The sequence below is a fragment of the Rhinoderma darwinii genome, chromosome 3 (genome assembly GCF_050947455.1).
Source record: "Rhinoderma darwinii isolate aRhiDar2 chromosome 3, aRhiDar2.hap1, whole genome shotgun sequence".
In the NCBI taxonomy this organism is placed as follows: Eukaryota; Metazoa; Chordata; class Amphibia; order Anura; family Rhinodermatidae; genus Rhinoderma; species Rhinoderma darwinii.
Window position 1 is genome coordinate 327,671,302 of NC_134689.1, and position 276,408 is coordinate 327,947,709.

At 42.7% G+C, this 276,408-nt stretch overlaps 2 protein-coding genes and 1 long non-coding RNA gene across 3 annotated transcripts; 1 reads left to right on the plus strand and 2 right to left on the minus strand.

The window, feature by feature from the left end:
• Positions 1 to 1,730: 1,730 nt before the first annotated feature.
• On the minus strand, positions 1,731 to 19,301 carry PARP16 (poly(ADP-ribose) polymerase family member 16). Its single transcript, XM_075858293.1, has 7 exons — positions 19,213 to 19,301; positions 9,793 to 9,981; positions 7,519 to 7,656; positions 4,875 to 5,081; positions 4,466 to 4,637; positions 4,085 to 4,229; positions 1,731 to 2,556 (listed from the first exon to the last, which is right to left on the minus strand). The coding sequence occupies exons 2-7, from the start codon at positions 9,943 to 9,945 to the stop codon at positions 2,424 to 2,426; spliced, it is 948 nt and encodes a 315-aa protein (XP_075714408.1). The 5' UTR covers positions 9,946 to 9,981; positions 19,213 to 19,301; the 3' UTR covers positions 1,731 to 2,423.
• Positions 19,302 to 19,424: 123 nt separating this feature from the next.
• On the plus strand, positions 19,425 to 91,033 carry LOC142749816 (uncharacterized). The gene is made up of 4 exons (XR_012882464.1): positions 19,425 to 19,542; positions 64,965 to 65,031; positions 67,805 to 67,848; positions 90,932 to 91,033. It is a non-coding gene; the product is annotated as an uncharacterized LOC142749816 (long non-coding RNA).
• On the minus strand, positions 87,480 to 218,877 carry IGDCC3 (immunoglobulin superfamily DCC subclass member 3). Its single transcript, XM_075858294.1, has 14 exons — positions 218,386 to 218,877; positions 178,836 to 179,141; positions 125,398 to 125,542; positions 124,419 to 124,549; positions 124,191 to 124,328; positions 122,581 to 122,739; positions 115,312 to 115,477; positions 112,063 to 112,310; positions 107,143 to 107,307; positions 104,163 to 104,351; positions 102,408 to 102,512; positions 101,355 to 101,493; positions 99,348 to 99,546; positions 87,480 to 97,243 (listed from the first exon to the last, which is right to left on the minus strand). The coding sequence occupies exons 1-14, from the start codon at positions 218,447 to 218,449 to the stop codon at positions 97,118 to 97,120; spliced, it is 2,280 nt and encodes a 759-aa protein (XP_075714409.1). The 5' UTR covers positions 218,450 to 218,877; the 3' UTR covers positions 87,480 to 97,117.
• Positions 218,878 to 276,408: the final 57,531 nt, after the last annotated feature.

A 276,408-nucleotide genomic window follows, 5' to 3' on the forward strand; every position in this document is an offset into this window, starting at 1 on the left:
AACAGGCAATAAATAATATGAAAATAAATGGGGAAAGTAGGGCTCATTTTATTTGGGCCTGTTCATTAAATGATACCAAGGGCCTGTTCACATCAGCATTCGGGTTCCGTTCATCGGTTCAGTTCAACCTTTCCGTCAGAGGAACAGAAACGATCGCTTCCGTTTGCATTACCATTGATTTTTATGGTAATGCTTCCGTTTCAGTTCCATAAAGTTCCATTTTTTTTTCACGGAAACAATAGTGCTGACAACGACGCTGTTGTTTCCGTGAAAAAAACAGAAACTTTACGGAATGGAAACAAACTGAAACGGAAGCATTACCATTAAAATCAATGGTAATGCAAACGGAAGCGATAGTTTCCGTTCATCTGTTCCTCTGACGGAAAGGCTGAACGGAACAGATGAATGGAACCCAAACACTGATGTGAACAGGCCCTTTGTATAATTTACTAAAGAAAAAGGTCAGTGCTGTAGGGATAATCTATATTAGTGAAGAGACCTGTCTGTAGGCCACTTACCTGGAACCCCACGAGGAGGCTTTCTACGTGGTGCCTGATATCCCAGCAGAAAGTAGAAATATCTGCCTGGTCTTTCCAATCCCATATAGGCAACATACAGCATAATGTACGATGTGCAGCAGAGCCTGGGAAACTGGAAAAAAATCTTTGTGGGGTAGAATAGAGAAAAAAAAACCTGATTCCTGCATCCTTTTTGGGTTGTTGTTTTTTTACGTGCGGTAGAAAGGTCATGTTAACTTCATTCTGTGGGTTAATACAATTGCACTGATACCGAATTTAGATTTTTTTTATGTTTTACTACTTATACAAGGAAAATAAATAATTGTTAAAAAACACCATATTCAGAGACCTTTAACTTTTTTATTTTTCCATCAATGTAGCCGTACAATGGCTTGTTTTTTGCAGGATGAGCTGTCTTTTTTTGGATACCATTTTGGGGTACACATGACTTTCTGATTCAATGTGTGGGTTAAATAATTTTATATTGTAATAGTTCGGACATTTACGGATGCAGTGAAACCAATTATGTTTATTTTTACATTACTTTTGGGGAAGAATGAAAAAAGTTTTTTTTTTACTTTTAATATTTTTTGGTATACAAAAAAAAACACCTTTATTTAACTATTCTTCACTTTCTTTATTAGTCCCCCAAAGGGACTCGGACTAGCGAATATTTATGTATTGCATTGCAGTTTATTGTGTTTTTCACCGGCTCCCTTCAAGCCCTGCCTCTGGCGGGGTGTAATAGGATCAGAAGGATGGCAGAACTTGAGGCCTTCATTCAGCCTCCAGACTGCAATGACAACCAACCATCGGCACTGCATGATCACGTTGTGGGGGGAGGGGACAATGAGCTGACGGTGCGGAGACTGCCCTCCTCTTTCTAGCGGCTTAGATGATGCAGTCGCTATTGACCGCGGCATCGAAGTGTTAAACAGCCGGGATAGGAGTTATCTTCGATCCCGGCCATTGCAGTGAAGTATCGGCTGTAACATACCGCTGACACCACTGAATATTCCCCTTGTCAGCTATGACGTAACCCCACATTAAATCCCGGCAAGGGGTTAATGTATTTTCCATGTCTTGTATCTGTGATTCTAGAACCAACCACACATATAAACAATCTTATCCGGGCGTTATGCCATTCCAGGTCTAGAAGAGGCAGAGACGTAAGAGAAGACAGACATGATTAATACAGACATCAACGAAGTGTAAAAATTGATGTTGGCTGGGACTTTATTTAGTCTGACCGGTGCGGAGGACAAATAACACGGCCATGGTAGTAGAGTTCAGCCCAGGAGAATACAGACTCCAAGTCAAGCTGGAGACTTATTAACCCCTTTCATGCCACAGAGGCAGAAAATCTCATCATCAAGTCTGACAACAATCAGAATAACAGATAGAAATAAATATGTTAAACAAGAAAGACCTTCGTCTTTATTTACCAATGTCCACGATGGGAATAAAAAGTCAGTTTTGACATATTTTAGATGTTGAATACGAATGGGAGCAGCAGAAAACTGAAGACTGCTGTACTATTTCTATCTAAGCTGATGTGACAATAATAACGACAACAAGTTTATCATTTCTTGTACAAAACGGTCTTTACTTTTTCCATTTTTCTCCAAGTCTCAGTTAAGGTGCAAATTTCCATACATCCTCCTTTAAGAATTCTTGATTCTTCTATTGCTAAGTGGCATAATAATTCTGTGTTTCTGTAGGAATATTAATAAAACAAGACTCACAGCTTTTTCTACGCCACTCCCGAATGACTCCAGAGTTAGACCGAACTGGAATGCCGTTATGCTTGATCAAGTCAAGGACTAAAGTCTGAATGGCTGTGGTAGAAGAAGTACATAGTTAAGGCTTCTGGTGCCGTCTGTGCAGAGGAAGAGACCAAGGCCTTCAGCTTAGGAGTCTGTTCCAATGATGCATAAAAGTCTTAGAACTGCTTAACCCAATAAGAATCAATACAAATAGGTACAACGTCATCATGATTGCAAAACGATGGCTTGAGAACCAAGATGGCTGCCTGGACCTGCATGAGGAAAAAGGAAGAAATTAAGAAAACTAAAATATATAAAAGATACATTAACAGTGAGCAATCTAAAGGAAGGATCAGCATACAAAAAGAAAGAAGCACAAGTTATACTGTCAAACGTTTGCTAGAGTTCTGCTACATTTGGAGCTTTGACAATTCTCAGATCCTTTTAAATTAGGATGAATAACCCAACAACAATGCTATTGTACCGCCAACATCGGGCACATCGCATCTCTATCCACATCTTAATGGCATGAATGGTGTCTGTTAGGGTATGTGCACACACACTAATTACGTCCGTAATTGACGGACGTATTTCGGCCGCAAGTACCGGACAGAACACAATGCAGGGAGCCGGGCTCCTAGCATCATAGTTATGTACGATGCTAGGAGTCCCTGCCTCGCTGCAGGACAACTGTCCCGTATTGAAAACATGATTACAGTACGGGACAGTTGTCCTGCAGAGAGGCAGGGACTCCTAGCATCGTACATAACTAGGATGCTAGGAGCCCGGCTCCCTGCACTGTGTTCGGTCCGGTACTTGCGGCCGAAATACGTCCGTCAATTACGGACGTAATTAGTGTGTGTGCACACCTTATGTGTATATACTGTACGTGTGGATGTTGATGTGGGTGATGATTTCAGAACAGGAAGTGTTTTCATGGGATCACCAAACACATTGCACCTGCAGCTCCAAAAACAGATAACACTGATAAATATAAAAATATTCTTCTAATAACTTATGTAGTCCGTGATTAATGGGGTGTCTGGTTAAACACCCGCTTTTTAAATGCGCTTATGACATTTTCAGGTAATGAAAGGGGTTCCACTGTTTAGCCACCTCTTGTTCTGGGGGACCTGGGTCTTTTGTGCATTACATGGCTACTAATTTCAGGGCTTTTTATACCTACAGTATCACTACAGGGTTTGTATCACTACTTGCTGACCGCTTCCCCCTGAAATCCCAGTTGATCCCAAGGGATCCCAGCTACTAGCATATCATCAGGAAACCCCTCTTAAACAAAATGGTTACCCAAACCTTTAGCTGGGTTACGTGGTGTGATAAAAGACAATACATGCAATTTATTACATTTTTGTCTATATGGGCTCATCAAGGATCTGCGGCTGTTAAGGGTTAGGGTTTGGATTATGTATATGCTGCTCATCCATATAGGCAGCTCTTTACTTATCTAACCATTAACTTTACTGTAAAGCTTAAAGGGGTTTTCCAGTTTCAGCATATAAAGTTTACTCATCAAATAATAAAAATGATGCCATTTTCTAATATACTTAGTGTATCAATTCTACGTTTTTCAAGATCTCTGCTTGTAGTTGTTGAATGGGATCGACTAGTCACAGTTGCAGTACAGTTATCAGAGATCCCTTTTGTAATGGGCCTATCACCTGTGTGTCCTTCATATGACCAGGACAGATTTTTATCACCTGGATACAAACAATGAAGGTTCCTGTTCAATGACTACAAGCAGAAATCTTGAAAACAGAAAACATTGCCTGGCGCACTCACCTCCTCTGAGGCTGCTCCTGAGAATATACCAGAAGATATTTCACTCGTAACAACTGATTATTGGTCACCACAAAGTATTTCTCTGGAACATCTCCACCTTCGCTGTTCCGTGCTCGGGCTCGCTTGCGATCTATTTCAGATGAATCTGAGCAGAACATGCAACAAGCAAATAAAAATAAAAAAATGTATGAAAAACTGACTGTATAAAACAAGAATGTTTCACAGTGGCACAGTGACTAGTCCCATAGCCATACATCGGCCATTTCTCAGAACATCTTTAGAAAATTTTGATAGAGAACGACTACTCTAAAAAACCAGCTGACCACAAGGAACCAGCTAAAGATTTTTCTACCTTTGAAGCACACAGTGAATGTGTCTCACCTTTTTTCTTGACTTGGCACTTCACATCAGGGTGATCGATCACTTCACACATTGCAACACAGCTAAGAATTGGGCCCAATATGCTATGAGCCCATCCGTGTCCATGTGGGCTGTACAGAAGAGCTAGGCTTAAGTCACCGGTTAAGTAAGTGCCTTCTCCAAATAAAGAGGTCTACATGAACATAAGGCATAAAGACATAAAAAAGAATGCAAAATCTCATTATACAAGACTTAAAGTAACACTCCGGGCAAAACGCAATAATGGGTGCAAAATATAAGGTCAAAATGTGCACCATTCATAATAAGTACGTTTTTCAGAGAACGCAGTGTATGTAAAGTTGTGCAGGTTATAAATATCCAAGTGTTATAATTGTGAATTATCCGCATCTTCTCTGCTACTAAATCCTACCTTGTTCAGATGGCAGTGTAAGCCATTGTGCAGTATGGAGTGGAAGTTCTCCAGACGACTGCCGTGCAGGGCATACATCACGTCCATCTCTCCGCGGGTCTCCTGGAATTTGGTGTCCAGCTTCTCACAGTATTCTATTTCAAACAGGAAGTCAGGAGTAGGCAGAGCAAGACTGGGAGAGCCTGGCAAGGCTTGGATATCCTCAAACTAAAACGGTAAGGGAGGGGCAGCCTTAACTCAAGGCTGGGGTATGTCGCCAATATGGTTAGTACAGACATTGTCCCTTGCTGACCACTTTCTTAGGTTAGCTCATGGGTCTAAGAACAGATTGATTGCAGCAAAATTAATACCACCAAGAATCATTCAGAACATAAACTAATGAAGAAAGGACTACTTATCAATTACTTGTGCTACATCAGTAGAAATATACACAGGAAGGCTTTACTGTTTCAGAGGCACACCGGGTCCCTGCGGCTTCGTGCGGCATCATATTAGGATACCTCCATAATACAGCGTCCAATGAATCAGGCCGCAATTTTTTGATCGGGAATCCGGCAAAAAATGCCATATGTGAATGTCTTCGAATGAAATCGGAATCATACCAAGGTACAGAAGAGTCCCATAGAAGAAGGTACCCCTATTGCGGCTCTGTAAGGCTATGTTCACACGGGGTATTTTGCCGAGTTTTTTGACGCGGAAACCGCGTCGCAAAACTCGGCAAGAACGGCCCGAGAACGCCTCCCATTGATTTCAATGGGAGGCGTCGGCGTCTTTTTCCCGCGAGCAGTAAAACTGCCTCGCGGGAAAAAGAAGCGAAATGCCCTATCTTCGGGCGCTTCCGCCTCTGACCTCCCATTGACTTCAATGGGAGGCAGAGAAAGCGTATTTCGCGCTGTTTTATGCCCGCGGCGCTCAATGGCCGCGGGCGAAAAACGGCGCGAAAATCACCGCGAAAATCGGCGTGCAGGGAGAGGAAAATCTGCCTCAAAGTTCCAAACGGAATTTTGAGGCAGATATTCCTCCCCCAAAATACTCCGTGTGAACATAGCCTAAAACTCAGAGGTCAGACAGAGCCACAATACAGTCGTGTACATGACACCTTCCTTGAAATGACATCTTCTTTCAATAGTGTTTCTATTCATTACAAATATGTACGAATCCTATTACACATACAACTCTAAATTTCACAAATTCCAATCCCAATTTTAGGAATGTCTGGCTGGATATCCACACATATTTCACTACCCACAACGTAAAATTGCCCAAATATTAGTGAACCAGAAGTTAGAGCAGAAGCCAAAGTTCGGCAATTATGTTCTATATTATTTATTGATATTTTTCTGTGCAGCCATTTTTGTGAAAAAAACAACAGGAATTGCTGCCACATTAGTTGTCACTTTTGAAGATCATCGGTAAGTTGTCACTATGTTATTGACTAAACGTGCAGAGAAAATTAGTTTACTATTCGTTTCTAAGAAGCTCATTTGAAGGGGACAACCATGATGACTGCACTTCCTGTTGTCACTTTTTCAAACTTGCTTCATTTCATGCTGAATGGTTTACAACACAAAGCTGAAAGAGGCTCTGTCACCACATTATAAGTGGCCTATCTTGTACATGATGTGATCGGCGCTGTAATGTAGATCACAGCAGTGTTTTTTTATTTAGAAAAACGATCATTTTCTGACGGAGTTATGACCTATATTAGCTTTATGCTAATGAGTTTCTCAATGGACAACTGGGCGTGTTTTACTATATGACCAAGTGGGCGTTGTACAGAGGAGTGTATGACGCTGACCAATCAGTGACCAATCAGCGTCCTACACTTCTCCCCATTCATTTACACTGCACATAGCGATATAGTTATATCGCTATCTGCAGCCTCATACACACACACACACACTAACATTACTGCAGTGTCCTGACAATGAATATACATTACCTCCAGCAAGGACGTGATGTGTATTCAGAATCCTGACCACTTCTGTAGTGTCTCTGTGATTTACAGCACAGCACAGCACAGCACAGCGAGATCTCGCTGTGAATGACAGCTTAATCTCGCGAGACTACGCCTGCTATGCTGTAAATCTCAGAGACGCTACAGAAGTGGTCAGGATTCTGAATACACATCACGTCCTTGCTGGAGGTAATGTATATTCATTGTCAGGACACTGCAGTAATGTTAGTGTGTGTGTGTATGTGGCTGCAGATAGCGATATAGCTATATCGCTATGTGCTGTATAAATGAATGGGGAGAAGTGTATGACGCCGATTGGTCACTGATTGGTCAGCGTCATACACTTCTCTCCACAATGCCCACTTGGTCATATAGTAAAACACGCCCAGTTGTCCATTGAGAAACTCATTAGCATAAAGCTAAAATAGGTCATAACTCCGTCAAAAATGATCGTTTTCTAAATAACAAACACTGCTGTAATCTACATTACATTGCCGATCACATCATGTACAAGATAGGCCACTTATAATGTGGTGACAGAGCCTCTTGAACTTTCCCTCAGACTGTCAAATAAACTACAATTTACTAGTCCACGATCTGTACAACGACACTCAGACTACGGCCCTAGAGTGATATTTTTCGGCGTTCCGCAGCATAGCCTTTCACATTCTATAAGAACTATTTTACCTTTTCCTTTTTAATGCATTTGATGGTGAAAAGTTTCTCGGACAGGATCCAGGTCAGCAGATTGAGGTGTTGCTGGTCTAACTTTGACTTGCTTTGGATGAATTCCTGCAAACTGGGTAAGATGTTTGTATCGGCGATCTACCAAAAACAACCACAGCCTTCAATGCAGACTGAAACTTGTAGTAAATGTCATATGCAAAGTTTCTATAAAAACTTACTAACACATTTATATTTGCAATATTAAATACAGCAAAAGCTTCCTTAACCCCTTAAGGACCGAGCCATTTTTCACTCCCCGCGTTCCAAGAGCCATAACTTTTTTAGGTTTCCATCAATAGAGCGGTGTGAGGGCTTACTGTTTGCGGGAAGAGTTTTAGTTTCTAATAGCATTTTCTAATAGCATTTAAAGTACAGGGAAAAAAAATATTTGCGGGCTGAAATTGGAAAAAACGGATTCCTACATAGTTTTTGGGTTTCCGTTTTTACGGCTTTCCCCTTGCAGTAAAAACGACAACTTAACTTTATTCTGCGGCTCAATACAATTACAGTGATACCACCAATTTATATAGGTTTTTTAAAATTTTATTACTTCAAATAAAAAAACTTTTGGTTAAAAAAAAAATTGTTTTGTTTCACCACATTCGGAGAGCCATAACTTTTATTTTTCCGTGGATTGAGCGGTGTGAGAGCTTAGTTTTTGCGGGCCGAGCTGTAGTTTTTATTGGTACCATTTTTTTGGTACGTACAACTTTTTGATCACTTTTTATCCCATTTGATTTGCGAGCTAAGGTTACCAAAAAAAAAGCAATTTTGAGGTTTACATTTTTGTTTCTTAGCGAGTTCGCGGTGCACGTTAAATAACGCTATATTGTAATAGCTCAGACTTTTACGGACGCAGCTATACCAAATTTTGTTTATTTTTTACATTACTTTAGAGGAAAAAAAGGTAAGGGTTTTTTTTGAACTTTTAATTTTTTTTCCACTAACCCTTAAACCTTTTTTTTTTACACCATTTATTAGTCCCCCCAGGGGACTTGAACCAGCGATCGTTAGATCACTGATACATATACTGCAATACTAATGTATTGCAGTATATCGTAATTTTCACAGGCTTCTGTTAAGCTGTGCCAGAGACATGGTTTAACAGAGGCAGACAAAAGGCAGACCTGGGGGCCTTCATTAGGCCGCCGGGCTGCAGGAACAGCCATCGGCGATCCCCGATCGCGGTGTGGGGGCGACAATGAGCTGTCGGAGTGGGCTGCCTCCCTCTTTTCAACGCTTCAGATTGTATTTACTCCTGTATTTTGCAAAAAAAAAAAACTGCATTGAAACGGTATGTGTGAATCTACCCTTTAGGTGTTTTCACAGGCCATTTTGATGCCGTTTTTAAAGCCACAACCACGAGTCGATTCAAAAAAGAGAAGTAGAATCTTTCCTATATACCTCCCCCTCTCTTTACGATGCACAACTGGAATTTACTGAAAAAACTGCATCAAAACGGCACATGCAAAACAACCCTTAGGCCAGGATCACACACACAACACACAGTTTTTGGCTCACAGAAGTTGACACAGAAGAAAGGAGATGCATCAGTCTTTTCTTTATGCCTTTCATTCCTTATGGATCCCCGTCTATCTTTGGCTAAATAAAACTGGGCCACAAAAATGCACCAAAAACTGCATCAATGCTGTGTGTGTGATCCTGGCCTTAAAGAGACTCCACTAAATAGACAGTTATTGCTGACAGATAGTCACTCTATAGCCTCTTTCACGTACTTTTTTTCCTGTATCTTAAAACATGTAATAAAATCGCCATGGAATTTTTTAATGGTGTTTTTTACTTCATCTAATCTTTTACTTGCGTTTTTCCTGGCGCTTTTTGTAATTCTATAGAGAAGCCTATGGATAAAAACGGCAGAAAAATCGCCATACCTTGAGCATGCTGTGTTGTGATAAAAAATGCCAGTATTGGGTTCCGTCAACTTTCCGCCATGGTGTTAATTGGTTCACCGGAAACAACAGCGCAGCATGCTGCGCTAGTGTTTTTGTGACGGATCTGTAACGGAGGCTTCAATGCAGATGTGTACAGGCCCTTACCATATAACTTGACCCCAGAAATATACAACAGAGCATTTTTTTTATTTTATTTATAAAATGTTAAAAAAAATTGGTACTAGTTTTATAAGATTTTAGGTGATCTTAGAAATACTTTCAGAATTGATAATATTTGCAGGTTGTGCCTGACAATGGAGGTATGTACAGAAGGTTTACTCACCAAGGCATCGAAATCTTTGTGTAGGTCAGCAGCATAGAAGGGAGGAAATGGTCGTAATACCGAGTCTCTCTTGTAGCTTCGGAGCGCAGACACAAAGAGGCTGCATTTCAGATCTGCTGCTAGTGGATCCCTAGCGATAATCCGCTCTAACATCGCCTTACTTCAAGTTCAGGAAACACAAAAATCGTTCTGTGGAGAGAAAGAGAAAATGGGGTGGGAACAGTCATGGTGACGAACAGTCATGGTGGGGAACAGTCATGGTGAAACTCTCTACATATGAACGCACGATAGAGATTGTAAATCCACGGAGCATTGAGGCCTGGGATACAAGAAACAATGCCCACATTTACAAAGCAGTTTACCACAGTTTTTGTCACAAAAGGTGACGTGATAAATTTGGGGCAAAAATCGTGATTATGCCTGTCAAATTTGGAAAGTGACATGAAAAGTGGGCGTGGTCTCAGGAGACGCAATTAAAGGCGGTTGGACCAGAATCCTATGTTTTCCTGAAAATCCCCGTACCTGCCAGATTTAGTAAAAGACAATCTCCCATGCCCTCGTAACCTTACTTTTAGTTTTTGCCCTCCTTCCCTCTGCTCCGATGCCGTTTCCCCCGTTGTTGCAGCATTGCTTGTTCAAAAAAATGAGCGGTCCTCCATTATTCATTACGTGACTGTGGTATTATAATGGTAAACTACATTTCCCATCAGCCCTGAGTCTCTTCTTCTGGCAGCTCCCAGTCCTCTCCTTTGCTTTACCTGGTGATAATTTCATTGGTGGTTCCAGTGTGTTCTCTTCTGCACATATTCGACTGCATATATCACACAGCAGAGTGAAGCTGATACAATGCAGAGGAGCACGTGGCTCTATTGAAACACGCATGCTCGCCCTGTGCCATGCGGCCGGGCAAAACCGCACATGCCCAGATCACAGCACAGGGAGAGATACTATGCCGCTATACAGAGAGCGCAGAGTACAACAGCGCCTGCTCAACCAGAGAACAAGTGGGGGACGTCTCCAGTGGAAACCAAGTATAAACAACTGCATTTCATAGGGTTCTATGAGGGGTGATTGTGGCCAAAAGGTTCATTTTGTGAAACTAAGCATATTTAAAAAGAATAGGGATTTGGCAAATGGAACGGAATGAGACTTGCTGGTGATTCTGGGAATATCCGTTTAAGGACACATTTAAATCATTTAAATCATTTGCAGAGAGGGAGATCTCTCTCGCACCGATCGGCGGCCTGCAAATGCAATCGCGGGCCTCCGATGGGGTGTCATGGCAGCCGGGGCTTAATAAAGATTGCCTATCAGATTTACACTGACAGGCAATAATGCTCTGGTATACCAAAGCATTATAGCAGCGATCTGAAGATCGCTCAGTGAAGACCACTAGTGGGACTAAAAAAAAAGAAGTAATAAATGTGAATTAAAAATTATTAATAAAGATTACAGTAAAAAAAAAAAAAAAGTTTTCCATAAAAAGTGGTTTTATTTAGTAAAAGTGTAATAAATGAAATAAAAAATACACATATATGGTATCACCGCGACCATAATGACCCAAACAATAAAGTTAACATGTAACTTAAACCGCAAGGTGAACGCTGTAAAAAAAACAACGCAAAATACAATGGCGAAATTGCTTTTTTTTCCATTGCCCCCCAAAAAGTCATCATAAAAGTACATCAATAAGTCCCATGTACCCAAAAACAGTACCAATAAAAACTATGTCTCGTCCCGCAAAAAACAAGCCCCTCATATCACAACATTGACTGAAAATGTGACGATGGAAAAACAAATAATTTTAGCTCAAAAGAGCTTTTACTGTGCAAAAGTCGTAAAACAATAAAAGCCTATATATATGTGGTATCGTCGTAATCGCACCGACCCATAGAATAAAGGTAATGTGTTATTTACGACGCACAGTGAACGGCGTAAATTTACAACGCATAGAACAATGGCGGAATTTCAGGGTTTTTTTCTATTCCCCCCAAATAAAAAGTTAATAAAAGTTAAATCAAAAAATGATATGTACACTCAAAATGGTGCCATTAAAAAGTACAGCTAATTCCGCAAAAAACAAGTTCTCATACTGCTAGTCAGCGAAATAGAAAAACAAAAAAAATAGGTTGGTCATTGAGGCCTAAAATAGGCTGGTCACAAATGGGGTTAATATGGTCAATGGGTGAACGCCTGCTGGGAACAGGGACTGATGTCAGAGAATATATAAATCAATAAGTCCCATGGTGATCTGCACTGGAAATCAGCAACAACACAGTACAGTGCGATGAAAGTCCTATTCACACCTGGTGGAAAACCTCGGCAGCAGATTGTAGGCAGCTGAAGATTTTCACATCAAAACACGGCTTAGGGCCTGTTCATATCACCGTTCGTTTCCGTTCCGGGGTTCCGTCTGAGGTTTCCGTCAGGTGAACCCCGCAACGGAAAGTGAAACTGACAGCACAGCTTCCGTTTCAGTCACCATTGATCTCAATGGTGACGGAAACATCACTAATGCTTTCCGTTCGTCACTATTCCGGCTGGTTTCCGGTTTTCCGACGGAATCAATGGCGGAGTCGACTGCGTAATTTTCACAGGCTTCTGTTAAGCTGTGCCAGAGACATGGTTTAACAGAGGCAGACAAAAGGCAGACCTGGGGGCCTTCATTAGGCCGCCGGGCTGCAGGAACAGCCATCGGCGATCCCCGATCGCGGTGTGGGGGCGACAATGAGCTGTCGGAGTGGGCTGCCTCCCTCTTTTCAACGCTTCAGATTGTATTTACTCCTGTATTTTGCAAAAAAAAAAAACTGCATTGAAACGGTATGTGTGAATCTACCCTTTAGGTGCTTTCACAGGCCATTTTGATGCCGTTTTTAAAGCCACAACCACGAGTCGATTCAAAAAAGAGAAGTAGAATCTTTCCTATATACCTCCCCCTCTCTTTACGATGCACAACTGGAATTTACTGAAAAAACTGCATCAAAACGGCACATGCAAAACAACCCTTAGGCCAGGATCACACACACAACACACAGTTTTTGGCTCACAGAAGTTGACACAGAAGAAAGGAGATGCATCAGTCTTTTCTTTATGCCTTTCATTCCTTATGGATCCCCGTCTATCTTTGGCTAAATAAAACTGGGCCACAAAAATGCACCAAAAACTGCATCAATGCTGTGTGTGTGATCCTGGCCTTAAAGAGACTCCACTAAATAGACAGTTATTGCTGACAGATAGTCACTCTATAGCCTCTTTCACGTACTTTTTTTCCTGTATCTTAAAACATGTAATAAAATCGCCATGGAATTTTTTAATGGTGTTTTTTACTTCATCTAATCTTTTACTTGCGTTTTTCCTGGCGCTTTTTGTAATTCTATAGAGAAGCCTATGGATAAAAACGGCAGAAAAATCGCCATACCTAGAGCATGCTGTGTTGTGATAAAAAGTGCCAGTATTGGGTTCCGTCAACTTTCCGCCATGGTGTTAATTGGTTCACCGGAAACAACAGCGCAGCATGCTGCGCTAGTGTTTCGGTGACGGATCTGTAACGGAGGCTTCAATGCAGATGTGTACAGGCCCTTACCATATAACTTGACCCCAGAAATATACAACAGAGCATTTTTTTTATTTTATTTATAAAATGTTAAAAAAAATTGGTACTAGTTTTATAAGATTTTAGGTGATCTTAGAAATACTTTCATAATTGATAATATTTGCAGGTTGTGCCTGACAATGGAGGTATGTACAGAAGGTTTACTCACCAAGGCATCGAAATCTTTGTGTAGGTCAGCGGAGTCGACTGCGTTATTGATTCCGTCGGAAAACCGGAAACCAGGCGGAATGGTGACGAACGGAAAGCATTAGTGATGTTTCCGTCACCATGGAGATCAATGGTGACTGAAACGGAAGCTGTGCTGTCAGTTTCACTTTCCGTTGCGGGGTTCACCTGACGGAAACCTCGGACGGAACCCCGGAACGGAAATGAACGGTGATGTGAACAGGCCCTTATCTGTTGTAGCATTTAGCGTTAGATTTAGTCGTGGATTTAATGCAGTGGGGCAGATTTATTCATGTTTTTACAGCAGTTCATACATTGAGAAATATCTAATGAGAGCAGAATGCCATATTTACGAAGCCCCTGCAGCACCTTTTCCGACAAAACTGAACGTGTCAAGAAGTGGGCGGGGCTGGAGAGTCGCTCCTTTTGACTCATTTATCAAGCATTTCCTATAAGATTCCAAGCTGACATTATGTAAACTAGGCATGATATTCATCCACAGTATGGGCGCCCTGGCACATGCTGCACTGGGGGAATAACCTGGCACCGCGGCAGTTTTAATACATCTCACCCACTGTATTGAAGTAGGTATGCAATGTTAAATACTTTTGTGTCAAAAAAGACAAAAGTATCATGATACCTTTATAGCCGCATGCCAACACTTTCTTCAAAAGAACAATCTAGCGACAGAGCCAGCCCTACAACTCATCAGGTTCGTACTCCATCACAATTATTTTTTATTTGACAAAGACCTATATCTGCAATGTATGGGAAGTGCTATGGGTAGCAAAATGTCACCACAATATGCTAACCTGTTCATGGCCAAACTAGAGGAGGAGTTTTTATCGACCTGCGCAACTAAACCTCTAGCATATTTCCGGTACATTGATGACCTGCTGATAATCTGCAGGATCTGAACATGAACTGCTTTCTTTCCATAAAAACTTCCACAAGTTCCATCCTACTGTCAGGTCCGTATTTCACACCGAATAACCACCTCTGTAAATTGAAAGCTGAAGGCATGCCTGGAGAGAAGTACACCACACAAATGTCTGAGGTACAGCTTCAATGTCAGCCAGGAGGAACTGAACTTTATTCAGAACAAAGAAACACACACAGAGAAGACACATGCCCCTCCCTATAGATGTGTGACTTGCTTGAATCCCATTGGCTCTTCTGCTGTAAGTCTTCCTATACATTCTTCTGCACACTCCTCTTTGCATTCCAGGGGGTGGTGTCTTCCATAGGTGTGTCCAACATGAACAAAGAACTTGTTATATATATCAGTATATTACACAAAGAACTGAAATGTATATACATATGTGTGAGGATAATATTTTTCAAACAATATACATAGTATTGATCCCTCACACTACCATCAAACTCACTCTCAACTACTCTACATCTCAAATACATTTCATGGACATGACCACATACATGAGAAACAAACCACAATCTACCATAAACCTACAGGCCGTCCAGCATATCTGAGATGGAACAGCTTCCATCCGAGACACAAAGAAATCCATCATCTACAGCCGGGCTCTGCGTTACATACGGATCTGTTCAGACAATGAAGATAGAAAACAACCCCTGCTATCACTGAGGAATACATTCCTACAACAGGGATACCAGCCATAGATTATAGACGATCAGATCTACAGAGCAACAAGAATTCCAAGGAGCAATCTTCTGGAGTTCAAAAAGAAGGAAGACAACAGCAGGGTGCCCCTAGTGGTCATATACAACCCACAAATTAACATCTTGAGAAAAATTGCTGCTGAAATCCAACCTATATTCAACAAAGAAAATATTCCCGGATTTACTTCTCCCTGCATACAAACAACCACCAAACCTAAGGAATCTCCTCGTCAGAAGTGCCCTCTCCTCACCATCAGAGACTGGCAGCTTTCCTTGCAACAGTACAAAATGCAAGACCTGAACCAACATCTTGTCATCAAACACCATCCACATACCAAACACGCAGCAGGACTATAAAATCACTGGCACGTTCTCCTGTACATCCTCCAATGTAGTGTACATGATCCTGTGTACAAGGTGCATCAGTAAAGGAATCTACATTGGGGAAACAATACAAAAACTACAAACCAGGATGAATCTTCACAGACATACAATAAAACAGGAGGTGGATACACCCGTGGGAAAACACTTCTCTGGACCAGACCACAGTTTGGAAGATTTAAAGGTCCTAAGTGTAGGAACACAAACAGCGTATCCGCCCTGAACACCGCAGGGAGTGCCTTCCGAAATCCCGCACCACGCTGTGGTGCATCTTTTTGGGTGTAAATTTGTCTGTGTAAATTATTGCACACACTAAGGCTGGGTTCACACACCCTATTTACAGACGTAATTCGGGCATTTTAACCTCGAATTACGTCCGAAAATACGGCTCCAAAGCGCCGGCAAACATCTGCCCATTCATTTGAATGGGCTTTACGATGTTCTTCCCTCCTCGAACGTCCGCTCCGGCCTCCCTTGATGACGTTGCAGGCCATGTGACCGCAGCTGCCTGTGATTGGCTGCAGCAGTCACATGGCCTGCAACATCATCCTGGGAGGCCGAACTGGAGAAGCAGGGAACTCTGGGTAAGTATAAGTTGTTGTTTTTTTCTTACCTACTTGCAAATATCGCAACACTCCACTTTGTTGCAAGTATAAGCACCCCATTGAATTCAATGGGAAAACCCGCCACGGAAGAGCTGCGATTCCACAGCATTAACGGACATGCAGCGGGTGAGGAAAACCGCATCGCAGGTCAAGTTTTGTGGGGGGTTTTTGGCGGCATTTTTCTGTAGAGTGGGGACGAGATTTGTTGAAATCCCACCCACACTGCTGCTATTGTAATACTCTGCGGATTTTCCACAACTATTCTGTTGCGGAAAATCCGCAGTGTTTACACTATGTCTATTCGTACCCCAATACTGAAGGGCCATTTTAAGGGTATGTTCACACGACCTATTTTCGGGCCGTAAACGCCCGAAAAATCGGAAGCAGAAACCCTCCAAACATCTGCCCAATGATTTCAATGGGAAAACGGCGTTCTGTTCCAACGGAGCGTTTTTCGTGGCGTTTTTTACACATAAAAAAACGGCCGTGAAAAGGAAGTGCAGGACACCTCTTGGGATGTTTTTGGAGCCGTTTTCCATAGACTATTGAAAAAAGCTCCAAAAACGGCGGTAAAAAAAGGCAGCGAAATCGCGAGTGGCACAAAAAACGTCTGAAAATCAGGAGCTGTTTTCTCTTGAAAACAGCTCCGTATTTTGAGACGTTTTTGACTCTGCGTGTGAACATACCCTAAGAATGACAGAGAAAGAAAAATGTGGGAATTCAAGCTGATGGTAACATTCCAGTCATTGACACAAGGCCTCAATCTAACACCAGGATTTATGAGCCACTACATGGACACACGTCACATCCCCCATCAGACTGACTCCAGATGCCTTATCTCCTAAGGCTTCGTTCACATCTACGTCAGGGCTCATTGTTTTCAATGGTGACGGATCCGGTGCCAATTTGTCTCAGTTGTCCAAGGGTTCCGTCGTTTTGACGGAATGAATACTGTAGTCGACAACGCTATTGATTCCGTCAAAACAGAGACAAACGGAAACCATTGGCACCGGATCCGTCACCATTGAAATCAATGGTAATGGAAACGGTTTCCGTTTGTGTCAGTCAGGGCTCCGTTCCGACGGTAAGCTCAGACGGAACGTCGGAACAAAGCCCTGTTGCAGATGTGAACGAAGCCTAAAGCATCACCCCTATGACCTCAGTTTTATGGCCCGGCTTATCCTAATGATGTATCACCTCATGTACTAATTGTCTTTGTGTAACATTTAAAAGTTGTGTTTTTTCCTAAGGCCCCATGCACACGACCGTAAAAAATCTCCGTAAATGCGGACCACAATACGGTCCACAATTACGGACCCACCCAGTTCTATTGGCCACGGACACCTTTCCGTATCGCTACGGATAGGTGTCTGTGCCCTAGAACCGTGCCGGGAATTATGGAGCATGTCCTACATTTTGTTTTTTACAGGCCGTGCTCCCATACTTTGTATGGGAGCACGGCATGAAGATGCAGGCCGCGGCGGCTGGCCGTGCCCGCAATCACGGGCACGGCCGTGTGCATGAGGCCGAAGTCATTCATTTGTAAACTATACTATGTAAAGGCAGTTATGGGGTCATTATACTTTCGGGAGGACAGTTATGGAGACACTATACGGCGTGAAGGACAGTTATTGTGGCCGCATACTGTGTGGTGGCATCTACGGGGGCATTATACTGTTTGGGGGCAGCTATGGGGCATTATACGGTGTGGTGGCATCTACGGGGGCATTATACTGTGTGGCGAGCACTATGGGGGCAATATACTGTGTGGTGTCAGGGGTATATTATATACAGTAGTATACAGCAGGCTCGGGATAAATATAAATTCAATGGCGTACTATGCAAATAGGGGGCATGGCATGCAAAAGGGGTGTGGTCTAATAATCGTTCAATAACCGTAATCCAGGTTACATTTTCAATTAATCGTGATTTTGATCATAATTGCCCAGCCCTATATCAGACCTACAATACTTCAGTCCTTTTTTACACAGAAGTATTTAACGTTGCATAATTGCTTCTGGGTAACACGGTACTACGCTATTTTTTACTGGACTTATTGAAGTAGGTGACATTTTCTAAAAAAAAATTACAAAACTTTCTAGCAGATTTTTTTTTTTGGTAGATTTACTTAAGAATCCAACAAAAGAAATTCCTTAAACGTGAATGTGCCCATAAGGCCCCATTCACATCGCACTTGTGCTATCCGCCGAGAGTATACGTTTTTTTATGAAAACGTGGACCATTACAAACGTGGACCATTTGTGTTTACATCTGTGTTTTTTATAGCGTGTACGTTTAGCGTAGACTCATACGTGGGTATACGATTGTCCGTTTTTTACCTAAAAAAAAAAAAAGTTTTTTTTTTTTAAAGTGAACACGGTTAGAAAAAAAACAAAACGGATTTACTGTATGTAAACGGATACAAACCTATAGCGTTACGTTTGCATACGTCGTCCATTGAGATCAATGCTTAAAAAAACGTATACGCTCGGCAGATAGCACAAACGCAATGTGATTTGGGCCCAAGAGGAACTTTAGATTGTTTGTTCAGCTTCAGTTGTACTTGTGGAGTTCTCCTTGTGACTAAAAATTGTGTGCAAATCACGTGAATTTTATTGTCGCCATATTACCTCAATTATTCCCTTTGGGGGGAAAAGCAAAGTCTTAAGCGACTTCAGTAAATTTTGCAACAGTATCTTACAACTTTCTTGCCATAGAGAGAAATCGTCATTATTTTCACGTGATTCGGGCACAAGCTTTTAGTCAGCAGGTCACCCTAGCTTTAACCTCATACACATACAGATATATGGTCACAATATAGCGGCAACCAGATCTCCCTGCAGCCACTTCTATGGTCAGCACAATTAGGTCTATGCCTCCTATGGACATCATACAGTAATATGGAGCCCATATACACACACCTCTCATACATACTAAGGGTTTACTTTAGACAGTGTACACACCAGCCGCCATACAACTCTATAGTATTACACGCCACCCTGGACTCTCTCTCACCTGACTTCGTTATAGACACTGGACAGACCATGCTCACTTCCGCACAGCTGACGTGTATTCCAGCAACTCAGACTGTTAGCTGCCCTACACGCTGCCTGCACCTGACATAATTGTAGTGTCCTACACAGGCACTGACGGACATACCTCAAGGGGGCCTTAGCCGCAAAGCGTGCTGGGAAGTGTAGTTTTACTCCCAAACCACACATGTGTGCACGACAGCGGTCTGCGGTCTGCGGTCTGTCTCTCTCTCTCTCTCTCTCTCTACTGATGTGAAGCTAGAACTGTAGAGCCACAAGTTGCAGAGCGCTGGAGCACAGCCTAGTGGTCAATGTGAGTAGTTGTTACTATGATATGATTCATGTGATGTATTTACTAACAAATGATCAGATTGGTGATTACTTTTATCCTATATTGTGGCTAAACACTGGCTAGTAAGTCATATATCAAATATTAAATATGGGAACAGGGGTGCACGGCTGTGCAACTAGGTAGAGCAGAGTCACAACCCATCTGTCAGCTAAATTTGTGGCCTTTTTTGTCACAACTTTTCCACATATCAAATATTCATACATGCAGTTCTTTAGTTTCACACAGAGTTTTTTGCAGTCAGAAAATCTGCCTCAAAATTCTGTTTGGAATTTTGAGGCAGATTTTGCTCAAAAGTCAAGCTCCTCAGTGCGGAGTTGTCAGTATGTTCACACACAAACTCAAAAACGTCTGAAAATACGGAGCTGTTTTCAAGGGAAAACGGCTCCTGATTTTCAGACGTTTTTTGAGCAACTCGCGTTTTTCGCAGCGTTTTTTACGGCCGTTTTTGGAGCTGTTTTTCAATAGAGTCTATGAAAAACGGCTCCAAAAACGTCCCAAGAAGTGACATGCACTTCTTTTTACGCACCGTTTTCAGAAAACGAGGTGTAAAAAAATGCCCCGTCGGAACAGAACGCCATATTTCCCATTGAAATCAATGGGCAGATGTTTGGAGGCGTTCTGCTTCCGATTTTTCAGCCGTTTTTTGGGACGTTTACGGCCCGAAAAACGGCTGAAAACACTGCGTGTGAACATACCCTAAGGAGGAACGATAGGCTCGGGACCCCATTCTAGTTATTGGTGAGGCCCATAGTGATCAGACACTTACCACCTATCCTGTGAATAGGTCATAAAGGTCTATTCTGGGAATACTTATTCTCGCTGGTTATTTTTTCATGGTGAAGAATTTCTCCCTTGCATGTGAACAGTGTTTTACGAAAGCCCCATTCAGAATGTTAGTGGACTTGATGAGCGTTTTGGCACAGAATCTGTGCCAAAATCCTGAGCAAATCCTGAATGTGTGAATGGGGCCCTAGGAGGAAGTTGATTCTCATAATGACTCTGCCACTTTGTAGGTAGCATTCTCAGCCTAAGGCCTCATGCACACCGTAGCCGTGTGCACGGCCGTGATTTTCGGGTCGGCTGGCTGCGGACTGTCAGCCGCAGGCCGCCCGCAAATCGCGGGACATGCACATGGCCACCGCCATTGTTTTCAATGAGCCCGGACCGCAGAAGACGGCCGTAATAAGACATACCCGTTCTTTCTGCGGTGCGGGCTCCCGGGCCGTGCAAAGACCGCAAAAACTACGGTCGTGTGCATGGCCCCATAGAAATGAATGGGGCCGCAATTCTCCAGTGGATTTTCGGGGGAATTGCGGCCGCAAAAACACGTTTGTGTGAATGGGGCCTTAGGGTATGTTCACACGCAGTGAGCAAAGACGTCTGAAAATACGGAGCTGTTTTCAGGCGAAAACAGCTCCTGATTTTCAGACGTTTTTTTAACAACTCTCGTTTTTCGCTGCGTTTTTTACGGCCGTTTTTGGAGGTGTTTTTCAATGGAGTCAATGAAAAACGCCTCCAAAAACGTCCCAAGAAGTGTCCTGCACTTCTTTTGACGAGCCGACATTTTACGCACCGTATTTTGACAGCGACGCGTAAAATAAAGGCTCATGGGAACAGAACATGGTAATTCCCATTGAAAGCAATGGGCAGATGTTTGTTGGCGTATTAGGGGCGTTTTTTTCAGGCGTAATTCGAGGCATAAAATGCCCGAATTACGTCTGAAACCACTGCGTGTGAGCATACCCTAAGGGTATGTGCACACACACTAATTACGTCCGTAATATACGGACGTATTTCGGCCGCAAGTTCCGGACCGAACTCAGTGCAGGGAGCCGGGCTCCTAGCATCATAGTTATGTACGACGCTAGGAGTCCCTGCCTCGCTGCCGGACAACTGTCCCGTACTGTAATCATGTTTTCAGTATATGACAGTTGTCCTGCAGCGAGGCAGGGACTCCTAGCATCGTACATAAGTATGATGCTAGGAGCCCGGCTCCCTGCACTGTGTTCGGTCCGGTACTTGCGGCCGAAATACGTCCGTCAATTACGGACGTAATTAGTGTGTGTGCACATACCCTTATTCCCCATCTCTTCCAAGTGCATTACACCTAAAGGTAAAAATGACAAAAGCCCTCTGTCGGGTTCGATCTAATCCAGATATAGCGGGTGTATCAGTGGGTGCAAGGTCTCATAAAGTGGCTGCGTATGCGGACGACCTTCTGTTCTTTCTCACTGCGCCCAGGATCCCCTTGCCCAACCTCATGGCAGAGATGAGTAGATACTCGACACTGTCAAATTTCAAAATTAACTATCAGAAGTCTAAGGCTCTCAACATATCGCTGCCGCAGTCCCTAGTGGAGGACCTGTCGGGGTCCTTCTCCTTTAAGTGGGACAGAGACTCGCTTCAATACTTGGGGGTCCAGCTCTCCAGGGATCTCTCTCGCCTTTATGCAGTTAACTATCCTCCTCTCCTTCAACGTGTAAAGAGCGATTTTGATTCCTGGACGAAGGGCACCTTCACGTGGTTCGGCAGATGTGCAATCTTCAAAATGAACATTCTACCACGGATACTGTACTTCTTCCAAGCCCTACCGATCCACATTCCCCGCACTTTCTTCCGAGCTTTGTTGTCCTTACTCCACCGCTTTATTTGGGTGGGGAAACCGGCCCGTATAGCCCGCTCCACGTTTTTTCGCTCTAAGAGTGAAGGGGTCGTGGGGCTCCCTGACTTTATCTCCTACCACCAGGCCTCGCACTTGGCGCGCATCCTGGACTGGTTCCGCCACACGGAGGTCAAACAATGGGTGTCGATGGACAAGTCTTGTATGGCTGTCCCCCTGCAGGCCCTGCCTTGGCTGGGCTTGGATACCCCTCTGCCAGCAAGGGCACACCCAACGATAGGGCCCTCACTGGCAGTTGCGTCAAAGGTCTTTCCCTGGAAAGAGATCTCCCCTTCTCCGTCCCCCCTGTTTCCAGTCTTGGGTAACCCGGCGTTTCCTCCAGGGCGGGAGGGGGGTCCATTTAGGAGCTGGTTGCGGGCAGGCAGGGGCCCCGCCTCTCATTATCTGCACGGGGAGTCATGGATGACTGGCCCGCAATTGACGTCTTTGACAGACCCTCTCCCCCTCACTCCCTGGCAGGTCACTCAGCTGAGACACTTACTGGTGTCCTTGCCTAACCCTGCGGAACATGCTCGGGTCAAAACTCAGTTTGAACTCCACTGCGTGGGCACCGGCTCGATGCGTCACACACTATCCAGACTATACTCCCTATTGATCTCCCCATCTACCCTCTCCACACCTACATATTTGCTATAGTGGGAAAGGGACTTGGGAATCACACTCTCGGCTGAACAACAAGATAGGGTATACACAATGACACATAAATCGTCCATGGCCAGTAGGTATCAGGAAGCGGGAATTAAAATTTTAACGTGCTGGTATAGGGTGCCTTCCAAATTACATGCCATGATTCCGGCGGTCTCCCCGCTGTGATAATACATGTCTTTTGGGAGTGCCCGAGGCTGACTGCCTTTTTGGTCAGAGGTATGGCGTATCACCTCCAAATTCACGGACTTCCCACTCCCGTGCACACCGGACTTCTTCTTTCTCCATCTGTGCGAGGTCCCGTTGTTCTCATATCGTCGCTCTGTGGTCCGCCATCTGGTGAATGCTGCCAGGGCATGCATACCAGCGCTGTGGAGACAATCTTGTGCGCCGTCGCTCAGCTTGTGGTTCGATAAGATACAGGAGATCAGGAGGATGGAGGATCTCACGGCTTCTATGAGAGGTACTCACGCCAAGTTCATCAAGACTTGGTATCATTGGGTCAGGTTTCAATCATCTTTGGCGTTCAGGAACATCGTAGCCTCTTGATTTGTACTTTCTGCATGACATATAACAACGGAACTCGTCCCTATCTTTCCCTCCTCTGTCGTTCCTCTTTTCTTCTTTCCTTTTTCATACCTCTTTCTAAGATATGTTTCACTGTGGTTCTTAGTGCATGTCTGCAGGTTCGGGATGCATGGGTGAGCCCCAATTATTGTTTAACATTACTCTGTTTGTACACCTACCATTCAGGATGTCCACATATGCCGGCCTGCGTGCCGAAGTACTATATGGTTGCATATTCTTTTGGCATTAACGTGTCATATTTGTAAAAATTTATAAATAAAAGAATTTATAAAAAAAAAAATGACAAAATCATCCATATTCCGGGCTGTCAGTGAAATCTCCTGTCCTTACAGTCACATGTTGCTGTGGGAAAGAGACCTTAAGCTCGATCAACAATTGGAACCAAGTGATAATAAGGAAGATTTCTAGCAATAACCACTTAGAATGAATGAAGAGGAGGAATGAGAGTGGTAGTGCAAACGGCTTCAGCGAAGGTCAGGGTGGCCAATCTCCTTTTTTGTTATTTTTTTTCTCTATAAATTTCCAAAAAATCATGAACAGCCAAAAATTGGAAAACCCAAATGGATGATAAGCAAAATATGTGTAAGGGTATGTGCTCACGGTAGCAGGCTTTTACGTCTGAGAAGACAGACAGTTTTCAGGAGAAAACAGCAGCCTCGTTTCAGACGTAAATGCAGCTCCTCGTATTTTGCGAGGCTTCTCTGACAGCCATAAATTTTGAGCTGCTCTTCATTGACTTCAATGAAGAACGGCTCAAATTTACGTCTGCAAGAAGTGTCCTGCACTTCTTTTGACGAGGCTGTATTTTTACACGTCGTCGTTTGACAGCTGTCAAACGACGACGCGTAAATTACAGGTTGTCTGCACAGTACGTCGGCAAACCCATTCAAATGAATGGGCAGATGTTTGCCGACGTATTGTAGCCCTATTTTCAGACGTAAAACGAGGCATAAGACGCCTCGTTTACGTCTGAAAATAGGTCGTGTGAACCCAGCCTTAAGCTCAAATCCTTATATGGAGACATTAGCACCAAGTACTGTGAACTATAAACTGATGAGAATTACAGTGTTAGGCCGGATTTACACGAGCGAGTGCGTTTTGCGCGCGCAAAAAACGCGCCGTTTTGCGCGCGCAAAAGGTACTTAACAGTTCCGTGTGTCAGTAGTGTATGATGCGTGGCTGCGTGATTTTTGCGCAGCCGCCATCATTATGACACTCTGTTTGTACATTTGTAAACAGAAAAGCACGTGTTGCTTTTCTGTTTTCATTCATAGTTTTCCTGCTGTTGTGCGAATCACACGCGTTACACGGAAGTGCTTCCGTGTGCTGTGCGTGATGCGCGAACAACGCAGAAATATAGGACATGTCGTGAGTTTTACGCAGCGGACACACGCTGCGCAAAACTGACGGACAGTCTGCACGGCCCCATAGACTAACATAGGTCCGTGCGACCCGCGTGAAAATCACGCGCGTTGCACGGACGTATTACACATTCGTCTAAATAAGCCCTAAATAAAGTGCACAAGCTCCTCCAGCTTAAAAAAGAAAATCACAGACGGGTCAATTCTTTTTTTATGGACACTGAACAAATGTCGCCTATTTTTGTAGACTGTGAATTTACCCACATTTGGCAACCCTGCAGAGGTTGCCAAATGTAAAGATGGCCATTGATTATGCGGTAGTGTTGCTGGTGATACCCATTTAGGATTAAAAAGTGAGATGCAGTGATTTATCCTCACTCCAGTCTCAAATATGTGACTTCACATTTTAGCACTAAGGGTATGTTCACACGGCCTATTTACGGACGTAATTCGGGCGTTTTTGCCCCGAATTACGTCCGAATATAGCGCCTCAATAGCGCTGACAAACATCTGCCCATTGAAAGCAATGGGCAGACGTTTGTCTGTTCACACGAGGCGTAATTTACGCGCCGCTGTCAAAAGACGGCGCGTAAATAGACGCCCGCGTCAAAGAAGTGACCTGTCACTTCTTTGGCCGTAATTGGAGCCGTTATTCATTCACTCCAATGAATAGCAGCGCCAATTACGTATGTAATGGACGCGGCGTTCAAGCGCCTGCACATGCCGTTACGGCTGAAATTACGGGGATGTTTTCAGGCTGAAACATCCCCGTAATTTCAGCCGTAACGGACGCCCTCGTGTGAACATACCCTAAAGCTGGCCAGACACAAGTCAACAGGAAAGTGAACACATATTTTAAAGGAGCTCTAGTGGGGCACTGTATGGCAATGTATGGGGTAAAGTGGTACTGGGTACATGGGAACTGTATGGCACTGTGTCGCTATGTGGGCAATGTATGCACTAGTTACATGGGTACTGTATGACACTGACAGTAAGTGTCATTATTCAGGCAATGTATGCACTATGGGTATTCTTTTTTCTATTTATAACAATATAATTTACATTATACATAAGAATATTTACACCGTGTTCCAAATTATTATGCACATTGGATTTAAGTGTCATAAACATTTAATTATTAGTTTTTCAATTAAACTCATGGATGGCATTGTGTCTTAGGGCTCTTTGGATCATTGTAAGCAATCTCAGACACCTGTGATAATTAGTTTGCCAGGTGTGCCCAATCAAAGGAAAACTACTTAAGAAGTACGTTCCACATTATTAAGCAGGCCACAGGTTTCAAGCAATATGGAAAAAAAAAAAGGATCTCTCTGTTGCCGAAAAGCGTGAAATAGTGCAATACCTTGGACAAGGTATGAAAACATTGGATATTTCAAGAAAACTTAAGCGTGATCATCGTACTGTGAAAAGATTTGCGGCTGATTCAGAGCACAGACGGGTTCGTTCAGATAAAGGCATAATGAGGAAGGTTTCTGCAAGACAAATAAATAGGATTAGGAGAGCAGCTGCTAAAATGCCATTGCAAAGCAGCAAACAGGTATTTGAAGCCGCTGGTGCCTCTGGAGTCCCGCGAACCTCAAGGTGTAGGATCCTCCAGAGGTTTGCAAGTGTGCATAAAGCTATTATTCGGCCACCCCTAAACAATGCTCACAAGCAGAAACGGTTGCAGTGGGCTCAGAAATGCATGAAGAATAATTTTCAAACCGTGTTGTTTACTGATGAGTGCCGTGCAACCCTGGATGGTCCAGATGGATGGAGTAGTGGATAGTTGGGGAAAGGCCACCATGTCCCAACAAGGCTGCGACGTAAGCAAGGAGGTGGCAGAGTCATGTTTGGGGCTGGAATCATGTGGAGAGATCTGGTAGGCCCCTGACAGTGTGAAAATGACCTCTGCAAAGTACGTAGAGTTTATGACTGACCACTTTCTTCCGTGTCACAAAAAGAAGAACCGTGCCTTCCGTAGCAAAATTATCTTCATGCATGACAATGCACCATCTCATGCTGCAAAGAATACCTCTGTGTCTTTGGCTGCTATGGGCATAAAAGGAGAGAAACTCATGGTATGGCCCCCATGTTCCCCTGACCTCAACCCTATTGAGAACCTTTGGAGCATCCTCAAGCAAAATATCTATGAGGGTGGGAGGCAGTTCACATCAAAACAGAAGCTCTGGGAGGCTATTCTGACATCCTGCAAAGATATTCAAGCAGAAACTGTCCAAATACTCACAAATTCAATGGATGTAAGAATTGTGAAGGTGATATCAAAGAAGGGGTCCTATGTTAACATGTAACTTGGCCTGCTAAGTTTTTTTTTATTGAAAGAGCTTTTGATTTCTGTAAATATGGCCTCTTGATGCTGTAAATTCAACAAATTTCCATTTTAGTTCTCTTTACAACCTTTAAAATTTTTTGATCTCTGTTGTGCATAATAATGTGAAACAGTGCATTTTGAGTTTTTTACTTCTAAAAAAAAATCTGTTGTCATTAGGAGACTTGTTCAATAAAATTAGCATTATACTCCAACGGTTGATGGCTTGAAGATTATACTGACTGTCATTTGCATCGACTATTTAGGAAAATCAGCGAAAAATATAATTTGCATAATAATTTGGAATGCGGTGTATTGTCCAAACATCACTGCTGCCAGCCTGTACATCACAATGCCCTTAAACCCACATTTGAGATGAGTGGGAAAGTCTGGTTAAACAGGGCAACAATCAGCTGATGAACGAGCAAACCCTGATTAGATCTCTTACGTTATGTTTGACTACTTTTGCACAATATAAACACTTTTTTTCTTTTAACCCCTTAACGACCAGCCTATTTTAAACCTTAATCACTGAGCCATTTTTTACGTTTTTCAATCGTCGCATTCCAAGAGCTATAACCTTTTTATTTTTGCGTCGACATAGCTGTGTAAGGTCTTGTTTTTTGCGGGACAAGTTGTATTTTTTAATAGCACCATTTTGGGGGACATATTATTTATTGATTAACTTTTATTAACTTTTGTTTGGGGGGAAATAGAAAAAAACCTGAAATTTCGTCACTCTTTTTCGCGTCTTAAATCTACGCCGTTTACCGTGTGATATAAATAACACAATAACTTTATTCAGCGGGTTGTTACGATTGCAACGATACCAAATTTGTATAGTTTTTGTATGTTTTACTACTTTTACACAGTAGAAACGCTTTTTTTTCAAAATTATTTGTTTTTGCGTCTCCATATTTGAAGAGCCGTAACGTTTTTATTTTTTCGCCGATGCGGTTGTATGAGGGCTTTTTTTTTTGCGGGAAGACTTGTAGTTTTTATTGGTACCATTTTGGAGTAGATGCGACTTTTTGATCACTTTTTATCACATTTTTTTAAAGTCAGGGTTTACAGAAAACAGCACTTTTTCCATAGTTTTTTATTACATTTTTGACGGCGTTCACCGTGCAGGTTAAATAATGTAATACTTTTATAGTCGGGGTCGTTACGGATGCGGCGATACCAAATATGTGTAACTTTTTAACTTTATTTTGTTTTTTTAATAGTAAAGCATTTTGTAAGGGGAAAAGCTGGGTTTTTCATTTTTTTTCAAATTTTTTTTTTAATTAACTTTATTAAACTTTTTTTTACTTTTTTTACTAGTCCCACTAGGGGACTATAATATGCGATTCTGCGATCGCTATTGTAATTCACTGCAATACTTTTGTATTGCAGTGTATTACTGCCTGTCCGTTTAAAATGGACAGGCATCTGCTAGGTCATGCCTGCGACATGATCTAGCAGGCATTCGCTCCAGGCAGACCTGGGGGCCTTTATTAGGCCCCCGGCTGCCATTGGAGACACAGACATTCGGCGATCTTATCGCCGGGTGTCAGTGGGATGAGAGGGAGCTCCCTCCCTCTCTCCAAAACCACTCAGATGCGGTGCACGCTATTGTGAACCGCATCTGAGGGGTTAAACAGGTGAGATCGATATTAATATCGATCTCACACGGCAGAGCAGGGACGCCCTCAGCTACCTCTGGCAGCTGAGCGCAGGGAGATTTGACAGCTCCCTGCTCTGTTTACTTATTCCGATGCCGCGACGTAAAAAGTCTATGGCATCGGAATAAGGCCCATTAGTGACCGACGTAAAAAGACTATGGGTCGGTCACTAACGGGTTAAAAGTGTTTGTTTTTGTGGCATCATTATCTAAGAGCCATTACTGTTTTTATATTTTTGTAGACGTAGCTACAGTATATGTGAAATTATTATTTTTGCAGCACTACTTGTAGTTTTTATTGGTACCATTTTAAGGTACATATGCTTTATTGCATTTTTTGGAATGCGGGATAAACAAAAAACAGCAATTCTGGCATTGTTTCTTATTTTATTTTTAACAGCGTTCACTGCGCGGGCTAAATAACGTAATTGTTTTATAGTTTGGGTTGTTACAGACGTGGCAATACCAATTATGTGTAGCTTTTTTCTTTCTTTTTTTGTTGGAGAAAAAGTAGGTTTTTCATTTTTTTTTAATTTGGTATTTTTTATTTATTTATTATTAATCTTATAGAACAATTTTTAAATATTTTTTTTAAAGTCCCACGGTAGGACTGTGTAAATCATTCTATTAGTCCCTGCCTATGGCAGGGTCTATAGGCATTCACTGAAGGCAGACCTGGGCACCTTTGTTAGGCCCCCGGCTGCCATTGAAACCATTGGCACCCCTCAATCACTGGGGTGCTGAAGGGGTGACAGAGGGAGCTCTGAAAGCACTCAGATTCCACAGTCGCTATTGACCGAGACATCTAAGGGATTAAACAGGCAGGATTGAACCTAAGGGTATGTTCACACGACAGCGTCCGTAACGGCTGAAATTACGGGGATGTTTTCCGGAGAAAACATCCCCGTAATTTCAGCCATAACGGCATGTGCAGGCGCTTGAACGCCGCGTCCATTACCGATGTAATTGGCGCTGCTTTTCATTGGAGTCAATGAATAACGGCTCCAATTACGGGCAAAGAAGTGACAGGTCACTTCTTTGACGCGGGCGTCTATTTACGCGCCGTCATTTGACAGCGGCGCGTAAATATACGCCTCGTGTGAACAGACAAACGTCTGCCCATTGCTTTCAATGGGCAGATGTTTGTCAACGCTATTGAGGCGCTATTTTTGGACGTAATTCGGGGCAAAAACGCACGAAATACGTCCGTAATTAGTGCATGTGAACATACCCTAACTTTGATCCCGTCCGTTACAGCAGGGACCTGGATGACTTTAGACACCCCTACACCCACTCTAGCCAGCACGGGGCATTCATGCTGGGCTTATGTCACAGCGCCGCATTTTCACAGCGCTGTGACATAAGTATCCTCAATGACTGCCGTGAAAAGTAGTATTGGCGGTCATTAGGAGTTAACAATAAAAAAATTATTCATATATATATATATATGTATATAAAGAGAAAAATTGCAGCACTCCGGTGTGAAAAAATGGTGGTTTATTCAGTCAAACCACCATTTTTTTACACCGGAGTGCTGCAAGTTTTCTCTTTCTATATTTGATATCCCGTCCTAGGATCAGGATGACTTGCTGGGCACCCGTACTACAGATTTTTGTGAGTGCTGCTGCTTTCTGCTTTACACTATATATATATATATATATATATATATATATATATATATATATATATAAAACTAGTCCTTCTCAATGACTTAGAATATCATCAAAAAGTTAATTTATTTCAGTAATTCAATTCCAAAAGTGAAACTCATATGTTATATAAATTCATTACACACAGAGCGATCTATTTCCAGCATTTTATTAGTTTAAAGAGGCTCTGTCACCAGATTTTGCAACCCCTATTTCCTATTGCAGCAGATCGGCGCTGCAATGTAGATAAGAGTAACGTTTTTTTTTTGTTTTTTTTTAAAACGAGCATTTTTGGCAAACTTATGACCATTTTTATATTTATGTAAATGAGGCTTTCTAAAGTACAACTGGGCGTGTTTAAAGTAAAAGTACAACTGGGCGTGTATTGTGTTCGTTACATCGGGGCGTGTTTACTTATTTTACTAGCTGGGCGTTGTGTATAGAAGTATCAGCCAGAGCTCTGTATGAAAGAGTGTTTTAAAATTTATCATACATCCCTTGGTTTATAATTTACCCCAATTTTACTTACCCTGATGTACTCTGCACAGCTTATCCCCCTCATCTTTCCCTTCTGAGCCCTGCTGTGTGCCCAGGCAGCTGATAACAGCCACATGTAGGGTATTGTCGTACCCGTGAGAACCAACATTACAGTTTATAGGTTGTATGTCTCCGGTCAAAATGCTCACTACACCTCTAGATGAATTCCTTAAGGGTGTAGTGTTTAAAACGGGGTCACTTCTTTCGAGTTTCAACTGTACTGGTACCTCAGGGGCTTCTGCATACATGACTTCGCACCAGAAAATCCCCAGTAGGCCAAATGGTGGTCCTTTCGTTCTGAGCCATCCCATGAGCCCAAACGGCAGTTTCTCACCACAAATGGGGTATTGCCGCACTCAGGACAAATTGGGCAACAAAATGTAGTATTTTATTTCTTGTGAAAATAAGAATTTTTGAGCTAAAACGACATATTATTGGAAAAAATATATTTTTTTTTAATTCCAAGCCCAATTCAAATAAGTTCTGTGAAGAAACTATGGTGTCTAAATGGTCACATTACCCATAAATGAATTCCTTGAGGGGTGTAGTTTCCAAAATGGGGTCACTTCTGGTGGGTTTCCATTGCTTTGATACCTCTGGGGTTCTGCAAATGCGACATGGCACCCGAAAACCAATCCAGCAAAATCTGCACTCCAAAGAACACACAGTGCTCCTTCCCTTCTGAGGCCTCCCATGGGCCCAAACGGCAGTTTATCGCCACAAATGGGGTATTGCTGCACTCAGGAGAAATTGGGCAACAAAATGGGGTATTTTGTTTCCTGTGAAAATAAGAAATTTTGATAAAAAATGACATCTTATTGGAAAAAATGTCATTTTTTTTATTTCACAGCCCAATTCAAATAGGTGCTGTGAAAAAACTGTGCGGTCAAAATGGTAACAACCATCATAAATGAATTCCTTGAGGGGTGCAGTTTCCAAAATGGGGTCACTATTGGGGGATTCCTACTGTTTTGGCACCTCAACACCTCTTCAAACCTGGCATGCTGCCTAAAATATATTCTAATAAAAAAGAGGCCTCAAAATGCACTAGGTGCTTCTTTGCTTCTAGGGCTTGTGTTTTAGTCCACGAGAGCCACATGTGGGACATTTCCAAAAACTGCAGAATCTGGACAATACATATTTAGTAGTGTTTCTCTGGTACTCTTTTAATAGAAAACATTACAAAATAAATGGTACATACAAAACAAACACAACAAAACAAAACATATGTACATTTCTGTACATCACAAGTTACCCAGCCTGGCCCTTCTTACGTACATCCCCATGCATACATAACTATAATCCCATACTCATTCATACACACACCTATACCCCCCAACCCCAAGAAAACATAACTATAACACTATATACAACATACTCTTAACCCCTTCCCGACATGCGCCGTACATGTACGGCGCTGTCGGGAGGTGCTTCCCGCAAAGCGCCGGACATGTACGGCGCAGTGATTGTGCGGGCTCAGAAGCAGAGCCGGCACCATCACCGCGGGGTGACAGCTGTATTATACAGCTGGCACCCTCCTGTAACTGCCAGGACCAGAGCTATTCTCCGATCCGGCAGATTAACCCCTCAGATGCTGCGCTCAATAGAGCGCAGCATCTGATAGGTTTTCACCCGATCGGCAACCCAGTGACGCAATCGCTGGGTTGCTGTGGCAATCGGACGCCAGAAAATGGCGTCCGAGTCTGCCTTGTACAGGAGCCGATGAGGACCCGCCTGCGGCGTGTCCTCATAGGCTTGCTGTCAGTGAATAACTGACAGCGCTAATACACTGCACTACGTATGTAGTGCAGTGTATTAGAGTAGCGATCGGGGCATCAGGCCCTCATGTCCCCTAGTGGGACAAGTCAGAAAAGTAAAAAAAAGTTAATAAAAATGTGGTAAAACAATAAAAACACACACATTTCAAATAAAAATAAAGCTAAACTGACTTTTTTCCCATAGTAAGTCTTTTATTATGGGAAAAACAGTAAAAATTAAAAAAAACTATACATAATTGGTATCGCCGCGTCCGTAACGACCCAAACTACAAAACTATTATGTAATTTATCCCGCACGGTGAACGCCGTAAAAAAAAAAACATGAAAAACAACGCCAGAATCTTTGTTTTTAGGTCACATCTCCTTCCAAAAAATGCTATAAAAAGTGATCAAAAAGTCACATTTACTCCAAAATAGTACTAATAAAAACGACAATCCGTCCCGCAAAAAATAATCCCTGACACCGCTTTGTGTACGCAAAAATAAAAAAGTTATGGGTTTTAGAATATGGAGACACAGAAAACAAATGATTTTATAAAAAAAGTGATTTTATTGTGCAAAAGCTGCAATACATAAAAAAAAGTATATAAATTTGGTATCGCCGTAATCGTATCGACCCACAGAATAAAGCTAACATGTAATTTAGGGCACACTGTGGATGCCGATAAAAAAAAACAATAAAAAACGATTCCAGAATTGCTTGTTTTTGGTAATTTCCTTTACCAAAAAATGAAATAAAAAGTGATCAAAAAGTCGTATGTGTTCTAAAATGGTACCAATAAAATCTACAGCCCGTCTCGCAAAAAACAAGCCCGCACACTGCTCAATCAACTGAAAAACAAAAAAGTTACGGCACTAGTAATGCGGTGATGAAAAAACATCTCAATGCGCAGGCCGGAGGGGAACATTCCTGCAGTTTCAGGGCCCTAGTATTGAGGAACTAGGAAAGGGAAGGGACATAGCACATAAGCTGGAAGCGAGGGCGCCCGTATTATACCAGCGCAAAACTTTCCCAGTAATATTTCCCAAACTATGAAGGAGAAAAAGTCCCCAAAAGGTGCAGAGCGTTACAGAAGGGGAGTGAGAAAGAAAACCGTTTATCAGTGTGACGGATCGCTTCACAGCGTAACACACATCTATGGATAATTGTATTATTTACCCCATTAGTATACCCTCTTATTATGCCCTGATGTACTCCGCACAGATTACATATACCCTGATGTACTCCGCACAGATTACATATACCCTGATGTACTCCTCACAGTTTACATATACCCTGATGTACTCCGCACAGATTACATATACCCTGATGTACTCCGCACAGATTACATATACCCTGATATACTCCGCACAGATTACATATACCCCTGATATACTCCGCACAGATTACATATGCCACCACATTATAAACGGAAATACCAGCAAAACTCAAACAAAACTACCAAGCAAAATCCATGCTCAAAATGGTGGTCTATTCCTTCTTAGCCCTACAGCGTGCCCAAACAGCAATTTATGGCCACGAGTAAGGCATTACCATACCCGGGAGAACCCGCTTAACAATTTATGGGGTAAGATTCTCTAGGGGCACAACATCTTGTGCGGTGAATGGGCAGATCAGTGGAAAAATTGCAATTTTCACTTTGCACCATCCACTGCGTATTCATTTCTGAAAAACACCTGTGGAGTCTAAATTCTCACTTCACCCCTTGATAAATGCCTTTAGGGGTGTAGTTTCTAAAACGGGGTCACTTTTGTTTGGTACATCAGGGGTTTTGCAAATGCAACACGGCGTCCGCAAACCATTCCAGCAAAATCTACGCTCCAAAAGATAAATACCGCTCCTTTTCTTCTGAATGCTCCCATATACGTAAACAGCCTATTATAACCACATATGGGGTGTTACCGTACTCGGGAGAAATTTCTTTACAAATGTTGGGGTGCTTTTTCTTCTCTATTCCTTGTAAAAAGGAAAAATGTTGATCTAAAACTACATCTTGTTGGAAAAAAAAAATTATTTTTCATTTTCATAGCTTAATTCTAATAAATTCAGCAAAAAACCTTTGGGATCAAAATTTTCACTATACCCCTAGATGATTCCTCAGGGGGTGCAGTTTCCCAAATGGAGTCAGTTTTGGGGTGTTTCCACTGTACTAGTACTACAGGGGCTCAGCAAATGTGACATGGCGCCCAGACACTATCCAAAATCCAAATGGTGCTAGTTCCATTCTGAGCCCTACGGTGTGTCCAAACAGCTGTTTATGACCACATGTGGGGTACTGTTTTACTCGGGAGAAGTTGCTTTACTAATTTTATGGTGCTTTTTCTCCTTCAGTCCTTGTGGAAATGAAAAAAATACCTAAACCTACATTTTATTTGAAAAAATTTAGATTTTCATTTTTACGGCCTACTTCCAATAAGTTCTGTAAACCACCTGTGGGGTCAAACTGCTCACTGTACTCCTAGATAATTTCCTCATGGGGTGTAGTTTCCAAAATGGGGTCACTTGTTGGGGGTTTCCACTGTTTTGTCCCCTCAGGGGCTTTGTAAATGTGACATGGCCTCCACAAACCATTCCTGCTGAATTTGAGTTCCAAAAGCCAAATGGCGCTCTTTCCCTTCTCAGCCTCGCCGTGTCTCCAAACAGCTGTTTATTACTACATGTGGGGTATTGTTTTACTCGGGAGAAATTGCTCTACAAATGTTGTGGTGCTTTTTCTACTTTAGTTCTTTTGCAAATGAAAAAAAATTAGCTAAACCTACATTTTATTTGAAAAAATTTAGATTTTCATTTTCATGGCCTAGTTCCAAAAATTTTTGCAAAAAAACTGGCCGGTCAAAATGCTTGCTACACCCCTAGATAAATTCCTCGAGGGGTATAGTTTCCAAAATGGGGTCACTTGTTGGGGGTTTCCAGTGTTTTGTCCCCTAGGGGGCTTTGCAAATGCGACATGGCCTCCGCAAATCATTCCTGCTAAATTTGAGCTCCAAGAGCCAAGTGGCGCTCTTTCCAATCTAAGCCCTGCTGTGTGTCCAAATAACCGTTTATTACCACATGTGGGGTATTGTTTTACTCGGGAGAAATTGCTCTACAAATGTTGTGGTGCTTTTTCTACTTTAGTTCTTTTGGAAATGAAAACAAAATTAGCTAAACCTACATTTTATTTGAAAAAATGTAGATTTTCATTTTCATGGCCTAGTTCCAAAAATTTTTGCATAAAAACTGGCCGGTCAAAATGCTTGCTACACCCCTAGATAAATTCCTCGAGGGGTGTAGTTTCCCAAATGGGGTCACTTTTGGGGGGTTTCCACTGTTTTAGTTCCACAAGACCTGTTCAAAGCTGACATGGTGCCTAAAATATATTCTAATAAAAAGGAGGCCCAAAATCCACCAGGTGCTACTTTGCTTCTGAGGCCGGTGCTTCAGTCCAGTAGCACACTAGAGCCACATGTGGGATATTTCCTAAAACTGCAGAACCTGGGCAATAAATATTGAGTTGCATTTCTTGGGTAAAACATTCTGTGGTACAAAAAAAATGGATTCAAAATGAATTTCAGGAAAAAAATAATGAACTTTGTAAATTTCACCTCTACTTTGCCTTAATTCCTGCGCAATGTCTAAAGGGTTAAGAAACTTTCTAAATGCTGTTTTGAATACTTTGAGGGGTGCAGTTTTTAAAATGGGGTGACTTATTGGGGGTTTCTAATATCTAAGGACCTCAAAGCCACTTCACAACTGAACTGGCCCCTGTAAAAATAGAATTTTGAAATTTTCTTGAAAATGTGAGAAATTGCTGCTAAAGTTCTAAGCCTTGTAACGTCCTAGAAAAATAAAATGATGTTCAAAAAACGATGCCAATCTAAAGTAGACATATGGGGGATGTTAGTTAGCAACATTTTTGTGTGGTATAACTGCCTGTCTTACAAGCAGATACATTTAAATTGAGAAAAATGCAAATTTTTCACAATTTTTCGCTAAACTTTGGTGTTTTTCACAATTAAATACTGAATGTATCGGGCAAATTTTGCCAGCAACATAAAGTCCAATGTGTCACGATAAAACAATCTCAGAATCACTTGGATAGGTAAAAGCATTCCGGAGTTATTACCACATAAAGTGAAACATGTCAGATTTGAAAAATGAGGCTCTGTCAGGAAGGTCAAAAGCGGCCAAAGAGGGAAGGGGTTAAAAACCATCTGCCAACCAATGGCCCCCTAAAAAAAAATCACCACATATATAAAACAAAATAAATAATAATCACAATAATAATAGAAACAAAATAATAATAATAATAATAATAATAATAATAAAAAACTCTAAAAATAAAAGTTACCATCCCATGGTGCACTTACTTCAGTGCACCATGTAAATGAAAAGAAAAGAACAAAACACAAAAAAAAAGGATTTTTTTTTTATTGATTTTTTTTATTTTTTGTAAAAAAAAATCTTCCATTTTTTTACATTTTTTATATATATTTTTATTTATTTATTTTATTTTATATTATTAACTTAACCACATTCATACCTAACCTTGTACATACTAACTTAACCGTCACCACCCATCACCTCCCCCTACCAGCATCACGCCTCATTGTCCTTCCATGTCCGCATAGTTCAGATGCTGGTCCCCACCACCCAACACATCACCCACCCAGCCCGATCCCACGTCTCATGTCCTCCTCACGTCCACGTAGTCCAGAATCGGGCTGGGTACACCCCCAGGCCCCCCACCCCACCTATCTACTGCCCATCTTACCTAAACATTCACAGTTTGGCTTCTTGTAAGCCCTTTTTCTGTCTCCAAAAAGCTCAACACAAAAACATACTTGTGCTTACTCAGCCCATCACCAGAGGAGAGAGAGAGGAAAGGCCCCCTAGAGCACCAGCCCAGAGGCCAAAGCCACCCCCAACCACCACCTCGGTCCCTATCGCTAAACCTATCCTGCTTGCCCTATCTCTATCCCTTATTACTTTATAAACTAATCTGTCCCTCCTGCTGTCTCTCATTCTGTCCCTATCGCTATTTCCCGGTGTCATGGCCAGGTGTAGACCCCTACCTCCAGTCTAATACCCAGGGGCACCCCCTCCCCCTGAAGGTTGGTTGACCTAGGGCACCCTAAAATTAAAGCCCCTCCAAAGTCGAGAGGCCTTGGATGCACCCAGTTTCTCAACCTCCAGAGACCGGACCTTCACCAGGTCACCCATGATATTCCTACACACCTCGTCCTCCAGGAGGACTTTAAACTGAGTCGATACTAAGCACCGTGCGTTCCACGTGAAATACCTCATCACTAGACTAACCAAAAAAGAAGTGCAATAATCCCTTCCACCCAGGTCTCCGAATGTCCCATAGACCCAACCAGCATAGGAGAGGTTGGTCAGACCGGGCCAACCGATGGAGGCACCCACCCGTTTGTAAACCTCTGCATTGAAGGGACACTGAAGCAAGAAATGGTCCATGCTTTCCAGCGTGTCATCGCACTCCTCCCGAGGACAACCTCTTTCATCAGAGTTTCTGAACTTCAGATTGCCCCTTACATACAGCCTCCCATTGAAGTAGCGCCAAGCCAGATCCCAAAACTTCTGGGGAATCCTCACAGAGTTTAAAAGTTTTAATCCCACCCCGAGGTCTCTACTTGGGCAGTCCCTGAGCGTCAGGGGCTTCTGGAAGCAGGTCAACAAGACCTTTCTGTCAAGAAATTTTCTCTACATGGTCTTGATCTCCCTCGCCTCCAGACCCCACAGACGAACAGCCTTCAGAACCGGGGCGGCATAAGCCGGGAGGTGCCCATGGGGTGCACGCAGGTCTTTCGCTTGGCCTCCTGTCTCCCATTCCTGGAAGAAAGGCCGAAAGCATCCCCTGCAGGAGGATATCCACAGAGGAGCCCTTTCTCTTTCAAAGAGGTTCGCCAAATTAATTTTAATGAAGGTGTTTACTAGAAACACCACTGGGTTAACCATACCTAACCCACCTAGTTTCCTCGGTAGGTAAGTAACCTCCCTCTTGATTTGGTTAAGCCTGTTTCCCCATAACAGTTGGAAGAACAGGCTATAGACCCAAGTCCAGAGAGGCTCTGGCAACATGCACACGCTGCCAAGGTAGAGCAACATGGGCATCAGGTAAGCCTTGGCCAGGTGAACCCTTTCCCTAAGGGACAAAGACCATCCCTTCCATTGGCCAACCTTCTGGGCAGCTATTGATAGCCTACCTTCCCAGTTTTTCTTGGGGTAATCACCCGGGCCAAATTCAATGCCTAAGATTTTAGCAGACCCTTTGGGCTCTGGGAGGGTGTCCGGGAGATCAAAACTGGGATCCCCCCCCCCCCCAGCCAGAGACTTTCACACTTGTCCCAATTGATCCTGGACCCAGATGCCCGTGAGTAGCGCTCAACTTCTGACATCACCCATTCTGCCTCCCCTCTCGAGGAGACAAAGATAGTGACGTCATCCGTGTACGCAACCACCCTCTGAGTGGCTTCCGGCCCCTCCAAGTCCATCCCCACCCCCGCCAATGGCCCATGATCGAGTAGCCTAAGAAAGGGGTCGATCGCAAAAACATACAGCAAGGGGCTTAAGGGACAACCCTGGCGGACACCAGACCCAACCTCAAAGGGGGTTCCAGTCCAACCGTTCACCAGTGCAAAAGACTCAGCCCCAGCGTATAGGGTCTGGAGCCAATTAACGAACTCACCCGGTAGGCCATACCTCAGAAGGACTGACCAAAGGTACTTGTGATTCACCCGGTCAAAAGCTTTGGTCTGATCCAAGGACAGCATGTACCCCTCCCATCGGCCAGAATGTCCCTGCTCCACTGCCTCTCTGACACTGAGGACAGCACTAAAGGTGCTGCGGCCTGGAACAGAGCAATGCTGGGCCGACGAAAGGAGCCGGGGTGCAAACTTCACCAGCCGATTAAACAGTACTTTTGCGAGAACCTTTCTGTCCGTATTGAGGAGCGCTATGGGACGCCAGTTCTCAATACGGGTCGAATCCTTACCCTTTGACAGAATGATCAAGGCCGACTTGCCCATTGACTTTGGCAGAGTGCCCGAGGAGAGGCACTCATTAAAAACCGCAGTCAAGAGAGGAACGAAGGTTTCCTTAAAAGCCTTATAAAACTCAGATGTTAAGCCATCTGGGCCTGGCGACTTTTTGATGGCCAACCCATCAATCGCCAGCATCACTTCCTCTTCCTTGATCGACTCTGTCAAAACACCAAGCGAGGGGTCTGCTCCTGGCTCAGGGATGGTTTCAGCCAGGAAAGCCGACATTTCGTCTCGGTTTAGATCCTGCTCACCCAAAAGCTGCGAATAAAAGGATCTGATGACCTCCAGGATCCCTGATTTGGATCTCATCAGGGAGCCTGTACTATCTACCAGTCCTGTCTACCCCCTCGCCCACGGAGACCTCCCTCCTTACATTCTCCGTAGGGTTGGAGCAGACATTGATGACTGAGCGCGGACACCGACTGAAAGGGTGACCTAGGTCACCACACAGGTTACACCTAATCTGGCCACACGATGTGGCCAAATGGCCTACCCCCCCACAATGAGCGCACTTCTGCACAGTGCAGCTTGCGCTCAAGTGTGAGGGGTCGCCACACCGGTGACACAGCTTCGGCTGCCCCTGGTAGAAGACAAGGATTCGATCTCTTCCCAAGAAAGCAGATGATGGTATGTGGGACACCGTCTGCCCCAGACGCTTAAGTTTTACCATAAACGTCCAGGCTCCCGACCAGATGCCAAACTCATCGCAGTTTTTCCGTGGCATCTCTGCTACCTCACCATATCTTCCCAACCAGGTCATGATGTCCACACAGGAAAGCGACTCATTACGGGTAAGAACGGTCACTTTCCTGAGACCATTCTGGCAAAAGATTGCTTGCGCAGCAAACCCTCGCCAGCCAGGCTCGCTCTTCACCAGCTCATAGTTCACCCAGAAGACCTCAAGGCCCCCCGGCTGAACAAAGCTGATGTCAAACTCAGCCATACCATGAGGATGTATCAAGGCGTAGATGTCACTCGCCTTGAAGCCCATCTCCAGCAGCAGCTCCACCACCCTCTTACAAGTAGGGCACGCACGCATCATTGCCAAACTGCCGTCCCCGGGCCCAGAAGATGAGGATGGGTGGGCCGGCGGTCCCCCCACCACAACGCCCGCATACGACCTGCCGGGCGCTCTGGCGGAAGGAGCAACCAGCCCCCCACTGGTTGACACTCCCCCCACATTATCACAACCCACATTAACATCAGTATCCACAACATTACCACCACCAACAATATTACCAACACTACTAACATTACCATTAATATTTAAATTTCCACTTACATTCCTCTCCACAACTTTCATACCGGCCAGGCTGGTTACGGAGTTCTTCCTCTTGTCTGTAGACTTTTTATAAGTTGTTTTTGTCGTTTTTGTGGTCTCCACATCATCAGGTGCCGCTACTTCTGGGGCGCCGCCGGATATCTCAGGCGGCAATCCCTCAGCACCCTCCGCTTCACCGACCTCCATATCTGCTGCGCCACCAATACAATGTTCAGGAGGAGGGGTGCCGCCACCCCTCGTGCCCGCTAAACCCCTCCCACCGCCTAAGGGGTTAAGGACGCATCCTAGTTTTGGCCTTAAGGCTCAGAGCCCATTTTTCAAATCTGACATATTTCACTTTATGTGGTAATAACGCCGGAATGCTTAAACCTATCCAAGCGATTCTGAGATTGTTTTCTCGTGAGACATTGGGCTTCATGTTCGTGGTAAAATTTGGTCAATATATTCAGTGTTTATTGGTGAAAAATTGCAAAATGTAGAGAAAATTTGGAAAAAATAGCATTTTTCAGTATTTAAATGCATCTGCTTGTAAAACAGACGGTTATACCACCCAAAATAGTTACTAGTTCACATTTCCCATATGTCTACTTTAGATTGGCATAGTTTTTTGAACATTCTTTTATTTTTCTTGGACGTTACAAGGCTTAGAACATAAACAGCAATTTCTCATATTTTTAAGAAAATGTCAAAAGCCTTTTTTTTTAAGGTACCTATTCAATTCTGAAGTGGCTTTGAGGGGCCTATGTATTAGAAACCCCCATAAAACATGACATTTTAAAAACTAGACCCCTCAAAGTATTCAAAACCGCATTTAGAAAGTTTTTTAATCCTTCAGGCATTTCACAGGAATTAAAGCAAAGTGGAGGTGAAATTTGCAAATTTCATTTTTCTTGCTGAATTTCAATTTTATAAAAATAAATTCTGTAACACAGAAGGTTTTACCAGAGAAATACTACAAAGTATGTATTGTCCAGATTCTGCAGTTTTTAAAAATGTCCCACATGTGGCTCTAGTGCGCTCGTGGACTAAAACACAAGCCCTAGAAGCAAAGAAGCACCTAGTGCATTTTGAGGCTTCTTTTTTATTATAATATATTTTAGGCAGCATGCCAGGTTTGAAGAGGTGTTGAGGTGCCAAAACAGTAGGAATCCCCCAATAGTGATCCCATTTTGGAAACTACACTCCTCAAGGAATTCATTTATGGTTGCTGTTATCATTTTGACCGCACAGTTTTTTCACAGCACCTATTTGAATCGGGCTGTGAAATTAAAAAAATTTCATTTTTTTCCAATAAGATGTCATTTGTGATCAAAATGTCTTATTTTCAAAGGGAACACAATACCCCATTTTGTTGCCCAATTTGTCCTTAGTGCGGCAATACCCCATTTGTGGTGATAAACTGCCGTTTGGGCCCATGGGAGGGCTCAGAAGGAAAGGAGTGCTATGTGTTTGTTGGAGTCCAGATTTTGCTAAATTGGTTTTCGGGTGCCATGTCGCATTTGCAGAGCGAGCAGAGGTATCAAAGCAATGGAAAGCCACCAGAAGTGACCCCATTTTGGAAACTACACCCCTCAAGGAATTCATTTATGGGTATTGTGACCATTTTGACCCCAGAGTTTTAAACAAAATTAATTTTTTCCAATAATATGTAGTTTTGGCTGAAAATTTCTTATTTTCACAAGAAATAAAATACCCCATTCTGTTGCGCAATTTGTCATGAGTGCAGCAATACCCCATTTGTGGTGATAAACTGCCGTTTGGGCCCATGGGAGGCCTCAGAATGAAAGGACCACCATTTGGCCTACTGGGGATTTTCTGGTGCGAAGTCATGTATGCAGAAGCCCCTGAGGTACCAGTACAGTTGAAACCCGCAAGAAGTGACCCCATTTTAAAAACGACACCTTAAGGCATTCATCTAGAGGTGTAGTGAGCATTTTGACCGGAGACATACAACCCATAAACTGTAATGTTGGTTCTCACGGGTACGGCAATACCCTCAATGTGGCTGTTAACAGCTGCCTGGGCACAGCAGGGCCCAGAGGGGGAAAAGGAACGGGGATAAGCTGTGCGGAGTACATCAGGGTAAGTAAAATTGGGGTAAATTAAAAACCAAGGGATGTATGTTAAATTTGAAAACACTCTTTCATACAGAGCTCTGTTTTTTCGGGACACGTGTCACATTGATATATTGTGTCCTTCCTTATCCCCCTCTTATAGCAGACTTTGCACCTCTTTTGACTTTTTCCCTTCTTGCCAGTTTGGGGAACTTCTCCTGGAAAGTGTTGCCCTGGTACGATGCGTGTGGCCTCGCTTCTAGAAGTACTGGATACCCCCCACCCCTTCTTGGTCCCTAAAGATTAGGTTCTTGATAATCACCTCTTGAAATTCCAGGAAAATTGTCCTCTGGCCTGTACATAGACGTAGCACGTACATATTGTACAAAGCCATCTGTATGATGTGCACGGCCAGCTTCTTATACTACACCGCGTGGCGCTGTAGGGCTTCAGGACTTGATCTGACAAGTCCACCCCTCCCATGTACCTATTGTAATCCAGGATGCAGTCTGATTTGGGGGTCTCTGTACTGGTACCTCGTACAGGTACATGGGTACTGGTGTGGCATCTCTCTTGTCTTGTACTTGACACACAATATGTTGCTGCTAGAATGTGCCCAGCTCTCACCCCTTCTGAGTGTTTGCCCAAGCAGAGTCTTAGGGAGGCCTCTCAGATTTATTCTAGCAGTGCCGCATGCCGTAGGACTGGAAGCGAGGCAGTTGAAGAGTGGGACGCTGGTATAAAAATGATCCAGGTAGAGGTGGTAACCCTGGTCCAGCAGTGGGTGCACCAAATCCCACACAATTTTTGCATTCACTCCCAGTAAAGGGGGGGGGGAGCATTATGGGGGTTGAATACTGGTGTCCTTCCCTTTATATATCCTAAATTTGTAGGTATACCCTGATGCACACTCACACAGCTTATACATCTTCACGCCATACCTTGCCCTCTTACCCGGCAGGTACTGGCAGAATTGAAGCCTCCCTTTAAAATCTACCGAGGACTCATCAATAGAAATACACTTCTCGGGGGTGTATGCTTGGGAGAAGCGGGCACTGAAACGGTCTAATAGGGGTCTCCGTTTATACAAACGGTCAAAACTGGGGTCATCTCGGGGTGGGCACTGCTCATTATCAGTATAATGTAAGAAGCGAAGTATTGCCTAATTTATTTATTTTTTTAGGTTCCAGTTGACATCTGAAGTTGCTTTGAGGGACCTATATATTAGAAACCCCTATGAAACACCCCATTTTAGAAACTAGACCCCTCAAAGTATTCACAACAGCATTTTAAAAAGTTTATGTACTCTTTAGGTGTTTTTCATGGGAATTTAGAGCAAAGTAGAGGTGAAATTTACAGATATTTTTTTGTTGTCAGAAAATCCTTTTTATACCATTTTTTTTATAACACAAAAGGTTTTATCGGAGAAACGCAACTTAATACTTATTGCCCAGATTCTGCAGTTTTGGGAAATATCCCATATGTGGCCCTAGTGCGGTAATGGACTGAAGCATCGGCCTCCAAAGCAAAGGAGCACCTAGTGGATTTTGAGCCCTCCTTTTTATTAGGCACCATGTCCGGTTTGAAGAGGTCTTGTGGTGCCAAAACAGTGGAAACCCCCCAGAAGTGACCCTATTTTGGAAACTAGACCCCTTGAGGAATTCATTGCAGTTTTCATGGGGTGCATGTGACCTAATACTGGTCTGCCAGCAACAGAAGCCTCCTATGCCCCGCTTGGAGGCGGGGCCTAAAAGGCTTCCGGTACCTTCGGCAAGATGGCGCCGGTTCAGCTTCCGGCTCAGAAGCTGAGACGGTTTCATCAGCAGTGAGTGCCCGCTGTATGTTACAGCGGACACCCCGCTGTAACGGCAGGAACCGGAGCTAGCATCGAAAGCGATGGCTGCATCTTAGTGGTTTGTAGCAAATCGACAGCTCTGCCATGCGATTGCAAGGCTGCCGACTGCTACCATGGCAACAGGAGGCCTAAGAATGGCCTCCTGTCTGCCATTACGGAAGCCGATGGGGCCCCGACCGGAGGCGGAGCCTGAACGGCTTGCTGTCAGTCAACAACTGACAGTTCTAATACATTGCACTACATAGGTAGTGCAATGTATTAGAACATCAATAAAACAGTTGGACCTTCAAGCCCCATAGTGGGACGAGAGAAAAGTGTAAAAAAAAAAAGTTGTAAAAAATGAAATTACATTTTCAAGTAATAAAATAAAACACAATCGCCCTTTTTTCACTTATCAAGTCATTTATTATTGAAAAAATTAATAAAACCATAGATATTTGGTATCGCCGCTTCGATAACAACCTGAACTATAAAAATATTATGTTATTTGTTCTGCGCAGTGAACACCGTAAAAAAATACTGCCATAATTGCTGTTTTTTTGGTCACTTTGTATTCCAAAAATTGAAATAAAAAGTATCCAAAAATGGTACCTATAAAAACTATAGCTCGTCTCGCAAAAAACAAGCCCTCATACAGCTCCGTTGACAAAATTTTAAAAAAAGTTATGGTTCTTACAACATTGCAACAGAAAATATATATTCTTTTTACAAAAGTAATTTTATTGTGCAAAAAGTGGTAAAACATAAAAAAGTGCTATAAATAAGGTATCGCCGGAATCGGACTGATCCACAGAATAAAGTTAACATGTAATTTATGATGCATGGTGAACGCTGTATAAAAACATCTAAAAAAAACAATGCCAGAATTGCTGTTTTTTTATCACCTGGCCTCCCAAAGAATAGGATAAAAAAGATCAAAAAGTCACATGTACCCCAAAATGGTACCAATAATAACTACAGCTCGTCCCGCAAAAAAACAGCCCTCATACCACTACGTCTATGAAAAAATATGCAGTTGTGCAGGCCCGAGGGGAACACTTCTTCTGTTTCAAGTGGCGATTTATCAAGGCCCTAAAATTAGGGAACCAGGAAGGGGAGGGCCCAAATGAGAGTAAACGTTATTATACCAGGACAACACTTCCCAGCAAAATTCCCCAAACTGAAAAGGTGCGGAGTGCGGACCAAAAGGGAATAAGAAAGGACTCCACTTATCAGTTCGACACTGGCCTGTGCATAAAAAATTTCTTCACAGCGTAACAAATATTTATGGATTATTTTATTGTTTACCCCATTATTATATTATTATACCACCTGACTGCCCCTGATGTACTCTGCCCAGCTTACATGTACACCCACATTATAAATTGAAATACTAGTAAAACTCCAACAAATCTACTACTAAGCAAAATCAACCCTCCAAAAGCTAAATGGCACTCCCTCCCTTCTGAGCCCTACAGTGTGCCCAAATAGCAGTTTACTTACACATATATGGCATCGCCATACCCAGGAGAACCCTTTTAACAATTTTTGGTGTGTGTCTCCAGTGGCACAAGCTGGACACAACATATTTCCCACTGAAATGTCACATTTAGGGAAAAATTTAAATTTTTACTTTGCACCATCTGCAGCGGAATCATTTATGGAAAAGACCTGTGGGGTGAAAATGCTCACTACACCCCTTAATAAATGCCTTGAGGGGTGTAGTTTCCAAAATGGGGTCACTTCTCAGGGGTTTCTTTTATTATTTCACATCAGAGCCTCTGCAATTGTGAACCAATACTGTTTCATTTGCCAAATTAGGCCTCAACTTTGCATGGCACTCTTTCACTCCTGAGTCTGGTCGAATGTCCATGACTGGCCTAAGTAGAGTCCTGTGCTGATTGATCCTGTTAACCTTTTATTCCCCTTTCCCTTCCCATAAAGACACGTGACAACCGAGGTTGGATGTGAAATGGCCACAGCAGCCGTTTATTAACTGTCATTATTTTTAATGCAATTTAATTCGAAACATTCGGATAACTCCCTTAGGAATTCGACCAGAGAATTCCTCCTATAATTCCATGACCCAACATGGGTCAGAATCATAAATAACAATCAACATTATTAACACTTAACAGAGCAGGGGAAGTCCTTGAAGCCCTTTTAACACCGGATTTCCTTTAAGTTAGCCATCTGCAAACCACCACCAACTCTTTACCTCCAGCCGTAAACCAGCTCGAAGGCACCGCTCACCTCTGTAGATGGCTCCAACCACCAGAAGACCGCTTCAAAGGGATAACACCCGATGAAGTCTTCAAATGATATACCTTCCACCAGAAGATCACTTCAAAGGGATAACACCCGATGAAGCCTTCAAGTGATATACCTTCCACCAGAAGACCACTTCAAAGGGATAACACCCCATGAAGTCTTCAAATGATCTACCGTTTTGGGGGACGCATACCCCCGATGCGACCCCCCCACCATTTTGTACTGACCAACCTCAAGGACTCCCCCCGCCAGTTGCCATGACACCCGGACCTGCTCAAAAGAAATAAAAGAAAACACAAGTTACATAAGCATACCTCAAAAGCACGATAAAATAGACAAACCCACCAACCAATCCAGATCCCCAAAATTACCACCTAATTCAGGGCGGGAGGGTGGGAGCTGAATATTTTACTTGCTGCTCCTCCCGCTGCTTCCGGCTCAATGCCGAAAACAGCGGGAAGAACAGAAACACCCCCGGCTCCTCCCCACTCCATCTCCTCCCTCTCCCTGCCTCAACTAACCCTCTCTTCCCCTATTGGCTGTCCCTCCTATGGCAGTCATGGAGGCTTCCCGTTAAGCCCTCCGTGCTGCCGTCCAGCCTCTTCTTGACTGGCCTAAGTAGAGTCCTGTGCTGATTGATCCTGTTAACCTTTTATTCCCCTTTCCCTTCCCATAAAGACACGTGACAACCGAGGTTGGATGTGAAATGGCCACAGCAGCCGTTTATTAACTGTCATTATTTTTAATGCAATTTAATTCGAAACATTCGGATAACTCCCTTAGGAATTCGACCAGAGAATTCCTCCTATAATTCCATGACCCAACATGGGTCAGAATCATAAATAACAATCAACATTATTAACACTTAACAGAGCAGGGGAAGTCCTTGAAGCCCTTTTAACACCGGATTTCCTTTAAGTTAGCCATCTGCAAACCACCACCAACTCTTTACCTCCAGCCGTAAACCAGCTCGAAGGCACCGCTCACCTCTGCAGATGGCTCCAACCACCAGAAGACCACTTCAAAGGGATAACACCCGATGAAGTCTTCAAATGAAATACCTTCCACCAGAAGACCACTTCAAAGGGATAACACCCGATGAAGCCTTCAAGAGATATACCTTCCACCAGAAGACCACTTCAAAGGGATAACACCCCATGAAGTCTTCAAATGATTTACCGTTTTGGGGGACGCATACCCCCGATGCGACCCCCCCACCATTTTGTACTGACCAACCTCAAGGACTCCCCCCGCCACAGCGAAACAGGCCTTGACCACCTTAAGCCTGTGAGTCCCTCCAACCACCACCGCCCCCTCAATTCCGTCTGCTAAAGCCAGGATCAATTCCAACCACGGTCAAATGTACCCCCTCACCCCTCCAATAATTCTCGACTCCTGACTCCAGGTCCATGTGACAAACACATATGCCCCCGTTCTTGGCAACAAAAACGTGACACCGCCCGGTTTACCTAACTGCGGGCTTTGTTCACCTTCTCGGCTGATCTCGCTAAACGCCAAATCTTCCTTGGAACTATGTCCGACCACACAATCATTAGGTGAGGATAAGATGCCCATAACACAATAAATTGCACTTAATTTCCCGCACCAACTCCCGAAACGGGCGCACCCCCAGACATCCCCCAGTGCCCAAAGATTATCCCAAAAGCCCCCCCCCCTAAACAAGGGCGATGATCTGAAAAGAAAACAAGCACCTCATCTGAAAACAATCAAAACACCATTACCCACACCCAACAAATGAGGGCGCACGTAAGCATTTTTAACATCTAGCACCAACTTGGACAAAATCGAGCCATTCTCATGACGGAGTAATGGCGCCTCCGGCACCCCACCGCATGGCTGAAACCAACCATAAAAGCAACCGGACACATCGCCGACCCCGGAAGGGCAGGACCCTACCGACCCACTTGATCAGTCTTGGACCGCCGCAAACAACTCTAGTCTATCCCCCCACAGACCCACATCTGGGTCACATCTTGGACACCTCCTGGAAACATCCTGGAAACCCCGTGATTTAAATCAAAACGCCCCACCAGCAACAAACTACTCCCTTTTGCCAGGGAAAAACTTTTTAGATACGCTTTACCTCGAGTTAGCCATCTGCAACCACCACCAACACCTTACCTCCAGCCGTGAACCAGCTCGGAGGCCCCGCTCACCTCCGCAGATGGCTACAACCACCAGAAGACCACTTCAAAGGGATAACCCCTATGAAGTCTTCAAACCATGTACCTTTTTTGGGGGACGCATACCCCCGATGCGACCCCCCCACCACCTCCCCAACATCCCCCAGTACAGCCATGCTACCAACCGGTCCTTTTCCGTACTGATGTTACCCCAACTCTTGCCCGCTCCTCCCGCTGCTGCCAGCAAGCCGAACAAGTGCTACAAGTCACCCTAGCCAGCGACCGCCCCATCAACCGTTCCCCGGTATCGAAAAACCCGATCCCAGACATGCTCCGGGCAAACCGAACCGAACAGCTCCACTGCCGGTGCCAATTAGCGAAATCGATCCCCCTGCGAGCGAGAAAGAGCATCAGCAATACAATTGGAAACCCCTGGTACCTGCAGCGCAACAACCCGCGTGTTTAAGACAAGCCACCAAAACTAGATGACACAAAACTGAAACCACAGGTGGAGACGAAGCTGATAAGTTGTTAATTGCTAACCCACCCCCATATCATTGCAGTGGGACCGAACCTTTTATCCCTGGGCCTGTCCCCCCCCAAATGGTCACCACAACCACCCTGAGGAAAGCTCAAGACGGGCCATATTCCGCGTAAGACCCCGGTCACCCAGCTATCCGGCCAGTTCCCCGCACACCATTGACCTCCTGCCTATGCGCCAAAGCCACCGGCCCCGCCGCATCAGTCAACAGCTCCAACTTAGCCATATCATTTACCGGTGACATCCACAGCGATCTATCGTTATATTGTCATAGGAACGCATCCCCGAACTGCAGATCAGCCTTGTGATCCAAACCAATCCTCCCAAAAATTAGCGGGATGCCAGGATACCCGCCGTTGCTGCCGCCAATCGCCTACTAAAATTCTACCCCTTGGCAAAATCTGACAGGCAAATCTCAACTTCCCCAGCAGCTACTGGAGATCGCGCAAAATTATCTTCTTCAATCGTCAAGCCCGCCTCACCTCCTGCCGCCATGGCAGTAATTTCTTTCCTTCAGGAAGCCTGCCCTAAATTGCGACTGAATGCATTTAGATCCCTTAAAACAAATGGTAGAAACCGGGCCCCCGGTTGTACCAGGCGCCAGAGGGATTCCAAAATCCGTCGCAACCTTCTGCGATGAATACAATGCGTTACCGCAAACAGGGGAACCGCTAGAGCCGACGCACGAACTCATCAAGCTAATGTATCAATAAATCCACCCCAGCTACGCCCTTCGTCACCTATTCCACGAAACTACTAACTGCTTCAAAGCATGCGCCAGACCGAGAGCATCCCATTGGAAGCCACCTATCGACATAAAACCCCCCGTTCCGGAAGCCAACCCAACGACCGTTGGCTCTCTGGATGTACAGGCAGCAACCGGAACGCTGCCTAGCGGTCAGTTTTTGCCACCACCGACCTGGGCCCCGCCTACCGCACTAATGCACCGCCGTGTCGAATGACCCGTAAACAACCAAGCATAAGTCGTTATCTATCCCCTCATTCACGTACTATCCCCTGGGAAAGCGAATGCTGAATCAGCCGGAATCTATGAGGCCCCGCTTTTGCCCAAAACCCAAAGGGGAATACCACTAGATTCTCTATCGGCAACCGGCCCGGACTGCGACCCAACGACACTTCCTTCCAAAGTTTACCTGAGCCGACCGCCGAGTGCAAATAAGCCGATTCAAGGTTGTAACGGGTAACCGGAACCCCGTGTGGAGGAGGAGGGATAACAAAAGCCACACAAAACCCTTCGTAAATTATCCTAGCTGCACCCCTATCCGGACACTCACTTAGATACCGGGCAATCCTTTTCACCCTCACCGGCGCCGCCCCTGGACCAACGACAGAAGACTGAGGGCCCGGCCGCCTACCTTTCGCATGCCTTTTCCGGCCCACTGCAAGGACCCGTTGCGCTCCGCCCAGACACGCTCAAATCTACACGTGGCACCAAACTTACATCGGCCATCGTGAAATTGCCATCAGAACCCCAACTTTGACCCAAAGCCCTGTCCGGACTGACTAGACTGACCACCTCGCCCACGCTCCCGGGAAAGGACTGCTTAACCGGGCCGCAACTCGTAACCACCGCGCAATATCCTTTTTGATCCCCTGATCGCCGACCGGACCGCAACCAAGCCTAACAAAAGAGGATAGAGGCCAGTCAACCTCTAGGACAAAAAGACAACACCGAGAAGTTGAGACTGCCATGTTTTCTGGTAGCGACGTACACCGTACAATGCCCCTGAACAATCTACTTTCCCCCCGTACGCCCGATAGGCCAACCCGATGGCATACCAATAATAAAGCAACGCCAAGCAATTTTTTGGCACCTTTCCTCCGATCACGCTTGCCAAATAGCAAAACTTGGGACCAATTGACGAACGTCTGCGGGATAAGCCTATACCGCCGACGTTCCTCTTCCCCCTTCTTACTCTCATCCCGCTTGCCATTCCAAAATGACTTTAGCAAGCGGCAGAAAAGAAAATTACCACGTACATTGTCCTCCAAATCCGGTCACGGACCTCCCCCCGGGGACCCCGCTGGAACTACAGGCGCCGCTGCCCTATCCAATCACCCGACCAACTCGCGCAAACACCCCACTAAAACTGTTATGCATCGCGCCACCGCCCGCCGATACTTCCGCGCTCGCTGCCCCCACCCCCAACACCCGACATGAAAATTGCTGAATACGGTAGAGTAAGAGTTATACACTCACCAGGCTGCCCAGGCGCTGTGTTCCCGCCAGCCGGAAAATTCTGACCGCGTTGCGACTCATCCAGCTCCCCCATCTTCCAGATCATCTCTTGTTGCCGATTGGTACTCGCACCGACATCTCCGCACAGGGATCCAGGCACGCTGGCAGATGAGCCGACAACCTGCCGCCCGACCTCAGGGACCCAGAGTCCCGACCGAACCTGTTGCCGCGTCGTCACCGATGCTCTTGAGGAAGCCTGCCCCCTGGCCGGAACATCACCATGCGGGGCGGCCGTGGACTGCATGACGAAAAACTGCCTCTGATTGTGGAAGTGTGACAGGGAGCCCGGCCTGCGACTCCCTGTTAACCGCCGAGCTCCGTCGCGGCTGGGGATTCCTGCCAGGACGCAGGCCCTGGGAGGAGGCGCCCGTCCCAGCAGCCTGGCCTGCAGCGTCCCTAAGGGCTCCCATTGCGACGCGGGCTTGCGGGGGCCACATCCGGACTCCCCCGATCAGGTGGCGGGACCTCCGGGAGCGGCGGGGTGACCTAGCCTGAGCTACCGCCGCTCCCCTGACACCCCCTGCTTTATCGGAGATGGGGCAGTGATCCTCACCTCTCCCCCCACCGCCCTGTGACCAGCGTCTGAGACAGGGGCGTGGGAGGGGAGCGCATCCCTGCGGGACACAGAGCGCCGGGCTTGGCGCGAAGACGGGCCCGCCTGAAAGATCCGGGCCAGCGATCAGGTAAGCCGGAGCAGGGGAGCTGAATATTTTACTTGCTGCTCCTCCCGCTGCTTCCGGCTCAATGCCGAAAACAGCGGGAAGAACAGAAACACCCCCGGCTCCTCCCCACTCCATCTCCTCCCTCTCCCTGCCTCAACTAACCCTCTCTTCCCCTATTGGCTGTCCCTCCTATGGCAGTCATGGAGGCTTCCCGTTAAGCCCTCCGTGCTGCCGTCCAGCCTCTTCTGTCAAAGATTAGGGCCACATGTAGGGTGTTTCTAAAACCGGAAAACACTGCATAATACTTAGAGAGCTGTCTTGTTGTGGTGGCACAAGCTGGGCACCACATATTGGCATATCTATGGAAAAAATACAATTTTCACTCTGCAACATCGAGTGCACACTAATTTCTGCAAAGCACCTGTGGGGTTAACATGCTCACTACACCCCTAGGTGAATGTCTTGAGGGGTGCAGTTTCCAAAATGTGGCCACTTCTGGGGGTTTCTACTGTTTTGGTCCCACAGGGGCTTTGCAAATGCGACACAGCGCCCAGAAATAAATCCAGCAAAATCTGTACTCCAAAAGCCAAATGGCGCTCCTTCTCTTCTGATCCTTGCCGTGTGCCCAAACAGCAGTTTACGACCACATATTGGGTATTTCCGTACTTAACAGAAGTTGCTTTACTAATGTTGGGGTTCTTTTTTTCCTTTATTTGTTGAGAAAATGAAAAATTTTGAGCTAAAGCCATGTCTTATTGAAGAAAAAGGATTGTTTTTATTTTCACTGTCCAATTCTAATAAAATCTATGAAACCTCTGTGGGGTCAAGATGCTCACTACAGCCCTAGAGGAATTCCTCAAGGGGTGTAGTTTCCTAAATGGAGTCACTTTTTGGGCGTTTTCTGTTTTGGCCCTTCAGGGGCTTTGCAAATGCGACATGGCCTCCGCAAACCATTCCTGCTAAATTTGAGCTCCAAAAGTCATATGGCGCTCTTTCCCTCCGAAGCCCTGCGGGGTATTGTTTTACTCGGGAGAAATCGCTTTACAAATATTGCAGTGCTTTTTCTCCTTTAGTCCTTGTGGAAATGAGAAAAAATTTGCTAAGCCTATATTTTTTTTTAAAGAATGTAGATTTTAATTATCACGGCCTACTTCCAATCATTTCTAAAATAAACCTGTGGGGTCAAAATGCTCACTATACCCCTATATAATTTCCTTGAGGGGTCTAGTTTCCCAAATTGGGTCACTTTTGGGGAGTATGCACTGTGTTGGCACCGCAAGAGCCCTTCAAACCTGACATGGTGCCTAAAATATTTTCTAATAAAATGGAGGCCCAAAATCCTCTAGGTGCTCCTCTGCTTCTGAGGCCGGTGCTTCAGTCCATTTGCACACTAGGACCACATGTGGGATATTTCTAAAAACTGCAGAATCTGGGCAATAAATATTGAGTTGCATTTCTCTGGTAAAACTTTCTGTGTTACAAAAAACATGGATTAAAAATGAATTTCTGCAAATCAAAATTACATTTGTAAATTTCACCTCTACTTTGCTTTAATTCCTGTGAAACGTCTAAAGGGTTAAGAAACTTTCTAAATGCTGTTTTGAATACTTTGAGGGGTGAAGTTTTTAAAATGGGGTGACTTATTGGGGGTTTCTAATATTAGTCGACTACGCTATTGCTTCGGGCAAAACGATGGGTCCGAAGCACAACAGACACACAAACGGAAACCACGGGCACCGGATCCGTCACCATTGAAATCATGGTGATGGATATGGAAACCTCTGGTTTCCGTTCCTGTCAGTTTGTGTCTGTTCAGGGTCCCGTTCTGACGGAAAGCTCAGATGGAACATCAGAACGGGACCCCAACGCAGATGTGAACAGAGCCTAAGGCCCTCAAAGCCACTTCACAACTGAACTGGCCTTTGTAAAAATAGCTTTTTGACATTTTCTTGAAAATTTTATTGAGAAATTGCTGCTAAAGTTCTAAGTCTTGTACCGTCATAGAAAAATAAAAGGAAGTTAAAAAAACTATGCCAATCTAAAGTAGACATATGGGGGATGTTAATTAGCAACAATTATGTGTGGTATAACTGCCTGTCTTACAAGCAGATCATTTAAATTTAGAAAAATGCTAATTTTTGCACTTTTTCGCAAAATTGTGGTGTTTTTCACAATTAAATACTGACTGTATCGAGCAAATTTTGCCAGTAACATAAAGTCCAATGTGTCACGAGAAAACAGTCTCGGAATCACTTGGATAGGTGAAAACATTCTGAAGTTCTTACCACATAAAATGAAACATGTCAGATTTGAAAAATGAGGCTCTGTCAGGAAGGTCAAAAGTGGCCAAAGTGGGAAGGGGTTAATAAAGTTAATAAAATAAATAAGAGAAAAAAAATTAAAAACACACTTTTTCCCCTTACAAAATACTTTATTATTAAAAAAAAAAGTTACACATATTTGGTATGGACGCATCCGTAATGATCCCAATTATAAAGTTATTACATTATTTAACCCGCACGGTGAACACAGTAAAAAATATCTATTTTCTGTGAATCCTGCCTTAAAAAAAATGTAAGATCGCCGAGTGTCTGTGTCTCCAATGGCAGCCGGGGGCCTAATAAAGGCCCCCAGGTCTGCCTGGAGCGAATGCCTGCTAGATCATGCCGCAGGCATGACCTAGCAGATGCCTGTCCATTTTAAACGGACAGGCAGTAATACACTGCAATACAAAAGTATTGCAGTGTATTACAATAGCGATCGCAGAATCGCATATTATAGTCCCCTAGTGGGACTAGTAAAAAAGTAAAAAAAAAGTTTAATAAAGTTAATTTTAAAAAAAATTGAAAAAAAATGAAAAACCCAGCTTTTCCCCTTACAAAATGCTTTACTATTAAAAAAACAAAATAAAGTTAAAAAGTTACACATATTTGGTATCGCCGCGTCCGTAACGACCCCGACTATAAATGTATTACATTATTTAACCCGCACGGTGAACGCCGTAAAAAATGTAATAAAAAACTATGGAAAAAGTGCTGTTTTCTGTGAATCCTGACTTTAAAGAAATGTGATAAAAAGTGATCAAAAAGTCGCATCTACTCCAAAAGGGTACCAATAAAAACTAAAAGTCGTCCCACAAAAAAAAGCCTTCAACTGCATCGGCAGAAAAATAAAAAAGTTATGGCTCTTGAAATATGGAGACAAATAACTTTGAAAAAAAAGAGTTTGTACTATGTAAAAGTAGTAAAACATACAAAATCTATATAAATTTGGTATTGTTGCAATCGTAACAACCCGCTGAATAAAGTTATTGTGTTATTTATACAACACGGTAAACGATGTAAATTTAGGATGCAAAAAAAGTGGGGCAAAATTGCTTGTTTTTTTTCTGTCCCCCCCCCCCAAAAAAAAAGTGCTAGTAAAAGTTAATCAATAAATTTTATGTACCCCAAAATGGTGCTATTAAAAAATACAACTTGTCCCGCAAATAACAAGACCTTATACAGCTATGTTGACGCAAAAATAAAAAAGTTATAGCTCTTTGAATGAGATTACGGAAAAACTTTAAAAATAGCTTGGTCATTAAGGCCTAAAATAGGCTGGTCACTAAGGGGTTGAATGATGTGTGAAAGAAACAAGAAAAAACCTCTTAAACGAAGCCTAAGGTAAATTCATCAATTAGGATAAAATGAGTTCTCCAATCTGATGGTACCAAATAGAGAAATTATTTTATCTAAATTAATGAATAAGTGACAGCCGAAGGCTGGGTTCACACGACCTATTTTCAGACGTAAACGAGGCATATTATGCCTCGTTTTACGTCTGAAAATACGGCTACAATACGTCGGAAAACATCTGCCCATTCATTTGAATGGGTTTGCCGACGTACTGTGCCGACGACCTGTCATTTACGCGTCGTCGTTTGACAGCTGTCAAACGACGACGCGTATATTGACTGCCTCGGCAAAGAAGTGCAGGACACTTCTTTGCAACGTAATTTGAGCCGTTCTTCATTGAAGTCAATGAAGAGCAGCTCAAGATTACGAGCGTCAAAGACGCCTCGCATAATGCGAGGAGGAGCTTTTACGTCTGAAACGACGCAGCTGTTTTCTCCTGAAAACAGTCTGTCTTTTCAGACGTAAAAGCGGGTTATCGTGTGCACATACCCTTAAAGAGGATCTGTCACCTCTCCTGACATGTCTGTTTTAGTAAATTATTGCATTCCCCATGAATTAACAATTCTGGAGCATCTTTTCATAGAACTCTATGTTGAGCTGTTCCTCTGTTATATCTCCTAGAAATGTATGAATATATGGAGTATTACCAGTTTGGCATATGCCACTATACAGACTCACAGACTGACATTGTCTAATACGTGCCGACAGAGTAAGAATGTTAGGGGGCACACAACTTTTGATAAAGGGAATGGTAATACCCAGTTGTTAATTTACTGATAAAGACTTAATTTACTTTATCTATGCCCCAAAGGCTCATTTTCAAGAGTCTTTTTCAAGAGTCCATGGCCGAACAGGAGGTACAACCACCCCTGCACGTTTCTGCATTTCTAAGCTTGCAGCAGCAGTTGTTGAAGCCACACCCCCGCTTACTGCTGTTTTATCCTGCCATTGGGTGGGCATGTTAATTCAGACAAATGGGTCTATTTTACCACGTTTTTCCCAAAAATGTTTGCAATGGTCTATATATGATCTTTGTAAAACCATTCACATGGCTTTAGCTCAAGATACTATACATATGGACGCTCTTTTTTCCCTCCACTGCTATCCATACCTGTTTGTTCAAAGAGGTGGTCAGCTGCCAAAAGTCAGTGCAACATTTTTCCTCATGGACTGAGAGGAATATTGTGCTCATGTTCCACGAGGAAAATCAAGAAAAAAAAGTATTTAACCTGTACTTTTCCTTGACTATTCACATCTTCGCTGTCAAATGTGCCCATATTTTACATTTCTACAACTATAATATACCTTTGAATACTGTTTTATACAGATTAGATTTGCAATTATGTAGACTGAATGTACATACAAAGTTCAGTGACTTTGTAAATATATTGCGTAGTACCCGCTGACACTGAACCCGTCAGTGCAGCTGACCTGACTGATTCACGTCTCAGCGCAAGATACAGCTGCTCTGCATACAGGATACAAAGCAGCTGTGTCTTAAAAACATAAAAATAATTTTAAATAAAATGTAATTAGAAAGTTGCACCAAACACACTGCTACACATTTTTATATAAAAAAAAACAAATGTCTACATAGCCTTTAACCCCTTCCCGCCCAATCACGTACAGTTACATAATCAGCGCTAATGTGTTAGTGCCTTTTCACGTAACTACGTGATGGTGATGAAGCGGGCTCAGAAGCTGAGCCAGCGCCATCACCAACGGGTGTCATCTGTATATTACAGCTGACATCATGCTGTAATGGCCAGGACTGAAGCTAGCCTCCAATCCTGCCGAATAACCCCTTAGATGCAGTGATCAAAATTGATCGCTGCATCTAAGTGGTTTATAGGCTGTCAACACCCCTGCGCCATGATCGCTGGGATGCTGTTGGTTGCTATGGCAACCGGAGGCCTAACAATGGCCTCCTGGTCTGCCAAGTACCGCATCCTTTTAGTCCCTGCCCGGATGTGGGGCCTAAAAGGCTTACTATCAGGGCCAAGAAGATGGCGCAGGCTCAGAAGCTGAGCCTGCGTCATCATCCGCGGGTGTCAGCTATTTGTTACAGCTGACACCCAAATGTAACGGCCAGGACTGAAACTACCCTCCGATCAGGCCAATTAACCAACCCCTTAGATGTAGCGATCGCTTTTGATGGTTTTTAGGTGGTTAGATAGCTCCCGATGGTTGGTATGGCAACAATCGGCACCCGGGGAGGTACCGACGGTTGCTATGGCAAACGGAAGTCTAACAATGGCCTCCTGGTCTGCCTAGTACGGAAGCCTATTAGGCCCCGCTCGGAGACTAAGTACTGTTCAGTGTATTAGAATAGTGATCAGGGTTTCATGCCTTCAAGTCCACTAGTGGGACAAAAAAAAAAGTTAAAAGAAAGTTAATAAAAATTTTGTAAAAATGTTTCAAGTTAAAAAACTGACTTTTTTCCCATAATAAATCTTTTATTATAGGACAAAACTGAAAAAACTGAAAAAACATAAAAAAAAAGTACACATATTTGGGCTAGCCGCGTCCGTAATGACCAAATATATAAAGATATCACGTTATTTTCCTCGCTCGGAGAACACCGTAAAAAAATAAAAATAAAAAACAATTCCAGAATCGCTGTTTTTTGGTCACCACCCCTCTCAAAACAGAATAAAATGTGATCAAAATGTTTCATGTACCCCAAATTTGTACCAATAAAAATTACAGCCTGTCCCGCAAAAAACAAGCCCTCCCACAAGCCCTCTCAAATGCATCAGATGCCCCAGAGGAAGCCGGAACGGCGAAACCCAGGTTCGGGCGGGTTTGTTTGACGTGCTGCTACTGATTTTATTTGAATCACTAATGCTTTTATTCTTCTATTTTCTGTAAGTATGGAATAAATCTTGCGTATTGCAAAAAAAAAAAGAGGGTGTTGCACTATTTCTCCTTTTCTCTATTGGAGTCATAGGATTTATCCTGCCTGGAGCTTGAACATTGGGATACACTGCAGAGTTCCGTGGCACTACAAGGACCAGAGCAACTGCACACACCTTCTCTGGATTGTAGATTGTCTATTGCTTGAAGACTGAGCAGAAATGTCTATAAGGGCATGGCCAGACGTGGCGTGTTTCTGCCGACACTGTCCGCATCAATGCCGCACATAATCTGCGTTGCAGATTCTGTTGCGGCTCTGCCTAAAATGGGCAGGAAATTGATGCGGATTAGCCGTTGCGTGTTCAGGTGAAGAGTACTTCCCTTCTCTCTATCAGTGCAGGATAGAGAGAAGGGACAGCCCTTTCCCTAGTAAAAGTAAAAGAAATTCATGCATACCCGGCCGTTGTCTTGGTGACGCGTCTCTCTTTCAACATCCAGCCCGACCTCCCTGGATGACGCGGCAGTCCATGTGACCGCTGCAGCCTGTGATTGGCTGCAGCCGTCACTTGGACTGAAACGTCATCCCGGGAGGTCGGGCTGGAGGATGAAGCAGGGAGTTCTCGGTAAGTAGGAACTTCTATTTTTTTAACACGTTGATCTATATTGTGATCGGAAGTCACTGTCCAGGGTGCTGAAACAGTTACTGCCGATCGTTTAACTCTTTCAGCAGTGACAGTGACTATCTACTGACGTCGCCTAGCAACGCTCCCGTAATTACGGGTGCACACACGTAGTCACCCGTAATTACGGGAGCCCCATTGACTTCTATGGGCCTGCCCGTGCCGTAATAACGGCTCGTGATTATGGGCGTTTTTACGTTAGTGTGCATGGGGCCTCAGTCTGGCTATAGACCTAGAAATACATAGGTCCAGCCAGAATGAAGAAATATCCTGTTCGTAAAACCAATACGCTACGCAATACACATAACATCTGCGTATTTCATTGCAGAATTTTGAATCTCCATTGAAGTCAATGGAGAAATTCCGCAGTGAGTCCGCAACAAGTCCACTACACGTCCGCAACAGCCAGTGTATGCTGCGGACACCAAATTCCGCACCGCAGCCTATGGTCCGCAGCGGAGTTTTCCGCAATGTGTGCACAAACCTAACTAAAAAGCAGTGGAAAGCAATGGAGAAAATGTCCACTGCGGATTTCCGCAGCGGACTGGCTGCAGCGGAATTCCAGAGCAATTCCGCCACATCTGGCCATGCCCTTAGGGTATTTTCACACACAAACTCAAAAACGTCTGAAAATACGAAGCTGTTTTCAGAGAAAACAGCTTCTGATTTTCAGGCGTTTTGAAGCTGAAAATGAAGCTTCTTTTAATTTGGAACTTCTTTTCAGGCTTCTTTTCAGGCTTCTTTTGAGGCGTTTTAAAATCATCTCCAAAAAACGCCTCAAGAAGTGACATGCTATTTATTTTTACGGAGCGTCTTTTTACGCTCCGTTTTTTAAAACAGCGGCGTAAAAAGACGCCCCGTATGAACTAAATGCTCTTTTTCCAATTGATTTCAATGGGCAGATGTTTGTAGGCGTTCAGCTTCCGTTTTTTCAGGTGTTTTTCAAGGCATAAACGTCCCGAAATACGCCTGAACATACCCTAAGATTACAGGTTGGACTGTGTTTCTCGGTGCTGTTTGAGCGGTGAAAAACTTTATATACCCCTTAAAAAATGCCTTCAGGCGTGCAGTTTCCAAAATAGAGTCACTACTTGGGGGTTTGTTTTACTATTTGACCTCAGTACCCTGCAATTGTGGGCCAATTCAGCGAAAGTCGCCAAAATAGGCCTCAAATAGCACATTGTGCTCTTTTACTCCTGAGCCCTGTCATATGTCCATGCAAATGATAAATGCATTGAGGGTTGTAGTTTCCAAAATTGCGTCACTTCTCAGGGGTTTCTACTGTACTCTAGTACCTCAGGGCCTCTGCAAATGTGACATGGCGCCCATACACCAATCCAGCAAAATCTGCGCTCTAAAAGCCAAATGGTGCTACTTCTATTTTGAGCTCAGCCATGTGCCCAAACAGCCGTTCAGGGCCACACATGGGGTATTGCCGTACTATGGGGAAATTGAGTAACAAATTGTGGGATGTTTTTTCTCCTATTGCCCCTCGTGAAAATAAAAAAATTGGGAGCTAAATCTACATATTTTTGGGAAAAATTAAATTTTAAATTTTCACAGCCTGTGTGGTCAAAATGCTCACTACACCCCTAGATTAATTCCTCAAGGGATGTAGTATCCCAAATAGAGTCACTTTTGGGGAGTTTCCACTGTACTGGTACATTAGGGGCTTTGCAAAAGTGACATGGTGTCAAGAAACCAATCCAGCAAAATGTGCGCTCCAAAAGCCAAATGGCGCTCCTTCTCTTCTGATCCTTACCGTGTGCCCAAACAGCAGTTTATGACCACGTATGGGGTATTGCCGTACTCTCGAGTAATTGCTTTACAAATGTTGGGTTCTTTTTTTTCCTTTTATTCGTTGAGAAAATGAAAAGTTTTGAGCTAAAACTACTGTACGTCTTATTGAAGAAAAAGGATTGTTTTTATTTTTGCTGCCCAATTCTAATAAAATCTATGAAACACCTGGGGGGTAAAAATGCTCACTATACCCCTAGGTGAATGCCCTGAGAGGTGTAGTTTCCAAAATGGAGTCCCTTCTGAGGGGTTTCTACTGTACTGGTACTTCAGGGGCTCTGCAAATGCGACATGGTGCCTAAGTACCAATCAAGCAAAGTCTGCATGCCAAGTAGCACTCCTGCCATTCTGAGCCCAGCCGTGTGTCCAAACAGAAGTTTATGACCACATATGGGATATTGCCGTACTTGGGAGAAATTGCTTTATAAATGTTGGGGTGCTTTTTCTCCTTTATTCCTTGTAAAAATTCAGTTTTTTTCAGAAAAAAAAGTACATTTTCATCTTCACAGACTAGTTCCAATAAGTTCAGCAAAAAAAACCTGTGGGGTCAAAATGCTAACTATACCCCTAGAGAAATTCCCTGAGCAGTGTAGTTTCCAAAATGGGGTCACTTTTTGGGGGATTTCCACAGTTTTGGTCCCTCCAGTGTGTTGCAAACGTGACATGATACTGAAAACATTTCAACAAAATCTGCTCTCCAAAATCCAAATGGCGCTCCTTCCCTTTCAAGCCCTTCCGTGGGTCTAAACACCAGTTTATGACCACATATGGGGTATTGCCGTAATCAGGAGAAATTGCTTTACAAAAGTTAGGGTGCTTTTTCTCCTTTATTCCTTGTAAAAATTAGAAAGAGAAAAAACTGTGGGGTCAAAATGCTAATTATACCCTTAGATACATTCCTTGAGGGGTGTAGATCCCAAAATGGGGTCACTTTTGGGAGATTTTCACTGTTTTGGCACCACAAGACCTCTTCAAACCTGACATGGTGCCTAAAATATATTCAAAAAAAAAAAAGAGGCCCCAAAATCCACTATGTGCTCCTTTGCTCCTGAGGCCTGTACTTCAGTCCATTAGGACACTCGGACCACATGTTGGATACTTCTAAAAACTGCAGAATCTGGGCAATAAATAATAAGTTGCGTTTCTCTGGTAAATCTTTCTGTGTTACAGAATTTTTTTTATTACAAATGAATTTTGGCAAAAAAAATGAAATTTGTAAATTTTACCTCCTACTTTGCTTTAATTCCTGTGAAACACCTGAAGGGTTAAAACACTTTCTGAATGCTGGTTTGAATACTTTGAGGGGGGAAGTTTTTAAAAGGGGGTGTTTTATGGGGCTTTCAAATATATGGGAACCCTCAAAACCACTTCAGATCTGAACTGGTCCCTGAAATAATGGCCTTTTCAAATTTTCTTGAAAATGTGAGAAATTGCTGCTAAAGTTCTAAGCCTTGTAACATCCTAGAAAAATAAAAGGAAGTTCAAAAAATGATGCAAACATAAAGTAGACATATGGGAAATGGTAACTAGGTAACTATTTTGGGTGGTATTACTATCTGTTTTACAAGCAGATAAATTAAAATTTAGAAAATCATAATTTTTGCAAATTGTCGCGAAATATTGGGGTTTTTCACAAATAAGCAATGAATTTATCGACCACATTTTTCCACTAACATAAAGTCCATTATGTCACGGGAAAACAATCTCAGAATCACTTAGATAGGTAAAAGCATTTATTACCACATAAAGTGACATATGTCAGATTTGATTAAATAGGGCTGGTCCTGAAGGCCAAAATGAGCTTGGTCCTGAAGGGGTTAAGCTGGCCAAAGTCAGCCGCAAGTGCATTTGGACCGACCATCATGGCTGATGGCAGACTACTGTCTGTCAAAAATCTAATCTGTGATATTGACATTTTTGGGCTGTTATGTGACACTAGGGGTGTATGTTATAATTGGCAAATTATGGTTGATTATTTGCCACTTTGCACAAGGGCATTCTGTTGTATTATGCTTCTTTCTTTCTTTTTTCTTTTCTTTTTTTTTTTTTTTTACTATGTCCCTGATCTTCTAGTTTAGTCTGGCATGTTGATGGTCAGATTGCTCATACAAATAATCCGACATATAATTGATTGGCCTGTTAATAATATGTCCTGTTGGTGCTAGACTGCAACCTGCTTATATTATCTCCAACATCAGATGGGATACATTACCAATATAAGTCAGTTATCTGTATTCCGTTTCTGCAAAGTTTAGAGCACTAAGAAATATACCCATACCTGTGGAGCAGACCTTATTGAAGTGCAATTTAGAAATATTTGACCAGATCAGGCTTAGACCCACAATGGCTCTCCAACTGTTATGAATTAGAAACCATGCTGAGACATTTATGTCAAGAGCAGCAAGGAAGCCACAAGCTACCTAGCCCTGGCATAGAGGATGGTGCTTGTAGTGTCTTGTCTGATGACTGGCATGGGAAAAAGAGCAGCTCAGCAGTGTAGAAGAGTTTTCTATGCGGAGCCTGTACATGAATGGTTAGAGAGGCACGCTGATACATCTGCTCCCAGTTAAACTTTAATAAGAGGAGACATCAAAGGCTTTGTAGCTGAACTCTGACATCCCACATGAAATGCCTCTGATCTTGTAAAGACCTGGAGGTTGCAGAAGTCAAAAGACAGCTGTGCCAGGCAAGTCCCATTCCCACATTACCAGTGTAATCTTTGCCAGCAATATTAACCGCCTCACGGCCACAGAATAAAGCACAATGCTGTATCTTTATCTCTGTATACCAGGATTCATAGCAACACTGCTTTTATTTCGCAGAGCATCTCATTCCAAAGAATGTGTCGTGAATCGATTTCCATCAGAAATATACCTTATTGTATACTGTATGTCTCAGACCAGAGGGAAATATTCATGTAATCTTTTTATATACTATTGATAGGCAGAGGGTGTACCACCAAAGAGTAATGTTCTCTAAAAATGAATGAACATATTGTAGACTATAGCACTTTTCTTCATCAGTATGTTTGGCATTCTTTTTTTTCTGTAGCACATTTAGTGGAAAGTTCCCCTCGTTAAGGATGAAGGCACCATGATATAGACTAAAGTAAGCCCAGGTTTGTGTATTATAATTTCCTTTGGATTTGTTTTTATTGAAAAATAACAAATAGAAAAGCTTCATCAGAAAGTGACATATTATTATTTAAATCAGTTTTTAATATAAATATATTTCTAAACAATTTTGGTGTTATTTTTTTTTTTCTTTTTCATTTTTACGTGACTATATATAAATCTTAACGTTTTTCAGTTTTCACACTGGCAACTAGAGCAGTCACAATAGCCTGACAATCCTTGTTTTCTGTACTTCACTTGTCAGCTATGCTGTATAGACTGGGACAGTGTCAGCAGATGGAGGGGATTTAATAACAGATCTAATGTACTGCTAAAGGCCAGGATAAGCAGGGTAGCAACCCTATACACACACACACACACACACACACACACACACACACACACACACAGCTCTGTGTACATCTCCAGTGTTTAGCAGGCTATACACATAGGAAAAAATGTGGGCAAACCCAACAATATTCTTTAATGGGGGCCTCCCGGCGGTTGATGTCAGAGGAAAGAGTGATCAGCATTTTGGATTTCACCATGCCTGATACTTTATTCATGCTAAAGATAAGCAGCTGCCTGAGAGTTCGGGAAGCTGCTTGTTCCCCTCTCCCTATTGAAATAAATATGCACACTCAGCTAAGCATGTTTATGGTAGAGTCGGCTTAACTAGTTGTCAGCCGAACTAGCGTTTGGATGACGGCTGTCTCATGCATATGGCCACCTTTACTTTCTGGTCTCTGAGGTAGGCGGCTGTACTCCATACATTTTTTGGGATACTGTAATAGTCTGTCATTTCTCTGTCAATTAACTCAATTTAATGCAACTGCCATAAAGCACAAAGGAAATATGTAACTCCAATATGGCTGGCCCCCAGGAAAATGTAAAAAAAAATAATCAGCTACAACATTTAAAATAACATAAAAAAAATACTAAGATATTATTTATCTTCTACATATTTACATCTAATTAATAAAAACTAAAATACATTCCCTTTAAGACTATAACACAAAAACCTATATCTAGGGTATAGACATCATGGGTAAAATAAAAACATGGTGAAATGATAACAATGGTGTGACAAACAAGAATAAGGGAAACAGGAGAGGAGGAACAGGTATAGAAAGGGGGGTTTTATTTCACTTGTGGATTTTTCATATTATTAGACATTGGTATTTAGGGGTGGATTGACCTTTCGGGCAATGCCCATCTCCAGAAGAGTCCAGTAACGCCTGAGTCAAATGCAGCTTTAAGTTTAGTTTAAGCGCAGGTCCTGTAAATAGAATAAAGAATGCAATAGATGAGGTCTGCTGAAACGCAAGTGGGGAAATGTATTAAGCACTCAGACGGGGCTTAGCAGGAGGAGGCATGGCAACTCGCGGCCCTACAAAGTCATTATAACTTCCACCAGAAATTGCCATAAATTATAGCGTAAATCTACTCCAGCTCATACCTTTTTTTGTCACACGGACAGCAAGTGATGCGTCTAATTTATTAGGAGTACATGAAGTTAGATGTGATCAATATTAGGGTTATCCTGTGTGTTAGAGGCACACAGGCGCCGCTGTCAACCGAGCTGTCAGTTTAGCTGACTGACGGATTCGGCTTGCAGGGGCGCTATGCAACCTCTGTGTAAAGTGCATACGTAGAAACTGCATCACAAAAATTGCCTGCCCTGACCTACGCTAAATTTTGACTTTGCATCGATTCTGCTATTATTGTATCTCACCTGCACACATCAGCCATTGCCAACGCATACTACTCTGGGTGTAGCAACCTGGGGATTCTAGTGGCCAAGTCCACATCTCCGTATGGAGGTTAAAGGATGAATACCTAGCCATCTGCTCCCCAGTTAAGCCCCACTGCAAATCTGTTTGCAACACAAGAGGGTTCTGTTAACCCTTTGACAGACCCTAAATTCTACGGGCTCAGTGACATTTCCTAGGACCCACAACAACTGTATGGGCAACTTGGTAGTAGCTATATCACTGTTTACTACTGTACCAGGCAAAACCTACTTAGAAATACCCAAACTCAATAGCAGTCATTCATTTTGCTTTAGAATAGATGAGGTATTAAAGTATTGGCTTGTTGTACCTTTTGACTTGAATAGGTTGTCATAAGGAGAGCGCCTAGTGGATATTTAACTAGGGAAGCTGGGAGGACACTCCATGAATACTAAAAAGGCCATTGTTTTGAGACAGTGACCCTTTGAATCAGACATCTATCAGATGCGTATGTTAGTCTACACCTGCAGTAGGGATAGACTCCCTAGACCTAGATTTTGAGGATGCTGTAAGCTGCGCGTTCAGTCCCACCATATTTTTTTAAGACTTGATATATTCAGCAGCACTGCTGAATTAGGAATTACAGACACTTTAGTTCTTTCACACAGCGGTTTCCATATGTCCCATGGGAGTGGAAGACTTGGGTGGGAAACCCCTTAAAACAACCTGCAGCAGGAAGAGCAGATGGGTCAGCAGTCATATCTAAACAATAGGGCACAGATTTTTTTTTAGGTATATAGAATGGATCTCCCGTAGCCTGAAATACTAGAATAGAAAACGTTTCCATATGCTTACCATTCCAATTATTCACCATTTCCCCATTCTAGGCGTCTCTCTTCTTCTTGCCCTTCTACCTGTACGAATGATACTATTCGCTCAAAAACTTGTCAAGTTTCTCTCCAGCTGTCACTAGTCACCTTACTAAAATATTTAACCTCTCTCTTTCTTCTGGAATCTTTCCCTCGGCTTCCGGCCATATGTTCAGACGCAAGGAATAGGAGCGTAGACCAGCGGAGGCGGCGGCTGCAGGTAATTTAAGTTCGTGTATGTGATGTGTGTATTATGTTCGTGTATTATATACTATCTGCTGAGCCCTGTATCTAATCTTCCTACACTGTGCAGTCGCTCAGAAAATGGCGGCACACAGTATAGAAGGTTTGAAAATTCAAACCCTTCCTTCTCCTGGCACTAGCCAGAAGAAGGGAGGAGGGCTTGTGTGAGGACACTGGAGAGAGTGTGTCCACCCCAAATTTGCAGCATAAATCAATGAGGTTGCTTTACCACATTGACCATGCTGCAATTTTGGGAACTGCTCCCTCTAGTGCCCAGCACATGGAAATGTTATAAATTAGAATCTAATTTATAATATTTCCTGACTTGTGAAAAAATTAAAAAAATTATAACAATGTGTAATCACTTAAATAATAATTGTTTAACTGAAAAAAAAAAAAAATTCTAGCGACACATTCCCTTTAAGTCTATTCTTGACCCCATACAATCAAATTCCTACTACTCACAACAGAAACTGCCTATACTAAAGTCTCAAATGGTCTCCTGACGGCTAATTCCGACGGCAACTACTCTCTATTGATTCTCCTAGATCTATCTGTTGCGTTTGACACTGTAGACCACCAACTCCTACACAGTCACAGTATGCTCCACAAATGCCCGAAAGGACACTGCTCTCTCTTGGTTTTCCAACTATCTCTCTGACCACTCGTTCAGTGTATTATTTGCTTGTTCTATTCCTTTTCTCCTCGCTGTTAAGGTTCCTCAGAGATCAGTCCTAGGTCCTCCTCTCTTTTCTCTTTACACAGCCTCTATTGGACAAACTTTTTAGCAGATTTGGCTTCTAGTACCAACTTTATGCCAAATAAATACCTCTTCCCCTCTTCACCCCCGCTCTAATATGAAACACAAATGATTGTCCATCTGCTGTCTCCTACATCATGTCCTCTCTATCTGAAACTGAATCTTACAAAAACTCAGCTTCTTATGTTTCAACCATCCACTAACCTACCTAAACCTGATGTCTCCATCTAAGCGTGTGGCACTACCATAACTCCTAGGCAGCACGTCCGCTGCCTTGGGATTTTGTTGGGCTCCGATTTTTCCTTTACTCCTTATATTCAATCACTTGCACGGTAACGTCACCTGCACCTCAAAAACATCTCCAGAATCTGGCCTTTTCTTACTGTGGACACAGTCAAAACTGTCATTGTCGCTCTGATTCACTCTCGTCTTGATTACTGTAACTCTTTATTAATCACTCTTCCCCTCTCTTAACTCTCAACTCTCCAATCTATCCTGAATGCAGCAGCCAGGCTCATCTTTCTGACCAACCGCTATACCAGTGCCTCTGCCCTGTGCTAGTCAACTCACTGGTTGCCTCATCACTTTAGAACCAAATTTAAAGTCATTACTCTGACCCACAAAGCTCTCCACAGTGTTGCACCTCCTTAGGGCCTGTTCACATCAGCGTTCTGTTTCAGTTGATGGGTTCCGTCAGAGAAACCCATCAACGGAAAGGCAAACGGAAACCATAGCTTCAGATTGCATTACTATTAATTTCAATGGCAATGCCTCCATTACTAATGGTTTCAGTTTGTCTCCGTTCTGTAACGGTTCCGTTTTTGTGACAGAATCAATAGCGCAGTCGTCTACGCTATTGATTCTGCCCAAAAAATTTAACCGTTACGGAACGGAGACAAACGGAAAGCATTAGCATTGGAAGCATTACCATTGAAATAAATGGTAATGCAAATGAGAACTATGGTTCCCGTTTGACTTTCCATTGATGGGTTCCTCAACAGAAAGCTCAGACGGAACCCATCAACGCAAAGCAAATGCTGTTGTGAACACACCCTTAAATCTCCTCCCTTATCTCTGTCTACCTCCCTACCCAATAATGTACCTAAATGGAGAACACCAGAAAGGGGGATCCCTAGAGTGTTTATTATAAACATATATTTCAGTTCGTGTGTAATGTCTATAGGGACCTGGGCACAACAACGCAAAGTAACCATGGTGGTAACGGTGAGACCCACTGATTTATAGCAAAACCTAAAAATTGGAGTCTGAACACCAAAATTTAGTTAAAACAACGTAAATTTATTAGATCAATTTAAAATAACAGAATATATAAAAAGCAGAGATGATTTCCACAGTGCGGAAAGACAACCAGATTGTACAGAGAATAAATATGTATTTATAAATATATGAATGACACTGTGTAACCACAAGAAAATAAAGCTACAGCATATTGCATTTATATAGCATGATTGTGTCACAACATGACACGGTAAGAGAACCTGCTCAGCACTTCATATATGGGCTAAGTTATAAAATAAATTCCAATGATCAGATATAGGTGAACATATAGTAGTTCAGTGACTAGTATAGATAGTAATATATGCACCATGTATGAACTCTACATAATGCACACAGGAAAATGCCTGTGCAAATAACAAAATGCATATATAAATTTAGCAAAGAGGGGTATATGCCATATAGGAGAGGCTTATACACATACTGCCAAGGAGCTCTTACCCATCACGGAGGACACCGTCTCTGGTGTCAGCCCCGACGCGCGTTTCGGCCCGGAAGCCTTCGTTTGGGGGTGGTATCAGGACCATAAACCAGGCCCTTTAAACCGCTTTGAGCCAATCACAGGTGAGTGGTTTAAATGAATAAACAAGCATCCACGATGCCGCAGTCCCGCGAGTCCACATCCAGGGCACTGACCCGGAAGCAGAACGCGCCGAGAGCACGTGTCCCGCACTCCAGTCCAGGCCGGGAGGTTGAAGCACGGAATCGTGAAATCGCGCATGCGCATAAGGCATGGTATAGGTTATTATCAGAAATGCAGAAAAAGTATTTGGTTGGATCGCAATGAAACAAAAGACAAAACAAAAGTGAGACACATGAACCAATGGGTACAGTGTTTGTTTGTTTGTTTCATATTGAAACCTCGGAATCTCTCCCTAATCTGTCCCTACTCAATCCAAAGAAGAAGACATTCAAATAATATAATACAAAGCAAACATATAAACAAGTGGTGATGCAAATCATTATAACATAAAACTTTTTATGCATATTCAGAATAGAGAAATACATGATCCAATAAATAAACAAACATACACATCACTACGATATTACCAGAACATAATTTAAATGTACATAGATAGCAGCATGCATGACAATGCACAAATATTTAATAAATATTATTGGAAATACATAGATTGTTATTTCATTGAAAATATGAGAAGATATATATATATATATATATATATATATATATATATATAGAAATATACATATATCAATATACCTTGATTCACATAAAGTGTATATTAGTGACAATGTTAGTGAACAAAATATACAAAAATCTCTATATATAAATATATATAGGTGCACTATGTAACTAAAAAGTGTTATGCTAAAAAAATGAAAATCAACCAAAATAATAAATAATAAAATGATGAATTAAAACTGGTGACTATTCACTATCGAAGTTAAATTGTGTAATTATTGATACAAAGTGAAAAACAACACAAATATAAATAAAGGTGAATGGTTGTACAAAACAAAAAGATATTTTATTTTTATATTTTTTATTAATTTGCAAACGGTGTAAGACGATAAATGAATAATCGCTACATGTGATGAAAAAGGATGTGTTATATTAGAAAGATATATGTATATTCTATCTATATTTGTATAAATATATTTACCAATGTATAAACATGTATATGACAAACATAAAAAAAATTATATATAAAATGTGAATGAAAAATGTATGAAATAATAAGTGAATATAATAAATGAATGAGCTATACACTAATGTGATAAAAAATATATAATGAAATGAACATGTGCAAAAAATGCAATTATATAATTTAGTGATAGATACAAAAAATGTGAGGACTGAAGATATAGGATAAATATATATATATATATATATATATATATATATATGTGTGTGTATAAAATTATTCATGTTAAAAAATTCTTTCATATGATAAATAACTAATCCAAATTCATAATACATTTTTTTTTTTGTTATTCTCAATTTTTTACATAAAATTATTAAACAAATATTGTTAACATCTACATGCCTACACTCATACATACCTCGCTGTGTACATTATACTGAAAATACATATAAGGTGCAAAACCAGTTGCACAAATCCATAGTATATCATCAATCATAAATGTACGTCTATAGCAGGGGTCTCAAACTCGGCCGGGTAAGAGGGCCGCATATAGAAAAAATGGGAAGTTGAAGGGCCGCATCCAGCTTTCCAGTTTAAGTGTCGCTAAATGCAGTCCGGCGGCTCAGTTGGCAGCGTCAAGATTGGGCAGCCCCTTTTTAGATAGTGCCACAGTGCCCTCTGTGGATGCTGCCGCAGTGCCCTCTGTGGATGCTGTCGCAGAGCCCTCTGTGGATGCTGCCGCAGTGCCCTCTGTGGATGCTGCCGCAGTGCCCTCTGTGGATGCTGTCGCAGAGCCCTCTGTGGATGCTGCCGCAGTGCCCTCTGTGGATGCTGCCGCAGTGCCCTCTGTGGATGCTGCCACAGTGCCCTCCGCGGATGCTACCACAGTGATGTCAGGGGCAAACCCAGAGCTGGAGTCCCGGGCAGATCGCTAGTAGGCTCTTCCTTGGACTCCAGCTGTGCTCCTGACATCACTGGGACTCCTGCTCTGGGGAAGCTCCTGACATCATTGTGGGTGTATGGACAGCGATGTCAGAGGCTTCCCCAGAGTCCCGGAGCAGAGCCGATAATAACGCTCTGCCCGGGACTCCGCTCTGGGGAAGACCCTGACACACTGTCCACATATGGTCAGCGATGTCAGGGAATTCCACAGAGTCCCGGAGCAGAGCCTGTACTAGCGCTCTGCCCGGGACTCCGGCTCTGGGGAAGCCCCAGACATCGCTGTTCATATGTGGACAGCGATGTCAGGGAATTCCACAGAGTCCAGGAGCAGAGCCGACACCAGCGCTCTGCTCCGCTTTGGGCAAGACCCTGACACACTGTCCATATATGGGCAGCGATGTCAGGGAATTCCACAGAGTCCCGGAGCAGAGCCGACACAAGCGCTCTGCTCGGGACTCCGGCTCTGGGGAAGCCCCAGACATCGCTGTTCATATGTGGACAGCGATGTCAGGGAATTCCACAGAGTCCAGGAGCAGAGCCGACACCAGCGCTCTGCTCCGCTCTGGGCAAGACCCTGACACACTGTCCATATATGGGCAGCGATGTCAGGGAATTCCACAGAGTCCCGGAGCAGAGCCGACACCAGCGCTCTGCTCGGGACTCCGGCTCTGGGGAAGCCCCAGACATCGCTGTTCATATGTGGACAGCGATGTCAGGGAATTCCAGAGTCTCGGAGCAGAGCCGATACTAGCGGCTCTGTGTCCCGCGGGCCGCAGATGACAGCCCCAGGGGCCGCATGCGGCCCGCGGGCCGCGTGCTTGAGACCCCTGGTCTATAGTATAATATTATTATTAATGTTGGTTAGAACTGGCAATATACAAATTAATTATGAAAAATAATGAAAATGATAAATATTAATAATAAATTATAAATGACAAATAATATATATAAAAATAAAATTTTAATAATAATAATAAATGTAAAAATAAATGTTAAAAAATAAAAAATCTGATAAAAAATATAATATATCAAAAACCAATAAATGATACTTAAAGAATATAACATAATAAATAATACATATTAAATAAATAATAAATGAATAAATAAAGTAAATGGATCCATCAATACGTCGTAACTGTATCAAAATAATCTCTATAGGTAGAACACGTGAACTGCATCTCTCCAAGTGAACTATTCATCAGAATGATAAAAAAATTAAGAAGTTTTACAGGCACAGACGAACATCATAGTATCGGGTCATAGCAAATTCTCAAAATAAATTGGAAGACAATCTGCAGAAACTAAAACGAAATACATGTTAGAAAATGGCCTGTACTAGACCCAAACACGAACATATTAAAAACAACACCATGAAAGATCCTGACACCCTCACAGGAAAGCTGCAAAACCCAGATTTGCGTTCAAACCATTGGGTTGTAATGTCTTTAGTTTCCAAATCCATTTGGATTCTACTCTCAACAGTTTTTTCATTAGTGACCCTCCTCTCAGATCAAGTTGCACGTGATCTATGCCTTTAATTTTAAGGTCTTTAGATACACAATTATGATGCAAGAGAAAATGTCGTGGCAAAGTTTTCAAAAGATCTATTTTGTCTAACGCTGTCCCCCTGGCTGCCTCAATGCTATTAACATGTTCTCTCGTTCTAATCTTGAGTTCTCTTGTCATGAGACCAATGTAGATTTTTGGGCAGGGGCAATATGCATAGTAAATTACTCCGTGTTGCAATTGATGGGCCAAGTAATCTTGTATGTTACTTGGCCAGACGAGTCCACAAAGTCATCACTGCTAACAATGTTTGGGCATGCTATGCATCTGCCACATGGGTGGCAACCCCATTTAGGTTTCGATGCTCCAAAGATCGGTTTGATCAATTGGGATTGGTGGTAGCTGTGAACCAATGTATCGCGAAGGTTCCTTGCCCTCCTTATTGCTACTGCAGGCTTTGTAGGTAGGATTTCAGCTAAAATCCCATCAGTTTGTAGAAGGGGCCAATGTTTAGACAGACATTTCCGCATTTCACCCCATCTGTCATGATAGGTAGTGACATACCTGATTTTAGTATCGTCCTTTTTGATGGCAGGGTGGAGTAATTGAGTCCGTTTAGCCCTGCATGCCCTCTCATATGCTTTGTTTATACATCTTCTGGTATAGCCCCTGTCGGAAAAACGTTGTTTAAGATTAATCGCCTGCTTTTCAAAGTCCTCATTGGATGAGCACAATCTCCTTGATCTTAAAAACTGCCCAACCGGAATGGACCGGATCATATGTCTTGGGTGCAGCGAGGAGGCATGCAAATATGAATTGACTGACGTCTCTTTCCTATGTACATCTGTCTGAACAAAACCAGTGCTGTCACGCTTGATTAATACGTCCAAAAAATCAATGGCGTTTGCATTTGTTTTCCAAGTCAATCAGATGTTAAGATCGTTAACATTTAATTCACCCATAAAGGAAGTAAATTCCTCTTGAGTGCCCTGCGAAATATTAAAGATATCATCGATGAATCTGGTCCATAAGAGCACCTTGTTCATCGATGATATCCGGTCAGACAAGAACAGATCCCTCTCCCACAGCCCCAGGAAAAGGTTGGCGTATGAGGGAGCACAAGTTGACCCCATCGCCGTTCCCTGGAGCTGTAGGTAGAAGGATCCATTGAAAATAAAGAAGTTGTGTGTAAGCACAAATTTTAACAGAATGAGGATAAACTGAGACACAGCTGGATCAGTGTCAGTCATCCTTAAAAAATATGCCACTGCCTGGAGACCATCCTGGTGTTGGATGTTCGTGTACAGTGATTCAACATCACAAGTTGCCAGTAGCATATCGGGTTCCAGGTGGATACCCTCCAGTTTTTTAAGGAGATCCACCGAATTTCTGAGGTATGATGGCAAAGTCTCTACTAGTGGTTTAAGGGTTGCGTCAATATACTTACTTGCATCGTCGCAAAAATTTCCTCTCCCAGAAATAATGGGGCGCCCTGGTGGTAAATTGGAATTCTTATGGATCTTCGGCAACAGATACAGACTTGCCACCGTGGGGTCCTGTACCATAAGACATTCTGATAAGGCGGTAGAGATGGTGCCCGCATTCAAGGCCTCTCTCAGTATGTTATGAAGCGATGTGCTGAAAGCAGAGAGGGGATTAAAAGTCAATTTCTTCTAACAAGTAGGATTCCTTAGTTGGCGGTACGCTTCCCTTTCATATAAATCTCTTGGCCAGACCACTATATTACCACCCTTGTCAGCTGGTTTAAATACGGTGTCTTTGAGGGATTTTAACCTTTTCAAACTACTCCGCTCAGCCATGGTCAGATTATCTTATCTAATGCCTGTGGCTATCTTTTCAAGGTCTTGGGAGACCAATTTAACAAATAAATCAACCGCTGGGCATATAGTAAATGGGGGAAATTTAGTTGATTGTTTCCTTATTGTTTGCGGAATCCTACCTGTCTCAGGATTCTCTTGTTCATTCAACAATTGTTCTAGGGACTGAAGTGCCTCTCTCTCCTCTGATGTATTAAAAATATTGTCATCCTTCCTGTAGAACCATCTTTTGAAGATTAGGCCTCTGGCAAAGAGGTGCAGATCCTTTATAGCTGTAAAGGCATCAAAGTGAGTTGAGGGTGCAAATGTTAACCCCCTACCCATGCTGTACGTTCTTCCAACGATCGAAGGCTAACGTCCTCCATGTCAGAACCTCCCACTCCTGTTTCCAAGACTTTTCTTGTGCTGCCCCAGTCCTCTGGAATGCACTACCCAGACAATCAGATTAGTTCCCAGCATTCACAGTTTTAAGCGTGCCCTGAAGACAATTTTTTTTTTATAGGCCTATCACAATCCCTAATCTGACTCCTTTCCTTTTGCCCTCCTATTACATTAGTCATCATAACTTGACCCCTTCATTCATCAATATCTCCCACACTCCTTGCACCCTTATGCACTTTATATCTGTCATACACAGATACTGGCTGGTGACCGGCTCATGCAGCTTTATGTGTACTACCCTGTTCATAAAAGATGGCTGTGCCATTTTATAAAACAAGCACTTTTTACATTTTGTGTTGCCCCTTTTTCCTCGTAGATTGTAAGCTCTTGTGAGCAGGGTCATCACTCTTGTTTAAATTGTTAATTGTTTTTCTTACTATATAATGTCTGATATAGTCTATACATTGAATTGTAACTTGCTACAGTATTTGTTGGCGCTATATAAACAAAGATTCATTTTTGTATGCAGAAAACGCATTTAAGAAGTATATGGTAAAATTAATGCTGTTTGATTGACAAGTATTTAACTTTTATGTAAAAACATGGCGTATAACTTAATGTTGAGCCCAAGCGTACGCAGTCCTGTAACCATTATGGGATATTGTTTTCTGCATCATTACTATAATTCTAAAGATTACTTAACTCTTCACTGAAAAGACTTATTACAAGCCATTTACTTGGCAATGCTTACAAGTGCCCATACATTAATCGGCAAAGAGTGCTCCACACAGCGATAAAACAAAGACATCTCGCTTCCCTCACAACAATCACTTCTGTGTATAACCTCCCTTTCTTCCACACGTCATAAATTCTCCTTCTTTATGAGACGTCCATAAAACCAGACATAGAAACATTGCAGCTCTTATGGCTTTGTGATCAGATAAGAGGTGTTGGTTTGATTTTATGACCCTCTTTATCTTATGTTTGTGATCTGATTCTCTAATGTGCATATAAGATCAGTTTAAGGGCAGATTCACACGAGCGTTGCGTTTTTGCGCGCGCAAACAACGCGGCGTTTTGCGCGCGCAAAAACCATTTGACAGCTGCGTGTGTCATCCGTGTCTGATGCGCGGCTGCGTGATTTTCGCGCAGCCGGCATCATAGAGATGAGGCTAGCCGACGGCCGTCACTGTCCAAGGTGCTGAAAGAGCTAACTCTTTCAGCACCCTCGACAGTGAATGCCGAACACAATATCGCAAAACCTGTAGAAAAAAAAGAAAAAGTTCGTACTTACCGAGAACTTCCCGGCCGTTGCCTTGGTGACGCGTCCTTGGTGACGCGCCTCTCTTGACATCGGGCCCCACCTCCCTGGATGACGCGCCAGTCCATGTGACCGCTCCAGCCTGTGCTTGGCTTGTGATTGGCTGCAGCTGTCACTTGGACTTAATTGTCATCCCGGGAGGTCAGACTGGAGGAAGAAGCCGGGAGTTAGCGGTAAGTCAGAACTTCGTTTTTTTTTCTACAGGTTCATGTATTTTGGGATCGGAAGTCACGGTCCATGGTGCTGAAACAGTTTAACTCTTTCAGCACCATGGACAGTGACTATCTCCTGACCTCGCGTACCGATAATTTTTTTGCCGGGATCGGCCAAAACGAGTTTGGCCGAACCCGGTGAAGTTCGGTACGCTTGTCCGGCTTCGCTCATCGCAAAGACACTCCGTTTGGATGTTCGGAAACAGAAAAGCACGTGGTGCTTTTCGGTTTTCATTCATCCTTTTCACTGCTGTTGCGCGAATCACGCTCGTCCCACGGAAGTGCTTCCGTGTGGTGCGCGTGATTTTCACGCACCCATTGACTTCAATGGGTGCGTGATGCGCGAAATACGCAGAGTTATTGAACCTGTCGCGCTTTTTGCGCAGCAGACAAACGCTGCGCAAAAAGCACGGACTGTCTGTACTGCCCCATAGACTTGTATTGGTCCATGCGTGCCGCGTGAAAACCACGCGGCCCGCACGGACCGAATACACGCTCGTGTGAATCCCCCCTAATACACACCTTCCTAATATAGCTTTCCCTTATTATGTAATAGTCCCTGCAAATTCTCCATCACTCGCAATGGTGTGAAAAAGTATTTGCCAGACATCCCGTCAATGCATATTTGTAAGGCCGGATTTACACGAGCGTGTGGCTTTTGCGCGCTAAAAAAATGCAGTGTTTTGCGCGCGCAAAAGGTACTTAACAGCTCCGTGTGTCAGCTGTGTATGATGCGCGGCTGCGTGATTTTCGCGCAGCCGCCATCATTATGACACTCTGTTTGTATGTTTGTAAACAGAAAAGCACGTGGTGCTTTTCTGTTTTCATTCATACTTTTTACTGCTGTTGCGCGAATCACGCGCGGCACACGGAAGTGCTTCCGTGTGCAGCGCGTGATTTTCACGCACCCATTGACTTCAATGGGTGCGTGATGCGCGAACAACGCACAAATAACGGACACGTCGTGAGTTTTACACAGTGGACACACGCTGCGTGAAACTCACGGACAGTCTGCACGGCCCCATAGACTAACATAGGTCCGTGCGAGGCGCGTGAAAATCACGCGCGTTGCACGGACATATTACACGTTCGTCTAAATAAGCCCTTAGACTGAATGCTTTCTAATTTTTACATAAAATGTAATATTTGAAAAAGGGGGCCTAAATAAAACCTAAGAAAGTTATCCAACACCCATATCACACATGTGAAAAAGTAATTTCCCCAAATTTAGGAAGCAGTAGGTGCAACCACTATAATTTGATGTCACTTTCATATTGCTGTTGAGTATTTAGTTTCATGCATAAACTGCTTGCTTGAAGATCATATCAGAACAGGAAAAAATTGTTAAATAGATCAGTCTGGAAAGGGTTCCAAAATCGTTTCTAACGCCATGTTCACACGTTCAGGATTGTGTCAGGATTTAGGCGTGGATTCCGTGCCTAAATCCTGACAGAATCCACTTGCATTCTGCTGGCAATGCATGTGAATGGGGTATTTTATAATGCATTCATACTCTCAGAAAAATATACATATTGAATAATAAATTTGCCTCCTGACCTTGTATGGGAGAACGGGCCGAAAATGCGGGCGGCTGTCCACGGCCGTCCGTGCCCGCAATCGCGGCCCGTGATTATGGGCACGACTGTGTGCATGGAGCCTAAGAAAAACCTGCATGACCCATTATATTCCCCGTCAATAGGCGGGGAACAATTCTAACAGATCATGACACATCCAAAATGACAGGTCTATCATATATCCCGTAAAACCCGACAAGAATAACAATGCAAACTTTGCTAGGGGTCTGGTTATAGTGAGTGCAGGCAGGAAGGTATATAATGGATGAGTATAATATAGTGAGTGCAGGTAGGTAGGTTTGTCATTTATCTACAGGTGATACACTATGATGCTGAATGTGCACATGTAGGTGTATAATGGATGAGTGTAATATAGTGAGTGCCAGTTGATATATCATAATGGAGGACTCAAAATGTCACCATGGGTTCAGCAACTTTTTTCCCCTCTGACAGCAATGCATTGAAAACCACAATTTTTAAAAGTCGCATTGGAATGCGTGCCAAATTTGCAGAATTTTGTGGCTTTTTTCCGTCACTCGTAAAATTTTAAATGTGACAAGAAAAGTAGATGTAGTATCCCAGACAGGGCCGTATTTGCCAGTAGGCACTTGGGGTGCAGTGTCTAGGGTGTCCAACCGGAGGGGGCGGCTGCAGGATAGTTTTGTTTTTTTTGTTAAAAATGTAACTTTTTGATTGACCGACCAGCGGTCAGGTCACTCACAGGAAGGGGGGTGGGGACTTCACCAGCACTCCTCAGAATGCCGCTGGCTCTCTCCTCCTCACAGCACGAAGTGCATGTGAGAAGGAGATTTTTTTTGCTGTAGGTAGTGCTACACAGCCCCCTGTAGGTAGTGCCACAGAGCCCTCTTGCAAGGTAAGGACACACAGCCCCCTCAGTGGCATAACTACCGCCTACGGAACCCGCGGCTGCTACAGCGGTCACGATGCTACATTTAATAGTATCTGTGTCCTTAGGACGCAGATACTATTGTACACTTACTAGGCTACAGGCTGTATGGCGCTGTCTACAAGAGGGAGGTGGGGGCTGTATGGCACTATCTACAAGGGAGAGGTAGAGGGGCACTGTCTACAAGGGGGAGGTAGGGGGGCACTATCTACAAGGGGGAGGTGGGGGATGTATGGCACTATTTATAAGGGGGTGCTGGGGACACTGTCTATGAGTGGGAGGTGAGGGCTGTATGGCACTGTCTACAAGGGAGAGGTGGGGGGGCACTGTCTACAAGGGGAGGTAGGGGGGCACTGTCTACAAGGGGAGGTAGGGGGGCACTATCTACAAGGGGGAGGCGGGGGGGTACTGTCTACAAGGTGGAGGTGGGGGCTGTATGGCACTATCTACAAGAGGGAGGTGGGTGGCACGATCTACAAAGGGGGCTGTATGGCACGGTCTACAAGGGGATGGGGCACTATCTACAGGGGGGCTGTGTGGCACTATCTAAAGGGGGCTGTATAACTATTGGGGGCTGTGTGGCAGAATCTACAGTGGAGCTGTATGGCACGATCGATGCGGGGGGCTGTATGGCACTTTCTAGAGGGGGCTATATGGCAGATTCTACAGTTGAGCTGTATGGCACAATCTACAGGGGGCAATATCTACAAGGGGGGGCTGTGTGTCACTAGCTACAAGGGTGCTGTGTGTCACTAGCTACAAGGGGGCTGTGTTTCACTACCTACAAGGGACAGTGCGTCACTACCTACAAGGTGACTGTGTGTCACTACCTACAAGGTGGCTGTGTGTCACTACCTACAAGGTGGCTGTGTGTCACTACCTACAAGGTGGCTGTGTGTCACTACCTGCAAGGTGGCTGTGTGTCACTACCTGCAAGGGGGCTGTGTGGCCCTACCTGCAAGGGGGCTGTGTGGCACTACCTACAAGGGGGCTGTGTGGCACTACCTACAAGAGGGCTGTTTGGCACTACCTACAATGGGGCTGTGTGGCAATATCTACAGGGGCACTGTGGCACTCTCTACAGAGGGCATGAACATCTGCGATTGCTGTCCGAATATGCAGAGAAATCAGCCAAAGCTGCAGTACACGGTTCAATGTTTGTGAGGACATGGAAGTAAGTAAAAAATAATAGAGAAAAGCCAGAAACCAATGCAAAGAAGCTGAGGGATCAGACAAAGCTCTCTATACTCTGAAAGTGAGAGAAAATGGTAACTGGCCAATCATGTGACCTTCCTGTGGGTGTTTTTAGTGGGTTGGGACCAAAAAAAACAGACAGTGAAAGACAGATGCAAAACGGGTCACAATCGGCTGTTTTTATCGGCCGACACCCGGACCCTGCCGTATGAATAGAAGCGCAGTGGGGAGCGAACGGCAGAGCGGGAGGGCACCGCACCAGGTCAGGAATATATAAATGTACTGTGTAATGTAATGTATTTAAATTGTACCTGCATCCTTAGGAAGTTGATACAATTGAAAGCGCCGTTGAGAAAAGGGAACCATCAGTTCCCTTCCTCATCATTCGGCGCTTTTCTTGTGGCACAGGTGACATCATCACACCGCCTGCCGCTGAAGTAAGCCTGATCAGAAAAGACTAGGCCTGCGTAGCGTCCATGGCCACGAGCCATCAGGTTTACTCACCTCCCGACGCCCGCAGCCATGCATCCGTGAGAGCTGGTCCCCATCTCCTTCCTAGGAGACGCCAGCGCTCATTTCCGCTCTGGTCTGCTGTATCCCGTAGGGTGAGCGCACGCTCGTGCCCGCGCACAAGAGGAAATCATCATCATCATCTGCCCATGATTTCCTGGTCTATAAGAAGGCCCCAGCCCTTCTGATCCTTGCATGAGCATTGTTAGTTATCCCAAGTCTGTCTTGCAAATGGTCCCTTAGTGTTTGCCGTTCCACTTGTTACCTGTGCCCTGTTACCTGTTCCCCGTGCTGTTCTTGTTCCTGAGCCTAGTAGTGACGGAGTCGTGTCTTCTGCACCTGCTGTCGTTTGCCACGTCCCGTGTCTTCTGCCACGTCCAGTGTCTTCTGCCACATCCGGTGTCTTCTGCCACGTCCAGTGTCTTCTGCCACATCGGATACTGCCCGCCACATCTGGCGCTACCTGCTGAACCAACCTCCATCCATACTGAAGCCACAGTCAATGTCTGGACTAGTTCAGGTACCCAAGTGTTACTACTACTACTATAGACTTTCGTATAGACTGTGACCTGGTCAGCTGCCTCTCCACTACGGCGGAGCGGCCTAGTGGGTCAACATACCCTGGGACCGTGGCAGCCTCCATCAACGGAAACATTATGTGTGAGCCCCGCTAACGCTATTAACCCCTAGCACAGGGACTCCTTTTGTATCTGGAGTCCGCGCACTAGTTTTATAAAGTAGACCAATGAACTGAGCTTAGAGCTGTCACTGCTTAGTTTACTGTCACAGACCCAGGATCTGGCTGGTTATAAAAAAAATGTCATAACCAACCAGATACAATAAAGCAGCCGCAGCCTAGCATTACCAGGGTGGGAAAGCCCACGGTTTTTGAGCTTTCCCAGCCTATTAATACCAGCCTGCGGCTGCCCTAGTACCTGATCATGAAACACAGATGGTCGGGTACTGGATCGTAATGGGGTGTTAGCCTCTTCACCGGCTAACAGTAAGCCCTGCCTTAGTAATGGACGCTGTGACAGCCACCATTACTAAGGCGGGAGTAATGAAGTTAAAAAAAAACAACACCGAAAAAATATTTTATTGAAATAAAACCCCCCCACACAACCCTCATTAACTGCTTCCCGACCGCCCACAGTAAATTCACGTCGGAGCTTGCTGGACTCTGTGCAGCGCCAACGTGAATTCACGGTGGATGTTAAAAGCACGATCCGGGTGTCTTAGAGTAGCGCTGACACCCAGATCGCGCTGTTAACCCCTGCCTCTGGTCCCGCAGACATGATCGGGACCTAATTGGTTCAGGTCCCGATCATGTGATTGCAGGGAAAGTTTGTTGTAGCAACGAACTAGAAAGTTTGTTACTATAACAAACTGGAAAGTTTGTTGCTACAACAAACTTTCCCGGGGACTGATTGCATGTGCTGCAGTCGGTTGCCTGGCAAAACCGGAGGCCATACAGCAGCCCCCAGGTCTGCCATGCGCGGCAGCCTATGAGTACCAGCCGGAGGCCGGTCCTCATAGGCTTCCTGTCAGTGTGAGTCTCAGCGTCACACTGACAGTTTATAATACATTACACTACCTAGGTAGTGTAATGTATTATAGCACCTATCAGTGCTGCAGGTCTTCAAGTAAAACAAGTGTAAAAACAGGTTATAAGTTACAAAAACAAAAAATGCTTTTTTTTTTCCTATAAGTCTTTTATTATAGGAAAAAAATGAAAATGTTAAAAAAAAGTACACATATTTGATATCACTGCGTTCGTAACGAGCCAAAATATAAAACTATAATATTATTTTTCTCGCATGGTAAACACCGCAAAAAAAAGAATTGAAAAACAATGTCAGAATCACTATTTTTCAAGTCATCAACCCTCCCAAAATATAGAATAAAAAGTGATCAAAAAGTCACATGTACCCAAAATGGTACCAATAAAAACTACAACCTGTCCCGCACAAAACAAGCCCTTACACAGCTTTTTTGACTGAAAAATAAAAAAGTTATGGCTCTCAGAATATGGTGACACAAAAAATAAATAATTTTATTGCACAAAACATAAAAAAAGATGTACATATGGTATCGCCGTAATCGTATCAACCCGCAGAATAAAGTAAAATGTCATTTATAGCGCACGGTGAACACTGTAAAAAAAAGGACAAAAAACATTGTCAGAATTTATGCTTTTTTGTCACTTTGCTTGCCTAAAATGGTACCAATGAAAACTAAAAATAAAATAAATAAAGAAGTTCTGGCCCTCAGAATATAGCGACAGAAATTGTGCAGAGTGTCCAAAAGCGGATAAGATCGGGCACCATTTATCAGTGCGACACTGGCCACATATCTATGAATTATTATTTATTTACCGCATGATTATACCCTCTTATTGTGCCCTGATGTACTCTGACCAGCATACATATACCCCCACATTATAAACTCAAATAACAGCAAAACCCCAATCAGAACTATTACCAAGCAAAATCTGCACTCCAAAAGCCAAATGGTGCTCCCTCCCTTCTGAGCCCTACAGCGTGCCCAAACACCAGCTTACATCCACATATATGAAATTTTATATATCCAGGAGAACCCGCTCAACATTGTATGAGGTATTTGTCTTCAGTGGCACAAACCGGTGCACAACATATTGTGCATTAAAATGGCATATCAATTTTCACTTTGCATCATCCACTGTGCATTAACGCCTTCGCGCACCATGACTTAATAGCATGTCATGGTGCGGGGGGTTATATATGGAGCGGGCTCATGCGCTGCACCGGCTCCATATTCTGCAGGTGTCAGCTGTGTATTACAGCTGACACCCGGGACTAACGGACAGGAACAGCGATTGCACTGTTACAGGAGCGTGTAAAAATGACATTATACTGCAATACATTAGTATTGCAGTATATTGTACCAGCGATCTATTGATCACTCGTTCCAGTCCCCTAGGGGGATTAATAAAATGTGTAAAAAAAAAAGGGAAAAAAATTATTATTAGTGAAAAAAATATATAATATATTCAAAGTCCAAAAAATCCCCCTTTCCCATGTTTCCTCTAAAGTAATACAAGAAATAAAAAAATAAACAAAATTGGTATCACTGCATCCGTAAAAGTCCGAACTATTACAATATACCATTATTTAATTCGAACTGGGAACGCCGTAAAAAATAAAGAATTTAAAACGCCAAAATCGCTGTTTTTTGGTCACCTTAGCTTTAAAACAAAAATCATAAAAAGTAATCAAAAAGTTGTATGTAAAAAAAAAATGGTACCAATAAAAACTACAGCTCTTCCTGCAAAATATAAGCCCTCACACCTCTCAATCGACCAAAAAATAAAAAAAACTGATGCCTCCCGGATTTTGGTGAAACAAAACGTTTTTGTTTTTTTTTAACAAACCGTTTTTACTTTGTAAAAGAAGTAAAGTATTAAAAAAAACGGTATAAATTTGTTATCATCGTAGTCTTATTAAGTCTCAGAAAAAATGTAAGTTGTTGTTTTTAACACACGGTGAAAGCCGTAAAAACTAAACCCAGAAAACAATGGAGGAATCTCAGCTTTTTCCAATTTCAGCCTGCAAAGAATTTTATTTTCCGTTTCCCAGTACATTACATGGTACTTTAAATGGTGTCACTATAAACCACAACTCCTCCCGCAAAAAATAAGCTCTCACACCACTCTACTGATGGAAAAATATTAAAAGTTATGGCTCTTTGAAAGCGGGGAGGGAAAAACTAAAATGTAAAAGCAAAAAATGGATCAGTCCTGAAAGGGTTAATTAATTTCTACTGAAAAAGCATTTATGACCACGTGGGGTATTGCCGTACTTGTGAGAAATTGCTTTACAAATGTTGGGGTGCTTTTCCTCCTTTATCCTTTGTGAAAATGAAAAAATTCAACATTTTTGTGGAAAAAATGTTGATATTCATTTTCACGGCCTAATTCTAATAAATTCTACAAAAGACTTGTGGGGTCTAAATGTTCACTATACCCCTAGATAGATTCCTTAAGGGGTGTAGTTTCCCAAATGTGGTCAGTTTTGTGGTGTTTCCACTGTTTTGGTACCTCAGGGGTTTTGCAAATGCAACATGACACCCAAAAACTATTCCAGCTAAATTTGAGCTCCAAAAGCCAAATATTGTTCCTTCCCTTCTAAATCCTGCTGTGGGTCCAAACAGCAGTTTATTACCACATATGGCGTATTGCTGTAATCAGGACAAATTGCTTTACAAATTTTCAGGTGCTTTTTCTCCTTTATTCATTGTAAAAATTAAGCATTTCTATGTTTTTTCAGAAAAAGTACATTTTTATTTTCACGGTCTAATTCCACTAAATTCAGCAAAAAAACTGTCGGGTCAAAATGCTAACTATACCCCTAGAAAAATTTCTTTAGGGGTAGTCTCCAAAATGGAAAAAAAGTAGATTTTCACTTTCACAGACAAACTCCAATAAATATAGAAAATGACCTGTGGAGTCAAGATGCTAACTATACCCCTAGATAAATTCCTTGAGGTGTGTAGTTTCCAAAACCGTGTCACTTTTGGGGGATTTCCACTGTTTTGGCCCCATAAGACCTCTTTAAACCTGACAATGGAGGCCCCAAAATCCACTAGGTACTGCTTTGCTTCTGAGGCCGGTATTTCAGTCCATTACCACACTAGAGCCACATGTGGGATATTTCTAACAACTGCAGAATCTGGCCAATAAATATTGCGTTGCGTTTCTCTGGTAAAACCTTCTGTGTTACAGAAGAAAATGCATTACAAATGAATTTCAGCAAAAAAAATTAAATTTGTACATTTCCCCTCTATTTTGCTTTAATTCCTGTGAAACGCTTAAAGGCTTAAAGAGGCTCTGTCACCAGATTCTCAAATCCCTATCTCCTATTGCATGGGATCGGCGCTGCAATGTAGATAACAGTAAAGTTTTTTTTGTTTTTTTTTAAAACGTTCATTTTTGGCCAAGTTATGAGCTATTTTCTATATATGCAAATGAGGTTTGAAATGAACAACTGGGCGTTTTTTTTTCGTTATGTCCAACTGGGCGTGTATTGTGTTTTTAACTGGGCGTGTTTACGTGTATGACGCTGACCAATCAGTGACCAGTCAGCATCATACACTCATCTACATTCATTTACACAGCAGCGATCTGCAGCCACATAAACAGAGATTAACGTTAATCAAGTGTCCTGATAATGAATACACATGATCATCCAGCCTGGACGTCATGTGTACTCAGAATCCTGACACTTCTGACTCTTTTCTTTGAGATTTCTAGCAAGTGAAACGAAATCTTGTTTACCTCCGTAATCTCGCGAGATGGGGGGGGCTGAGCAGAGGACACCCTTTATGACATCCATATGTCATAATGGGGAATTTGGAACTGGCTGAGCAGTTGGAACGACCCCTTTAATAGTATGTGATATTTTGTGTTTCTTATTTTGAAGAGTTGTGGTTAGAGGATAGATGTGCAAGTTGAGGATTGACATGTAAACCATATAACCCCCAATATACCATTGTCAAGATCATATGAATAAATAATTTCACATCATTTTAGAGCTAAAACTATTTTATTTTCAATTACATGTAGCCACAGGCTAAAGTCTAAACAGGATACTGTACAAACAGTCTATCTTTTACCCATTGATTTCTGTTTACCATGGCCCTACGATTTTCAATATGCAGACAGCATGAACCCCTCCCTGAACATCATATAAAAACTGGTACCATATTCTGTCATTTGAATTGAGCAACATATTCACACATTTACAATATTCCCTTTAATTCAAGAAAAACGACCTGCAAAATGAGATTGTGTAACATTGAAGTCTCTTATTGACATTCAGAGAATGAAAACATCTTCAAAAGTAGTGAACGTAAAAGTGCAAATGTCCAGAGATGAGCATTGAAGAGTTTCAGCACCAATAATAGAGGATAGCACCTTGATTCTGTATTCGCCTGCTTTCTATGATGTCCCGTTTGCTTTATTTCAAAGTAAAAGTGGGAATATAAATAGCAGTTATATATTATTAACCATTGAAATTCAATTACCAGGAGATAAACTGAGGGCCAGGTGGTTTGGAAGCAGCTTTCGCTTATAGTAATTTATCCCCACGTACAGGTATGTCCATAGGGATTTGCGTACAGAACCTATTGGTGGACAAGGACAGACCCCCATTACTTATCAGAACAAAGGGACTGCAGTGCTTAAAGTGTTTTTTTTTTCTGGTTTTATGTAAATTTATAATATACTTTGTGTTTCATTTTCTCACCGTTTTAAAAGTCTGTTTGTTGTCAGTGAATGAAAAAATTATTCCAGTATGGGAAGTCCTGTGTGTGTTAAATCAGCAGGACAAATCTGTCTCCTGTCCTGATAGTTTGCTACATTGTGTCAGTGTAGATATAATGTATCAGCCTGGAGTCTAGGTGATTTAGTTTATAGAGGAATGCATACTGTACTGGGTTTTCAGGTTCTGGATATAAACAAGAATGTTCTTTTTCACTAAATCAAGCAGAGATCTTGAAAGTGGTGAGAAATTGAAACACACAGTATATTAGTTACTGGAGAGTTCCATAATTTTGTATGTTCGACCTAGCGTTTCTTTGGGGTCATCATTGATTTCTGTGTGGTGCTGTATCACTCCTACTTCTGGAAAACGTCTGTTTCTGAGATTCAGAAACCTTTGAGCAGAGCCAATGGGAATCAGATATAATGATGAAATGTCCCTTAATTTAGGGAATCACAATGATTTAAAAAAATAAAAAAGCTGAATTCCCCATTAAGTTTTCTCCAAACATCAACAGTGACGTGATGAGTCGTGGAACATCAAGCTTTCTTTTATTGTATGTGCCACTTTTGTGTTTCATATAGTTCATGTTTTATATTTACATAGGGCACATTTTCACCCAGATATGCCCTCCTTTTTAAGCTCTATATACATATCCATGGCTGGCCCCCAATAAAAGAAAAAGGGATGAGTCCCTAAATCTGCCAAGAAAAAGAAACCCCTCTCCGAAGAAAACATTCTCTATTTTTATTATTATTTTCTTGCCTTGAAGGGTGCAGTCCTGTTTTTTGCATTTCATATAACAATTGCACCTAGTCTGCTGTAAATAACATCTCACCACACAACACATCTACAGGTAATCACACCTTGCACCTGTAACCTCTGCATATTGTTTTGTATATTGTATATGTATATATATTGTTATACATATAATCCAAATAAAATATTATTAACAAAAAACTTGCAAAGATAAGTTGTTAATATTTTGTCTATTTTAGTATATACTTGTATTGCCAATTTAATTACAATACTGGAACATCTTTTCTTAGAAGTTCCTCTGTGATTCCTCCTAGAAATTTATGAATAAATTGACAACTGGGTGTTACCAGTTGGGGGTGTGTCTTTACACAGTCTAACAATGTCCAGTCAGTGCTGATAGTGCCAGAGTGTGTAGGGATACACCCTATTGTAAAGGGGAATGGTAACACCCTTTTGTTAATTTATTCATACGTTTCTAGGATGAATAACAGAGGAATGATACAATGCAGAGTTACTGTATAAGAAAATATGTTCCAAGATAGCTATTTCTTAGGGAATACAAGTATGTACTAAAACAAAGCTGTTAGGAGAATTGATAGGTCTTCTTTAAGAATTATGGATAATCAATTTAAAGGATATTCTTCTTAAATCCTCCCTACTTCTCCATACTAGAGCTCTATTCACAGAACGTTTCAACTCATACATTTGGCGGCACTGCGTGGTGAATGTGGTGAATGTGGTCTCAGACATATGCAACTTTAAAAGCAAAAGCACCCACAGAGCTGATCTTAAATGATAAGATGCTACCAGCAGTACTTGGCATGTGAGTTGGTACTGCATGATTTTCAGTGTGTAGTGATCTTTTAGTATCTCAATAGTGATGGTTTCTCACTGGATTAAATGCAACCATTAATTTGGTCACATGTGGTGTCTCTTCTTTGGCCCTCTTCATAGTAATTCTGGTGTTAATATAGTGAATTTTACCAAGTGACATAATCTATATTGCATATCGACATATGTATACTGTAAAGTATACATTTTTTAAATTATATAAATTAATCTTCAGTTTAGAATCACAAAATAGCAAATTCGAGTTCAATATCTTTCACCAACATTTCTAATAATGGCCACTCAATAGACACCCAAAATATTACATTGCAAATGTAGCTGGTATTGGAAGTTCAGCTATGAGAATGAATTACCATGTGGACAGTAGCTTATCATCGCCAACCCCCCCACCCAGCGAGGAACTTTAGCCATGTAGAGTGGCAATGCTGTCAATGGCATCCATGTGATTGTCAACACATTTATCTGCAGTATCTTTGACTAAACAAGGTATAAACACTCATTCATATTCAGCTAGATTCTTATCTATACAGTATATACACGGTTACATCTGGGGTAGCTCTTTTGTTTGCCATAAGCCACAAGGTAGGTATCACACATCACTGTATTCATTAATGCTGAGAAGGTCAAAGACCATTCCTATAGCTATGCTAAAAGAACATTTCTGGAAAGGGTAATGTGATTTTCAGGTCATAAAGGGTTGATTACCCAGTGTAATATTACATTAGTGCTCAAAGCCAGGTTTTCTTGGAAGGTTCCAGGCTATTATATATTAGATTTCTCTGCTGGGAAAACACTTAAAAAGGCACAATGAGGATTACAATGTCCTTACTTTCAAGCATATTATATTCCCAAATAACTACACATTTTGTGGTTGGGTAGACTGCATTGGGCACACTGCGACCCACCAGTAATATGACTATGCTTTTATCATCAGTAATACTCACCACTGAGCGGCAGTAGTGCAGTGTGCCCAGCAGTGGGGAATCAGCCACAAGGTAGAATCACCATCCTCATTGTCATGTCACTGATCATTTAGCTGCTATACACTGATAAAATCCCTTAATGTGAAATGGACCTTTGGCTATTGATCTAATATTTACGCAAACAGGTTGCCATCAATAAGTGAACACAATGGCGCATTACAATCTTGCAATGAAAATCAGGATATCCTCATATATCAATCTCAGGAATCTGGCTCTCGTGGTATGAAAAAAGGTATTTTTCTGTGATTACTTCTAATGAATCTCAATTGGGGAGGGGGGAATTAAGATTGAAGTAGACCAAGAAAGTGGGCATAACCGTCCTTTTATTTTTGGGTTTTTATGGCATTTTCAAGGCCTTTAAAAGCCAAGTAGAGCTGGCTAGTGGATGCCGTTTGGACCTGTTATGACATCCGTGATGATGATATTTTATGGTCTTTAGCTCTACACTTTCTCCTCCAAACTTATTTGTGTTTTTGTTGTAAATGTTTCTCAACTATACAGGAATATCAAGATATAACAACTTTTTCTTGATGATCTTAACATTTGGCCCTTAAATGCACTTCCATTCTGAACAATGCCATAAATGAATCCAAATACAAGGATTTCCACATCTTTTTACTGAGGCTCATTTTATATTTAACGTAAAAATGTCATTTGGATACAGTTAACTTTTATATCTCATTTACAAAACAAAATCTTGTATGCATTTCTGTTTTTAGTCTATATACTCAGTGAAATGACTTGATCAACCTAAACTAGATGCATCATTTTATATGCTACAGAGTAGAAATGTCTCCTGACTATTATCTTTTTATAATGTTCACATTTTTGTACTGCCACTTAGTGACTTACTGTAAATCCTGTCTATGGTCCTGCGAGGTGACATATTTTATATGAAGTTTGTAAGGACTTTAAACAGAGTGGATGGAACAAGAATGAGATATGATTTTGAGCACCCATCCTCCATGTATAACAAACATATACACGTCCACTTTTATTGGAGCCATAATCTTTGTTATCGCACATGCAGGTGATATTATCAATAATATCTAATGGGTTATTTGCAAATTAACTAGACCCTATACCAAATAGACCCCAGAGGCAAGTGATTGGCTTCAAAGTCTGCTCCAAATAGAGCTGCATTATTCTGGACCCTTAGGGCTTTGTTGTATTAGGGGCCCTTATTTATGTCAGGGGCTAGGCCCACCAGAGGATCATTTTGCTACTATTGTGGGCCAGTACGACCTTGGGACCAGTTGACTTGCATCTACAAATGTGTCCAACCTTTTTCTTAAATTGCGTTAGGTTATTCATTAAATTATACAATTTGTCATGATATTAATTGAATACAATCTCGCGCTATCCAGTAAAAAAACATAAACGTTAAACATGTACTTTTTTTAACATTGAAGTCTATAAGCGACGGATAGCATCCGTCAGAGGCATCCTTCACAGCCACCCAGTAAAAAAAAATGTATACGGTAAATATATACTTTACTGACAGATGCCTCTGATGGATGCCATCTGTCGCCCATAGACTCTTATGTTACAAAAGTATGTTTACCGTATTCGTTTTTTTTTCTGGATGGCCTTGACATTTATGCTTTTTTAACAGGGGAGTCTATGAGCGACAGATGGCTGACAAAAGGCATCCACCAAAGTCATCTGTTGGAGGTATACAGGTTTGTTTAACATCTCGCGCCCTACATCTTGGGTTATGTTGGGTTTAGAGAGAAAGTAAGGGAGGACACATCTGTATGATCCTTTTAGTAACCATTTCTATGTGTACTATTGGTCTAACATATAGGATTCTGTGTACCATATTTGTTGTGCCAGTTCAGTTAGGTGGTGATCTTGCTTGCTGTATTCAAACATAAAGATATATGGGTGTTAAAATTTGACTGTGTACGACTGTCCTTTTTAGCCTTCCACTGGTTTACAAGGGAGCAGACTGTAGATGTGCTTTTTTTCTTTAATTTCTAAACATAAGCTCTGTCAAGAATGATGACAGTTCTACACCCCTTGTGTAGAAGTCTTTCCCCTATCTATATTCTCTCTGCAAGGAACATACATTGCAATTCTCAAAACAGCTCATTGTGTCACTAATGGAAGATTATACTTGGCTCGCTCTATAGCACACACTCTCGCTAGGAGTTTGGAAGATATAGAACGCAGTCTCTATTTTAACACAGACATCTACATATTTTGTATATTTACACTTTCTACGTTTTTCTGGGAGCACTAAAAAGAGAACTGACTTGAATAGCAGAGGCTCACACACCTGCAGTCAGGTTACGCAAACATTAAAATGCAGACTAGTATCCTGGCTAGTTACAAGCAACTTGCAGACTAATATCCCATGCAAATATTTGCATGAAATAGTTGAACAGGAATTCCTGACCATAGTGATCATAGCACTGTCAAAGCAAGATAACAATAATCCCTTGATGTCCACAATGAAGTCTTGTCTATATCAAATCTGTTTGTCCTCTTCTCGATCAGCGCCTTTTAACCCGTTGTGCTACCTAATGAGATGCAGCACCATAAGCTAAAAATAATTCTTTAGAGTGAAACATACATATCCAGTTTATATATATATATATATATATATCTATATATATATCTATATATATATCATGGGATCGTCCGCCATACCCCCTGTCTTAATAAAATAGACACATAATAAAGAAGGTGCCCTTTTTCGTCTTTGCACTGTAAAACCTTAAGAAGAAAGTATCACACATTATAGAAAATTCTTCGAAATGGTCATACAATTGCTGGATGATGCCTCTAACATTATAAAAGGCACTTTTTGTTTTTAAGAAAATATTTTTTGAAGGAAACAGACATAACAGTGGATTAACAAAAAAAATATTCTCTGTACATCCAGGCGTCTAATAATTTTGCATCTATTTTTAAAAAAAGTAATGGCGAGCGGTGACTCTTGACAATGGCGGCTTGTCCACTCTACTTTAACCATCTTTTCTCTTCATCATAAAGAACATGCACATTCTGTCAATTTGCCTCCTTATAAGAAACTACCATTCTTAACTCTGCAGTTAAGTGCACCATCAAGTAATTTTCCCTGCTTGATGTTCATCGTTGTCTGCACTTATCTAAGATGTGTAGAGGAGCCGCTGTCGAGAAAGGGAAATGGTTCTAATGGAGGTGCCCTCAATCAGCCAATAGACCAATCAGAAAATGGCTTTGTCTTATCTATGCAGGTATATGTTCTACCAATTTAAAGTTTTCTTGTACTTTGGCTCTTGTACTAAAGTCTATTCAGTAAAAGAGGAAATAACTTTTTTTCTAAATGTGATTTTTTTTGTCTCGAAAATATATCCTTAAGATGAATATATTAAATCCTTGTTCACTAATGTTCTAGGCAGGAATGATTTATCTTCAAAGAGTTCCATGGTTGGTTTATATTTCCTAATAATAAAGTATGATAGTTAAAAGGTAACTACCACATCCAATACTCTACCATTTTTATTTTTTTAAGAGACCCACCTATCAGATGACCTTTGATTTATTAGGAAGGAGGGACAGTCAATAATTATGAAGAAAATTGTGTTGTATAATATATTCACCTAAAACAATTTGTTGAGTGGATTTAGGCTTTAATAACAATGATATTGCTACATATAGTCCATATTTACATATCTTTAACTCTGACCAATGTAATGGCAAAGGTAAAAATGGCCATATACCCTTCAATATTTCCAGATATTATGTATTGTTGGCAATGTACAAAACCCATCCCTACAGGATGCTAACATGGCCTTATTGGACATGAGTTAGCCATTTCAACCCTTGCAAACTTGCATTCTTCTGTTATGAGGTCTTACTATTGGTTGTCCACTGTTTGCATAGATTACGAGCAGTCATTTTCTACATTTACCAACACATCCAACAAATTTTCAGTAGAGGGTGAAACAAATAGGGTGACAAGGATGGGTGGGTACACGGAGAAACATTAAATTAGTTGTCTGGAGGAAAGTCAATATATAGGTGGGTGCTGTTACTTATTGGCCAAAAAGGTGACATTTATGGTCACCTATTGAGGTCCCTGGTGCAGGTTCTTTTCAAGGAGAATACTAAGTAGTGTCCACATTGATTTGTGGCTAGGTGTGTGAGTGCAGAAACATAGTAACACCCTAGTCAGGCCCTTTCTGCCCTACAGGTACAATGAATTTCCAGTAAAAATGGATTACTATCACACGTGGTGCATTTTACTCCACATGTTCTGGTCAGCGTTGCCTCCTTTGTCTGTGAGTTAACTCCATTTGTTAAGTCTTCATCCACCATTAGACAAAATGTGTTCCACTGATAAGTAAAAAAAATGTATCCTTACAGTAGATTAATTTTTTTCATATCCACAATACTTCTTCTTTAGGCCAGTGCTAAAAACAAAGAAGAGCAGGTCATCCAAGTCACAGTCACACTCATTGCGATTTTCTTCCAGAAAGCCTCACATGCGCTTACAGAACAAAACCAGAAAAATCTACATTTTAAATTCTACAAAGGCAAAAAAAAGTATTTAAAAAATGAGGTAGAAGTTTGTGTACAAAGTTTGGAAGTGCATCACGCTGGATTATAAAATAAAATAATGGGAAATTTACCTCAAAACAACATCAGTTACAAGGAGCCAAGTAAGGAGGAATGTTTGTGTCCCGCTACCTTTCTACTAAAGTTTGTAATGAATTAGAAATTACCTGACATGTTTTTTAGCATGTGATTACTCTATTGTTAGGCCATTTTTATTATATTGTATTTTCCCCCATTGAAGTAAATAAGGGAAAATGCCACTACAAAAACAAATCATACATAGGGTATGCCTAAGCTTCAAACTAATGCGGTATACTCTAAAATAACCACAAAACGGAAGTGGGAAAACTTCAATGTGTAAATGGAAAATTGTAATTTCAATTGCAGTGCAAAAAAGCTTAAAGAGTCCTAAGCAGGTTCACAGCCCAGTGGTGGCTAGAAAAGATGGATGGGACCAGCCTGAGCTTTTCCCCTCTTCTCATGAGCCTCACAGGATCTGCATGGGATGCCTCAAAGCTAAAAATGCCTTTGAGTACTTGCATTGTAGGATTAATGTAAAAACCTCCCAACAAAATGTAAATATGAAAAAAAAAAGAAACTTTGAGTCATTGGATAAAATGTATTTCATGTAAGATAGTTAAAGGGGTTCCTCTATGGGTTTTCAGAAATAAAGGCGAACCGAGTTAGGGGTGGGGGTGTTTTGTTAAGTACCCATGTCCATATGGGCTGCTTTATGGACACGATACATTGAGCTTTGTAAACGTATTTTATCCACATAGCAAGTTATATCATTATAAGAATGTTAACAATCACAGCCTCCCATCAGATCAGATCTTGTGGACCAAATTGTAGGACAAAGTATACAATGCAGCACATGTTTAGTCCTCCATTAGTATACAGTACCTTTTATATGTGTCCTTGTGTTATGTTAGTATCTACATGCATGTGCTTTTCTTTCACATTTTAAGCAAAATGCCACTTCTTTTTTTAAAACAAAACCTGATGGTAGTCCTATAAAACTGTAAAGACACATGCTGCTTGTGTGTACTGTGTGTTCACCACATATTCCTCATTAGATGGCTCCAGCCACTAGATTTCTGCAATATTGTCACTAAATGACACACACATCAAACCCTTAAATTGTAATCCATAGCGGGGCATGTGTAAGCAATAGTCATGCATGAGCCAATCAAATATCACAGAATAACAAACAGATCATACTTGAAAACATTCATCCCAGTTGAGGTAGATTTGGAGATTCACCTCTGTACGGACTCTTCTATACAGTTTGTATCCGACTCATCAGCAGACAAATAAAAACAAAACCCTAATGAAAAATATAAAATTCAGACCAGGCTACAAGAGCAGCAGGCTCCTCCAGGATATTCCTAGGGGCCTAAACAATCATCTGGCATAATAATAACAGAGGGTTAAAAGTAGTCAGTAGGTAGTGATGGATGTGAATTCAGTAAGATTCCCTATAAACTATCGGCCCTGCATTCAATGGGCTTAAGAGCAGGCAAATTCCATGTGTTGTGAGTGGAAAAAGATGGCTGCCCACAGTCTCTGGAGAGTAACAGTCTATAAGTGCCAATGTTCTCACATAATAATAATAAAAAAGTACAAAACTCTATCAAAAGGGTACAGGAGAATCACAGGGTTTGGAAAATGGAGACCTGAGATGTATAAAAGCTCCGAACAAACACAGCTGAAAGGAGCAGCAAGGATTCTGTGTCAGTTCAGTTTTAGAGGAAGGTAGGGACTCAGTCCTTAGATGTGGCTGGATGGTTTACTGCCAGAGATCCAGGAGGGTCCTCTTCAGCAAAACTAATTTCATCAGGAATGATGGCAGACACCAGAGTTACATCCAAAGTATGTGAAGGAGCAGACTGAGTTGGAGAAAAAAAATACAGGTTAATATGGTTCTCATATAATAACTCATATAATCATGTATGCAGTCTCATTCATGCACAGGCAAGTGTGTGCGTAGAGGCGGCATGTGCAGCGGCTAAGGGACGCACGAAGACAGGGACCCAGATTAGGCTAGAGGCTGCTATCCTTTTTTTAAAGGCTGTGTGAACATGCACACCCAGACCACAATTGCGGCAATGGCCACCATTCTCTCCTATAAATAAATGGAAGAGGGGATAATGGGGTGTAATGGTTTTAAACTAGCAGGGGGCTCCTCTGGTAGGAGAGCCTTTTCTTCCCTATGTATGCCACTATAACTAACACACTTTTATGGGGGTATCTGTGGCTGGAACACTGTTATGGGGAATCTATGGATGCATATTGATATGGGGAGATCTTTGGTTGGCACAATGTTAATATGGCAACTGTGTGCTATTTATCTGGTCACTATATGCAGTATTTATTTAAGCACTGAATAACTTTTTTTCTGGATTCTGTATGCACCATGCACTGGATGCATATGGTATCTGCATTATTTATTTAGACATTGTGTACCACTATTTATCTTGATATAAAATATATGTTTGATTACTGTATGGACTGCTTATCTGGTGACTGAATACAATATTTCTCTAGATACTGTTTACATCATTTACCTGGATTCTATATACAACTTTTTATCTGGAGCCTATTCATTTCTATTATTAATGAGAATTAACTCAAACATAACATTTTTATTTTAATGGGTAGAGGGGCTTAAGCTGTTACAAGACACCTCTGGCAATGGTTTATTTCCCACAGCAACAAAGGCTGCCTCAGCCATTGAGGGACACTTGGGTAGCTCTCATAGACATTAGATTGTTGGCAAAAAATTGGGCAACTTTTATCTAATATATATGTGACAGTTTTAATGTGTATGTTAATTATTTCCACTGGTAAGCTCAATGTATTACATTTTGAAACTTGGAAAAGCCTGCCCCCCTTTCCCCAAAGACAACATAAGTAACATCAGTATCATATTTATATAATAGTTTTAGAGGTATGGTCAATTCAATCATATTTGCACAGGTTTCCATACATTACGGCCCCATGCACAAGACCGTAGATTTCCTCTGTAATTGCGGACTCATTCATTTCTATTGACCACGGACACCTTCCCGTATATTTGCAGGATGGTATCCTCGCCGTAGAAAGCCTCCGCAAAAGATAGGACATGTCCTATAATTTGCTTTTTACGGACCATGCTCCCATACTTTATATGGGAGCACGGGTCGAAAATGAGTGTGGCTGTCCGTGAACGGCCGTCCCCGTAATCGCGGACCGTGATTACGGGCACGACCGTGTGCACGAGGCCTTACTATACAGATATGATGTGCTTACATTTCCTATAATAACACTAATAAACAAACCCTATTTAATCTGGTTGGGTCATAAACTCACAAAACGCTAAACACCAATATACATAATCAAGTGCTAGACCCGAAGTAGTATGCAAAATAAATCAAATTTAAATCATTAAAACATAAAATTAAAATTTATCAATAAAAAATGACATAAAAATGGGTGGCCAGAATGTTACCAAAAAACAGGGAACCAGATGCAAATAGTAAATTAAAAAAAACACAATATCAAACCCTTACAGTAGGTCACACATATAATAGACTTATCAAGAAGTAAAAACAAATGTCCGTATAAAAGTGGGGATAAATACTGATCATGCAAAGATATGTTTCCACATAAATACATACGATAGCTAAAACATCAGTTACACCCACCACACCCAACGTTTTCTTTTACTTCCTGATGGGTCTATTATAAGTGTGACTTACTGCAAAGTGTTGATATTCTGTCTTTTCAATTTTACCACTTGTCTCTTTTCCGTTTTCTTTTTTTTTAGTAACATTCTCATCACTCCCTGTTTTTATGGCATTATGCACTGATGAATTTTAATCTTATGTCTTGATAATTACAATAAAATAGGATTATTTTTTTTGCAAACTACTGGTATAGCACTTGATGATCTAGATTTCCTATAATGCTCAACTATCTATCTGATATGACTGTGATATGAACGTGTCTCACCTCTGATCGATGATGTGGTGAGTGAGGAAAGAGATGCTCCATCTCATTGAGATCACCAACTTTCCCTTTCAGTTCTGAAACATTACTGTTCGTCATTGTAGCGCCATTTTGAGCACTTCGGTGTGAAATTCTGCCATTGACACCCCCAGCAACTTGTGGAGCTGATATTTGGTCCTGCGATGCCTTACACTTCATCAGTCTAAGAGGCAGAAGCAAAGAATTGGTATTTACTGCACATCAAAGATGTAAAAAACGTTTTACAATACATTATTCCAGAAAACGATGATTGAAGTTACAGGTCCAGATCCTGCAGCTTCTCTACTCCAAGGTCTTGTTGGGTGGCTCAAAATCACCCCATGTTTATATGCCAATTACCACTATTCGATCTAACTAACATGTGGACATTAATGTGGATGATTATTTATGACAAAGTTCCAATGACAACCCTGAACTGCCATAGCTCACAACAGAAAAGGTTGTCATGGGGACATTGAAGTAGAACTGCTGCAGGTTTGGGACCTCCACCTTTTTTATGTTTAATTTTTAGCTTTTATATAATTCTTTTAGTAGATTTCCATGTCGTAATCAAACACAAAAAAAGAAAGAAAAAACATTATCATAGCAAAGTTAAAAGTCCAAAATGTAGATATAGCCGAATAAATTTTTTTCTTTTGCTTTCAATTCTGTGATCTGGAGATTCTGAGGACATTTTCCTGAAGTTAAAATTTAGTTTCTTTACACCATAAAATAATTGAAAATAGAACATGTTAAAGTAGACACTTAGAAGTGTTTTTTTATGGGTAGGACCCCCCTTCTTTAACATTGTCACTACTCACTTTCCCCTTTTGTACATCTTTTTGTATCTTTATACATATTTCCAACTTATCCTCTTCCATTACAACACTCATATTAACTACACCACAAAATGTTAGAGGCTGGATTCACACGGGAGGGAAAGGCTTCGGATTTTCCGAGCAAAATTTCCGTGCAGAAAATCCACATCGGATTACAGTGCCAGCCATTTGGATTGAATGTGGATGTGGATTTTCCAGACGGAAATCAAAGCATGCTGGGCAGCATGCTCATTCTGTTCTGGATGTCCACTGCAAATTTCACCCTTTTCAATGTAGAAGAGGTGAAATCCGCCGCAAAAACCGCACATAACATGTGCAGAATTTTCCGCGGAAATGGTGCAAACATGTTTCAGAAAATTTGTAGCATTTTCATCCAGTGTAAATCCAGCTGGAAACTGGCAATTTGACTTGCAAAAATAGACACCTAAACACAAAAATTAGGACTTTTATGCTGAGTCCAAACATAGCTGACAAAAGCTGAAACTAATCTGTCACGTGTGAATTTAGCCTAAATGGGTGTTGTTTTAATTGGCTTGCAATATAATTTAATATCCTCATTCCTCTGTTAGGCCAGGGCTACACCTAGAAATTTGTAGTGCTACTGATTGATTTTAACTATTGAGAAACAACTGCAGTCCAAATAGTACATTGGGTTGCATGCAATCTTGTAAACTGCAGCTGTCTTTCAAGAGTTAAAATCAATCAGTAGCACTACAAAACGTCTAGGTGTATCCATGGCCTCAAACATTTGCCTTTGTGTTACGCAGGTCCTATATTTTAAAAACGTACAATTCAAATTGTCCTGTTCTCTCGCAAAATTTCCACTTTTCTTATTAGGCTCTGTTAACATCTGCGCTTGGTTTTCTGTTTTTCTGTTCCAACTTACTGTAGGAACAGAAAAATGAGAAAAATGGAAGCGCCGGGTCCAATGCATGATGGACACCAACGGCACCTGACGAAACCTATTGACTTTAATGAGTTCCATCAGGTGTCCGTCATAGTATCCTTCGTTTTACCGGGAAAAAAACAGTGCAGCGCACTGCACTATTTCTTCTGATGTTTTTTTACCAGATCTGCGACAGAGGCTCTTAATGAAACCTCCAACGCAGATGTGAACACAGCCTTATACTGTAGAAATGTGTTTTTGTCCTACCTCCCACGGTATCCAAACATAAGGAACAGCACACAGAAAATGATACAGGTCACACCAATATGTATTCCAATGATGATGCCAGTTGTAGATGACTTTGCCCTCTGCTCATCACCCACACAATTGCAGGATGGATTCAGCACTGTGTACAGAAATAAGGGATTATGGAGACAGCCTTCCAAACCTGTGTGAACTTATGTTTCTTTGTGGATATTTTTATATTATATAGATACATGGATGTTAGAAATGGGGAAGTAATAGTGGAGGATGCTATGTATTCAGGAGGTATGGTGAACATTTTTGTAAATCTTTAACTGCATTTACTGGTGGGGCGGCCATGTATCCCTTGCGTCTGAATGGTTGGTTGCACATAATTCCATAGAGGATTAGCTCACATTACATGGTGAAGGGGCTGTGTAAAGCCCAATTACTAAAGAAGAAAACCCATAGAGATTTAAGTAGACAGTACAAGCAAAATAGTTTATGGTTACTGTAATTCCCAAACCCCTTCCCTTCCTTTCTCTACATCCCCTTCACACAAAGAAAAATGTAGCTGCAAGGATTACATACCATTGAGTCATTCCTCATGGCTACTCTGGTGTACATATAGAAGGGGGTCTAGCTTTAGTTGGACCCATTCCCCAGGACCTGAACTATTCCCTCTCCACAGAAATCAGAACTTTAACAAGAAAGTTGGCCCTACGCCCCATAGGAAGGACAAAGAAGCCTTGTCCCCTTTGACCAAAGATGAGGTTGTAAGGTATCAAGAACTAACACTAGCAAGGGTGCTTTATTTTGACTTTTGCAATGCAGCCCTATCCACCAAATGTAGGTCACTTTATAGATGAGTAGAAAGAAACAAAACAAAAAAAAAATAAGAAAACTATTTCAAACAAAATGTAATCTAATCGCAAATTTTTTTCCCCCTTCTATTTGTATAGATAAGTAGTCATTGATGTGTGATTTAGATGACAGTGAGAAAGAAGTTTATTGTTACAAAAAAGGGTAAAAAAATATCCTCCATAGCACATTCAATAGTATGTGGGCACTACTTACCAGCACGGGCAGAAGCTTCTTTCAGCGACACAAAGCGAACTGTGGAATTTCCATCTCCATGCTGATTAAAGGCCAGCAACTTCACCTCATACACTACTAGGGGGTCTAGATACAAAATAGAATTACATTAGAAGCCATGTGTTGCATTGATATTATTTTCATTAGATTTTGTTCCCTGCCCAAATTGTGCATTTCATGTGACTGTGTCTATTCTCATAGTAAAGGGTTGTCCCAATCACATCCATTAGACGACCGTGTCACAGAATTCCCTATCGGCTACTGTTATTACAACCAAGCTCATAACCGCTCTTACATAGTTACTTAGTTCATGAGGTTGGAAAAAGACACAGGTCCATCAAGTCCAACCTATAATCCTACCGTGTTTATTCAGAGGAAGGAAAAAAAACCATGAGGATGATGCCATTTGCCTCAATAGGGGAAAAATTCCTCCCCGACTCAAAATATGGCAATCAGAATAAATCCCTGGATCAACGTCCCATCTCCAGAATCTATCACTCATAACCTGTAATATTAAATTTCTCAAGAACGGCATCAAGACCCTTCTTGACCTTGTTCAAAGAATCAACCATCACAACACCCTGTGGCAGAGAGTTCCATAGTCTCACTGCTCTCACAGTAAAGAATCCCAGTTTGTCATGATCATGAAACCTTTTTTCCTCTAGACGTAGAGGATGCCCCCTTGTCCTTGTTACAGGTCTAGGTGTAAAAAGATCATTAGAACGATCTCTGTAGTGTCCATTCATATATTTGTGTATTGTAATTATATCGTCCCTAAGCCGTCTTTCTTGGTACTGCAATCCGCCCATTTCCTTAATTAAGTTGGTTGACCATCTTTGCACCCGTTCTAATTCAGCCAAATCCTTCTTATACACAGGTGCCCAAAATTGTACACCATTCCATGTGTGGTCTGCCAAGTGATTTGTATAGAGGCAAAACTATGTTCTTGTCGAGAGCATCTATGCCTCATAATGCATCTTAGGATTTTATTTGCCTTGGCAGCAGCTGTCTGGCACTGGTTACTAAAGTTCAATTTACTGTCCATCAATATCCCCAAGTCTTTTTCAGTAGCAGTTTTACCCAGTGTTTTACCATTATAATTGTAAAATCGGTTTCCTCGGCCAAAGTGCATAACCTTACATTTATCAGCATTAAACTTAATTTGCCATTTCTCTGCCCAAACCTCCAGCTTCCCCATATCCCTCTGTAGTATTACATTATCCTCCTCTGTGCTGATTACTTTACAGAGCTTAGTATCATCTGCAAATAGTGAAATTATACCCTCCACAAGGTCATTAATAAACATATTAAAAACAATTTTAATCTGTTGTTTTTGAGGACCGTTTTATCTTCTAGGATATATTAAACTTGTCCTAAGGGAACAGTACATGTGGATGGATGGCAGTTGTTAAATGACTCCAAGTGAAATTGCTATATTAAATTTCCCAGCCATTTCTCCTTGGTGGCATTTACGAGCCAGTGTTACTGTTGTAAATGTCAGTCTAATTTTGACAGTGTTAATGGAGAGGAGGTGCCGGCTCCATGTTTGATTATCATTATTATGTGTCACTGTATAATTCTATCACCCATCACTATCATTATAGGACACAAAGGTGTTTCACAAGGTTCCTGGCTGTGCTATATGTCACATAATAATATATAATATACTACCAGGACAAATTAAAATATTGCTCTGATAAAGGAAGTACATATAAGTATGTGCTATGTACTACTTACCAAGCCGGCAGATGTTGTAAGCTGTGACATTGCTGGGCAGCAGCATCGGCCCGGTATAATGTGGAAGAGGCACCTTACGGTAAAAGAGTTTGAAACCTTCATTTTGACCTAGTTTGATTGAGGGCTCCCAGGCGGCCTGGATAGCTGTACTATTCAGGACCTTGATATATAGAGAAGGGACAGCCGGTACTGGAAGGATAGAACCACAGGATATAGCGTTAGCATTCTGTAAGTCCATGTCTATTGTAATTGACCAATTGCATACATGATTACAAATGCCAGGTTGTTATAATTTCAGGAATTTCATTTTGGAACTTATCTTGAAAGAATATACTGTACAATTTGCAGAATAATATTAGCAGGATGACTTCAGAATCATTCTGAATTATCATTATTTTGTTGGCTTAATTGTAATGAACTAAAATCCAGTAAACAAATATTAACTTTGTTATACCCATTTGGAGCACATTTATTAATACTGGCATACTACCAAGTAGGGAAGCACGATGCATCGAAACTTCGATACTGTGCATCCCCAAACTGTTCGATACCGTTATTTCGTGTATTTCGATACTAAGCTGTGCGGCCGCACAGCTCAGTATTGTAACACATGAATGTATGAGAGCGGGGCTGTGGCTGTGTCATACAGCCATTGCCCCGCTCCTGAGTCCTGATAACAAGTGCGCGGGGTCAGGATGATGCGATGCGGCCGGGGCTGCACTAATGAGCGCACTACAAAACACCCCCATGTTCTGTCTTCAGTGCCTGAACCGCCGCTCGTTAGTGCAGCGCCAGCCGCATCTCCTCATGCTGACCGCGCACGCACTTCCTGTCAGGAGCGGGGCAATGGCTGTATTACACAGCCGCAGACCCGCTGGCGGAGATCAGAGAAACCTCTCATCTCCACCCTTATTCCCGTGAATGCTGCGATCATAGCTGACTGCAGCATTCAGGGGAAAATGAGAAGGGGTGATGCCCCTTGGATCGCGTCACAGGAATTGAGGGACATACCATATATGGGCAGACAGCCCAGGGTCCATTGAAGGACCCCAGGGCTGTCCTACCATATTTCCTGTTGTTAGGGCATACTTAGGTATGTCCTAACAACTGTCTGTGTACTATTAGTGCACAGGCTAATGTACTGTAATATAGATATATGCCAGTACATTAAAGTTTAAAAAATAAAGTAAAAACATAAAGTAATGTTAATTTTTTTAAAAATACACATACACCTTTTTTACAATAAACATTACAATAAGTCTCAATACATAAAAATACACATATTCGGTATTGGCGCGGCCGTAATAACCTGCACAACAATTTTTTTTGCATCATTTATGATATGTACGCTGTAAAAAAATAAAATAAAAACTGCTTTCTATCACTTATTGTGGGGCACAAGGTGTGATGAATTTAACCTCTATGTGCCTCACATTAATAGTAATTAACCCCATCATGTACCTTACATATTAACCCATTATGACTGAGAAACATGATGGGGTTAATTACTATTAATGTGAGGCACGTGGAGGTTAAATTCATCATTACATCACGCGCCTCACGTCAGAAAATGGAAGAACTTTTATTTTTTTTATTACTGTTGGCAAAGTATCGAATTGGTATCGAAATCGCAATACTAAACGAAGTATCGGTATCGAAGTCCAAATTCTGGTATCGTTACATCCCTACTGCCAAGCAGCATGCCAGTATCAAATTTTAGTGTAGCGTTCGCCATAGTCCTTAGGGGTGCATGTGGACTAAGAATAGTACCACTTTTATTAATAATGCCATTTTTTGCACCAATGAAATTGGAGATGGTAGTTGTGAACAACTGCACCTAATTTCTTAAGACACATCCCTCTTAATAAATTTGGTGAATTTGGAATTGTCTGACTGCTTGAACTTTGTGCCTTATATGAACAAGCAAATATTTGCACTACTAATTTTTAAGCTTTTGTGCCTTTTTTAAAAGTATGTTAACAGCTTCACCACATCCACCTTTTTCACCTGTTTTCTTTTTTTGAGTGAGAAGACAAATTGCAGAATTTGGCTCAAATTTAGTAAATTTTTTTAGTGATTTGTTTTTTTTTAACCCATGCAATTTTTGCAGAAAAAAAAGATGTTCAACAGGCTTGATGCACTCCTACAGGCCCATGTTAGATTTTCTGGAGTTTGCGCAATGAGAAATTGGACCGTCCAGTGTACAACTTACAATTTTTTTACAGCTGTCCGAAGCAAAACGATGAGCCAGTCCTAGACCATCTACTATAAGGGTATGTGCACACACACTAATTACGTCCGTAATTGACGGACGTATTTCGGCCGCAAGTACCGGACCGAACACAGTGCAGGGAGCCGGGCTCCTAGCATCATACTTATGTCCGATGCTAGGAGTCCCTGCCTCGCTGCAGGACAACTGTCCCGTACTGAAAACATGATTACAGTACGAGACAGTAGTTCCACGGAGAGGCAGGGACTCCTAGCATCGTACATAAGTATGATGCTAGGAGCCCGGCTCCCTGCACTGTGTTCGGTCCGGTACTTGCGGCCGAAATACGTCCGTCAATTACGGACGTAATTAGTGTGTGTGCACATACCCTTAAAGTGCCAATAAGCTGTGATATTGCCACTCAAAACAAGCTATGATATATTTTACCCTGCTGCCCTACTTCCCTGATATATTCTTGAAAGGTCATATCCTAATAAATATAACTACCAATGATCAATAGAATAGACATTTCCCCACAATGTTGAACTCTATGTAGTATTTTTTAATGAAAGAAAATCCATAAGAAAATATAAAACCTGGTACAAATTGCTACTACCTGGTTTATTTGACACAGGTCAGTAATAAAAAAAAAAATGCTTCTGTCCTACCTTTGGCCCTGAGAAGGATTATAAGCGAATTATATGATGCTGACAAACTCCTTACTCTGGCATTATGGTTGTTAATTGAACCAGTTCACATATTCTTTCCTACCTTCTCCTAGAGTTCTTTGCACCACGCTGGCTGACGCTTTACTTGCTCCTCTAGATATGTATGCTTTTATGTAGAAGATATAGCTGGTTGATGGATCCAAATCGGTCACAGATTGTTGAAAAGTATCCTTGCTTACAGCTTCTTGGTACTCCATTTGAACAGGGTCTGAAAATGAACCAGATATATTCTAAATAATCCTCAGTACATTTAGGACAATTTAGGAAAAATAAATATAATAATCTAAATTACTGACTGAGCTGTAGTTTCAAAATAATCGGAGCATGCCTCTCTAGGCACATATATAGTTTGGAAAGTAGGCCTACAACGATATTTACACACAGAAGAAAATACATTTGTTCAAAATGAAAATATTTTGCATTATTTTTTTTGTGTTGGGAAATCCGGATTTAGGGATTTATGGATTTAAAGTCATGAGAAAAAAATGGGGGTGCTTAATCTCTCTCTGTATTTTAAAACAGTTAAGGCCAGAGGTTATAGGCCTCCACCAATGTCTTCTGTAACAGCAGCCCGAGAATTGGGCTGTATTTTGCCAGCAGGGGGCGGTGTAAACCCTCCTTGTCACCAAGAGATTTGACTTGGGGCTACTTCGGGGAGTGGAGTCTGCAGAAACCCCCGATCCAGCATTTAACCCCTGTACAGGGATGTGGACTTTGCTGTGGGGGAGTGGTAAATGTGGCAATAGGTCTGGGCAGGTGGCAGGCACGTATGGTCAAAAACAGGCAGAACTGGTCAGTACACAGGGATACAAAAAAAAAAGATAGCAGGGGAACTAGGAACACAAGGGAACCCTAGGAACCAAATTGCTCTGGCAATGTGTTTCAGAGCAGGAGGACTTTATATATAAATTCAGGTGATGACTTTAAAATTTGGCACACGCTGGCCCTTTAAGAATACAAGGGTCAGTGCGTGTACGCACTATTACCCAGTGGAGCGCATCGGCAGCTGGAGCAGACGCTGAGCAGTGAGGGGAGGAGCTGAGAGGCCGCCAGACGCCGAGCAGCGTGTGACAGGAGGACGCCGGACCGAGGTAAGTACATGACAAGTAGCAGGGGACATTACACCTTCTTCAAGTGTACACTCCTGCAAAGAAAGGCAGGAGAGATGAAGGATGAGTGTAGAGTTATTTTTTACAACCCTGTATGCTGTACATGGATAACATGTTAAATCACTGTCTCTCATTCTGAAAGAGTTCAGCTCCGGGGCTAGGAACTTAATGCAGTCCATTTACAATTAATATGCATTGAATGCAGCTATGTCTGCCGCAAATATGATCCTTATAGCACACCGTTTCAGAGTCACTGGTAATTCCCATGTTTCTTCTCTGATGCCTATATACTACAATGGTATCCTATGTAATGTATTTGTGCATTGAGCATGTGCTGTTCTCCCCCACCCATTTGTTTGCTATGATCGTTCTTTTCTTTGCTTGGTTTACTTTTTATTTCCTTTACCATTTAAACACGTTTCCTTGTTGTGTAAATTTAAAAAATGTTCCCTATGTATATGAAGATAGTTATGTTCCTTATTGTAGTATTGTATAATTTTCTATCTTTACATTTAAAAAAAAGTGAATCATATATATACTAGGAGGCTATAAGTGTAAGGACTGCAGACATCTCATTAGCATGTACTTGTTGAGTATATCCTTCTTAAAACATGGGTGTTAGGGCTTGTCCACACGTAACAGATTTGCTGCAGAAAATTTCTACAGCATTTCCGCATAAACTAGAAGACAATCCGCTGTGGAAAATCCGCACCATTTCATGCGCTTTTTACTGCGGAAAATAGTGCCGATTTTGCTGCATTTTTTTCAAGGCTGCGTGATGGTGATATTTTTTCAGAAAAACGCAGGAAATCAGTCCACTTTCCGCAGCAGTAATTGACGTAAACTAAAATTACGCACCACAGGTGAATTTCTGGACTGAATTTTTACGCAGCGTGTGGATAACATTTGTTCAATCACACCCACTTTGCAGCTACTGTATTCCACTGTGTATTTTCCATCCGCAATTCTGGACGGAAAATACACAGCAAATCCGTTACGTTTGGACAAGCCCTTAATGTGCTTTGTTCCTTTCTTATGCTGATTCAACAGCCTGCACTCTTCTGGGAAGGCTTACCACTACATTTTGAAACGTGGCTGTGGGGATTTATATTCACAGGAGAATAAGGGACATCAGACACTGATGTGCGGTAATAAAGCCTAGCTAAAAGTTAACATTTCCTCTTCTAAAAATGTTATACTTATGTACTTTATGAGCACTCCGCATATAATATCACTTCAAGGCAAAATCTGTAGCCGGGTCCCCCAATTTAATTACCAATTTATATAACTGAAAATGCACACAGTGATGTAACACTATACGAATAATTTTTTACAGCTATGTCACGGTGCCGGGATAATGTACATAATGATATGTATCCCACCACAGGAATAACAAACACAGTGAAGTAACAGTACCAGGGGAATTAGCACAGTAATGTATAGGTATAATAAATTCCAATTCAGAGATAAAAACAGTGATATGTCTGCACAGCGATGATTCACACAGTGATGTCAGAGTAAAGTCATCATGGTCACGATGTATCGCTATACGGTGATAATGCAATGGACAAAACAGCAATAACAAATATACTAATGTCACAATACACTAATACATACTGTGAAGTCAAAGGACAGGTTATTGCACACAGCAATGTCAAGTATAAGAATAATTCACACAGTGATGTCACAAATCAGGGATAGTAAATATTATGTCACTGGTAATAGCTCAGGACCACAGTGATGTCACAACATTGGGATCATAATTATAGCATCATAATACAAGGATAATGCACACAGCACATCGTTACATGAAAGAGGTAATGAACACAGTGATGTCACAGTATAGGAAAAATAAGTGCAGTGATGTCATAACATAGGAGTTCTAGACATAATGATACAGATATAAGATATAATGTATACAGTTAAGCTACAGTAGTGAGATAATAAACAGTGATGTCACAGTACAGAGATTAAACTCTGATTCTCCCTTATTGGCCATTGGCATCCTCTGCACCCCGGTTGTCATTAGTTTTAGCGACTACCACTAAATCTTTGCAACATGTGCTACATGAACCCACAAATACATATAAACAATAAAACCAAAGAATCTTTGTACAAAGTAGGTTCTGTATGTGCTCATAGAAGTGTAATTCCGGTTGCTTGACCTCCTGTAAATGAGAAATGTCTTCTTTCAAATCCAATATCTTCCATAGCACCAATCAAGAAATTATAGCAAGCTTTTTAAAGTAACGGAATACACCAGTTTTAGTGTGAGGCCATGTGCGTTTTTGCTGTGGTTTTCCAAAAATCATGGTAAAGTTGTGATAAAACCGTAAGAAATCTGCTACATGTGGCTCAGCCTAGTGATTAGCATGTGGCAATGTCCTAGTGGTTACAGACCCAAATTATATAAAGCCTACCAGAAAGGGGCAAACTCTAAAGTTGAGTTTATACATGTCAGAAACCAAGTCCGGTCATCAGTAATACAAAACCGTATTATCCCGCTTCTCTATAGTCTCTATATACATAGGAATAATGATGATCAGTAGTAAAAAAAATAAGCACTTTAGATAAACTTTTACTTATTGAATATAATCCTTTTGCTTATCTAAACACATCAATAATCTGTACAATCTGTGATTTTCAGATGGATTAAAGCAAAAATTGCCATGTTTCATTGCCCCCTACACATTGTACATCCCCTAATTGGGCCAGTCATAGTGAACACCAGGAGGCACTGGCTGTATATAGTAATGTCCCAAAGAGAAGCTACGCATTGCTAATAATTGAATGAGACATGAAGTATAGAAAAAGACTATGTGAAGAAGAGACAATAATAATAATAATAGGCAATAGGATTCATTACAATACACCAGTAATAGCAGAGCAAAGCCCTGAGAAGGCTTACAGTTCAGAAAAATACTAAAATACAATACAACTGAGTGTTATACCAAATTAAGCTGCAACATCATTTTACCATTTTGGGATGTCTGAAAAAAATAGTGATCAGTAAATAATGTGTTAAATTCATCCTCGGTTTTATAGAATGGTTTTAATGCAAATTGCCCTAATTGTTTTGGTGATTACCCCAATTACATGTAAATCTGATGAATAAATCTGTATTAGAGAGCAGTATGGGGGATACATCTGGCTTCATGATAGAGTGGCAGGTTAAGCTCTTGGCTATTGACTACTTACTGTACTTTGTAAAGCAACTAATTGCAGATTGCATGTACTAAATCCTTAAATCTGAAATGTGCTTGATTATTTTAGGGGATTCTTTAGTCCCAGTTCACACAGAGTTTTTTTGACACGTTTTTTACGTGTAAACCGCATCGGAAAATGCGCCAAAAAACGTTTGAAAATGCCTCCCATTGATTTCAATGGGAGGCGGAGGTGTTTTTTTTCCCGAGAGTGGAAAAAGACACTCAGGGGAAAAAGAAGTGACATTCCCTATCTTTGGGCGTTTACGTCTCTAACCTCCCATTGACATTAATGGGAGCTAGAGAAAGCTTATTTTGGGGCGTTTTTGCCCGTGGCGCTCAATGGGCGCAAGCGAAAAACGTGGCAAACGCCATGCAGGCAGATCAAAATCTGCCTCAAAATTCCAAACACAATTTTGAGGCAGAATTTTCTGTCTGCAAAAAACTCAGTGTGAACATGCCCTTACTGTGTCTTTTTGTATTGAAATTACTTTTTGTGTTCTACAATGTAGGCAGAAAAAAACCCACAATATTTAAGTCAATATGGAAACAAATATTAAATACAGAAAGAATTCAAAGAATCCAAATTTGGTTGAATGTGCAATATATACGCTTATTCATTCGACCGGTCACTTGATTTGATGTTGGTACCTTCAGTTTTGCGGATGTGGACTACATATCCAATTATCTCTTGTGTGTTTTCCAGCGGCTCTTTCCACGATACCTGGATAGAGGTTGACGATATAGTGGTGGCAGTGACATCTTGAGGAGCGCCTGGTAATCCTTCTGCCCATATTACAGAAAGCCGGGCACTAGCCTGGCTGGAACCTGCGGTGTTCTGTGCTATGCACTGGTAAATTGCCTCATCCTCCTGACTGATCCCAGAAATGGTCAGAGAGCTAAGAAAAGAAGAGGAGGTTTGGTGAAGCCGAAAAAGTAAAAAAGTAATAGCATTCTCAATACTAGATGAAGTGGAGGTTGCCATTTTGTAAGAATAAGGTATAATGAGAGTAAATACTATTAGTTTCAAACAACTTGATAGACATGGTCATGGGTAAGGGCATGGCTATAGATATATAAATGTACTAAAAGCACTGGCACCATTTTTTTTATTCTCTGGCCCGTTGGAAAGGCACATTATGTAAATTGTGGTGAAGGTAATCTTCTTACCGGCGCCTGTATTTGTGAGTTATCCCCTCCCTACTGGTCCTCAGCTGTGTCATGTGACCTGCAGTAAGACTCTCCAACCGCCACAGAGTCTAGGACGATGACGACAGGAAGTCAGTTTCTGCATTCATTCCTATAAGACTCACATCGAGGCTGTGATAGTAATGAATAGAGAAACTGACTTCCTGTCCACACATGAGACATTGTGGCTGTTGGAGAGTTCTATTGCTGGTCACATGACACAGCTGAGGACCAGAAGGTAGGGGATAACTCACTAATACAGCCACCGGTAAGAAGATTACCTTCACCACAATTTACATAATGTGCCCCTCTAATGGACCAGAGAATAAGAAAATGTTGTAGGAGTGCTTCTTTAAGTTAAGGCCTTATGCACCCAAGCATATTAGGGCTCTGTACAAGCTCCAAGTTCAATGGAGCTGTAATATAGCACCCGTAGAAGCATACTGAGACATGTTTCATCCGGTGCCGTATTACCAAGGTGTTCCCGCCTAGAAGCAATGCCTCTATGGGAGAAGATCTCAATAATACGGTGCTATGCATAGTACAGAGATGAAGGGACTCTGCGTGTCACCGTACAAGCTACGTGTATACATCTCCACATTCAACGACCTGTAACTAAACCCTTACAGTTCACAGGTAACACCTAGATGGGTTAACAACACATTTGACTGTCCAGTTAGATACACACAGGTCAGCAGGACAGGGTAAGGTAAATGTAGAGTGGGTATGGTGGGCACTAAGATAAAGCAATACTTATCCCAAATGACAGCCACTGATCATGTTGTCAATTAATAATGCCATTTTATACAGGACATTAACTTCCTTTTGTGTATCCAGACACTGCATCTGCTTGTTCTCTCTTTTGTATAAGTATTACAATGATCTGTCTGGTTTTATCCTATGTATTAGGTAATGGTTTTGCTTGATTAAATTGCAAAAGTATGGTAGCCTTTCATTAATCTTGGTTAACCTTTTCCATGTGTGATAGGAAAAGCTACGGACCCTCTCACTTCTTGGGTCATTGAACAGACACACAATCGAAACATGACATCTCTTTTCTGTTTTTTCTTTACCGTGCTTGTCGTTAGTAAACTTTTCTTAGGGGCGGCATTTGTTTTAACCCACTCACTGCCAGAATTTGTTCATCATCAGCAATAGACTTTTGAAATTATTCATTCAAGGGGTTAAGTATCTAAAAGTTGAAGTCAGGGACCCTTCTGGCTGGAGGCCCCTTTCTATTGAAATGAAAGACTTTAATTACCATGGTGAGGGTGGGGGGATCAATACAGCTCAGTGCCCTGGTTACTTGTTGCCATAGTGATATCTCCTGGATACTTGTGCCCCCCCCCCTTCTTTCCATCGTCCAGGATTACAACCACCTCCCTGGCTGGGTTTGACCCTTGAAACTGGAGCAGCTTATAGCGTCAAGAAGCAAGATGACAAACCTAAGTGGGGTCACACTCTTCAAGAATAGTAATTCCCTAGGGATCATAAGATTATGACTATCCTATAATTACCATGCTGGATTACTATATAAAGACACATGTATGTCTCAGCTGTCATGGGACAACACTGTATTTAGAAAGTATTTTGAAATTATACATTTTCAAATTGTCCAGTTACGATGCAGAATTAGTATTTGAAACCCAAAAAACCCAAAGCTATAAAAACAATATAAAGACTAAAAACAATAGACTGTAATTATTCAATAGCTGAACATCGCAAATTAAGAAGTCCACGTATACTCAGGTACACTTAAGCAAATGTCACAGGTGATAGATTCTCATGTACACAAACGTATTACAGCTCTGTATAACCCCCTTGACATTCTCTATCGGATGGCGTTGCAACTATGGTAGAAAGCGTCTCCTTGAGAACACATCGGAGGATGTGAAACAGCCAAATGCCGAGCATTATGTGTCTGTCTCCCTTGTAAATACCTACACAGAAGCACTACAATAAAGGATTGCTGCATATACCAGTATGTGAGTGCTGTGGAATTTTTATTCTTGTATTGGTTATTTTGGTGACTTACTTATCACTAAGCACCACCTCTTAGCGGCATAGTAGTACTACAGATCCAAGTCTATCGTGACTCCAATTAATGGCTATGTTGTACAGTAATTTTACTTTGCTGAAACTAACTAAATATTGGTAGAATAATTTACAGAGAAAAAGGGCATTCAAAGTAAGGGTATGTTCACACGAGGGCGTCCGTAACGGCTGAAATTACGGGGATGTTTCAGCCTGAAAACATCCCCGTAATTTCAGCCGTAACGGCATGTGCAGGCGCTTGAACGCCGCGTCCATTACGGACGTAATTGGCGCTGCTATTCATTGGAGTCAATGAATAACGGCTCCAATTAGGGCCAAAGAAGTAACAGGTCACTTCTTTGACGCGGGCATCTATTTATGCGCCGTCATTTGACAGCGGTGCGTAAATATACGCCTCGTGTGAACAGACAAACGTCTGCCCATTGCTTTTAATGGGCAGATGTTTGTCAGCGCTATTGAGGCGCTATTTTCGGACGTAATTCGGGGCAAAAACGCCCGAATTACGTCCGTAATTAGTGCGTGTGAACATACCCTAAGGCCGAAACCTAGACCAAGACCAATTGCTCCAGCTAATTCAACAAGCTTTGGTATGTCTGAGTAACCTTGCTTGTCCCTGCAGTCACTTGCATTTTTTATAACATTGTCTATTCTTCTTACCTGTTATTGTTTTTCAATTTGATGTGCCCACTGGGATCCAACTCCCGTCCATTCTTCAGCCATCTGATTTGTGGTGGTGGCTCACCCTGGGCCAAGCATGTGAAGATTGCTGTAGTGCCAACAGGACGGGAAATGGACTGCGGATGTTGGACAAATTCAGCAGGTGCTGTAAAGAACAACACGGCATAATGAGTGACCAAAGACAATATATTTTGCTATAAGCATACCTTCACTGAATTGTTTCACTTAAAGTATATGTTAAACTTTGACCAACATTTTACAGCTTACATATAATCTGCAAAAAAAATGTTGAGTAACTTTGTAGATATATTGCATTACTTATCATGAACTGACCCCTAGTTGTCATCCAGAGCTGCCTTCGCAATTCAGCTGGTTGGTATTGGAAACGGCTACTTCCCTACACATCAGTTTATCTGAACTCCTATGATGCAGTGGACCATTTAGTATTCTCTACATCAAAATGACTGAACAGGTGTATCGCCTCAAAAAATAAAATAAAAATCACTAAAGCAAGCTCTGTACAAACAATGACACAGAAATGGATGCTGGGAGATTTCCGCTCTTAAGCCAGTAAATTTGTGAATGCAACTCTGGATAGATTATAACCCAGGCTGTAACTCCGGATAAGTACAATGTATTCTGTTTATTTACAATGTTACAGAATTTTTTATTTAAATTTTTTTACTGTATGTAATATCTACATGCAAACTGTAAAATAGTGTTCAAAGGTGAACACTTTCAACCACCAAGTCTAAAGAAATTTTAAATTGACAAAAAATTTACTGCGTGTATTTATTTGGAACTGATTTAACATTCTTACACGGGTTTCCCCAGGCTTTAAAAAATGACCAAGTTAGCTGTATATGAGTGTAAAACGCCAAAATATTAACTCCCGTTAAAAATCCCCCCACTGCTCCTGGAAAGCTGAATAATGAAAAAAATATATAAAGTCTTTTAATATATAAGGTCTTTTATGACCTCATGGGGGATATATTATGAAAAATACATAAACATAAAATACAAATAAAGTTTTACATGTGCACATAAGCCCAGACACAATACCGACTTTAGGATAATGCCAAATGCTTATCCCAGCCGGCTGGCTATTACTGCCTAAAAACTAGATCTCAAACAGCAGCAGTCTTGATGAATCCGGGAGCGGATTTCTGGAGGAAATGCGATTGGACAAGGGTGACCTAATACTAATTGGGGAATATTTTAGGGGCTTGTTGAGAGTGAGGTGTAAGGTCCCGGACGGGGTCAGGTTGAGTGACATAGGCAGTGTAGGGTAATTAGATCCTAAAATAGGGCGTAATAGGGACAGTGATGTCCCATCACCACTGCTTATTACTCACGAAACATTAAATAGTTGGAAGTATCGGGCAACTTACAGGAACTGGTAAGAGCATTCCAATTTTGTGTGTGACACCTTAGTACCTGCATGGTTGCCAGGTTCTCTCCTACTTGATTATGAAATTCATCAAAACATGTCTCCATACTAACATGTTTGGTGGCTTGTTTGTGTGTGGCTTTTTTACATTTTCACCCACTTTTTGCTAATTTAAAAAAAAAAAAACACCTCCCCTCCAACTCAAACTGTCACCATCGCCGCCCTAATTATCAGAGACTATAAAAAACAACCAATGATATACTATAAAAACAAGTAAAAATTGATCATCCATGTTTAAAAATTATCGTTTTTGTTTGTATGATTTGTAACGTGTAAATTACTGTGCTCGGACTTATCCTTACTATACTGTATTGCTAGTTAAAAATGGCAATAAAAAATAATCACAGTCAGTTTAACAGTTGTACTCGAGGAAAGTAGACTCGTAGGTGGTGGGCATGTACCTCGGGTTGGGTCTTAGGGGAAGGCGCCATCAAGACCCAACTATGTTCAACAATATTCTGGCCTTGGCAAGTGTATTTACTTAAAGGACTAGGGCAGTGAACTTAATCTTTGCCCTGGTTGAATTAAAACCTCGCTAGGATAAGCATCTGTCTTATGGTCGTAACAATTTCGGGAGCCAGTTATCTTGGTGGTGTCAGAAAATTGCAAAATTGAAATGAGCTTTTAGAGTGCAATTGCGATGGAATTGGTCTTTCTCTTTTCCTAGTGTCTCGTTAAACCTAACATTTCTCTTATCTCCATGTATTGTGCAGTTGAATACAGTCTATTGTTCCCTGCGAGCAGCTGTTTCTGCAGAGAGTTGCTGACTGCAGACCTTTTCGTTTTAAAACGAAGTTCAAAAAAATGTCTGTTCCATGATCACTACCTTTCATATCTCCTGTTCTGGGAACCTCAAGGAACATTTACATACATGTGTATGATTGATGTAAGCATCTCTTTCTCCCTTTATTTTAGTGACGATAGCCCCATAACAATGCGTGGAGGCATAAACCAGTGCGAGGAATAAGATTGATGGCCTTGAGGGTGTGCTGCACAGCAATGCAGGGCTTTGTCTGTACAAGAGCAAACTATAAAATGAATATACACTAGAACGAAACATAATAAAGTTTGCGGTTTCAGTGCCTTACAGTAACCTTTATTAGATCGACAATACTGGCGCACTCAGCATATCAACTTGCACTGATCTTCATTGGAAAATTTCATATGGGAATTTTTATATGCTAAATGCAGGATACACAAAAAGATGCTGAGGAGGGAAGTGGGAGGATACAGGGGATTGAATGCACAGATTACTCTCTTTGTCCATGCCCTGTTCCTTTCTTTCTACAAGGAGTAGTGCTGCTGGGAAAATTCTGAGACTTCCATAGAAGAACTTAATAGGGTCAATATATATTAACACAGTGACTGCTGATGCAATCCCGTCTGGCCTTCAATCTGTTGCCTACATTACTTAGCAGCATTACTAATTTAATGGAAGAGAAAAGAGCAGTGAAACATACAAATGTAATCATTCTACCATGATCGAACCCCCCTCTCCTACTAAGACAAAGACGGCACAGAATTTGGTCTTTATCTTACATGGGTCACTTAAGAATCACATTTCATTTAGAATTTAGAAAAACACAAACATTTTATTTAAAATCTAACCCAGATATTGTCTGATATTTTTTAATAAGAAAGACACACAAATGCAGGATTAGACATACATACAGATCTTACTGTTGAGGTTCATGTAGCCAAGCACTGAGAGAAAAAATTGCACATTGTATAGAGAATTTTAAAGAATATTGCAGGTTCAGAAATCTGTGATTTTGATTTAAGTGCATTTGACACAGAAATATGGCTTAAAAAAGACCTGTCTCCTCTCCGGACATGTCAGTTTTAGTAAATACTTGTATTCCCCATGAAATCACAATTCTGGAACATCTCTTCTTAGAAAAGATGTGCTGTTCCTCTGTTATTCCCCCTAGAAATGTATGAATAATTGACAACTGGTCTGGCCGGTGTCTAAAGTGATTATAAACACACACCTACATACACTACCTTTCAAAAGTTTAGCGTCACCCAGACAATTTGGGGTTTTCCATGAAAACTCACACTTATATTTATCAAATGAGTTGCAAAATGACTAGAAAATATAGTCAAGACATTGACAAGGTTAGAAATAATGATTTTTATTTGAAATAATAATTTTCTCCTTCAAACTTTGCTTTCGTCAAAGAATGCTCCATTTGCAGCAATTACAGCATTGCAGACCTTTGGCATTCTAGCAGTTAATTTGCTGAGGTAATCGGGAGAAATTTCACCCCATGCTTCCAGAAGCCCCTCCCACAAGTTGGATTGGTTTGATGGGCACTTCTTGCGTACCATACGGTCAAGCTGCTCCCACAACAGCTCTATGGGGTTGAGATCTGGTAACTGCGCTGGCCACTCCATTACAGATAGAATACCACCTGCCTGCTTCTTCCCTAAATAGTTCTTGCATAATTTGGAGGTGTGCTTTGGGTCATTGTCCTGTTGTAGGATGAAATTGGCTCCAATCAAGCGCTGTCCACAGGGTATGGCATGGCGTTGCAAAATGGAGTGATAGCCTTCCTTATTCAAAATCCCTTTTACCTTGTACAAATCTCCCACTTTACCAGCACCAAAGCAACCCCAGACCGTCACATTACCTCCACCATGCTTCACAGATGGTGTCAGGCACTCTTCCAGCATCTTTTCAGTCGTTCTGCGTCTCACAAATGTTCTTCTGTGTGATCCAAACACCTCAAACTTCGATTCGTCTGTCCATAACACTTTTTTCCAATCTTCCTCTGTCCAATGTCTGTGTGCTTTTGCCCATATTAATCTTTTCCTTTTATTAGCCAGTCTCAGATATGGCTTTTTCTTTGCCACTCTGCCCTGAAGGCCAGCATCCCGGAGTTGACACTGGCGTTTTGCGGGTACTATTTAATGAAGCTGCCAGTTGAGGACCTGTGATGCGTCTATTTCTCAAACTAGAGACTCGAATGTACTTGACTTGTTACTCAGTTGTGCAGCGTGGCCTCCCACTTCTCTTTCTACTCTGGTTAGAGCCTGTTTGTGCTGTCCTCTGAAGGTAGTAGTACACACCGTCATAGGAAATCTTCAGTTTCTTGGCAATTTCTCGCATGGAATAGCCTTCATTTCTAAGAACAAGAATAGACTGTCGAACCCACAAATGTAATGCTCCAGATTCTCAACTAGCTCAAAGGAAGGTCAGTTTTATAGCTCCTCTAACCAGCAAAACTGTTTACAGCGGTGCTAACATAATTGCACAAGGGTTTTCAAGTGTTTTCTAATCATCCATTAGCCTTCTAACACAGTTAGCAAACACAATGTAGCATTAGAACACTGGAGTGATGGTTGCTGGAAATGGGCCTCTATACACCTATGTAGATATTGCATTAAAAACCAGACGTTTGCAGCTAGAATAGTCATTTAGCACATTAACAATGTATAGAGTGTATTTCTGATTAATTTAATGTTATCTTCATTGAAAAAAACTGTGCTTTTCTTTCAAAAATAAGGAAATTTCTAAGTGACCCTAAACTTTTGAACGGTAGTGTATATAAAAATTTTAATAGTCCAGGTCCAATTTAAGTTGCAGATTCCATTTTTGCATTTTGTAAAATCATTAAAAAAAATTGAATGAAAAAATCTTTCACCCATGTAAGCTAAGATTAGCCCAAAGTAAAATATAATACTCCATAGTTATTAAAAATAAGATACCACATTTGATGTTATTTAATGTATTAAAAGGATTATCATTATTTCTACATGACAAGAATCTATTTCAGTTTTCCGACTTTTCTACGGTATATTTATGAAGTCTTTGATATATTTTGTGGTATATATTGCTAGTCTTCCACTTGTTTAAATTGTTCTGGCAGAATAAATTGTCCAATAGCTTCCGGCCATGTCTGCTCTAAAGGCTATTTCACCTTTGCAGTAATGTTTTATTGCTTCAATATATCTAAAATAAAAATAATAGAGAAACTTTGAAAGCAAAAAATCTCCATCCGATTTGTGTTTTCATCTCCAATGCAAACCTATGTGTTTTCATAGTTACAGCCAGGCCACTAAACAAACCCTGTGTAGTCTGATCCTGCAATAGTACTTACATCCATCTGTCCCCCTACTTCTGTGTCTCGTTCTGGATTTTTTTTTAGCAAAAATTAGAGGACAGATGGAAGAGAGTTGGACTGCAAGATCAGACTACACAGGGTCTATTTGTAGTCTGTAACCATGGAGCTGTAGACACAAAGTAATAGGATCTTTATAATTAAGACTTGAAAAATTGTCTCATTTTTTTACAATTTTCGATAAACTTGAGCTTTAGCAAAGTTCAAAGACAACAATGCAACAGTTTCTTATCCAAATATGTAAAATTCTAGTGTGTTTTTCAGGACCAGGAGTTTAAATTTTTTTATTTTTTTATTATGAGCTAGACTTCAATTATAAAACAAAGTCTTATTCCATAAAATCTAATTACCAATCTCTCCAATCTCTAGACTTTAGAAATGTGCTAGATCCATCCCTTATAATAAAATAAACTTTTGGCAGTTTCTCTGTTTTTACCTCTTAATTATATAATGAGGCTAAAAATACTTGAACATATTTATCAATAGTGTCTTAAGAACAGCACTTTACAAAGGAAAAATGTGAGAATTTATTAAAATGACATACAGTGCAACTGACGACATCAATTTACACCAGTTCATGGTTGTTGTATATGTACTCTGGTATTTTCCGCAAAAAAATTGTGCACGTCAATAATAAATTTTGCAGGACCACCGTGTAGTCATTCTCCTTTGATGCATCTCTTATGAACTTACTTGTACATTCAACTTGGCATGTGCTCCAGCAGCCTGTGGTAAGACATAGGCCTCATGCACACGACCGTAAAAACTCCCGTTATTACGGGTCGTAATTACGACCCCTAATAACGGGCTCATAGACTTCTATTGGCGACGGGTGCCTTCCCGTTTTCTCACGGGAAGGTGCCCGTGCCGTTGAAAAAGATAGAACATGTCCTATTTCAGGCCGTAATAACGGCACGGACAGTCCATAGAAGTCTATGGAGCTCTCGTAATGACGGGTGGCTACATGTGTGCACCCGTCATTACGGCAGCGTTGCTAAGTGACGTCAGTAAATAGTCACTGTCCAGGGAGCTGAAAGAGTTAACTGATCGGCAGTAACTCTTTCAGCACCCTGGACAGTGACTACCGATCAGTATAAACCTGTAAAAAATAAAAATAAAAGACGTTCATACTTACCGACAACTTCCTGCTTCCTCCAGTCCGGTCTCCCGCCCGTTGCCTTGGTGACGCGTCTCTCTCGACATCCGGTCCGACGTCCTGGATGACGTTTCAGGCCATGTGACCGCTGCAGCCAATCACAGGTCAATCACAGGCTGCAGCGGTCACATGGACTGCCGCGTCATCCAGGGATGTCGGGCTGGATGTGAAGAGAGGGACGCGTCACCAAGACAACGGCCGGGTAAGTATGAATTTCTTTAACTTTTATTACAGAAAAGGCTGTCCCTTCTCTCTATCCTTGATAGAGAGAAGGGGCTGCCGATTAGTGCAGTGCTATTTTGCCGCCAAAAACGTGCTCGTAAATACGGGTGGAATACGTGTGACACCGGACCCATATTTACGAGCACGGGTTCGTAAATACTGGTGCAAAACGGGTGGAATACGTGTGACACCAGACCCGTATTTACGCCAGTATTTACGGGTGGGAAAAAATACGGTCGTGTGCATGAGGCCTTATCAGTAGGTTTGTAAATTAGAACCGGTACCCGATCACTTACCCTGCACAACAAGCCTTCCCTGTGCTGTCCGGCGCACCCTGGTTCCTGGTTTGTTGGCAGCACATACATAGACTCCAGCGTGATGAACAGTTAGGTCTGAAATCATTAAATTTCCTGTCCCTAAAACTTGAATTCCTTCCACACCAATCGGACGGCCATCTGTAAGACATCCAAATAAATCAAATGTAATATTTTCGGCGAGAAAATATTGAAAAGTACCGATTTAATTAAGAGACTAATTAGATGTAATGTATGTCAGAAGTATCACTCGGACAACTATTGCTGCAGCAATGATTATTGGGGCAGTTGCTCACATCTGATGTTATCTTTACAACTATTACAAAGGTGACTAATGATATTATACCTGCACATCAAAGTGTGGAAAATCCGGGTTATTTGCTTTGTCTCCTGTAGCTGATATCATTCTATTGTTAACTAAAAGCAGTAAAACTGTAACCTTATCCAAAGCTATGGATCCTCAACCCTATTGAAATTAAACCTGCTACCTTCTTCACCTCCTAAGATGACATCAATTTCTAAGCAACGGCAATAGGGGGCAGTGTTGTCACCCTAACCTCTACTCATAGAGACAAGCCAGTGTGAAAACTCTGATCAGCACTAGACAACACTAAAGAATGTGGGAATGCAATCTACCGCATGCCACATACTGTTTAGGATTAAAGACCATAGGTGAGTGTTGGAAGTTTAGCAATTCAATCTACTACAGAAATCTTAGTTTTTAGTGAATTTAGTAATGTAGTTTCTAAAACACATTTTCATAACTGGATTTGGCATAAAAACTGTATCTGTGAAAGTATAGTACAGCCATATATAAACAGGTGTTTCTCTACAACTGATGGTCAGTAAAATATCAGTCCCGTCTTATAGGGACCCTGTGCCTGATCATCCCAATCACTTGATATATGTGATACCTTCCACTACAACACCCGGTTTGGCTGGGTATGGCCAGCAGAAGACCGTATTTAAGCAAATATCTCTTTAAAATAAATTTTAAAAAAAACTACTTAGAAAAAGACGAAGTCTAAAAACATATGTAGCAATGTAGTTCTGTGCTTTTGTTAAATGCATTACAGTACTATAAAAGACACAAGGTTCCAGGTAGTATTTAGATATAGTCTACACATATCTAATAAATCAATAGTAAACTGGCAAGGACATAAGTGGAGATGGGAAGAGGGGGAAGATCCCAGGTAACATGCTGATATAATAATCACATGCTTCCGAACTTAGAAGGAGACTGGGAGATCAAGGCCTCAGCCCAATGATATATCAAGTTTGACATACCCTTCCTGGTCTTGAATGACTAGACATTGACATGTCTGGAGGGAAAACGGCTGAACTTTGGAGAAAACAACTTCCCATACTTAAAGGGGTTTTTGCATCTCAGACATTTATGGCATATTCTGTGGATATATCATAAATGTTTGAGATGGCAGAACCCCTTTAAAATTCCAGTGAATTCCGTAAATTTAGAAAAGCAGGTATTTATTTGGCTACTAAAATAAATTTTTTCCTCTTTCCAAACCAGTAACATATGGGTGAAAGTACAGAATTCTGTGAAATGTCCCATTTAAGCCAGTTAGTCATACCAAGTCTACTCCAGGACACAATAGGCCGGGGATTTCCAGTAGCCATGCACTCGAGGATCGCTGTCTGGTGAACAGTCTTGGTAAGATTCTCTGGACCAACTAAGATCATTGGATCCTTGTATTCCGTGTAGTTCGGACCTAAAAGTAATTAATAGTACCGTCAGATTTATTATATAATGACATCTTATATTAAAATATCACTAGAAGAGGACATTTCAAAGGCTTTACCTGTGACGGTTAACGCAGCTTCAGTACTGTATTTAACACCGGCTGCATTGGAAGCCACACAACGGAACGTGCCTGCATCCTCAGCTTGGATGGCAGTTATCTGTAATACACCGGTGGGAAGCAAAGTATATCTGTGCAGAATAAGAAGATGTATAATTAGAATCTATAGTGCAGATACAGGTTTTACTGTAATCATTTTAAAATATGAGACAAAATGAAGCAAATTAATCTATTTTGTAATGAATTTCCATCAGTAAGGACCATTAGGGAATCTTACATGAGCTCAATACCCTTAGCCCACACTTTACATAGGCCCGAGGTGAACGGGACTTTAGATGCCCGGCAATGCAATTATTTAATTGAATGCAACTAGAGCACAAAGTTGGAACAAATGCACTACAATAAAAGTCAATGGAGACCAAGTCAGTCAATCAGCTGTTGTGTGACTTTTCCAATTTACTTCTTTCAAAGTCAACTTGTACAACTAAATCCTGTGAAAGTCGCAGCAAAAGTTTAAAGTTACGCAACTCGCTTACACCTGAGGACGCACAACTGAAGTGCCTAGTACTCTGCTCAACATTATAGTCCCCTTCCTTCAATTTTATATATAACCATGACAAACAAATGTCCTTATGGCCACATGTATTTGGTAGAGCCATGAGCATAGAGGCTGTATGGAGACACAAGAATACCTGCGGCTGCGTGAAATAATATGCGTATATGAAATCCACGTACAGATGTAGCCAAGTTTATCTTGACTCTGATAACTTGCTGCAGCGTGATATCACACAACAAAAGCCATTGAAAAAGTCAAGTTAAAGTTGACACTGTGTATTTAATGCCTTAAAAGTCAAGATAAACATGGCTAAATCTGTAGAACGACGGTTCAGTAGGGCCTCATAGATTTGTTATAATATGGTAGTGTTCATGAGCCCTTAGTCCAGTCAAATATAGTGTACAGTTCTTGGTAACTATGTACCTGGGGTGTTCTGTATCAATAATTTCACCACTCTGCTCCCATACAATTTCTGGCTCTGGCAGGCCACGGATCTGACACTGAAACCTGGCCACACCGCCCTCTTCTAGGGTTGCATCCCGGGGAAAGATGTGAAAATCCGATATGGCTGTGGGAGAAAAGCAACATTGTTATTTATTTAATGATTCTGAAGCTAAATTTGCTAATTTAAGGTGTTTTGTGATTAACTTGAAACAATTACTGGATTGCTCTTCGCTATATATAGTTTTGCTAGTCTATATACACTGTCTAGCCACAACATTGAAAACACTGACAGGTGAAGTGAATAACATTGATTATCTCATTACAAGGGCATCTGTTGATATTAGGTAGCAAGTAAATAGTCAGTTTTTGAAGTTGATGTGTTGGAAGCCGGATAAATGGGCAAGCGTAAGCATCTGAGCAACTCTGACAAGGGCCAAATTGTGAAGTCTAGATGACTAGGTCGGAGCATGTCCAAACAGCAGATCTTGTGGGGTGTTCCTGGTATACAGTTGATAGTACCTAGCAAAAGTTGTCCAAGGAAGGATAACCGTGAACCAGCGACCGGGTCATTGGCGCCCAAGGCTCATTGATGTGCAAGGGGGGTAAAGGTCTGGTCCGATCCTGCAGAATGACTACTGTTGCGCAAACTGCTAAAAAAGTTATTGTTGGTTATAATAAAAAGGTGTCAAAACACACACAGTGCATGGCAGCTTGCTAAGTATCGGGCTGCCGGTCAGCCCGGGCAGAGTGCACATGCTGAACTGTGTTCTCTGCCGAAGGTGCCTATGATGGGAATATTAGCATAAGAACTGGACCATGGAGCAATGGAAAAAGGTTGCCCTGTCTGATAAATTGTGTTTTCTTTTACATCATGTGATCAGCCAAGTGCATGTGCGCCGCTTACCTGGGGAAGAGATGGCACCAGGATGCACTATGGGAAGAAGGCAAGCTGGTGGGGCTCAAGGCAATGTTTTGCTGGGAAACCTTGGGGCTACTTTGACACGTAGCACCCAACTAAGAATTGTTGCAGACCAAGCACACCCCATTATGGCAATGGTTTTCCCTAATGACAGTGGCCTCTGTCAGCAGGATAATGTGCCCTGACGAACAACAAATATAGTTCAGGACTGTTTTGAGGCACATTACAAATAGTTCAAAGTGTTGACTTGGCCTCCAAATTCCCATATCCCTATCTGATCGAGTATGTGTGGGATGTGCTGGAAAAACAAATCTGATCCATTGAGGCCGCAGCTGACAACTTACCGGACTTAACCCTTTAGTGACCAGTCTATTTTAGGCCTTAATGATCAAGCAATGTTTTACGTTTTTCCATTGTCGCATTCGAAGAGCTAGAACTTTTTTTATTTTTGCATCGACATAGCTGTATAATGTCTTGTTTCTTGCAGGACAAGTTGGATTTTTATTAGCACCATTTTGGGGAACATATAATTTATTGATTAACTTTTATTAACTTTTTTTGTGGGGGAATAGAAAAAAACAGCAATTTTGCCTCACTTTTTTGCGTCCTAAATTTACACCGTTTATCTTGTGATATAAATAACACAATAACTTTATTCAGCGGGTTGTTACGTTTGCAAAAATATCAAATTTATATAGATGTTGTATGTTTCACTACTTTTACACAGTAAACCCTTTTTTTTCAAAATTATTTGTTTTTGTGTCTCCATATTTGAAGAGCCGTAACGGTTTTATTTTGCCGCCGATGCAGTTGTATAAGGGATTTTTTTGTGCGGGACGACTTGTAGTTTTTATTGGTACAATTTTGGAGTAGATGCGACTTTTTATCACCTTTTTAAAGGCAGTATTCACAGAAAACAACAATTCTTACATTGTTTTTTATTTTATTTTTTTACGCCGTTTGCCGAGGGGTTAAATAATGTAATGAATTTATAGTTGGGGTCGTTACAGACGCGGCGATACTAAATATGTGTAACTTTTTTACCTTTTTTTAATTATAATAATAATAATAATAATAATAATAAAGCATTTTGTAAGGGGAAAATTTGGGGTTTTATTTTTTTTCACTTATTTATTTATTATTAACTTTATTAACCCCTTCCCGCAAATGGGCATTACTGTGCGTCCTTTTTAGCGGTGCGTTCCCGCAAATGGGCGTACAGTATCGCCCTGAGGATAAAGCGAGCACAGGAGCTGTGTGTTTCATCTTCAGCGGGTGTCGGCTGTAATATACAGCCAACATCCCATTGCTACGGCGGCGATCACAGTTCTCTCTGATCGCTGCTATTTAACCCCTTATATGCTGCTGTCAATAGCGACAGCGGAATTTAAGTGATTAACACAGAGGGAGGGGGCTTCCTCTGTAATCCATTGGCCCCCCGCAAAAAAAAATCGCAGGGTGTCAATGGTTGCTATGGCAACCAGGGAGCATGGCAACAACTTCCTGGTCAGCCAGGTACGGAAGCCTATTAGGTCGTGCCAGACTGAGTGTCTGTTGAAAAATGACAGTTGCAATACACTGCACTACATAAGTATATTGTGTATTGTACTGGGGATCAGAAGATCAGATCTTCAAGTCCCCTAGTAAGTGTAAAAAAAAAAAGTAGAAAAATAAATACATAACGTTTTTGGAATAAAAACAATAATCGCCATGATTCCATGATAAAGTCCCTTATAAATAGAAAAAATTAAAAAACTTTACATAATAGGTATCACCCCGTTCGTATCGGCCTGACCTATAAAAATATCATATTATTTATCCCGCACGGTGAACACCGTAAAAAAATTCAATAAAAAGCTATGGTAGAATTTCCTTTTTTGGTCTCGTTGTTTCCCAAAAAATTTAATAAAAAGTGATCAAAAAGTTGCAAGAACCACAAAATGGTACCAATAAAAACTACAGTTTGTCATGCAAAAAACAAGCCTTCACTTCGCTCCGTCGACAAAAAAATAAAAAAGTTATGGCTCTCAGGATATGGTGTCACTAAAACATTATTTTACTTAGAAAAAAGTGTTTTTATTGTGTAAAAGTAGTAAAACATATAAAAACTATATAAATTTTGTATTTGGTAATCATATCGAACCACAGAATAAAGTAAACGTGTTGCTTATACTGCACAGAGAATGGCGTTAAAAATTTATAAAAAATAGTGAGAGAATTTCTGTTTTTTGTTCTCCTCACCCCCCAAAAAATGGAATAAAAAGTGATCAAAAAATCGTATGTCCCATGACAATCAAGCACCCACACAGCTTGTCAACGGAAAAATAAAGCTAATGCTGTAGTGCGGATATTTTGTACAATACCACGGACACCCTTTGGAAGTGCAACTCCTGCCCCGAAAAATCCGGCCTGTACATAAAGGATTGGTTCAAAGCGTACGTCACTATCCATGGATAAGTAATTTTATTATTCATTTACCCCATTATTACATCATCCTATGATAACCTGATGTACTCCGCCCAGCTTACATATACCCTGATGTACTCCACCCAGTTTACATATACCCTGATTTACTCCGCCCAGTTTACATATACCCTGATGTACTCCGCCCAGCTTACATATACCCTGATGTACTCCACCCAGTTTACATATACCCTGATTTACTCCGCCCAGTTTACATATACCCTGATGTACTCCGCCCAGCTTACATATACCCTGATGTACTCCGCCCAGTTTACATATACCCTGATGTACTCCGCCCAGCTTACATATACCCTGATGTACTCCACCCAGCTTACATATACCCTGATGTACTCCGCCCAGCTTACATATACCCTGATGTACTCTGCACAGTTTACATATACCCTGATGTACTCTGCCCAGATTATATATACCCTGATGTACTCCGCCCGGCTTAAATATACCCTGATGTACTCCTCCGACCAGCTTACATATACCCTGATGTACTCCACCCAGTGTACATATACCCTGATGTACTCTGCACAGTTTACATATACCCTGATGTACTCCGCCCAGATTACATGTACCCTGATATACTCCTCACAGTTTACATAAACCCTGATGTACTCCGCCCAGCTTATATATACCCTGATGTACTCCGCCCAGTTTACATATACCCTGATGTACTCCTCCACCCAGCTTACATATACCCTGATGTACTCCACCCAGTTTACATATACCCTGATGTACTCTGCACAGTTCACATATACCCTGATGTACTCCACCCAAATTACATGTAGCCTGATATACTCCTCACAGTTTATATATACCCTGATGTACTCCGCCCAGCTTACATATACCCTGATGCACTCCGCCCAGCTTACATATACCCTGATGTACTCCGCACAGCTTACATATACCCTGGTGTACTCCGCCAAGCTTACATATACCCTGATGTACGCTGCGTAGCTTAAATATACCCTGATGTACTCCTCACAGTTTACATATACCCTGATGTACACCGCCCAGATTACATATACCCTGATGTACACCGCCCAGATTACATATACCCTGATGTACTCCGCCCAGTTTACATATACCCTGATGTTCTCCGCCCGGCTTACATATATCCTGATGTACTCCGCCCAGCTTACATATACCCTGATGTAGTCCACTCAGCTAACATACACCCTGATGTACTCCGCCCAGCTTACGTATACCCTGATGTACTCCGCACAGATTACATATACCCTGATGTACTCTGCACAGATTACATATGCCCCCACATTATAAACTGAAACACCAGTAAAACACTAAACAGAACTACTGCCAAGCAAAATCTGCGCTCCAAAAGCCAAATGGCGCTCCTTCTGGGCCTAGCACTGTGCCCAAACAGCAGTTTATGACCAAATATGAGGTATCCCGCTTAACAAGTTATGGGGTGTGTGTCTAAAGTGGCACAAGCTGGGCACAACATATTGGGCACTGATATAGCATATCTGTGGAAAGATGCCAATTTTCAATCTGCAACTTCTATTGTGTACTAATTTCTGCAAAACCTGTAGAGTCAAAATGCTCACTACACCTCATGATAAATTCCTTAAAGGGGTGTAGTTTCCCAAATAGGGTCACTTCTCGGGGGTTTCCACTGTACTGGTACCTCAGCACAATGCAACATGGCGTCAAAAAACTATTTTGTAGAATCTCCACTCCAAAAACGAAATTGCGCTTTTTCCTGTTAGACCCTTGCCGTGGGTCCAAATAGCAGTTTACAACCACATATGGGGTATTTACCTACTCGGGAGAAATTGTTTAACAAATTTTGGGTTGTTTTTTCTCCTGTATTCCTTGTGGAAATTAAACATTATGAGCTAAATCTACATGTTATTGGAAAAAAAAAATATATATATATATATTCACGGCCCAATTTTAAACACCTGAGGGATCAAAATGCTCACTACACCTCTAATTTAATCATTTGAGGAGTATAGTCTCCAAAATGGGATCACACCTGGAGAATTTCTACTGTACTGGTACTTCAGGGGCTCTGCAAATGCGACATGGCCGCCAGAAACCAATTCAGCAAAATCTGCACTGCAAAATCCAAATAGTACTCCTTCCATTTTGAGCCCTGCCGTGGGTCCAAACAGAAATTTATTACCACATATGGGGTATTGCCGTAATCGGGAAAAATTGCTTTACAAATGTTGGGGTGCTTTTTCTCCTTTATTCCTTGCAAAAATTTAAAAACTCTATGTTTTTGCAGAAAAAAAGTAGATTTTCATTTTCACAGACTAATTTAAATAAATTTAGCAAAACACTTGTGGGGTCAAAATGCTAACTATACCCCTAGATAAATTCCCTGAGGGGGTGTAGTTTCCAAAATGGGGTCACTTTTGGAGAGTTTCCATTGTTTTGGTACAAGACCTCTTCAAACCTGACATGGTGCCTAAAATGTATTATAATAAAAAGAAGGCACCAAAATCCTCCTTTGCTTCTGTGTTTCAGTCCATTAGGACACTGGGGCCACATGTGAGATATTTCTAAAAACTGCAGAATCTGGGGAATAAATATTGAGTTGCATTTCTCGGCTAAAACCTTCTGTGTTACAGAAAAAAATGTATTACAAATTAATTTTGGCCAAAAAAAATTAAATTTGTAAATTTCACCTCTACTTTGCTTCAATTCCTGTGAAGGGTTAAAACACTTTCTGAATGCTGTTTTGAATACTTTGATGGGTCCAGTTTTCAAAATGAGGTGTTTTATGGGGGTTTCTAATATAGGGCCCTCAAAACCACTTCAGAACTGAACTTGTCCCTGAAAATATAACCTTTTGAAATTTTCTTGAAAATATGAGAAATTGCTGCTAAAGTTATAAGCCTCGTAACGTCCTAGAAAAATAAAAGGACCTTCAAAAAACGATGCCAACATAAAGTAGACATATGGAATATGTGAAATAGTAACTATTTTGTGTGGTATTACTATCTATTTTACAAGCAGAAACATTTAAAATTAAAAAAATCTTAATTTTTGCACATTTTCTTTACATTTTGGTGTTTTTCACAAATAAGTGATGAATTTGTCAACCAAATTTTTCCACTAACGTAAAGTACAATATGTCATGAGAAAACGATCTCAGAATCGCTTGGATAGGTAAAGGCATTCCAGAGTTATCACCACATAAAGTGACGCATGTCAGATTTGGAATAATGTGGCTGGTCCTGAAAGGGCAAAATGAGCTCGATTCTGAAGTGGTTAAACTTTTTTTTTTTTTACTAGTCCCATTAGGGGACTTCACTATGCGATCACCTGATTGCTTTTATAACACACTGCAATACTTCTGTATTGCAGTGTATTAGTGCCTGTCCGTGTAAAACGGACAGGCATCTGCTATGCCATGCACCTGGCATGGCCTAGCATGCATTAACTAGTGGCAGACCTGGGGGCCTTTATTAGGCCCCAGGCTGCCATAGAAGACACCAGCACCCTATGATCTTACGCAGGGTACCGGTGGGGTGAGAGAGGGAGCTTTCTCCCTCTCTCCAAAGCCACTCCGATGCGGCGCACACTATTGAGCGCCGCATCTGAGGGGTTAAACGGGTGAGATCGATACTGATATCGATCTCGTCCGTTCAAGCATGTATGCTCCCCGCCCTCAGCTACCTCTGGTAGCTAAGAGCAGAGAGATTTAACTGCTCCCAGCGCTGTTTATTCTGATACAGCGCCGTAAAAAGGCTACTGCATCAGAATAAAGCCCATTAGTGGCCACCGTAAAAACACCTATAGGCGGTCACTAACGGGTTAAAGGATCTGCTGCCAATGTATTGGTGCCAGATCTCACAGGACATCTTCAAAGGTCTTGTGGAGTCTATGCCTTGACTGGTCAGAGCTGTTTTGGCGACACAAGGGGGACCTACACAATATTAGACAGTTGGTTTTAATGTTATGGCTAAATGGGGTATTTGCTTATTGCACAGTAATGCATACCTCCCAACCATCCTGGATTCCCGGCGGTGTCCCGCTGTCCCAGGCGGCCGGTGGTATGTCGGGGTGTCAACTGTATCTGCATCCCTTCTTCAGCATTAGTACAGAGCAGAGGAGCAGAGTTAGCTCCTCCACTCGTCGAGGACTCCCCGGGCACAACGCTACTTTAAGAGCTGAGCCCGGGGAAGCACTTGACATAACTGTGCATAAATGGACAGTGATGTCAGGGGCTATTGCTGGAGAGGAATCCCCTGCCAATGCGTTGCCGACGCTCTGGCCAGGAAATCCGCCCCTAAAGGCAAACCGTGACGTCCCTGTCCGTTTATGGAATCCCCTGCCAGAGTGTTGAAGACGCTCAGGCCAGGGATTGTGCTCCTAGAGGGAAGCCCTGACGTTCTTTTCTATATATGTAAATTATAAGTATACAGCCAGGGAGGCTGCACTAAATTCTTCTACATATAACTGTGTGATAGGAACCTAAGTATCACTGGTAGCTGATAAACCCCCCGACCCCCCCACCCCCCCCCCCCCTCTGTGCAAAACTGGTGAGGTACAGGAACTGCTGAAGCCTGTGATGGGTGATACATAGATCTCCATAGACTCAAGTATAGAAAGCGTGTCACTGAGCCGGATTCACACTGCTGCTAAGAAACCATCCCAGTCTGATATATAGAGATAGAAGCAGCAAGAAAAATAACAGGTGAGAGACTGACACATGGAATACTATAATGATACACATGGGAAAGTTTCGTTTTTTTCCGGTGTGTCCCTTTAAATGTAAATACAAAGGATGAAAGTCTCAATAACTTAAGCAGAGAAAAAAAAGGGAGTTGTACATTGTACCCGATGAGACGCTATAAATATAATTTTCCTAGAAGATACAGCGGTGACTAGATTGCTATGGAAACCACTATAACTGTATTTTTACGCTACACCAGTATTCAGAAGTCAGAATACAAATGATTTCTAGTTTTACACTCCTGGTTTTAAGTTTTCCTTCAACAATACATTGTGGTTTAGAGGTTTATAAATGACATAGCACTTAACTTTACCTTACTAAGGTGAAACATATTCATTAAACAGGAGCAAAGTCCTTTTCAAACATTAGCAAATTATTAAGAAACACTGAATTTATCACACAGAGAATGGATGGTTATAGTGGTTTTATTCACTAGCAGCACATACAGAAATTACACTACGAACAAATGTATGGACATGCCTGAAAGATCTGATTGTTTATCTGGATATATGGAGGAACCACCAGTTTAATTGGGTAACTTGGCCAATAACTGGCGACTCAATCTACTTATCTTGATCAGTATCTTATGGTACTTATTTAATGAAAATTCTAATTTTATATAGGAACTGAACCATATATCTGTTATTTATTGGTAGTTCAGGGGTTGACACTGATTACAAAGGACCCCCGTTCATGAACAGGATATGGGCTCCTTGTTTTCCAACTGCTAATTTGATGACAGCAGGGTGCGATAGACTACCTCATTCATGGCCCCAGAAGTTCCCTTAACGATGTGCCAATCCACCAGTAATTGTGAGACATGGAGGGAAATGAGGGTACCCCTTACATGTCACCTAATAGACAGCAGGGATTTCTATTATTATGATTTTTTTTAAGGTAGCAATATGCCCCCTTGCCTGCCGGGTCCCTCTGCAGCTATACAGGTTGCAAATATGGTATGTCTGCCCCTGCAGTAGTTAATGAACTGCTCAACTCCTAAATAGTCAAATATTAGAGTCAATCCCATTAGCAATTTATATTTGTTTTACATCCCTTCTACTACAGCTGATCATGGGAATTCAGTTGAGGAGGGTCATAGAAATATAGACAGATACAGTAGACACATAGGGGGGAGTTAACAATGTTCCTTTGGCAGTTTTCTGGCATAGAAATGACGCAAACAACCCAAAAGTCACATTTCCTCCTGCTTTCGCTATTTAAAAAAAGTAGGCGGAGATTATCAAAAGGACGCCATGGTTACAAACAGTCACGAATTAGCCGGGACTCCCGAATTTACAGACACAGCCCTGGCAAATTACTGTTATAGACTTGTCCCCGGCAACTGCCATATTCAATTGTATCTGCGACTTCAGGACGCAGATACAATTGAATACTATGGCAGAGCAGGAAACTATCTGCTCCCTGCCCTGCCATTCACTCCTCCTGGAGCGGAATCCCTGGCCAGATAGTTGCCGAAAACTCACGTAGGAACGTTGTTAACTTTCCCCCTATGTTTCTACCGTCCACTCCTAGAGGGTGCCCCAATGGCACTATCTACAAGGGGGTGTGTGTGGCACTATTTACAAGAGTGTGTGGCACTATCTTCAGGGTGTGTATGTGTGTGTGTGTGTGTGGCACTATCTACAGGGGGCTGTGTGGCACTATCTACAGGGGATTTGGCACTATCTACAGAGGGCACTGTGGCATTATCTACAAAGGGAACTATGGCAGTATCTACACGGGGCAATGTGGCATTATCTACAGAGGCGACTGTGGCATTATCTTCAGAGTTATGTGGCTCTAACTAGAGGGGGTGTGGCACTATGTGCAAAGGGACGTGTGTGGCACTATCTACAAGGAGACATGTATTGCACTATCTACAAGGGGACATGTGCGGCACTATCTACAGGGTAACGTATGTGGCACTTTGTACAGGGGGCTGTGTAGCATTATCTACAGGGGACACTGCAGCATTATCTACAGAGTGTACGGTGGCACTATCTACAGAGGGCACTGTGGCATCATCTACAGAGGGAACTGCGGCATTATCTACAGGATGGGTGTGGCACCATCTACAGAGGGCATTGTAGCATTATCTACAGAGGGCACTGTGGCACTCTGTAAAAAGGGGGTGTGTGGCACTCTACAGAGAGGGAACTGTGGCACTATCTACAATCTACAGGGGGCCATGTGGCACTATCTACAGGGGCACTGTGGCAATATCTACAGGGAGCAGTGTGTGCCACTATCTACTGGGGGCAGTGTGGAGCACCATCTACAAGGGGCACTGAGTGTGGCACTATTTGTGCTGGTTTTTTATGCTAGTGGTCAGCACATATCACCTAGCCCTAGTGATAAAATGAGACATCACAACCGGATAACCAGAGAGAGATACTGGCCACCATAGAATTTGTCAGCCAAACTAGTGCAGAAATAAAGTTTGTTTATTTGTATGCAGAAATTCTTGGAAGAAAGCCACACCCATCTGATACGCCACACCCCCATAAGACACAATCACCAAAGAAGCCACACCCTAAGTGTCACGGGAAAAAAATATTCAAATGTTGGCAACTATGAAGAAAGCATGTCCACCGCAACTAGATGCATTTACTGTAATTAAGCCAGAAAGTGGTGTAAATTATAGCTGAAATCCACGCTCGCTCCTGACTGGCATACATTTTATTCAGTGTTGCACAGACAGCGGAAGATGACACAAATTTATTAGGAGGCGTGTGCCTCTTAATAAATTTGTTGCATATTAATCTAGCTTGTTTTTTATTAAGACTGGCACACTTTTAATACAGCTCCCCCAAATAATTTGACGACAGAAAATAACCTACAGGTCCATCCAGTTTGCCATTTTCAGTTGTTATAGATACTGTATAGGCATCAAAAAATCTTTTTATTTATAAGATATATATCCCCACTATTTTTGCATTCCTAACATTTTTGACAATAGTCATATGTCTGTCCCAAGCATTCTTTAATGCTTGAACTGTATGTGTGTCCCCACAACAGCTGCTGGAAGACTTTTTCATGGATCTTTCACTCTTTCTGAAAGGCCATGTTCACACAGGGCGGATACGCTGCGTAAAAGTACACAGCATATCCGCCCTGGAACCAGCAGGGAATTCCGGCCGTAAAACTTCACCAAATTGTGGTGCAGTTTTTCAGGCAGGATGTCCACTGCAGTAAGCAGCAGATGGAAAAAAAAAAGAAAGCTTATACTTACCCCGTTCTTCGTAGTCATGGCAATGCGTCCTTACAGTTCGGCCTCCTGGAATGAATTGAATTCAATAGGGAAAACCCGCAATAGAAAAGCAGCGATTCTGAAGCATAAATGAACACGCTGCGGATTAAGAAAAACGCACCGCAGGTTAATTTTATAATTGTTTTTTCTATGGAATTTTTACACAGCGTGTGGATGAGATTTGTCCAAATCTCATCCACTTTGCTGCTACTGTAATACACTGCAGATTTTCAGCAATGAAATCCGTTGCGGAAAATCCGCAGTGTTTACGCAATGTCTGAACATATTTAAAATAAGTTTTTCCTTGTGTTACATCTCAGTCTTGTGCCCCCCCTTGTTTATTTGTTCACCTTGTCACATCCATTTATGTGGCTTTAAGGTCCTGTTTACACAGAGTTTTTTGGTGCTGATTTTGACACGGAAACAGAGTTGGAATTAGTGGCAAAAAACGTGTGAAGCCGCCTCCCATTGAATTCAATGGGAGGCGGAGGCATTTTATTTCCCAGGCGGCTTTTAGCCACTCGTGGGCAAAAAAAGCGGCATGTCCTGACCTCTCATTGAAATTAATGGGAGGCAGAAAAAGCATTTTTTGCCTGCGGTGCTTAATGGCCCAGCCAAAAACCGCTGCGAAAAATGCAGGGAGAACCGTGGCAAGAAGGTGCAGGCAGGTCAAATTCAGCCTCAAAATTCCTAAAGGAATTCTGAGGTAGATTTTTTCTGCCTGCAAAATACTCTGTGTGAACTAGGCCTATAGCTGAGCTGCATGCATAGAAATTATTGTACGTATAGTAACTGTGCCGCACATACACAGATGCTAAAAATGCTGCTCCCTCTTCAGAATTTGGACAGCACATATATTAGGTGTCTTCCTATAGTTTACACACCAAAGATGCTCAGTTTTTCAAGCGGAATATTTACTGCGGAAAACAATGGTTGAAAAAAAAATACAGGATGAGCCCATTCTCTCCAAGAGCCCTATAACAGCCACATGGTCTATCTGTATGCTATGTACACTCTTGGATTGAACAGTCTTTATATTTACAAGGTACGTTTTCATTTGTAGGTACATTTACTTTCAGGACGTAATGATCTCTGTTATTGTTTTGTATTTAATCATTCATTGCATGCTCATTGGCACCCTCAGACACACACACCCAAGGGTGTTAGTGTCTTTGTGTGTGATTCACACCCACCCAGTACCCCACATAATCACCTCCCTTTACTGTTACACTGCACCAGATGGGGGGCAATGTGCTAGCCTCTATGAAATAACCCTAGGGCATATCCTATAGTTCAGGTATTGAGCAAAAGTGATTAACTGGTTTTCCTGTATGTTACTCCTCGCACCTCTGCTTGGATTTATGAAAAGGTGAAAATACAGTAGACAAAATATTCTCTCCAGTATAATTGTTATTCAGTGAAAAGTAATTGTTGATAAGGTATTTTCTGTGGCAAATTTCTAGTAACACCCGGTGTCAAAAGGAAAAAGGAAGATAAGAACTTCTGGAAGACCCAGACGTGTTAAGAAATAAATATTCATAAGAAGCCAATTATCAGCACACGAGCGCACCACATGTATATAGTGTAAGTATATATGAAAAGCACATTTTATTATTTGATACATTTTTGCCCATAAATGTCTTCCATTTATTTAGCTAATTTAAAGGACCCGTCACTAGGTCATACACTCCTATAGATTAGGGACAACAATGACATCATGAACTCCAACACAAAACAAACAGGCAGAAAAATGGACATGATATAAAATAGTATAAATATTTATTATAGATCAAAACTGTAATAAAATAAAACATAAGAGAAAACGACACGCCAATGATAAACAAAATCCCTCCTGGAAAGTACAAAAATCCTCCTACATACATATAAATATGAAACAGTCAATTAAAGTACTAGTGCTAATATGTGAAAACATAGCACCCTAAAATACATAGTGCAATGAGGGCAAATTAGCACAAAAAAACAGGCACATAAAGAAAGGAGGAAAGAGTATAGACCAAAGGAGGGAATCTTGATCCCCAACATGTGTTTTGCCACCTGCTTCATCCGGGTGTTTCAATATAATTTGAACTGGATTACTGACCTGAATAGCGCTGTCTCTCTGATTCCAGCGCTGTTTTTCTTTTTCTCCTGGAACCCCCAGTTCCAGAAATATGGCCCACTGTTATGTTGGCTACCCCTTTGATAATTTGCTGTAATTAGCCAACAGGGTGTGAACTACCCTCAAGATGCCTTGTGCCGATTGGTCAGGATCAGAGGCAGGGGAGCTAGCTCCACCCCGTTGGCTGACTACATCAAATTAGCCTATAGGGAGCCAACACAACAGTCGACCATATCTATGGAACAGGGGGGGGGGTCAGGTTATTGATCACCAGTGGTGAGGAATAACTGTTTGCGCCACCACCAGTAGGTAGCAGAGGATGCTTTTCTTAAGAGATGATAGAAAGTCACGACCAATTGAAAGGAGTGCCAGTGCAACAAAGTGTGACTGTGTGGTTCCACAAAGCCACTCTCCTACTGAGAGGACTTGGGACCAAAAAAGTTGAAACAGAGGACAACTCCACCCAATATGCTGTGGAGCACATACATCGCTCATACATATCCAGTAAGTGTCTGGTACTGAGGGATAAAAGGAATGGATAATTTTAGGGCAGCAATACCACCTGGAGAGTATTATATAATTGTGTCCTGAAATCTACATGCGACAGAGAAGGTTTGATGTTTATCCTCATCTGTCAATGGTATGCTGAGCTCAGTTACCAATTCATTCAAATAAAAAATAAAAAGGGGATTGTTGAGTTGAAGTAAGAGACTGTCAATTGTGGAGAGAGCGGTGCAGCGCAGTTGAGTGAAGTAGCAGGGTTTCAAAATCTGTCAGGGAGGAAGAATATTTTTGACATTCACAAATAAAACCTGAATTGTAAAACTAAAAATAATCACATTATACCTCCATACTCAGATATTTTCTGAAAGTAGGCACATGGCACATTGTGAAAATGCCACCCAGCACATTACACTCATAGGTGCCTTCATGCAATTTTGCATCAAAGCGGATCGTTGTAAAAAAAAAAGTCATATTTGTGGCTAAAAATCTGAGCGAAGCAGAGCTTGAGATGTGTAACACCTCCTAAAAATAAACGTTCAAGATATGTAGAGTTCATACACACTGCTTATACCTATGTCTAAATGGATATACAGTTAGGTCCAGAATTATTTGGCAAGTGACACAATCTTCATGATTTGGGCTCCGCTGCCACCACATTGGATTTGGAATGAAACAACTGAGATGCAATTGAAGTGTAGACTTTCAGGTTTAATTCTAGGTGTTGAACAAAAATATCGTGTGAAACTTGTAAGAATTGCAACCATTTTTTTACACAGCCGCCTCATTTCAGGGGCTCAAAAGTAATTTGACAAATTAACATTATCATAAATAAAATGGTTTTTTTAAATACTTTGTAGAGAATCCTTTGCAGGCAATGACTGCCTGAAGTCTGGAACCCATGGACATCACCAAACGCTGGGTTTCCTCCTTTGTGATGCTTTGCCAGGCCTTTACTGCAGCTGTCTTCAGTTGTTGCTTGTTTGTGGGTCTTTCTGCCTTAAGTGAAATGCAGCTCGATCGGGTTGAGATCTGGTGATTGACTTGGCCATTGCAGAATATTCCAATTCTTTGCCTTAAAAACTCATTGTCATTGTCCATCTGTACCGTGAAGCGACGTCCAATCAACCTTGCTGCATTTGGTTGAATCTGAGTAGAAAGTATATCCCTGAACACTTCAGAATTCATCCGGCTTTTTCTGTCTTCAGTCACATCATCAATAAACACTAGTGACCCAGTGCCGTTGGCAGCCATGCATGCCCAAGCCATTACACTGCCTCCACCATGTTTTACAGAGGATGTGGTGCGCTTTGGATCATGAGCCGTTCCAAGCCTTCTCCATACTAAATCTGAGAATCTGCATTTTCAGCCCATAACTGTATATTCAATATGTTTTGGTAAACAGCTAAAATGCCAAAACTTGTGTGACTGTCCAAATAATTCTGGACCTAACGGTATGTTTACAGAATTGAAGAAACCAAAAATATTGGCAATCCAGATCTGAGTCCTGGAGCTGATAAAAGGTCTGATTAGGCACGTTAGGTGTATTAAATGTATAGGGTTGTAAAGATATAGTACAGTGTCTGTACTTAACATTATGTCTTGTTCTTAGTTACACAATACTTTGTGTCTACCAAAAATACATTAGGCTATGTTCACACCTGCATCCATGTGTTTTGTTGTTTAGCTCTGTCAGAGGAGCAGAACATCAGAATAATGGAAGCAACGGTTCCGTTGCACAACGGACACCGCCGGCAGCCGACAGTACCCATTGACTTTAATAGGTTCCGTTGGCTTTTCTTTAGGGTGTCCGTGATTTTACCGGAAACAATACCGCAGCATGCTGTGCTATTATTTCCGGTAATCCCTGTCAGATCTGCGATGGAGGCCACTAATGGATTTTCCAACGCAGATGTTAACATAACATTTCTATAGCACTGACCTAATCTATGTTGTATAGGGGGGAAATGCTCTGACATTGGTCCCTTTCTCTAGTTGGAACAATTTAATATTCCTCATACAGTAGACAGAGTCGTCGACTCATTCAAGTGCTAAATTAATAGAAAACAATGAATCAAAGCATGTCTGGAGTGTGCATGGAAATGTATAGTAAAATGCAATGCAACCTCTCAAAGAAGATGGCCAGTGTGCACAGTATACATGTAAAATCCAAGCACAAGCTGCCCTGATGAATCCCATGGCCCATATTCAATATCTTATGTACTTTTCTCATTAGGGTATGTCCAATATATACTAGCAAAGAAGGAATTTAAAAATTGCACCTTCATTACGACTATCATGTAAACAATATATGATTTATTAGATTAGTTAAGCACACATGAGATATAAAAAGTTAAAAACATTCAAAAACACATACACAAATCACCCTTGTGAGGTCACCCATAATAAGATATAACCCCCTATAAACAGCAAGATAAGACAAAATTGTCCCATAAGGAATATGCAAAATCACAATATAACATCAGGTGTACAGCATGAAAAAGCAAATAGTTATGTCAATACATCCCTGTGGTGTTGGTATCCATGCGGTACCCCACACGTATAGCCGCCCTCCGCAGCTTCCTGAGGAAGTTGAGGACATTTTCCTGAGGAAGCTGCAGAAGGTGTGACCTCACAAGGGGGATTTGTGTATGTAGTTTAAGATGTTTTAACTTTTTGTAACTCGTATGTAAAACGAATCTAATAAAGCATATATTTTTAAGCATGATAGTCGGAGTGCAGGCGCAATTTTAAACACATAGTCCTACTTTCTTCTTTGCTAGTATATATTCATTTTTATAGCGTGTGGTGCCAAGCGCCCTATGGTTACTTTTTTGGGTTAGTGGTGTCAGCCTTTCTGTTGTGTTATACAATTAGGGTATTTTCACACGTGGCAGAAATTTTGGTGACTCACAGCAACATCTCAATGAGGTTTGTAAAAACCATTTGTATGCTGTAGAAACAAACCCATTTGATCCACAGAAATTTCTGCCATAAATCTGCCCCTTTTGAACACAACCCTACATATTTATTGCATTCATTAATTATTTTATATACCTTTTAATGGTAACTTTGAAATAAATTATAATGCTAAAAGACAATCGACTTTATTGCCTGGTGATGCATGGTCTAAGGGCAGATTTCACCCAGTGCTTAGAGGCCAAACTTTGCCCTAGTAAAAAACGGACAGACTAAGATCTCTGCCCAGTTACGGGGCCTTATCTGACAGTTCTGCCAAGCAGATGAGTCTGCAGCACGACTGGGAAGCAGCCTCGGGATTTGACCTACATTTCATTGGAGCAGGATTAATGCAACTTGTGCAAAAAATCCAGAGGAACCAGTGCCACTGGCAACCTTTGCCCAGTAGATATTAACAGGGGAGGGGAGGTTAACCTCTTTAGTGCCACAACAGATCATGACTGCCCTAATCAACCTGCTGAACAGACACAAAGCTAAATGTATGTGAATGTGCCATTTAATCCCCTTCCAGGTTTTCACTGGTGTAATTTTCTAATGGTTATGGATTTACTCTGGCTTGGTGGATTTGCCATTGCTTATAGCTTTAGGTTTGAAGAAAGTTTGCAAAAAAACAAACAAACAGATTATAGCATTAGTCTTCTATCGTCCAGAAAGAGGATTTCCTCTATAATATTATTTATGCAGCATCCCTATATAAATACAGCATTATAGACATTTAAACAATTGCTTCTAAATGCTATTTTCATGTTTCTGGATCAGGTCATTGATTAAATTCTGAGCTGGGAATAATCTTCCATCCAACTTCCATCCAACTAGTAACTCTTCCCTTCCCATTTGTTCTGGGTGATGAAAAGGAAGTGACAATTTTTAGATTGGCATATATTACCCTTCCCATTCACTCTGTGTGGTGGAACTGAAGTGATAAACCTATTAAAAATGGCACCAATAGTGACTGTCACTCCTTTTCCCTGACAAGTTCCTGGAACTGTGTGAACCAGTGCTTTGCATTGGATCCAAAATAATACCAAAATGCATCAGTTTGTTTCAGCTTGCACCCCTCATTATAGACTGTGTTGAAGACCTAAAATCACAAAAGAAAGGCTCTGCCCACACTAATTATTTTTGTCCTTATATATATTTTTTTTTTTAAACTGATGCTCTATGTAAAAATAATACTGATGTACAGGGCATTCGGAAAGTCTTCAGTCCATTTCAATTTCCCCCCATCATTCTGCACTCAATACCCCATAATGACAAAGTGCAAATTTGCAAATTTATCAAAAATGAAAAACTGCATTTTCGCATGGATATAAGTATTCAGACCCTTTGCTATGACACTTGAAATGTAGCTCTGTGGGCCTCCCGTTTCTCTAGATCATCTTTGAATTGTTTCTACACCTTGATTGGCGTCCACCTGTGGTAATCTCTTTTGATTGGACATGATTTGGAAAGCCACACCCCTGTCTATATAAGGTCTCACAGCTGACAATACATATCAGAGCAAAAACCAAGCCATGAGCAGGAAAGAGCTGCCTGTAGAGCTCAGAGACAGGATTGTATGGAGGCCCAGATCTGTAGAAGGGTACAAGAAAATTTCTGCCGCACTGAAAATTCCCAAGAGCACAGTGGCCTCCATAATTCTTAAATGGCAGAAGTTTGGAACAACCAGGACTCTTCCTAGAGCGGGCCGCTCTCCCACGGGGGAGAAGGGCCTTGGTTAGAGAGGTGACCAAGAACCTTGGTCTGGCTGAGCTCCAAAGATCCTGTGTGCAGATGGGAGAATCTGGGCTTTATGGCAGAGTGGCCCGGAAGAAGCCTCTCCTCAGTAAAAGACACATGAAAGCCGCCTGGAGTTTGCAAAAAAGCACCTAAAGAACTCTCAGACTGTGAGAAACAAGATTCTGTAGTCTGATGAAACCAAGATTTAACTTTTTGACCACAATTTTAAGCATCATGCTTGAAGGAAACCAGGCACTGCTCATCATCTGCCCAATACCATCCCTACAGAGAAGCATGGTGGTGGCAGCATCATGCTGTGGGGGTGTTTTTCAGCGGCTGGGACAGGAAGACTGATCAGAGTTGAAGGAAGGATGACTGTAGGAAAGTACAGAGATGTTCTTAATGAAAACCTGATCCAGAGTGCTCTAGACCTCAGAGTGGGCCGAAGGTTTAACTTCCAAAAAGACAATAACCCTAAGCACACAGCCAAGTAAACACAGGAGTGGCTTAGGCTGGGTTCACACGACCTATTTTCAGGCGTAAACGAGGCGTATTATGCCTCGTTTTACGCCTGAAAATAGGGCTACAATACGTCGGCAAACATTTGCCCATTCATTTGAATGGGTTTGCCGACGTATTGTGCAGACGACCTGTAATTTACGTGTCGTCGTTTGACAGCTGTCAAACGACGACGCGTAAATGGACTGCCTCGGCAAAGAAGTGCAGGACACTTCTTTGCCACATAATTTGAGCTGTTCTTCATTGAACTCAATGAAGCACAGCTCAAGGTTTACGAGCGTCTCAGACGGCTCGCAAAATGCGAGGAGGAGCATTTACGTGTGAAACGAGGCAGCTGTTAACAGTCTGTCTTTTCACACGTAAATGCCTCTCATCATGTGAACATACCCTTAGGGACAACTCTGTGAATGTCCTTGAATGGCCCAGCCAGAGCCCTGACTTGAAGCCAATCCAACATCTCTGGAGAGACTTGAAAATGACCATCCACCGTCGGTCCCCATCCAACCTGACAGGGCTTGATAGGATCTGCAGAGAAGAATGGCAGAAAATTCCCAAATCCAAGTGTGCAAACATTTTGGCATCATACCCAAGAAGACTGGAGGCTGTTATCGCTGCCAAAGGTTCTTCAACTAAGTACTGAGTAAAGGGTCCGAATACTTATGTCAATGCAATATTTTAGTTTTTCCTCTTCAATAAATTAGCAAAGATTACTAACATTCTGTTTCCACTTTGTCATTATGGGATATTGAGTGCAGAAGGATGGGGAAAAACGTTATTTTTTTATTTTTTTTTAGCACAAGCATTGTATATCAGTTCAAGTGCTATATATATGAATAGCATCTGTCACTGGAAGTTTTTTTTTTAGAAAAACAAATTAACAAAAAAAAAAAAGGAAATGCAAAATCAACGGTGGACAGAGTCACAACATGTTTATTGGCCACCTCAGAAAGGCACTTTGAATAGCAATAAAGAAGTATCCAAATGTTTACATGTGCCTAAAGGTTTCTATGGGCTAAATATATACCAAAAGAATGTGGTTTTGGCATATATTTAACAGGTTACATCTGGACACTTTTTTTTTTCTATCATTGACCTTCTTTTATTTTAACCCTTTAACTTTAATAGAAGAAAAAGCTTTATCTTTTGAGTTTTTCTTACTGACTGATAATGGAGAAAATACTTTTGCAAGTCTACATTTTATTTTTTTATTTTTTAAAGCTCCATCATATTTTAATGTTTTAAACAGAGGATCCTTCCCAGTGGTGCTTATAGTCTAACTTTTTGGGATTAAATCCATTTATCTGGAAATACACACTCAAGACAGAGCTGAAGATTTTTGTAGCAATTAAAGAAAATAAAGCATTCGAGAGAACCAAAGGGCATATATGGCCAACATACAAATGACATACATAGTGTCCTACAAATTAGTAGTATTCAACTTAAAGGGAATGTGTCGCTAGAAAATGTTTTTTTTTTTTTTAGTTAAACAGTTAGTATATACATGATTAGACATTGTTCTAATTTTTCAGGAATTATTATAAATTAGATTCTAATTTATAACATTTCCATGTGCTGGCCACTAGAGGGAGCAATTCCCCAAATTGCTGCATTGGCATGTGGTAAAGCAACCGCATTGCTTTATGCTGTAAAATTGGAGAAGACACACTCGCTCTAGCGTCCTCAAACAATCCCCCCTCCTTTATCCTGGCTAGTGCCAGGAGAAAGGAGTGGGTTGAATGTTCAAACCTCCTACACTGTGTGCCACCATTTTTTGAGCGAATGCACAGTGTAGTAGGCTTACATACAGTGGTAATCACACAGTAAAACACGAACATACACAAACATAACTTACCTGCTCCTGCCGCCGCCCCTGCCACCACTCCCTCCGCTCCGTCCGCTCCCTCCGCTCCTAGTCTTTGCGTTTGAACACATGTCCGGAAGCCGCGACCGGAAGTAGTCATCTTACTGTCCGGCCGCGTCTTCCGCTCCACATGAAAATGGCGCCGGATATCGCTCGGCCGAAGACCTTCCTTTCGGACTGTGTGGGAGCGGCGCATGCGCCGTTCCCACACAGACGGCGTACACCATAGTGAATGGAACGGCTCCCGTTCGCATTCTCTATGGGGATGTATGTGCCGTATGCCATCTCTGTATGTGTCGTTAATCGACACATACAGAGATGAAAAAAAAATGGCAGCCCCCATAGAGAAGTAAAGTAAAACACAAAAACACAAATAAATAGAATTAATTTTAATAACACACTAAAAGCAAATTTATTCGCGACACCTTTCCTTTAAATAGTCCCAGGTTAAAATTCTCATGCATAGAACCAAATAGCAATGCAGTTATATCTGTTTGTTCATCAGGATGTGGAATAAATTTAGATGGATGTGACTGTCACTTTTATGGGGGCACTGTGGTCGGCACTGATATTTGCATACCATCATGACAGATGTGGAGTTATTGGGGCAGATTTACTACTGTGTCTGTGTCTACAACGTTTTGAAAAATTTGTCAAATTTTGGTGCAAATTGGCGCAGTTTTGAGCAATATTGGTGTTTGCACCTCACTAGACACTTTTAAGGGTTTCGAAAAGGGTGTGTGGCTTATCTGGGAAAAAGTGTGGCGCACAGAAAGGGAGCGTGACTGAAAATGCGCAAATGTGCTAAAAAAAATGTGCCAAAAAACTGGCACAAAATAAGCCAAACCAAAAGCGGATGAGAAAAGTGTCTAATAGATCATGCTAGATACACCAAAATTATCATGCAACATGTACCACTGTGATAAATTTGGCTAATTTTGTACCTGTCTGGTGTAAGTTTGCGATAACTATTTGGCAGCATTAGTGAATGTGGGCCATTGTGTTTGCTCAGATACATAACCAGGAGCCAAGAAGGATTTAAATGAATAGGCTCTTAGAACGCAACTAATCTGTTTCCAGGTATAGGCATAGACTATAGAAAAGTAAATAAATGAATAGCTACAATACTTACCCTGGACATAATCCCTGACTACCTATCACTTTAATTGCTAATCCCATTAAGAATTGTTATGATTTTCCTTGAAAGATTGCAGATATTAGCATATTGCCAACGTAAAACCACATGCTGCTTGACATTTTGTATGGAGAATCATTAGATGCAATATTGGAATAAGCTAATCATGTTTTAAATGAAAGCTCTTAGAAGCTTAGATTTAAAGAGGGGCTTTTAAAGAATGCCCAGCTGCACAGTGAGCCGTGACAGGGTTAATGCCAATACTAACTGGCACAATCCCAGCTGAAGCTGCCTCCTTCTTTGAAAAAGTAGGCCAGATTCCCACATGACTGCCGCCGCTTTCCAGCAACTCCTGCTCGTTTAGGGAGAAAGAGCTGAAAATAGCTCCTGTGGGAACTGTGACAGGAGAGACTAGCCAGGGGGGGTGTTCCATTATGCCACCCAAATCAGTAATTCTCTGAGTGGGCAAACAGTGTTATATCTAACTGAACAAGCCTGTAATTAGAGACTAATTTGGACAAATCTCTCTCCTAAATGTGTGGGGTCAGTTGGCTTGTTATGCCACATTGTCAAAAGGCACATACTGTAGGTACCACCATCCTAACCAGCACATATATGGGTATTACAGATAGTGGGAAACTAAGACAACCTCAGGCCCTGGTTGGTTCTTTAGAATACCCAACCTTCACCCTTCCATCACCATCGACCCTCTTTTTACTGTTTTCACTAGGCAACTATTTGCTAGCAACTCACCTTCGGCTGATCACATTTAATGTTCTTTAGGTTCTCCAGTTGATGTCCTCCTGAGGGTGAAATGGGTGGGATGGCTGGGTGGTTTTGAATAATAAGCCAGGAAGAGGAATCTACAATTCTATTATGTAGACTGCAGATTTTGTGAAAATTAGACTTGACACTCCTGCCAAAAAATGATCAGGGTTTCCATGTATTGCATTTTAGTCAGCACCTGTCACTGATCTGAATAGGGCACCATTTAGCTGTAAATTGGAAAAATTACTTGCAGTCTTTTAATTCGGTTTGGTTGGAGAGTCACTGGCATTTACAGTGGCAATTACCAAGTAATTGCCCTCTTGAATATCTTAAGGTGGGAGCTATGTGAATAATAAGACAAAATACTTAATTGTCCTATTTTCTTCCCCAATGAGCACTGGTTTACTCTCTCAACACTTTAATGGGTGCATAGCTAAGAGATCATCACTGAAGCCTGCAAAATTTTGGGTTGCAAAATGATCAATAAATATGAAGAACACTGCAGGAAAGAGTCTCCCGGGCCCTGGTCAGAGGTGGACCTTATCTAAGGCCGCTATAGATGGTATAAATCTATGCAGGACCTACGTCTTCACAACCAAAACATTAGTAAACAATGAACGGAACCAGCAAGAGGGTCACAAAGGCACTTTCTCCCTTTTTCATGTCCTTAGATGGAGAGGAAGGGGGAACCAACACCATAAAGAAGACTACTCTATGGAAACCCCTGTTTTGACATTGTTCGGTTAAATATAATGAATAAGCTTCACATTTAATACTTTTTTTTTTCATAATCTTTTTTACTGTACACTTAATAATCTTGCCACAATGTTAATAATTATCTGTCGCTCCAGTCTGGAATCTAGGTAGGCTATAAAGTGAGGCTAATACCACCAAGTCATTGCATTACTGTACATGCCGGTTGCAGCTAGTAACAGTTTGTGGCTAATTAGATCAATTCACAACACTGGTTTATTACAAAACCACAGTCATTTGCAAGAGATTAGAAATAAGTGGTCGCTCGGAAATATATACTCTTAACTGATCAACTAAAGGGAAATACGTTATCTGAAACAATGTCTTACAAAAAGATAGAGAAATGTTATTTTTTTTGTATAAGCTGTAACTGAGTTTGCAAATACATTGGTAAGCCAAAGACTAGAATTTATATCGTTTTTGCACCTAAATGACCGTTGCAAGGTGGTGAGAAGAATGACACCATAGCAAAAATCCAAACATTAAATTTTGGTGCTGACACAAACCACCACACATTCTACATCCTGAGATGAGGGGCCAAGCATCCTGTCTGAAGAGAAGGGAAATTTGACCCTTGGGCCATTTCCTCTTTACTTGTTTGCTGCTGCTGTGATGTTTGTGGAGAGGGTAAACTTAAAGAGAACCTTTCACCTCCCCATACATGTGCAGCTGAGTGTAGCATGTAATGGGGAGGGCTGCACAAACCCTGGGGCACTTAACATTTTTTTTCTACATCCCACCGCTATTTAGATATCGGTGCCGTTATATTTGGCGCCCGATATTTAAATAACCCCCTGAACAGTCAATGGGGCGTGTACTGTCAAGGGGGCATGTTATTATGGCTGTGACACTGTCCAATCAGATATGGAGAGTGCCGCAGCATGAGAGAGTGTGCGATTGCAGTCTTTTCATCCGAACAGGAAAGGGGGCGTTGATTGTTCAGGGGGTTATTTAAATATCGGGCGCCAAATATAACTGCACCGATATCTAAATAACGGTGGGAGGTAGAAAAAAAATTTAAAGTGCCCCAGGGTTTGTGCAGCCCTCCCCATTACATGCTACACTCCGCTGCACATGTATGGGGAGGTGAAAGGTTCTCTTTAAAGAGGATCTGTGACTAGTTTAGTAATGCCCAATCTTCTAGCTAATCTAATAGGCACTGTCACACTGATAATGATAGTGACAATTGTGTCCCAAAAAGTTTAGCATTTTAAAAGTTTTTTTTCTAAATATGCAAATTAGGCTATACTGGACAAGTGGGTGTTAACACCAGCGATTCTCCTGAGGTGGAGCCTCCTCACAGCTTCTGACGCTGTCCAATCAGCATGAAGCTGCTTCACACAGTGTGAGAGACTGAGGCTGGAGGGAAGTGGGATCAATTCAAATAGCCATATCATGGGCTGCGGCATATGAAAAATGAGATTCTAATCTTTCATATGACACCAGGATCGCAGTTCTAGCTTTGACACAACCAGAGATATCACCAGTTGAATACAGAGTTGGGAATGGAAGCTGTATACTATATGATCACGCTGTGTTGCTGGACAGGGAAGGGGGAGAAGCTGTATGCTGATTGGACAGCATCATACAGAAAACATTACACCGCCCAGAGTGAAAAGAAAGAGTCACCTCCTATTTGGCAAGTATAGCAAATTAGCATATTTAGAAGAATGTTCATAACTTTGCAAAGAATAAACATTTTTGAAAAAGAATCATACTGTAGTTATCAGCATCATAGCGCCTAATAGAATAGGCTTTGTTCACATATCTGTCAGGGCTCCATTCCAGCATTCCGTCGGAGCTTTCCGTCGGAATGGAGCCCTGACTGACACAAACGGAAACAGTAGGTTTCCGTTTCCATCACCATTGATTTCAATGGTGACGGATCCGGTGCCAATGGTTTCCGTTTTTCTCCGCTGTGCAAGGGTCCCATCATTTTGACGGAATGAATACCGTAGTCGACTACGGTATTGATTCTGTCAAAACGACGGAACCCTTGCACAGCGGAAGCAAACTGAATCCATTGGCACCGGATCCATCACCATTGAAATCTCTGGTTTCCGTGCTTGTCTGTCGGGCTCCGTTCCGACGGAAAGCTCAGATAGAACGTCGAAACGGAGCCCTAGCGCAGATGTGAACGAAGCCTTAGTTAGGAGATAGGAAATTCATAAACCAGTGACAGATCCTCTTTAAGCTAGGGCTAGGGTTTGGATGAGGGATTGGTGGAGTCTAGGACACTATTAAGGAGGAGGGGTTATTTATGGATTTAAAACATTAAAAAAAATTGTGCTCTTCTTAAAATGTATTTATTCTACCAATTGATCATTATGTCTGAGCTGCTGCTAATTCTGTAGGCCCAGTACTAGGGTACAATGAGTTGGACTTGAAGAATGGAGTTGGGAGAGGAGTTACAGGAGCTGGCAGATCCTATGACAGATATGTGATAGAATGGCCAGTTGGTCCTGCATTGAGAACTGCAGATGTGTGGAGGGAATGGGGATTGAGGAATATGGGGTATATGTATTATAAATAAAAGTGCTAGGGACTAGAGAGTGTAACAGAGGGCAAGTAAATGTATGTCAATCTGATAGCTATCATGCTGTATTTCATAGGAAGAGGGCAATGGGGCATATTCTGAGACCGCTATCTTAGCCACCAAGAGGTACCATGGTAGGTATGTGTACCTCTTGAATAGCAGCTACCTTAGGCTCAGGTTGCTGTTCATATTGGTACTAGATACTTCCTTATTCCTCAAATATCTCATAGATAACAAGATGTAGTCATGCTAAATATAAAGTCTGTAAAAAAAAAAAGAAAGAGCCTATCAGTTTGGCTTCAAAATGTTTAATAGCCAGCACTTAAAGGAACACTAAATGTAAAACTAACTAATATCTGTGCAGCAAATAGAACGAGCTACCACTATAATGTAAATATATGTAAATAAATGTTTCTGGAGGGTCTCAGAAGTGGAAATATATGAGATAAAGCATTGATTATGAGGGCAGACATTTTTCTGGACTTTTTGTCAGTAAGGGCCTGTTCACATCACCATTGCCCTTCCGTTGAGAGGTTCCGTCAGAGGTTACGTTGGGTTAACCCGTCAACGGAAAGGCAAACGGAAACCTCAGCTTCCATTTCTCTCACCATTGAACTCAATGGTCTGTTTTGGACGGATTCCATTGTTTTGGACGGAATCAATAGCGCAGTCGATTATTGATGTACGGTGAAAGACAGAAACCATTAACTAGATTTCCGTCACCATTGAGTTCAATGGTGAGGGAAACGGAAGCTGAGGTTCCCGTTTGCCTTTCCGCTGAGGGGTTAACCCGACAGAAACCTCAGACGGAACCCTCCAGCGGAAATGAACGCTGATGTGGATACAGCCTTATACCATAAAGGAACATGATAGTCAGCCTCTTCCCAGCCCCAAAGCGCTGCTCAAAGGCACGGCACCAGAAGATAACATTTCTCTGCACTGTAAATAGACTGAAGGTTGAGAGTCCCTGAAAGTAAAGACCGGGAATGCTGTGAAATAAAATGTTAATTTCCATCACAACAAAAGAAAAAAAAAGTTACAATAATACAAAGATTTGTTTCTTGTAAATGACCTCCAGACATAATTTGAGATTATAGAAGGACACTATTTGATAGCATCATCTTATCCCTATTACATTTTAATATAACATTTACAGTTATTAGCCAAGTATGCTATTTAACTATTTAAAGTCATTCTATTTTATCTTTTAAACTAGAAACTTATACACAATTTAAGCATTTAAATATGTAAACTCCACATTACACTCTTCCATTTACAAGACTATTATGAAGTAGGTTGATACATATTTTGCCGAAGGTGATTATTGGTACAAGTGTTAATATATGTAAGTGTGGGTATATAAAAAACTAATAAAAGGAATAGTAAATACATTCATAATGAAGTTTAGTAGTGAGCAGACGTATTTGTATAGCTGCATTGTATTAGGAACTGAGGAGGAGGTCCTGCAGACTATAACCCCTAGCACCCCTCCCCCTCACAATCTGGCAGCTTTAGCACTGTGGCAAGGATATAAATCTTATATAACATTTATATTGTTCCTTTACTGGCCTCAGTATGCTCACAGGAGCCAGTAAAGCAGCTCATAACCTTCTATAAAAGAATCCAGCTATGATATGGAGGCTGAAAATGAGCCCGTAAAATATTTAAAAACCTTGTAAAACAGTTTGTTTTTACAGCCAGTAAGAACAGAGAGATGGAGGGAACTGGCTCCGGCTTCCATCGGTAGGGAATGGTGCAAAGTTTCTACGTTTCCATCCCATACAACACATTTTTTTTAGTATGGATATTTAGAGATTTAAATGAAATACGACGAGATTTTTGGACAATTTGCATTATGGGTAGGCAGTACTCATAATGGTGGTCGATAGGGCCAAGCCAGGGGAAAAGCAGAAGAGGTGCAGCTAGACTAGGGGAACAGGTTATACATATTCAGCATTTTTAGATTCATATGTGATAGTCTTGAACACTATCTTGAAGCTATAAAAAGTATTCATTATTTAGTTTCGAATTTTAATTTCTATTTTGGAACATCCATGAATCTATAAGACTTTTACCTTCTGTCTAAAAAGGAAGACAGCAACATATTGACTTTCTTTTTTCTACATCATTGGTGATTGATGGTGCTGTGACACTGAGAACCCAAAACCATTGATTCAGATGGGAATGTACATATTTCACTGTCCATTGAGCCTCAATACACGTCCACAGACAAGCACCTGCTCTTGCAGAAATTACAGCTACAGTTAGATGGCTCAGAAAGGAACGTATAATTAAAGGACTTGTCTGGTTTAGACAATCCATTTTCAAATACCCTATAAGGGCATTCAGAGTTCATAGAGGGGACTCCCTTATTCAGATCTTCCATCAATTAGCCAGAGCGTAGAGCAGCTACAAAGAGTGTCTTTCTCTGGAGGGCCCAGCACGTCCCTGCGTTGAATGGACTGCCCATTGATTTTTTATGTAATGCTTCATTTCCCCTCTCATGGCATTGCAGGTGAGTGGAAAACTTGCTGCCAAGGGTCCCCGCAGATAAGCTGATCACTGGGGGGGTTCCCAGTAATGAGACACCATGTTTTGAGTTTATTTTCAGGGGTCTCTCCTAACAAAAAGGATTGTGCAAAGAAGACAAATAGTCAAGTAGAGTCTAAAGTGCTTTTTATTAAAGTAAGGCTGCGTTCACATCTGCGTTGTGGCTTCCGTTGTAGCGTATCCATCAGAGGAGACCCCAAGAACATAAATAAACGTTTCTGTAAAAAAAAAACATTGATTTCAACGGATCCGCAAAAACGGATGCCACAACGTTGATGTGAATGAAGCCTAAATAAGCAAGCATATTATACAAACCACACTGTGCTTTACTATTCTCACAGTTAAGAAAATATTGACACTTTACCAGTCAGTACTTATGCGTGCTGATTTAGTCCCAATACTGGTGCACCACCCATGAGGATTTCTGTAATGTACAACATGTATAAAGAAAATAAGCCGGAACTACTCACATACGTCTCAGGAATCTAGTCAATGCTGGGAACAGTGGTACTATCAATGTTGCTTTACGGGTGGTGCGTAGTCCAGTGAAATCCATAAATGACAAAGTGCACAGCCCTCACCGGTATGATAAATAGCAGGCTTTGTTATAGTGCTTTACAGCAGGCATAAAAGACGGGATACATACAGTATATGTCGGTCAACAGACCATTTTGCGTCACATGATGCTTTCTCAAGGCCTCATTACTTTCATGCCTGCTGTAAAGCACTATAATAAAGCCTGATATTTATCATATCGGTGAATGCCGTGGACTTTCTTGTTTATGTATTCCTGTAATGTTACTGACTTTTTGTTGTATTTTTAATAGTAAGCTTTGAATATCAATAAACAATATAAATATGTATTGATTGAGCTCCCCTTAGTGGTAGCTGCAGGCAGTCAAAATTTTATCATTTAAAGGGGTATTCTGGTTACATTATGTTTTTCCAACTCCCATCCTAATGTGTTGCGTGGTTTGTATGAAACTCACCTGATGTGTCTCCTCCTCCCCCTTATTCAGCCCGCTCATTACCCATTCGTGCCTGTTACTGGCAAAACTGAGGGGCATGTCCAGCATGTGTTGCCTGACCGGCCTTAGACCTCTTCAAACTACAATTCCCCGCTGCACACCACTGTGTGTGGACGTTCATGAGAAACTCTGCCCACTGATTGGTTCATAGCAGAGCCTTGTAAAGCACACATTTCCAGCATCCCAACGCTTTTTTACATGGTAAGTCTAATCTTCCAGCCTACAAATAGAACAGTGCTACTTACTAGGGCCACATGCACACGACCGTAAAATCGCCCGTAATTACGGACTGTAATTACGGGCCCATTCATTTCTATGGCCAACGGGCACCTTCCAGTATGTCTATGGGAGGGTGTCCGTGCCGTAGAAACCGGACGAAAAAAATGGCACATGTCCTATTTTTTTATTTTACGGACCGTGCTCCTATTCTTTATAATGGGAGCACGGCCCGTAAAAACTGCCGGCAGCCCGCGGCCGTCCACGGCCGGCCTTGCCCGTAATTGCGGGTCGTAATTGCGGGCACGGTCGTGTGCATGGAGCCTAAGGCCCCATGCGCACGACAGTATTTTTCATCAGTAATTACGGACCCATTCATTTCTATTGGCCACGGACAACTTTCAGTATTTTTACTGATGGGTGTCCGTGCTAAAAAAATGATAGAACCTGTCCTATTCTTGTCAGTAATTACAGCAAGGACTCTCCCATAGAAGTCTATAATAGCTTCCGTAAACCGTCCGTATTTACGGAAGCATTGCTAGGCAACATGTTGATGACCTCATTTGCAACCTCCCTTTTTTGTAAGGATCTGTATGTACGGATAGAATACGGATGCAATATGGACCGTATTTACGGACACCCTTCCGTATATACTGATGAAATACGGATTGTCTACTGATCCATACTTACTGACTGCATTTCTGGATAGATGAAAATACTATCGTGTGCATGGGGCCTTACTGAATGCGTCCAAAGAGAAACATACTGTGCATGCTCGACCAGTGCTAGCAAAGAGCCTACAGATCGCAACCTAGGAAAACTGAAAGTAAATTCGGCAGCGTGAACTGTTAAGGTGATTTTTTTTATTATAGAGTCTTTTGTAATGTTGGCATATTACACAAACTTGATCTAACCAGAATACCCCTTTAAGTTTATGACTGAGGGAAAGAAAACATTCTACTACCACTGTTAATTGGAGCAATCTGCTGGCACTCATTATGAGGGGGCAGTGAGCTGGCACTATTTTTTATGGGGCAGTTGGCTTGCTCTGGTTATTAGAGGCACTCTGCTGGCATTGGGTATGGGGGATATTATGCTAGCATTGTTTATGAGGGGGCATTCCGTTAACACTAATCTCCTTTTGTCTTAAAGGGGTTCTCTGCTTTGGACAATTCCTACTTGTTAGAAGGGTCCCTTGACAATAAACTGATCACAAAGTGTCCCCTTAATGGGGGGGGGGGGGCAGAGCAATTAGCTGTAATATATTTGGAAACCTTTCTGTAAGTGTTTATTTACCCTGCAGCGCCACCATTAAGCATTACACAGTGTCCATTCATATCAATGGGCTGTCTGTGTTATACAGGACAGGTCCTCCAGAGCAAGAGACACTCTTTGTAATCGCTCTCCACTCTGGCCAAGAGATGAGGATCCCGAACAGGCACCCCCCACCCTCTATTAACTCAGAATTCCCTAAAAGGATATATGAAAATAGGTTTTCTAAACTGAACAACCCCTTTAAGGAACCAGTATTATACCATTACCATTTCCAAAGTCACACATCCATCTTGATATTCTCCAATTATCCAGACAAACATCTTCTTCAAAATCCTTCTCTCATGATATTTTACCTCTTACCCATCAATATACTCTAGAACAGTAATGTGGTCCATCTACATAAAAATCCCATCATGACCTATATCTTTCCCCCTAAAACATTATCCGTAAGGAATAGGGCAACACAGAATTGGAAGGCGCCTGTAGGAAGTTAATAATTGCTTGCATGGCTTGTAAGTCCGTTTAGAAAAGGAGTCAATGTATTTGATTAAAAGCCACCAGTCTGTGACACTTGGGTGTACTTTGGTGTAGGCAGGTTGTCATTTCATTAGAGTAAATGCATCTTAATAATGTTATAGTGTTCTTGGCAGGTACCGCTGCTCCCTCATCAATTAGCACCTTATCCGTCAAGTCTTAATAGGGATGTCGTACCATATGCTGGGCGTTTAGGCACTGAAGAGTTAAACCGGAATGCTTGTAGAGTTGTTTTTTCTCTTCTGCATTTCATTAGCAGAGCTTCTCCCCAGGGGCAATCTGAGGGGCCAGCCATCCTGCCAGCTTAATATAAGGTCACTGATTCCTCTCACCTCTGTGACCCTTGAACTTAACTGTGATGTTTGGAGATGGGGAAATGGAGGAAGGAGGGGGCAGGGAGCTTACAAAGGGGGTGGGTTAAGAGAAGGTTTACTTTGGTTTATAATACAACCACAAATAATTAAGAATATAATTTCCTGCAATCCAATCATAATAATTTATATAGTAACTGTAATTGTAATTTTACTTTGCAGGCAATAAAATAATTTTGCGTGACAGAATAATTACAGTGTATTAGATAAAATACATTAAATAAAAAAACACTCATGTGGTGTCTAGGGTCTGCCTCCAAAGAGCGTGTGTCAAAGTCTCTAAATGCCCTATATACAAGGGAAGACAGTATTCAGCCTATGAATAAACTATGCTATAGAATCACTAGTTCATAGCAAAATGAAAAGGCCAGTAACCATTTTCACAGCCAGAACCATGTTCACAGTCAGGGAAAGCAGCTACTTTGTTTTGTAAACCAATATTCACATAGTCCAGTGTCACAGTGCCCGTGGATAGAGATCAGCGAACCGGGACAACCAAACCCGGTTTCGGTCCGAACATCGGGAAAAGTTCGGTTCGCAGCGAATCCGAACTTCACCGGGTTCGGGCGAACACGTTTTGACTGAACCCGGTCAAAAATATTATACAAATCGGGAGCCACTTGTCTCTATCAATCACTGATAGAGAAAAGAGGCTGCTGATTAAAAATAAAATAAAAAGCAGTTCATACGTACCCGGTCGTTGTCTTGGTGACGAGTCCCTCTTCTTCCTCCAGTCCGACCTTCTTTCCTGACCCGGCAGCCTGTGATTGGCTGCAGAGGCCGCGGCAGCCTGTGATTGGCTGCAGCGGTCACATGGGCTGTAACGTCATCCAGGAATGTCGGGCCGGATGTCGAGAGGGACGCGTCACCAAGGCAACGGCCGGGAGACCCGACTGGAGGAAGCAGAAAGTTCTCGGTAAGTATGAAAGTTTTTTTTTTTTACAGGTTACTCTATATTCTGTTCGGAATTCACTGTCCAGGGTGCTGAAACAGTTACTGCCGATCAGTTAACTCTTTCAGCACCCTGGACAGTGACTATTTACTGACGTCGCCTAGCAACGCTGCCGTAATGACGGGTGCAGACATGTAGCCACCCGTCATTACGGGGGCTCATGCACACGACCGTAAAAACACCCGTTATTACGGGTCGTAATTACGACCCGAAATAGCGGGCCCATAGACTTCTGTTAGCCACGGGTACCTTCCCGTTTTCTCACGGGAAGGTGCCCGTGCCGTTAAAAAGATAGAACATGTTCTATTTTTTTATTTTACGGGCCGTGCTCCTACACTTTATAATGGGAGCACGGCTCGGAAAAACGACCGGCTGCCCGTGGCCGGCCGTGCCCGGCCATGCTCATCTCCTGAAATACTCTGTGCTGCCTTAAACTCTGTGGACAGGTCAGGATCCTGTTTCTTTTAAATGCTGCTGGGGAACCCGCTCGATCCACTATATAAGGCTGCGCTACAGTGCTTGGGAATAAGTGACTGGTGCAGAAGAGGATGGAGGCTCAGCCTTATATAGTGGATCGAGCGGGTTCCCCAGCAGCATTTAGAAGAAACAGGATCCTGACCTGTCCACAGAGGTTAAGGCAGCACAGAGTATTTCAGGAGCTGAGCGTGTGGATCTTGTGCGGGGTGGTGACTTGCCAATCATGTGAAGGTGTTATTGAGGACAGGAGTGGAGGAGAGGTAACAGACTGAGGGCTACGTAATGGTAAGAGCAGAGTTCACAGCAGCACAGAATATTTCAGGAGAGGAGCGTGCAAATGTTGAGGCGGTCACGTGACGTGCGTGACCGCCACTACAGCCTGTGATTGGCTGCAGCGGCGACATGGATGAAACGTCATCGCTGGAGGCTGGACAGGAGGAATGTAAGTATGAACGTATTTTTTTTATTTTTTTATTACATTAAAATTGTATTTTCCGTGCGCCGAGCATGGTACTGTCAAGGTTGCTGAAAGAGTTAGTGTAGCCCATTAACTCTTTCAGCACCCTGGACAGTACAATGCTCGGTGCACGGAAATTACAGGTTCGGTCAGAACTAGTTCGAATCGAACTTTTTCATGAAATTCGGCGAACTTCGGCGAACTAGCCGAACCGAACTTTTCATAAGTTCGCTCATCTCTACCCGTGGATAGTGAGACTGCCGCGGGGTCAGAGGAAGATTGTGTGAACCCACTTTGTCACCAAGAGATTTGATGTAGGGCTAAACCGGGGGGGACGGAGGCAGGAGTCTAAGGGTACCTCAGGTAATCAACCTTTAACCCCTATACATGGATCTAGACTTCGCTACAGGGGAACCCCAGGTCGCTACCCCTAGAGTAGTCTCTCTTGCTGATGGCCAACGTAAACAGGCATAGAAGCAATTCTAAAGACAGTATATAGGATCAGGAATAGCATAGATTAGGGCAGGCGGCAAACTGGCGCGGTTGGTAGAACAAAGGTACAGGGCGGCAGAGGTTTGTTACGGGGCACTAGCAATATTTTAGGACTGGGGGCAGGCAAGGACAGTCAAAAACTACAGACAGAGGTCAATTACAAGAAATCCAACAAAGTAATCACAGTACCATCCAATGCACTGCTTGAGTTGTGATGGTGACTCCAGTCAAAAACTGCTATATATCTTTGTTGAACTTGTACTCCATATTACATCATACTCAATACTACTCATTCTACAACCCCTTCTTGATACTATACAAGTGGATATGCTCTATGGGTAACATATGTAGTGTCCACAACCTACCAGAGATAATAGTTTCTCCTCCACTTTACAACACACATAGAAGGACAGTAATGACATTAATAGATTATTTTTTGTTTACTAGAAACTAGTTTTCTAAGTCTATACCACCCTAACTACCCAACTTTAAGAGCAAAAACCCCATCCCTACGTTTTTTGCAATTTGGCCTCAATACAAATCTATGTTGCCATCTTATTTATTACCCCAGTGCCCTCCGTTGGGACTTTTAGCACAGTTTCAGTTTGTCTTAAGAAGAAATAAAACACAGGGATATGATTTATTTAGTGGGAATAGAAAGCCTATAATTTCTGTTTCTGATTAAGAGGTCGACTGAGCTGCTCCATGTGACTGGATCAGTCCCAGATAAAAGACATTTGTCAGGTACTAAAAGGAAACCTGCATTAAAGAATCAAACTCAGGCAGTGGAGCAGGCCATAACTCACACATCACCCTGGGCAACAGGGACCGAGTTAAAAGTGAGGGCTCAGGAACCAGGACCTGAACGGATGTGACCTATGAACAGAGACCCCAAATGCAGGACTCAAGTAACAGAGCAGATGGATAGCCTGCTGGTTATTGTTAAGTTCCTCGTGTAGTCGCTGTGAAGACCACTATATATTTGTACATACTCATAGTGTAAACTCTTACTACAAATGAATTCAGTGTAACAATTTTATTAACAAAAAGCTTTGTTTCCTAAGTGATAATTAATGAATAATAAATTTCACAGTATTCTGCTGTTATTGCTTAGCGGTTATTAATGTTTAATTATTATTGGTGAATATTAACCACTGAGTAGATCTTACAACCCGTAGAAGCTCTATCAAATTCTTGGTTCTCTTTATCTCATGATAATTCTTCCCAAACAAAATATATATTGTTCGGGGAAAGTCATATATATTGTATTAGGACAAAAAGCCCACCATAGTTATTTACGTCAAATAGGAGGAATAGTAAAAAAAAAAGGAGAGAAAAAGAAGAAAAAAAACAGAGGAGAAGTAGGTGAGGGTTATTCTATTTAAGAATATACCTTTAAAAAGATCATTACTCTTAAGCCAATAGCGCCCACTTCTTCAGAAATTCCCCCAGACTCCTATTGTCTTCTTTATCAAGTGAGAATTGGTGTTGAAAATATGAGTTAACATGTAAAACTATATTTTGTATAATCGATAGTTTATATTGATTTCAAAGCAATTGACCTCTAAGCTGCACTCCTACTCGAGACACCCCTTATCTAGCCTTTATAGGAACCATCTCAAATTTTAAGTGGAACAGAGCCAGATCTGGATTTAGGAGTATTTCTTTCCCTAAAAAAAAAATTCTGAAATAAACTTGTGGGGCTCTACCAAATAAGAATAGATTTTGGAACAAGCCCACCACGTATGTATAAGGTCTTCATCTTCTCCACACTCCCTCCAACATAATCTAGACCATTAAAGGGAACCTGTCATCCACATTATGCTGTCCTCACAGGGACGGACAATTATTTAAAGACAAACACGCTGATTTTAGTGGTCTGTCATTTATGCACTAACGTGAACCCTTTTATGAGTACTTACATTCAAAGTTCGAGCACAGCCGCCAGAGATGAGTCTGACGGATTCATGAGCTGACATTAGTTCTGCCCACTTTCTGCTAGTTCCGCCCACTCTCCTCTGATTGACAGATGTCTACCTATGCACAGTAATAGTAATATGCACATCAGCACATAAGTGACAGACTGCTGAAATCAGCGCGTCTGTCACAGCATTATGCCGTCCTCAGTGAGGGCTATGCTGAATGAGAATGACAGGTTTCCTTTACCACTTTGGATCGTCGATGACACCACCTTAGTTGATTTTTTTTTTACTAATTCAATCTGGTTTATGTATCTGTAGATTGTTTGGAGGGGAGCTTGATCCAAAAAAATCTAAAGGTTCCATATCTATCTATATGGACTTTTAGAGCTTGTATAGCTCATTTTAAATTATTTGTTTCCTGATTCTTACGTAACATTGATAGCTCACACTAGGTAATTAATGTGGTAAACTGGTGGAAAAGCTGAAAATCAGGGTTCGAATTTGTCATGTGCACCATTCAAGAGGATGAGCCTACAAATTGGGTATACGTTTTACTAGAAAGATTACTACTAGTTCTACCGCAGCCTATGGAGACCAATGTGATCTTCCATCTTACTGAACTCATCAACATGATTGATACTTTTTCATCTCAATTTGAAGAGTTTAATAATTCGGTGTGGGTCATTGTGTGACCATATGCGCTGGTTTATCTTGCTAGTTAGCCCATGGATGGATATTACTGAGATATTGCATAAGTGCCTAGTAATACCAGGCAACAGTGTGAAGACCTTTTATATGTAATTCATTTTTATGTTGATAGAAAATATATGTGTGGGACACTATTGGCTGTTAGGTGTTTATAGCGTCTGACTTGCTATCTGGAATTTTCGGTGCACAGTGGGTCTGCCTGGCAGACTTGTATCAACCCACACACACACTTTGCATAGTGTGTGCTTTAAAATGTTAGGGCGAATTTAAAGGGAATGTGTCATGTATTAAATTTTTGTTTCATTAATTAGATTTAAGTCTGTAGAAAAAGAATAATGTGCTATTTTTAAAAACTTTCCTTGGGGGCAGCCATATTGGAGATACACAATTTCTTCCTGGATTTTCTGTATAGACAGTGTGTGCTTTATGGCAGCTGAAATGAATGAGAGTTAATTGAGAAAGTAATGTAATAGACATCAGGGTGTGATAGGGACGATACCTATGGAGCATTATCTGTGTATCCTGCCTTATCTAGGCCTCCAGCAGTACAATAGAGCTGTCATTAACTCACCTACCCTTTTGATGATGAGTTTACTCTGCTCATTCTGTCCTATTCTATACAATAAAGCTGACAAGTGAGCTATATAAAACAGGATAACTGCATAAAAGAATAAAATAATATCAAATAATAAAAAGATATACTGTATGTTTTATAATAAAAACCTGATTTAAATAATATGTAATTTTCTGATGGTACATTCCGTTTAAGTCCCAGAATAGCCCATGTATTATGTAGAGTTCTTCTATAAAGGGGTTGTCCCATAACAGTTAATAGCTGGGGGTGAGAGAAGCTGAACCCGCAGGGGTTGTCTTAATCAGAACTTCTTTAAAGGTGTATAATGAAGTACCCAGAAACAAGGGATGATTGTAATGACAGGAAGGAGGTGAAGGGAAAGTAAGCCCTAATCTACCCACCGCCCTGTCCCTGCCTACTTGCAACGACCCGCCCTAGGCGACGGGGTACAACTGGGCGGCGGTCCCTACGCTGTCTAAGTGCACGGGAGAACAAACAGGGAACACACAAGGGAAGGGGCAGTAGCCCACGGAACGCCGCGAGGAAACGGAGCGGTGAATGAATAGTCAGGACCAGGATGAAGTGGAGTATACCAACGTGAGCACGGAGAAGGAAGCAAGCCAGGGGCAAAGCGAAGCAGGTTAAGCGGAACTGCAGCAAGGCAGAAGCACGGCAGAAGCAGGCTGGAGCAAGCAGCAGTGGGGCCAGGAATCCAGAAGAATTACAAGCACTGAGAAAGAGAACACGGCAGGTAATAAAGGACAGGGGGCAGAGCTAACTCCGACTGACCAGGCCGCGATAGGCTCTCCCACTCCTGAGCCTGCCACCCTGGTTGGTGGGAGACGGTGTCAGTCTAACAGGTCTGGCCTCAGGTGTGGATTGATTAATCCCAGGAGTATACCTAGACGTAGTACCTGGCAGATCCCTAACAGTACTCCCCCTTTTATGAGGGGCTACCGGACCCTTACTAAGAGGACCCGGTTTAGTAGGGAAGAGAAGGTGGAACCTCCTGATCAATACCCCAGCGTGAACATCACGGGCAGGTATCCAAGTCCTCTCCTCCGGCCCGTATCCTCTCCAATGGACCAGGTACTGGAGGGAGCCCTGGACCATCCTACTGTCCATAATCTTGGCCACCTCGAATTCCACCCCCTCAGGGGTGAGAACGGGAACAGGAGGTTTCCTCGAGGGGGAGCAGGACGGGGAGCAGCGTTTGAGGAGGGAGGCATGGAAGACGTCATGTATGCAAAAGGATGGGGGCAGCTCCAGACGGAAGGATACAGGGTTGAGGACTTCAATGATCTTATAAGGTCCAATAAATCGGGGAGCAAACTTCCTGGACGGGACCTTAAGGCGCAAGTTCCTGGACGACAACCAGACCAAATCCCTGACGACAAACCGGGGGTTAGCAGAACGTCTACTATCAGCCTGAATCTTTTGTGCGCTCTGGGACGCCTCTAGGTTCTTCTGAACCTGGGCCCAGACTGTGCACAGTTCCCGATGAACATCCTCTACCTCAGGATTATTGGAACAACCAGGGGAAACGGAGGAGAACCTTGGGTTAAACCCGAAATTACAGAAAAACGGGGAGACCCCTGACGAGTTACTGACCCGGTTATTCAGGGAAAATTCAGCAAGGGGAAGGAATGAGACCCAATCGAATTGACAGTCAGAGATGAAACACCTTAAATATTGTTCCAGGGATTGGTTAGTCCTTTCCGTTTGGCCATTAGTTTCGGGATGGAAGGCGGAGGAGAAGGACAGATCAATCTCCAACTTTTTACAAAAAGCTCTCCAAAATAAGGAAACAAATTGTACCCCTCTGTCAGAAACTATATTGACTGGGGCCCCATGGAGACGCAGGATGTGTTTCACAAACAAAGAAGCTAACGTCTTGGCGTTAGGTAGCTTCTTAAGGGGCACAAAGTGGCACATCTTGCTGAAGCGGTCTACTACCACCCACACCACCGACTTGCCCTGAGATGGGGGCAAATCGGTGATAAAATCCATGGAGATATGGGTCCAAGGTCTCTGGGGAATGGGCAAGGAACGTAGTAGGCCCGCAGGTCGGGACCTAGGGGTTTTGGACCTAGCGCAAACCTCACAAGCGGCGACATAAGCCCTAACGTCTTTAGGCAACCCAGGCCACCAATAGTTTCTGGTAATGAGGTGTTTGGTGCCCAAGATGCCAGGATGACCAGATAGAGCGGAGTCATGGTTTTCCCTGAGTACCCTTAGCCGGTATTGCAGGGGAACAAACAGTTTGTCCCCAGGGACGTTCCCGGGAGCTGAACCCTGATCAGCCGCAATATCAGAAGCTAAATCAGAATACGTGGCAGAAACGATTATACCAGGGGGTAAAATACAAGCAGGATCCTTCTCGGAAGGAGGATTGGCCATGAAAGTACGTGACAGAGCATCAGCCTTAATATTCTTGGACCCAGCCCTATAGGTAACCAAGAAATTAAATCTGGTAAAGAATAGTGCCCACCGAGCTTGTCTAGGATTAAGCCTCCGGGCCGATTCTAGGAAAACCAGATTCTTGTGATCCGTAAGGACCGTTACCTGGTGTCTGGCCCCCTCCAGGAAGTGCCGCCACTCTTCAAAAGCCCATTTAATGGCTAGAAGTTCGCGGTTGCCAATATCATAGTTACTCTCCGTGGGCGAAAACTTCCTAGAGAAGTAAGCACAGGGGCGGAGATGGGTGAGGGAGCTGGTACCCTGGGACAAAACGGCCCCCACTCCCACCTCGGATGCGTCAAACTCCACAATAAATGGCTCCTCTTGGTTGGGCTGAATCAGCAAGGGGGCCGAGATAAAGCACTTCTTGAGGGTCTCAAAGGCCTGGACGGCCTCAGGGGGCCAATGGAGGACATCAGCACCCTTGCGAGTAAGGTCCGTAAGAGGCTTAGCGACGACCGAGAAGTTGGCAATAAATCTCCTGTAATAGTTGGCGAACCCTAAAAAACACTGTAACGCCTTAAGGGAGGCAGGTTGGACCCATTCCGCCACAGCCTGAACCTTGGCAGGGTCCATGCGGAATTCATGAGGAGTGAGGATTTGCCCTAAAAATGGTATCTCCTGTACCCCAAAGACACATTTTTCAGTCTTAGCAAACAGATTATTCTCCCGAAGGACCTGGAGCACCTTCCTGACATGCTCCACGTGGGAGGACCAGTCCTTGGAAAACACCAGTATGTCATCAAGGTACACAACAAGAAAATTACCCAGGTAATCTCTCAGGATTTCATTAATAAAATTCTGGAAGACAGCAGGGGCATTACACAACCCAAAGGGCATGACCAGGTATTCGAAATGACCCTCGGGTGTGTTGAATGCAGTTTTCCACTCATCCCCCTCTTTGATGCGGATAAGCTTATATGCCCCCCGTAGATCGAACTTAGAAAACCATTGGGCTCCCTGAACCTGATTAAAAAGATCCGGAATCAAAGGAAGTGGGTACTGGTTCCTTACGGTGACCTTATTCAGGTTACGATAATCAATGCACGGCCTAAGACCACCATCCTTCTTCCCCACGAAGAAGAAGCCAGCACCTACAGGAGAAGTCGAGGGGCGAATGAAACCCTTGGCCAGGCATTCTTGGATATACACCCTCATAGCTTCACGTTCAGGACATGAAAGATTAAATATCCTACCCTTAGGAAGCTTGGCACCAGGCACCAAATCGATGGCGCAATCGTAATCTCTATGGGGGGGCAACACCTCGGAGGCCTCCTTAGAAAACACATCGGCGAAGTCCTGAACAAACTCCGGAAGCGTGTTTACCTCCTCCCGGGGAGAAATAGAGTTAACAGAAAGACATGACATAAGACATTCATTACCCCATTTGGTAAGCTCCCCAGTATTCCAATCAAACGTGGGATTATGCAACTGCAACCAGGGAAGACCTAATACCAGATCAGACGATAATCCCTGCATCACCAGTACAGAGCACTGCTCCAAATGCATGGAGCCAACCAGGAGTTCAAAAACAGGAGTATGCTGAGTAAAATAACCATTAGCAAGGGGGGTTGAGTCGATACCTACTACAGGGATAGGATAAGGTAAATCAATACAAGGCATCTTTAGAGACATAGCAAATTCCACAGACATGATATTAGCAGATGAGCCAGAATCCACGAAAGCACTGCCTGTGGCAGACCGGCCAGCAAACGAGACCTGAAACGGAAGCAAAATTTTATTGCATTTCACATTAACGGGAAATACCTGTGCGCCCAAGTGACCTCCCCGATGATCACTTAGGCGCGGAAGTTTTCCGGCTTTTTATTCTTGCGCCTGGGACAGGTGTTCAGTAGATGCTTGTCGTCCCCACAGTAGAAGCAGAGACCATTCATTCTGCGAAACTCCCTACGTTGTCGAGGGGACATGGAGGCCCCGAGTTGCATAGGTACCTCCGAGTCCTCCGTGGAGGGGCGAGGAGACGGGACCTCGGGGGGAATCGCAGGGAAGTCAGAGGGGAGCACATTGAAACGTTCAAGCTGACGTTCCCTGAGACGTCGGTCAAGTCGTACTGCTAGGGCCATAACCTGGTCAAGGGAGTCAGAAGAGGGGTAGCTAACCAGCAGATCCTTCAGGGCGTCAGATAATCCTAACCTAGACTGGCACCTTAGGGCCGGATCGTTCCACCGAGAAGCTACGCACCACTTTCTAAAATCAGAACAGTATTCCTCAACCGGTCTCCTACCCTGACGTAAGGTCACCAGCTGACTCTCGGCTAAAGCAGTCCTGTCAGTCTCGTCGTAAATGAGTCAGAGGGCAGAGAAAAAACGATCAACAGAGGAAAGTTCAGGGGCGTCAGGAGCCAAGGAGAAGGCCCACTCTTGGGGCCCTTCCTGGAGTCGGGATATGATGATACCCACCCGCTGGTTCTCGGAACCTGAGGAGTGGGGTTTTAGGCGGAAATACAGTCTGCAACTCTCCCGGAAGGAGAGAAACGTCTTACGGTCCCCTGAGAACCGGTCAGGTAACTTGAGGTCGGGTTCTAGAGGTGAGGTGAGGGGTACTACTAAGGCAGCATCACCCTGGTGACCCTCTGGGCCAGGGCCTGGACCTGTAGGGAGAGGCCCTGCATCTGCTGGGTCAGGGTCTCAAGGGGGTCCATGATAGCGTCAGCGTAGGAGAATGGTAGACTAGGTATGGGCTTGTAATTATGTAATGGCAGGAAGGAGGTGAAGGGAAAGTAAGCCCTAATCTACCCACCGCCCTGTCCCTGCCTACTTGCAACGACCCGCCCTAGGCGACGGGGTACAACTGGGCGGCGGTCCCTACGCTGTCTAAGTGCACGGGAGAACAAACAGGGAACACGCAAGGGAAGGGGCAGTAGCCCACGGAACGCCGCAAGGAAACGGAGCGGTGAATGAATAGTCAGGACCAGGATGAAGTGGAGTATACCAACGTGAGCACGGAGAAGGAAGCAAGCCAGGGGCAAAGCGAAGCAGGTTAAGCGGAACTGCAGCAAGGCAGAAGCACGGCAGAAGCAGGCTGGAGCAAGCAGCAGTGGGGCCAGGAATCCAGAAGAATTACAAGCACTGAGGAAGAGAACACGGCAGGTAATAAAGGACAGGGGGCAGAGCTAACTCCGACTGACCAGGCCGCGATAGGCTCTCCCACTCCTGAGCCTGCCACCCTGGTTGGTGGGAAACAGTGTCAGTCTAACAGGTCTGGCCTCAGGTGTGGATTGATTAATCCCAGGAGTATACCTAGACGTAGTACCTGGCAGATCCCTAACAATGATAATTATTGGAGATATCATTGTGTCATTGACCCTGACATGAAAAATTGTCATTAGTGTTCTGGAATGTGTACGTCTGCATTCATTCTTTATATGCCAAGCTGGCACATGGAAGCTAGTCTGTAAACTTTGGTGTTGATCTGCTGCTGTGAATAGAGGATCATCTTCCTTCAAATTCCACTGGCACATCAGACTGTGGCTCCTGTATAAAGAACTGGGCTGAATTTCCGCCTCTGTGAACTTTCCGCCAGAAACTGAAATAACAGGTCACAATCTTTCCTAATGAGAATTCCTTGATAATGATGGGATGTTTGTAAGCCTCTTATAATTAGGAATAAACAATTGAAGATTTTCTTGCCATATAAAGTTTTTTCAGTTTAAAACTAACTGCCCTTGCCTTTTTGGGGTATGAAAATTTTGAATTCAGGGGAAAATGTTAAACTTGATGCTCTGATGACAGTATTCTATGTATGTGTAGCACTTAACAAGAAGAATTCAGAAATGTACAGGACAGTAAAATGTAGGTATTTGTAACCTTTCATAGGAACCAATACACATTCTGATTTAGTATACAGGTGACTAATAGTAATCTATAGGGTAATTGCCTTACTATGTGAGAAAAATCTGATGCAAAATTGTTTGTTCCATCCCATTGGATAGATTTGGTACCCTACGCATATTAAATATAGCAACCATAATAGGGGTGTGAAGACTTAAACCCTAACACAAAGGTTCTCATTAGCTCCTTAACTAGACATTATAACTTTGCTTAGTTGGTGAAGGGTTAAAATCCTACCATCGTTCTTCCTAATCATATTAACTGACTCATATCATTGCACCAAACTAAGTTTGCCACAAACTATCACTTCTGTCATAAAACATAATGAGTTGTCACAAGCTCAGACTCCAAATGAGCAAGTGAGTGCATCAAAGGGAAAGGGGGCTCTGCACAGGACAGGAAGGGGGCCCATTAATCTTAAAGGCATAGAGGTGAACTGGGGGGATGGGAGATGCTGGAGGGAATTAAGTCTCAACCAGTGTTTCCGCTGTAATAATAGATTGTTGGTAAAAAAAAATATTCTGCATTTTTGTATGATTTTTTTTTTTTTTTTTACACGTGGTGGGGTGATACCTATGAATTACCTTTCGCTTAAAACGAAGCCTCCTTGTGCTGGGTAGATCTTGTATGGAAACCGTTAGATAACTTATTGGACAACTTCACCGGATAAGCCTATTGACATTACAGGTTTCATTTATCTTTTCAGATTCTTCCGCACCGATGTTTTTAGGATTATTTTTCTGTATAGTGCTTTCATAATTCGTCATGATTCGTTTTTTTTACAGGATTTGTCATTTAGTCCTTCTTCATATAGGTAGAAATGGAACTAAAAGTGTTGCAAACAAAACAATATCCACTGAAGCAGCAGTATACTTGCTTGTGATGACTTACTGGGGACTTGCAGAGGTCACAACTCCACAAATACTAACATCTTAGTTTTTTTGTATAACTTTTTACAAATCCACCCGTTCGATACCTTGACTGTTCCAGGCACACCAGACTATCAGATATAGTGTATAGTGAACATATTTATTATTTATAGCCGGATCTTCTATTGTAGTTTAGTCATTCTCCATTATCACACTGATTAAAAGGATGGCATTGGTGCTGAGTACATAAAGCCGGTAATGATGTGTAGAAAGAAAAATTTTATTATCCCTATTTTTACATTTTATTTTGACACCTGCAATGTAAATATTTAAGTGTTGTAGCAGGGGCGTTAACACCAATTTTGCTCGAGTACACACACACACACACACACACACACACACACACACACACACACGCACACACGGATGCTCAGTCAGTTCCCTTGTAACAAAAAACAAACAAAAGTGCCTGCCACATACCTCACCCCTTAGCAGTGTCAGACACATGCCCCCTCAAATACTATATGTCAGGTGCATTCCCATTAAAGTGCCAGCCACATGTCTCCAGGGTCGGCCCTAGCTGAGGGATAAGACTCATTAGCCATTCCTGCTGAAGGAGATGCCACAATGTCCTGGCAACGGGGCTTGTGATCAACATAAATCTTAATGTTAATTGCATCACAGTTTTTTTTTAAGCATTGTACAGCCCTGCTGTCAGATAACTTTATGCCTGGTGTTTTTATTTGGTCACTGAATTCTGGTGTTACTTTTAAGGCTATGTTCACACGGGGTCTTTTGCCGAGTTTTTTGACGCGGAAACCGCGTCGCAAAACTCGGCAGAAACGGCCCGAGAACGCCTCCCATTGATTTCAATGGGAGGCGTCGGCGTCTTTTTCCCGCGAGCAGTAAAACTGCCTCGCGGGAAAAAGAAGCGACATGCCCTATCTTCGGGCGCTTCCGCCTCCGACCTCCCATTGACTTCAATGGGAGGCAGGAGAAAGCGTGTTTTCTGCCCGCGGCGCTCAATGGCCGCGGGCGAAAAACGGCGCGATCATTGCTATTCACACGGAGTATTTTGGGGGAGGAATATCTGCCTCAAAATTCCGTTTGGAGCTTTGAGGCAGATATTCCTCCCCCAAAATACTCCGTGTGAACATAGCCTAAGGGGTTATCTCATAGAGGGGGATCCGTCCGGCTGACCACGGCTTCCTAGGCAAAATCAGCCGTTTGCCGGGGGGATTGGAACCAGTCTAAAAGTGGGACAACCCCTTTAAGCACTGTCTCGTGATATTTACTGTATAGTTTATAAATACTACAACACTGCATAGTATATTATTAAATATTTGGACCCCAGACCTAATAACTTTGCTTTGGGCCTCAAAAATGCCAAATCTGCCTCTGCACACAGCAGCTTGGTTTATAAAGTTGAGCTAAATGTTTATATGAAAAGTTAAGAAGGGAATGCCAAAGAGAATCATATTACAAGTAGTACTGATCATAACAATGCATTCGTAGGATCAATATGATGACTGGTCCAGTATTGGATGACGGCGCTTCCTAAAAATAATAATAAAAAGTCAATAATGAAGAATGAATATACTAATCGTAAAAATGATTGCGGCTTAATGCTGATATTTTAGAGGGTTTAGGTTGGGTTCACACTGAGTTTTTTGCAAGCGGATATTCTGCCTCAAAATTCCGTTTGGAAGTTTGAGGCAGATTTTCCTCCCCCTGCACGCCGATTTTCGCAGCGTTTTTCATCCGCGGGCATAAAACTCAGCGAAATACGCTTTCTCTACCTCCTATTGATGTCAATGGGAGGTCAGAGGCGTAAATGCCCGAAGATAGGGCATGTCCCTTCTTTCTCCCGCGAGACAATTTTTACCGCTCGCGGGAAAAATACGCCTCCGCCTCCCATAGAAATCAATGGGAGGCATTTTCGGGCCGTTTTTGATGAGTTTTGTGGCGAGGTTTCCGCGTCAGAAAACTCTGTGTGAACCCAGCCTTAAATTATTAAAGTAACAAGTTATATTTAATCTGTTATGTTACTGCTTTTGACAACTTTAGCTTCTGGAGTTTCCCATTGTAAATATTTAATGTAGGGTCCTCCAGACTCCTACATGAATAATCTCTGCTAGCACTCAGATTTGTAGAAAGTGGCAGATTGAGTTTGGTCAGATGTTTAGTGATAGTCCTAGTCATCCGAGGTACCATGCCGGATGTCTACAATCTTGAAAATGGTGCATGTGGCATATAATATCTTGCTTAAAGTGCTAGGCAAGTTAGACACAGCTTGTCATACACCACTCCATGACTAACAAACATGTACGCCAATATTTTGTGCTAAAAAACAGGAGACGTCTTTTGTAAATCGGGTGGATCTTATGATGCCTTTCAGCCATGCCCCATTCATTTTACTCTTTTCAAAACTGCCAAAGTAGATATAAAAAAGTTCAGCAAAAACAAAATAATACGTTTATCACATGCTCCTTTTTGTTGCGGCATGTTGCAAATGCCCAATTCTGGGGCATTATTCTTCATAAATCTCCTTCGTTGTCACCCTAGACTGAGAGCACATGATTATATATTATTTATATTCCATTGTTAAATACCAGGCATAAATGGCTTGTACCAAAATTCGGGAATTTGTACAGTCAGCACAACATATGGGCCAAGCTGGCACTGGAAAAGTGGTCGGAAGCTTTGGTGTTGATCTCCTGCCGCAAACAGAGGATCTTCGTCTGCCACATACCACTGGCGCAACAGACAGTGGCACCCATACAAAGGACTGGACTGAATTTCCACCTCTGTGAACTTTTCTTCAGAAGCAGAAATAACTGAGAGGCCACCTTAAAATCCTTCCTAATGAGCAGCCTTAGATAATGGCGGGATGTTTTTAGCTGGGTGCCAGCGTGATGCTTGGGTCCCTTTTGCCTGTAATTACATTCCTTTGTTGTCGAAGCCTAATAATGCCTTGCATGGTGACCCATAAAATCATGCATCCTCTTTGTCTCGCACTAATCCTTTTAGATTTCATCTTGCCTATAAATGGTGCCATTATTTGATGTCAGCGGCTCATGCTCAAGATCCTGACAGGTTAAATCTGCTCAATGTGCCCCAACCCGTGGATGCAAATAAGCAGTAGGAAAGAGGAACCATGTCCCTAGTTCATCTCCAGCCAATTTACTCAGCATGTGTTTATAGAACCACTGACTCTTCATGTTAATCTGCAGATGTCATATAAAAGCTTTGCTAAAGGCAGAGATTCTAAAAATATCCAAAAGAAAAAACATATTACTGTACATTTCTTCCACAGATTGAATGGTGGAGATTTATCAATAGTATGGTAGGCTTCATGCCAAATTGATCAAAATGATACATGTGGCATGAGGCGTGTAGCTCTGTAATATGGCACATGGCACAATCCGACAGACAAAACTCTGTATGCCTGCATATGAAATAGAGCAACTATTATGGCTGCGTACAACTCTAGTGTGCATGAGCTTAAGACACATAATACATTACAGTTTGAGAATAAAGAGTAAGAGGGCAATCTTTTGAGGCTCAGTAGATGACCTGGGGTGGATATTCAGGGATTTCCCTACCAGAGAGACTAGTTCTAGGCATGCTGGGAATCTATTAAGCAAAACTTAGCTGTCAGTGGACATGATTACGTCAGCCTACAGTCTGTCAATGGACTCCAGACTATGGTTTTGAAGGATAATAATGGAAAATTTGAAATCCAGCCCTTATTATGGGGTCATCCCTCAGGTAATATGAGCATTTTCCACAACATGTGAGGGAATTGCTATTTTGGAAGTTGTCTGATATAAACTTTAAATGGCTACAATGATGGAGCTTTTTTCTTTGTTTTTTCAATAGGAGATCAAATCTTAATTTAATTAACAATATCATTTTAAAGAGGTGGTAGAGAATTAGAAAAAATTGTCAGCTTTTTTTTTTTACCTCCAGAAAGCTGCACTCTTCTCCATGAGCTGTGTCTGATCTAGCAGCTTAACACCATTGACTTAAATATCGCTGAGCCGCAATACCAGATACAGCCCATGGTAATATTTTGGAACATCCGCACGCTATAAAAGAAAAAAACAAAGAAAAGAAGTGCGAAAATTTACCCGCAGTTTGTATTCCAAGGACATGTTCAGACGTGGCGGATTTGCTGCAGAATTCCAATGCGGACAGGCCGCAGTGGAAATCCGCAGCAGACATTTTGTCCTTTGGTTTCTATAGCTTTTTAGTTAAGTTATTTCAGAAATTGTGGTGTGGAATTTACCTTCAGCAGCATGCACAGTCTGTTGAGAAGGAGCAGTGAACTTTCAGACTTTGCAGTGCAAAAGCTAAAATCTACAGCAAGTCCACTGCTAAATCTGCCTTGTCTGGACGAACCCTCATATATGCAAATTTTGCGGCAGATTCGTTGCGTATTTGCCGTGAATTTGCCGCAAAATCCGCAGTGGAAAATTTCCGCTACGTCTAAACGTGCCCTAGATCTGCAGCATGTCGATTTCTCTTGCGAAAACCCTGCAGAATTTTTCGCATAGGAAATCTGGTCGGAAATTCTGCGTGTGGACGCACACTTACTGAGAAAAGGCAGACAGTCTTATACAACCCATTTAGATATAATGTTAAAATAACACATTTTTCTCTTATCTGGACACCTATTAATGTCAAACGCTTTCCAAAACAAAGGTCTTTCCATGTACACATTGTGCTAATCTTGTGGGAGGGAACAGTAGGAGGAGGATTTGCCGTCTTACAAATATAAATAACAGGTTTTTGTCCTTGACATTTCTCCCCCCCCCCCCAGTCCGCACATTTATTGTGTCATCTTGACCTCCCCTAGTTAACAAATGAACGTTCCTCTATGTCAGCATTATGGAAAGTAACTAGTGATGGCCTGGATTAAAAATAATGATAACTAATGGATTTATCGTGACCCATATTGTATCCTGTGTCACAGTTTATAGTGTAGTATACACAGTTGGTTGGTTTTTACTAGATTGTACATTATCTTAATTTTTTTTGTATAATTTACGATACATGTATAATATTTATTTAAATCCAACCATCATTTTGTTAACCCCTTCCTCCCTTTGATGGCATAGCACGCCCCTGCACACAGTACCATCAGCAGGATCGGCTGTGACATTGGCAGCCACACCCTGTACTTTGAATTTATGCTGAGTGGTTTATAGGGAAACCTGTGATGCCATTGATGATGTCACAGGGATTTCCTGCGGCAGATAAGGTTTGAGGGCATGCGGAGAACACACAATCTTGATCTGTGGCCTGGTCTAGGTTTCTACTAATGAGATGCAGATCTGTCGTTTGGCATGAATGACTTTACAAGACTTCACCCTACAACGACCCAAAAAAATCCAACACAACAGATCGACTTTTCCACAGATATCTGTCTTCGGTTGGCATTTGTCATCCTCATGTCATGAAAAGGCTCCGAAAGTCGTCAGAAATTAGTCTAAATTGGCCTTTTCGGCCATCCAAAATCTGTAGTGTGTCAGCGTAAGCCCTAATGGTCTAATATAACTAAATATAATAAATTATAAATATAAAAAAACACAAATAAAGGCGATAAGAAAAATAATAAAACATTGAAAAAAGTAAAAACGACGCAGATTTCTCCAAATCCACACACAACAATATTAGTAATATGTGATACAAACGCATTTTGCATGGTCGTCAGGTGCCACGTGTCAGACAGAACAGCCTTACACAGCCTTATCTGCTCTTGTGTTGTCACTAAAAAATATTTGTATTTGGAAGATTATCACACATGGACTGTCTAAAGTTAACACTTGGGTAGAATAAGAATTGTAAAAACAAATTCACCTTTAGAGTGCAGCTTTGCAAAAGGGGAAATTTAACTCAGGCATCAAGACTCTAAACACCCCCCTGTTACGAAAAGATTAAAAACCTGTGTGCTTACAGCTGCTATTTTGTAAGTCCACAGTGAGGAGCCTGTGAAATAGTATCTCCGCTTCCTGGACCACTGTGAGTGTGACTTGGGGGGATATTTGGGTGAACTGCAGTATTCCCTTTAATTCTCAGGTTTTCATTTGGGTAATTAGACTGGGATTGTGACAAAACAGGAAGGAATCCAAGTAAAAACGGAATGATAAGGGACTAGAAGCTGTAATGATGCGCACAGTAAATAGTGATTATTCATACATAAAGTATTCAATGATAACTATAAAGTATTATCCATTCTACTGTTCTGTATTTGTAAAGATAGAAAATAGGCAATATTTTTGGGCATTTTTTTAGCAGTTTCTTGTGGTTTGGAAACTCAACTATAATCATAAAGTAATCTGCTAAAATGTTAACACCCCACCCATCTCCTCCCATCATAGAGATGTGGTATACAAAATCAGCAATAGAATCATATGTGGACTCTTTTGGTACCAATTGAATGCTCTTTTTCAATATCTGGTGTTTTCTCTCATTAAAGAGATCGGAATAAAAGTGGGGGAATGGCATAAAACAATAAAAGAGCCACCCCCTCCTGACATATGCGCAGGCGTTCCAGCGCAGCCGCTCGGGTGCTCCCCGGCGCTCAATGTTGACAGTGTTGCAGCGATGACGTGCCCATATACCCATGTGATTGATGCAGCCATTCACTGGCTTCAGCGGTCTTGTCCTGTTTCTTTCACACGGAAATAATTCAATGTGCCGTGTAAATAAAAAGTGTTGCCAGATTTTCTCATTGAAGTCAACGGAAGGCTTCAAAATGGTTCCAAAAACGCTTGCTTGCCATTTTAAAAAGTTTTTGCGTATTTTCATACCATTACATATTTAAGCACACCTCAAAAACTACAGGTATTTAGGTACAGTAATTTAAACATCAGCAAAAAAAGCTCTAAGGGCATGACCACACATGGCGGAATTCCTCCGCAACTGTCCGCATCAATGCCGCACAGAATCTGCGTTGCAGATTCTGCAGCGGATCTGCACAAAATGTGCAGAAAATTGATGCGGACTGGCCGCTGCGGACTGCAGGAAAAGTGCTTCTCTTCTCCCTATTCAGTGCAGGATAGAGAGAAGGGACAGCACTTTCCCTAGTGAAAGTCAAAGAAATTCATACTTACCGCCCGTTGTCTTGGTGACGCGTCCCTCTTTCGGCATCCGGCCCGACCTCCCTGGATGACGCTCCAGTCCATGTGACCGCTGCAGCCTGTGCTTGGCCTGTGATTGGTTGCAGCCGTCACTTACACTGAAACGTCATCCTGGGAGGCCGGACTGGAGACAGACGCAGGGAGTTCTCGGTAAGTATGAACTTATATTTTTTTTTACAGATACATGTATATTGAGATCGGTAGTCACTGTCCCGGGTGCAGAAACAGTTACTGCCGATCGCGTAACTCTTTCAGCACCCTGGACAGTGACTATTTACAGACGTCTCCTAGCAACGCTCCCGTCATTACGGGAGCCCCATTGACTTCCTCAGTCTGGCTGTAGACCTAGAAATACATAGGTCCAGCCAGAATGAAGAAATGTCAAGTTAAAAAAGCAAGACGCATCCGCAGCACACATAACATGTGCATGACAGCTGCGGACTTCATTGCGGAAATTAGAATCTCCATTGAAGTCAATGGAGAAATTCCGCCATGAGTCCGCCACTGCTCCGCAACAGACAGAGCATGCTGCGGACACCAAATTCCGCTCCGCAGCCTATGCTCCGCAGCGGAATTGTACGCATCGTGTAAACGAACACTGCTAAATTAAAGTGAAAGTCAATGGAGAAACGGCTCCGCTGCGGATTAACGCTGCGGAGTGTCCGCAGCGGAATTTAAGTGAAATTCCGCCATGTGTGAACCCGCCCTAAAAAGTGTTAAAAAAGCTTAAAAATACCCGTGCTCATTAAGACAGCATGCATTTTTATACAGGTACGCAGCAGATCTTTTCTGCCTACAAATTACTCTGTGGGAACATACCCTAGAAAACATGCTCGCTTAGCTAAGCCAAACGTGCATGTGTATGAGGCGGTTGGGAGGAATAGCTGTCAGCCGATTGAGTGTTTGGCCAACAGCTATCTAAAGTGTATGGTCCGCTTTACTCTCAATTCATGTTTCCTATCAGGGGACATTCAAGCGTTAAGGCAGTGCCCAATGGCCCCTTGGCCCATGTAGGGCTTACCAAAAAAATGCAAGTAATAATGGCTTCTCTGCTTCAATTTGTTAATCTGGTCTAGTGCCTGGTACAAGGCCTATGACACTTTAATGCCCGGGGGCTAGACCACTCTCAGTCTGCCATGATAGTGTGGCATGATGGGAAAAAGGATTCTGTGTGGTTCTCTTAAATAGTACCACATATGATAGGCTACGATATAATTACAATCATTTAGCAAATTGTCCCAGAATATTCCTTTACAAAAGGCAGATCTAGTGTAGTAACATAAGCACTTACCTGCTGCCTGCACTCTTGCCTTGCGACTCACTACAGTCCCAAAACGATTTTGTGCCACACAGTCATATTCACCCTGGTCAGATGATCCATCCTCTTTCTTGACATGGAAAAAAGTAATATAGAGGGAGCCATTGGGAAGTGGAAACACGTTTTCCTCATTCCACAGAGAAGCACCATTCTTCCGCCATGTGATAGTAATTGGCTGGACACCATCTGCAGAGCACAGTAGGGTGACAGGCTGCCCGGGTACTGCCACTTCATCACTGGGCTCCGTTGTAAATGCCAACTCGACTGAGTCACCTAGACCTGAGGGTAAAGAAAACACAGCCAATATTAGCAAGGATTTTGTGTGCTCAACATAGTTTCATATTCCATTTTTACATTTCTAATCCACAATGACAAGAGCGACTTGCCATTTTTCTTTGACATTTAAAAAAATTGGGGGTTCAATCTGATGCGTATAGCCTGCATTTAGGCCAGGTTCACAGCTGGCGCAAAAATAATCGCATTTGCAAACAAATGGGTACAATTTTAAGCTTATTAATATTCTCACAGCAGGCTTCCATGAGGAAAAATAAATGGTTCATTTGTTCCAGATTATATTCACTATTTAAAACTAACAATTTATAAGGCACAAGTCCTCGTCCCCATTATACTTACGGATGGGAAATTAGACATTGGAGACTATACTATTGAAAAAAAATCTTTATGGGGTGGAATTAGAAAAAAATCCTGATTCTTCCATTGTTTTTTGGGGTTTCATTGTTACAGTGTTCACAGTGCGGTAAAAATGACACGTTAACTTTATTCTGCTGGTCAATATGATTATGGTGATACCAAATTTATATCTTTTTTAAGATGTACTACTTTTACAAATAAAAAACAATTTGTTAAAAAAACATTCTGTCGCCATATTCTGAGACCCATGTATTTTTCTGTCAATGGAGCGGTGTTGAGGGCTGGTTATTTGCGGGACAAGTTGTAGTTTTCCATGGCACCATTTATTGTACCGCATAATGTACTCGGAATCTGAAAAAAAATTATTTGTGGGGTCAAATGGGCAAAAAACAGCGATTACACCATTTTGTGGGGGGTTTTGTCTTTACAGCGTCCATCAGGTTGTAAAAACGACATATTCACCTTATTCTACAGGTTGATACGCTTACGGTGAGACCAAACGTATATGTTTTACGTTTTACCACTTTTAAAAAAATAAAACTATTTGCTAAAAAAAATAAATGTTTTGTGTCGCTATATTCTGAGAGCCATGACTTTTTATTTTTCCATCAATTTAGAGGTGTGAGGGCTTAAATTTTGCGGGGCGAGCTGTAGTTTTCACCGATACCATTTTGGAGTACATGCGACTTTTTGATCACTTTTTATTCCTTTTTTTTTTAGAGCTAAGGTTACCAAGAAACAGCAATTTGCATGTTTTATATATATATATATATATTTTTTTTTTATGTCGTTCACCGAGCGGGTTAAATAATGCTATATTGTGATAGTTCGGACTTTTACGGACGCAGCGATACCAGTTACGTTAACTTTTATTTTTTTAACATTGCTTTAGGGAAAAAATGGGAAAGGGCATTTTTTTGAACTTTTAATATATATATTTTTTGAAACATTATAAAAATCTTTATTTAACTGTTTTTTACTTTTTTTATTAGTCACCCTAGGGGACTTAAAGCAGCGATTGTTGGATCGCTTGCATGATATACTGCAATACTAATGTATTGCAGTATATCGCGATTCTGACGGAGGCAGGGCTTCAAATGAGTACAAAGATGGCAGACCTTTTAAAATTTCAGTTTTTATTCCAATTTAAGCAAAATACAAATACACAAAACACAGAGAACTGTGTCAGACCGACCCAACAGTAATCGGAAACAATTACAAACAGAATATACATGACAAAGGGCACAATCCAGCAGCCATATTCGTGATACGAGCACCATTTTCTAAAACTAAATTCATCATCAGAAACATGACTTAGTACATATAAACGATTGAGAGAAAAAAAAAGGAACCTTATGCTGATCCAGGCTAGGACCAACAAGACATTTAGGAAGATTGGTGGAGAAGAAAAGTGGGGGGATATTCTCTATCCCCTTATGATCATTTGGGAATACAGTACACTATCAGGTGTCAGCAGGGACTTATAGGCTTTCCGAGGATTGAAACCGGATCTAAGAGGACCAAACTGTGAAGAAAGTATTCCGCAGCGATGTAGTGAGCTCCTCCATCCTCATGATATCGTCCACTCTATGTAACCATGGCACAATGGCCGGGGCAGCGTTTTTTTTTTTCCATAGGACAGGGTCACAGGCTCAGGCGAAAATTAGATATTTTAAAAAAAACTTTGATTCACTTTTTTTAATACATTATTAAAAATGTTATTTAACTGTTTTTCACTTTCTTTTAGTACCTCTCGGGGACTTAAATAAGCCATCATTTGAACGCTGGTATAATACACTGCAGTATCTATGTATTGCAATGTATTGTGCTATCTACTACCTCCTATTAAGTCCTGCTTCTGGCAGGGCTTAATAGTGGCAGAAAATTGGCAGACATGGGGTCCCACATTAGGCCTCCAGACTGCTCTGACAAACATAAGCACCCAACGTTCATGATGTGACCGCGGCATTTAACCTGCGGCCAATGAAGCTGATGCAAGGACTGCCGGCAAAAAATGCCACGAAAAATGGCAGAAACGAGCGCTGCAGGTTTTCTGTAAGCATACGGTTTCAAATTGGATTTTTATTAGTCTGCAAACGTTTTGGTTATTTTCAGTTCCGCTCTCAGCATTCAGACTGTGCACGATTGGGATTTATATCATATAAGATCTGTGGAACAGAGTACGTTGAATTATTTTTGCTTAGGATTTGGGATTTTCCAGTGACATTATTTCCAGTGCAATATACATATACACATACAGAAGAATCTTTTTTTAACACGACCAATAACTACTCAGCATTCCCCTCCCCCACCAAAGTGTTGACTTTCTGTAACAAATTTCTAATTTTCCTCATTTGCAGCCCGTCTTATCTAAAAACAACAGATGTATCTAGTGCCACCCACACTACCACAATGCCCTGCAGACACTATTATTCAGACTTGGTCCTGCTGTGAATTGGTCTTCATGAGTCCCGCAAAGACTATATAGACTCTTATTGTGAGCCGTGTCATTTCTTGACTTCTATTAGCACCTATTACAGTTTCTGCATCAGTTACTACAGTATTGTTTAATATATATTATTTATATTTAAAATTTGTATGTCATTTTTAAGTAATATAAAAAAGATCCATGTTGTATTGATCCGTAATATAGCACTCATCGCCCGCTATTGGCACACACTGAAGCTTCATGTGCCTCCGAATTTAATACAGAGTTGTTTTTTTCTCACAGATTTGGTGAGAATCCGCAAGAAAAAAATTGTGGCAAGCGCCATAAGATTCAGTATTCTAGAGATATTGTCCCCTCGTAGCATTGTTTCTGGGGGATGATACACTTCCCCATGGAGTCACCATTTGGGGTTTCCCAGAGTCTGTGTACAGGGGCCCTTATGAAGACAATACAGTAAACGGATGACCGCTAATAAATATTTGTTTTGCAAAGTATAAGAAACTAGGCATCATCTTGCTTTGTAATATATTCTATTGAGAATCAGTTGCTAAGCTGTGATCTAAAGGACTGCCACTGTGGTATAAGGTTTGCTCACATAAACTTTGTCCTTAAACTCAAGACACTTCTATGAACATATGGACAAGACATACAGTATATAAGTAACCATTACTTCCCTTTGCCCATTCCCCCTTCCATTCTGCAGTTTTCATGATCAGAACCAAATTTTTATAGAAACTGTATTACAAAGTGGCATTTCTTAATTATGTTAAAGATTTATATGTTAAAAGTTTAGATCTCCTATAAAGGAAGAATCCATCTTTCTTATAGGAGATAGAGCACTTGTTATTAGGGTGTTTATGAATGAGTCTATGAATGTGTCACCACCACGTAAGCCTTCTCATGGTGGAGACGATAGGATTTGTTTATGCTCCTTATCAAATCAAATGGTTCACCGATCCTTTCCATTTGATATGTGCAGGACAATCACAGTTCAGTTATAGATGCCCCAAAAATAAGGGCTCTTTCTGGTATCAGATTCCCTATAAATTAATAAATGTTTAATAGAATATGACAAATGTCTATAAGGCCTCATGCACACGACCGTGCAGTATTTACAGTTGGTAAATACTGCACGGACGGGCCGGGGAGTGTCACCTGCATTTGCGGACCATGCTCACAGTAACAAGTACAGGAGCCGGGTCCGTAAATGCAAAAAATAGGACTTGTCCTATTTTTTGCGAGTCATTTCTACGGCCTGGACACACACCCGTTAATATATATGGGAAGGTGTCTGTGGCCAATAGAAATGAATGGGTCAGTATTTTATCCGCAATTACAGATCCATAATTGCAGATACAAATTGTGGTTGTGTGCACGATTCCTAAGTCTGTGTTCACATCTGCGTTCGAGGCTCCGTTTGGAGATTCTTTGTAGGGAAGAAGGTGTTTGTTCTTATGTGTCGGTGATGTATAAATCGGTTTGGTCATCATATGGTTGTATAGATCAAAAACGGAATAAAAATTATTTAAAGAAAAAAATACTGGAGCATGCTCCACTATGTTTTCCAGTAAAATGGTCAAAACCTGGCAGAGGCTGTTAACGTCAATGGGGTCGTTGGTGTCCTTCATGTCACACATCCATCACAGCATTGAATTCCGTCTTTCTGCTTCTATGACGGACCAGAAAAATGGAATTCTAACACAGATATGAACAGAGCCTTACTCTATCTGTTGGATACATCTCTGTTTATAAACAGCTCAATGAGACTAACATAGTATCAAAAATGAAGATACTTTGAAACTAATACGCTAAAGTCATCTGACATTACTCAAGTCTTCACCAGGCACTTGGCCTACTTAAAAAGACAGTATCATGTCTCATTGCTTTTAGAAAACACTTATCACAATGTAACTGTGAAAATGTATAAGGCCGGAGACCCAAAGAGCTTCCTGTCATCATCGCGGCGCTCTATTCGTCAGCAGGAGGATTCCCAGTAGCTCACACAGTTGCAAGTTATTGAGTTACACAGATAATTCACGGATGGAATTCCAAGATTTTTCTCACCAACGTTCTGATTTTTCCCAGCTGCGGCTCACGGACACTCCACCTGTTTTAATAAATTAGTGACTTTCATCCTTCCTTTGGTTTCTATGTTTTTAAATCTATTAACTCTTTAGTGACACATAGAAATAAGACCACAAGTGTACTGATTATATTGTGTCATGACCCATTGCTTCAGGTACCGCCAGGTCCTGATAATCTCATTCTGCTTTTTAGCTAAATGTTCTATAAACAAACTAAATTCCCAAATACATTTATTTTTAATCTAAATAAGAAAATAATCAATGCAAACTTGTGAACGTAAAAACTATTTTGGTTTCTATAGTATAGACTAAAAGGTCTTAAAAATATCTTGCCCAATTTCCACTTCCATTTCTGATGACTTTCCAGAATTTGAGCACTGTAGTTGAAATATTGTGTGGTGGAAGTCACAATGGTGGGTACTGTAAAAGAGGGACTATATACTGTGTACCAGTGGCGGACACAGACTGCAAAAGGCCCCTGTGCAGATAATGTGCCAGGGCCCCCCCCCCCCCCCCCACCCCGCAAACTTCTCATGGCCGACGGTCCGCTTTCAGCTGCATCGCTGGGTCTCCTAAGTGACCCAACAATGCAGCACTAGCAGCCGGGGCGTCACTAAGGCTGGGTTCACACACACACTATTTACGGACGTAATTTGGGCGTTTTAGCATTGAATTACATCCGAAAATGCGGCTCAAAAGCGTCGGAAAACATCTGCCCATTCATTTGAATGGGTCTTACGATGTTCTGTGCCGATGGTCATTTTTTTTTACGCGCCGCTGTCGAAAGGCGGCGCGTAAAAAACTGCCTGTCACTTCTTCAGATGTAAATGGAGCCGTTTTCCATGGACTCCATGGAAAACCAGCTTCAATTACTTCCATAATGGACGCAGCAAAAGACGCCTGCACATGCCATTACGGCTGAAATTACGGTGCTGTTTTCTCCTGAAAACAGCACAGTAATTTCAGCCGTAACAGACGCTGCCGTGTGAACATACCCTCAGGGCTTAAAATGTCCGGGAAATAGCCCCAATACATATGTGTCCGCCCCAAAAAAAAGTGTGTGTATAGGAGACAGCATAGCATATCTATAGCACTACGACCCTATAAACTATGGATAGGATTAGATACAGTGGCTGAGCAGACAGTATCACACATGATAGGATTAGATACAGTGGCTCAGAAGGCAGTATCACACATGATAGGATTAGATACACAGCTCAGCAGACAGTATCACACATGATAGGATTAGATACAGTGGCCCAGCAGACAGTATCACACATGATAGGATTAGATACAGTGGCTCAGCAGACAGTACCACACATGATAGGATTAGATACAGTGGCTCAGCAGACAGTACCACACATGATAGGATTAGATACAGTGGCTCAGCAGACAGTATCACACATGATAGGATTAGATACAGTGGCTCAGCAGACAGTACCACACATTATAGGATTAGATACAGTGGCTCAGCAGACAGTATCACACATGATAGGATTAGATACAGTGGCTCAGCAGACAGTATCACACATGATCGGATTAGATATAGGGCCCAGCACAGTATCATACATGATTGGATTAGATACACAGCTCAGCAGACTGTATCACACATGATAGGATTAGATACAGGGCCCAGCTCGCTGACATTGCGGCTCCAGCGCTGGACCCAGGAAAGGTAAGAATAATAATTTTGCTTCTTTATGTGTTACTGATTATTTTTGTGTGTTTGTGTTTTTTTTACAGGTTCGGTTGTTGGACTTCGGATACGAGGACTTCAATGACGGCGTTTTTTTTATTCTCAATAAAATGGTTAATGAGGGTTGTGTTTTTATTTCAATAAAAAAAATTTCTATGTGCTTGTATCTTTTTAAACTTTATTATCACCGCCTTAGTAATGGCCGCTGGCTGATTGACAACCTCCATTACTAAGGCGAGGCTTAATGTTAGCCGGTGCAGAGTCTACACTAACCCCCATTATTACCCCGGTACCCACCGCCACCAGGGGTACTGGGAAGAGCCGGGTACAAACCAGTACCCGACCAGCTGTAGTGACGGGCAGGCACCGGGGTGGCCGCAGGCTGGTAGTATTAGGCTGGGGAAGGCCAAAAACAGTGGCCCTTCCCACCCTTGTAATGCTGCCTGCTGCTGCTGTGTTGTATCTGGCTGGTTATGAAAATTGGGGGGGACCCGACATCGTTCTTTCCAATTATTTTTTAAATGACGTGGCGTCCCCCCCATTTTCATAACCAGCCAGATACAATAAAGCAGCAGCAGCCTAGCATCACCAGGGTAGGAAGGGCCACTGTATCTGGCCTTTCCCCTCCTGATAATACCAGCCTGCGGCCACCCCAGTGGCCGACCATCACTACAGATGGTCAGGTACTGGATCGTACCCGGCTCTTCCCAGCACCCCTGGTGGCGGTGGGTACCGGGGTAATAAAGGGGGTTAGTGTTAGCCTCTGCACCGGCTAACACTAAGCCCTGCCTTAGCAATGGATGCTGTCAATCAGCCGGCGGCCATTACTAAGGCGGTAGTAATATAGTTTAAAAAAAACCACAAAGACATAGAAAAAATATTTTATTGAAATAAAAAAAAAAAACACAACCCTCATTAACCATTTTATTAATAAAAAAAAAAGCTGTCATCGAAGTAGTCCTGGAATCCGCCGTAGTCCAACGACCGAACCTGTAAGAAAACACACAAAAAATGATTAGTAACACATGTGTTAGGGTATGTGCACACACACTAATTACGTCCGGAATTGACGGACGTATTTCGGCCGCAAGTACCGGACCGAACACAGTGCAGGGAGCCGGGCTCCTAGCATCATAGTTATGTACGACGCTAGGAGTCCCTGCCTCGCTGCCGGACAACTGTCCGGTACTGAAAACATGATTACAGTACAGGACAGTTGTCCCACAGCGAGGCAGGGACTCCTAGCGTCGTACATAAGTACGACGCTAGGAGCCCGGCTCCCTGCAGTGTGTTCGGTCCGGTACTTGCGGCCGAAATACATCCGTCACTTACGGACGTAATTAGTGTCTGTGCACATACCCTAAGGCTTAGATACAGGGCCCATGTGTGATACTGTCTGTGGGACCCTGTATCTAAGCCTACCACAAGGTAGGCTTAGATACAGGGTCCAGCAGACAGTAATCTTATACAGTATAAGATTACTGTGTGCTGGGGCCCTGTATCTAAACCTACAGTGTGGTAGGCTTAGATACAGGGCCCAGCAGACAGGATCACGCATGGGCCATGTATCTAAGCCTACCATGTGATTGGCTTAGATACAGGGCCCAGCAGACAGCATCACACAATCTGTGATCCTGTCTCATGGGCCCCCTAAGCCTGCTACATCGTAGGCTTAGGGGTTGTGCAGTCCCTAAACATTGATGGCCTATCCTCAGGATAGGCCATCAATAGCTGATGTGTCGCCCGGGACCCGCAAATCAGCTGTTTTGAAGGGGCCGCAGCACTCGTACGAGAGCTGCTTCCCCTTCATTTCACTACTCGCCCACACTGTGAATCGCCGAAACCGATTCACAGTGTGACCGGAATGAAGTGACAGGAATGAAGGGGAGCAGCTCTCGTACGAGTGCTGCGGCCCCTTCAAAACAGCTGATTGGCGGGTCCCAGGAGTCGGACCCCGCCAGTCAGGGCTATCTTACCTTCCTCTTCGGCCGCGGCGGGAGTTCTGTCGTCTCGATGCTGTGCGCGGCGCATAGCGCTGTGACGTCATGTGCTGCGCACAGCGCCTGACGTCAGGACCTCCGCTGCGATCCGGAACCAGGAAGGTAAGTAAAGTATGTTACTATAGTAACAGGGGCCCGCGGCCCGAGTTACTATAGTAACTTTTTATTGATGTGGTGCGGGGGGCCGTGGGCCCCCCTGGCTTCGGGGCCCGGTCGCAATTGCGACCGCTGCGACCCCTATAGCTACGCCAGTGGTCCACGGGCCTCTGTCTCAGTCCTCAGCATCGCGCAGCTGAGAACTGAGTCGGCCAGCAGAGGAACGGGCCCCCTTCCCACGCGGGGCCCTTGTGCAGCTGCACCGGCTGCACATGCGGTATGTCCGCCCCTGCTGTGTACTATACTGTATGAGTGTGATGAATGTTATTTCTACCAGTAAGCAGCCCATGTGGCCATAATGGGACCAGCAGCAAAAAGGATACCGACACTAATTCTCCCACTGTGTGATGGTCTACCTAAAAATTGGACATACACATTAGACTTCCATCGGCCGAACCTGCCCCCTCTGGCAGGGCCAGCCAACCAGCCAACCACCTAATGTTTATTAGATGTTCCGCAGATGTTCATTCGGCAGATGTTGAGTAACAAAACGAACAAGTGATGTGGAATTTCAACATGCCCAATACTTTGTTCTCAAGGGAAATATACCTCCACCAGAGGAGACATTGGCTTATTCCCCTCTCCCGGTTTATAACACACAAACACAAACCGAGTGTGCATGTGTATTGGGAGCTTACGAGAAATAGCTTTTAGTCAAAAGCTATTGAAGATGTATGGCCACCTTATCCATCAATGTATATTGTTGGAACATCCATCAGGTGAACCCTTGTCTATATGCCCTACTAGGGCATATGGACATCATAGATGGTAATCCCCCCTCGAAACCCCCCTCCATGAGCTAGAGCGGAGAGTCACAAAGTATCAGCGACTCCTGCTCTGACAGACCTGTCCTCTTCAAGAATTACATAGATGGCCATTCATTTGAATATACGGCATTTGTAGTATGGCCCCAATCATAACTGCTTATCACCAGGATGAAACAACACTTTCAAGTGGTAAGCAAAGTAAAAAGGCAAGGGAAGATTAATTTCCAATGGGGAGTTTACTGTAGAGTCAATATGAATTTATCACGCACTATCAAGCTTCAAGAAAAGTAAAATTGGGATTTATGTAATTTTTGTGTACGAGACCACAATGAACAGTAAACCATGCAGAAAATGCAGAACTGTTATACAGTTAGGTACAGAATTATTTGGACAGTGACACAATCTTCATGATTTGGGCACTGCATGCCACCACATTGGATTTGAAATTGCAACAACTGAGATGCAATTGAAGTGTAGACTTTCAGGTTTAATTCAAGGGGTTGAACAAAAATATCCTGTGAAACGTTTAGGAATTACAACCATTTTTCTACACAGCCGCCTCATTTCAGGGGCTCAAAAGTAATTGGACAAATTAACATTATCATAAATAAAATGGGTTATTTTTAAATACTTTTGTAGAGAATCCTTTGCAGGCAATGACTGCCTGAAGTCTGGAACCCATGGACATCACCAAACACTGGGTTTCCTCCTTTGTGATGCTTTGCCAGGCCTTTACTGCAGCTGTCTTCAGTTGTTGCTTGTTTGTGGGTCTTTCTGCCTTAAGTTTTGTCTTAACCCCTTAAGGACGCAGCCTAGTTTGGGCCTTAAGGCTCAGAGCCCATTTTTCAAATCTGACATATTTCACTTTATGTGGTAATAACGTCGGAATGCTTAAACCTATCCAAGCGATTCTGAGATTGTTTTCTCGTGACACTTTGGGCTTCATGTTCGTGGTAAAATTTGGTCGATATATTCAGTCTTTATTTGTGAAAAATTGCAATATTTAGAGAAAATTTACAAAAAATAGCATTTTTTAGAATTTAAATGCATCTGCTTGAAAAACAGACGGTTATACCACCCAAAATAGTTACTAGTTCACATTTCCCATATGTCTACTTTAGATTGGCATAGTTTTTTGAACATTATTTTATTTTTCTTGGACGTTACAAGGTTTAGAACATAAACAGCAATTTCTCATATTCTTAAGAAAATTTCAAAAGCCTTTTTTTGAAGGTGCCAGTTCAGTTCTGAAGTGGATTTGAGGGGCCTATGTATTAGAAACCCCCATAAAACACCCCATTTTAAAAACTAGACCCCTCAAAGTATTCAAAACAGCATATAGAAAGTTTTTTAACCCTTCAGGCATTTCACAGGAATTAAAGCAAAGTGGAAATGAAATTTGCAAATTTCATTTTTTCTGCTGAATTTCAATTTTATTCAATTTTTTTTTAGTAACAGAGAAGGTTTTACCAGAGAAACACTACTAAATATGTATTGTCCAGATTCTGCAGTTTTTAGAAATGTCCCACATGTGGCCCTACTGCGCTCGTGGACTAAAACACAAGCCCTAGAAGCAAAGAAGCACCTAGTGCATTTTGAGGCCTCTTTTTTATTAGAATATATTTTAGGCAGCATGCCAGGTTTGAAGAGGCGTTGAGGTATCAAAACAATGGAAACCCACCAGAAGTGACCCCATTTTGGAAATTACACCCCTCAAGGAATTCATTTATGGTTTTTGTTATCATTTTGACCGCACAGTTTTTTCACAGCACCTATTTGAATTGGGCTGTGAAATGAAAAAAATGATATTTTTTCCAATAAAATGTCATTTTTGATCAAATTTTCTTATTTTCACAGGGAACAACATACCCCATTTTGTTGCCCAATTTGTCCTTAGTGCGGCAATACCCCATTTGTGGTGATAAACTGCCGTTTGGGCCCATGGGAGGGCTCAGAAGGAAAGGAGCGCTATGTGTTTGTTGGAGTCCAGATTTTGCTGGATTGGTTTTCGGGTGCCATGTCGCATTTGCAGAGCCCCAGAGGTATCAAAGCAATGGAAACCCACCCGAAGTGACCCCATTTTGGAAACTACACCCCTCAAGGAATTCATTTATGGTTTTTGTTATCATTTTGACCGCACAGGTTTTTCACAGCACCTATTTGAATTGGGCTGTGAAATGAAAAAAATTATTTTTTTTCCAATAAGATGTCATTTTTGATCAAAATTTCTTATTTTCACAGGGAACAACATACCCCATTTTGTTGCCCAATTTGTCCTTAGTGCGGCAATACCCCATTTGTGGTGATAAACTGCCGTTTGGGCCCATGGGAGGGCTCAGACGGAAAGGAGCGCTATGTGTTTGTTGGAGTCCAGATTTTGCTGGATTGGTTTTCGGGTGCCATGTTGCATTTGCAGAGCCCCAGAGGTATCAAAGCAATGGAAACCCACCAGAAGTGACCCCATTTTGGAAACTACACCCCTCAAGGAATTCATTTATGGTTTTTGTTATCATTTTGACCGCACAGTTTTTTCACAGCACCTATTTGAATTGTGCTGTGAAATGAAAAAAATGATATTTTTTCCAATAAGATGTCATTTTTGATCAAAATTTCTTATTTTCACAAGGAACAACATACCCCATTTTGTTGCCCAATTTGTCCTTAGTGCGGCAATACCCCATTTGTGGTGATAAACTGCCCTTTGGGCCCATGGGAGGACTCAGAAGGAAAGGACCACCATTTGGCCTACTGGAGCTTTTCTGGTGCTAAGTCATGTGTGCAGAAGCCCCTGAGGTACCAGTACAGTTGAAACCCCCGAGAAGTGACCCCATTTTAAAAACTACACCCCTTAAGACATTCATCTAGAGGTGTAGTGAGCATTTTGACCCCACAGGTACTGTGTAAAAGATAATGCGCAGCAGATGGTGCAGTGTGAGATTTGCAATTTTATATATGTATATGCCATTTCAGTGTCCGATATAGTGTGCCCAGCATGCGCCACCGGAGATATACACCCCTTAAATTGTAATGTGGGTTCTCCTGGGTACGACAATACCCTACATGTGGCTGTTATCAGCTGCCTGGGCATACGGCAGGGCTCAGAAGGGAAAGATGAGGGGGGTAAGCTGTGCGGAGTGCATCAGGGTAAATTAAAAATCAAGGGATGTATGATACATTTTAAAACAATCTTTTATACAGAGCCCTGGTTTTTCGGGACACGTGTCACATTGGTATATTGTGTTCTTCCTTATCCCCCTCTTATAGCAGACTCTGCACCTCTTTTGACTCTTTCCCTTTCCACCGGTTTGGGGACCTTCTCCTGGAAAGTGTTGCCCTGGTACGATGCGTGTGGCCTCGCTTCCAGAAGTACTGGGTGCCCCCCCTTCCTGGTCCCTAAAGATTAGATCTTGAAATTCCAGGAAAGTTCCCCTCTGGCCTGCACATCGACGTAGCACATACGCATTGTACAAAGCCATCTGTATGATGTGCCCGGCCAGCTTCTTATACCACACCGCATGGCGCTGTAGGGCTTCAGGACTTGATTTGACAAGTCCATCCCTCCCATGTACCTATTGTAGTCCAGGATGCAGTCTGGTTTGGGGGTGGCCTTTCCTTCATATATCCTAAACCTGTAGGTATACCCTGATGCACTCTCACAGCTTATACATCTTCACGCCATACCTTGCCCTCTTACCTGGCAGGTACTGGCGGAATTGAACCCTCCCTTTAAAATGTACCAGGGACTCATCAATAGAAAAACACTTCTCGGGGGTGTATGCTTGGGAAAACCGGGCACTGGAACGGTCTAATAGGGGTCTCCGTTTATACAAACGGTCAAAACTGGGGTCATCTCGGAGTGGGCACGGCTCATTATCAGTATAATGTAAGAAGCGAAGTATTGCCTCATTTGTTTATTTTTTTAGGTTCCAGTTCAGTTCTGAAGTTGCTTTGAGGGGCCCATATATTAGAAACCCCTATCAAACACCCCATTTTAGAAACTAGACCCCTCAAAGTATTCACAACAGCATTTAGAAAGTATATGAACCCTTTAGGTGTTTCACAAAAATTTAGAGCAAAGTAGAGGTGAAATTTACATTTTTTTTTTGTCAGAAAATCCTCTTTATACCATTTTTTTTATAACACAAAAGGATTTATCAGAGAAACGCAACTCAATACTTATTGCCCAGATTCTGCAGTTTAGAGAAATATCCCCCATGTGGCTCTCGGGCGGTAATGGACTGAAGCACCGGCCTCCGAAGCAAAGGAGCACCTAGCGGATTTTGAGCCCTCTTTTTTATTAGGCACCATGTCCGGTTTGAAGAGGTCTTGTGGTGCCAAAACATTGGAAACCCCCCAAAAGTGACCCCAATTTGGAAACTAGACCCCTTGAGGAATCCATTGTAGTTTTTTTTTGGGGTGCATGCGGCTTTTTGATCAGTTTTTATTCCATTTTTAGGTGGCGTGGTGACTAATAAACAGCAATTCTACTATTGTTTTTGTATACTTTTTTTTTTACAGCGTTCACCGTGCGCTATAAATGACATATTCACTTTATTCTGCGGGGCGATACGATCACGGCGATACCAGATGTTTATAGTTTTTTTTTATGTCTTATGGCGTTTGCACAATAAAATACGTTTTGTAAACAATCATTCACTTTTTGTGTTATCATATTCTAAGAGCCATAACGTTTTTATTTTTCAAGCAATAAAGCCGTGCGAGGACTTATTTTTTGCGTAACGAACTGTATTTTCCATCAGTACCATTTTTAGGTACATGCGACTTTTTGATCTCTTTTTATTCCATTTTTTGGGAGGTGAAGTGACCAAACAATTGTGATTGTGGTACGGTTTATTAATATTTTTTTTTACGGCGTTCACCGTGCGGGATAAATAACAAAATAATTTTGTAGCTCAGGCCGTTACGGACGCGGCGATACCAATTATGTATAGTTTATTTGTTTGTTTATATATTTTTATTAATAATAAAGGACTGATAAGGGAAAAAGTGGGACTTTTACTTTTATTACTTTTAAAACTTTTATTTTCTTATTTTTACACATCTTTTTTTAACTTTTTTTTTACTTTATTACTTTGTCCCACTAGGGGACATGAGGGCAGGAGGCCCTGATCGCTATTCTAATACACTGCACTACATGCGTAGTGCAGTGTATTAGAACTGTCAGCTACTCACTGACAGCAAGCATAGTGGGTCCTGACGTTGTCAGGACCCACTAGGCTTCCGTCTATGGCATAGCCGGACGCCATTGTTTGGTGTCCGGTTGCCATAGTCACCATCGCCGGCCGCTATCGCGTAGCAGGCCGGCGATGGCAGCTTAACCCCTAAAAAGCCGCGATCTCTATAGAACGCGGCTTTTAAGGGGTTAATCAGCGGGGACACAGCGATCGGTCCCCGCTGTAGGAGCTGTGACAGCTGCTGAACAAGACAGCAGTGTCACAGCTCCTGTATGTGTCGGGAGGACGGCCGAAACGGCCGTTACTCCCGAGACGTACTATTACGGCATGGAGCGCGAACGATACAGCTGCCATGACGTAATAGTACGTCAAGGAGCGGGAAGGGGTTAAGCAAGTGAAATGCAGGCTCGATCGAGTTGAGATCTGATGATTGACTTGGACATTGCAGAATATTCTCCTTCTTTACCTTAAAATACTCCTGGGTTGCTTTCAGAGTATGTTTTGGGTCATTGTCCATCTGTACTGTGAAGAGACGTCCAATCAACCTTGCTTCATTTGGTTGAATCTGAGCAGAAAGTATATCCCTGAACACCTCAGAATTCATCCGGCTGCTTCCGTCTTCAGTCCCATCATCAATAAACACTAGTGACCCAGTGCCTTTGGCGGCCATACATGCCCATGCCATCACACTGCCTCCACCATGTTTTACAGAGGATGTGGTGTGCTTTGGATCATGAGCCGTTCCAAGCCTTCTCCATACTTTCTTCCTCCCATCATTCTGGTAAAGGTTGATCTTTGTTTCATCTGTCCAAAGAATTGATTTGGCCACTCCTAACATTTGTGCTATCTCTCTGTTGGATTTCATCAGTTTTTTCAGCCAACAATGGTCTGTTTCACTTGCTTTGAGAGGTCCTTTGACATCATGTTGTGGGTTCACAGCAATAGCTTCCAAATGCCAATGCCACACCTGGAATCAACTCCAGACCTTTTACCTGCTTAATTGATGATGAATTAATGAGGGAATAGCCCATGCAGCCCATTAAATAGCTTGTGAGATAATTGTCCAAATACATTTGGTCCCTTGAAAAAAAGGCAGCTACATATTAAAGAGCTGTAATTCCTAAACCCTTCCTCAGATTAGGATGTGAATGCCCTCAAATTAAAGCGGAGAGTCACGGGATGGAAATGCTGTTGGCGCATATTGCTGCCATTTATCTGGATGGTCATCTCTGGGGTATGGGCCTGTTGCGGCAGCCATCCAAACTCTTGTGACCCCATATCATGTGACCCCGTGGTGGCATGGAATGGACCGGCAACCCATGAAATACAGCACCAGGTAAGTCAATACACATCCCTACATAATACTACTTTAAGTTTCTAAATGGGGGGGGCGAAAAAAACATACCCAGCGTGCTTCTTTAAATAGATTATTCATTCAGACATGTCTGCTAATAGTATTTTAGAGCTACATAGGACATGGCTGTATCCATTACTGCTAATACTACCTTATTTCTTCTCTTTATAACACATGCTGGGTGAGTAGTATCAGACAGTGAATGAGTTAAGATGTCTCTGAAGTTTGGAATTTCGCAGCCAGCTGCCTCCAGACGAGGATTTGTTTAATTGGCCGGACATCATCCTGTTAATTTCACTAACGAGAGAAAGTTGAGTGCCTAGTGTATATTGCTGGGGTGAAAATTATGACTACTGTGAGGGCTCATACTAAACCCAACCTGAGACTGTTTCTTTTCCCACCATAAGATAATATAATAAAGAGGCTTTGATGTTTTTAATAAATATGATTAATTAAATTTCTCAATATATATTCTGTTACAATTTAATGCCTAAAGGGCCTTTTACAAAAAACCGGCCGATAGTCGGCAGGTGCGGCAAGCGCCGATCAACGATTCATCGTTGATCGGGGCTCGTTTTTTCCTGTCACATTGTGATATAGATGTGGGAGAGCGGTCGTTATTCCGATCGCTCGTCTCCATACATTATTATCATGTTGGCAGCATGTCTCCCTGTTTTACACAGGGAGATGTGCTGCCGACAACGATAATATTTTACTTTTTTAAAACAATACGACCAGCAGATGATTGAGCGTTTGCTCGTTCATCTGCTGATCGCTGCCCTATTTACACAGGACAATAATCGGCAACAAACGTTATATGAACGCTCGTCTGCCCGATAATCGTCCAGTGTAAAACCCCCTTAAGATCTGTCATACACATGAGATGGCTGTCAGATGGCTATCTCGACTCCTTCATAAAAGTGAATGCTCAGATTGGCCAAGTGTGTACAGTATGTTGACTTCAAAAGAAAAAATGAAATAAGACGTTGCAAGACACTTTATCTTGCAGGGAACAAAAGATAACACGTGCACCAACATCCCTGATTTGTCTTTCCCCCTATGGCAGATGTTGAAGGGCAGTTGGATTTTCCCATATACGTTAGAATGTCAGCCAAATCTTCCGAAATCAGCTGGTTCAGCCAACATCAATCTAATGTGTATGGCCTGCTGTAAGAAACACTGAGCAGAAGGGAAGAAGGGTTGGAGTAGTGGTTGTTTACTTAAATCTCATTCATGAATGTGGGGCATGCCCTTATGCCCTTATTTATATATCCTGTGCATGCCGAAAAGTGCACGTAAACAAACATTTTTTATACCCTCATCACAACAGTCAAATAAATTGGGTAGTGAGTATATATCTCTGCAGGACATCATTTTTAGGTCTCTTTTTCTGTAAGGGTTCCACTCCTAGTTTTGGCATCCAATATGTATATAATATAGAATGCGGTAGTGCCGTATACTATAGATAGGCACAAGTGAAACTTCACAGTACTTCATATAATCAATTGTGTAGTATCTGTCCTGTGTCTAAGATGCCACTTCCTGTAAGTTATATCACGAGGGTGGCTAAAGTCTCCCACAGCTGGTCAAGCACAGAGCCTACAAGTCTAAGGGTATATTTACAGGAGTCGTTATTTAACAAAAATGTCACGGTTTTGGTGCAATTGCGAAAATCATGGCAAAAATGCAACAACCGAAAACGACTCTTGTAAGTATTCACTCCTTGCTTCTCCTATCCACTCCCTATGTCTGCTCTTCTTGGAAACCAATCATTGTGATTCATCTCTCCCCCTATCACTCCCGTAGTGCAGAGACATGCTTAATTAGATATCCACAACAAGAAAAAGATAGAATTCAGCATCAGGAAGTCATACATCTCTTAAAGATGCCATCCTTAGGCCCTGTTCACACAGAGTTTTTTTGCAGGCAGAAAAATGTGCCTCAAAAACCCGTCTGGAATTTTGAGGCAGATTTTTACCTGCCTGCACGGCCACTGAGCGCCACAGGCAAAAAACGCCACGAAAAACTCTCTGCCTTCCATTGATGTCAGAGATGGAAACGCTCGAAGAAAGGGCATGTCGCTACTTTTTCCCGCAAGCGTAATTTTCCGCTCACAGAAAATAAACGCCTGCGCCTCCCATTGAAATCAATGGGAGACGGTTTTGGATGTTTTTTGCCGCGATTTTCGCGGAAAAAAACTTTCTGAACAGGGCCTTCCTCTCAATCTATAAAATCTATGGAAAAAGCATATAAATGGCTCATGTGTGTCAGACCGCAATTTAATCATAGCCATAATGTGCGCCAGTGCAAGATACCATAAGCAGGAATGCCTATGTCTTGTATAATTACATTAAGGTATATTCACATGTTGTAATGGAATCACATATTTGGCAGTGAACCCACAGTAAAAAAAAATGTGTGGTTTCACAAAACCTTGATGTACTTGCAGCGATTTTGCATGATTCCACCACAATGTGTATATACACCCTAGGATTACTCTCCACCTGTGAAGACAAAAACATGGAAAAATACATATCACCATTACATACTAAATGGGAAAACACTGGGTAAAATTGACATGGAAAAGGACTTAGGAATTTTAGTTAACAGTAAAATTAAAGAGACTCTGTCACCAGTTTAGAACTGCCCTATCTTCTACCTAATCTAATATGCGCTTTAATGTAGATAAGTAATGTGTTTTTGTTTTGTTTTTTTTAAAAAACGTTTTGACAAAGTTATGAGCATTTTAAGTGTTATGCAAATTTGTTCCTAATGCCCAAGTGGGTGTTTTTTTACTCTTGACCAAGTGGGCGTAATCACCGTCATACACTTCTCTTCATTCATCTCAAGCTTAATCCACAGCACAGCGTGATCTTGCGAGATCACGCTGTGCTGTTACTCCCGTAGTTCCTTCACACAAGCGACGGGAGAATGACCGGACATCACCTACAGCACTGTGCTGTGGATTAAGCTGGACATGAATGAAGAGAAGTGTATGACGCTGAATGGTCACGAGTAAAAAAAAAACGCCCACTTGGGCATTAAGAACACATTTGCATAACACTTAAAATGCTCATAACTTTGTCAAAAATAATATTAAAAAAAACCAAAAACAACACATTACTTATCTACATTAAAACGCCTATTAGATTAGGTAGAAGATAGGGCTGTTATAAACTGGTGACAGAGCCTCTTTAACTGTAGCAACAAGAATCAGGCAGCTGCTGCCAAGGCAAATAAGTTTATAGGGTGCATAGAAAAGGGCATAGATACACAGTTCTACCACTATAAATCTCTAGTCAGACTGCATATGGAAAATTGTGCACAGTTATGGCCACCAGTCCACTATAAAGACATAGTAGAGCTTGAGCAGGTTCAAAGGCGGGCAACTAAAGTAATAAATGGAATGGGTGGAATACTGTACACAGAAAGATCTCTCTCATTATCTATTTATACCCAGGACTGAAACTATAAGGGCTTAGTCACACAAAAGTGGGTAAACTCAGACGTTCTTCACGTCCAAGTTTCACCCATGCGGGAACCGTTTTCACGGATCCCCATAGACTTGAGTCTATGGAGGGATCCATGAAAACGGAAGAAAATGGGACATGTTCTATTTTTCAACAGATCCTTCACACGGTCCATTGAAATAAGGGTCGTGTGAAAAGCCCCATTGAAATACATGCGTCCGTGTGACGGCCGTTGTTTTAATTGCCGTCACACGGACGTATTCAGCATTCGTGGGAATAAGCCCTAACAGGGGTATCTGCTACGTCTATGGGAAAAAAGTTTCTACACCGACATAGAAGGGGATTCTTTACTTTAACCCCTTTGCGCTCCACAACATACCAGTACGTCCTCGCGCGGGGGGGGGGTGATTAATGGAGAGTGCTCACGCGCTCCATACGCTGCTGTGATCGCGCTGGTCCTGGCCATTTAACCCCGCAGCATCTGAGACGTTAATCTGGCAGCTCATCGGCGCACCCCACAACACGATCATGGGGTGCCAATGGTTGTCATGGCAGTCCAGAGGCCTACTGAAAGCCCCCAGGTCTGCCTTCACTCTGCTTCTGTTAAGCCCTGCCTGTGGCAGGACTTAACAGAAGTCAGTAAAAATGACTATACACTGCAATATATTAGTATTGCAGTGTATTGTACAAGCGATCTAACGATAGTTGACTACGCTATTGATTCCGCAAAAAAAAATGGAAACCTTGCGGAAAGGAGACACACGGAAACCATTAGCAACGGAAGCGTTACCATTAAAATCAATGGTAATGCAAATGGATAGCTATGGTTTCTGTTCATGGGTTCCACTGATGGAAATGTCTGACGGAACCCACGAATGGAACCCCGACGCAGATGTGAACGAAGCCTTACTATGCTGGGACTTGTAGTTTCACAACAGCTAGAGAACCAGAGGTTGCAGGCCAGTAAAAAACATTTACAAAAGCACATAAACAATGTAATAAACAAGCATTGATTAGGGATTACAATAAAAAGAAAAACTACAGCTATTTTGTTGTTGACCCTATGACACATGCTCAGAATATTTTTTGTCCAGAACACTGAACTTGTATTTCAATTCTGGTGACTCTGTTTTGAGGGCAGAGCTTCTGGAATCATTCACGCTACCAGGAAGGATTAACATGTATCTGAGGTTGCTGTGCCAGAGGAACACTGTAGTGTAAATAAATATATATACAATTATAACTTCACCAAATGTCTATTGTCCTCCTCGTGCAGCTTAAACAGCTCTGAACCATCGAGGCATGGACTCCACAAGACTTCTGAAGGGTGTCCTGAGGCATCTGGCACCAAGACATCAGCAGCAGATCCTTTAAGTCCTGTAAATTGTGAAGTCCATGCATTGGACTTGTTTTTCAAGCACATCCTACAGGTTTTGCATCAGATTGAGATCTGGCGAATTTGGAGGCTAAGTCCAGAGGCGTAGCTAGGTTCTCCTGCACAGGTTTTCCCGATACACTGTATAATGCCCCATCTACCTCCCATACACAGTATAATGCCCCCATATGTACGGACCTAATAGAAAAATAATAACATACATACTTACCTATCCTCGTTGCCCCGCCGGCTGGAGGATCCTTCTCCTCCTCTGGTCTGTGCGATGTGAGCGACTCGGTACAGACAGGGGCGATAACGTCACTACATCGCGCCTGACTTTGCCGAGCCGCTCACAGCATACTGAGCACAGTGCAGAGGAGGCAAAGGATCCTCCACCCATCGTGGGAATGGGTATAGGTAAGTATGTATGTTATTATTTTTCTATTTGGTGCGTACATATGGAGCCATTATACTGTGTATGGAAGGGAGGGGGCATTATACTACATATGGGAGGGGGCATTATAATGTGTATGGGAGGGAGGGGAGGAATTATACTGTGGGGGCAGCTATGGGGAGCATTATGCAGTGTGGGGGCAGCTATGGGGGGCATTATACTGTATGGGGGCAGCTAGGGGAGGCATTATACTGTGGGGGAAGCTATGAGGGGCATTATACCTTGGGAGGAGCTGATATGGGGGGCATTATACTGTGTGGGGGCATCTATGGGGGGCATTATACTGTGTGAGGCAGCTATGGGGAGCATTATACTGTGTGGGGGCAGCCATGGGGGCATTATACTGTGTGGGGGCAGCTATGGGGGCATTATACGGTGTGGGGGCAGCTACGGGAAGCATTTATATAAATGTATATTACCAGACCACTGCATTCCTTTCGCTAGCAAACCCGTGTAACGGGTTTTCTATACTAGTAGTTATATAAGGGAGATAACATTGCAATAAATTAAAAGAAAAAAAGGTCAGTTTGCCTGACAAAAACATTGTATAACTGAGGCTAATGAGACTATATGGTGAATGGCCCCACGGCTGCCCTTCTTTCTTCCTTCTTAGTTGCGCCCTGGTCATTTGCCCCACCTGCCTCCCCCCCAGCTATGCCCCTGGCTAAGTCAACACCTTGAACTCCTGTTCATGTTCCTCAAACCATTCCTGAACAATTTTGCAGGGCACATTATCCTCCTGAAAAGCCGTTGTCAAGATGGGGTGTACTTGTACTGCAACAATGTTTAGTTGGGTGATACGTGTCAAAGTAACATCAACATGAATGTCAGGACCCAAGGTTTCCCAGCAGAACATTTCCCAGAGCATCACACTCCCTCTGATAGCTTGCCTTTTTTCCATAGTGCATTCTGTTGCGATCTCTTTTACGCGACCGTACGTCCACCTTCTTCCATTCCTACTTGGTCCAATTCTGATGCTCGCATGCCCATCATAGGTGCTTTAGGTGGTGGACAGGAGTCAGCATGGGCACTCTGGCAGTCTTATGCTCTGCAGCCCGAAAAGCAGCAAGCTGTGATGCACTGTGTTTTCTGACACTTTTTTATCTTAGTCAGCATTAGCTCTTCGGCGGGATTAGACCGGACAGACTAGCTTTTGCTGCCCACACACATAAATGAGCCTCTGGGCCCATGACCACGCTCACCAGTTGTCCTTCCTTGGACCACTCTTGGAATGTATTACCACTGTATACAGGGAACAAACCACAAGATTTTCAATTTTGGAGATCTACTGACTCATCAAGCCATTACAGTTTGGTCCTTGTGAAACTCGTTTAGATCCTTACGCTGCCTAGACAAAAAAAGCGTGCAGCCTAATCTCACATCTTTTAAATGGCTTTTGAGAAGAGAAGTAACAATTATAATGAGAATAAAATAATATCAATTATAAAAAAAGATCATTGGGTTTGGCACACAGGGCCTTGTAGACCACGCTCAATAAAAATTAATGCTTAAGCCACAGTCCTGGCGAAAACATGAAAATTCAGGTTTGACTGTAATTACCCACAATCTCCTTCAACTACTTACAGGGCTCTGCTTTACCACGATAATGGGTGCTCTTGGACAGGCACATTTAGGCAGTTACTTCACCTATCTCTGTGTGTGCAAAACTGAAATAGAGGAATCATAATGGTCACCTTTTCAGCTGAAAGTGAAGCACTCACAGATGGGCCCATTGGAATTAATAAACCAATGGGCGGAATTTATCAACCTTTCTTTATGTCAAAAAGTCGCAAAAGGGCCCAATAGTCAAAATTTGCAGTGCAATTGGTGAAATGTAGCCATTTTACACCGCCCTTGTCACATTTGTGGAAAGCGGGCATGACTTCGAGTACGAAGGCAGGTCCAGAAAACTCAAAATAAATAAATATAGTGACAATCTTTCCCTCTATGGGGCTTAGCAAGGTAGAGCCCCGTTACTTGCCCCTCAATCAGACTCCCACCCCACCCCCATTGGACAGTTAATTACAACAAACTGAAATTTTAAAAAAAAATTATGCTCACCTCATCCCTTCTCTTCTCCCCTCCAGGTCCACTCCGCATGACGCGGTTCCTACAATGTACTGACGCCGGGCAGCGTTAGGACGTTGTATGCGATGCAGCACTAGTGACATTAAAGTGCTGTGTTGCATATAAGGCCCTGACGCTGCTCGGCATCAGAATCTTGTATGACCTACACTGCAATGATGTGGGGACCAGGAGGAAGAGAAAAAGAGCACTGGGTGGAGTATGTGTTTTTTTATTTTATGGCCGATGTGGATAGAATGATCAGCTCATGGCAGTGGTCGTTGCGCCCCAATTGTGGTGCACGGTTCAGTCGGAGGATGCGACATATAAATGTGTCGCATTTTACTCCAACTTTTCCTTCTATTAAGTCTGGAGCATGAAACACCAGTGTTAATAAATTGCTCCCAATATCTTGGCTTCCAAGTCCATCACGATTGGAGACCGTAGTAAGAGATTGTGCCAGACCATTCAAGTTTTGAAATGCTTTATTTACAAAAGACGTTGATGGGATAATTTATTATTTGGTACATTTTGATTGTGGTAATTGAGATTGTAAAATGTTAAGAAACATTTCTGTGACTGCCAATGCAATAGGAAATCATTGTAAAAACTATTTTTTAATTATAATGAAGCTTCTTTGAGGAAGAAATTGCAGTGAAAATGAGCCAATATACATACGATGTAAGGAGAGTGAAAATCCCTCAAAGAAAAATCTGGTCTAGTTCAGGGGTTGTCTTTTTAAAGTTGTGGCCCTTTGGAGAGGTTTCACGGTTCTATGTTTTTGTAGTTTGTGTTATTCTTTTGACAACCAAAACAACTATAGCTGTTGTGAAGTAAAGCCTTAAATTTGTGCAGTTATACTGTTATACCGTTCTACGTTTTTTTTTCAATATGTAATTTGTATATATACAGCAGCCAGAAGAGTAGGTCACTGCTGTTATGTTTTCTAATTTACTAAGGGATGACATTAAAAAAAGTTTAAGGCTGGGTTCACACGTGGCGGAATTTCAATTAAATTCCGCTGCGGACACTCCGCAGCGTTAATCCGCAGCGGAGCCGTTTGTCCATTGACTTACACTTTAATTTAGCAGTGTTCGTTTAGACGAGGCGTAAAATTCCGCTGCGGAGCATAGGCTGCGGAGCGGAATTTGGTGTCCGCAGCATGCTCTGTCTGTTGCGGAGCAGTGGCGGACTCATGGCGGAATTTCTCCATTGACTTCAATGGAGAGTCAAAATTCCGCAATGAAGTCCGCAGATCTTATGTGTGCTGCGGAGCGTATTGGTTTTACTACCATGACATTTCTTCATTCTGGCTGGACCTATGTATTTCTAGGTCTACAGCCAGACTGAGGAAGTCAATGGGGCTCCCGTAATGACGGGAGCGTTGCTAGGAGACGTCTGTAAATAGTCACTGTCCAGGGTGCTGAAAGAGTTAAGCGATCGGCAGTAACTGTTTCTGCACCCGGGACAGTGACTACCGATCTCAATATACATGTATCTGTAAAAAAATATATAAGTTCATACTTACCGAGAACTCCCTGCGTCTGTCTCCAGTCCGGCCTCCCAGGATGACGTTTCAGTCTAAGTGACGGCTGCAGCCAATCACAGGCCAAGCACAGGCTGCAGCGGTCACATGGACTGGCGCGTCATCCAGGGAGGTCGGGCTGGATGCCGAAAGAGGGACGCGTCACCAAGACAACGGGCGGTAAGTATGAAATTCTTTTACTTTCACTAGGGAAAGTGCTGTCCCTTCTCTCTATCCTGCACTGATAGGGAGAAGGGAAGCACTTTTCCCGCAGTCCGCAGCAGCTAGTCCGCATCAATGTACTGCACATTTTGTGCAGATCCGCAGCAGAATCTGCAACGCAGATTCTGTGCGGCATTGATGCGGACAGTTGCGGAGGAAATCCGCCACGTGTGGTCATGCCCTAATTCTAATTTCAAAAATTGTCCACATTTGACTTCCGACTCTACCATTCTACCAAACCTGCCCTAAACAAAGTCACCAAAGATCTGGTAACTGCCAAAGTCACATATGTGATCGTCCTTCTAGATCTGTCCTCAGTCTTTTACACAGTTGACCACTCCCTCCTGTTACAAATCTTCTCGTCCATTGGCATCACAGGCTATGCCCTCTTAAAAATCTTCTCATGGTATTACAAAACATATTATTTTACTTTAAATATAAAACCTATAATATTGATTTGAATGCAAATAGACACAACACTGGATGGTGGTAAAATAATTTTGGCCATGGCCTTTTATTAAAGTTAACACAATACATTGATTAACTTATAAGAATAATAAAAAACCTTTAAAACGTATCAACAAGAATTAAACCTGGCTTAGCTATAAGCTCAAGCCTACCACAAATCATATATGTCCACTCATAATGCTGAGCGACTTACCTCTTTCAATAAAAGGCTGTGACAATAAAAATAAACCATAAAATGAACAATAGGGAGGGAGGGCGATGCAGCGTTAATTCTTATAGAAATATGCCAGATGGTTTGCCAAGACCACTGCATATTCCTACCTTATATATAACCTGACTGTCACCTGACCAAAAGTCCTCCCCCAATCCCTGACTGTCGCTAAGGCCCTAAACTTGCCCTAACTGTCCCATAGGCCACAGCTGTGGCCCAATGACAGTTACCACCGGGCAGACTGCTCAGTCTGCCTTGTTACCGGTGGGGAAAAACTCCCGCCAATACCACTTTTACACTGATGACACTCAAATTTACCTCTCTGGCCCTGATGTTCCCTTTTTGCTATCCAGAGTTCCCGAGTATCTATGAGTGTCTATTTTTCTCCTCTTCAAGCTTCTTTAGTTATGATAGGTGAACTGTCGGAAAAATACACTTACTCTGCCCTATCCTTCAGACCACACTTCCAATCCCTTAACACTTCCTACTGTTGCCACTAAAAAAAGATTACTCTAATCCACTCGTTCTTTAACCTTGATTCAACAAAAATGCTCGTACAAGCCCTCTTCATACCTCATCTAGATTCGTGCAACATCCTCCTCCGTGACCTCCTCTCTAACACTCTTGGACACCAAAAATTTAAATCTCAACATAGCTGGCCAGTTAATACATCTCTCCCCTTGTTCCTCTACTGCCTCTCCTCTCAGGACTTGACAGAACTTTCACTGCCTACCTATTGCCCAGTTAATCCAATTAAAAATACTGTCAATGACATACAAGGCATTAATTAAACCAAGAAAGAATACCTATTGTTTTAAGGTCATATAATCAATATATATTAATTTGCATATGGGAACCCATATAAGACATAAACACCAAGAAAACTTCCCTTAGGCCCCATGCACACGACCGTAAAAAACCTCCGTTTTTGCTGACCGCAATTGCGGTCTGCAAAAACGGAGCCATTCACTTTCATTGAACACTGACACCTTTCCCTAGCACTACGGAAGGGTGTCAGTGCCGTGGAAATGTTCCGGGAATTATGGAACATGTCCGTTCTTTCGCATTTTGCGGGCCGTGCTCCCATACTTTGTATGGGAGCACGGCCCGAAAATGCGGCTGTCAGTCAGCGGCCGGCCGTGCCCGCAATCGCGGGCCGTGACTGCGGGCACGGTCGTGTGCATGGGGCCTTAGATGCTATAAGACCATATCAATCATTTCATAGAAAAATACCAAAATCTTTTATTGAAGACAAACAAAACAGTTGTACATACTGTTTAAAAATGACACCCATAAAAACAAATGTACAATCAGTACATGAACAGGCAGTTTCTATCGTAAGGCAGGGCAGAGAATGGTAGTAGTATACATTCAATATTGATAGATATAGACCATATTATATATACACCGCTAAATGTATGACAATAGTTCTCATACTAGGACCATGGTTGTACCCAAACAGCATCATTAACAATATATATCAGCAAACCATGAGACTCTATAACGCATCATACTTCACCCACCATAAGCCATATTAACTGCCACAACACTGTCCAAACACCCCAATGCGCATTTCGCACCTGGCTTCGGACATACAAGGCAGCCCACAACCTATTGCCTCTATACATATCTGCCCTAATCTCCCGATACCCCCTACCTCCAGACCTCCATCTCTGCTCTTTTGTCTGCTTCTCCCATCATTGTTTTCAAGATTTCTCCCATGCATCCCCCATACTCTGAAACTCTCTACCCCAGCACGTCAAACTGTCTCCCACCATACAAACTTACAAGAGCAACCATAAAAGGCTCCTTTTCACAAAAGCCTACAACCCACAATAACTCCAGCACCACTACACTACTGGATGACCAGCTTCTACCCTCACATACTGTCTCTTTCCCCTGTCCCTCGTAGATTGTAAAATCTCACGAGATGGGTCCTGTCTCTTTCTGCGCCAGTCTATTTATTGTACTTGCTTATTTTTATGGTTATTTATGTTATGTATATAAACCCCTCTGTATTTCATATGTACAGCGCCCTAGAATTTAGTGCCATTTTAAATTAAATAATAATAGTGCCATGGACAATTCCACAGTTGGATGCTGCAGAAAAGTCCCCTATTATTATATATTTCAGTTACAGGACCTATAATAATATTATTTTGTTTAAGTCAATTGTTTAAAATGTCCTATTATAATATTATAGGTAGGCGTGTTCATAGAGAAAAGTGGGTCCCATAGCAAAAATCAAACTGGGGTGCTTCCGCAAAGTGGACTTGAGCATGGACTAGCACCCCTTACATAATAATGCACTTGAACTTCCCTCTATTGCTGCGCACGTGAACAATTGATACCCCAGTGAAGCTAACTGGACATTCTTGTTATCTTATGTGTTATGCTAAAGGCTAACATACTTTTATTTTCAGGGAACTGTGCCTTTAAGAGTTATTGTGAGGTTGTGAGGTTCCCTGGTCTATCCTAACTTGGGTCTGCAGGGTAGAGTGCTTTACGACCAGAGGATGCCCTGTGTATCCTGCAAATGATTTTGGACCACTTCCAGCTTGTTCATCCTGTACAAGGGCAGGTTAGTGTAGTCACCCCTGCCTGCAAGTCTGATTATACACCAAAGACCAGAGACTGTGACCGCCAAATTAGGTCGCCCACTAGAGATTATAACCACCAAGCTAAGTGCCCATAAGAGGCCGTAACACCAAGCTGTGTGCCACCATTTGTAACGGTCAAGCTGAGTGCCCCTAAAAGACTGTAACCGCCAAGCTGTATGCCACCATTTGTAATCATCAAGCTAAGTGCCCATAAGAGACGGTAACCACCAGGCTGTGTGCCACCATTTGTAATCATAAAGCTAAGTGCCGCTAAGAGATGGTAACCGCTAAGCTGTGTCACCATTTGTAACCACTATGCTAAATTCCACTGTTTGTAACTATTTCGCAATGTGCGTCAGCCAGGGTTAATCCTATTGCATTGAACTGTACTGTGTTCGCCTCCATTAGTGTGTCCCACCCAGGCAAGGTTCCATGTCAGGGTCAAGGCCCAAAATTGAACCTCTTACATGCCACTTGTTTAATCCCTATATTACTTATCTTTCTCTTGTGGAAGAGAAGAATGGGCCAGTTCCCCTTGTTCATTTTCCGGTGACTGGAAAGAGAGGCCCTGCACAGGTTGAAGATATAGAATCTTATTTCCCCCAGTACAGTTTATTAATACACCCTGGAGAAATGGAGGTGAAGACTCCAGTCCACAAGTTTAGCTTTCTGGCACCTGTGGATATGTGTGTGAGTGTCAATGTCCCTTATAGGACGATACACTGTTCTCCAAATGTAAAGGACTAAGGGACACAAAGCTTCCAACTAGCAGAAAAAAAAGTGAGCAGGAAATTAGAGAGAGAGGAAGTAATTCCCAGTGAAGCCGTCACTTTATCTGTTATAAGAGAAGGGGTCATTACACCAGGGGGCCCACTGGGGAAAATCCTCCCAATCCTCCCTTTCCCTTTGATCTCATACAAGCACTATATCAGTTACTGCACATAGGAGGACCACTGCCTTGTGTTTCACAGTTGCTTTGCATTCCCTGAAGATACACATTTCCCTGTATCTGTATCAGGGGCATACCTATAGAGGGGTGCAGAGGTAGCAGTTGCACCTGGGCCCTAGTGCCTGAACCCCTTTGCACTATAAGAAAATACCAATATTATAAATGGCACATGGTAGGTGGAGGGGAACGTGTTACAGATTTCGTATTAGGGCCCAGAAGGTTCAAGTTACGCGTCTGATCTTCATACAGCTTAACCTAATTAATGGTTGTAACACCAAGACATTGCATTAATATGCCAGAAAAATAGGCACGTTGAATGAGCGCCACAGTGCCTTATCTTTGATCTAATTGAGACATTTTTGAAATTACCTACTTAAAACTCCATGGTTTTTCTTTAAATAGAAAAGATTTTGGGTAGCTTTAGGACAGCAACATTTTTAGAAACACAAAGCCTAAAATGTTCTTCAAAAATGACTTTAAAGTAGCTCTGAGAACATATTACTTGTCCATGCTGCTGAAGCTCAGTAAGATCTTATCTCCACAGTATACATGGATAACGTCTTTTTATTTCCATTGTAGAAAGATTGAAACCTCTCACCTCTATTCTGCGCGATAAAGAAATGTTATTCTTGTAATATTAGAAGACATTGCTCAGTAATGTTTAGAAACAATCTGCATTTACTATGGTATTATAAATGCCATTTCTTAATTTAGAATTACTGCATGGATAACGGAAGATGAAATCCAGTGAAAATGATCTTCTGATATTTTATAGAAAGATGTAAGAAGATTAGTGTTGAAGTCTGTTATCTCGGACGTAAAGGGCTCCAAAGAACACTTTAACCACCTTTGGCACAGCTCAGAGATTTCTGATACTAAAAATCTCACAAAACATTCGAAGCAAAGTGCTGTTGGTTTTGACTGAATTTTCTCCATAAGTCTTTTTTTTTTTTTGGCGGGGGGTATATTAGTTTGTATAATTTGTATGTATTTATAAAGACTGATTTTTTTTATACAGTATATGCACTTTATTGCAAGCTTGGACAGTATAGGTTCATTACTGTGGGTTTTTGTCCTGTTGCTTTGGATATTGGTGATGTTTAGAAGATATATAGGTCAATAATACATCCCTTCAAATTTGATCCTGCAATGACGTAATACCAGGAACCCACTCCATTGAAGTATTAGTGTACAGTCTCACATAGCAGCCACCGGACGGCCGAGATGTGACCGCAATGTGACTAACAAACGTGCCAACATTTTTTTCGGCACGGTTTTCAAATGAATTGTTAATGGCTGTACACTTCTGCTAGTAAACTGCTGTTTACCTGCATATTGTGCAGCCATTAAGGGTCTATTCATTAATGACCACATGATTTTGCAGGCAAAATGCGGTTTTACTCGCAAAGGCCCCATGCACAAGACCGTAGAATTTGTCCGTAATTACGGTTATGGACCCATTCACTTCTATTGCTCATGGACACCCCGTACATTTACGGGTCGTCCTTGCCATAGAAAGGCTCTGCAAATGATCGGACATGTCCTATTGTTTGCTTTTTATGAACCGTGCTACCGTCAGCGGCCAGCCGTGCCCGTAATCACGGACCGTGATTACGGGCACAGTCGAGTGCAAGGGGCCAGAACCAATTAAAAAGTATTTTGTGAAAAAAACGGAATCTAACGGCATGTTTTGCACAGTTTTCAGCCACCCTGCGACCACTTCTCATCCACCCGATGGCCACTATGTCACTCTCTATAAAATTCAGGTGCAGGAGAAACTTATGCACAGTTTTATGTTAAATAAGGAATAAATGACAGAATATCATAAGGCAATTAAAAGTCCTGGACTCTTTCAGCCTTTTCCCACCAACATGAAAGATCCTCTTTGGGAAATGAAGGCTACAGTTAATTAAATAGAAAGGTAGATATTTTTTTTCCAAATAAAGATTGGCTTTATTTCTGTAATATGCCCCCACTTTTTCACCCTCCTATTTTCCAACTCTTATACTCTTTGCAATTCTCCAATTTTTCATTTTGCCACTCCTAGGCCATAGTGCAGTGTTGTAGACAGATTGTATCTGTCCACGCATGGGTTTACTCTTAAATAAAAATGTTAAGCCGCCCATATAAAACAGGCAAATGTAGCTGGGGTAGCCTGAATGCCCCGCAATGGAAAATGTTGAGGAAAACAAGGCTTGACTAATGTAGGATAGTGAAGCTGTGCAAATGGAGAGGATGTAGTAGATGTTACATAGTTACATAGTTACATAGTTAGTACGGTTGAAAAAAGACACATGTCCATCAAGTTCAACCAAGGTATCATGTACAAATTGGGTCATGGATCTGTGTGCCAGAGGAAATGAAGACATTGGGTTTATGCATATTTGCATGAGTAAAGCAGTATATCTGTGGAACTGTGTACTTGTTAGTTTGTGGAACTGTTCACCATCAATGTTGTAGATAAGTGCATAGTAGTTGAGAACCATTAGGGCTGTAAGAGAACATATTCTTTTGGACTATATACTGCTCTAGATGCTCCACTCCCCTTCCTAAATATCTTGCTATCTCTACCTGCTTACAACTATACTTAAAAATAGTCATAATAAGCGTGTGATTTGCAACAATAGCTAGGACAAGTCTATTCACAGTTTTGACAACATATCATTATTAACATGGATGACATGTCATTATTAACATGTACAGGCAAAAACAAGCAGCATTATCCTGTTCATTAATCACAGCAGTAACCTTCTGGACCTAAGCTGTCATGTGCCTAAAGTCTAACTCACAGTAAGACGGGAGATTGGTCTTCCTGGTCCACCCAGGTCATTAAGGTCCATTAATCTGTAAGTCTTTCAAGCGAAGAAAAAACACAACATTAAGAGTCTGTGGTCTAAAAAGAATAAGAATATTTTTCAACGTTAGCAGCATTAATATCAGAAATTGTATATATGCTTAGTTAATGGAAGTGTGAAGTTGGCATTTGTGCCAACCAAAACATGTGTATGCCCCAATAAATAAAATTCCCTGTTATGAATGATAGAAAATCAGGTTAGCTAAAAACATGCTAAAGGAGGAATAGTATATAAACTTACCCTATTAAACTGTGATGCCAGTCTGACTCTCCATAAAGTTCAATGATTACTCTGGAATTAGGTTTGCTCTTCAGTAACACCAATTTAAAAAGAAACCCATTGTCTATTTCTGTGAGTGTACACATGCAAGCTTTCTATATACTGTATGTAATAAGTGGCATCATAGTACTCACACTTGCTAACATGTAGTGTGTTAAAATCGTCTCTTGGGGACATCTGCTGAGTGACAGAAATGTATTTCTAAGTTGTTCTTCTAACACATGGGAGATTTCTATAAGGAGCTGTGGATGCTCACCACCCAAAGAACAGTGCCATGTACAGATGTTTCCTTCCTTACCTTTCCTCTTATCTTAACATATTCTAAAATGTGTGGCGCGAGATGACCAGCTTTGAAAAAAATATGATTTTGCAATACTGTGAATTGCAACCTGTCAAGGGTTTTGCTAGTATGTCGCGATATTATATTATATTTGTTTCATGAAATATTGGATTTCTTAAAGGTCCTTTTACACTGCCCGATATAGGCTGTGAAAATTAGTGCCATCAACAAGACAGTTAGTGGATCGGCGCTTATTTTCTCCTTTCACAACGATCTATGATCGGTAATGTATGGGGACGAACGATTGTCACTACAATTGTTGGGCCCCATACATTTCCATCATGTTGGCAGCACATCTCCTTGTTTACACAGGGAGATGTGCTGCCGACTAGAAACCATTCTACTGGCTGCATTAAGGAGCCGATCAGCCAACGAACAAACATTTGCTCGCTCACCAGTTGATCGCTGCCCTGTTTACATAGGGCAAGGATCGGGAACGAGCGTTCGTATGAACATTTGTTTGCCCGATTATTGACCCGTGTAAAAGGGCCTTAACAAAATTTAAGCAAACGTTCAGGGGTACACATCTGTCAATATACATTTGCACCCTCTTGCCGGCCCCTTGCAGCAGCAGACCCCATGACTTGCACTCCTGGGCTTACTTTAGGCTAACATTTGGCAGTGTACACAATAACATGCTTGGTTACTGAATGCTATTTGTATCGGAATCCTTATAAGTACCATGTTACACCAATGAGAAATGAAGAAGACATGTTCATTATGTACCTGGTAGCAAGGATTGCCTATAAAGAAAGGTCTGGAGTTGACAGCACGCTGTATTTCTTTTAGTGAATGCTGCCTGTGGTCTCAATGTGTGATCAGATTAAAGTAATAGTCATAGCCAGGCAATAAACGCATGGTTAAATGAACAGTTTAACTTTCATACAAAGTTAATGCTAATTTAATGAGTGGTGGGAATGTGGGATAAAGATAAGCTGGTTCTAAAATGATATTCCTCGTTTTTGTGGACTATGCTCACATCCCCAGGTCTAGCAGCTGCTGTCAGGAGGATAGATACATAGAATACATTTTGAAGGCTAATTTTATTCATTCTCTGTTTTCCTGACACTGAAAGCTGTCATTTTCTTGTAATGTCCCAAAAGCCACCACATGTCACATTGTATCCTAAGAATTTGCATTCTACCTACAAACCAAAGGCCAACACATTCCCAAACACTGCCTAAATACCCTAAGGTTGTGGCTATATGGGTGACTTCATCACTGAGAAATTGCCGGCGGAATCGATGACCCAAAACTAGGGTGGGTCATCAAATCATCCATCATCATCATCATCAACCATCTCTCATTTCCATCTGTCACACGAGATCCAAGCACCTTTCAATATGTCTTACTTAACTGAATCCTCTTGTAAAAGTCTCTGGACACATAATTTCATTGTCGGAGAAGATTGATTACAGATTATTGTATATTATAGCATACTTGCAGCTCTTAGACTCTGCACTTTCTGGATCTTGACAGGTTAGGCTATGTTCTATTGTATTCTGGTTTGTTATATGTTTATCAAAAAATTATTCAAAACACAAAATATACATTGCCGTTAGTTATTATCCTTTTTTGATCACTGCAAATTCTAATGAAGTCAATAGGATGTTGAATAACAAAAATGTATAGCGGTCATCTGTCACGTCACTGGATTTCCTAATGGATGCTGCGATTTTCTATATGCGTTAAAGAGACGTGTTTGGTCACAACGAATGAAAATGGGTACCATTTGGGACAAAAAAGCGCCAATCAAAATCCAATAAAAATCAATAAGATCAGTTATAACATCAGATGCGTAACATAGATCAGTGACAAAAATCATATCAAAACCGACCAAAAAACTTATATAGTTGTGAATAGAGGCTTAAAGGGGTTTCCATTCCTAAGAAATTGATGGCCTATCCTTAGGATAGGCCATCAATACCTGATCGATGAGGTTCCAACTCCTGGCACCCCCGCTCATCAACTGTTTTAAAGGGGCCACGGCACTTGTAAGAGCGCTGCTTCGCCTTCATTTCAACCTGCTCATACTGGGAATCGCAGACACACTTGTAGCGGCAGTTCACGGTAAGGGTATGTGCACACGACAACGCCAAATACGTCTGAAATTATGGAGCTGTTTTCAGGAGAAAACAGCTCCTGAATTTCAGACGTTTTTACAAGTGCACGCGTTTTTCGCGGCATCTTTTACGGACGTAATTGGAGCTGGTTTTCATTGGAGTCAATAAAAAACAGCTCCAATTACGTCCCAAGAAGTGTCCTGCACTTCTTTGACACGGCCGTAATTTTACGAGCCGTCTTTTGACTGCGACGTGTAAAATGACAGCTCGTCTGCACAGAACATCGTAAGACCCATTGCAAGCAATGGGCAGATGTTTGCCGACGTATTGGAGCCGTCTTTTCAGGCGTAATTCGAGGCATAAAACGCCTCCATTACATCTGAAAAGAGGTCGTGTGCACATACCCTAATACATCGTTCTCCCATCTAAGTGAATGGGAGAAGGCTATAATACTGTGAACCAATGCTACAATTGTATGATTTACAGTACGAGCAGGTAAGAAATAACGGCGGAGCAGCACTCGTACAAGCGCTGTGGCCCCACCAAAACAGCAAATCGGCAGGGGTGCCGAGAGTCAGACCCCTCCAATCACATACTGATGGCCTATCCTGAGGATAGGTCATCAATTTCTTGGGACTGGAAAACTTCTTTGGTTGTTGTTTTTTTTACGGAACACAAAAGAGGAAATCACAATGCAGATGTGAACCCAGGGTTAACATGGGCTCTCGGGCCCCCTGCATGTGGATCTCCAGGTGTTAACAGCTGCAGACACTGTTGTGCACTGGCACTCAACATTACTTGAACTTGGTATCGGGGGCAAAACCATATCACTTACAGCTAACATTGGGGTAAGAGTAATATATCTTTATCTGACATGTAATAGGCTGTCGCCTGTTGTATTTGAAGTGCTCATAACCTACATATAGTGGCAGACCAATGGCTTAAAGTGACATGTTCATAGTTGGCAACATTTGATTTTTTTTTCACTGGGACACTTAAGGTGTGGTGTATCTGGTGGGTGGGTGTAATGGGGCGTAGTTTATCTGGTGGGTGAGGCTAATGGGCGTGGCTTTCCTCCCAGATTTTCTGCATACAAATAAACAAACAAAAATTTCTGCAATGGTTTGGCTGCCAACTACTATGGTGGCCAGTATCTCTCTCCAGTTATCTGTTTGTATACAGGCAGGTGATGTCTCACTTTATGACTAAGGCTAGGGGATATGTGCTGACCACCACTGGTAGCGTAAAAACCAGCATAGTTAGTGCCACACTCAGTTCCCCTTGTAGATGGTGCGCCACACTGCCCACAGTAGATAGTGCCACACACTGCTCCCTGTAGATATTGCCACACACTGCTTCCTGTAGATAATGCCCCCTTTATAGATAGTGCCACACTGCTCCCTTTGTAGATAGTACCACACAGCCCCTCTGTAGATAGTGCCACACCCCCTGAAGATAGTGGCCGGGTGCCTCCCAAACAAATAAAAAAAACTTATACTCACCTAGCCCCATTCCCACGAAGAACGAAGCTCCACAGTCTCCTCAATCCAGTGACGTCATTGCGCCGACATGTGCAATGTTACTGTCCCTGCGTTTTATAGGCTGCAGGCCTAACGTGGCCTGTAGCCTAGTGAATGCAGAGAATGGATCAGGCTCCCTGCTCTGACATAGTAATCAATTGTATCTGCGTCCTGAGGACGCAGATACAATTGATTATGGCAGTCGTCAGTTTCCGGGACACGTCCGGCACAGTAATTTGCCGGGATTGTCTCCATTAATTTGGGACGGTCCCGGCAAATTCGGGATTTTTGGCAACTATGCATGTTCAATTGGCCTCATGAAGTCTATAACGGTGATAAAATTTAAACTTTTGTCTATCCTCTCAAAGAGGTTGTCTAGGCTGTTAAAAAGAACATGACTGCTTTCTTCTAATAACAGCGCCACTCCTGTCCACTGGTTGTGTGTGGTATTGCAGTTCAGTCCCATTAACTTCAATTGATCCAGGCTGCAATACCATACACAACACATGGACAGGTGTGGCGTTGATTGTAGAAGAAAGCAGCCATGTTTTTCTAATCCGGACAACCCCTTGAAATTTTTGCTTTAGCTTAAAGTGAAACTGCATTTTACACCCACCCAATTCTCCTAAATTATATTATCAGAACCACTGCGAAATCCTGCCTTTATTTACTGCAGTCTGCATTCTGTGAACAGGATGACTCCATGTATTTATGGCCATAGCTGCAGACATCACCTGCAGAAAAGAGGAGAGGAATAAGATTTCCCCACAACTGAGATACTTTGTTATCAGAATTACTTCCCATCTGTCAAGGGAACAATTACAATCATATCATCATATTAGGACCTTGTTTATAATGCAAATATAATATAATATGAAAAAAAAAATGAGTCTATGGTGGAGCTATATAATGATTTGATCAAATATTCCATGTTTGTGAGAAATCTATTTTACAGTTTCGACCCTGTGATTAAAGACCAGGTAAAATACCTATTTGTCATATACTCTACTCCGGGTATGCAGGTGTGCCAACATAAGCTTTTGTGCTGTTGTAATACCCAGCATGTCCACTAAGGGCAGCAGACAGGGTGGATCTGACATTTGTTCCTAAATCCAATACACCTCTGGTTGTTTTAACCCTTCATATAGAAAGCTATTTATATGCACCATTTATAGCAACTCCAAAGTTTCCAAAACTATGTCTAACAAATGATGGAATTTAATTGAAAACTCCTAATTTTTTATATTGCAAGCTTTATATATTTGTTACATTTAATAATTCTTAGACATGTAATCATTTTTTTTATGAAATTCTACATTGCTCATATCTAAATCCTGATTAAAGCTAGGTTTACAACACACGTCGCGCAGCTAAAGGTTGCTGCGTCGCGGTCCCTGCATCGAAAGTGAATGTGGTCGATGTTGCGATCCGCAGGTTACCGCGACACGACTGTCGCAGCGCGTTCGGATTGCAACGTGTGTTGCGGCCAAAGTTGCCGCGTAGCCTAACTTCAGTGCCTACTGGTTGCACATATTTACTAGCGATAACCTGCACTTACTATAATACGTTTTTCCTTTGGATATGTCACTGATGTCAGGTTTATAAATTACTATGCAATCTTACAAATGGGGTTAAAAGAAGTAATTCATAGTCAATTGTCTCTGTTAATAACCATAATCATTATACGTTTTAGTAAAGTGTCTTTGAAGAGTAGAAGTGAATTAATAAATCCATGATAATCCTAATTATATGGGATTATAATACTCTTTGCTCTCACACAAAAGAAGCTCTACATTTCTTAGCAGAATGGATTAAACACGCCTCACATGGTCCAGATAGAGAGCAGCCAATGTGTACAATATATATACATACATCATCAGGTTATATACACGCTGCACCCAGATCCCGATCCGTACAAAGACGAACCATGCCCATTTATTCAATGGGAACATACCCAGGAGGCTCATTATCCTCGCCCAATGATGCAAACAATACCATATCATTGTTGATGTTTTCATGAAATACAATTGTTAACATTGTGGCATTGTGTGGGTTGATCCATTGTTGTTATCATTTTTTGGGTTAACATGAAGCATGCCTTGCGTCCCATTTCACATTATTTATTGCCATTTGGCACAATTCCCTGCTGCTGGGAGACTTGTTGACACAGCCATGTGCTCCAGTACTAGACAGTGTTACACACCCGGATGGTAGACAATGCTCTGCCATCCACTGGCACTACAAAGAGATGTTATGATGAGGCTGTCATGGCAACAGGACACCAAGAATCTCCAAGTCTTATTAAGGGAGGGGGTCTTTCACTGCAAGATGCTGCAGAGCAATGTGGCATTGAGAGGTCCATGGCTACTCTGTACGGGGACTCATACAATACAATACCTGGGGTAGATTTGGGTGTGTGAGATGGAACTCATGTGAATGAAGAAGACAATGCTATCTCAATAACAGACGGGTAGCCGGGGTAGGTTTGCGCAGTTTACCCCATGAAACTTTATCAATGTAAATCATACAATTAAACCTACATATTGCATCAGTTCACAACAAAGAACACGTTCTCTTCCTGTCAATGAAGGATGAGGATGAGTGTGATGAGGTTGCATGTGCATTTCTGTTATATTTGCCATATAGGCTCTTATTGTAAGCTCTTGGGTTCAGGTGCGTAATATTTTTGGCTGCAGAATTGCCTACCATGTTACTTTAGGTACAGCCACATTGTAAGGTGATTTAAACAAGTGCATTTTGCAATTCATTTACTCACCGAGGATGGATATGATCAGTGATAGTGACAATCCAATGGAGCACAAGCCGCCTCCACAAGCCATAGTCTCACTTTATGGTGTTCCAAAAAAATCTGCCAAAATGCTGCACGCAAAAACAGTCTGGAGAGTGCGGCTGCACAAAGAAATCCAGCCAGACAGTAAGTCTCAGTCACTCGTCACTGGCACAATTGGGGCATGTTTGCACCATTTTGCACATGCATTAAAGAAAAATTGTCAGCATCCCCTTTGCTCCTACAGACCATCCGCATGAGTGTGTGAGTGTGTGTGTGCACTGAACCAGCAGCTCCCAGGTCCCGTCCCCCCCTTACCTCCTCCCTCTCACACAGTTCTCTTGAGGCCCTTTCTGGGGAACAAAAGAGCCAGCTAGTGTTTTCTGCCAGTGGACTTTTTAAGCAAGTGATCCCCATGCTTTTGAACTAGGGGCGTGTGGATTTTAGGGGAGGTATCGAAAGATCCCCCTTTTTTCCCCGAACCTTGTCATGTCACCATGTTATTTCTCTCCTCTCTACAGGAGTGTGCCAAGGAAATTCTGAGATGCCAGGATGTATTGGTGTGAGCTTGTTGCTCATTTATGCTTTATAGATCATATTTTACAAATAAATTATAGTTATTGAAATAATCGAGAGTAGGCGTGAATTCTCCTAAACCTCTGCCTATGAGACAAAGAAATTGTACCTCTAGCGTGATAGATAGATGTGCTCTGACAGGAACAGCGCAGAGGATGGGATGGCTCTGACAGAGAGGGATATGTACATGGTTCAATACACTGAAAAGGGAAATAGAAGATCGGAGAGCGGAAAAAGTCACATGTAGGAATAAAAAGACCAACCACAAAAAAACAGCAGAAAGGATGATGCGTTATAAAAACAGAGCCTGAAAGTTCACCAAGACAGAAATATAAAATATGAAAGGATCATACGAAAACTACAAAGTGACAAAGGCAGAGGAATGAGATGACACGAAAAACGAAACCGCATACCAAATGTCCATATTTTCCAGCGAAAATCCTGATTTAAAAAATGTTTCACTAGAAATGCCTATATTTTTCTCAGCTGTCTATGTGTTGGATATAATTTCTCATTTTCTTATATTTAATGCAATTATTGGTGCCTATTCTAAAGGTGTATAAACAGTAATACGTTAAAAGGATTGTACAGGGCTAGAAAAACATAGACGCTTTTAAAAAAAAAACAAAAAACAACAGCATCACACCTGTCCATAGGTTGTGTGTGGTATTGCAGTTCAGCTCTATTCACTTCAATGGCGCTGAGCTGCAATACCGGACACAACCCATGGACAGGTGAGGCGCTGTATTTGGAAGAAAGCAACCCTGTTTTTCTAATCCAAATAGGACCACATATGGTAAGTGGCTGAGGTATCCTAATAATCTAGATTTACAGGGGGACACTGTATAGATTGCACATTCTTAAGTACTAGATCCCGTCAATGCTACAATTGTTGGTTTAGTGGAAGTGAATACCTAGAAGAGATTATGAAAAATATTAATAAAAAAGTATTATTGCCTAATTTTGTAAAATCTTTTACCCTATTTAAAACCGTGTCCAAATTTGAATGTGAATTGAATCATTATAATGCGCCATATGTAAAAATGGAGAACAAAATGGTGTGGAAAAAGGTGGAAGGTACCTCCCAGTGGCGTAACTACCACTATAGCAGCCGTAGTGGCTGCTACGGGGCCCGCGGCATGAGTGGGCCCGTGTCGCCCGCCGGCACGGGCCCCCACCATGGCCGGAGGCTCCGCTAGCTGCCGCTATGGCTGCTACAGCGCTACGACACTTAACACTACGGCAGAGCAGGGAGGTATTCTGTAGATAACTCCATACAGCCCCCCCTGTAGAGAACGCCATAGAGCCCCCCCTGTAGAGAACGCCATACAGCCCCCCCTGTAGAGAACACCACACAGTCCCCCCTGTAGAGAACGCCATACAGCCCCCCCTGTAGAGAACGCCATAGAGCCCCCCCTGTAGGGAACGCCATACAGCCCCCCCCCTGTAGGGAACGCCATACAGCCCCCCCCCCTGTAGGGAACGCCATACAGCCCCTCCCTGTAGGGAACGCCATACAGCCCCCCTGTAGAGAATGCCATACAGCCCCCCCTGTAGAGAACGCCATACAGCCCCCCCTGTAGAGAACGCCATACAGCCCCCCCTGTAGAGAACGCCATACAGCCCCCACTGTAGAGAACGCCATACAGCCCCCTCTGTAGATAATGCCATACAGCCCCCCCTGTAGATAACGCCATACAGCCCCCTTTGTAGATATCTACAGGGGGGGCTGTAAAAAAGGCACTATCTAGAAGGGGGGGGTTGTGTGACACCCAGGGGAGGGGGGGCCCCAGTCAAAAGTTTGCTATGGGGCCCAGTCTTTCCTAGTTACGCCCCTGGTACCCCCATATGAGTAATGAGTGATCATCAAAATGGAAATATCTAAATTGAGCCCGGCACAAAGTAATTAAGCAGACATAGATCTGTCATTAGGATGAATAATGTCCTGCCCATTGCCTCTGTCTGAATGGAGCTTTACCATGAGCAATGTAAATGCAAGACCTACTTGTCCATAAGGATAACAATAGTTATATCTATTTCCATCTATACCAAAAAGCTGAAAATAATAATGCAGAGGCCAACGCAATGTAGATATGTGGAATTCATGGGTGATCTTCAAGTAGAATAGGGTTGAGATCTATGGAGGAGAAAACCTGCATCAAGGGAAGATGGAGTATCACACATCAATGGTGAACCCACGCTATTGTTTCCGCTAAAAAAACGGAACCTTAACGGAACGGAGACAACCTGCAACAAAAGCATTACCATGAATGGTAATGCAAACAGAAGCTATGATTTCCGTTTTGCTTTCCGTTCATCGGTTCCTCTGATGGAAAGGTCGAGCGGAACCGATGAACGGCTGCCCGATGCTGATGTGAATAGGCCCAAAGAGGCAGTTTTGACAGAAGTGATCATATGCTGCCCAGACCTTCCTATGGTTGCTACAATCTCTGGGTTAGTAACATAACTTACTCCTTTATTCGCAAGATACATTTTAAGATAAATTTTGGCCATTTTTAAATATTATGGTATGGACTATGACCAACAATGAGTCACAAGCACCACCAAGTTCTGACGGATGGGGCCCCAATAGAAAAGGATTGAGAAGCTCTGGTCCACACTTATTATCAGATCATAATTTCAGGCAGTTTTCCTAATAATAAGTATAAAACATACTTGGGAATTCTTTAGAAATTACACCAAAAAATGATTAACTAACTGGAAATCAACAAAGAGTGAAAATAAAGTTACTACAAATTTTGGATAGATGTAAATCACTTGTCTATGAAATAACCAGGAAAATGTAAAAATTGAAGATACTGTCTACGGCAGTCAAGCTCTTCTCTCTCCATATGTACAAGTTAAAGTAGAGACTCAATGCATGTCTATGAAGGTTTTATTCTCTCTGGTAAGAAGATATCTAGTATCGGACTTACAACTTCTAGATAAACTTCCTATTCATTCACTTACTAAGTAAAATATCCAATTTTAGAAGAAATTTAACTCCTTGCTGTCCCATTTGCTTGCCCGGCCACCACTAGTTGGGTTAATGCGTGTAGCGCTAAAGCTTTCCAGAGATCAGTTCCCATAGAAATTAATCAGTGGTAAATAATACAAAGGGCATTAACTCTTTCCTGACAGGGGTTTGATATGACGACAGGGATTAACTGAAAAGAACCAGCAGACTTTCTCTCTTACAGTTACCGAGATATCAAATAACTGATGGATGATGCGAATATCATTAACCTTGTTAGTGTATAGACCGTGATAACAAGCAGCATTTTACCATATGTTCACATGTGTGCCGTACCTCCCTGTTATGTGGCCACACCCTTAATGTAAGGAGCAGGGGACCCCTGGAGAACCGGGCCTGGGATTCTATGAAATATTCATTAGTGGGATATGGATTGCGGGTTGCAATTGGGGCATTGCTGCCGCTAGCATTGACTGTCAGCTTGATGTTCATTTGTGCTAAGTGATATGCAGTCTCTGGATACAGGCAGACAACCTTCATCTTACTTAAATGCTTGTTGCTCCATTTGCTTTAGTTTATTTATGTGACATGTGTTACTCTTTTCCTATTTTCTAGTGACGAAAAATGTACTGAGGTTATTAACCTACATTGCCCGGAACATCAAATAGGTATTAGAAATTCTTGAAAAGCAATTGTCTGTACCCCTTATTGACAATAGCAGGCTTTGTATAATGTTATTTCTATTTTTTACGTTTTGCATATGATGTCTAGATTACCTAATGTACTATTTTATTACGCGGGCTGTGAATCTTCAATTATTGCTATAAAACTTTGTGTGGAAATGCCCCTCAGTATATTATATATTATATATATAATATATATATATATATATATATATATATATATATATATATATATATATTATATTATCTATATATTATAATATATAGATCTATTTTTCCTCAAATGTAGTTAAACACATATTGACAACTGATGCAACCTAAAGTCAATTTGTCATCACTTTTCCAATCCATTTGATCAGTTGTAAGGCCAAAAGAAAACATGTGAACTTATCCTGACATGACTTTTCTAGTTGTTCCCTAGAAAGAGGAACTAAAGATTAAAAAGATGTAAGGGAAAAGGGAGAAAGCAGAGATTTTTCATTTTTATAAAGCCTGAGTGGCTCTGTGGCTATTTGATAGTGCTAGGAATGGCTGCTGTAATTTAGCTACTTCCTGGAGACAGCTACAAGAGAAAGTAGAGGTCAGGATCACAACAGGCTGTTGGCCAACAGTGATGGAACAAGATGCATACCTCCCAACTTTTGAATTCGGAAAAGAGGGACATTTAAGCCACGCCCCTAACCACGCCCAATATCCCGCATCAACACATCAAATCACGGCCAGATCCTTCTTCAAATAACAAGCGCACATTCTCACTGCGGATCTCTAGACTGTCTGGATATCACAGATATTATGGATCCGGTTATGTCGTCTTTGTGTTACTTTTCCTAACTTGGGTATAACATTTGCTCATCACGGCGGCAGCAGCTGCAGGACAAACCAAAAGGCTGAGAACAATGAAAGTCAAGAGGGAGACCCTGTGGTTGATGACTTTTCAATTGACAGGTAGCAGAGTTACATGATGGGGATTTTTTTTTCCAGTTGTGTAACTCTGCTACTGGTCAATGGATAACTCATCCACCAGAGCCTCCCTGTAGATTGCTCCACACATCGCCCCACTGTAGATAGTGCCAGACACAGCCCCCTGTACATAGCGCCACACACAGCCCCCCTGTAGATAGCTCCAGATACAGCCCCCCCTGTAGATAGCTCCACACACAGCCCCCCTGTAGATAGCTCCAGACACAGCCCCCCGTAGATAGCTCCACACACAGCCCCCCTGTAGATAGTGCCAGACACAGCCCCCTGTAGATAGCGCCAGACACATCCCCCCTGTACATAGCGCCAGACACAGCCCCCCTGTAGATAGTTCCAGACACAGCCCCCTGTATATAGCTCCAGACACAGCCCCCCTGTAGATAGCTCCAGACACAGGCCCCTGTAGATAGCTCCAGACACAGCCCCCCTGTAGATAGTTCCAGACACAGCCCCCTGTAGATAGATCCAGAAACAGCCCCCCTGTAGATAGCTCCACACACAGCCCCCCTGTAGATAGTGCCAGACACAGCCCCCCTGTAGATAGCTCCAGATACAGCCCCCCTGTAGATAGCTGCAGACACAGCCCCCTGTAGATAGCTCCACACACAGCCCCCTGTAGATAGCTCCACACACAGCCCTCTGTAGATAGCGCCACACACAGCCCCCCTGTAGATAGCGCCAGATACAGCCCCCCTGTAGATAGCTGCAGACACAGCCCCCCGTATATAGCTCCAGACACAGCCCCCTTGTACATAGCTCCACACACAGCCCCCCTGTAGATAGCTCCAGACACAGCCCCCCTGTACATAGCTCCAGACACAGCCCCCCTGTAGATAGTGCCAGACACAGCCCCCCTGTAAATAGCGCCAGATACAGCCCCCTGTAGATAGGTCCAGACACAGCCCCCCTATAGATAGTGCCACACACAGCCCCCCTGTATATAGCGCCAGATACAGCCCCCATGTAGATAGCGCCAGATACAGCCCCCCTGTAAATAGCTCCACACACAGCCCCCCAGTAGGTGCCACGTTGCCACCACAGCGGAGAGCGGTAGAGGTAGCCGGCCCTACTGCTGCCACTCTCCGCTCTGCTTTTGATGTCACTCACCGTCAGGAGTCTTGCAGCGGCATTCTTACTGGTGTCGATGCCGACCCGGGAGTGCACCAGTCAGATGACAGGTCAGGTGACTGGACTGGTCCACTCCCGGGCCGGCATCAATCGCAGTGAGAACACCGCCGCAAGACTCCTGCCTTCTTCTGATCGCTGCTGCAGTCAGCAGCGATCAGCTGTTTGGATGAAGCGCCCAGCGGGACATTTTGCAGACCGCCGGGACAGCGGTGAGAAACCGGGACTGTCCTGCCGGATCCGGGATGGTTGGGAGGTATGCAGGATGAATTCTAAGCAAAGTAATTTTTTAGATTTATGTGATTAGATGTTGAACAAAATTCTCCAGTGAATATATATAAAAGTCCCAAACTTTATTCCAAACTATATAAAAAGGCAAAGTGAGAACCTCAGGCAGACAAAAGGAAGTGTAGCGCGTATGTGTTACAAAAACTGGATTTTCTTCAGCTCCAATTATAATCTGGCCCTGAGTGCATCTGAGAAAATTAACATTTTACATACCCCCAAAAAAAGCTTGAAAACTGGATTAGGCCTCATTCACATAGTGTCGTTTTATTGTCATTTTTTTATACATTTTATTGAAGTCAAAACCAGATTTGATCCAAGAAACAGGCATAGTATAAAGCTGCCCATAAATGTAGGTAAACTGTTAGCTGATATGCTGAATAATAATCATATTATAGACCTCAATACCACCTTTCTCTGGATCATACTTGCTAACTTTTGGAAATTGCCTTTAGAGATATCAGGGTTTTTCCAAAATCCTCTTCAGACCCTCTCCCCTCAAACCCTGTTAAGTCTCCCCTCCCCTCACAAAAACTATTTAGAACTGGCAGATATATTTTGCCCTTGCATGCGTTTCCAGGAGCCTCCCCGACATTTTGGGAGAGTTGGCAAGCCTGCTCTCTATCCAACCAAAGGTACAGTATGGTACAGTCTTTTACCACTATTACAGAATAAAAGAGTACCACTAATAAAGGAAAACAAAAGGGAATAGATGGTACATGGGTAGGCCACAATAGTGTACAAGATAGTGAAGAGGAAACATGGAAAGGAGACCAGGGGGCCCTTACTGTTTGAATGTGAGGGGCCCAGAGATTGCAGTGTGGATGGCGCTATTAAATTGGACTGGCAGGCATTACATGAGCACCATGCTATGAATTACTATATGGGCACTGATATGACTGGTTCTGTCATAGGACAGTCATATAGCTCTCTATATTATATGGGCATTGATATGACTGGTTCTATCAGACGACAGTTATATGGCTCTCTATATTATAAGGGCACTGATATGACTGGTTCTATCAGACGACAGTTATATGGCTCTCTATATTATAAGGGCACTGATATGACTGGTTCTATCATACGACAGTTATATGGCTCTCTATATTATATGGGCCGGCTAAATCATATGGTCACTGATATGACTGGTTCTATCAGACGACAGTTATATGGCTCTCTATATTATAAGGGCACTGATATGACTGGTTCTATCAGACGACAGTTATATGGCTCTCTATATTATAAGGGCATTGATATGACTGGTTCTATCATACGACAGTTATATGGCTCTCTATATTATATGGGCCGGCTAAATCATATGGTCACTGATATGACTGGTTCTATCATACGACAGTCATATGGCTCTCTATATTATATGAGCATTGATCTGACTGGTTCTATCAGACGACAGTTATATGGCTCTCTATATTATATGTGCTGGCTAAATCATATGATGACTGATATGACTGGTACCATTACTTATAGACACTTATATGGCTTGCACTATTATATGACAGTATTGTTTGTGGACTGTGCAGCAAGGATGGATAAACTTCTATAGAGTTTAGGCGTCAGTTAGACTAATTTTGAGCCAGTTTGATTTTTTTTTAAAGGCACAACATGAAAAACTTTCATAGACATCAATACAAATAGGCCGGCTGCAGATTTCTAGGATCTTTATCGTCCGTACCACTGGTATGTGTCCAGCCTGATGTATGGCACTGCAGTATGTGGACCCTGTAGGAATAATATTATTTGGCGTCTGTATGGCATTTAGGTACAGTACATTGCTCATGCATCCTACTACCCAAGAAAGATCTGCTTGCAGACATTCAATAAGAACCTTCATTATTTCCTTAAAATCTGTCCTGGTCATGTGATGGACACACAGTTGCACAGCTCGTTACAGTACAGTTATCAGAGCTGTGTATTGTAATAAGTTGTGCACCTGTGTGTCAATCACATGATCAGAACAGATTTACATTCATTTGAGAACAACGATGAACTGTAATACTCCTTTAAGATTACCTAAAGATGCCTTGCTGCGCCCTTTTGTCTCACATTTAAGCATATAGCCCTAGTTACAGCTACAATTACTGTAAGAAATCATGTTAGGCTCTGTTCACATCCTCATTGGAGGCTCAGTTTGAAGCCTCCATCGAAGATTCCATCAATGGGACACATTGAGCGCCGGTGGTATTGGTCGTACGCCGTTGGACTGAGCATTGGTCGTACTCCTTGCCTGAGCATTGTTGTTGTTGTTGTTGTTGTTGTTGTTGTTGTATTCCCATGTTAGTCTTGCAAATGGTCCCTTAGTTGTTATCCTGCTCCCAGTGTTCCCATATGCAACTACCTATATCCTGTAACTGTGCTTGTTCCTGAGCTGTATCTAGTGTTGGAGTCATTTTGTCATCTGCCATGTTCCGTATCAACTGCCACATCTGGTGTCATCCGCCACGTCTGGTGTCATCTGCCACGTTGGGTGTCATCTGCCACATCTGGTATCATCTGCCACGCCAAGCATCACCTGTGCCACGTGTCTGCTACTCCGAGCATCTGCCTGAACATCCTCCCAGGTACTCTTATCCCAGAGACTGTTATTGACTGTAGTTTGGCCAGCTGCTACTCTGCTACAGCGGAGCGGCCTAGTGGGTCCACATACCCCACAGGCGTGACCCATATTTGCAGTGAATGATAATATAAAAAATATATTAAAGATTTGCTAATAAATAATTACAATAGCCATACAGGTTATACAATATTAAAAAAGGTAAAGGAGAATGCGGCCTCTTCAGGTCACATAAATAGAAGAGATGAAGCAGCTAGTACTGAATTTGTGAGAGACCAGGCTACGATATTTGCAGAAGCATTGCTAAGGTCTTAAAAGATCAGGGACACAAGCCCTAAGGCATATGTTTACATTTATATATATATATATCGGACACAGCATATCTATAAGACTACAGCCCCTATAGTTACACCACAAAATATAATTGGATACAGCACCCCAGAAGACAGTATCAGACATGATAGACTTAGATACAGGGTCCCAGCAGTCGGTATCACACATGATAGGCTTAGATACAGGGTCAAAACAGTCAGTATCACATATGATAGTAAGGCTATCATGTGTGATACTGACTGTTACAGGGTCCCAGCATACAGTATCACACATCATAGGACTAGATACAGGGCTCCAGCAGTAAGTATCCTTGTACTTACCCACAGGAACAAATGTGGCAATACTGGGGCCCCATGCAAATTTATGTTTGGGGGCTCTAATCAAAGACGCCTGTAAGAGTGCCCCACACAGTGCCCCTTGTATATAGTGTCACAACCTTCCGGTATATAGTGTCACACCCCCTGTATGGCACCACACATATTCCCCCTGTAGATTGTGCCACACATAGTCCCCCTTTATATAGTGCCACACACAGCCCGCTGTAGATAGTGCCCTACACAGACTCCTGTAGATAGTGCCACTCCCCCCTTATAGATAGTGCCACATACTGCCCTTGTAGATAGTGCCACACACACCCCTGTAGATAATGCCACATATCCATGTAGATAGTGCCACACTCCCTGTAGATTGTGCCACATTCCCCTTGTAGATAATTCCACACAGCCCCTTTGTAGATAGTCACACATCCCCCTTGTATATAGTCCTACAAACACCCCTTGTAGATTGTGCCACACACACCCTCTTGTAGATAGTGCCACATACCACCATTGTAGATAATGCCATACACCTCCTGTAGATAGTGATACATAGCCCCCTGTAGATAGTGCCACACACCCCTTGCAGGTAGTGCCATACACGCCCCTGTAGATAGTGCCACAAAGTTCCTCTGTAGATAGTACCCCCCCTTGTAGATAGGGTCACACCATCCCATTATAGATAGTGCCACACAGTCCCTCTGTAGATAGTGGCACACAAACCCCTTGTAGATGGTGCCATTTAACCCCCTTATAGATAGTGCCACACACCCCTTGTAGGTGGTGCCACACATCCCCTTGTAGATAGTGCCACACACCCCCTTGTAGATGGTGCCACATACCCTCTTATAGATGGTGCCACACACCCCTTTGTAGATGGTGCCACACACAGCCCCCAATAGATAGTGCCACACACAACCCGCTTGTAGATAGTGCCACACACAGCCCTGGGCAGATAGTGCCACATACAGTCCTGGGTAGATAGTGCCACACACAATCCCTCTGTATATAGTGACACACACAGCCCCACTTATAGATAGTGCCACATACACACGCTTCTAGATAGTCCCACACCCCCACCTTGTAGATAGTGCCACATACCCCCCTAATAGATGGTGCCACACACAACCCGCTTGTAGATAGTGCCACACACAGCCCTGGGTAGATAGTGCCACACACAGTCCCCCTGTACATAGTGCCACACACAGCCACACTTATAGATAGTGCCACATACACACCCTTGTAGATAGTCCCACACCCCCACCTTGTAGATAGTGCCACATACCCCCCTGTAGATAGTGCCACATAAACCCCCTTGTAGATAGTGTGAAACAGCCTCTTTGTAGCCAGTTACATTCACCCTAGTAGATAGTGCAACACGCCCCCACTTGTAGATAGTGCCCCCCAAACAAACAAAAGCTCCTACTCGCCTAGCCCCGTTCTCACGACGAACAGAGCAGCAGAGTCTCAGTCTCCTGAGTCCTGTAGCCTGCCTATGAGATGCCCCCGACGGGACCCTTGTGTAGGACGGCGTGATCCAGTGACCCTTGTGTAGGACGGCGTGATCCAGTGACGTCATCGCGCTGGGCTGCGCAGGGATCCTGTCTCAGTGTCTTATAGGCTAAAGGCCTAATGTGGTGTGTAGCCTAGTGAATGGTGGAGCAGGGAGCTGATAGCTCACTGCTCCGACCATAGTATTCAATTGTATCTGCGTCCTGAAGACGCAGATACAATTGAATGAGGCAATCGCCCGGGGATCTTGGGCACCGGGCCAAAAATCCAGTGCTTGCTAGCAACACCACTGGTTCTCTTGACTCCCTATTTATTGCAAGGTGTAATTTGGCTGATCTGATTGTCTAGGCGGATGTCCCCTTAATACCTTATTGCTCAAAGCACCTATTGAAATGAACAGTTTTCCTGTGAAATGCATTGTGAGGATAGCTCCTTCAGAGTAAAAGATGCTCTTTGTAGCAGTTGTCTCCATTCTGTCCAATAAAGAGGGATCCCATGCTGTGGACCCCTTTATCATATTCATATGCCCTAACAGGGCATATGCAAAGGGGTTGTCTAGAGGTGCCCTTACACATTAGCTGACAAATGGCCAACTATCTAATGTGTATGTGGGTGTCCCAAACTCTCCCCTGACGGCAAATGTTGGGGAGGGAAGGATCGGGCATGTTGAATTTCAACATGCCACATCCTTTGTTCCCACAGGAGATAAACCACTGCCAAAGGTATCTGGCAGCAGCTTATTCCCCCTCTTCCCATTGAAAACACGTGCGTGCTCGGCCGAGCTGAGCCTGCATATGTTGGGGAGTCAGGAGATATAGCTGTCGGCTAAAGGAGCGTTCGGCTAAAAGCTATCTAAAGTGTATGGTCACCTTAAGGCAGACAACCCCTGTAAAGAAGGTTGCAGCACTGAGGTGATGAAGCAGTGATCGTGGGTGAAGCCCTTTCCCTGATAGAACCCCCAAATTTCATCCAGGTAGGCGTTCAGTAGAGTAGTCAAGCTCAAGATCCTCAGGCTCACCAAATATGGCACGGTGCGTAGCAGTATGTTCTTCTATTATGGAATCTTCTTTATGTCATAAATATAGGTATTTATGACATCAGCACACGTGTCATACTTGCTACAGGTGCTTATTACCATGCATGCCTTATTCATTATGAAACCACCCACTGCATTCTGAAGAATTAACCCCTTAATGACCAGTCATGTGATTTTCTGCAGAGGCCATTAAACACTTGTTACTTGTCTAATAGTGTGCATTACAAAAACAAATTATGATCGATCCATCCCTGACCTTCTTTTTTATTGCTATAGTTTACAAACCAATGTCAAAATGCAAAGTTTGCATCCATTTAGTCAAGATCAGGTTTGGTTTTTTTTTCAAAATATGCAACAAAGGCTCTGTCTGTATTGGTGTTTTTGTTTAATTTTTTTCTTGCTAAAAACAAAAATGGATCCGTAAATTATTTACATTTGTCCAACTGCGTCTCTCAGTCCAATTGATCTATCACATCCAATATATTTTTTTTTAATTATTATTATTATGAATAATAATAAAGTCAATGTGATAAAACGTGTACTGAGGATGTACAAATACGATCAGATATCAATTGTCCAATTAAATTCCAATGACTTCATGGGGGGATGGGAAATTGATCATGAGAGAGCTATACATTTTAAAAACGTATTGACAACTAATGCAAGTTGACGCAATTTATCCTTACATGATTTCCTAGCTGCTCACATCTAGACTGCCATAGATCAGTCAAAAATCTGGGGAAAAAAAAATCATGGCATGCTTATTGGATGCCGTGTTAATGATCTATTCTCCCCTTTGAAATTGGGATTGTTGACTGTGAATCACGGGCAGTATAGACCGGTTGTTCATTTAAAGAGGACGTCTTTGATAGTATGACTTTGTTTTAGGTCACATACACATGGCAGAGCAGTGTGCAGGAGGCACATGGAGACCCTGTGGCTTCATACTGAAGCTATAGGCATTCTGTGTGCCACCGTACCATGCTCAGTGTGGTGCCGCATTACTGAGCTATTATTCAAAAGAAGCATAGATCATGGAAGAATCATCTAAGAGTCTTATTCATTTTTTCGCTCATTACTAATGCCTGCCACTGTTTCGAGGATGGTTCTAAACATAAACATTCTGTAATTTGTCTAAGGCTCTGTTCAGACTTGTTGGATTCCCTGTGCCGAAATCTAAGGCTCACTCAGATTTCTGCCGTGGATGTGCAGTTTCATGCGCTGTTGATCAGCACTAATATTAACCCCATTTAATGGGGCTAATCCATGGGGATCACCCGCCTGCTTTTCCACGTGGAATCGAGGAGTATATGTAGTATGCTATTTATTCTTGCAGAGTAGAGCATATCATTGAAAAATGCTGTGTGGTGTTGTAATGTCATTGTAAGGGCTCGATCACACCAGGATTTTGCCTATGCTGCACTTCTACATCACAAAGTGACCTACAGACCATTTATGCTGTACTTACAAAAAACAGTCCCTGCTTGGTAATTCTTAGGTTACATTAACTATATATAGACATCAATTAGTCATGGTTATTCACATTTACCTAATGGCTGTTCCTCTGATTCTGTTTTACATATTTAGAAGTTATACAAAAATCGCATCAAAGTGTAACTCCACTTTTATCAGAATTGTACAGTTTAAATTTGCATAAAATGTTAAGTAACTTTATGGCTTTTATTTTGCACTGATATTGAATTACTTAATGGTTATATACATTAATGATATCTCCATTTGTTCAAAATTAAATGCAGCCAGACTCCAATGTTATACATGTGGCCACCACAGCTTAGTTCTAACCGTGTAACTGCCAACTGAGCTCCCACAATGCATTGCTCTTTGAAGTGGGGTACACAAAAATCATAGGCCTGCATAGCAAAACTCAAATGGGCCCCATTCCCACTGAGCGTTCAACCAAATCTAGAACACTTTTAGTTAAAGGGTTTGTTTCATTATAGATAATTCCTTTAATAAGACAGCCTTAGACCACCTCTAAACAGCGGATTTTGCCTGTGCAAAATTTGTCCGGCAATACATTTTCCCTGCAGCAACAGCTTTTTCACTTGTAATACAGGAACAGTCCACCAGAGCGCGAGCCACTGCGTGTTAGCAGCTCTCTTTTCTGGCTCATAGAGGGTGGGGACCCCCTATGACATCCCTGTGCTATAATAGGGCATATGGACATTGATTGTCCAATGGGACAACATTTTAATGTCAACTATTGCGTTTTGTAAGCACAACATTTTGTGAAAATTAATTTCATAATACATAATACTTGATAAATTATAAAATTATTGTCTAGCCTAAAGATATAAGCAGCCACAGCTGATACAGAGCAGCGGGCTACATGTGTCAAAACGCAAGCTAGCGAAATATACAACAGCAACACATTACAAAAACATGTGCACACCCGCAATAGAAAGATTAAGAAAAGTAATACTTTATTATTCAAAACAGAAGTGATACATCAAAAAGACAAAAGTTAAAAGACATATCCTGAAGAATGACTATGATAATGTAATCCCACTAAAGTGGAAACCTGTAATAAAGTATAATGTGGCAATGCAATAATACACCAATGAAAAATAGAACCACCATCTAGCAAAAGTATTAGGATGTAAACACGGGGCTGGTCCTACTTCCATAAAGAAACATCCTGTTACTCAAAGTTCTGTGTGCATGTCAAAAAGTTACGGGTTTGCACTACAGTGGTATAACATTACCATAGTAATCTTTTGAAGGATTTTGTGTTTTAGCTGTATTTAGCTTTTGTGTTTTTAGATGTATCACTACTGTTTTGAATAATAAAGTATTAAATTATTAATCTTTCTATTGTGGGTGTGTAAATGTTTTTGTAATGTGCTGCTGTTGTATATTTTACTAAATGATATAATTATTGCTGCATACAGCCACCACTAGGAGGAGCTAACTGCACATGTCTTTATACAGCTACTATTGAATTTAATAGAAGCTGTATCAATTTGTATGGAGTGCTCTCCCCCAGTGGCGGCTGAAGGTACCCGCTATGACAGTGTTATCGCAGGCAGGGGAAGCAGGTCATTGCTTTCTTTCTAGCTGAAAATACCAAATATAGGGTGTACTTACATGTTTTGGTTTTGTGGTGTTTTTTTTTGCTGCAAATACTGTCAGAAAACACAGCAAAATCAGCATTTGTAATTACACCCTTAGGCCCCCTGCACACGAACGTAGCCGTACTCCTGGTTTGTGATTACGGCTATGGCCGGCCGCGGACAGTCACCCGCATTTGCGGGCTATGCTCCCATTATAAAGTATGGGAGCACGGTCCGTAAAATCAAAAAATAGGACATGTCTTATTTTTTGCGGGTCATTTCTATGGCCCGGACACCTTCCCGTAAATATACGAGAAGGTGTCCGCGGGCAATATAAATTAATGGGTCCATACTTTGATCCACAATTACGGCCATGTGCAAGGGGCCTAAACACAGGAAAAAGGGAGGTGTGGTTTTGGGGCAAGGCTTCACATTGGGTGTCATTTGGCACTTAGGTTTTGGAGCCTCAGACAATGACTCAAACAGTATCCTCTGACCTCTGCTATTAACTCTCAGGGCTCCTGAATGTAAGTTTATGTGCCTTCTCCCGCTGGCGCCAGTCGTGCAACTGACCTAGTCCTGATGCTGCTGACGTTCCTAGGGCAGTCCTGACAAAGCAGGAGTATCCAAACCAAATAGGAAATAATCTGATTACTTTATGCAAAATTAAGGGCACTTGCTATTGCCAGTAAAAAAAAATCTTATTCTCAACGGGGAATTCAGGCAGGGCTGCTCCAGACTTCTACCTTCAATTTCTAAGACAGGAATTAGCTCTATTGTCAGCCATATTCACATGCAGCTAGTTTCTGCCACCCAGAGGTCTGTTTAGTACAATGGTAAAATCAGTATCAGGATAATAGCTTCTTGTATTATTTAAATTAAAATCAAGTAATATTGTGACAGGCTAATAATATAGAACAGAAGATAAGACATTTTACAGATGTAGACGTTTTATTGCTCACACTGAGACACATCAAGTCATGAACAGTTTTTCTTTAAATCCGTGTGTGTGTGTGTGTGTGTGTGTGTGTGTGTGTGTGTGTGTGTGTGTGTGTGCGCGCGCGCGCGCGTGTGTGTGTGTGTGTGTGTGTGTGTGTGTGTGTGTGTGTGTGTGTGTGTGTGTGTGTGTATATATATACACTACCGTTCAAAAGTTTAGGGTCACTTAGAAATTTCCTTATTTTTGAAAGAAAAGCACAGTTTTTTTTCAATGAAGATAACATTCAATTAATCAGAAATACACTCTATACATTGTTAATGTGCTAAATGACTATTCTAGCTGCAAACGTCTGGTTTTTAATGCAATATCTACATAGGTGTATAGAGGCCCATTTCCAGCAACCATCACTCCAGTGTTCTAATGGTACATTGTGTTTGCTAACTGTGTTAGAAGGCTAATGGATGATTAGAAAACACTTGAAAACCCTTGTGCAATTATGTTAGCACTGCTGTAAACAGTTTTGCTGTTTAGAGGAGCTATAAAACTGACCTTCCTTTGAGCTAGTTGAGAATCTGGAGCATTACATTTGTGGGTTCGATTAAACTCTCAAAATGGCTAGAAAAAGAGAACTTTCATGTGAAACTCGACAGTCTATTCTTGTTCTTAGAAATGAAGGCTATTCCATGCGAGAAATTGCCAAGAAACTGAAGATTTCCTACAACGGTGTGTACTACTCCCTTCAGAGGACAGCACAAACAGGCTCTAACCAGAGTAGAAAGAGAAGTGGGAGGCCCCGCTGCACAACTGAGCAACAAGACAAGTACATTAGAGTCTCTAGTTTGAGAAATAGACGCCTCACAGGTCCTCAACTGGCAGCTTCATTAAATAGTACCCGCAAAACGCCAGTGTCAATGTCTACAGTGAAGAGGCGACTACGGGATGCTGGCCTTCAGGGCAGAGTGGCAAAGAAAATGCCATATCTGAGACTGGCTAATAAAAGGAAAAGATTAATATGGGCAAAAGCACACAGACATTGGACAGAGGAAGATTGGAAAAAAGTGTTATGGACAGACGAATCGAAGTTTGAGGTGTTTGGTTCACACAGAAGAACATTTGTGAGATGCAGATCAACTGAAAAGATGCTGGAAGAGTGCCTGACGCCATCTGTCAAGCATGGTGGAGGTAATGTGATGGTCTGGGGTTGCTTTGGTGCTGGTAATGTGGGAGATTTGTACAAGGTAAAAAGGATTTTGAATAAGGAAGCCTATCACTCCATTTTGCAACGCCATGCCATACCCTGTGGACAGCGCTTGATTGGAGCCAATTTCATCCTACAACAGGACAATGACCCAAAGCACACCTCCAAATAATGCAAGAACTATTTAGGGAAAAAGCAGGCAGCTGGTATTCTATCTGTAATGGAGTGGCCAGCGCAGTCACCAGATCTCAACCCCATAGAGCTGTTGTGGGAGCAGCTTGACCGTATGGTACACAAGACGTGCCCATCAAGCCAATCCAACATGTGGGAGGGGCTTCTGGAAGCATGGGGTGAAATTTCTCCCCATTACCTCAGCAAATTAACAGCTAGAATGCCAAAGGTCTGCAATGCTGTAATTGCTGCAAATGGAGCATTCTTTGATGAAAGCAAAGTTTGAAGGAGAAAATTATTATTTAAAATAAAAATCATTATTTCTAACCTTGTCAATGTCTTGACTATATTTTCTAGTCATTTGCAACTCATTTGATAAATATAAGTGTGAGTTTTCATGGAAAACACAAAATTGTCTGGGTGACCCCAAACTTTTGAACGGTAGTGTGTATATATATATATATATATATATATATATATATATATATAAAGGCAGAAAGCAGCAGCACTCACAAAAAACTGTTATATGGGTGCCCAGCAAGTCGTCCTGATCCTAGGACGGAGTATTATATATAAAAAGAGAAAACTTGCCGCACTCCAATATAAAAAAATGGTGGTTTATTCAGTCAAACACAAAGCGACGTTTCTGTCCTACAATAGGACTTTTATCAAGCATAGTGACACATCAAATACTGCAAACATATATATGGCAGAGATCCATTTGCATAAGTAATCTCATTAAAACATATTTATATTTATTACCAAAGATCCACAAAAATTTGGTCAATCCACCTGGACGCCCCATCGTTTCTGGTAGAGGCTCATTAATGAGTAATATCTCTATTTTTGTCGATAAATTATTAAGGGATTTTGCAATTAAGTCTAAATCCTATATTAGAGACACCACTCACTTTGTACAAAAACTAAGAATGGTCACTCTACCAGAGGGATCTCTCCTAGTTTCTTTCAATGTAACATAACTCTATACGTCAATCAGTCACAACAAAGGTCTTGACACTGTGAGACATAAATTAGTGGCCTCTGAGTATGGCGCTGCATCATGCGAATTTATTATGTCTCTGGTGGAACTCATCTTGACTTCAAATTATTTTTTGTTTGATGATGATTATTATATCCAACTTAAGGGGACGGACATGGGGTCCAACATGGCACCAACCTATGCTAATATTTTTATGGACACAATGGAGGAGATGTCTGTCTACGTATCCCACCACTTCTCACATGTTTTGAGGTGGTGGCGATACATAGATGACATCTTCCTCATTTGGACAGACACAGTAATTTCTTTGAATGATTTTCATCAATATCTTAATTCTCTGGATGAGGACATTCAATTCACCATGACCTACTCGACAGATAGCATTAAATTTTTGGATGTAACAGTGCTGATTGACAACAATACATTAAAAACTAGGATGTACACGAAGGAAACGGATCGCAACAATTTATTGAGATTTGAGAGTTGCCACCCAAAGAATATGATTAGGTCTTTACCGTATAGTCAAATGATTAGGGCTAAACATAATACTAATAATCAGGTGGATCTGGATAAATCATTAAACATCATGACTGCTAATTTTACCAGAGAGGATATCCCAGATCATTATTATTATCACATAAAAATAAAATCTGCGATTTTCCTAGGGAAAGTCTCTTTAAGACTTCAAAGGCAAAAGAAAAAAAAACGCATTCCTTTTATCTCTACTTATAGTGAGGTGAGTGGGGATATATCTAGGATTATGAATAGACACTGGTCGATCATCGGTGATAGCTATAGTCATATTGAGGAATTGAATAATAATCCATTAATGTCATATAGACGATCACAAAATCTTCGTGACAGATTGGTTAGAACCAGAGTAAAAGAGATGCGTAAAAAAGCACCACAATCTTTACTGAAACCATTACAATTTGGGAATGTCCCTTGCCACAAATGTGGGAATTGCTCATTGATGTGTAGGGGCAATACTTTCATACATCCTCTTACTGGGAAACAGTTTGATATTAGGTATATATTTACGTGTGATTCTGACTGGATCATATATGTATTGTGGTCTTCTATATGTGGGTGAAACCACCTGTGCCTTTAAAGCTCGTCTGAACAACCATCGATTCTCTATTAGAAAAAAGAAACTTGATTTACCTGTAGCTAAACATTTCTCGGAACAGGGGCATAATGAAAGGGATTTAAAGTTTATGATCCTTGACTATATCCCACCATTACAGCAAGGAGGTGATAGGCACATGGTATTACATAAAAGAGAATTAAGATGGATATTTTTATTAAACTCATTGAGACCAAATGGCCTAAATGTGGAGTTCAATGTAGACAGGATCACTGTGTGATGTCTTATCTTCTTTCGCTGCTTTGATGCTCACTGATGTCCTCACTGGCGATGATTTGTGACATATTTTTATCTATGTTTATTTGTTATTAACACTGAATTTCTGTATCATTATAGATCCTAACAGAACTCCCAACAGAACTTCGGGACCATCTGCATACGTTATTTATCAAAATCATTTGTTCAATTTGATAATGTACATTGCTGTATGTTGAGCTTGATTCTAAATAACTCAATAATGTACTTTTTACAGTATTTTGTTCCTAGTCTCTATATGAGGATAAACAGCGTTGAGATATTTAAAAAATAAATATAAAAAATTAAATCTAAAAGTATATATACATATATAGATCTTACCTGGTTTATTTTATAGCCGCTATAAAGTGGCATCATTGATCCGTTACACGTGAGTGGTTGATAGAATATCCTATGTGCGTGAAGATGTCACTGTGTGATTTCTTGAAATCTTGGAAGTGTGATCGTTCTGAACACATGATAGTGGTCAGAGGTCCACATACCCACGTGTGGATCAGAAACAGCATTATTCTTATTTCAAAGACGAAGGTCTAATATGTTGATGTGCTCTTTCTTCCCCCTTTTTTTTACATATATCTCCGCTGCTTACCTTTAGGAGCCCAATTATAGATTGATCTTTCTTACTTTGGGTTATATGGAACTAAATTGCTCACAATAGCAATGTTGTTGGCACAATATGACATACAGGAGCGATGTTGGCACCTTACTTAGTGGTTGTGAGGTGGATCCGAACTGGTTGCTTGGCAACGGAGGACGCCGCTATTCATGATGTCTACACGGTGGTACGCACTGTGTTGTCACTACGCTATTTGAGCATCCTGTTGCTTGGCAGCTGGACACTTCCGCTTCTAATTCTCACGCATGCGCACTCCATACCGGTACACACTGAATACAACGTGGAGTGCAGCTGTGCATCGCTACGAATATAACCGGATAAATTTACATACTAATAAAAACCTGAAGTTCTGATTGGTGAGTGGATCTACTGCACTCACATATATGTTTGCAGTATTTGATGTCTCACTATGCTTGATAAAAGTCCCATTGAAGGACAGAAACTTTGCTTTGTGTTTTACTGAATAAACCACCATTTTTTCATATTGGAGTGCTGTAAGTTTTCTCTTTTTATATATATATATATCTATATATACATATATATATATATCTATATATATATATATATATATATATATATACACTACCGTTCAAAAGTTTGGGGTCACCCAGACAAGTTTGTGTTTTCCATGAAAACTCACACTTATATTTATCAAATGAGTTGCAAAATGACTAGAAAATATAGTCAAGACATTGACAAGGTTAGAAATAATGATTTTTATTTCAAATAATAATTTTCTCCTTCAAACTGTAATGGATTTGCCTGACACAGCTTCTTTGTCGACGCCCGTGGTAAATCAGCCTGCATCTGTGCCTAGGTCTGTTAGAGTGACTCGATCTACTACCAATCAGGCTGGGAGGCTGAGGAGTGGAAGAACCTATCACAGCCTGGCCAGACGGAGCTAGCATCCGCCCTCTGTCTATTTATACCTTCATTCCTCTACAGATAGAATACCAGCTGCCTGCTTCTTCCCTAAATAGTTCTTGCATAATTTGGAGGTGTGCTTTGGGTCATTATCCTGTTGTAGGATGAAATTGGCTCCAATCAAGCGCTGTCCACAGGGTATGGCATGGAATTGCAAAATGGAGTGATAGCCTTCCTTATTCAAAATCCCTTTAACCTTGTACAAATCTCCCACTTTACCAGCAGCAAAGCAACCCCAGACCATCACATTACCTCCACCATGCTTGACAGATGGCGTCAGGCACTCTTCCAGCATCTTTTCAGTTGTTCTGCGTCTCACAAATGTTCTTCTGTGTGATCCAAACACCTCAAACTTCGATTCGCCTGTCCATAACACTTTTTTCCAATCTTCCTCTGTCCAATGTCTGTGTGCTTTTGCATATTAATCTTTTCCTTTTATTAGCCAGTCTCAGATATGGCTTTTTCTTTGCCACTCTGCCCTGAAGGCCAGCATCCCGGAGTCGCCTCTTAACTGTAGACGTTGACACTGGCGTTTTGCGGGTACTATTTAATGAAGCTGCCAGTTGAGGACCTGTGAGGCGTCTATTTCTCAAACTAGAGACTGTAATGTACTTGTCTTGTTGCTCAGTTTTGCAGGGGGTCCACTTCTCTTTCTACTCTGGTTAGAGCCTGTTTGTGCTGTCCTCTGAAGGGAGTAGTACACACCGTTCTAGGAAATCTTCAGTTTCTTGGAAATTTCTCGCATGGAATAGCCTTAATTTCTAAGAACAAGAATGGACTGTCGAGTTTCACATGAAAGCTCTCTTTTTCTAGCCATTTGGAGAGTTTAATCGAACCCACAAATGTAATGCTCCAGGTTCTCAACTAGCTCAAAGGAAGGTCAGTTTTATAGCTCCTCTAAACAGCAAAACTGTTTACAGCGGTGCTAACATAATTGCACAAGGGTTTTTAAAGGGAATGTGACGCTAGAAAAAAATTATTATTTTTTTTTTAGTTAAACAATTAGTGTAGACTTCCGGTTCCGGCGCTGGCGATGCAGGACGCGAGTGACTGAGCTCCCGCTCCCAACTAGCCTGCTTATCTGCAAAAGCCACTTCGGTGGCGACAACCGGCTGACAGACACCGGCCTTGCACACAGGAAAGTACCCGGGGGTGCATGCATGGACCGATACCTCCTCAGGAGCGCACATAAGCCAGCCATGGATGAACTAGACGCAGGAGTAAACAAGGGAGGTAAGATGGCGGCGTTTCCCGCCACTGCTCCCCTGCTGTATTCACAGGATGAGGAACAGCTACGGCCTCAGTCCCAGTCACCGATTCCAAGCCCAGCAGAGCCCATAATTGCTTCTAACCAAGGACCTGTGGATTATATAGCATTAGCCCATGAAGTGGCTAAACGCATAGCCCCCGACCTGCAGAAAGCGCTGAAAAAAACAGTGCAAGAGTCGCTCAACCGCATGCATGCGGACCTGGCACAAGTAACCTCCAGGACTAACGAATTGGAGCAACGTGTATCACTGCTGGAGGATGAGAATGAGCGCCTACAGTCCAAGCTTAAAACGGTGCTATCCAGTACTACGCAGTTGGGGGACAAGGTGGAGGACCTGGAAAACCGATCCAGGAGGAGTAACCTGCGAAAAGTGGGCCTGAAGGAAACGGTGGTCCCTTCTGAGCTGCAACGTATATGCGAGAGATCTTTGCCAGCAGCATTGGGTCTCCCACGTCCATGCCGGGTGGAGAGGGCACACAGGGTGGGACCGGACCCAAGAAATCTCCCACCAGCAGACAACAGCAGCAGTTCGTTTCGCCCCAGACAAGTCATCTTTAAGCTGCTGGATTATAATGACAAGGTGGCAATGATGAAGGCATATCGAAGCAGATCCCGGCCCTTGGAGATAATGGGCATGAAAGTGCTACTTTTTGAGGATTATTCTACGGAGGTAGCGAAACGTAGGCGAACCTTCAGCAAGATCTGTACGGAGCTGTTTCAAGCGAAAGTGCCCTTTAACCTACAGTATCCGGCTATTTTACGAGTGTTCCAGGCAAACGGGGGGGCCAAGATGTTCGCCACAGCAAAGGAAGCGGAGGAGGCTCTGGCAGAGCTATGTGGAAGCTGCCCCCGGCACGAGGCGCGACGCACTCCAGACCACAGCCCACGCCACAAGTCAAGAGAACTCGGAGGGAGTCGTTCGGATATGGAGCGGACTTGGGCTGAAGCTTTATTGCCCACACCTGGCAGAGAACGTGGAGGAAGAACCAGGAACAGAGGTGCGTCTCCGAAGCCGCAGAGACGTCCGCGTGCTCATTCCAGGTCCGTGTCCTCGGATTGAAGAAGGAAGATTGAGGACTAATGTTTTTTGTTTGATCCCCTCATACGTTAGGCGAGGGTCCTGAGGACGCGGTAGACAAATTGCAGGCTCTGATCTTAAGCAGATAAGTTTACAGTTTACAGTAATTACAGATATTAGCAGAGAATGATATGGCTTGATGGTTGCACATGTTAGTTTGTTTATCAATACAATATTTCAGTATGTGGCCAAATGTTTTCATGCCAAACTGTATGCATTCTGATATATTACCTTACTGTTATAATGCCGTTATAATGCCGTTATAATATATAATATTGCTGATGTAATAACGTAGTTACACTGTTAGGGGCTTGAGTTTGAGCTTGAGCTGGTTTTCAAGGTTATGCAGTCCATGCTCGTTAGTAGGTGGGGCTCTTCGAGCGGGAATCTTTCCGAGGAGGGTCTCTCTGATGAGTGGGGCTAGGACCAATGGAGTTAAAAACGAGGGGAAGTCTTGGTAGGGACAAATGGAGGGTTGCTGGGGGAAACCTTGAAGTGGAACAGTGATCAGTTCTAAATTATACATGTCGAATGGAGCAGAAATTGGGGGTTGACCCGTTGCTATCGGATCGGGTATTGGCGGTTAGAGAGTGCTGGGCAAGGAGGGGTCGGCATGGCTAGGTCGGTTGGAAATTGCTGCTATGCAGGTATGGGAGGGGGTGGGAGGGAGGTACGTGTTGGTGCACAACAGAAAAAAGTGAAGTCTCTGACGTCAATGTGCACGAGGAAGATGACTGCCCTTGTCACAGGCGTTTTTTCAAGGTTTTCAAGGTTTTCAAGGTTTTATGAACAAAGTCTGAAGGCTTTGAGTTGGATTTTAGCTTTGTTTTCTAGGCCGGGGTTTGGCCAAGTTTTAAATGTTCATGCATGGCACTTAGGGAAAGATGGCTCTGACACCCCGACTCGGTCACGATTTTTGGACACCTTAGCTCACCTTAGACATAGCCCAATAACATGAAAATAGTCTCATGGAACGTTAAGGGGCTTAGATCCCCACAGAAACGGACCAAACTCTTACGACATATGAAGAGATTACGTCCGGATGTAGCCCTGTTACAGGAAACCCACCTCACCGAATCTGAATTTAAATATCTACAAAAGTTCTGGGTGGGTCAAGTTTTTGGCTCGGCCGCAAGAGACGGTAAGGCGGGAGTGATAATATTGGTGCACAAAAATTTTGCGTCTACGGTGGTGTCCCTAGGAGTGTGATGATGAGGGTCGTTGGATACATCTAGTAATGGAGCATGCAGGGGAAACTATTAGCATCCATAATGTTTATGGGCCTAATGCGGCCAATGCAGAATTCTTTGGTAAATTGGAAACCCAACTCCAGCAGGATCGCACTAAGCTGTTGGTGCTAGGGGGAGATCTTAATACCGCAAGGTCCACTAGGGAAGATAGAAGTGTAGGGTCCATTTTGCAGAGACAGAGGGATAAGATCTTGTCAGATCTTTTGAGACACACGGCCCTCACAGATGCTTGGAGGAGCTTACACCCCGATGCGAGGGAGTACACACACTTTTCTCACGTACATCAGTCGTGGTCGCGCATTGATTACTTACTTGTGAACGACGCTCTCTCCCGCCGGCTACGTGACGCGGCAATAGAAGATATGGTCATCTCTGACCACTCCCCAGTCACAATTACTTTGGCAGACACGGTAGCTAAGGGACTGGATTTTATTTGGCGGTTCCCCTCCTTTCTGGTGGCGGATGAGGGCTTTGTACAAAAGCTAAAGGGCTGGTGGACGGAATTTGACGGGGATAATGCATCACACCGTACGGACCCGTCGTTATACTGGCGGACAGCTAAAGCGGTAATTCGCGGGAAAATCATACAATTTTTGGCCAATCTTAAACGTAAAACCACCGAAGGGTATAAGACAGCGAGCGACCGATTAAGGTGCGCATACACGGCGTTTTTACAATCTCCATCAGCGTCTCTGGGGGAGGCTTGGAGGGAAGCCAAGCGACAGTATGATCAATGGCTAGACAAAAGAGAAAGTATTTATCGGTCTCAATTTGATGCGGACCTTATGCGTTTCGGTAATAAGGCGGGCAAATTACTAGCACGATTGGCGAAGGGGAGGTATACACCGTCACACATCTTAACCCTTAAAGACGCCAAAGGGCTTCCCACAGTGGATCCAAAAACCATAAACACTATACTGCGTACATATTATCAGGCCCTGTACTCAGACACGCCAGTCGACACCCAAAAAGGAAAGGAATTTTTGGAGAAGGTAAAGCTGCCTGGACTCACACAGGAGCAGAACGAGCTGCTGAGCGCAGAAATCACGGAGGCAGAGATAGCGGATACCATCAGAACCTTATCTAACGGGAAGGCCCCTGGGCCGGATGGGTTCACGGGTGAATTTTATAAGTCCCTCAGAGAAGAAATTAGCCCCATCTTGGTGGAATACTATAACATTTTATTACAGACCGGTACCCTACCAGGGGAAGCCAAAATCGCACATATAAAGGTGCTGCCCAAAAAGGGGAAGGACCCTCTGGATCCGGGGTCCTATCGACCAATATCATTGATAGACCAAGACCAGAAAATACTTACAAAAATCTTAGCCAATCGCTAGCAGTGTATCTACCGACATTGGTGGGAAAATCTCAAGTGGGCTTTGTAAAGGGCAGGGCAGCAGTGACTAATCTGCGTAAGGTGTTAACAGTATTAGAAACAGTCCGACACAATCCCCGGCCAGGTACCCGGCCGGCACTCTTAGCGCTAGACGCAGAGAAAGCGTTTGATAACATACAGTGGGAATGGCTGGGGATGGTGTTAGACAAGATTAATGTCCAGGGAGCCTTTCGGAACTTTCTGAAGGGGGTGTATACTAATCCCCAAGCGCGTGTCTATTCTTCAGGATTTCTGTCGGCTCCCTTCCAGCTGTATAAAGGGACCAGGCAGGGATGTCCCTTGTCGCCACTTTTATTTAATCTAGCACTCGAACCAATGGCTAGATTTCTGGAAGAGTCGGCAGTGTTCGAAGGTATCCAGGTGGGGTCTTTGGCAGTCAAGCTGGCCTTGTTCGCTGATGATGTTATTCTGTTTATGTCAAATCCTCAAGAACACTTAATGCCGGTCTTTGGCTTTTTGAAGGACTTTGGGCAATGCTCGGGATACAAAGTAAATGTAGCTAAGAGCGAACTGCTGGAGTTGGGCAAACCATTACCTGGGATCTTTTGGCAATCCTTGGGATGTGGGATATCCCCGGTGAAACAATGTATCACTTATCTGGGAATTAAGATAGGGAAGGCACCTGAAACCTTGTATGGCTTGAATTACCCGCCACTGTTTAAAAAAATGCAGGCGGAACTTAACAGATGGGGCCAGTTACCGATATCCCTTCTGGGGAGGTGCCACCTGATTAAGATGGTCAGTTTCCCCAGATTGCTATACCCCTTTCAAACACTCCCACTCTTACTGAAACATGGGGACGTATCCAAGCTGAATTCGGCATTTACTAAATTCATATGGGCGGGAAAGAGGCCTCGCATTGCACTCACTAAGCGCATGTGGGACAAGCATGAGGGGGGGCTGAAATTTCCCAATATTAGGGGCTACAATGTGGTGTGCCTCTTTCGACATGTAGTGGACTGGCTTCATGAAACGAGTCATTATTCCAACTTCGAGCTAGAGGGGGAGTATGCCTCGCCCTGGAGCTTAAAGGCCTTGTTGCATTGTCGTGTGGCCTCTCTTCCGTGCCGTCTCAAAACATCCATTGTTCTGAGAGATACAGTCCTAGCCTGGAAAGTAGTCCGTAAAATTTTTGACTTGCCTTACCTGCTATCCAAGCACATGCCGTTGTGTGGGCACCCGGAATTTTTACCGGGAGTAGACAGTAGAGACAGATTTGCCTCTTGGGGGAATGCAGGTATTAGCAATGCAGGGGACCTTATGCATACAGAGGAAAGGAGATGGTTAACCGGATCGGAAATCAGGGCTAAACTCAATACCTCAGAGGACAGCGCTAATTTCCTACAAGTCCTCCAGGTGCGATCATTCTGTACCTCTAGGCTCAGAGATTTAAATAAGGAGGCCACCACTCATATGTTAGATGAGGTCATTGGCCCAATGGCTCTTCGGGCGACTATCGCGCGGTTGTATAGAGCACTCGGGGGATATTTTGCCCGCCCGCAACAACGGGTAATGTTCAAAGTCTGGGAACGGTGGACGCATGATCCGGCAATAGGAGAGACCATATTGGGGGGATGGGAGACGGTACGGAAGGTGGTCATTAATGAGAGCTGGAGGGAAACCTATTTCAAATTAATGCATACGGCTATATATGGCTTCAATATTCTGCCTTCACAGTCCTTCCCCGATCGCATCACGAGTTGTCCCAAATGCAATACCCCCCTGACGAATTTGTGGCACGGAGTATGGGGTTGTGCTCATACTAAACGGTACTGGATAATGATACATAACTATATTTCAGATTATTGGAAAGCAAACCTTCCAATGACGCCCCAAGCGCTGCTGTTCCATCAGGCGAGACCGCCAGAGGTAGAGGTGGCTGGAGGAACGAGATCCCCTCCCCCCCTAGTGCACACAATTTTGTTGGTGGCTTTGAGATGCCTTCTATGCAAATGGCTAGAAGCTGATACACCGGATATCGATATGATCGTGTCCCACTTGAAACAATTGTTAGCCCTTGAACGAGTGGAGGTAGAAAGAAGGAAAGAAACGGGAACCAAAAAGCTGTTTGCTAAATGGCAGCTATTTATAGAAACGCAATGCACAGCGAATGAGGTGGTGGAAATTGTTGCGCCGTTTAGACACACAGCGTGGTATCATACACAGCTCCTGGCTGGCACTTTAGGAGGCTTACAACTACAGTCAGTCTAGTAGTAGATAGGGGATAGAGGGGGAGGAGCTACTCTTTTAGGACCTAAGTCGTGACCAGGAATAGGGGAAGTCACGTTGGTTGTTTAAACAAATGCAAAACGATATGCCATGCATGTATGTATGTACTTAATTTGCTTCTGTTATACTCACAGTTGCGAGCTGTTCATTGACATCGCAAATTTTTCTTTTTGTGAAATGTTTGTACAAAATTTGAAAAAATGTTAATAAAAATGATGTTTTAAAAAAAAAAAAAACAACAATTAGTGTATAGGTGATTAAACATTGTTCTAATTTTTTTAATTTTTTTCACGAGTCAGGAAATATTATAAATTAGATTCTAATTTATAATATTTCCCAGTGCTGGTCACTAGATGGAGCAATTCCCAAAATTGCAGCATTGCATGTGGTAAAGCAACCACATTGCTTTATGCTGCAAAATTTGGGAAAACTCACTCGCTCTAGTGAGCTCTCAGAATCCCCCCTCCTTTATCCTGGCTAGTGCCGGGAGAAATGAGGGGATTGAACGGTCAAACCTCCTACACTGTGTGTCGCCATTTTTTGAGCTAACACACAGTGTAGTAGGTTTACATACACTAGTAAACACACAGTAAAACACGAACCTACATAGAAATAACTTACCTGCTCCTGTCGCCGCCGCTCCCTCCGGTCCGTCCGCTCCGTCTGCTACCGCCGCTCCAAGTGCACAAGTCCGGAAGCCGCGACCGGAAGTAGTAATCTTACTGTCCGGCCGCGACTTCCGGTCTACAGGAAAATGGCGCCGGACGGCGCACAGTTCAACTTGGACTGTGTGGGAGTGGCGCATGCACAGTTCCCACGCAGACGGCGTACAGCATAGTGAATGGAACGGGCCCCGTTCGCATTCACTATGGGACTGTAGCTGCCGTATTCCATGTTTGTATGTGTCGTTAAAAAATGGCAGCCCCCATAGGGAAGAAAAAGTTCAAAAATAAAAAAAAGTAAAACACAAACACACAAATAAATATAAACGTTTTTAATAAAACACTAAAATCAAACTGATGTAAAAAAAATGTTTTTCGTGACACTGGTCCTTTAAGTGTTTTCTAATCATCCATTAGCCTTCTAACACAGTTAGCAAACACAATGTACCATTAGAACACTGGAGTGATGGTTGCTGGAAATGGGCCTCTATACACCTATGTAGATATTGCATTAAAAACCAGACGTTTGCAGCTAGAATAGTCATCTAGCACATTAACAATGTATAGAGTGTCTTTCTGATTAATTTAATGTTATCTTCATTGAAAAAAACTGTGCTTTTCTTGGAAGAATAAGGACATTTCTAAGTGACCCTAAACTTTTGATCGGTAGTGTAAATATATATATATATATATATATATATATATATATATATATATATATATATATATATATATATATATACATATATATGTATATATATGATAGTATATAACATATATTATTGTGTACGGTGGTTGCAATGACTGTGGTGTGAAGTCAATGCTTAGAAAATGAACCCTATTTCTAGAAGTATTGAACACTTGGGACTATAGTAAAAGAATAGGATCATTTTTTTAGCTATGTGTATTTCATGCTACAGATACTGTGACTACCCCGGGTGCTCAAACAAATACATTTCATATCAGTTTTATACTGTGCTTGTTCTCCATGATGACTTTTGCTGATGTCTCCCCCTAGTGGGAGGTTTGCATATTCTAGTTTGATTTCTGCCTAAATACATTTAAATGATGCTATTTGCAGAGGTGAAGAACTTTGCATGAGAATGAGCAGGGGCGTAGCTAGAGGCTCATGGGCCCCGATGCAAAAATTCTTACTGGGCCCCCCCCCCCCGCAAACTTCTCATGGCCGACGGTCCACTTTCAGCTGCATCGCTGGGTCTCCTAAGTGACCCAACAATGCAGCACTAGCAGCCGGGGGCGTCACTAAGGCTGGGTTCACACACACTATTTACGGATGTAATTAGGGCGTTTTAGCATTGAATTACGTCCGAAAATGCGGCTCAAAAGCGTCGGCAAACATCTGCCCATTCATTTGAATGGGTCTTACGATGTTCTGTGCCGACGGTCATTTTTGTTTACGCGTCGCTGTCAAAAGGCGGCGCGTAAAAAAGTGCCTGTCACTTCTCCAGACGTAAATGGAGCCGTTTTCCATGGACTCCATGGAAAACCAGCTTCAGTTACTTCCGTAATGGACGCAGCAAAAGACGCCTCCACATGCCATTACGGCTGAAATTACGGTGCTGTTTTCTCCTGAAAACAGCACAGTAATTTCAGCCGTAACGGACGCTGCCGTGTGAACATACCCTCAGGGCTTAAAGAGGCTCTGTCACCAGATTTTGCAACCCCTATCTGCTATTGCAGCAGATAGGCGCTGCAATGTAGATTACAGTAACGTTTTTATTTTTAAAAAACGAGCATTTTTGGCCAAGTTATGACCATTTTTGTAGTTATGCAAATGAGGCTTGCAAAAGTCCAAGTGGGTGTGTTTAAAAGTACAAGTCCAAGTGGGTGTGTATTATGTGCGTACATCGGGGCGTTTTTAATACTTTCACTAGCTGGGCGCTCTGATGAGAAGTAACATCCTCTTCTCTTCAGAACGCCCAGCTTGTGACAGTGCAGATCTGTGACGTCACTCACAGGTCCTGCATCGTGACGGCCACATCGGCACCAGAGGCTACAGCTGATTCTGCAGCAGCATCAGCGTTTGCAGGTAAGATCGACTTACCTGCAAACGCTGATGCTGCTGCAGAATCAGCTGTAGCCTCTGGTGCCGATGTGGCCGTCACGATGCAGGACCTGTGAGTGACGTCACAGATCTGCACTGTCACAAGCTGGGCGTTCTGAAGAGAAGAGGATGTTACTTCTCATCAGAGCGCCCAGCTAGTGAAAGTATTAAAAACGCCCCGATGTACGCACATAATACACACCCACTTGGACTTGTACTTTTAAACACGCCCAGTTGTACTTTTGCAAGCCTCATTTGCATAACTACAAAAATGGTCATAACTTGGCCAAAAATGCTCGTTTTTTTAAAATAAAAATGTTACTGTAATCTACATTGCAGCGCCTATCTGCTGCAATAGCAGATAGGGGTTGCAAAATCTGGTGACAGAGCCTCTTTAAAATGTCCGGGAAATAGCCCCAATACATATGTGTCCGCCCCAAAAAAAAGTGTGTATATGAGACAGCATAGCATATCTATAGCACTACGACCCTATAAACTATGGATAGGATTAGATACAGTGGCTGAGCAGACAGTATCACACATGATAGGATTAGATACAGTGGCTCAGAAGGCAGTATCACACATGATAGGATTAGATACACAGCTCAGCAGACAGTATCACACATGATAGGATTAGATACAGTGGCCCAGCAGACAGTATCACACATGATAGGATTAGATACAGTGGCTCAGCAGACAGTACCACACGTGATAGGATTAGATACAGTGACTCAGCAGTCAGTACCACACATGATAGGATTAGATACAGTGGCTCAGCAGACAGTATCACACATGATAGGATTAGATACAGTGGCTCAGCAGACAGTATCACACATGATCGGATTAGATACAGTGGCTCAGAAGGCAGTATCACACATGATTGGATTAGATACACAGCTCAGCAGACTGTATCACACATGATCGGATTAGATATAGGGCCCAGCAGACAGTATCATACATGATTGGATTAGATACACAGCTCAGCAGACTGTATCACACATGATAGGATTAGATACAGGGCCCAGCTCGCTGACATTGCGTCTCCAGCGCTGGACCCAGGATAGGCAAGAATAATAATTTTGCTTCTTTATGTGTTACTGATTATTTTTGTGTTTGTGTTTTTTTTACAGGTTCGGTTGTTGGACTTCGGATTTGAGGACTTCAATGACGGCGTTTTTTTTATTCTCAATAAAATGGTTAATGAGGGTTGTGTTTTTTTATTTCAATAAAATATTTTTTCTATGTGCTTGTATCTTTTTAAACTTTATTACTACCGCCTTAGTAATGGCCGCTGGCTGATTGACAACCTCCATTACTAAGGCGAGGCTTAATGTTAGCCGGTGCAGAGGCCAACACTAAACCCCATTATCACCCCGGTACCCACCGCTACCAGGGGTACTGGGAAGAGCCGGGTACAAACCAGTACCCGACCATCTGTAGTGACGGGCAGGCACCGGGGTGGCCGCAGGCTGGTAGTATTAGGCTGGGGAAGGCCAAAAACAGTGGCCCTCCCACCCTTGTAATACTGCCTGCTGCTGCTGTGTTGTATCTGGCTGGTTATGAAAATTGGGGGGGACCCGACATCGTTCTTTCCAATTATTTTTTATTTTATTTTTTTTTAAATGACGTGGGGTCCCCCCCATTTTCATAACCAGCCAGATACAATAAAGCAGCAGCAGGCAGCATTACCAGAATGGGAAGGGCCACTGTTTTTGACCTTTCCCCTCCTGATAATACCAGCCTGCGGCCACCCCAGTGGCCAACCATCACTACAGATGGTCAAGTACTGGATGGTACCCGGCTCTTCCCAGCACCCCTGGTGGTGGTGGGTAACGGGGTAATAATGGGGGTTAGTGTTAGCCTCTGTACCTGCTAACACTAAGCCCTGCCTTAGCAATGGATGCTGTGAATCAGCCAGCCGCCATTACTAAGGCGGTAGTAATATAGTTTAAAAAAAAAAACACAAAGACATAGAAAAAATATTTTATTGAAATAAAAAAAAAACCCACACAGCCCTCATTAACCATTTTATTAATAAAAAAAAAAGCTGTCATCGAAGTAGTCCTGGAATCCGCCGTAGTCCAACGACCGAACCTGTAAGAAAACACACAAAAAATGATTAGTAACACATGTGGTAGGGTATGTGCACACACACTAATTACGTCCGTAATTGACGGACGTATTTCGGCCGCAAGTACTGGACCAAACACAGTGCAGGGAGCCGGGCTCCTAGCATCATAATTATGTACGACGCTAGGAGTCCCTGCCTCGCTGCAGGACAACTGTCCCGTACTGAAAACATGTTTACAGTATGGGACAGTTGTCCTACAGCGAGCCAGGGACTCCTAGCATCGTACATAACTATAATGCTAGGAGCCCGGCTCCCTGCACTGTGTTCGGTCCGGTACTTGCGGCCGAAATACGTCCGTCAATTACGGACGTAATTAGTGTCTGTGCACATACCCTAAGGCTTAGATACAGGGCCCATGTGTGATACTGTCTGTGGGACCCTGTATCTAAGCCTACCACAAGGTAGGCTTAGATACAGGGTCCAGCAGACAGTAATCTTATACAGTATAAGATTAGTGTGTGCTGGGGCCCTGTATCTAAACCTACAGTGTGGTAGGCTTAGATACAGGGCCCAGCAGACAGGATCACGCATGGGCCATGTATCTAAGCCTACCATGTGATTGGCTTAGATACAGGGCCCAGCAGACAGGATCACACAATCTGTGATCCTGTCTCATGGGCCCCCTAAGCCTGATACATCGTAGGCTTAGGGGTTGTGCAGTCCCTAAACATTGATGGCCTATCCACAGAATAGGCCATCAATAGCTGATGTGTCGCCCGGGACCCGCAAATCAGCTGTTTTGAAGGGGCCGCAGCACTCGTACGAGAGCTGCTTCCCCTTCATTTCACTACTCGCTCACACTGTGAATCGCCGACACCGATTCACAGTGTGACCGGAATGAAGTGACAGGAATGAAGGGGAGCAGCTCTCGTACGAGTGCTGCGGCCCCTTCAAAACAGCTGATTGGCGGGTCCCGGGAGTCAGACCCCGCCAGTCAGGGCTAACCTTACCTTCCTCTTCGGCCGCGGCGGGAGTTCTGTAGTCTCGATGCTGTGCGCGGCGGCATAGCGCTGAGACGTCATGCGCTGCGCACAGCGCTTGACGTCAGGACCTCCGCTGCGATCCGGAACCAGGAAGGTAAGTAAAGTATGTTACTATAGTAACAGGGGCCCGCGGCCCGAGTTACTATAGTAACTTTTTATTGATGTGGTGCGGGGGGCCGTGGGCCCCCCTGGCTTCGGGGCCCGGTCGCAATTGCGACCGCTGCGACCCCTATAGCTACGCCAGTGAGAATGAGGCATGGTGAGCAGATTCCCAGCCTCAAAGGAGAGTAAACTCTATGCCTACAGTATTATGGACAACAGCACAAAGAGTACATCTACACTGTCTAGCACTCCGACCATCAGATCACTAATAGGAAAGCTCAGAAATGTATATGGTGAATGTTTTATGGTCCGGAGCTTTTGGGTAGATGAACGTTATGGTATGTCTAGTTTGTTTGCTGTGCCAGTTTTGCTTTTTTTTTTAAATCCCATATATTATCGCACAAAAACATATATTTAGAGGTGTGTTGTATTTATCAGCTTTCTAGTTGGTTGATGGTTAGGATAACATTGCAGCTGTAGAGTGGAACATTTTCTATCACATTTAAGAATGGGCCTACCAGTGAATAGAAATGAAAACATAATCTCTTTTCCTGTTAAATTTCAACCTGACTAAATCGCAACGTGTGATAAAGCCCTAAAAAGCACCTTTTTCTTTAAAGTCTATAGGCAACGAAAAAAACTCTATGTGTAGTCTGATGAGTTTCTCCTTTCTATCTGCCCCCCGGGACCTGGAAGGTGTGAAGCAACACATGACTGCAGGACCGAACCACACAAAGGTTTTGTTTATAGTCCGTAAACATGGAGACACATAAATCTGCATAGGAGCTGTATACCCAAAACAGCAGATATTTTTAAGACAATTTGCAGTTATCACATTTTCTATTTTAGATACATTCGTTGCAAAGTATACGTAACATTTAACCCCTTCCCAACATTAGACGTGCACTTAGGTCATAGCTAGGAACAGGGATTATGAAGCGGGCTTAGATGCCACCGTCAAATGCGACAGTGGCATCTAAGACGTTAGAAAGAGTTGCCCACCCCCGCGATGCACTTGCGGGTTGTCGATGGTTGTCATGGCAGCCTGGAGGCCTAATGAAGACCCCCAGGTCTGCCATCTTTGTAGTCTTATTAAGCCCTGGGGGGGACTAATGAAAAAAAGCAAACATAGTTAAATAGTTTTTTTTATGTAAAAAAAAAATATTAAAGTTTAAAAAAAATATATATTTTCCCATTTTCCACCTAAAACATTGTAGAAATAAAAATGAAGGGTACCGCCGCGTCTGTAAAAGTCCAAACTATTACAATATAACACTATTTAACCTGCACGGTGAGTGCCATAAAAAAAAGTAAAATGTCAGAATTGCTGTTTTTTGGTCACCTCACCTCCCAAAACAAATGGATTAAAAAGTAAACAAAAAGTCGCATGTACGCCAAAATGGTACTAATAAAAATTACAGCTTGCCCCGCAAAAAAATAAGCCCTCATATCGATCAATCGATGGAAAATTTAAAAAGTTATGGCTTTTGGAAGTTGGGGAGGAGGAAGCAAAAATTAAAACATTTAAAATAGTTTCGGCTGGGGGGTGGATGAGACTGATGCCTGTGCTCTTCACCTCCCCACACACAGTGACATTGCCACTGCCCTCCCCTTGCACTCAGGGGAGATATTCCTCCACCCCTCTGTGCAGAGCAGCGCGCTCCTATCATGGCGCATGGTGCATCTCTGGCACCCTTGCATTGACATAACAGATGCTCCTGCTGGCCTGGGAGCTAACACCTCCCTGCAACCGCCTCTTCGCTGCTCAGCTCCACAGAAAGCCGCAAATGGAAGTGAAAGGACAGGACAGATGTGGAAGACATCACAGAACAACACACAAGATGGATTACAACACAAAGTACCAGCGGGTGGCTAGTCAAGGGTATGCCCACTTATATGGCTATACGTTTAGCAGTACCGTTTAAATAAGTGACCAAATATAAACCCTGAATGCAGTGTGATTTTAGCTTCTATTAGTGAATAATTCCAAGAAATGTCCATTTGTAGGTTTACTATTGCCAGCACCCAGCGCTGCAGCCCGAGTGATTTTAATGCATGGTTATATAGGAGTTAAAAGCGGTGAGCACAGCTGACATGTCGGTGAGGTGCTGTAGATTCTGCTAGCCAGTCAGATATCCCAAACAGCCAGTGCAGTTCTATTGTTTAACTGTCAGACACATTGAAGGCCGTTTTTACCAGAAGAAGAGGTACATATGGGGGCTAAGACAGGCAAGTGGCATTGGCACTGTCTGTCACTGGAGACGTCTGGACTCATGTGGTGGTACTACCTAGGGGGTCGTGGGAAAATTAAATAATAATTTATTATTAAAGGAATATAATGAATTAAATGAAATACTTAAATAAAGGAATTACATAGGTACATTGTGGAAGCCCACTTTACGCTTGGTTTGCATGATATGAACGTTGTATGTGGGGGGGGGGGGCGCAATTTGTCTTATCTGCCTAAAACGCAAAAATAACTTTTCCAGGCCCTGTATATACATATACAGTATATATGTTGTGTAGCACAGTATATGGTGTTTTGTCTTGCAGGCTGGCTGGATGACAGGACGCGGTACCCTGCTGCACTGTCATGAATAGGGGCTATTAGCCTGCTTACAGCGTAGCCCCTCATGGTAACATGCAGGGGCGTAACTAGGAAAGACTGGGCCCCATAGCAAACTTTTGACTGGGGCCCCCCCTCCCCTGGGTGTCACACAACCCCCCCCCCCCCCCCTTGTAGATAGTGCCTTTTTTACAGCCCCCCCCCTGTAGATATCTACAAAGGGGGCTGTATGGCGTTATCTACAGAGGGGGCTGTATGGCGTTCTCTACAGGGGGGCTGTATGGCGTTATCTACAGGGGGGCTGTATGGCGTTATCGACAGGGGGGCTATATGGCATTATCTACAGGGCGGCTGTATGGCGTTATCTACAGGGCGGCTGTATGGCGTTATCTACAGGGGGGGCTGTATGGCGTTATCTACAGGGGGGCTGTATGGCGTTCTCTACAGGGGGGCTGTATGGCGTTCTCTACAGGGGGGGCTGTATGGCATTCCCTACAGGGGGGGCTGTATGGCGTTCCCTGCAGGGGGGGGCTGTATGGCATTCTCTACAGGGGGGGCTGTATGGCGTTATCTACAGGGGGGGCTGTATGGCGTTATCTACAGGGGGGTCTGTATGGCGTTATCTACAGGGGGGCTGTATGGCGTTATCTACAGGGGGGGCTGTATGGCGTTATCTACAGAGGGGGCTGTATGGCGCTAACGCCATACAGCCCCCCTTGCAGAGAACGCCATACAGCCCCCCTGTAGAGAACGCCATACAGGCCCCCCCTGTAGGGAACGCCATACAGCCCCCCCTGTAGGGAACGCCATACAGCCCCCCCTGTAGATAACGCCATACAGCCCCCCCCCTGTAGGGAACGCCATACAGCCCCCCCCCCCCCTGCAGGGAACGCCATACAGCCCACTTTACGCTTGGTTTGCATGATATGAATGTTGTATGTGGGGGGGGGGCGCAATTTGTCTTATCTGCCTAAAACGCAAAAATAACTTTTCCAGGCCCTGTATATACATATACAGTATATATGTTGTGTAGCACAGTATATGGTGTTTTGTCTTGCAGGTTGGCTGGATGACAGGACGCGGTACCCTGCTGCACTGTCATGAATAGGGGCTATTAGCCTGTTTACAGCGTAGCCCCTCATGGTAACATGCAGGGGCGTAACTAGGAAAGACTGGGCCCCATAACAAACTTTTGACTGGGGACCCCCTCCCCTGGGTGTCACACAACCCCCCCCCCCCCTTGTAGATAGTGCCTTTTTTACAGCCCGCCCCCGTAGATATCTACAAAGGGGGCAGTATGGCGTTATCTACAGAGGGGGCTGAACGGCGTTATCTACAGGGGGGCTGTATGGCGTTCCTACAGGGGGGCTGTATGGCATTATCTACAGGGGGGCTGTATGGCGTTATCTACAGGGGGGCTGTATGGCGTTATCTACAGGGGGGCTGTATGGCGTTATCTACAGGGGGGCTGTATGGCGTTCTCTACAGGGGGGCTGTATGGCGTTCCCTGCAGGGGGGGGCTGTATGGCGTTCTCTACAGGGGGGGCTGTATAGCGCTCTCTACAGGGGGGCTGTATAGCGTTATCTACAGGGGGGTCTGTATGCCGTTCTCTACAGGGGGGGCTGTATGGCGTTATCTACAGGGGGTCTGTATGGCGTTATCTACAGGGGGCTATATGGCGTTATCTACAGGGGGGCTGTATGGCGTTATCTACAGGGGGCTATATGGCGTTATCTACAGGGGGGCTGTATGGCGTTCCCTGCAAGGGGGGCTGTATGGCGTTATCTACAGGGGGCTGTATGGTGTTATCTACAGAGTGGGCTGTATGGCGCTAACGCCATACAGCCCCCCTGTAGGGAACGCCATACAGCCCCCTCCTGTAGGGAACGCCATACAGCCCCCCCTGTAGGGAACGCCATACAGCCCCCCCCTGTAGGGAACGCCATACAGCCCCCCTGTAGGGAACGCCATACAGCCCCCTCCTGCAGGGAACGCCATATAGCCCCCCTGTAGGGAACGCCATACAGCCCCCCTGTAGGGAACGCCATACAGCCCCCCTGCAGGGAACGCCATACAGCCCCCCCTGTAAGGAACCCCATACAGCCCCCCCCTGTAGGGAATGCCATACAGCCCCCCCTGCAGGGAACGCCATACAGCCCCCCCTGTAGGGAACGCCATACAGCCCCCCCCCTGTAGGGAATGCCATACAGCCCCCCCTGCAGGGAACGCCATACAGCCCCCCCTGTAGGGAACGCCATACAGCCCCCCCCCTGTAGGGAACGCCATACAGCCCCCCCCCTGTAGGGAACACCATACAGTGCCTCCCCTCCCAAAAAAATCCGACCTACAGTGTGTCCTACTAAAAGACATGTATCCCCTATCTACCGGATAGGGGATACATGTGTGATCGCTGGCATTGATAGGGAGAACGGGGGACCGAAAGTCCCCCAAAGTTCTCCATGACTAACTTCTGACTTCCGGCGTCTGCGCAGCTCACTAAAAATGAAATGAGCGCTGGTCACGCATGCGCACATGCGCGACCGGCGCTCCATTCATTTCTACGGAGCTGCCGACACAGACCCCGGAAGTCCGAGGTTTGTGATAGACAACTTCAGGGGACTTTCAGTCCCCCGTTCTCCCTATCAATGCCAGCGATCACACATGTATCCCCTATCCTGTGGATAGGGGATACATGTCTTTTGTTTAATGGCAGAGCGGGGAGATACCTCCCTGCTCTGCCGTAGTGTTCAGTGGCGTCGCGCTGTAGCGGCTGCTAGCGGAGCCTCCAGACATGGTGGGGGCCCATGCCGGCGGGCGACACGGGCCCCCTCATGCGGCTGTATGGCATTATCTACAGGGGGGCTGTATGGCGTTATCTACAGGGGGGCTGTATGGTGTTATCTACAGGGGGGCTGTATGGCGTTATCTACAGGGGGGCTGTATGGCGTTCTCTACAGGGGGGGCTGTATGGCGTTCCCTGCAGGGGGGGGCTGTATGGCGTTCTCTACAGGGGGGGCTGTATAGCGCTCTCTACAGGGGGGGCTGTATGGCGTTATCTACAGGGGGGTCTGTATGCCGTTCTCTACAGGGGGGGCTGTATGGCGTTATCTACAGGGGGTCTGTATGGCGTTATCTACAGGGGGGGCTGTATGGCGTTATCTACAGGGGGCTATATGGCGTTATCTACAGGGGGGCTGTATGGCGTTCCCTGCAAGGGGGGCTGTATGGCGTTATCTACAGGGGGGCTGTATGGTGTTATCTACAGAGTGGGCTGTATGGCGCTAACGCCATACAGCCCCCCTGTAGGGAACGCCATACAGCCCCCCCTGTAGGGAACGCCATACAGCCCCCCCCCTGTAGGGAACGCCATACAGCCCCCCCTGTAGGGAACGCCATACAGCCCCCTCCTGCAGGGAACGCCATATAGCCCCCCCTGCAGGGAACGCCATACAGCCCCCCCTGTAGGGAACGCCATACAGCCCCCCCTGTAGGGAACGCCATACAGCCCCCCCTGCAGGGAACGCCATACAGCCCCCCCTGTAGGGAACCCCATACAGCCCCCCCCCTGTAGGGAATGCCATACAGCCCCCCCTGCAGGGAACGCCATACAGCCCCCCCTGTAGGGAACGCCATACAGCCCCCCCCCCTGTAGGGAATGCCATACAGCCCCCCCTGCAGGGAACGCCATACAGCCCCCCCTGTAGGGAACGCCATACAGCCCCCCCTGTAGGGAACGCCATACAGCCCCCCCTGTAGGGAACACCATACAGTGCCTCCCCTCCCAAAAAAATCCGACCTACAGTGTGTCCTACTAAAAGACATGTATCCCCTATCCACCGGATAGGGGATACATGTGTGATCGCTGGCATTGATAGGGAGAACGGGGGACCGAAAGTCCCCCAAAGTTCTCCATGACTAACTTCTGACTTCCGGCGTCTGCGCAGCTCACTAAAAATGAAATGAGCGCTGGTCACGCATGCGCACATGCGCGACCGGCGCTCCATTCATTTCTACGGAGCTGCCGACACAGACCCCGGAAGTCCGAGGTTTGTGATGGACAACTTCAGGGGACTTTCAGTCCCCCGTTCTCCCTATCAATGCCAGCGATCACACATGTATCCCCTATCCTGTGGATAGGGGATACATGTCTTTTGTTTAATGGCAGAGCGGGGAGATACCTCCCTGCTCTGCCGTAGTGTTCAGTGGCGTCGCGCTGTAGCGGCTGCTAGCGGAGCCTCCAGACATGGTGGGGGCCCATGCCGGCGGGCGACACGGGCCCCCTCATGCGGCGGTAGTTACGCCACTGGTAACATGGCCCCCCCCTTTTTTCCTCCTGTTTTCCTTCAGTTCCTTTTATGGTCATTAATTAAAGGTAATTTGGTTTAACCCTCTTTTTCCCCTATTTTTATTTGGTACTTACCTGTATGAGGTCAAGTTCAGGTCAGTGGTGCCCCACCCACTTGGTCTTGGCACGCACAGGTTCTGGAAAATTCCTATGTGGCGGGAAAATCTGGTGTTTTCATTGGTTCCCTTTGGTAAAAAGGCGGGAATTTTGAATATATATTCCCAGGTTTTGGAGTGGTCTGCTGCCCGTCCGAGTTGGATGAAGAAGAGGAACATCATCGCCCCGACCCCCCTCCCTTTTATTGTCGCGGTATCTTGTTAGTGGGGGGTTAGTCGCCCAGTTTATGGGTGGACAAGGTCATGAATTATTGGTATAATATTTATTGGTTTTTAATATTTATTAAAATATTTGGTATTTATTACAAGTTTAATGTTTATTTATTCTATTTATTATGTAACCCCTTAATAAATACCGTGGCCATTTTATTCCATCTGCATGGTCTCTTGGTCTTTATTTATTAATTACGTTTTTAGTATGTGTGTTTGTAAGGTTGGGTGGCGCTTGTGTTACCATGTGTGTGACACTGTCACTGTACAAAGGAATGGGAGGCTTCTATGGGACATTGACAGGGGCTACAAAGTATTAGCTAGGCCCAGGATGAGCATGAGGCTGGCAGAAGACAGAGTATAGTGACGTTGATGCGTTGCGCCACCACACAGTCACGTGGGACAGTAAGAGCCCATATGAGGTGAGGGTTTGTCGCCAATAGACAGCGTGTAAGCTAACTGGGTGTGGTGCTGGACTGGAGTGTTGGAGGTCTGAGCAGCAATAGATCGGGATCTGGTCACCATCAGAGGCAGGCTTGTCCCTCTGCGGAGAGGGGGGGGGACAGGAAAGTGTAGCAATGGATTGGAGGTCGGGAGACGAAATGGAAGGCCTCTGATGAGCTGATGAGAGAGGTCACCTGCCAAGGGTGAGCGAGTACGGCTACTTTGTTAAGCAAGGTCTAGAGTGCGTTTCCTGAATGGTAAGCTAACAGTGACCATGTATGTTCGGTGGGCTGATAGAGTCGATCCATGGATGGGTAGGCTTATAGGTGTACCATGAAGGCTGCCACTGAAGCATGGCAGTGGAAGAGTACCATCAGCCTAGAGTGGTTACCTCTGGGAGCCTGCTGGGTCTGTGGGAATTATTAGTCCAGTGTGGGAAACAGTGGACAGGTGAGTGGTACTGTGCTCAAACCCGAGGTTGGCTGTAGTTTTGTCCTGTTGGGGATCTAGAAGGAGCCCTGTCTTGGAGGACCGGTAAGATAGCTGCAACGAGGATGAGAGATGTGGCCTGGTGGCACAGTCCTGAATTAGATAGCACCCTCGTGTGAAAGCTGCTCTAGTCCAACGGTGACTGTGCATGAGGAGCAGACCCGAGTAATTGTCTCATTTTCCCCTAGTGGGACTGCCTATTGGATCTGATTAGTACAGAACCCTTAAGATGCAGGGAACTATGGTCGAAAGCAGAACCCTTGAGGCGCAGGGAACTGTGGCCAAGGGAAAACAACCCTTGAGAGCAGGGCTAAAAAAAATGAGAGATCTTGTCATCAGCTATACAGTGGAGCTTGGAAGTCTGAGACAGATTCTGTGAGGTAACATAGTCTGGGTGTGGCCACTGCGAGTGGAAAATAGGAAGGATTCCTTGTCTGTTCAGCTGTTGAGGGTTCAAATTGGTTGGTCATAGGTTAAGAAATTGTGCCACCTCGTATGTGCTGAAACCGCCAAGATTGTGTGCCTCATTTGAGTATTCTCATATTGTGCCTCTCAAAGAGATCGTAACCATAATGCTTTGAGTGCCACTGTTGTTGTGTTCGTAAAATTGAACTGTTCCAATTTTTTTTGAGTCTACGATTGTCTTCTTTTAAATTGTAACCACTCCAGTAACCTTGCGTTACACACTCCTCCTACCATTCTCAGTTTCCCCTAATGTCACGAAGCGGGTTAGTGGACCCACTAGGCCGTACCGCCGCAGCGGGGAGGCAGCTGGCCAAACAACAGGACACCCCAGAAATACAATGTCCCGCACAAGGGTACCTGAATATTCCAGATGGTGGCCGCAGCTCTGGCACAGATGAGATGGGTGCAGCAGATGGCGCCAAACGTGGCGGATGACACAGGAGCCGCAAATTGCGCCAGACGTGGCGGATTCCTCCGGATGTGGCAGATTACACAGGACGTGGTGGATTCCTCCGGACGTGGCGGATTCCTCCGGACGTGGCAGATGACACAGGACGTGGCGGATTCCTCCGGATGTGGCAGATGACACAGGACGTGGCAGATTCCTCCGGACGTGGCAGATGACACAGGACGTGGCAGATTCCTCCGGACGTGGCAGATGACACAGGACGTGGAACGACTAGATACTAGGGCAAAGCACGGGAAACAGGAACGGGGAACAAGGTACGGGTAACAACAGGAACGGGAAACACTAAGGGACCATTTTCAAGACAGACTGGGAAAACTAACAACGCTCAGGCATCGAACTAGGGGGCTGGACCCGTCTTATAGCCCAGGGTACTCACGGGTCAAAGGTCGTTCAAGATGTCCGGTGCGCGCGCTGCCCCTTTAAGAGCGGGGACTAGCGTGCGCGCGCACCCTGCGGGCTCCGGCGGAGGTGAGTGGATGCAAGCGCTGGAGTCTCCTGAGGAGGAAGCTGGGGCCAGCGCTTGCCGACTCGTGGCTGCGGCTGTCAGCGGGAGGCTGGAGCTGACAGCCCGCAGCCACGGACATTACAGTATCCCCCCTCTTACGCCCCCTCTTCTTGGGACCGGAGCGAGAGAGAAACTTCTTTAGAAGAGTAGGGGCATTGAGGTTCTCCTCTGGCTCCCAGGACCTCTCTTCGGGACCAAACCCCCTCCAATCCACCAAATACAAGGTCTTTCCTCTCACTCTCTTGGTGTCCAAGATCTCCTTTACCTCAAAGATGTCCGAGGAGCCGCTGGGAGCAACCGCAGGGCTGGGAGTCTTGGAATAGCGGTTTAGGATCACAGGCTTCAGGAGGGAGACGTGGAAGGAGTTGGGAATCCTGAGGGTAGGAGGCAGCCGAAGCTTGTAGACGACAGGGTTGATCTGCTGCAGGACCTCGAATGGTCCAAGGAACCTGGGAGCGAACTTGTATGAGGGCATCTTCAAGCGAATGTTCCGAGGACAGCCAGACTTTAGTCCCCGGAAGATACTGAGGCGGCTCTCTTCTCTTAGTATCTGCCTTTCGCTTCATGCGATCTACTGCCAGCAAAATAGAGGACCGGGTCTGTTGCCAGATTTGCAGGAAGTCCCCATATGCAGAGTCAGCAGCGGGAACCTGGGATGAAGTCAACACAGGAAGAGGGACTCTGGGATGTTGACTGTAGACGATGTGAAACGGAGAGGAAGTGGTGGACTCACTTGTGTGGTTGTTGTAAGAAAATTCGGCCCATGGTAGAAGCTGTACCCAGTTATCGTGCTGTGAAGAGATGAAATGGCGGAGATAATTTTCCATGATCTGGTTGATCCTCTCAACTTGCCCATTGGACTGGGGGTGATAGGCAGAGGAAAAGTCCAATCTCACATCCAGGAGTTTACAGAGGGCTCTCCAGAACTTAGAGGTAAACTGAACCCCCCGGTCGGACACAATGTGAAGAGGCAAGCCATGCAAGCGGAAGATGTGCTGGATGAAGAGACTTGCCAGACGAGGAGCAGAAGGTAGGCCGGTCAGCGGGATAAAATGAGCCATCTTAGAGAACCGGTCCACCACCACCCAGACAGTGTTACATCCTGCTGAGGGGGGAAGGTCCGTGACGAAGTCCATCGCAATGTGCTGCCAGGGGGCATTGGGTACAGGCAGAGGTTGAAGCAGGCCGGCAGGCTTGCTGTGAGTCACTTTGTTAGAGGCACACACCGTGCAAGAAGAGACAAAGTCCAGAACATCCTTATGTAGCGTGGACCACCAAAAGTGACGAGCGATCAGGTCTCGGGTTTTACGGACACCGGCGTGCCCAGCAAGTTTAGAACTATGTCCCCAGCGGAGAATTCTTCTCCTGTCCGCCAACCGAACAAAAGTTCTCCCAGGAGGGATGTCTCTAACCTGCACAGGATTAGCAGTGACGATGCAGGACGGGTCTATGATGGTCTGGAGGGACTCCACCGTGTCTTCTGTCTAAAACGATCTGGACAGGGCATCTGCCCTCACATTCTTGTCCGCGGGACGGTAGTGGAGCGCAAACAGAAAACGGGTGAAGAACAGCGACCACCTGGCTTGACGAGGATTAAGTCTTTGAGCGGACTGAAGGTAAGTGAGGTTCTTGTGGTCGGTGAAGATCAGGATGGGGTGAGCAGCGCCCTCCAGAAGATGTCTCCACTCCTCCAGGGCCAATTTGATGGCCAGCAGCTCCCGATCTCCAATGGAATAATTGCGCTCAGCAGAAGAAAACAGTCTAGAGTAGTAGCCACATACTACTGCCTTTCCTTTGGAGCTCCTCTGGAACAGAAGTGCACCTGCACCGACAGAGGAAGCGTCCACTTCCAGTGAGAACTGCCGAGATACGTCAGGATGATGGAGGATCGAGGCTGAAGTGAAGGCACTCTTCAGGCTATTAAATGCAGACTCTGCCTCTGGAGTCCACACTTTGGCGTTCACACCCTTCTTGGTAAGGGTCGAGATGGGAGACGTCAGAGAAGAGAAGTTAGGAATAAACTGCCGGTAGAAATTGGCGAATCCCAGGAACCGCTGTATGGCCCTTAAGCCTTGGGGACGTGGCCACTCCAGGACAGCCTTCACTTTCTCAGGATCCATCTTGAGGCCTTGATCCGAGATGATGTAGCCCAGGAAGGGCAGAGAACTCTTCTCAAAGACGCACTTCTCCAGCTTGGCGTATAAATGATTCTCCCTCAATCGTAGTAGAACCTGACGAACATGCCTCCGATGAGTCGCCTGATCTGGGGAGAAAATCAAAATATCATCGAGATAAACAACAACACAGACATAGAGTAGATCTCGGAAGATGTCGTTAACGAACTCCTGAAACACTGCTGGAGCGTTACACAGTCCGAAGGGCATCACCAGGTATTCGTAGTGCCCGTCCCGGGTGTTAAATGCCGTCTTCCATTCGTCACCCCGGCGAATCCGGACTAGATTGTAAGCCCCACGCAGGTCTAGCTTAGAAAAAATTTTGGCCCCTCGTATGCGATCAAATAGCTCAGAGCTGAGTGGCAATGGGTATTTGTTCTTGACTGTGATCAGGTTGAGGCCCCTGTAGTCAATGCAGGGACAAAGGGATCCATCCTTCTTTTTAACGAAGAAGAATCCAGCCCCAGCCGGGGAGGAAGATTTTCGTATAAAACCCCTCTCCAGATTCTCCTTTATATAGGCCGACATGGATAGAGACTCAGGCAAGGAGAGAGGATATACCCGTCCACAAGGAAGAGAGGCATTAGGAACCAGTTCAATGGGGCAGTCATAGGTGCGATGTGGAGGCAGCGTCTCAGCCTCCTTTTTGCTGAAAACATCTGCATACTGAGCAAAATGGGGAGGCTGTCCCGACAGCGACTGAGGCAGAGAAGGCTTGACAGGATGGATCTGCAACAGACAACGACCATGGCACTTGGAGCCCCATTGGAGAACCTCTCCAGAATTCCAGTCCAGGACTGGGGCATGAAGTCGAAGCCAAGGCAGGCCCAGCAGAACAGGATTGATGGCCTTGGGCAAAACAAGGAACGAAATAAATTCAGAGTGAAGTACTCCAACCTGGAGCTTCAACGGCTCGGTTTTAGAGATAATGGGATCAGGCAGAGGCAGTCCATTAACTGAGGCCACAGCCAAAGATGTCTCCAGGGGAACTGTGGGCAGCTGAAGAAGATCCACAAGCTCTTTCTGGATGAAATTTGCAGCAGAGCCAGAGTCAAGATAGGCAGAGACTTGATGCGTCCTGTCGCCGGATACGAGGGTCACAGGAATAGTCAGTTTGGAAGCGAATCCTCTGTTAGATTCTGTTCCACCTAGTGTTGTCTCTCCAACCAATCCTAGGCAATGGGGTCTCTCCGGCCTCTGGGGGCACAGACGCACAATATGGCCTCCATGGCCGCAATACAAACAAAGTCCAGAAGTGCGTCTGTGTTGTTTCTCCTGGGTAGACAATTTAACATAATTACTCTGCATCGGGTACTCTGGTGGGACGACTGAGGAGGATTGCGGGACAGCAGAATCCAGCCTAGGAAGTTCTCTCTCCCGGATAACCTCTTGGGAACGTTCCCGGATCCTCATGTCGATGCGGGAGGCGAGTAGGATAAGATCGTCCAGGGTAGATGGCAGATCGCGAGCAGCCAGCTCGTCCTTGATCCCTGAAGACAGTCCCTGCCAGAATGTAGCCACCAAAGCCTCGTTGTTCCAGGTCAATTCAGCAGCCAGGATACGGAACTGAATGGCATACTCGCCCACGGAGAGGTCTCCCTGGTGTAGGGTCAGCAAGGATGCAGCAGCCGAAGAAACTCTCCCAGGTTCCTCAAAGATCGAGCGGAAGGTCCGTAAGAAGCACTGCAAGTCCCGGGTCTCAGGTCCCTGATTGGCCCATGCCAGGGCTTTGCCGGTAAGGAGAGAGATGATAAAGGTGATCCGGATGTCATCCGAGCAGAAGGACCTGGCATGTAGTCTGAAATGGATCAGGCACTGATTCAAAAATCCCCTGCAGGACCTCGGATCTCCGTCATAGCGTGGAGGTAGCGGCAAGAAACACAGGGGGTTGGTACCGGTACAGACAGGAGGTGTAGCAGGCGGAACCGCAGGAACGGGTGCGGTGATGACTGTGGACGGAGCAAGCAGCCGATGGGCTATGGCGTTCACCGACAGGAGGAGCTGGTCTTGTCGTGACTGGAGATCCTCCATCTCAGCCAGCATGGCTTGTGTAGTCAACATCTCAGGTTGACCAGCGGGGTCCATGGCCTGAGCGTACTGTCACGAAGCGGGTTAGTGGACCCACTAGGCCGTACCGCCGCAGCGGGGAGGCAGCTGGCCAAACAACAGGACACCCCAGAAATACAATGTCCCGCACAAGGGTACCTGAATAGTCCAGATGGTGGCCGCAGCTCTGGCACAGATGAGATGGGTGCAGCAGATGGCGCCAAACGTGGCGGATGACACAGAAGCCGCAAGTTGCGCCAGACGTGGCGGATTCCTCCGGATGTGGCAGATAACACAGGACGTGGTGGATTCCTCCGGACGTGGCGGATTCCTCCGGACGTGGCAGATGACACAGGACGTGGCGCATTCCTCCGGACGTGGCAGATGACACAGGACGTGGCAGATTCCTCCGGACGTGGCAGATGACACAGAAAGTAGCGGATTCCTCCGGACGTGGCAGATGACACAGGACGTGGAACGACTAGATACTAGGGCAAAGCACGGGAAACAGGAACGGGGAACAAGGTACGGGTAACAACAGGAATGGGAAACACTAAGGGACCATTTGCAAGACAGACTGGGAAAACTAACAACGCTCAGGCATCGAACTAGGGGGCTGGACCCCTCTTATAGCCCAGGGTACTCACGGGTCAAAGGTCGTTCAAGATGTCCGGTGCGCACGCTGCCCTTTTAAGAGCGGGGACGAGCGTGCGCGCGCACCCTGCGGGCTCCGGCGGAGGTGAGTGGATGCAAGCGCTGGCGTCTCCTGAGGAGGAGGCTGGGGCCAGCGCTTGCCGACTCGTGGCTGCGGCTGTCAGCGGGAGGCTGGAGCTGACAGCCCGCAGCCACGGACATTACACCTAATCAATAAATGGGAAGCTGATATAGGCTCTGTCCTCTCAGACACTAAATGGACTCACATCTTTAAAGTCACTTGTAAAGTGCACAAAACACTCTCATAGTGGAAACCTCTTTCAAGTTCCTCTTCCGTTGGTACTTAGTTCCCAGCAGGAACTAGGGGGGCTAACCCTATGTGAAGAGACTTTGAATTCGGGTATATACAGTTAGGTCCAGAATTATTGGGCCAGTGACACAATCTTCATGATTTGGGCTCTGCATGCCACCACATTGGATTTGAAATGAAACAACTGAGATGCAATTGAAGTGTAGACTTTCAGAATTAATTCAAGGGGTTGAACAAAAATATCCTGTGAAACGTTTAGGAATTGCAACCATTTTTCTACACAGCCGCGTCATTTCTGGGGCTCAAAAGTAATTGGGCAAATGAACATTACCATAAATAAAATGTGTTTTTTTTAATACTTTGTAGAGAATCCTTTGCAGGCAATGACTGCCTGAAGTCAGGAACCGATGGACATCACTAAACGCTGGGTTTCCTCCTTTGTGATGCTTTGCCCGGCCTTTACTGCAGCGTCTTCAGTTGTTGCTTGTTTGTGGGTCTTTCTGCCTTAAAGAGGCTGTCACCACATTATAAGTGCCCTATCGCCTACATAATGTGATATGTGCTGTAATGTAGGTAACAGCAGTGTTTTTTTATTTAGAAAAACTATCAATTTTCACCAAGTTATGACCTATTTTAGCATTATGCTAATGACTTTCTTAATGCCCAACTGGGCGTTTTTACTTTTGAACAAGTTGGCGTTGTGGAGAGAAGTGTATGATGCTGACCAATCTGCGTCATACACTTCTCTCCATTCATTCCATTTGTACTCAGCACAGCGTGTGCTGTCACTTACACCCACATTAATGATACTGAAGTGTCTTCAGAGTAAATAGACATCGCTTCCAGGCAGGATGCGAAATCTCGCTGTAAAAGACAGTAAACGTGGTCTCGAGTAAGTGACACACATTAACGTTACCGAAGAGTCGGGAGTGTTTAATAGACATCGCGTCCTGGCTGGAAGCGATGTCTATTTACTCTCAAGTCATTTCAGTAACGTTAATGTGGGTGTAAGTGACAGCACACGCTGTGCTGAGTACATGAATAGAGAGAAGTGTATGACGCTGATCGGTCACTGATTGGTCAGCGTCATACACTTCTCTTCACAACGCCCACTTGGTCAAAAGTAAAAACACGCCCATTTGGGCATTAAGAAAGTCATTAACATAAAGCTAAAATAGGTCATAACTTGGTGAAAATTTATCGTTTTTCTAAATAAAAAACACTGCCGTAATCTACATTACAGCGCCGATCACATTATGTAGGAGATAGGCCACTTATAATGTGGTGACAGAGCCTCTTTAAGTTTTGTCTTAATCAAGTGAAATGCATGCTCGATCGAGTTCAGATCTGATGATTGACTTGGCCATTGCAGAATATTCCACTTCTTTGCCGTAAAAAACTCCTGCTTTGCTTTCGCAGTATGTTTTGGGTCATTGTCCATCTGTACAGTGAAGCGATGTCCAATCAACCTTGCTGCATTTGGTTGAATCTGAGCAGAAAGTAAATCCCTGAACACTTCAGAATTCATCCGGCTGCTTCTGTCTTCAGTCACATCATCAATAAACAATAGTGACCCAGTGCCTTTGGCAGCCATGCATACCCATGCCATCACACTGCCTCCACCATGTTTGACAGAGGATGTGGTGTGCTTTGGATCATGAACCGTCCCAAGCCTTCTCCATACTTTCTTCCTCCCATCATTCTGGTACAGGTTGATCTTAGATTCATCTGTCCAAAGAATGCTGTTCCAGAACTGGGCTGGCTTCTTTACATGTTGTTTGGCAAAGTCTAATCTGGCCTTTCTATTTTTGAGGCTGATTAATGGTTTGCACTTTGTGGTGAACCCTCTGTATTTGCTCTCATGAAGTCTTCGCTTTATGGTAGACTTAGATACTGATACACCTACTTCCAGGAGAGTGTTCTTCACTTCTAACATTTGTGCTCTCTCTCTCTCTCTGATGGATTTCATCATTTTTTTTCAGCCTAACGATGGTCTGTTTCACTTGTATTGAGAGCTCCTTTGACCTCATGTTGTGGGTTCACAGCAACAGCTTCAAAATGCAAATGCCACACCTGGAATAAACTCTAGACCTTTTACCTGCTTGAATGATGATGGACTAATGAGGGAATAGCCCATGCAGCCCATTAAATAACTTTTTTTTAGATAATTGTCCAATTACCTTTGGTCCCTTGAAAAAGAGGCAGCTACATATTAAAGAGCTGTAATTCCTAAACCCTTCCTCAAATTAGGCTGTAAATACCCTCAAATTAAAGCTGAGAGTCTGCACTTTAAGCCTATATTGATTAAGTAACTGTTAATTCAATGTCTTTTGGTAAACAGCTAAAATGCCAAAACTTGTGTCACGGTCCAAATAATTCTGGACCCTCATCCTCTCTGTCACTGGCCACAGCCTTAGGATAGGCCCATGGAAAGCACTCTATAAAAAAAAAACTGACAGGTTTCTTCTGGACTCTCATAGATTAATCTCCTTCTATTTCCTAGCCACTAAACAGACAATTACGCAAGCTTAGAAAAAACTACCCTCAACTTCTTAGAAAATGCAGAGCTTATAGCCAAATTTATAAAAATGTAAATATTTTATTAAACACATATAACAAACAATGTATTAAAAAAAACATACATAAGGACAAGACTCCAGTAAAATAGATGGAGCAAATGGTCAAAAATTACTGAGTTATATATATGAATGCTGTGGGCTAAATTGAGTGATTTAATGGATTTATATTTAGATAGAGGATGGGTTCCCTATTCCTAGTCCATAATCCACACATAATACACACATTGAATTCTACGGTGCAAAGGAGGGGGAGGGGAAATGTAGGGTAAAGTGTCAGTGCATTAGTCAATATTAGGTAATCCTAGCCTTACCCATAGCAACAGCAAAGAAGTGACTCAGTACTTGCTCCTCCACATGGACCCCAACGCGCGTTTCGCTTCCGGTGCTTCCTCAGGGGGTGTGTGTGTGTGTCCTGACAAGAAGTCGCCCTTAAATAGTGAGGGGAGAGTGTAAAGCAGATGTTTTCGTTTAGACGATGAGTAACGGCGCATGCGCAGTGGCGCGGCCAGAAACGGGGCCTGCCCCACTTCCGGCTCCAAGCACTGCCGCGCACATCCGGATTCCCGACGCGTAATGGGAGCTCCGGACATGCGCAGTGCGCACATAGGAGCCGGAGGGGACAAGACATCGCCAGCGACATCCTCCACACGCATGCGCATCTCGTCGTAAAACTGGAATATGGGATGAACAAGATCAATTGAAATAAGTAGATACAGAGGACATAGGTAATTTAACTGACCTCCAGTACTAAATAGCCATAAATATGTATATAACCCTGAAAATAAATATATGTGTGAATGAATAAAAAATTATTAATAAATAAGGAGTGATGAATGATGTGGAAAAATTGGAAAAGGGAAGTGAAAAATTAATAATGTATAATTAAAGCCTAAATAAAACACATGTGGGGAAGTATTAAAACATAAAAATAGGAAGACCCCACTGAAAATTCATGGTGCACACAACAAACAATACGAAGTGAAATGAACAATTATAAAAGTGTGTGATATTAAATAATAAATATATATTCCAATAGTGCATAAATAAATAACTTTTTGACCACATAGGACAAAATATAACTGTGCAGTGCTATAATGTATTAAATTATTGTTTACATAAAAATATTTTTTATATATACACAAAAGTGAGAAAAACACAAAAATAGTGTAAGATAATACTGCTCTTCAGAGGTTTACACCAAATAAGCAAATTAGCCATTGTGCATCACACAAAACAAAAAAATAACCGAGAATGATGAACAATGGATATCTGTTACAGAGTAATGAAAGAGATTTTTTATCCTCATTAATGGCAAATGAACATAATGAGTCAAATGTCTCAAAAATATACATTTCTAATCAGTTATGGATGAATGTTCAAGATGAAAAGGTTCCTCCACTTGATTTAATATAGCTACGGTATGATGGAGACGCAAATTCCCATATTCAGATGATGTTGTTATATATGATGTCTAAAGAGTATCTTCTCCCCAGTTCAACGTATCAGGCATAGGGCAAATATGTATATCGTACACAGAACCTAATAAAAACATGCAATACAGAACACAATTAATAAAAAGGCAAAGATGGTACAGACTATAAAAATGGAACAAAGCTAAGTTTTTAATTTAATCCTTGGGGTGCCATGGATCCCACCATGACAATCCATTTGCACTCTCTTTGAGCTAACACTCTCTTCACATTGCCCCCCCCCCCCTGATGCCACGATGTATTCTGTCAATTCCTCTCACCAATAGTGTTTTAGGATTAAAGTCATGGTATAGCTTAAAATGTCTGGGAAGGGTCTTTAGCTGTGTTAGGTCCTCTATCTCACCAGACCCTACAATATCGCGTACGTGCTCTCTTGTACGAATCCTCAGCTCTCTGGAAGTTAGTCCAACATAAATTTTAGGACAGCCACAAGTAGCATAGTATACCACATGTGTGGTGCTGCATGAGATATACTCTCTAATTTCAAAGTCGCTCATTCCGTCGGCTGAGGAAAAGTTGGTTGCCCTGCAGATATTTGCGCAGTGTCTACAGTCGCCACATGGGTAGCATCCCTTTCTTGGTCCCCTGGAGCCAAAGGGACATACCTGGTGTGGTATATAGTGGCTTTTAACGAGGAAGTTTTTCAGATTTTTAGCTCTTCTAGCTGTCATCATCGGTCTATCTGATAAGTTTTCGGCCAATAGTGGTTCAGATCTCAGGATGGGCCAGTGTTTTTCCAAGATGATTCTCATCTTGTTCAACTGCCCATTGTATGTAGATATAAATCTTACACCTGATTCACTGATCTGTTGTTGTTTAGATCTCAAGAGATCATTGTGTGGAGTAGCTATTGCTCTCCTATACCCCAATTTGATGATTCTGTTACTATAGCCCCTCTCTCTAAACCTTGATCTCAGGTCTTTAGATTGTTGTTCGAATAGGGCATCTGAGGAACAGATCCGCTTCATCCTGAGGAACTGGCCAACCGGGATGGCTTTAATAGTTGACGGAGTTTGGGCTGATGATGCATGCAGTAAAGAGTTAACTGATGTCGATTTTCGAAAGACATCAATATGTAAAAAACCCAGTGTCTGAAAAAATACGTATATCCAGAAACTCTGTACATTGTTGATGGTATTTGTAGGTCAGCCTAATATTAAATGGGTTATTATTAAGTTCCTGCATGAAATTCATCAGACCAGACTCCGACCCTTGCCAAATAAAGAAAATGTCATCAGGCGCTGTCCCCATGGAAAACCCGTCTCTCCCACAAACCGAGAAACAGGTTCGCATAGGACGGAGCGCACGCCGCACCCATTGCAGTACCCTGCTACTGTAAATAATAACATTCCTTAAATACAAAAAAATGGTGACTCAAAATAAAGTGTATTAAATCCAAAATAAAATCACATAGTTGCCCATCCTGGTTGCTGGTCCCCAGGAAGAATCGGACCGCCTCTAAACCATCACTATGCCTTATACTCGTGTAGAGTGATTCTACGTCCGCTGTCACAAGATACATATCTGGTTCGATTTGGATCCCATATTTAGGCTTTAATTTTACATTATTCATTTTTCACTTACCTTTTCCAATTTTTCCACATCATTCATCAATCCTTATTTATTAATTATTTTTTATTCATTCACAGATATATTTCTTTTCAGGGTTATATACATATTTATGGCTATTTAGTACTGGAGGTCAGTTAAATTACCTATGTCCTCCATATCTACTTATTTCAATTGATCTTGTTCATCCCATATTCCAGTTTTACGACGAGGTGCGCATGCGTGTGGAGGCTGTCGCTGGCGATGTCATGTCCCCTCCGACTCCTATGGGCGCATTGTGCATGTTCGGAACACCCGTTACGTGGTGGGAATCCGGATGTGCGTGGCAGTGCTTAGAGCCAGAAGTGGGGAAGGCCCTGTTTCCGGCCACGCCACTGCGCATGCGCCGTTACTCGTCGTCTAAACGAAGACATCAGCTTTACACTCTCCCCTCACTATTTAAGGGCGACTTTTTGTCAGGACACACACACACACACCCCCTGAGGAAGCACCGGAAACGAAACGCATGTTGGGGTCCATGTGGGGGAGCAAGTACTGAGTCACTTCTTTGCTGTTGCTATGGGTAAGGCTAGGGTTACCTAATATTGACTAATGCACTGACACTTTACCCTAAATTTACCCTTCCCCTCCTTTGTACCATAGAATTCAATGTGTATGGGGATTATGGACTAGGAATAGGGAACCCATCCTCTATCTAAATATAAATCCATTAAATCACTCACTTTAGCCCACAGCATTCATATATATAACTCAGTAATTTTTGACCATTTGCTCCATCTATTTTACTGGAGTCTTGTCCTTATGTATGTTTTTTTAATACATTGTTTGTTATATGTGTTTAATAAAATATTTAAATTTTTATAAATTTGGCTATAAGCTCTGCATTTTCTCTTGTGTATGGTTTATGATATGGAGCTGCCTTTGTGGTAAATGATGGGGGGATGTTTTTGTTGCAAACAGTGCCCAGCCCGCATTATAACTGCTTTTGGAGTTTATATAGTGACCTCAACTTCTTAGAGGTCAAGAGACACCACTCTCGGTCCATTGTCAATAAAAATTTTAGTTGAATAAGTTGTTGTTTTTTTTTAGCAGATCATAAAAATACATTTTTGAGAGTCTGGATGATGTGGAGTGACTACATTCTTCTCTCCCCTAAAGTATCTCAACTTTCCTTCCTTTAATTGGTATTAGTCTTTTGCATGAGTGAAGCCCCTGCTGCTTTACCCCATATTGAGGAATCCTTTCCTGTGTTCTGCCCCTCTTCTTTTTGTGTCTGTCTGTTACCCCTTCCCATCGATGAAGGTACCCCATGTTAAGTCATATCAACTGCAGTTCCAATGACTGGAAATATTTTCACAATGCCTACTCAACTGTACATTTGATTTTCTTGTCCTATTGCCAGTTTGTCCTTGTTGACCTGCCTGTTGTATATTGTGTTACCTTTATTGTATTTATAAGAAAGATAAACTTGAAAAAATAAAAATAAAATAGTGGTATTATTAACCAATCACATGTCTGCTTTTGTTTTTTAACCTGCAATAATTAAATGTTTAAATAATTTTCTGACATGCAGCTTCCCCTTTAAGACGTCGCTCACATCGTTATGAGCACGGTGGCATTGAGACAAGGAGAGGGACATCAGCCACACAGGGAGGCGCCATGACAGATGTTCATTTCCAACTAATTAAATTGATCACTTCTTTTCCATTTGTGCTGTTACTTTTACAGTATCCTTAGCAGTAATACTTGTACCTGTTGGGTATTTTGTTGTATGTTGAAATTCTCACCATCACATCTGTCAGAGACGTGCAATGTTTCCCCTCCATCTGTCTGATGATGCAGCTATGAAAACATCATTTTTCAAACTCCAGAATAATTAATTTCACAGTCTGAGTGTAGATATAAAGGCGTTACAAAAGCCTAATACACACAACTCTTCTAATTACTGACTTCTAATTACTCATTCAATATATTGTATTTTTCTGACAATAAGATGTACTTTTTCTAAAGAAAAAAAATCTTGCTACATTTTTTTTGTCATAGTGCGTAGTCTGCCAGACCCCCCTGACCCATTTCTTAATGATTGGGTGGAGTATTAAAAAAATTGCTCTGCCAGGTCATAGAGAGAACTGTGTGGTTTCTGACAGGAGGACACCGCAGCGCATATAACTAAAGTCTGACAGCACATATAAGACTAATGAGAACAACTGGCACCACAAGTATGCGATGGGGTAAAGGAAGATATACATACCAGTGATATGGATCATAGGGCTTGCATCTGGGTAAAAAAACAATTCCTATTTGTATGCCAATTAGGTTGGAGTGCCCGCCAAACCAGGAAGTGTCCGGCATCTAGCGCTCCAACCACTCCCCTCCGCAGTTGATTGACAGCTCTGCTTGTATGACGATGCAGAGCCGTCAATCGACATCAACCTAATTAGCATACGACACAGAGTAAAAAAAATTTTTTACCCTGATGCAAGCCCTATGATCCACCTCATGGGTATTTACGTCTTCCTTCACCATATTGATAACTAGTTGCGCCAGCGATTTGTTAGCCTAAAACTGCTGACGGACTCCCTTTAACACCCTATTTTACACTAGACTACCAGGGAACAAAATCTTAACCCCCTGATATCCCCTAGAACACCCGGTATTAACTCCTACTTTTACCCTAGACCACTAGGAAAAAATATTAAC

What these genes read in the sequence shown, in the direction of transcription:
- PARP16 (XM_075858293.1), bottom strand. Translation starts at nt 9,945, where the DNA reads ATGTTAGAGCGGATTATCGCTAGGGATCCACTAGCAGCAGATCTGAAA. An exon ending in ACAAAGATTTCGATGCCTTG is followed by an intron (nt 7,657 to 9,792) that starts GTGAGTAAACCT and finishes TGTTTTTGGTAG; the next exon opens with ATCGCCGATACAAACATCTT. An exon ending in TACACTGCCATCTGAACAAG is followed by an intron (nt 4,638 to 4,874) that starts GTAGGATTTAGT and finishes ATGTTCATGTAG; the next exon opens with ACCTCTTTATTTGGAGAAGG.
- IGDCC3 (XM_075858294.1), bottom strand. Translation starts at nt 218,449, where the DNA reads ATGGCTTGTGGAGGCGGCTTGTGCTCCATTGGATTGTCACTATCACTG. An exon ending in AGCTGCGTTAACCGTCACAG is followed by an intron (nt 124,329 to 124,418) that starts GTAAAGCCTTTG and finishes AATTACTTTTAG; the next exon opens with GTCCGAACTACACGGAATAC. An exon ending in AGAAGCTTCTGCCCGTGCTG is followed by an intron (nt 101,494 to 102,407) that starts GTAAGTAGTGCC and finishes TTCTGTACACAG; the next exon opens with TGCTGAATCCATCCTGCAAT.